General features: G+C 38.3%; 7 protein-coding genes across 22 annotated transcripts; 5 read left to right on the top strand and 2 right to left on the bottom strand.

The window, feature by feature from the left end:
- Positions 1 to 3,190: 3,190 nt before the first annotated feature.
- fzd10 (frizzled class receptor 10) lies at positions 3,191 to 5,946 on the top strand. The gene has a single exon (XM_042000492.1). The coding sequence runs from the start codon at positions 4,081 to 4,083 to the stop codon at positions 5,827 to 5,829; it is 1,749 nt and encodes a 582-aa protein (XP_041856426.1). The 5' UTR covers positions 3,191 to 4,080; the 3' UTR covers positions 5,830 to 5,946.
- Positions 5,947 to 22,243: 16,297 nt separating this feature from the next.
- Positions 22,244 to 39,276, top strand: piwil1 (piwi-like RNA-mediated gene silencing 1). Its single transcript, XM_041999291.1, has 21 exons — positions 22,244 to 22,399; positions 22,884 to 22,977; positions 25,708 to 25,810; positions 26,013 to 26,141; positions 26,246 to 26,457; positions 26,749 to 26,870; positions 27,053 to 27,133; positions 28,966 to 29,163; positions 31,339 to 31,447; positions 31,573 to 31,699; positions 32,127 to 32,244; positions 32,981 to 33,095; positions 33,179 to 33,366; positions 35,190 to 35,262; positions 35,640 to 35,840; positions 36,185 to 36,288; positions 36,398 to 36,468; positions 36,561 to 36,714; positions 37,548 to 37,673; positions 38,094 to 38,241; positions 38,639 to 39,276. Exons 2-21 carry the CDS (start codon positions 22,909 to 22,911, stop codon positions 38,753 to 38,755), a joined length of 2,565 nt encoding a protein of 854 aa, XP_041855225.1. The 5' UTR covers positions 22,244 to 22,399; positions 22,884 to 22,908; the 3' UTR covers positions 38,756 to 39,276.
- Positions 39,277 to 39,352: 76 nt separating this feature from the next.
- On the bottom strand, positions 39,353 to 130,387 carry rimbp2b (RIMS binding protein 2b). Of its 2 annotated transcripts, XM_041999289.1 has the most exons (28): positions 130,284 to 130,387; positions 119,338 to 119,478; positions 73,164 to 73,247; positions 69,243 to 69,332; positions 66,976 to 67,098; positions 65,470 to 65,574; positions 63,505 to 63,555; positions 63,120 to 63,140; positions 60,401 to 60,605; positions 59,906 to 60,054; positions 59,629 to 59,708; positions 58,927 to 59,036; positions 57,983 to 58,849; positions 55,832 to 56,004; positions 54,634 to 55,299; positions 54,351 to 54,500; positions 53,691 to 53,852; positions 51,390 to 52,166; positions 50,103 to 50,211; positions 49,489 to 49,614; positions 47,971 to 48,152; positions 47,580 to 47,748; positions 47,369 to 47,431; positions 47,033 to 47,136; positions 46,345 to 46,371; positions 45,770 to 45,841; positions 44,404 to 44,538; positions 42,272 to 43,568 (listed from the first exon to the last, which is right to left on the bottom strand). In XM_041999289.1, the coding sequence occupies exons 6-28, from the start codon at positions 65,569 to 65,571 to the stop codon at positions 43,542 to 43,544; spliced, it is 4,527 nt and encodes a 1,508-aa protein (XP_041855223.1). In that variant the 5' UTR covers positions 65,572 to 65,574; positions 66,976 to 67,098; positions 69,243 to 69,332; positions 73,164 to 73,247; positions 119,338 to 119,478; positions 130,284 to 130,387; the 3' UTR covers positions 42,272 to 43,541. The 2 variants fall into 2 exon arrangements, with proteins under 2 accessions (XP_041855224.1, XP_041855223.1); XM_041999290.1 differs by lacking the exons at positions 42,272 to 43,568; positions 51,390 to 52,166 and adding an exon at positions 39,353 to 41,463.
- Positions 130,388 to 139,242: 8,855 nt separating this feature from the next.
- Positions 139,243 to 146,804, bottom strand: stx2b (syntaxin 2b). 6 transcript variants are annotated; one of them, XM_042000136.1, is made up of 12 exons: positions 146,718 to 146,804; positions 144,442 to 144,551; positions 144,271 to 144,348; positions 144,096 to 144,195; positions 143,386 to 143,460; positions 143,197 to 143,270; positions 142,779 to 142,887; positions 141,208 to 141,281; positions 140,931 to 141,068; positions 140,703 to 140,813; positions 140,417 to 140,536; positions 139,243 to 140,280 (listed from the first exon to the last, which is right to left on the bottom strand). In XM_042000136.1, exons 2-11 carry the CDS (start codon positions 144,469 to 144,471, stop codon positions 140,441 to 140,443), a joined length of 885 nt encoding a protein of 294 aa, XP_041856070.1. In that variant the 5' UTR covers positions 144,472 to 144,551; positions 146,718 to 146,804; the 3' UTR covers positions 139,243 to 140,280; positions 140,417 to 140,440. The 6 variants fall into 6 exon arrangements, with proteins under 6 accessions (XP_041856070.1, XP_041856071.1, XP_041856069.1 ...); XM_042000137.1 differs by having other exon boundaries at positions 144,442 to 144,544; positions 146,718 to 146,779; XM_042000135.1 differs by lacking the exon at positions 146,718 to 146,804 and having other exon boundaries at positions 144,442 to 144,823.
- adgrd1 (adhesion G protein-coupled receptor D1) lies at positions 145,892 to 178,786 on the top strand. Of its 2 annotated transcripts, XM_042000133.1 has the most exons (26): positions 145,892 to 146,294; positions 146,393 to 146,429; positions 146,737 to 146,853; positions 147,330 to 147,428; positions 147,765 to 147,887; positions 147,973 to 148,149; positions 149,966 to 150,223; positions 151,405 to 151,472; positions 151,977 to 152,123; positions 152,241 to 152,291; positions 153,382 to 153,505; positions 153,703 to 153,810; positions 155,032 to 155,107; positions 156,987 to 157,128; positions 168,518 to 168,591; positions 169,119 to 169,242; positions 171,985 to 172,088; positions 172,342 to 172,453; positions 172,804 to 172,957; positions 173,963 to 174,029; positions 174,267 to 174,333; positions 174,472 to 174,563; positions 174,650 to 174,776; positions 174,851 to 174,892; positions 175,038 to 175,130; positions 175,225 to 178,786. In XM_042000133.1, exons 1-26 carry the CDS (start codon positions 146,220 to 146,222, stop codon positions 175,318 to 175,320), a joined length of 2,754 nt encoding a protein of 917 aa, XP_041856067.1. In that variant the 5' UTR covers positions 145,892 to 146,219; the 3' UTR covers positions 175,321 to 178,786. The 2 variants fall into 2 exon arrangements, with proteins under 2 accessions (XP_041856067.1, XP_041856068.1); XM_042000134.1 differs by lacking the exon at positions 147,330 to 147,428 and having other exon boundaries at positions 145,893 to 146,294.
- A 948-nt stretch (positions 178,787 to 179,734) lies between these two features.
- Positions 179,735 to 192,381, top strand: ulk1a (unc-51 like autophagy activating kinase 1a). Of its 4 annotated transcripts, none has more exons than XM_041998291.1 (27): positions 179,735 to 180,246; positions 180,361 to 180,453; positions 180,546 to 180,587; positions 181,768 to 181,800; positions 181,921 to 181,957; positions 182,833 to 183,006; positions 183,140 to 183,213; positions 183,303 to 183,404; positions 184,326 to 184,384; positions 185,400 to 185,482; positions 185,567 to 185,617; positions 185,737 to 185,837; positions 185,971 to 186,127; positions 186,236 to 186,296; positions 186,411 to 186,500; positions 186,636 to 186,761; positions 186,861 to 186,997; positions 187,738 to 187,838; positions 188,161 to 188,285; positions 188,475 to 188,590; positions 189,356 to 189,481; positions 189,718 to 189,863; positions 189,975 to 190,150; positions 190,254 to 190,372; positions 190,863 to 191,020; positions 191,122 to 191,257; positions 191,387 to 192,381. In XM_041998291.1, the coding sequence occupies exons 1-27, from the start codon at positions 180,157 to 180,159 to the stop codon at positions 191,428 to 191,430; spliced, it is 2,757 nt and encodes a 918-aa protein (XP_041854225.1). In that variant the 5' UTR covers positions 179,735 to 180,156; the 3' UTR covers positions 191,431 to 192,381. The 4 variants fall into 4 exon arrangements, with proteins under 4 accessions (XP_041854225.1, XP_041854224.1, XP_041854227.1 ...); XM_041998290.1 differs by having other exon boundaries at positions 188,158 to 188,285; positions 191,387 to 192,380; XM_041998293.1 differs by having other exon boundaries at positions 185,737 to 185,825; positions 191,387 to 192,380.
- A 284-nt stretch (positions 192,382 to 192,665) lies between these two features.
- ep400 (E1A binding protein p400) lies at positions 192,666 to 227,312 on the top strand. Of its 6 annotated transcripts, none has more exons than XM_041998283.1 (53): positions 192,666 to 192,835; positions 195,273 to 196,627; positions 196,755 to 196,862; positions 197,012 to 197,096; positions 199,142 to 199,536; positions 199,704 to 199,991; positions 201,011 to 201,196; positions 201,320 to 201,460; positions 201,544 to 201,616; positions 201,870 to 201,907; positions 202,011 to 202,068; positions 202,170 to 202,259; positions 203,407 to 203,520; positions 203,622 to 203,812; positions 203,898 to 204,075; positions 204,172 to 204,308; positions 204,507 to 204,676; positions 205,064 to 205,238; positions 205,354 to 205,490; positions 205,741 to 205,927; positions 206,272 to 206,441; positions 206,561 to 206,748; positions 208,633 to 208,935; positions 211,660 to 211,833; positions 212,416 to 212,568; positions 212,852 to 212,922; positions 213,308 to 213,603; positions 213,836 to 214,035; positions 214,628 to 214,797; positions 215,957 to 216,153; positions 216,304 to 216,415; positions 216,547 to 216,822; positions 216,937 to 217,011; positions 217,196 to 217,330; positions 217,425 to 217,469; positions 217,634 to 217,787; positions 218,061 to 218,293; positions 218,411 to 218,584; positions 218,672 to 218,719; positions 218,804 to 218,940; positions 219,227 to 219,283; positions 219,375 to 219,453; positions 219,782 to 219,949; positions 220,053 to 220,098; positions 220,180 to 220,286; positions 220,422 to 220,626; positions 220,711 to 220,838; positions 221,286 to 221,510; positions 224,850 to 225,012; positions 225,397 to 225,530; positions 225,658 to 225,819; positions 225,918 to 225,995; positions 226,268 to 227,312. In XM_041998283.1, the coding sequence occupies exons 2-53, from the start codon at positions 195,305 to 195,307 to the stop codon at positions 226,586 to 226,588; spliced, it is 9,258 nt and encodes a 3,085-aa protein (XP_041854217.1). In that variant the 5' UTR covers positions 192,666 to 192,835; positions 195,273 to 195,304; the 3' UTR covers positions 226,589 to 227,312. The 6 variants fall into 6 exon arrangements, with proteins under 6 accessions (XP_041854217.1, XP_041854219.1, XP_041854220.1 ...); XM_041998285.1 differs by having other exon boundaries at positions 213,314 to 213,603; XM_041998286.1 differs by having other exon boundaries at positions 212,858 to 212,922.
- Positions 227,313 to 253,062: the final 25,750 nt, after the last annotated feature.

The raw sequence follows: 253,062 nt of genomic DNA on the forward strand, positions 1-253,062 counted from the left end.
AAAAAAACTTAGCTATAGATTTTGGAATGAAAAAAATGCACAATTGAAGTGTTCATTATGATGCTAATGCGTTATGAGCTTTTTATTTGATTATACTTTATGACATTTATGTTCTACCAAAGAGGCTGACAAAAGTTATACAAGCATCCATCTTTACCACAAAATCTGTCCATAGTTACAGTTGTCTACAGCACAAGTGTACAAATACAGACATCCAGAATTATTTCAAGAAAAGACCATGAAGACAAACAGCATGATTTGTAGTCGACCAACACTGGCACTTGTTGGTGCTTTTTTGGCTGCAGGACAGCAGCTGTAACTAGAAGCAGTTGCAGCTTTATGAAAGTTGTCTCTACAATTAACAGACCATTTTCACAGATTTTTAGGAACTTTTGATCATCAAGTTCATTTAATAGTATTGTCAGATCCATTGTTTCAGGATCAGTCACATGGGGAAAAACATGGTCTATAGTGTAACACGACAAAAGAAATTTATTTCCAAGCAAAACTATGAAAACAGGGAAATTTTACAGATCTAGCCAGATTACAGATGTCCCAGTTAGAAAGGTTAATCAGTCACTGAATTATTGATACAAGCTTGGCTTTCTGGGCTTGATAGTAGAACAATGTCACCATTATAAGGCTGCCATTTTCAGAAGGAATGCAACCTTATTTGTTTGTGGGAGGACTTCCTTCATTGGAAAAAGACAGGAAATTACTTCAAGGTGTTGTTGAATTTTGCACTAAGAATATTGGCAAGAGCACACCAATTCCTGCTATGCTGAATTCCAAACAACATCCCAAAATTAGTTATACTTTTATAAACATCCTCATTTTCTCCATGAGTGGTTTGTTCTTGTGTTTCAAAGAGTCGTGCAGATAAGTTTCAAATTTAGGAATATACTCAGACTACAGTTTGCCAATGCTAATACATGTACTTGCATATCTTTGTCAGCAGAAAAGAGACATTCAACCAGGATCAAATGAGACGGAGCTTTTTTATATAAATAGCTGAGATGCTTGTTTGTTGGTATCTGTTTGTTTTTGTTATTTTTTTTGTTTGTTTAGTTTGTTTTGTTTAAAGACGGATTTTCAACTGCTTTTTAAACGAGATCCCGGAATCCACAGATCTCTGGCTCAGAAGAAGGGAGTTCCAGAGCAACTCTATTACAAAGGCTCTCTCACCTTTAGCCTTTAACCGTGAATGCTGGACAATCAGCACACCCTGATCACATGACCTCAGAGACCTGCTGGGGACATATGGCAGCAAAAGCTTTCAGATAAAAGTTGGTACTTGACCATGTAATGCTCTATAAGTTTTGTAATTTACTCAGTAGTAGATGGGGAGCCAGTGCAGCTGAGTCAACAAGGGGGTCATATGACAATACTTTGAAGATTTTATTCAGAGCCCTGCAGCAGTGTCCTGTACAACCTGTAGGCAATCCAGGGATCTTTTATTCAGACAAGTGAACAGCAAATTACAGTAATCTAGACGTGATGAAATAAAAGCATGCATGACCATTTCCAAAGACATATGAGGCACTCCCCAAACATTTTAAAGAAGGTCTGCTGGTAACTTAAAATTTCTGATCATCAAGGAACAAGCTACGCTTATTACAAACCCAAACTTCTCATCACCTGAAGAACACCATCCTCACAGTAAAGCATGGTGGTGGCAGCATCATGCTGCGGGGATGTTTTTCATTTACAGGGACTAGGGAATGGGCCAAAATTTAGGGGAGAATGGGTGGTGCTGAACACAGGACAACTTGCAGTCTTCCAGAGATTTTTTAATAACCTTTATTTATACAGGTAATGCAACGGAAATACAAAATGTTATTCTCAAAAGTGAACTGATACATAAAAGCAATTATTTATGATCCAAAGAACATTGCTAAAGCAATACTTTAGGAGTTTAACGAGAAATGTTTAAACATACTTAAAGGATCTTAATAAAGCCAAGACCTTCATCCAATTTAAAGATTGCTGTACACCAGCAAATTTAAAGGAATTAAAACAGTTTTGCAGTGAACTATCGACAAAAATCAGATGTGCCAAGCTCTTAGTAACTTACAGATGTAAACCTGGGGAAAGTGATTTTACAAAGTTCTGACTTTTGTGGGATGACGGGTTATGCAAGATAACATTTCTGGATTTTTGTATTATTTCTTGTTTCTTTTTTTTCTTTTTTTAACAGTAGAAAATAAAGCAACATGACAGGAAAAACGGGGATGAATACTTTTTGTAAACCACTGTCTCCCAAGCAGATAATGACGATAACTAATCAACAGCTAAATGGTGCACAATATCAAAGGCCCTGAGTCTTCTTCATTATATTTCAATTAGTTTTTATAACAATTGCTACAACTCACTCCAGTCACTTAGCAGTGCAGTCAATCACAGTAATGGAAATAAACAAACTAACTTCACTGAGCAACTATATCATTTTGAAATACAGCACTTGTTTCTGCACTTGACTTTTGCGCATTTTTCCTTCATTTATCTAATAGACAGGTTCTAAAACATAAGAATAAATCTTATCTGTCTCATGTGATGGAGTTCAAATTATATCCTTCTTGACCAGCTCCAGTATCAAAAGGCAGCTACTAAATAAAGGATCAATATATGGTTGGCTACATTAACTTTCCATACTATCCATACTTTGTATTTCTTGCTGTTAATACATCATTATCACTTTATATTTTAGTACATTTATGAATGCAACTGTTCCATTTGTAACATGCTGTTACTCTTATCTGAACTGCTCAGTTATTGCTTTCTGTGGACCAAAGACAATGAGTTGTTTTTATGCACTTTTTAGTTAAAGGCAATTTCTAGGCTATATTCATGTCAAATACGTAAGAACAAAACATGGTAACTGAGCCACAATATGTTAGAAAATCAATTAAATTTGATTCAAATGTTGAAAATTTAAATGGCAAAAGAAATAGATTAATCGAGATTACTCTGAGTGTAAGCTAAGCGACAACGAGGTAGACAGACAGAGAAAAAAAAAGCTGCACTTAATTTTCTTGTCCCAGGCATGTAGACACATAAAACATCAGTTACGACAAAAAGTCTGGTTTTAGTGCGTCTCTGAACCTGCGCGCCTGTGAGCGATGTTGCGCAATATTTGGGCGATTCTCATAAAATGTGTCCCTGTCCTTTTGTCGAAGTTTGTGGCTGAGTACAATCAGACCGAGGGAAGTTTGCAGTGAACCTTTGAAACTGCTGTAATGAACAAGCTGTTCCGCACGATTTGAAAATAATCCGCGTGTCAGTGTCATCTTTCTTATGCAAAGTAGCTGTCTTTGAAGGCGGATCTTTTGGCAGGTTAGACTGGGACGGAGGCTCCGACCAGCTCAGACGAGTACCGCGCCACCAAACGCATCAACTGCCTGCTCTGGGAGGAGCATAATCCAGCATTTCTGGGACTCGTTTAATATTATCACCGAAGAAATTATCGGACTTATTCCGTTGCCTGATTCCTTGTTTTCTGGTGCCTTGCGCAAAAGCATCCACACCACATAAAGGACTGGAGGATATGTATATGTTTTTTGTTTGTTTTAGATTTCTTTTCTACCTACTTAGTTGCCTTTGCAGGACTGAAATCCCACAGCAACACGGAGGAGCGACCCTGGACAAGTGTCATGAAACGTGAAAACAGACCAGTGAGTCGTTTGGAAAGAAAGGGGAAACGAAACGGGACGCATGGCAGTTCTCTGAGACGTACGGCGCAAGAGGGAAGTAGCTCCAACACTTCACGCTCAAACTGAGCGTCTGAGAGCATGGACCTCACAGCGCACTTCCAGAGAGGAAACATTTTCGCACCATCGCGGGATTTTTTTTATTCAACTCTAAAACAAGAAAACGATGGTCTTGCAACAGATAGTTGAGTAAGTTTTTTCACTCGGAGCTCACCACCAACACCAGCTTGGTTTCATCACTAACGTTTTAATGAAAGAAACTTGTGATTCCGGATTGCGGTAAACACTGGACATTTTTTTCTTTCTCTCTCTTTTTCTCTCTCTCTGTTTCTCTCTCCCTCTCGCTCTTTTTTTTTTTAATTAAGTTGGGAGAATGTATTCAAATGTGAGACTGAGTCTTATCCCTGCTCTGCTGGCGCTGTGGAGTAGCGGGGCATCAGCCATCAGCTCCATAGACCCTGACTGGTCAGGAGAGGGGAGATGTCAACACATCAGCATCCCCCTATGCAAAGACATTGGCTACAACATGACCCGCATGCCAAACCTCATGGGCCATGATGATCAAAATGAGGCAGCAATGAAGCTGCAGGAGTTTGCAACATTGATACAGTTTGGATGCCACAGTCACCTCAAGTTTTTCCTCTGTTCACTGTATGCCCCCATGTGCACAGAGCAGGTGTCAAACCCCATTCCAGCATGCAGAGTTATGTGTGAGCAGGTAAAGCAGAAGTGCTCACCTATCATGGAAAACTTTAACTTTCCGTGGCCCGACTCTCTGGACTGTTCTCGTCTTCCTACTAAAAATGACCCAAACAACCTGTGCATGGAGGCGCCCAACAATGGATCAGAGGATCCTCCCAAGGTTTCCCACACCCAGCCTCCAGATTTCAGGCCACAGCGCCCTCTGAGTGGCCATGACCTGCACCTTAAGGACAGCGGCAACAAGCAGACATGCAGCAATCCAGGCAAGTTCCACTTTGTGGAGAAAAGCGAGTCCTGTGCACCGAAATGCTACCCAAAAATAGATGTATACTGGAGCCAGGGAGACAAGCAGTTCTCTCTGGTGTGGATAGCCATCTGGTCCATCCTCTGCTTTGTCTCCAGTGCCTTCACTGTGCTCACTTTCCTTATTGACCCACAGCGATTCAAATATCCTGAGAGGCCAATCATCTTCCTCTCCATGTCTTACTGTGTTTACTCTGTGGGTTACCTCATTCGACTTTTTGTGGGAGCGGACAGAATAGCCTGTGACAGAGACAATGGTGTTCAGTATATTATCCAGGAGGGTTTGGAGAGCACCGGCTGCACCATTGTGTTCCTCATCCTGTATTATTTTGGCATGGCCAGCTCCCTCTGGTGGGTTATTCTGACCCTCACATGGTTCCTGGCTGCAGGGAAGAAGTGGGGTCATGAGGCCATTGAGGCCAACAGCAGTTACTTTCACCTGGCAGCCTGGGCCATCCCAGCCATCAAGACAATAATGATCCTGGTGATGAGGAAGGTGGCTGGGGATGAACTGACGGGTGTCTGCTACGTGGGCAGCATGGATGTCAAAGCTCTTACTGGTTTTGTACTCATTCCTCTCTCCTGTTATCTCATTATTGGCACTTCTTTCTTGTTGTCTGGCTTTGTAGCCCTCTTCCACATCCGAAAGATTATGAAAACAGAGGGAGAGAACACAGACAAACTTGAAAAGCTGATGGTTCGCATTGGGGTCTTCTCCGTGCTCTACACTGTCCCAGCCACTTGTGTCATTGCCTGCTATTTCTACGAGAGACTCAACATGGACTACTGGCGCATCTTAGCTGGGGAGCAAAAGTGTGTGGACGGCAGCGGGCCAGAGTCAGATGAGTGTGTTATGAAGGCCTCCATCCCTGCTGTTGAGATCTTCATGGTGAAGATCTTCATGTTGTTGGTGGTGGGCATCACTAGCGGGATGTGGATCTGGACCTCAAAGACACTGCAGTCATGGCAGAATGTTTTCAGCAGGAAGCTGAAGAAGAGGACAAGGAGGAAGGCTGCCAGTGTGTTCACCAGCAGCAGGTACATCAAACCTCACCCATCGCTTAAAGGACACAACACTAAGTATGAGCCCACACGCCCCCCTCCAACATGTGTATGAGCTAACTGTCTTTGAACAAGCCTAAAAATACTTAAAAAAAAACCCTAAGCAAGACTTCTGATGAAAGAAAGTGTTCAAATAATCAAGGTTCATTTTTTTATTTATGCAATATGCATTGAAGAATATACAACAGCCTTTTTTCAGCCATGTCAAGAGAGCAGCCTTTGTTTGAGAAAAAAAAAATCTGCTGCTCCTTGATTCACTTCTCCCATTGAGGAAACCGGTGTAGAAAAAATGTTATTGTTCCCAAGACAAAAAGAGTGGAGTAAACCATTTGGATGTGCCATGACGTTACTTGAATAATGTGCAATAGATGTTTTCCTTACTGGCTAAGAGGACACTTGTACTGTTGGTGACAGATAACAGACAATGGAAGGACCTCACAGACAATGGAGGCAAATGGTTGGAGAGATAAGTGTTATTTCCAGGCTTTTTCATGGAAATCAAGGCTGTCATATATGTTTGAACTGGACTGAAAGCAGCTGTTGAAAGGTGCTTAAGACCTAACAAACTGCCCATTGTGAGGCAAATCCTTGCCATAAATTAATCAAGCACTCGGTATTGAAAAGTTATTTGTACACAAGTTTTCTTTTCTTTTTGTTCTTCACTGTTTTATAGCACAAGGGAATGTTTGTATATATTTTCTAAAACAAAAAAGTTGAGATTTTATAGAAAAATGAATAAAACGTTCTAGTTTTAAATGTTTGAAAAGCTGGTGTTTTGTATTGCAGCTGGGTTGTTCGCTCCGTTTTTAAATGTGTATCCATTTTCATAATACTTGTAAATCCTGTATCTTTATGTAATTGCAGCACTAGTGCCTCTCATCCTTGCTTTCATAAATTTGTCATAAAAAGAAAACAACCCTTATCCTTGATTTGTAAAGAAATCTGCAGGAAACAATATTGGCATATGTACATGTCATGAAGAGAGAACAGAAAATAAAATGTGATCGTTCTCAAGGCAGTTAAAATATACAGTGGCATCTGCTCGTTTTTAAGTGTTCATAAAAATTAAAACTGTACTTATTTTTATTTTTTATCAAAGCAATATAACAAAAAATACATTTAATTAAAAGTTGCCTATATATGTATATATATATATATATATATATATATATATATATATATATATATATATATATATATATATATATATATAGTTTAAGAAGAGTTTAAGAATTCAACACAAAATAATATTTTATAAATGACAAAGTATATAACAACTGTATATGTAATTGACATTTAATGCTCAAATTTGGTATCATGGTTTTTTGCAGATCAATTCTATGATTGATATAATTAATAGTGTTTATGGACTTTTTATTCAATTGTGTAAAAATATGGATAGGCTCCATCTTCCCCGGGACCCTTAAGTGGACTAAGCGATACAGAAAAATGATGAATGAATATTTCACCGCAGCCTTTGTGGTTATTATAACAAGCTTTTTTTCAGTTTCTCATTTCAGCTATGCAGGGATGCCCAAGTCCAGTCCTCAAGATCTACCATCTTGTAGCTTTTAGATGCATCTCTTCACAACACACCTGGATCAAATGAATGGTTCTTTGGATGAGGGAATTTTTCTATTTGATTCGGGTGTGTTGGAAAAGTTGCAGGATAGTAGATCTTGAGCACCCTAGAGTGAATACGCAAGTTTTATTCGGGCCTGCGCTCCTGTCTCTTTTCCCTCTCTTCTCTGGCTGTGTTGCATGTGTTGGTGTGTATCAATGAAGGAGTTATACAATAATCCAGCCTCTCATTCAGGACAGGATTAGACTGTTTGAAGGGTTTAACTTTGAAAAGAGGATCACTGCAAACCAAAATATAGAATATCTGTCATCTCCTCTTATCAGCAGGACAAAGTGACATTTCTAAAGACACATCTGGCCTTGATTTAAAATAATTATTTATCGATTGAAGGGATTCAAACCTCAGTAAACTGAATACATTGTTTGGCATGTGGAGATGTTTGGTGTTAAATTATCCTTACACTAGCAAAATTTTAGGGTACACGCACCAAAGCTCACAAGCCTGGCCTTGAATCCAAGTAATGGCAGCTAATGTTAATTTTGACCTGACAGTGTGGTCAGAGCAGTGGAAAAGCATGAAAGCTCAAGTCATATGTTAACCATTTAATACTCAATCGTATGTAAAGGTTTTGACAGTTTGTCAGAGGGAACTATAAATGAAACAACCATAATGTTATCTGTCTGGGTTTTGATATTTTTGAGAGCTCAGCTTTCTTTGACTTCACCAAAGAAGAAAAAAAAATTGTTTAAGACCTATGTTAGAAGGTTTTCTCTAGTTTAATAAAGTTTCTGAAGAGTAGAATTCCTTTTTCCCTGAGGGTATTCAAGTTCCAGCATCAACCCAACCAGTTTTAACAGTGAAAAGCACATGACTCACAACCTCTATGTGACTGAATCAAAGTCAGCCAGTGTCTATTGATACTCTGAGTTGCAGAAAAGGTGTGAGTGCTTCTGAGAGCCTCTACAGAGGCCACCTGGATAACAGCCCTGGAGGTGTCTAGAGAGGCTGTAAATATAAATGACAGTTACCACCCCCCTCCAGGACTTCACTTCTCTTCTTCTTCTCTCTTCAAAGGAAAAAAAAATCCTCTGAGCAAGGGCAAACTATGGCTGGGAATGTTTTAGGGGGGAGGAAATATCAACTGTATTTTGGTTTTTAAAAGTAAATAGCTTATTCCATCAGATCCCAGGATGTCAAGCTATTCATTCATTCAAGTTAAACAACAATACCTCACATTGGTTGCTGTAAAAAGTTTTATATGACCAGGTGGGGAATCTCTGGGCAACCTTATGACTATAGGCCAATAAATCATAGACCCAGATATACTAAAAATCCACCAGGGTGAAAACGATCACTAGCATCTACCTCCTGCCTCTCATTCTGTATATTGTGCTAGCCAGAAGACATCAGTCTGTTTCATCTTAGAGCATTAAACCTCAGATAAACATCTGATTTAAATGACTCTGTGTTGCCAGTGAGCAAGGATTTTCAGATTTTCACATCCTGTAACTGAGCTGATGTTATATGTCTTTGTGGAACAAGCATATATTGCAGACATAAAACTGAACTGATAGATTTATTAAACCACCTCTACATGTCAAAGGCAAATTCAGTGTTCAAAAAGTGGCAAAGCAGCATCATTGCCAGTCAAAACCCTACCTTAGTATCAATAAGTAACTACACCCTCTTGTTGTTTCAGTGGTTGTATGTATGCAAGGATGTGGAGGGAATTGTGTACTTTTGAGTGATTTATCTGCAGCTTTTGCAAGCTGCCATAAAGGTCTCTGTCACGGCGGCATAAATCAAGCTGCTGGGATGACTGGTGGCTGGGGGAGCTTCTCTTTGATCAGGCTTCGTGGAGACGCCCCATGTCCTCATCCTCAGCTGCTCCTGCAGCACCTGTTTACTAGTTCAGGCTTGTCTGGTTAGAAGGCAGTGCTTAGCCTCTCAATGTCATAGAAGCATACATGACGCACACATGCACACTCAACATACACACAAAGGAATTTGGCCAGTGTTCAGGGGTTGGTGGGTTTCCTCCAACATATTCTTCTTATGTGCTGGACCCTCTCTGATTCCTGCTGCATCTCTCTCCTATTCAACAGCTGCTATAAATTAAATCAAATCTGTCGCCCTCAGGAGAGCTCTGACTCATTTGACTGTGCCAGAGTAGAAAATAGTTGGTGCATCATAACAAATGAAACAACTACGTTTTCTTTTGAAGACGTTACTTTGCGTAAGAAGGTTTAAAAAACTTACAGAGAGTCTTATCAAAGTATGGGAGTGCTCTTCTGTGCTTAAAGTTCTTCTGGTCCATGAATCCCAAGTTCTGTGGATTGTGGTTAAGAAAGTGGGGGTGGTACTCCATACTTGAATTGACATTTTCAGTATAGAAACTGGGTCAAAGAGTAGACTATATATGCACGAGTAGCCCCACTAATAGCTGACAGACACACATACACACCTCAGCATGCTATGGAGACAAGGTGAGAGTAATTACATAAAACCTTGGCAACAATGTGCTCTCTTCTTGCTTTTCCTTTTTTTTTTCAAATGCATAATGAACTGCCTCACAGGCCCTCTGCTGATCAAACAAGTGTTTGATAGTGGCTTTGGTTTGAAAGAGGCCTGAATATGTTTATTTGCATGTGGAGGAGTGAATGACTTTGAGGTGGAGATCAGGCAGATTAGTGTTAACTGACAGCGACCTGTGCAAACAGACACTCCCCCTGCATACAAGCAGAGCAGTGATGCACTTCCTCCGAGGACCAGAATAAAGCAGCTCTTTTTCAAACATGGTTCTCTGTACGTAGCCTCCTTCCTTAAGCTAGGCCCAAGTTTCTTTGTTTTGTATTTTTATTTATTTATTTATTTATTTAACATAGATTTGGTTTATTTGCATGTGAAAGCACGTCCAATAAGTGATGAGCAGTGAAAGAGAGGGGCAAAACAATAATTCAGTTAGTCTTAGAGTAATTTTTTTCTAAAATAATTAAAATAATTCCAAAAAGCTACAATCACATATAGACTTCTGTTACACAATGACAATAAATATTTCTGAAACTGAACCCTGACTGTGAAAAGTGTGGAAATTAGGAAACAGGTGCATATTTCAACATGCTGACCAGTCATAAATTAGCAAAAACATATCCAGATATGCAACATTCAGCACAAAGCTGTCAGATGTAAAGGAGCAGTATTTCGAGCAGTGGTGGCACCCATTGGCAGCAACGTGACCGAGAAGTCAGGAGAATGCATGGTTAGGGGGATGTGAATGGGGTGGTGTCAGCTGGAAGGAAGGTTTTCTCCATGGTGACTTAACAGCAGACTCTAATCTGCCACCTTCCTAATCCACACAGCTAAGAGCTCTGATCATTTAAAAGCAGCAGAACATCAGCAGTGTTGACACCTTTGTGTGAGGACATTTTCACACTTGAGTGGATGTGTTTGTGTGTATATAACCATATGTGTTTTTTCAATGGTGTTGCAAAGGCAGTGACAGGATTGATGGAAGTAGTGGAGAGAGTGAGAACAACAGAAGATTGTCTATATGTGTATGTGTTTGTGTATGTGTGTGTTTATAGACACTATAGGAGCTATAAAGGGAGACGGATGATGAAGGATCTGGCAGGGCTCATGAATGCTGCTGAGAAAAAATGCCTGTGGTTCAAAGGCACTCTAAGCGAACTTAACAAAGAAAGATGGCACAGAGGGAGAGAACATGAAAGGAAACTAGACAATCAACTGTCACATAAACTGGATGAAATTATTTCAGTCTTGCTGGCAGACTTTACTGTTTGCAAACGTTGGGTTACTTTTTATATTTACCCCATGTAATCGTCAATTATAAATCACAATCAAAATGCTATCAAATATCAAAAGTAAGTTGACTATTAGCCCATGCAAATGCTTGTTAGTATATTTTTTTGGGTTCATAAAGCTGCTATCAGTTATAACTGTTCAGATAGGGAGGTCAATATCATAGTCAGGTATATGTGGCTGTAGCCTACAATAATTTAAGCTAATCTCGCTGTGAACACTTATAAGATTTGTTTCTGTACATGATTAAATAGTTAAAAAAATAAAAAGAAACACAACTACATTGTTTATTGGCTTCCTGTTTGGGTTTTGGTCACATTTTCTTGGCCAAAACCCTCCACCCCTCCTTTTTTTTTCTTTTTCCTTCAGGGCATCAAGATAATAAGAATGTGCACACAACACATACCATGTGTTGGTGTACAGCAGTCCAAGACAATGTCTCATTTTGCTCACAGCTTGCTTTATGTAGTGACAGGACTGGAAGCAATTTGGGGTAAGTACCGCGGCACAGCTGAAGAGATGATAAATGACTTTGTTTTTTTTTTTTTTTTTTTTTTTTGTTTTGTTTTGTGTTTTTGGTTTTTTCCACCGTATCTGATGATACATGTGTTCCTTTGAGTAATCAAGCCTGACTGAAGAATCTCGGTTTCCTGGACACTAGTGGAAGGCCAGATTGTCTGGTCCTGATAAAAGTGACGGCAGAAGCTGCTAATCTACCCAGAAAAAGGGTCAGGACCCACTTATCTGTCCTGAGTGGAAAATAACAGCACGCTTAAAGGGCCAGTCTGTGAGCTGCAGTCTGACAACTTAGTTAAAACACTGTTGCCTGACTGCTGTCTATTTACAGTGACTTTCTGGCTCTGAGACATTCTTTTTTTAGACCAAACTTTATTTTTTTGAGCTTTTGATGTGAGACTGGAGGCTTCACCGGGTTTGTTTATATTCGTTAGCTTGTCAACACTTGAATAACATCAATTTGTAATCTTACGAGCAATGGGTTAGGAAAGCTCCCAGAAAAGATTTAGTTCATTCTTCATGCCAGCTTTAATAAACAAACAAACAAACAAATAAATAAATAAATAAATGCCATAATTGTAGCTCATTAAACAGCTGTCACATGACAGGTCTGGGTCAAAGCCATCACACACTGCGGTAAAGAAGGATCTATAAAGACAAGCAAATAATGCATCTACATATTTATAGTGCAACACTTGCTTTTTCATATATTCTTGTAAAACAATGAACCCATAAACAACAATGCCCTACACAGAGTTTAAAAACTAAATAAAATTTTTCTTTTGGGTCATGGACATCACTTTAAACCATCACTCCAAGATTCATTTAACTACATCAAGACAAGCTGTTGTGTGCTGTAGGGCAGAAATTAACAACATATCTATTTAGCAGGAAATAAGTGACTTGATGTAAAGTGGGAATTTAATGATGGATGGCTCTGCTGTGGGAGTGATGCTCTGGTTGCTATCTAAGTATGGCTTTGTTGCATTCCAGTTTTTCCACGTATGTTATGCAGAAAATGTCTGAAACACTTCCCCTTGAAAGCTTCAGGAAGGAGAGGGAAATGCCCAGACCAATGGCTGTTAAAAAATAGAACCGAGTCCAGAAAAACAACCAGATTTCTGGCTTAGTTCAAAGTTTTTAACATTACAGACTGAAGCTGGGTACAGAGAAGAGCTCTATATTCTAAGAAGGATCAGTGCTGTCATTGGACGCATGAGAGCAAACAGTCAGAGAGAGTCTATTCAATTATCAAAGATACAAGGAAGACATCCTTTTATCCACCAAGGAAAGTTCCTGTCTTTGGAGCAAAGCCTAACTTCTTTCCAGGAGATTGGCTCTAGAGCCTTTGTTGTGTGTCCAAGTAAGCCAGAGTCTGGCTATATCTGTCCTGTAGCTCTCAACCATCCAGAAGTTAGGACTCATTCCCCACCATGTCCCTATAGCATGGTTTTGAAGACTGAGATCAAAACACCAAGGCTTCAGCATTTCACTGCCATACAATCCACTTCACACCGGGACCTTACAGCTCTTCCTGCAAGTGGTAGGTCCACAGGAGGGTGACTGCAGTTCTTTTTGCACTATGTCCAGCTGAACTCCAAGGGCCATCAGATGCTCACTGAGGAGTCTCTCCTCCCAGGTTTGGCACCAGGGTGAGGAGCACATCTCTGTCACATTGGTGAGGTAATGGGCACCTTAAACTTTCCATCATAAAGGTTATTTAATCACACTTTGTCTGGTATCTCACCCAGAATTTATTTACTTGCGAGCCCTTGTCAGGTGCAAATTGCCCCTAACAACATACATCCTGGGACCCCTGGTACACTCATACCTCTTGACTACAATAAGATGGCAATTCATAGAGGTGAGGTAAGAGTTATTTTTATTTTTGTTTTATCTTAAAAATAAAAATAAGGTAAGCATAAAGCCAATTTAACAATATTTAACACAAGTATATGAGCATGTTTTTTATATTAAACTGGAATGTCCGTTTGCGTTCTATGTATTTGTACTCTTAGCCTTTCCACATTACTCCTAGAAACAGCAGAAATAACCTCAGTGTAAACCCTGGCTGGGAGTCACTCTCTAGCAGACAAGAAATTAACCTTGTCGACTAGAATTAGCGGCAGGAATGCATGTGTGCTGATTAAATGCTGTTTGAACCCTTGGAATTAGTATTTCTGGTTCAAATGCAGCAAGAGACTGGAAGCAGTTCACAGAAGGTCAGAGAGGACAGCGAGAGACTCTTATGTGAGTTGGACAGTTTTGAGGACCACTGCAAGGGGCACCAAGTCAGTTCATTGATATTCAAGCATTTGACCCACTGACAACAGGGATGTCACTGAGGTTAAGACAGCGTATTGTACCTCTCCAAAAAGCCAGGGGTCCCCCGGCCCTCCACCCCTATCTGCACGGTTGCCATGGTGAGCACATGAGTCCAGCAGCACTATGTCACACTCATGTGGGCACATTCTCTCTTTCTTCCTTTCTCTCTTTTCTTTCCCTGACTTTCTGTCATGCTGTTTAAGAGGCTGCCAAAGAGGGCTCTGTGTACACTGACTCTGGTCTGGGGTGTCATGAACATCCGCATATGTACTCAGTGCAAAGAAAAACAAGCACAGTAAATACAAGGCCTTCCTTTCATAAAATGCATGGCAAATGATAGAAGAGAGTTTAATATCAAAGGAAGTGTCAAGTCATGTGGTGAATCCAATGTCGGAGGTCCAAATAAGTGCCAGTTATATTTCATCCTGCTGGAGTGAAGGGCTGTTGAAGTTATGCTTCATGACAACTTAGCTGTTGACGAGTGTATTTCTTCTCTGAGCAACTATTGTACCCTTACATCAATTTATTGAATCGCAACAGACTGCAGCTCACTGATGAAACACCAGAAATCCATCAACAGAACTTAGTTTGATTTGCTGAACATGTTCTTTACATAACTTTACTGTGTCTTTTAGTGGGAAGAAACAAAAACGACTTGAGTAGGTCTTTGCAATGCCTCATTGTCACACAAGTATGTTCCTAAAGCCAGTGTCAAGGAGATTAGGCTGAAAGGAAAATTGCGGCAGCATTAAACAGCAGAGCTGGCGAGTCACTGCTCTGAGGTGGTGGGGCATGTCTGTGCCTCACCCCATCTGAACCTGACGGCTGCTGCTGTTGGCACAGTAATTACAGAGGTTAGGCATAAATCACAGAGGAAGAAGTGTGTGTGTGTGTTGGGGGGGGGGGGACTGAGTTGGTGGGGGGGCTATTGCAGAGAAAGTTGAGAAAAGGGGAAACTGCTAGCCTCAGGGCTAATGGAGGCCCCTGACGTAAAAAAATAAAATAAATAAAGAATAAAAAAAAATACTGTTCCCAACTAAATACTCCCCTCAGTTCTTTTTTCATGTTTTTTTTGTTTTTTTCTTTTCTTTTTCAGACACACACTCTTGCAGTCTTCCTCTCAGGGCTCGCCTCCCTCTGGTGGTTGTGGTAGCTGGACTACACTGCTCTGTGACTACAATTTAAAGTTCTAGCTGAATACCAAACCTCAGAAAATTATGTTTGTGATGATGCAAACCTGTGTCACTCCTCTCCAACTACAAGGAAATTTGATGTCTTTGTGTCACAACATTGAAGCAAAGACCACTTTTTGTCATTACTTATAATAGATGATATGCTGTAGCCTAAATAACAATTGTGTTATAAAGTAGAGTCAGATAAGAACCAAATAACAATAAGGCAAACACGGCTGTATAAGTCTTTGTAGGCTTTAATTAAAACTGAGCTGTAGTAATAATAATAATAATAATAATAATAATAATAATAATAATAATAATAATAATAATAATAATAATAATAATAATAATAATAATACATTCTTTCCAGAACCAGTGTAGTTATGTAATTGCTGTCTTCCAAAATTGCAACATGATTTTTATATCAAAACTACTTTTTCAAAAGTTGAATAACTTCCTGATTATGGTAGGAAAACATTGTGGTTTCTGCTTAAATTACTTCAGGTTATGGAAATAGCCATGGCCGAAAGAAAACCAGGCTGACTTTCAGTTGGAAACAGGAAACAAGCAGCTTTATGCTACTTTTTTCTTTGGCTCCCAGTGGACAAACATCCAATTTTTTATGGCTGTAAGATGTTTTTTGTTTTTTTTTTTAATCCAGCATAAACATAAGTTGTTTTGGGACATTTGATTAAATAACTGATGTTCTTGTAATTACAGCTGGCCAAATGACAAGTAACATGAATTTGAGGTTTAAAGTCAGAAGAGGTTGTTTTTAAATAGACCAAATATTGATTAGATAAATAAAATAAGTACGTTCAAATTGTAATGGTTACAATTCAGTGTTTAAGTAGTAAACTAGCACATACAGTGTGGGTAAGCTGTTATGTTGGGGAGCATCAGCATCACATAATGGATAAAATCAATAAATATGTAAGTATGTGAACCAAAAGGTTTGAACTACAATGGCTAAATTTATTCTAACCCATGTGAAAAATGTTGAACTAGACTCTTGAGAGTTATTGAAAGTCAGTCTGTAACATGTACAGTTTCATATTGCAAGGGGAAAGATTTTATCATGCAGCAGCAAGTGCCAGCTGGACACCATCATGTAGAAACAATGTGGGTAGATGTAAAGCATCTCATCATGTATGACGTGTCTATATACACAAAGGGATATTTATGTGGTAAACATTGTAGTAATGCAAAGTTGGAGCTTTGTTTTTTGTCTTAAATTATGGTTCGGTTATATGATTTTTTTCTTCATTCACAGAAAAAACAAAACAAAACTAGAAGCACTCAGAGAGCACAGACCTCCGCCAAGCCATGAGTGGACATTATTATTATTATTATTATTATAAGTTAGAAGCTCCAATTATCTCCCCGTAGTACAGAATCCTTTAAAAAAAAATCCTGGATCCAGACAGTGATCCAAATCACTCCCAAAATCTAATCACTTGTTCTTTATTCCATTTCTGAGATTTCCTGAAAATTCCATCAAAATTCGTCCATAACTTTTTGAGTTATGTCGCAGACAGACAGACAGACAGACAGACAGACACAGACACAGACAGGCAAACAAACACCACTGAATACATGATCTCCGCCTTGGTGAAAGTAACAAAGCAAACTAAAGCTAAATTAAATGTTTCTGAGTATTAATAGATGGAAAACTTCAGCTGCAGAAGAACTCATAAACAGCGCTGAGGAAAACCTTTCCTGACTGGTGCAATCAGATCCTACATTACAATATTCAGCAACATTTACCCTTTGCTGAATATTCCGTAGACTATCACTACAAAATCCCAGTGAGTCTGCATCATTTTCATCATTTTATCCGTCAAATAGAGTGAAATGAAGAGTACAGCCAGCTAAATTAGGACATATAGAAATTGACATATCACTATTGCAGCTACAATATAACCCATCTGTATTAGAGAAGTACATAAGCACAGCAGTCAAGGTCAGAGCTTTTCTTGCAAAGGTAGCTCTGCTAAGAAGGCAATTGCCACTTCTCATTGTGTTTAGAGTCAAAGACCATAATGTGACTTCCACTGATCCACAAAATCATTAACAAGGAGCTTTTAACAGGTTCCAAGGACTCGGGCTTACTTTTTAAATAAAATATAAACAAGGGAAAATATCAAACCCATTAATCTTTCATTAAGCTCGCTGGATAAAAAAGAATTGCTTAAAGTATCATTCGCTACCATCACTGTGAGTGCAACAGCCCCCTGCTAACATCAAAGGCTTCTCAAAGAAACGGAGCGGGAGAGAGTTAGTTAGCTGAATTTGGCTGAGAACCAGCTTCTAGTTGGGTTTTAATTTTGACTCACTCATAATAGCAGGGAAGAGGAAATGGGGACAGGGTCTTTAATGGTTTTTGTGGCACTCAGGCCTTGTTGCGCAAACATTCGCATAAACAATACGCCGCTTTGACTGATTCAGACGGCATGTTGACAAAGGTGGAGAGCTCATCCTCGTTGGACACAAGCCTTTGTGGGACTGAAAGATCAGAAGCTTCTCATGGCGGAAGAATAGGAAGCCTCCATTTCAAATACACACACTTGTGCAGCAGGAGGAGGAGTGGTTGGCATATTTGTGAGGGCTATGTAACAGCACTCTTTAGGAACTGACTGATCCTGCTCTGTGTGTTTGGGTGGGGCATCTTGAAACTATTTGGCAACCCTTTGATGAACAATCAGAGAATAATTTGGGAACTCTATTTAACCATTTGATGAACCCTGTGACTGCAGCTATAGCTGCTGTAGTTCATAGCACACTTGTCATTTGTGTACTTAGAATTGGACCCTGAAAGACAGACGTGCCACTGTTTACCAGACAGAAACACAATGCCGACAGCCTGTCTTTTATAAACATTCTCTTACAGTCATTTGAATGCAGAAAATCAACCTTGCAGGATCCCAAGTAGGTTAATAGCATGCACTGGATTAAGGTTTGAACCTCTGCAATGCTGATGCACTGAGGAATTCTTTTAACAGGGAACAACATAGAGCTGTCACAATAGAATTTCCTGACTTGTAGGCCTGTGCTGAGTTACACAATCATCAAGATCAGAAACACATTCATTTCTGTCTGTAGTACACAAAGCAAGTGATTGGCTTCCGAGGCCCAGTATATTACACAAGTTAGTCATGGATCATACTGAATTAAACATGGGAAGAAGAGTTTCTTTTTATCTAAAGCCAAAGTGCTAAATCTGACCACTGCAACCGACACTCGCCCACTTCAAATCCTCCCTTTGATAGTGAAAGCGTAGGAGCTTCAAATCTACCAGTTTGTCCTCATTTTTAAATGTTTCACTCACAAACACTGGTTGGTGTTTGCAGCTGAAGAACAAAGTCAAACAGAAGCAAAACTGATTTTCCCTGCAGACCAAACGTCTTTTTTTTAAAAAAGATTCATTTACCACTTTCATTCTTTGTTTGCTGCACAGGTAGATTTAATCAACCAACAGCAGGGAGCAGTAAGAATTACAGTGGACATGAATGGGTAGGCTTGTGTGATCTCACACACTTCTTTTAGAGTTAGATAGCGCTCTGTTCAAAGAATTTACAGATGTGTGTTTTTGGTTGGTGAGGCTAATCTTTGCTGGTGTGGAGTTGTGATATTTTTGGATGAGTAGGGATGAAAGCCCAAGGTCCTGTGGCTAATGAGATACCGAGGCAGTGGGAATGATGGTTTTAATTACTGCCCATGACTGGTCCATAGGGGGTGATTGCTGAAGAGCATGCTGAGTGTCCTAGGTTGGGAGTTCAGACTGATGCCAGTCATGCTGTGCTTAGCTGCCTTTGATGCTCACTCCCCTCTGCTTTATTCCCACATTGTGCTTATTAGATTCTTTGCTGCGGATGCTTCACTGCACCTTTGTTCAAACCAATGCTTTGGATAAAGAAAGGCATAACCACTAAGAATTTAACTTCAATCCCCCAGAAAGTTTCAGTGATGCAGAAGGCAACTTAATCTTCTCTGGAAATTAAATCTGCTGTGATCCCATTGTGCAGTGAATGTGTACCAGAGGAGTTTGTGTGGTCAAAGATGGTGAGATATTCTTAGCTAAAATATTAAAAATGCAGTAGTTTTCCCATAGTTATTTTGCATGTGTAAACTAAAATAATTGTGAAAATCGCCTGTGTGATGGTGAAAAGGCGATTCAGGTATGGTTCCAACTTTCCATACACCCGCATTTCATTGGTGAGGGATACAGTAGATTCCCGGGCAGCCTGAGTCCTCCGTCTCCTCTGCTGCTACCAGCAGGAGGGTGTTGCTATGTGCCTGCTCTCTGTTCTCCCACAGCCCAGCTGTGGACCAAGCCTTGTTGACTTTTCAGAGATCACAGTGAGGCATCCTCAGTGAAACAGGCTCTGAGAGGGGGAGGGGGTCTGTCTCTGTAGGACTACGCTGTGGTCAGCACAGACTTCCTCCTTCTCCAACCATCTTGACCCCCGCATCTCCACAGATCTCTAAAACATTATAAAAAATTTTCTTTTCTGCATTACTTCTGCTTTGCAAGCAGTCAAATTATTGATAGCTGTTAGCTGATCTTCAGAGGACAAATCCACCATGTTTATTGAATCTTTTTATTTTCATGCATGTCTACAATTCAAGGCCACCAGACAGACGTTTAGGTTTCAAATGAACAGGAAACTTTATTTGCCAAGAAGCAAAACCGGTTCTGTCCTTGATGTTCAAACTTACAGGAAGGGTTGAGAAGGGGTTAAAAATGCCTTTAAAGCTTTATCATAATGGAATATGGGAACATAGTTAATTAGGAAGCATTATAGTGACCTTAAGGCAGATTCCTTGACATCTGTTTGGTGTTGCTATTGTTTAAGTTCACCCTGACTTACAAACTCTTGTCAAATGTTATTTCCCAGAGTTCGTTTTCCATCTTTTATATACTACACCTCTACACATCCATGATCATGTCTGGCTCATCAGTAGTTTAGGGCAGCATATTTTAATTTCTAAATGTACAAAAACTGTTTTAGAAAAGAAAAAAACATTTTCTCTGATGCAATTTCACTATTTAGAGCAAATATCTGCCATTGTGATAAATTTTACAACTGTGTGCTGTCAGTAACAAAGCCAAAAACTGTTATAGTGCAACCACATTTCCCCACAATAAAGGCACCACAGTTAATTTTTTAAACTTTAGGCTTACTTTGACAGCTAATTCTGCATAGACTTTGGTATGGGTTTTGTTTATGAGATGTGATGTCTGTGTCTTCTTTAGAGGAAACACACTGATGCAGAGCAGATTAGGTTCCATGGTAGGCAAGAGAATAATCTAATTTTCCTAACCCGCTTACTGATATCATGGCATGGTAGATCCTTATTATTCAGACTCCCCTCTTGCTCTGCCTCTGCAATCAAGGGTTCAAGCTTAACAGGGTCACTGTGAATTATGTAAAATGAAAGCTTTGATCTTGTTTTGTTTTTAATGACTGAACCAGGAAATTAGGTTGAAAACAAATGCTATTTATCCATATAGAAATATGTTCGTGATAAGTGTGTGCTTTGTGAACGTGCAGCCAGTTTGATATACTAACCGTGTTCCATGTTTCCTTTCATCAGCTTTAGGCTGTGGGATCTCACAGAGCATGATTAGCGTAAGCGTGGAATCCACACTGCTGGGGGCTGCGGGGCGAGCTTGAAGCCTGAAGCGCATTCATCAACGTCCCTGGCAGGGTGCACCTTTCTCAGCCTCACAACACTCAGCTTGCAGTCCTCTCCCTGGCCTCGTTTTCTTCTTTTTCTTGCATTTTTACTTGTTTTTTTTTTCTTTCTTTTTTTCAGTGTCCTTTGTTGTTGTCTTCTTTTCTTTAAAGATAGCGTTGTTTCAGAAGAAAGCTTTTTTTTCTTTTAAATCAAAGCTTTTACACTACTGCACCTTTTGTGGAAGAGGCTTGTTGTTTAGCATTTTGACAACATAATCTTGCAATGTGTGTGGAACAGTATTCATAACTGTTAATGCTACTGGAAAAATACATCATAGTGATTGTTTTGGCAGTTGAAGAAGCTTTATTATTTAATTAATTATTTTTCCCATGTTTTTCCCCAACAATCAGGCTTGGTGACACTTTTGTCCCTGCCTTAAACTTTCTCTCCTGTCTTCTTCCAGCAGGTAAACAGTGACTAAAGCAGGTCCTTCCAGACTAGTCCCTTAGGTCTGAATACATAATCACCCTTAGATCTCAGACATGAAAGACTTGCATACATCCTCCTAAAATGCTCTCTGAGGTGCCAACTGCTCTTTTTAAATGCTAGGATGTGGAGCAGAAAAAAGTTAGAAAGAAAATAATATGATTTGGTATCTCTTAAAAGATGGGCAAAAGATGAATTTCTGACTTCATGAAAATATTCTGAAAAAATTGCATACTTTTCCAAAATTAAGTTTAGTTTCCAAGTCACTCTAGGAGCAAGCTATAATATTATAGCCATGTTAAGATCGGTCAGATCCAATTCTAGTTTCGATCACATGAATAATTTCAAGGAAAAATACGATGTGTCTTAGTTTCTCCTAATCTGGGTTTAACGCTAAAAAAATATATCAGTGCATTATAGTGAAGATGTTAATATATATTATAGACACACTTAACAGTTTTCTTTAAATGGTCCAATAAACTAAAGTAACATTCTGGTAAATATTCTCGCGGTCACTAAGCTGTGATTTGAACGTTTAGCAGTAGTATTTGTGAATGCATTGCTGATTTATCAAACAACAAGTATCTGTGCCCTGGGCTTAATCCCTTCAGTCAGCTCAGTAAAGTTTAGTGTCTGTGCCTCAGCCAAGTCTGTGTAATTAATTCAAGGCTTTGCTTCCATCTAGTGGTCAGAGTTGATATTACACTTAAAAAAAGCACACAGAACCGCACTAGGTACATTATCACTGCGCTTGAAAAAATAGTTCTAAAGTAGTAAAGTTGTTAATTCTTTCAAAATTCAGTAGATAAAACTCCAGCTATATATATTTAAAACTTTGAAGTTATAATTTATAACAATGTAACATGTAAACTAAAAAAACAAACAAACAAAAAAAAAAAACAGAGTGGGGTAAGGCGAAATGTGTCGGCGTACTAATTCATTTCGCGAAGAGGTCGACATAAGTTTCAGGCGGCATTTTGTCTGTTGATTGAGATACAGGTGCAGCAGAAAAACCTTTGGCCAACTAAAGTTGTTCTGTCGTAAGTACTTTTATAGAAAAAAATATAAATATCGAATTTAACCGCAACAAATGTTAACTCAGAGGAGAAATATTATATATTAGTTTTAGCAAGTTTAGTTTAATCAAACGTTAAAGTGGTAATTTTGTTTAATTGATATAAATTGTCAGTAAAATATATCTATAACTCTAAGTTAAAGTATAAAAGATTCACCTGCCTTAAAAACTCTTTAACATATTGGTCGTACATATGTAGTGACTTGCTAGCATAGGGCGGTAAGCTAGCGCCACGAGGGCGCATGGTCTCCACAGCAGGGACATGTGTGAAGGCATCATGTTGCTTTTTTTTGTAAAGTATATTAAAAATCAAATTTGCTCAAGAACATGCCATAAAAAGACTTTTGCTTTTCTTTTTTTCAAAACTTAGATGTCCGAAGTTTTTCTAAAAGCTGTTAATTTTGCCTTTGTTGCTTATAAATTAAATGTTAAACATTCTTTTTATACAGCAGTCAAGTTTAAGACTATCTGAAAATGACTGGTCGGGCACGTGCGCGATCACGGGGCAGAGCACGCGGGCAGGAGGTGGCAGCACCTGGAGCAGTAAGTAGCAGTTAACCATGTGTCCAATGTTGTAGACAAGTCATATAATTGCTTAATCTTTAGAAACGACTTCTTGTAAGTCAGAGTACATTTCCTATATAAAAGCTACTCATCTTAAAAATAAAAGAGAGAGAAATTGCCATCTATATTGTAGACTACTAGCACAGCAAAGATTAGGGAAGCCAATAGAAAAGTCCAGGATATTATCCCTGACTCCAGAGATGAGTGTAGTGACAATAGTGATGAGTGGCTGCCAGAGAACAATAAAAACATCTAGCTGAGGATAATGGAGATAAAGACAGGAAGATGAGGGCCACTTTGCAGAGTGATGGCAGTGTGATGAGGGAGCTGTAGGAGATGTGCTCATGGTACCATGGCCAGACTCAAGCTTGCCATGTCTTGAATTTTCCATGACAACTTTGAAACTGGTCTCCATTTGTAAGAGACTGGAAAGTGAATGTTGTGAGAAGAGATCCAAATAATTTTTTTAGACAAATGTACTAAATTGTTTTACAAACTATACAAAAATATTCCTTGATTTACTATGAAACATTATATATAACAATAATTGTGACAATAACAATTTCAATGAAGTTCATACTGTTTTATATCCAGTGGATGTTTCTGGAAAAAATAATTGTTTTGGAGGGAAAAAAAGAGATAACCCAAGAAGAAACAAAGAATGTATTAGAAAGAAAAATCTTGGCCCTGACTTTTATAGTTATTGCATTAGAGCAGGGGTGTCAAACTCCGGTCCTCGAGGACCAGTATTCTGCAGGTTTTCATTGTTTCCCTGATCTAACACACCTGAATAAAATCAAATGGATCTAGCAGCTTCTTGTCAACTTCTTCACAATAACCCATTAATTTCAGTCAGGTGAGTTAGTTCAGGGAACCAATGAAAACCTGCAGGATAGCGGCCCTCGAGGACCGGAGTTTGACACCTGTGCATTAGAGGGTTAGATAAACTAGTATATTTTGCAAGTGGGGGTATTTGAGAAAGCAGGTAATGTGAAAACAATGAACAATTTATTCTGAAATAAGGGAAACTCGGGGATTTCCATTCCAGGAAGCAAAGTCAGTCAAACCCTGAGTGTTGTCATAGTAACTTACTCTGTGAATATACAGCTCTTTGTACCCCACCCTAAAGAATTCTGGCAATGATTACACTGCCATTAAACCTAGTTTGTTGAGAAGTCATTCACATAATTTTCCATAGTTGGTCATTTCTGTATATGCATGTTGACTTTTTAGTTCATTACCGGATGCAGTGAAATAGATGGAGAATAAGGAAAATATCCCACAACGTAGGGGTTGGTGATTTATCAAATATATCCTGAGTTGTTCAACATGTCATATTTAGTGGCTATATCACCAACATTAGGTACTAAATGCCACAGCTGTGTTTTTGTACATCTACATTTTCTTTTAAGTTTAGCATCTACCACTGATAAGAGACAGTGCACTTCCACCCAGATCTAGAAAACTCTACTGCTTGCATGAGTGTTGTTTCAGGAGAGACAGGATAGTAGCATTGGCACTTGTAGTATACACATCAAGATAGTTTACGGGCGTAGAAGTCGAAGCGGAATGTGAAATGTCCATTTTAAGCAGTATTATGCCTCAGAAATGACCACAATGATGACATTTTGATTGCTGAGCTGTGTGTATTCCTGCGATGGACATGCAGTTCTTGACATAACTCCAGAGCAGGGGTACTCCTTCAGCTACTCCTCGCTGAAAAGTATTTCCACCCCGGGAGCATTTAGAAATGCAGATATGGTCTGTTTTTCATTTGGTTGATGCAACATAATGTCCAAAGTGTGCTACTCTCTGTCCCATGGTGAGATTTTGCTCACCTGTATCTGTGCAGCACTGCATGTAGAGACTTAAAAATTTAAATAATCCCAGAGGGAAATTGCAGGTTTGTAGTGTGTGTGTTGGCTCCAGAGTTATTCCCAGCACAGACTCTCTGGTTCTGATGCTGCTGCCCCGACAGATGGCTGCAAAGCTGATTGCACGTCCCATGATTTATAGAAGATAAGCAATATCTTGGTTGCTCTGTCCCTTCTTGTAGCTGCTTCTGTGTTGTGTTTCCACTCTAGTCTGTTGTCTAGCAGCTAAACTCTAGCTGAACTTCAAGGTACTCCATCTGCTACATAGTGTATATATTTAGTCAGTCTGTAGCTATTTTGTTTTGCACTTTTGTACATATATAGCTGTGAAACTGAAATATTTAAATTTCTTTTTGCTAATTTGTTCCTACGAGAAACTGGGAAACTGATGTGATATTTCATCAAATCAAAATGCTAAGGCAGTCTAACAAAGGTGTAAGCACTACTGGTTGGTTTACTTCTACTTTGGACAGATGTTGTTGCAAAGACATGCAAATTTAATATTTAATAAACCTGAGTAAATATCTTCTAAAATTCATTTTTTGTGATTATTTTGTAATGGAATATGTACCGTAATGTTAAAACGCATGGTATTGAACATTTAGCTGAATGTAACAGTTACAAATAGAGAAATTTGAATCTGAGAGTCTGAAAAATGAAATTGTGTAGAAGGGTCAAAGGTAAACAGAATTCCTGTTCTATTTATTTACAAATTGGCCAGCCTAATCCCTAGTTTTAGATATTAAAATATTTAAAACTGACTCCTTCCTGCATTGTTGGGAATGGAAATGCACAATGCTGTTTTCCCATTGCCAACCTCTGATCTCTCTTGCAGAGCCAGGTTCCGGAGCCTTCACTGGCCGCTGTCCCTCCCGCTGAGGGAGAGTTGGTCGGTAGAGGCAGGCAGAAAGGTACCCCTGGAGCCTATTCTGCTGAAGGTACAGTCGCAGTTAGTTATGTCTGTCAAAGTATTTCAAGTTCAGAGTTAACCATATCGAGGAGTGCAGTGCGGGGGAATTGGCTGTTAAAATCAGATAAAATTTTTTTTTTTTTGAATGTGCATAAAGTGTCTATGTAATAGTATGAGGCATCCCAAGTTGTGGAACTTTGTCTCAAGGGTCTTTATGTGGTTTCTACCAGCTGTTCTACAGATTTCAGCAGGATTTCAGCAGGTGAAGCTGACTGAAAGAGGTGGACGGCGTCGGGATTTTCATGATGTGGGAATTAACACCAGACAGGCGATGGAGCATGTGAGGGACTCAAAGAGCGGTCAGTTGTTTTTAAACATGAAAAAAAAACATTCACATGGTATATCTTTTGTTATTGTTAAAAATGTTGAATTACTCTTAAACGGTGTTTGCACAATTCTTCAGGAACATCTGGTGCTCCTGTCCGGTTGACGGCAAACTTCTTCCGCATTCTGTCCCGCCCTCAGTGGGTTCTGTATCAGTATCACGTGGACTTCAAGCCACCAATGGAGTCTCGACGCCTGAGATCTGGCCTCCTCTTTCAGCATGAGCAAGTGTTTGGCCCAGCACAGTTTGATGGAGCTCAGCTTTTTCTGCCTCACAGATTACCCAACCAGGTACCAACATGTGTATTAATTAGGGATGAGAATTTATAGCGCTGGCATTATTGATTTTGCCCGTTGATCCGGTTATTTTAACTTTCCAATTCTTGACTGTGGGAATTTTCCTTTTGACATTTATGGTGTCTAAAGAGCTGTGTATTTGATATAATAAAGTTTGAGTTTAAGGTCTTTATCAACGCCACACAATGATAACAGAATGATAAAGATCAACAATGTCTTCAAACTGAAATGAATCAAACAAGTTTAATAAACCTTCAATTTTAATGAGATGTATCTGATCTTTAGGAGACTGTGCTCCACAGTGACACCAGGATGGGAGAGAAGGTTCAAATAACTGTCACCTTGACGAATGAACTGCCACCCACATCACCAGTGTGCATTCAGTTCTACAACATCATTTTCAGAAAGTATGTTGTCCAATTTTCAAGTGTTGTTAAGAAATACAACACATTGATGGACCAAAATAGGCAATTAGCCAAGTTTTAAAGTAGTCTGTCCTCCAGTATTTGTCTACAACTCCTCACAAGAATTTAGATCAATGGAAATGTATAAATTTATAAGTGTCTCTTCTTGTATATTATTTTTACAGGATCCTGAAAATGATCAAGATGCAGCAGATTGGACGCAACTACTACAACCCAAATGATCCACTAAATATACCACAGCATAAGTATATATATATATATATATATATATATATTTTTTTTTTTTTTCTTGAACATTGAACAAATCTTAATGATTGATTCTAAATTTTATTCATCATCCTAAATGAATGAAAAAGGATGATAAATATTTGGAATTAATGAGCCAAGATTTAATGCCAACTTTTTCTTTTAAGTCAAAGCTTTTATTTCTCTGTGAGAACATAAGAAGTATTTATTTTACTGCACTTTAAAATGGTGTTTCACAGCCCATGGTGCGACCCAAACTTCTCGGGTGCATATAACTGCATTTAAAGTTAGAATTTAAAAGAGCAAAAACCTAATCACCAAATGGATGTGCACAGATCAGCTATAACACATGGCCACCCATTTTTAATAAGTAGGTCTTATTAAGAAATCTGGCCAGTGAGGGCTTGAACAAAAAAGATCTGAGGGTATCTTGGTACAATGTCAGTAGATCTTTGAGGCTCTGTGTGGTGGGGTCTTTAAACAGGGGTTCCTTTCCCCGAAGCCCACAAATCCATAGTAGTGGTATCTGGTGTTTGGCGTCTGGTTTTGTGGAGCCCTTGCTATGCAGTTTATTTTAACTTTCTGCTGTCCTGTTGTGTGGTGCAGCTACTTGACTGTTGCCATATCTGATAGGGCTGAGTATTGTCACTAATTTTGGTTTCGATTCACAGCAGCCCATTTCAATTCAATCTGATTCAATATAGATTCATTTGCAGCTAATTGTGTAACACCTATTTTACTTAAATATTAGACATTCTCAGAGACCTGTTTATAAAACAGTGCATTTACTTGACAATCGAAGTTAGTTATCAGGGAGTAATCAAATTACTATAATCTGATCTGACACATTAACATGCATTTTTGAAATACCATAACAATAGTGTTTCCTCAGATTCACACACAGAAATGCTGTGATGGGGAGGGAACCGCCTCAGGACATAAAAAAGTTAAACTTTTTAAATGTCCTGATGAAACGGTTCCATTCAGTGGAGTCGCCTGTTGATGTTAATAAAACCTAAAAAGAATATTGAATCCTTTTAAAGCCAAAATACGACTCAGAAATTTCTGGAATGATTGTAGATTCAGCTTGTTCTGGTGTATGCGTTTCCGTGATGACTGCAGCTATTAGTGTATCACCGGAACAGGAAATATTCCTTCTGCTCCCCACTGGATCAAGAATATTCTATTTTCACTTGCCTGAGAAAATTTGGAAAACCCATATTTTTGTCTGATTTTCAGCTGGTTGGTGTGTTTTTGATGGAAACCTGTGTGTGCGCACGTGTGTGTGCTCACTGCTGTGAACACAGAGCAGGTTCAGCTTTGACATGCCATCATGCAACTCAGATAAATACAGGGCTCCAGACTGCGACCAAATAGTTGCATTTTGTGACTAAAATGTGAGACAAACATCAACGAAGAAGACAATGTGCTTGTGAGCAGGACCAACAACCACTGTTATTGGCTTATGTGTGAAATGAGGCGGGTCTTCGGGGAATTTATTACCATCTTAGCGACTTTGTCGCTATATTTAGCAAGTTTTCAGACCCTTCTAGCAACTTTTTTAAAAAAAAAGTGACTAACAACATCTAGTGAGTTTTTAGGTATTATTGGAGACTTTTGGATACTGACGCAGATGAACGTAGTTTACTTTTCCCAATGAGGAGCAGGTGCTGTGCAGACCCCTCACCCGTCTAAAAGCACTCGTACAAGGCTTGGTCTCGCAGCGTATTCAGTAAAATTTGGATGGAGTCCTGTTCTTGGGTATTTGAGACTGAAAGTTGATTTCAAGCTATTTTAAGGATTGAATTTTGAATGATCTTTTTTGTTTTAGGCTCACCATCTGGCCAGGCTATGTTACCACCATCTTGAACTATGAGTCATCCATCATGATGTGCACTGATGTGAGCCACAAGGTGCTACGCAGTGAGACGGTGCTCGACTTCATGGTTAGCCTGAGGCAGCAGTGTGGAAGTCAACGCTTTCCTGAGATCTGTACCAAAGAGCTTGTTGGGCTCATCATTCTCACAAAGTAAGATCACACAGTTTTTTTTTATTAAAGTCTGTCTTGATGGTGCTGTACTTGACATTGTTTTATCAATTTCTGAGTGCCACTTGATAACCTCCCCCTTCACCAGCTGTAAAACGTATGTTTTATGTGCTTGAACTGCTGATTCACAGCTGGTTGTGTGAATTTGTACAGCTGACCCTTATGTTGCTACACTTTGTAGGGCTGGGCAATTAATCGAATTTTAATCGCAATTACGATCTGGGTTTTCGACGATCATAAAAATGAAATGGTCCGATTATTTTTATTTTATTTTTTTTGTCCTTTGTCCTTTGTTCTACTTGTGCTGTTTTCAGTTGCAAATCGAGCGCCACTGGCATTGCAGCGCTTTGCTGCAGACTCCTCCCACAGCCCCGACCGCTTTAGTTTTATTCAGCACGAGTTGCAAACTCAGTTAAGGGCTGGACACACGGGAGGCAACGTCGCTCCTTCTCCATCATTTTCTATGGAACTTGCTTGAGGAGGCGAAAATTGTGCCGCCCTCCAGCCAAGCGACAGTCGTGCATGTGAAATGTTGCGCTCGTGCACGCAGACGTGCACACGAGGGCTTGCAACGCTACACAAGAAAATAGAAAAATGTTAAATTTTTGTGAGTCGCAACTAAATAATCCACCAGCTCTCAGTCACAGAGAGACAAACGTTATAAACAAACAGGACTTTTTTTTTCTCAATTAACACAGTGAACAATCCGGGATTTAAGAACCTCATCAACACGTTGGACAAACGGTATCACTGCCATCTCCACACCATTTTAGTGGACTGTCTCTCTCCGCCCTGTATTATGAGTGTGGTGAGGGTGTTGTAAAAGACGTAACGACAGTCCAGTGTTTCGCCACCTCTACGGACCTGTGGTCAAGCTGCATCATAGAGCCGTATAGAAATGTCGCGCTACATTTTATTGACACAGATTTCAACGTGAAAACGAAATGCCTCCAGATTAATCTTTTTCAGATCACACCGGGCGGAACATAGCTGCTGGTCTGAGACAAACAATAGCTATGGGGACCTGGTGGAAAGAAACTAGTCGACATTACCACAGTAAACACTTAAAATGTCACACTGATATAATCTGCCACCTCTTGATTTGTAATATAGCAGACAGATAATTCTGCCAAGAAAAATCAGAAGCTGAATCTGTTTAGAAACCTTTATTAAAAACTGTAAAACTAAGCAGACATAAAGAAAATATATCAGTATCTCACTGGAAATACTTTCATTGTTTCAGTGAAGTTATGTAACATTACAACTCAAAATATATAAAAAATGACAAGTTAACATCTATTAAAAATACCTTTGGAAGCTAGCGGTTAGCATGCGCAGACAGATCATTTGCAGATGAGACAACTGTGGTGGGTCTTATCAACGAAGATGAGACAGATTACAGGAGCGAGGTGAACTGCCTGGCCTTGTGTGAACAAAATCTCCCTCTGAACGTGGAGAAGACAAAGGAGATTGTTGTGGTGCTACAGTGGAGTGAGCGAGCAGAACCAAGTTCCTGGGTGTGCACATCAAAGGGAAATTCTCCTGGACCATCAACACCACATCACTGGCCAAGAAAACCAACAAGTTCCTCTTATTACCTCCACAAACTGAGGAAAGCTAGAGTCTCAGCCCCCCATCATTTGCACCTTCTAGAGAGGTACCATCAAGAGCATCCTGACCAGCGGCATCACCGTGTGGCATAGCGCCTAATGTGTCCTGCAGAAAGTGTGCCTCCATCACATCGTGGGGGAAGCTAAGAAGATCTTTGGCGCCTCTCTCCCCTCCCTGCAAAATGTCTACACCTCTCCTCACCCGTAAATCCCTCTGCATTGCAAGAGACTCCACCCACCACACAGCTTCTTAGCCTGCTGCCATCAGGAAGGAGACTGCAGAGCCTGCAGACCAGGACCAGCAGACTAAGGAACAGCTTCATCCAACGGGCTGTCAGGATGCTAAACCCCTCACCCCACCCACACACACCACAGACTTCCATCAACAATTGAAGTTTTTACACCCTCAGGAAGAAGCACACAGCCACTTAAATTACTTTAACCAGACTATAAGCTAACTAAATCTTTTTTTTTTTTTTTTTTTTTTTGCACTATAACCATAAACATACATTGCACGGACTAATTTGTCATGTTTTTTACTTTTCAGATACAACAACAAAACCTACAGGATTGACGATATTGCATGGGATCACACTCCCAACAACACGTTCAAGAGGGGAGACACGAACATTTCCTTCAAGAACTACTACAAGACCGTAAGTGTTGGTGAAGCGGAGAGGTTGTTTATAGAGAGATTCCTGCACTACACACCTGTGTGTAAAATGTAATGAAATGTCGTCTCCCCTCCCCCTCTTTTCCATATATTGATATCTTCTCACAGCAATATAGCTTGGACATTGTTGATGGAAACCAGGTGCTGCTAATCAGCCACGTGAAGAAGATGGGTCCTGCCAGAGGCCCCCCTCCTGGCCCGGCCATGCTGGTCCCAGAGCTCTGTTACCTCACAGGTTCACCTTTATTCTGCAGTGTTAACATTCTTATATACCCTTTTCACAAAACGTAGTGTAGTAGTAGTGAAATTTCAGTTAGAATTTACATATTATGCATATTGCATATTAGGATATTTAAGTAAAATCATGCAATGGTAATTCCGTCATCTCAATGAATTAAAAACCAAAGCTAATAAGTGTTGGGTATACCACAATCTAAAACGCCAATGACCCCTTGCAAAACTAGCTTTTTGTGAGTAATGTATCAGAACATGTATGAAAAGTATCTTTACTGTAGGCAGAGTATTTCTTTCATCCAGTATCTGCAGCTCAAGTGTAAATGCTGGTTGGTCACTGATTCAGTAGCATTTGGTTTAGCAACTTATTTTTCTGGTCAGATGTAAACAATAAACCATATAGTAACGTGTCTAAACTGTTTTTACAGGCTTGACTGACAAGATGCGAGCAGACTACAACATAATGAAAGACTTGGACTTGCACACCAAGCTGAACCCAGAGCAGAGGGAGAAACGTCTCCTGAACTTTATGGCTAGCATAGAAAAGTAGGTGGTGACATCTGAGAAAAACAGTAAAGATTGTTCTGTCAAATATTTTTAATCCAGAAACGTTCCAGGTATCCAACTACGTTGACTATGATTTGACACAATATTCAAGACCTCATAAATCCCTGTTAGTAATTATTGGCAGTAATTATTGGCAGTGAATAGGTGTGGTTTGTCAAATGTTTAACTGAAAATGAAACATTGAATAAATTTAGTATATTTTAACCTACCAGGGGCCTTGTTTATAAAACTGTGCGTAGCAAAGCAAACTGCAGGTGGTGTCTGCGGTGCAAAAAGGAAATGTGACGTACTTCAACTTTCAGATTAATAAGAGCGTGCGCATGCATGTCCCATGCCTGTTTCCGTTTAGAAATCTAAAACTTAAAGCAGGTACATGTGAGGGAACTCCTTGTCCCATCCACATGGTGGCTGTAAAAGGTCAGGTGAATGCCTATAAAAGGTATGGTGTATGGTTTTATGGTGTAAATTAAGGGAACAAAAGCAGTATCGGCTCAAGAAAATTGGCCGCCTGTTTCAGCCAAGGCTGATGAGACAAAATTGGCATGGGCCCTAAAAAAAAAAAAATAAATAAAAATTGATGGATCTTTTCTCAGCAATGTTGTGAACATTAATCACCTAATCTTCCACTCATTTTCCTTAATTCCATCTGTCAGTCTGTTCATATTCATATAAACTGTAATAGTGTCTGATAAAAAATTCTAAACATTGTTTCTAGGAGTGAAGAAGCAGTGGCAGAATTGGATAAGTGGGGACTCAGTTTTGACAAGGAACTTGTACGTGTGACTGGCAGAGTCCTTACAGGAGAAAAGTTAATACAAGGACAAAAAACGGTAATTCAGTCCCGGTCAAATATATTCTTTGCATTTAAGTAAATAGAATTTAGAGAAACTTATAATTTTCTTTATTCTCCTAGTATGAGTACAACCCTCAGCAGGCTGAATGGACCAGAGAAATGCGTGGATTATCTCTGACCACCGCTCCTCCGCTGACTAACTGGCTCATGTTTTACACCCGCCGTAACGGCAACGAAGCACAGGCCCTCCTGCAGAACGTCGGCAAAGTTGCAGGTCCACTGGGAATCCGCGTTCAGAGAGCTGGCATGTAAGTTCACTGTATATATAAATACCAGGTGTTTTGTCTCCTATGAAGAAATAATCTTTCTCTTGATAGTACAAGCAGATTTGTGGTAGGCACTCCTGTTTGCACAATAGTGAAAAATACCAAGTTCAATTTCATGAAACTTATTAGAGGTGGAACATGCACAAACGCATTAAAGGTAATTCCAACAAATAGACTCCTTTTGATAAACATTTTACTTTAGCTATAAAAGCTAGGGATGCACCAATATCGCATTTTTACAGAGTACATGTACTTAGAGTACTTGCTGATACAGAGTACTAAGTAATACATGGTATCAGACTGATACCTATACTGGTATCTGTGCATCCCTAATAAAAGCGTACCCAAAATAATACTCTATTTAGTTTTTATACTTTTTGAAAACTAACTTTCACTTGGACGCCACTCTGTATGCTGGGTTATGTTAGTCTGCTGCTCTGTCAGCTCTAGAGGTTCATCAGAGTTTTCTGTTCCATATTTTCTGTTTGAACCTGAATGCATTGAGAGAGCAACGAAGAAATCACTGATAATACACTTAAAAATGAAGACGATCAGATAAATGAAGATGGAGTGGACCAAATTGTGCAGTAGCTGCTTGCCACTACCAGCTAATAGTGTTTGCTACAAAGAGCACACTTTGTCAGCAGCTGTTCATGGTTGGCATCAGGAAGTTTGTTTAATGTAGGTCTGTTTTGCACATTGTGAAATCACAGAAAAAAAGTTTACAGTTGATTGTGTCAGATGATTCTTGCATAACAGCGCGTGAAAACTTCCAGGCATTTTGCCTCAGAAAGACTAACAATACTGAGTCTTCCACTTGTTTTTCCACCTGCATAAATATGATCGATATTTTTGGGGGTAATAACCATCTGCCAGCTATTGTACCACAGTGTCTGATATGCTGGCATGTGTTTGAGTTGTAGCATCGGTCATATTTGAAGCAAACTGAACACACAAAGATGGCAGGATGGAATGAAGCGGTGGGTGGTTAGATTCCTTCATGTTCAGGGTCATGACTGATGGTTCACTATTGGCTTTGGCAGGGGGACCGGGTTGTTTACGTCCCAGCAGAAGGACATCTTGCATCTGGTGTTTCTGATATTTCTCGCTGTGTTTTTCACTTGCCAGCCTGAGGCTAGAGGCTCCTTGATAAAATTGTTGGAATCAGCTCTCGTTTGTTACCGCCTGACCATCTTTGCTCCTTTAACAATTGTGGTTGACAAAATGACAAATCATCAGAAGAGAAGTATTAAGAACGTTAATGTGGGTCCTTTGGAAGTTGCTGTTGCATTTCCCATTCAGCTCTATCTCTCAGAAAGCAGTGAGGACTTGTGTAGTGGTTTTTGTTTCCTTTTGACTGGAAACTGCAACTAAATGCAGCATTATTTCTGTAGCGCCACTGTTCAAGGAAGGAAAAATAATCTGGCAGCATGTCACATTTGCCTTCTCTTCCTCGTCTGTTTTGAGAGCAGCTGTTACACGCCGCTGTCCCAGAATGCATTGTGCAAGCAAAATAATGGTGACCTTCATTGGTCAATAAAAGGTAGTAGGCATTTATGATTTTTTTTTATTTATTTTTTTAATTAGTTAGGATTTGTTACACATCACTAACAGTAAATCACAGTAGAATTGGGCAAAACCTTTCAGGTCAGCAAGCTGACAGTCGGGGTTCCTTTTGAATGTGCTTGCAATTGGCCATAAATTGTTCTGGTGCTGAATGCGCTCTGACTCATTTTGCTCAATGCTTGGAATATTCCCGTTTGCATTATAATTTAATATGATTTCACCATCTGTTTTTTATGCAGGATTGAGTATGAAGATTATCAGGAGTCTCTCCTCAGGGCCCTTCAGCACAATGTTGGACCCCAAACACAAATGGTTTGTGCAGAAATGATCTGAATATTAGATGCAAAGTAGAAGATCCTTTATATTTGACTTATTATTTAATCATATGTAATATTTAACAGTAGAATTACTTTGAGAATATAAGTATAATTTAGTTATGACAACAGGGTTGGGGTCCAGAAATACACTATGACCAGATACTAGTTCATGCTGGCCTATTATAAATTCCCCTTCTTGTTTGTAAAGGCAATGAGAATGGAAATGATTTTTGCAGTCTTAGCAATGCAGTAATTTCCATACATTTATAAAGTTGGCTGGCTTCATACTTGATTTTGTAATTGAAGCTGTGTCTTGATCTTTATCTGCAAACATTTTTAAATGCTGCATCATCTGGTGTTAACCATTTTTAGGTGGTGGTAATCCTTCCCAGCAACAGGAAGGACAAGTATGATAGTGTCAAGAAGTACCTTTGTGTGGACTGTCCCACTCCGAGCCAGTGTGTGTTGTCCCGTACTCTCAGCAAACCTAAGACAATCATGACGGTGACTACCAAGATTTTACTACAGATGGCCTGCAAAATGGGAGGAGAGCTGTGGAGTGTGGAGATTCCCGTAAGTTAGTAAGCATTTTAAGGTATCAGCCTGGTTTATTTCTAGAAATCTTTAATCGCAGTGGCTTAGATTTGAGTAGATATGAAAAGATGTTTCTGGTTAATGTTTTTTCTGTCTGCTTCCTTATGAAACTTCACAATTTCCCTTCAGGTATTGGTAGACTATTCACAATTTACTTTGTACATGGTTTTCTTTTGGAACCAGATGTGCATAATAAATATTAATCAAATTTAGCTGGAAATCAGTTTTCAAATAGCATCTGTACAGTGGTAAAGTCCAAACATTAGCAAGTCAAATGGGGACAAAACATCCCCACTAAATAGTCTGATGGGTTTTTTTTCCAGCTTAAACAGGTGATGATTGTGGGCATTGACTGCTACCATGATAGCACTGCTGGGAAGAGGTCCATCGGGGCTCTAGTGGCCAGTCTCAATAATACCATGAGCAGGTTAGTATTTACAACATAAACCGAAAACTGATCATGATGTAGTTTTTTTTCCTTTAGCCATAGTTTTTCGTTTCGTATTTTCAGCAAGTACCTTTTGTTTCTTTTCAAGATGGTTTTCCAAATGTGTGCTGCAGCACAAAGGCCAGGAAATCATGGATGGGTTGAAGATGGCATTAAGTGGCAAGTTTCTTCCCTTATTTTAGCACATTTTTTTTAGGTTTAACATTAGCGTATTTTGCATGACAATAACTGATAGTGGTTTCATTTTCCAGGGGCCCTGAAACACTATCTGAAGTTTAACGGCTGCCTGCCTTCGCGCATCATAGTGTACAGAGATGGTGTGGGCGATGGCCAGCTTCACAGCGTGGTCAGCTATGAGGTTTCACAGATCATGGAGTCCATCAAGTCCATGGGACACGACTACCAGTGAGTTTAATGTCATTGTTACAAAATCTGGAAGAGCTACTGCATGTGTGTGTTGTATGTGAGATGAATGTAAATGTACTGATGAAATCACCGGCATGGGCGCTGGATCCGGTATTATACACCAGTTTGTGTGTAAAAGTTACTGAAGTGATGGTGGGGGATTTTTTTTGTTTCTCAGACAAGAAGCTTTAACGCCACTTAACACTCAAAGTGCCTTTTGTCAAAGTATTTCTTTTATAACAACTTTTGAGTACATGCATCAAATAAATGCGCCATCCACATGAACACCCGAAACAAAATGCAACAGAACGCGTGATCCGTTCGCTTCACCCCAACATACTGGGTATCATATACAACTAAAGAAGCATTTTCAGAGAATACCAACCTTCACATTTCACAACCAGAACATCAGATTGCATGTTTATCACACAGCACATCACCAAATCCCAAAACTATTATCAAAAGCAGTATATTGTATTTCCTTACCATTTCGTGGTCATTTTCAGTTTATCCACACTATTCAATGAAAATGCTGCATATTCACCCATAGTTCAACTGTATCATGCACCAGCATTTCATATGATGCTGTTTGTGGACATCTTGTTGTTTCCTAGTGGTCCTTGAAGTTTTTTTTTGACATTCTACATCTCAAGACCTTTCAAATGATATCTTACACTTTAATGACACTTCATCCGTCTGATAGAAGCATAAATGCAAGTATCGGCGTTTTGGCCTTTGTAGTTAATGGGGGAGGGAGGTCACACAAAAAAACTTGGAACATAGAGTGAAAGTTAAGTAGATTTTATTAGAGCCTCTCTGTCTGCTTGTTGTAGGCCCAAGTTGAGTGTGGTGGTGGTGAAGAAGCGCATCAGCTGCAGGTTTTTTGCTCAAATGGGTGACAGAGTCATCAACCCTCCACCAGGCACTGTCATTGACACAGAGGTCACCCGCCCAGAATGGTAAGTTTCACCGTTTTTAAGCCATGCATGTCTTAGTAGTACTGAGGGAGGCAGCTTTCAAATATGCTGCTCCGTCCAAAATTGATCTCTCTGGGGGAGCTTAAGTCGATTGTAAGAGCTTGAGAAGAAAAATTTCATGGTAAATGTGACTGTTCTTAAACCTTGTAGTATTCAACCAACACTGTATTTGATTGCCCTAATGTTGGCTACTGCCTTTGTTTTACTTTTTTTTGAGTTGTGCTGTGAAAGTTGATCTTTTTGTTGTGTGGTAAATTGTCCTTGTGGTTGTACACTTTCTTGGCCAGGTCACTCTTGAAAAAGATTTCTAATCAAGTTTTTTTTTTTTTTTTTTTATTTGGTCAAATAAAGGAAAAAATAAGTAGAAGGGGGAAAAACTATTGCACTTCTGGTTTTGCCCAGGTATGACTTCTACATTGTGAGCCAAGCTGTGAGAACTGGAAGCGTCTCACCAACCCACTACAACGTTGTGTACGATACCAGTGGACTGAAGCCGGATCACATGCAGCGGCTCACCTACAAGCTGTGCCACATGTACTACAACTGGCAGGTGGGCTCGTTTTGTAATAAGTAATTTTATTACTTCATGAGAAATGGAAACCTATGAAATTTTAAATGTGGTTTTATATCCCTGAAGTTTTTTTCCCCCAGTTTGAGTTTCACTTGTAATTACTTCACTGATTATATTCTGTATTTACTCTATGTTGGCACTGAAAGTATCGAGTCTCATGAGCAAAAATGAGTCGTCATACAAATGATCTTTCAGTCAATGGGCTTCATTTAGTCATAAACAATGTCAGTAAATGTATTGTAATTTTATGTGTATAGCAAGTCTGTAAAAATGGAAAACAAGTTCTGGTATTGGTATTCAAATTAACAGCATCAAATTATGTAAAAGTCCTTCTGGACTTGTGGCCAATCTAGACTTTTTCCTGTTTACGCTTTAGGGGATCATCAGAGTGCCTGCTCCCTGCCAGTATGCTCATAAGCTGGCTTTTCTCGTAGGACAGAGCATTCACAAGGAGCCCAACGTGGAGCTGGATGACTACCTCTTCTACCTTTAAAGACAAATGATAAGCAGTTAGTAAGGCTCAGACTTTACGTTGCGCAGAGGTGTGGGCGATTTGCTGTTGCAGAAGTTCGGTTGTGACGAAGGTCATCTTTGAGGTCAAATTGCTTTGGTTGGTTAGTGAAGTAGGATTGTTTTTGTTTGCCTTTTTACATAAAGTGATGTAAAACACAGCCAAAAGTTAAAGGCCAAATGTAAGAATGTGCTGAAACTTTTTTCAGAAAAGAGTAAATGGCTGACAGGGCTAGTACTGCGAAGGAGCAAGTACAAGTGTTTTTGCTTTTTATTTCTACTTGTAACTGAAGTCCCAATCAGTTGTTTGGTTAGAGAAAATTATTTTTAGCCATTTGTTTTTTAGGGTTTGTTTTTCTCATGTATCTTGACCCTTTCTTTAGTAGTTTATTATACTAATGTTTATTTATTATATATAAGTGTTAGGCTTGTAGGTTGTTTCTAGTAGCATTATCCTGAATAAATAAGTTTTTTGTTCCAGGGTTGATACCATCATCCCAGCAACTCTTGGTTGTTATAAATTTGATAATTTGTGGTGTATGTTCTCTCTGGCATATTTAAGCAACTCAGGCATGCAACATTACAAAATATCAAATTTATTTATATATTTTTTCTTTTATAAAAGATAGCACATGCACACCCACACAATAATTTGTAACCATCAATATAGGCTGATTCTTATCATAAAGCTAGCACACAATTGCAGACTTAACAATATGGTCTTCAAGACACCATGGGGAAAGCTTGCACTGTTTGATTATAAAGTTAAATGTACAAAAAAGGCAGTTTGAAAATCAAGTATAAACATTTAAAAACAATTTTACAAATGGACAAAGTACAAAAAGAGCTGCAGTCACTCAAAATAAACAGAAGCAATGTCTGTGGTCATGGTAAATAGGAAAAGATGCTCATCAGTTTACTGTAGGTTACCATGGCTGCTTGGCCGAGAATTGTACAGAAAGAATGTTTTGCATACATTCCTTTTTGGCAGTTTCAGTTCAACTTGTGTAGAAAAACAGGCTAGAGTTTAAAATGCATCGGAGGATGAAATGGGAAAACAGAAGGGTTTGACGAGATGAGGAGGTGGACCGTTTCATTTCACACAGTCTGATGTCTGCACAATCCTGGGCAGCTTTGATAATACATTGGCTTTCAATTCGTTGTACATTCACTACTCTACAATAAGGTGTAGATGTATAAATATATATGGATATACAGTACTTGTATTCTGCTCCAACATAATTTGGGACATTAAATGGGTATTAATGACAAATTGGCCTGAATTAACATCTATTATAATTTTTGTTAGAAGGGGCAGCATAGAGGTAGTCTTGTGTTAATGTTTACTATTATGAGGTCATTAAACCTACCACCTCAGTGACACCAGATGACACATGCTATGAATCAAATGCAGCACAATAACAGGACTTTGCTGATGGTATGTCTTGTATTTGTAGAGTAGTTTAAAATCAGATTTCCTTGGGTGTGGTGTGAAATATCAAGTCCCTTCATATTCACTTGCCTCAAATTTAGTATGAAAATAGCATTTTGACTTATGGTTTCTGTAGTTGAGGTTAAAAATGTGTTCAAATTTGAGCTTCACAATAGATAACATGGACAACAACACAGGAGTCTGACAGGATGTAAGCTCTGGCTAGACAAAAGTCCCCCTGCATATTATAAGTCAGGAATAACATCAGCAAGCGGTGAAGTAACAAACAAATGGTAGGCATGAAACTGCACACTCAACTAGACAAAGTACTAACCACTGTGCAATTATAAGGCAAATACATGGAGGTTTGATCTACCAGGCATTTCCATCCAGGCTGATTTTACTGCAGAGACCCTGTAGTAGATACAGAATGTGCTTGTTATGTAAGTGCCCAACATGTTTGTGAAACACGTTGCTCTGTCACAGCTGTTGAAATAGGGCAGAAGAGACTAATTCTGCTGATTTGTCAGTGTGCTGCATGCCCCAAGTTCCACATTTGCATGCGCTCTCGAGAGGTCATGAGGGAATGTGCAGAAGTAAAGCATGCAAACCTTACTCGGATGGGTATGACTAGTTGTTTTGAACAAGTTTAAGACACTCCAAGTCTTGCATCAGATTCAATATAGACTTTAAGCTTTAACTAAGCCCTCGGTATTTGAGTGACATTCTGGTTTCTGTATACAGAAACTCTAGGCAGACTTGTGTAGTTTATTGAATGCAAGACTTGACCGTGTGCAAAATGGAGCTTGTTCATGGACCTGTTGGTCTACTGCTAAACTTCATCAGCCAGAGGTAAGCGTCTCAATACTACGTCTTGACACCATGAGGTCATGGGACCATAATGTTTGTGAAAATATGTAGTTCATAAACTGATAACAAAATACAAATATTCTATTATACAATGGATGTAAAAGAATAAAGCATTTGTCAAGCTCTCTAATGCCACCTGTGCACCGCGTTTCATATATATATTTTTTTCCTCGACACAAGGAAGTGGCAAATTATTTTACAGCGCCAAGTCTTTGCAATAGTTTCTTCCCTTTAGAGAGCAGTCCCTTTTTCTTTTTGGAGGAGTACATGTCCATTGGGGCTCTGTTGGGACTGTCGGGCCCCTTGCAGGCAGGGCCAAAGCCAGGGTTGTGTGGACGCACTGTGGGAGAGGATGCTCTTCGGTGTGGACCAGATTTTTCCAACGGAACCTAATGGGAGACCCGTAAGGGACAGTTGAGGGTGTTAAAAAGCCAACTGTGTCTCACACCACAGTCACTACTTCTGTCTTTGTCTTAAGTCCTTTCTGTCTCAGCAGATCCATCATAGATCTGAGGTTCTACATAAGCGCTCCCTACCTCCCATTCCCCACTTTTTTTTTTCTTTTTTTTTTTTTTTTTTTAATGCAACTATGATACATAATCTGCAACAACACACATAAACATGACATTAACTAACTTAAACATCAGCTGACATTTCCCATCAATGACAGGGGAGTTCTCTCAAACTCTTACATTTGTATTTTGGGACATTTATCACATTCACTTTCCTGCATTTTAAATATATTTACTGATACAGGTGGGATACAGAGACTACTTCTCACTATTTTCTGTAATCATGGGCTAAAAGGCTATTTGAGTTTGCACTTTGAGGGACACAAAAGTATAGTTATATGGTGCTATATTTGTATGTACTTTGTTTTATTGTAATTAGCAGCAAAAAAATGTAAGTTCAAAGTAAGACTTGGGGAGAACCTACAACAAAAAGTTAAATTCTCAGTGCTCCACTGCTTGTATGACTAAATGCTTATAGTAACTAATTATTGCTACGTAACAGCCTTTCCCCATAAAGTCATTTGTTTCATTGTTAAACTACGTTAACATGACAGTTAAATGTGGTAATTTAGCACTTATAGCACTGGTTATTAGCAGCAGTGGTGAAAGTTGCATAGTATTAGATCAGTTGATCAACAGATGGTCAGTTGTGTTTACATAATTGGCATTGATTTCAAAACCAATGTAACGTGAGAAAAATTTGATCATTGCAGTTGCTTTAAACATTTGAAGTTCTTATACAATAAGAGGCGTCTTCAGATTATCTACATGAAAAACTTTATAACTGCAAAACCATGCAGCTTCATTGTGTAAGCTTTTTTTGCTTTTGAATGAATTTGATAGCTTTTCTATATTTTTTTTACTACAAGTCATTTCCAAAACAGGAGCAAAATCTAAATGAACAGTGTAATGATTTACAAATAATTTAAGCCCTACATTTAGAATAGTGTACAGTGTAAGATATCAACTGCTGAAACTGAGAAACTGGATGACACCGAAGTGAGAAAAGCTGGAGACAGCCACGTTTGCCACTGATGCATATTTTCTTTTGTTGTGGCGTCAGACTGTTTATATGTAAAAAATGAGCATTGGCATTGCTTTGCTAAAGTAAGCAAGGCCTTCCCTGAAAAAGATGTGGTAGGATAAGTTACACCAGAACTAACATTAGTAATACCGTTAATTATGAAAACCACATGCACTGATGCGCCATCTCACCATTACTTTTGATGGTTTAAACTGCGTTTTGTTAATGTGGATGGTCCCTTTCCCTCTTTAGCCTGAGTCTGTAAAATGAATTCCACTCTGTAATCAGTTTAGTTTTTAATTGAGTGTTTAAAGTTTTGTCATGCATACAGATTTAAACTGCAAAACCATTTGCTCAGTTTTTCCCAAAGTGCTGAAAGCATCTCTATATTGACCTTAAAGTCTCAAAACATTTTGCTTGAAGCAAATTCTAAATTTGAGGATAAAAATGGCAATTTCTCAGTTTCAACATTTGATGTTCTTGTACTCTTTTAATATAATATGTAAAGAATTTGTAAATCGCATAACAGGAACCTGTTAGAAGTACAGGATAATTTCCTTGTTGATTTCATGTTTATTATTAAAGTAAATGTGCAAGTATGGCCTTTTAGCTTATCATGAGTTACAGCAGGAGACTTATTGCAGGAGACAGACTGTCATGTACAACACTCAGAGAAACAACTGAAGATACCATACTTCTTGTCTAATGCATTGGCTAGGGTTACTACATCCTATCAACAAACAATATTAAGTGTTTTGGTCAAACAAAGAGGATTGGTTAAACACTTGGAGACAGTAGCACTAAAGGAATGTCATACAAAGTATACATGTTGCATACCAGAAACTAAGGGTACCCATGTCATCTGCATTAGACGAGGGCAGCGTAATCTTGGTATCCTCAGTTGCTCACTTACGTGACGGAAACAGAGCCTTTAAGGTGTGAAATGAACACTCTTCTTCTGTTTTGCCAAGCAGGTGAGGAAAAGAAATAAAAAAAAATATATATGGTGATGGCATTTCAATAGTTTGCACTATGACAATGGCAAATTAGAACACAAGGAAAAATATCTGGTGATACCTATAAATATTTCAACAATTGCATTATTTTTTTAAACAGAAAAAATAACATCACATATTTACATTTAATAAATTTAAATTTTTTTCTCTGGTGGCATCATAGGCTAAATAACCTTTCCCTTGCTATTTTACAAGAAAGCAATTTACAAAACAAGGCGTTGAGGAGCAGATACAAAAGTTGTACTATGCTAGACTTATTTTTATATAAAATGTTCAAGGGTTCATGCATTTGGACTATATACCATGCTGAGCTACAGACTACATTTTTCTTCTTTCGGTACAACAAAACTATTTACTCTATTAGAAATTAAGGTCAAACACAGAATATATTCATAAAGCATCTGTTAGAATGCTAAATATGCATGTGCAAAAAGTGTTAAGAGCCATTTTTCAAGACAAGTAAAAATTCACAGGAACATCTCCCCATCCATTTCACTCTCACTGAGAGTGCTTTATGAATACAGTAAATCCATATATTATACAATGCACAACTTCCCCCTTTCACAGTAATAAACATGAAAAATAAAAGTACCTCTGTCAAGTATTCTTAAATTTTTTATTTTAAAACAATGTATTTACAGTGTAATGCTCTTCAGTCAGAAATCTCTTTGTAATTTGCTCAGTGAGACACACGCACAGACACAGAACTAAAGGAGAAGAGGGAACAGAAAAGAGTAAATGGATGACAGAGGGCTAGTACTGCGAAGGAGCATGTACCCTTTTGGTCTTTATCCGTGCTGGAGTGTCCTGTGGGTACCGAGATGGTGAATCAGTGAGAAAAACCTCTACATCATCAGGCACTTCTTCTAGAAAGTTGGAAGGAACAAGCCCCTTGTGTCCATTGAGCTCGCCCTGTGGAGTACACACGAGCAGTAAGCCTCCATCTGCTGGATTCAACTTTACCTCATGGTTTAACTAAAATTTCAATTTCAAGTTACATTAGAGTGGAGAAATGAGAGACTTGTGCAGGCACATGATTTCCTGTTACTAATTAAGCCCCGCCCTCTGCTGGTTTCTGACTGTGACTGCATTCTTAATTAAGAGTGTTTCATGTAATGGGTTCATTTCAAATACCATCTCTGCTTTATTTTTTTCTCTCTTGGCATGTGATGCTGAAAATATGCAGGATAAAGGGCTAAAAAATGTGACAGAATTGTTGCACCAGATAAGCCTTAATTGTTGTCTAATATAGACAGATATTAAGCAGATCGTTTCATTAACATTAATCCATTTAATATACATATTTATATAGGTGTATCCTTTACCTTTCCAGAAGAACTATCCAGGACCAGAAATGGCATCATGTTTTCTTTTAACACCTGTAACCTCACATTACTTTGCACAAAGCAAAATTTGTTTTTTGTGTTATTACCACCCTTGGAGGTACACGGAGGTTTTACAGCAACACTGTGAAATCCCCCTACAACTCTTTTTTTTAATTTGTAAAATGTATGTTAGTACTGTAAAGGGTGAAAATTTATCTGCAACTTAAAAAATATTAAAGACCTACACCAAGCCAGAGGAGGAGTCATATGACAGATGATAAGGATCCCACAGAGCCTTGATCTCAACTTTGAAATGCACTGGTATTACACGAAAAAGGCAAAAAGAAACCGAAGCAGCCTTACTCCACAGAAGAGTTGTGTGTATGACTGATGCTGTGGTAAAGATGGTAAGTTAACTTGTGTACAGAATTTTCTACAAAACTCTTTACAGCATTTCCACATGCATCTTTAAAGAACCCATATCATGCTGACAACAGAGTTCATATTTTTATTTTTGGAGTTCACATGTTTTAATGTTGGAGAAGCTCACATAACATGTAGTGGTTTAGTAACTCTTCACCTGAAAGAGTCCCTCTCCTGAAAGGTTCAATCTGTTCTACTTGGAATTAAGCTGGTAATGCTCCTGCACTGATCTATACAGTAATATCTCTGGACAGGCTTTGTGTGGACTATGCAAACCTTTTCAGCACACAAAGACCATCTTTATAAGACTGAGTTTAAATGAAAAAGTCAAAAAGCATTATGATCATTTTAGGGTCATCAAACCTTTGATAAATTTGAAACGCATGTATACTTACATAGTAAAAACCATCTTCATCAATTTCACCAAAGACTGTGATGACATCACCAGCACAGAAAGTCAGTTCAGCCTGTAAAAGATGAAGTTTTGTATAACTGTCTCTACTAATTCCAGTAGTTTAGGTGTGTTAACAACTTTCCAAAACATTCAAATAAGTGAGATTTAATGAGTCTGAAACGCTGTGCTTCCTTCTCCAAATCAGTGTGATGCATCTTAAACACGTCAATTCAGTCTCAGCAGAAAGACTGTTGGAGCTGTAAATGCATCAAATGTTGTAACTTTGAAGACAGGATTGCAACACACTGGGCACGTCTCTCCTATGGGATTCTCGAGACCACACAAACCAAACATAGCAATGTACAGTACGTAGGAGAGAGGTTGACACAACAGACCAAACCAAAGAGGGGAGATGCTGGCTCAGGCAATGCATGGGGGCAGTACTCATGACCACCAAAGACAAAGGGCCGTGGCCTATCATTTGAAGCCCACCTCCTCCTTTGCACTCTTTGCAACAAACAAGGGAGGAAACACACACAGAGAAGATGGTACCATACCCTCTTCGCCCTCACTCACCTCCTCATTTAGCCTGTTGCCATCATACTGTGTCGGTGGCAGTACCAATAGAAAGGTGAGAGTAAGTGAAACCAAGGGGGAGGGGCCAAAATAAAACAGCACCGGAAAGTACTTTCAATCGTATAGCTACACACTTGTAAGCTAACTTCTCATTCAAGCGACATTGTGTGTAATATCTTTGGGGTTTTAATAAATAAACATGACGACTGAAACCACACAGTTGCAGGCAAAAAACATGTAGCTAAATAGTTATACTTAACATCTAAGCTGTGGAAAAATGTAAGCTATATCCCTCCTCATGTTTTATGAGCGTTATGTCATGGTGTTGTTTGTCAACAAGATAACCCAGAAACTACTATGCTGACTTAATAGAATGATGGCGACTGAGCAGAAAAAAAGGTCCAAACCAGTGTTTTCTGTTTTATTTTTTTCCTTTCTTTTAGTGAGGTATAATATTAACCATAAGAAGAAAAACTTGACACTGTTAACTGTCTCACGTAATGTCACTCCACTGATTGTGTTCCAAATTCACAATTTCTTTCAATTCTGTACTTCAGAGATATTATTGGGGTATTCTCATCACAGCACAAATCATTTTGTAGTTTCACTGTTTGGTTTTGTCAGCATGGTTATTTTTACATTGAGTGTTAGTACAAAGTGGAAAGCTGCGACCACTGGAGATCAGTACCTCAACATCAACATTTGGGGAGCTCTCTCGGGGGTCATAGTCATACAACGCTACCATTCTCCGTGTTGACATTGGATGCTGACGTCCACTCCGCCTGTTTCTTTCTGTAACAAAGTAATGAAATGCAGAGACAAAGACAAGAGTAATCTGCTCCAAGATGGTAAAAAACTCAAGTCTAACAATTTACAACATGACATAATTTGGATTTCAGAGTCCATGCTATTAGTTAGGAATAGTTAACTAACAGCAAAGATAGGGTGAATTAATTAAAAGTAAGGGGGTGTGAAAACACAAAGAAGAAGCAGAGAGCAGAGGAACATCTAAGCGCACACAGACCTCTCTTTGACTTTCTGGACCTGCGATTTATTGAGCGGCCATCTCTGAAACGGTCACAGTTCACTTCACAGGAAAGCAGAAAAACATCATTAAGTGGAAAGAGTAGAGGAAAGGAGAAGCGAGTCAGTAAAAGGCAGTTTGGAACAACATTAAGTCAGCAAGATAGAAAAGGAGCAACATTAAACAAAAAAGGTGGAAAATTATGTCTCACCTAACTTCTCCACAGGAGTGTTCAGTGGAAGGAAACCCTGCTTGAGGAGCTGGTCCATCATTTCATCATCCTCTGTTTGGATTTCAGAGACCATGTTACAAGGAATCAGCCCCACTCTGTCTCGGATCTCTGCTCTATAGAACCCATCTGTGTCTTTATTCCCAAACACCTAAAATAACAAAAATCAGGGGAATGTTCAGATAAAAAAACAAACAAAAAAACAACAATTATGCAGTAGATCTTATTAGGAATTATGTATACAATTCAAACTAGCTGAGAACATTGAGGCATAAATGATTTTAGAAACTTAAGAAAAATGAATGAGAAATATTTCTTTATCATGGCATGAAACATCTATTTGTGTTAGCAATGAAAGGACAGAAGCCGCCACCTTAATAATCTGCCCCTCCTTGAATGCCAGCTCCTCATCAGCAGCATCCGGGTTGGGAGACATGGACAAGGGGTCATAGTCAAATAGAGCAACAAACACTCGGGTCAGGTCCTCTGGCTCTGATTCCTCAAAATAATCGGGGGATCGTCGTCCCCGACCGTGTCTCCGTCCGCCATAACCGTCTGAAACATAGAGGAGGCCTCTGCTGCTACTACCAGCCTTATACAGCCACGCTGGCTGTAAAGGCAATGAGAGCAGATATTAGAGCTGACAGGGGAGAGAGGGTGATGAGATACATGTGTGAAAAAAGACCCAGAGGTCAAACGATGTTTAAAGATTTAGTTTTAGTTTTAATCTTTTCATTTGGTGGAGTAAAACTGCTATGTTATCTCACCAATAAATGGCTTATTTACAAATTCGTAGGACAGCAAGGTTCCTTGTTCACACATCTCTGCTTGCTGGCGTGTCAGTTATCAAAGATCACCAAGCACGATAAAACACACCACAGAAAGGAAACACTTCAAGCAGCTTTTGAGGTGCAAGGGAACTAAATGACAGTGCACATTGAAAGGACAAAAAATAACACTGCACTATTGTTCATTGCTGTTTCACTGCCTTATCTCACAGAGGCTGATTAACATGCATGCTTTCCTGGGATTACTCATGACAGAGAGAGCATTCCTACATCAAATGCAGGTGCAATGTCATGCGTTTAGACCACATCTGGAAATAATGTGCAGCTGAAAAGGGTGAATGAGGCATGTACCGATAGGAGATAACATAGCAAGTGGTGCCTGGCAGCACAGATATCAGGGACAGTGAGGGGGGAAGGGATGAACCTGATATCAGTTCCCCATGCTTTTCATGGATCACCATGTTAAATGTTTAGATGGCAGATTGTAAATGTGAAGCAAAGCTCACAGATATCCCAACAATGGCTTGGTTTGTGGCTGAGATCTGCTTTTCGGTAGATGTCTAATGACCTTTGAGTTTCATCACAGCATAGTGAATGAATGTGCAACTGAGTGAAACCACCAAGAAAAAAATATAACAATTTTTCCAGAAATATATCTTTCCTTCTCACTGTTTTGTAAATGGGTCATGCAAAATTAATAAAGGAAACTTTCTACGGTCTCTTCAAGGCAGGAGAAGGAAAAGAGGATGGTTGCAGAGGTAAGGAAGAGGAGGGTGGGCTAAGTTGTGGGTTGGGTGGAGAGTGACCTGGATATGGAGGGTGGATGGGAAGAGTGGGTGGGTTGGGGTTTCTTGGGATTGAAGGTAGAGGAGTACATACAGGGAAGGGATTTTCATTCTCCAGCAACGGGAAAAGAGGCCAGTCTTGTCCTCCCCAGTCAGCTTTATTCAGCTAAGCTAAGCTAAACTTAACAAAGCAGGTAACTGTCCAGAACAGTACAAAGACCACCATGATATTACTGCATGTTTCCAAGAAGGATTCTTGGCCTTTTTCTGGCATTGTCAAGGTGAACTGTCATCTTGGAGAGAAGCTGCAGCACATACCATATTGATCCTCTGAGGACAAAGATCGCCATATCCTGCGCCGAGCTACACTGCCATAGTAAACATCCTCCTTGACAGGTGAGAGGTTCCCCTCACTCCCCTCACTGTTACTGTCCATGGTGATCTCTACAGAAGACACCAATCACAGCGTTACGGTCAGAGACCCCCCGCACACACACTCTGCTCTACCCCATGGCCCATTCACTCATGCTGAGACAGTAAGATGAAGAGGTTGCCCTGAGGTGCGAAGTGCACAAGGCAACAGGTTTCACTCTGGAGGCTCTGGGTGTAAAACAGCAATGTTTGCACTGGTACAAGAAGGTCAGATTGGGTAGTTATGTAAACATATTAACCCACAGTAAACACAGGTATAGGGAGTGTGTCTGGGATAACCTTTCCTGCAAAACTGCATGTGAACATTTGGCGAATCCAGCTCATGAGAATGGACAGCTACAGGGTGCTCAAACACCCCACAAAAGGACCTATGTGGTTGTTAAAGCTCTATGGGAAAGATGTACAGCTCGGCTGATATGGGTTAAGGAAACACATGGTATAAATAACACAAACATCAGTGGCCCTGCAGGTGGAGATCCTCATGTGGTGACCTCACTAACCAATGGATGGGATGGGTCGTCGCTGAGGAGGCGTGCTGATGTGAACCGGCCTCCTCCCTGAATGGTCCAGACGATCGGGGCTTCCATGAGATGGTGAGTTTCCAATGATCTTTAGAGTAAAAAGCAAAACAAAACAAGAACACAAATAAGATATTAGGATTGAAAACTTCCCGGGATGTAAAGACAAGTAAAAATGTTAAACTATTTAAAAGAATCCCACAATCCTGTTAAGACAACTGAAATACCATAAGAGCAAATGAATTGGCTTCCATTTGTCCTTATAAAGTAAATTAAAAAAAAAAAACTGTAAAATAATTGAAAAAAAAATTAAATTGTAAAGACATCTCCAAAACCATCAAAACAATTAAATTAAATGAACCCCCAACACAACAACATGGATTCGGGTTCAGATGTTTAGCTAAAGACCATTTGTTTGGTTTGTTTTGTTCTGTGCATGTCAGCGCCTCAGTGAAAATGGAAGCAAACTCTGGCACAAAAGACAGACATGATGAATGGAGAAAAGAGAGATAGAGTGGGCAAAAGGAAGAAAAATAAAAGAAATCTGAATGACTGTGATTGAAAATGAATAAAGACGTAGCTGGATGAGCAAAGCCATTATAGCTTCAGCCCGGGGCTGTTACCCTTACAAACAATCACAATAGATGAGAAAGTTAGGATGAACAAGATCATTTTTATGCTGAAACAAGTGAAAGAGACAAGCAAGAGATGATGTGTATGGACTGAAGACCTAAATGAATCCCTGGGGGTGGCAAAAGTCTTGATTTGGTCTTTTTTATTGTATCTAAAGCAATGAAGGGCAAGAGATGCTGACATAAAGCTCCAAGCACATGGAAGAGCACTATGGCTGCAGCGCTAGTGAGGGAGACATGAACAGCAACATAATAATGTGGCAGCTGGCAGAGAGGGCACAGGCAGAGAAGAAAAGACAGAAGCAGCATGTCCCCATGCACTGCACAGACTTTCCTTAAATGGAGTCTTTCCCCTCAAAGACATGAGAAGTCAAAACTTTGTTAAATGGCCTTTAGGTATTTTAAATGTTTACTCAAAAATCCACCTAGCATTCTGAATACAAGCAAAGTAATTCACACAAAACAGGAAATCAAATAAGACCAACCATGAACATGACATCTTTTCAAAAATGAGAAAAAAAGGCTAAATGAAAGGAAGGGGGTTATCATAACAAAAGAGGGAAAAATAACACATCAAGAAAATAGAATGGCTGCAGCTTGCTGATGGAAAATACAGCAGAAAGTCTGAATCACACACCAGCGGCTGGTCCCGGTTGAGCCTGGACAAAGACTGGGCCCTAGCCTCCCTGTGGGGGCTGTAATAGACCCTGTCCAGCTCGTTCAGCCTGCCTTCGCTCAGGGCTCCATCCCTGGAGTAGTTTCGTTGCCCGACCTCCCGACCAGGCCCAAAGTGCTCCCTGTTCCTAAAGTCACCCGTGTGTACCGACTTGGCTGCAGTCATTGGGACATCAGAGAATTCCTCCTCCACGCTGCACTGGCGAGTCAGAGTTCTTTTACGGCCCATAGCCAGCGCCCGCCTTTCTACCGGACCCTCACAGTGGATGATTCGCACAGGCCCCCGCATTGGGCTTCCATGAGCATAGTATCCTCGATGACTCCATCCTAGAGAGCCTTCTTCCTCACTGCCACAATCTAAACCACTGTCAGGACTCTTGGTGTTCTGTCGATTGGGTCGCCCAAAGTTGCGGTCGTCTGTGTTATAGCCAAAGCGACTGTCAGTGAAGCGAGGTGAGGAGCGCTGGCGCTGCAGGCGGGAACTTTTGTTGGGAGTGAGATGGTTTCGCATGTGATTGTCCTGGGGGTACATTCTCCGATGAGTGTGTGGCGTTCCTGGCCTCCCGCCATCTTCAAAGCACAGGCGTTGGCCTATACTGTCCACGCTGTCCGACTCTTCCTCAGCCACTTCCGGGATGCTGTGAAGACGCTTGCTGCGGAGCGACCTTTGCTTCACCACCTCTCTCTGGAGATCCCAACAGTCTCTCTCCTCAGCTAAGTCCTGACGCTTGTAATACGCCTATGTCATAATTAGGAGGTAATGTTCCACAATTTCATAGTTCATTGAAAGTCAGTTCAATTCACAAGGTTCAGTTTAGATGTTTGTGAGGGTGTGCGAAACGTTTTTGAAGGTTTTAGAACAGGCAGGAAACAACACAGTATGTGAATAGAACAAATGGGGGGGAAAAAGACAAAATAAAGACAGAATTAGTTATTTGTGGCAATGTAGTAAGACATGCAGTCTCATTCCGTGAAGAGGAAATGGCATGCTCTGAACAGGAATCTGTTGGAGCTCAAAGAAGCAGTGATATCTTACAAACAGGAGACAAATGTGGCCAGTTGATGAAATTAAAAATGTTCAAATAAAAAAATGGATGGCTTACAGCTGCAGGTGTGAGGTAAATGGAGACAGCAATGAGAATGAAATGAAAAGAAAAATCTTTAAAAAGCCAAAAATGAACAATGTGAAGACTTCTATAAGAGTTGGAATCAACAACTGGCATATAATAATATAATATAGGATATAAAATCCTTCCAATGGTTCACAGTTAACAACAGTAGAAACAAATCTAACATTTCATCTGTAGCTCTTTTTTAAATATCTGTAGTTATTTCCTTAATATCAAATTCCATAATCATAAACATGACTACACATTGCTTGAACAGTCATGTAAAGAGGATGGAAATGTGCAGAAGTGGTTTACAAATAGATGATGATGACAAGGAGATGCAGTATTGGTGTATATACAGTCAATACACCAATCGAAATCCTTCATGAACAAATAATTATCATTTTACTATATATTACAAGACAAGGACATGATATTCCATCTTAGCTTTCAGGGATTTTCCTCTGGCGTCCCATAAATAGTCTTACATAACACAATTAATCAAGAACCAATCAGTCAGCACGGCATCTCTTATGTTTTCATCAGATTGTCTTTACATCCAAACATCCTCGCTGACACACTAAATGAAGACAGGATCACATGCCGACAATGTCAACATTCAAATTAAACATTAAGACATGACAAACGTAAACAAAAGTGAATATTTCCATTTAAGTACTCACTTAAATGAGATTCCCATATGCACTTGATATGCCATGACCCTTTGATACAGTACAGTATATTAATATTTGCACTTCAGTTTCATATTCTAACATTTCACTGTATCACTGTAACACTACTCTGGTACAGTATCAACAGCATCAAAATGCAAAGCAAATCATAAAAAAATGTGCTTTTGTTTTCAGCATAATAATCTCACATGCATTTTTTTACAGCTAGGTGTACACAGCCATTCGTGAGCTCAGGCTGAAATGAATAAAGCAGCAAAGGAGGGGAGGATGAAGAGCAGGCTGGGCTGGAAAAAGATGTGGGAATTTAGCCAGGCAATGCCATGAACTAGCCTGGTTGTGGAGCATGTGAGAGACACCTCTGCTAGCGGTAGCTCCATTCCTCCCTAAATCCCTGTTTCTCCTCACTTTCCTCTATTTTTCCCCTGATCACAGCAGATCAAAGATGTGCAGGTAAGTATGTACCTTAAGGGTGCTATGTGAGTTGATACTCCGTCTGCGGCCCTCCTCTAACTGCATTTCAGAATAAAGATCTTCCTCATCTTCCTCCATTATGTCAGACAGGTCAGAGCCTCGGCTGCTCTCTGTGTGGTACTCCTCACTGTGGCTGTAGTGGTGATGATGGTGCTACGCAAAACAACACAACATTCAAGAGAAAGTTTCATAGGGTTTAATATTCATTTATACCAGAGGTGGCCAAAATCAGCTCTTGAGGGCTGCTGTCCTGCAGGTTTCCAGTGTTTCTTTGCATCAACACACCTGACTTAAATAAAATGAGTCCAACAACCTATCAAGTTCAGGATACACTGACAACCTGCACGATTGTGGCCACTCGAGGACCGGAGCTGGACATCCCTGCTTTATACAATTCAGAGCTGGATTAGCTGTAATAGTTCCTTTTTCCAAACAGAAGTGTCTTCATATTTTATATAACATTGTGAAGATATGGCAAAATATGTGAATCTTCATCTTCAGTATCTGTGTGGGTTGAAGATGAAAACTTCATCTTTCTCTTTAAAGCATTGATTCAGAAATTAAAATACAAGAAAATTAAAGGTAAGTATCTCCACTCCAGAAACAAGAAATGCACACGAGATAACAGACTGAGAAATTTCCATGAAGTACCTGTCTGCCTAATTCTGAACCTCTGAGGAATTCATCCACTGAGGCTCCTCTCCTTCTGGCATGCGGAGAGTCGTAGCCATCCTCCTCCTCATCAGAGTTGAGTGGATGCAAGGCATTGCCTCGTTCACTGAATATATTCCTTTTCTCAACCTGCCAAGCAAAAGGTTAGACTTTCAGGCCGGAGAAGAGAGAAGAATGATGAAAAACCAAACACAATTTTTGGGTTCAGTACAGAAATCTAACACATGCAGAGATCATGTTTATTAATTGAATCTTCACGCACCCGGTTACCCTCGGCAAATGCTCTCTGGGCAGCTTCCCTGGCCATGGCCTTGGCGATGGTGTTGGGGATGGGGACTCCCTGAGGCTGCGGCAGAATCCTCTGAGGAGAGGGTGACCGCCGTGGCGGGAAGTGTGGTGGCTCTAGGTTGGGTCCGTGCGTGGGAGGCAGCGGAGAGGGAGACCGCTCCCAGGGTTGGGCTGGTCGTAGCCCCACCTCGTGCTCTTTGGTTTCTGGCTCTCTGGCACTTATTAATGGTTTTGACTTGGGGATGGAGTGGCGCTGAAAATGAGGCTGAGGATGAGTGTGGTGGATGGGCTGCGAGTGTGGTTGTGCATGGGGTAGCGTGTGAGGCTGGGCTCGAGGCAGAGGCTGCACCTGGGGTTGAGGATGATTTGGGGGATATGTTGATGGATAAGGAGGATGGGTTTGAGAGTGTACTGGATGAGGTTGTGGCGCTGGATGGGGCATGGAATGGGGAGGTGCAGTGGCTCTGTGGGAGAGGCGAGGAGAGCCCAAGAGATTGTGCGGGATAATGGCCGCAGGTGAGTCCTGGGACTCTCCCTGGGTTGATAATGTCCTCACAATGACTTCCCTGGCCTCCAGACCCTGAATCCTGTTTAACTCCACGGTCACATAGTCTGCTGTTGGGTACAAGACCTCTGCTATCTGCATTCCCAAAAAGACCAAAGAGTGTTTTATTAAAATGTAATGCAGGGTTAACAGCAGCCACCATCACTCAATCTAAAGCTCTACTTCTATAGAAACAAAGAGACAGTTGCATTATTTCAAGTTATCATGTAGTACCTTGATTGTAAAGAAGTATCTGTTAAGACACTTAAGACATCTGTATAGATAGATAGACAGATAGACAGATAGATAGATAGATAGACAGACAGACAGACAGACAGACAGACAGACAGACAGACAGACAGATAGATAGATAGATAGATAGATAGATAGATAGATAGATAGATAGATAGATAGATAGATAGATAGATAGATAGATAGATAGATAGATAGATCATTCATGTGTATCTGCTTTTCTCTCAAGACTGAATATCAACATTTAATCGTTTCTCCAGGAGATGGCAACAGAGAACTACTTATTGAACCAAGCACTAGGGAAGGTAAATGCATCCTTTCTCTGTATGTTCTGTATCACATACTTCCCAAAAATTGAAAAATTAAAAATTTGTACCTTTTGTCCCTTCGTGCACACGGCATAGCCAATTACACTGGCCCCATTGGAGGTTCCTGAAGGTGTCAGGGGCGGCGGCTTCCATTTGACCTGCAGGACCCCAGGAGTCTGCCCACACTGGACCTGTACCTCCTGGGGAGGTAGAGGGGGCCCTGAGGAGGACAACACAAACACTGAAGAAGGAGAAGAAGAAAGACAGCTGAACAGAGTCTGAAGCTTTTCTGGCTATTTGAAGATGCTAATCTTTGTGCTTTGGACCTCTGCTATTTAATAATAATAATATGATAAGTATAACTATATCTTTATAACAATATGCCCTACATCTAAGGTACTTTAAACAGCACAATGAAACACTATAAATTTAATTATCAAATTGGAGTACTCAGTAGGATGATTTTGTTGTATTAATCTTCATGTATTTATTATCATGCATCTATATTCATATCGGGGGCGGGTGATACATTTCTGGAAAATTCCATGTTTGCCAACATTAAACCATCAGTGTTTCCACAGCATTATACTGTTGCCAGATTCCTGTTGACAATTTTTTATGATGCATCAGAAAAACACAATTTGATATTTACACAATCAGTCAAGGCTGCCTGCATACCAAACAACATACCCATCTGTGCTGTGCTGCTGCTCACCTGGAGTCATACAGTGAGCAGATGCAGGCAGCAATAGTGCTCCATGCAGCAATGTGCAGCTGTGTCTGAGAATCTACATCAACACATTTTCAGTCACTTTTCTACTCTGCCTGTCAGCAGCAGACGGCACCGTCTTGGTGGCTGCATGGAGAGTCAATTTCCACTTGTCACTGTCAACCTGCACCTGTCATAAACAACAACTCCTAAGCAAATAGAAGTGTTTGTTTAAATTAATATTTCACCATAAAAACTGAATTAATTTTGGAATCAAATGGCAGATTCAGGTAGTGACCTGGTGGTGACTCCATGAGACTAAAATTGACTAACATCTTAAAATGCTAAGGACAAATGAAGTGACTTGTTTGAAGAACACATGCTGAGCACAAAATCCTAATATAGTGCTCCAGACACTGTCCTCCTTATTGACGACAGCTGTCTGCCACCCATACTGAGACTATTTCAGGCACCTCTAATTAACATGTCCAACAGATAGATCATTAGATGAACTCAGCATGTAGTGTATCAGCTGCCAATAGAAAATGTCAATTCAAACTTCAAGCCTCATTGTCTCTTTGTCCTCTGCTCTTAGTTTTTTTTTTCACTATTTGACCTAATTATTTTAAGTTGTGTTATATCTGGGTTTATTTTTGTACTTCAAAAGCGTTATTTTACATCTCACATTAAAAAAAAGTTAAATATTCCCAATCAAGTGGCTCCTAAAATTTATATTGTACCATAAATGAACATCACTGAAAATAAAAAACTGTACAGCAACAATAAACCTCATTGGAGATCTAAGCTTACTGTTTACTCTTATTTAGTTATTACAAACTACTATTTCCTGTGTCATGCAGCTCTTCCCTCTGAGTGCTTCCTGAATGTTTTCTCATTGCACTTTTTTCCATGCATCTGTCATGTTGCTGTCACTCACACACACACACACACAAACAAAACCTCTTTGAGGGCAGTAAATGTAGTTAGGGAGCAATTAAATAGCTAAAATGTTTGTCAGGTTTGTAAATAAACCCAGCAGGTAAAATTAGGAAATAGTATAGCAAGCAAGAGAAGCTAGATATTTTCTTCCCCGCTATGAGAAACTCAATGTCAGAGTCACATTTAACAAGAGGTCACACATGAGTCACACATGAGACTAAATAAATGTCAATGTCCGTCTTTGCAGGACAACTTTTAACTACAGACCTACAGCAAAGTTACCAGTATTTTTAGAAGACCTACTATCTACTCAAAAATAGCAGTACTATGAATCAAAAGCCATGTCACAAAGGACTTGAAGTAATAAGGCTGTAATTTAAGAGTACAGAGAGACCAACCAAGGTGCTGGCTGACAGTAATGCCCTTACAGCTATGATAGGATTGTTGAAATGATCCCAGTAGGTCCATGTGTAACTACAAAACCCAAAATTGTGTAAAAGAAAGTCCCTGCTTTGGTTTGGTTTACAGAATGTGACTTTGAGCCATAATAAGTAATGATTTCAAGACTGACCTGCAGGCTGAGTGCAGAATTCGACAGAGATTTCCCTTTTGTCCCTTTGATCCATTGGAAGCTGCCAAGGCACCTGATGTGGCTGTGCAACAACCTTCACCTTGTAAACTGTCATTGACTTCAGGTTGAAGAACTTGTACATATAGCCCCCAGCCTTGACCATGTCATACTCGGCACCATTGAGGAAGATAGTGTGACTATAGTTGCTGTTGCTGGGCATCCATGAGAGCTCTGCAGAGCTCTGTGTGATGCTGTCCACCCTCAGATAGTAAGGTGCCACCACCACATCCTTTCCCACAAGAAGAGTGCACCGAAGTTCGTCCGACAGGCCCCGGTCCGTGATGCTCTGCACTGAGATGCGGTAGGTGTTTGTGGCCAGATTGAGCTTTTCAATAAGAGACTTTGTCCTGCCCCCGTAGGGGACACTCATGCGAACCTCTTTATCTACCAATACATTGTAGCCACTGACAGAGCCCCAGCCTGGAGGGACTACAGGCGGATCCCAGCCAATGATCACACTCTTGGCCAGTTGTTTGATCAGGTTGATGCGGCGAGGATAAGGCACAATGTCTTCACCAACCTCGTCAATGCTGACATCCAACGTTCCAGTTCCATTACTTGAAGAACACAGGAGATCGATGCCTAAGCTGTTGGTGCTTAGACAGTCTAGTTTACTGTCAGACAGCAGGCTGCCTATGCCCGTTCCTGCACCAACCAAAAGTCGCTGAGACCCCAGGCTACTGTGGTTGAAATAGCCAGGTTCTTTTGCCACTGTGTCCCTGTGTTGGGTGGAGGGTGTCTCCTTTTCTTGGACAAAATCCACAAAATTGGATGGGACAAGTCCCCTCTGTCCATCCAGCAACTCTCCTGAGAAACAAAAAAGGAAATATTGTGGGGATGCAAATAAGTAGAAGAGATTAAATAGTTTTTTTAAAAAGCCAAACCTTCATAAAAGCCATCCTCATCCATCGTCCCGTATACGTAGAGATACTTCCCTGCCACCAAGGGGAGCTCTGCCTCTGGATGCTCATTTGGCCCATCATAAGGATTGTAACTGTAGTGAAAAACAAACATGAATGACAAATTCAACACAAATTAACACTGTTAATTCATGTACATTTTTTTACTTGGGTTGGGTTTACATCAACCAGAAGAGCACACATATCAAGAAAGACTATCTCTTTGGAGAAGCTACAAAAATATATTTAAATTTTGTTGTTGCTGTGTTGAGGTTGTGTTGTTTGAAAGCCTCTTTCATATAACCATACATTGTAGATTTTGTTTTTTTTTTGTTATGCTGAGAATTTATTTTCGGTAGAAGAAACACTGAATAACCTGTAAAAACATCGGTTACAGCTCTGCGAGACAACTCAAGCATTTACACAAATAATCTCAGTTTTAAAACTCTGGGTAGGCATTTACATTTTGAGCAGGAGTTTTTTAACATCACTTTATTTATAGTCACATACATTTTTGGATATTTTGTAGGCACATAACCTCCTTTCCCCCAGAAACTAATACAAAAGCTTGCAAGCTTAATGAATTAGACAGACTAAAACTAACTTTTTAAGTAGTATCAGCCTTATGCTTCTCTAAAAGAAGATGCATTTTGAAAGCAGGTGAATTAATGTGCCTTGTTTACATACCTATACCGAGCAACACACAGACGAACCTTTCCTGTGAACCGTGGTTTGGACCTGGTAGTTGAGCTCAGCTCTTTTTCCATCTGGAAAGAGAAAAATCCACAAATGCAACTTTTCATTTTCACTATATAATAATTTCTATATAATATTATTGTGTTCAGTCTGAAATTCATGAGATTGAATTTGTTAAGAATACCTGAGTGGGCCGTATGGAAAGGACAGGATCTGGAGTGAAGAAACATGGAGCATAGCAAAAGCTAAAAAAAACAATAACAGGTACCTCAGATAGGAAAGCCCTTGCTGGGCTGCTGGCTCGACTGCGACTGAAGAACGTTGGCTTAACAGAGAGGAGTTCAGGCTTGTCTCCACTGATCTGAAGTGGTCGAATGAACTCAGATATCAAAGATCTGCTTGTTGGAGCCTCATTACCTGCAGAACAAAGATAACATCTCGTATCAGATCCTTACACCACAACGTAACAGAACTATTATAATTTTTGCATAGGATTACCTGCTGTAAAGTATTTAATCTATTTATGCCAATATAAAAGCTCTTCTAATTGAGTATCCAGAATTTTACAAACGCTTTTGCTGATCAGGTATCATTCATTTAGTTATCTAACATATTCTTCATTTTTCAACCACTTGTAACTACCGATATAGGTTACACTAACAGACTGACCAATGCATACAACTGGTATTAGCAAATTTTTAAATGGATTTATCAAAAGAACAAACTTTTTAAGCATTAGTACTCAATTAGGTCAAATACATACCTTTCCCTATGGGGGCAGCCAATCCATTAAGCAGCTGTGACAAGGATTTGTTGGGAGAGCCGGGAGATTCACAAACAGTTAAAGGTTCAGTGCTAAGAATATCAAACTTCCCAGCCTGGAGCCGGAACTTCTCCAGCTCTTTTGACAGGAGGTTGAACTGCTCACTCTGAGTCCGGCATTTTTCCTCCAGCTCTCGGACTTTGGCCTGAGAATGGTGAGCCAGAAGAGGCATTGAGAGCGGAGAAACATGAACAGATAGGTAAAGAGGCAAAGAGAAAGACAGGACGAGAGAAAAAGGCAACAGAAAAACACAAATAAGCCCTTCACAATATGAAGCTGTGCATACAGAACAAAAATACACACACATACAGTAGATACGTATGGTGTGTTATACATCCACTGTTCACACTAGGGATGCACCGATACCACATTTTTTCAAACTGAGTACAAGTACTTACATTTTAGTACTTGATACCAAGTACCAATATGAGTACTAATAAATCCCATTAAGTGGTAAAGAGTGTGGATCAGAATGCCAGATGTGACTACTGAGTGGTTAGTGATGTGTTAAATGGTAAGGCTTGAAAACTATCAGAATCATCATCAATAAGGAAAATGTTTTTTGGTGCATTCAGTTTACAGCTGTGACAAAGCACCTACATGCCCAAAATCAGTTTCTCTCGCCGACATAATGTCAAATTCAGATTTTTAATATGGCACGAGTAATAACTTTGTTGTTTATGCGTTAATGCATTAAAAAAATTGATGCAATTATTTAATTAATTTAAAAGATTAATCTCTTTGCATAAACGTTTTCATTTTGACAGCCCTTGTTTTCTCACATTGGTATTGAGTTCTGTAGTACTGGAACACTTATATACTGAGTACAAATACACCCACATAGTGTCAGAGCGATAGCCAGGTATCTGTGGACCCCCAGCACACACACAGACAAACAAAACTTAAAAGGACATATACTGTTGGACTTGTAACACAGATCAGTCATTACAGAGGAAAAGCTTCCTGAAATGACTTCCTTTTTTAACTGACAGTACATCATACAAATCACATGCACCACTACAGTATATCAATACTACTGATCCAGAAAAAAAAACTCCCAAAAAAACTCAAGTCTCAATTATTTTAAATGTGCAAACTGTCATAGATGAAATCCACAATATTCTTTATTTTTTCCTATTGTAGTACCACCATGTAATGACCAAAACCAGCAAATTATTATTATTTCTGTGATAAATTCCCATCAAAACGTAGTTTTAAAAACTTAAACCAGGATAAATAAAAGCATGCTGCAGCAGATGGTAACATAGCACTAAGTTATGATATACAAGTGGAGCAGAGTTTATTGTAATTCTACCCCACACACTTTTCCCATTCTGCTGCAGTAAATACTCACTTGAGCATGAAATGCATCTTAATCTGCAGCTGAAAGCAGTCCCCACCAAACACTCTATTTACCTGTGTGTTGAGTTATGTCCAGTAAAAAGTATAGTCACTAAATATTTTTGGTTTTGGTCTTTCTGTGTGATATTAACAATAAGAAAAACATTAAAGAATGGTTTACTTATACTTGAAGAACAGGAAAGATCAATCCATGAACTAACACTGACAACTGTCAGTGTTAGTTACAACATAACTATTTGGGCATTTATAATGGAAATTCAGGGTGCTAGAGCACGTTTTCTCAAGATGAATGATGCAATCCACCAGCAATCACTCTTCAACAGCCTGAACCAAAAAGAAAAAAACAAAACAAAACAAAACAACAACAAAAAAAAACAATGATGATACATGGATCTTTTTTGCACTGTCCAACACACACAGTCACATTTGCTGTTCCAGTTTGTGTTGTTCAGTTCATTTCATGCATGCAGGTTGTTTTCTGAATAAAACATGCTGCTAGCAAACTTTACATTCCAGTATTTGTGAGAAATAATCAGCAAATTAAGAGATGTTAGTTTTATTAACATGACAATGTTCCATGGTATAGCAAAAGGAAAGCTTTAAACACATGCTGGATAACATACATGCAAGGCTACAAGTTAGATAGATTGCATTCACTGTCTGGCAAAGTATCATCTGATGAAACACAATCGCTACTCTCAGAAAGCAAGTACCTACTGTATTGCTCAACAGTATTGTTAATATTTGTATCCTTAAAAACTGGACAATGTTTGAAACAGCTGTACATGGAAACTGCAATAAATGACTAAAACATATTTGATCAGCATTCATTTGGAAGTTGTTGCGTAGTCTTTGACTTGATTCTATGAAAAGACACTTTTCATATGTTGTTTAGATAGAGTTGCTGAATTTTTCTTTTTGATCAAGTCAGAAGGACCTTGAGTTTGGAACACCAGCCAAATTGCAGTCCTACAAAACGAGGACGTCACTTGCAAGCCCTCTTTGAGGGGTATTGTGAGACAGAACTGAGTGGGTAGTAAAGGCTAAGAAGGATCCCTTTGAAAAAGCTCTGAATTGCTCTGAAAACCAAAAACTAAACGCCACACATCTACTCTAATCATGACTGGTTTATGCTTAATGCTACTTATTCACCACCACTTTTCCAGATATATAACTATCCCATGGTCCCTCTTAGGGGCAAACTAGATGTCAAGGTACTGTACTTGTTGTTTATACTGCCAAATGTGTAAAGAAAAAACGAAATAAAAGCAAATAAATAAAAGCAATTCTGAAATACCTGCATGCTGTCCAAGTGGTTCTGTATAAACATAAACACACACCCATACAATAAAAAGAGATTTAGGAAAGAAATAACACGATTACACATGTGATCACTCTGATATAACATTTCACCTTTTTACAATATTAACACAAGGAGTAAGAGATTGTGACATTTTGTTTTCTGAATTATTCAGAAGAAAAAAAAATAGGCTATTTGAATAATGTTTAGAATAATTTCAGTTTAACAACAAAGCCAAGATTCCAGGAAGTGAGGTAATGAAGAGCAAGAAAATGCTCTGTGTATAAACATCCCAATGTCAGGGCTGATTAGTTCCCTGTGCAGCAACAACACAAAAAACACACAGGTAACCCTTACCCCACCCCAGTGTCCAGACGCTCACCTCTAACAGATGGACAGCGCCTTCATGTTCCTTTTTAGCCTCAACCTGAGCCTGGGAAACACAGGGTGCAGTTCACTCACAGAGCAGTTTATGTTGCTGTTTAGTTTCCATTTTAAACACCAAATCTTTTAAAACAAAATGGACATTTTTTAGGTCACGGAAGCTCAGAGTGATAACGGCTGAAAAGAAAGTGCCCACCTCTGTAAACATGATTATAGGCTGAGGCTTACCAGCAGGATTTTATTCTTACTTAACACAAACCTGCTTAAATTTTGTGGCTTTTCTTACACCATGTTTTTAAAACCTATTTATATTTGAACAAACAAAAGAAATATACGTATTCAAAGTTAAAATCAGTCCCTAATTCCAGGGTCTCAAACTAAAAGTCAGGGAGCCCAGATCTATGTGCTGAATATAAAGCTATAAAGATTTTGCAGCTGTAAATTAAGGGTTTGCAAATCATTTCACTTTGTATTTGTAAATGAAGTTTTGCCACCATGTAAAAAAGTCTGCTGAAAAATTCAGTTTGTGTATTTGTAGATAAGGATTTGCATGATTTTAAAAAAAAAAAAAATTTGTGTTGGTAGTGTTTTACACTTCTAAAGGGATGATGACAAATGAAACTGTCCAATGTGAGAGCATATGGCTCCCCGTCCTTCTGCATCTCTGAGATTATTTGCAAACATTCATTTATAATTACAAAATCTTTATGGCTTTATATTGAGCCCATACAGACTCTTTAACAAAAGAATTTATATAAATTATGTCTTTGTTGTCCTAAAAGTTGATGTCATTTGATGTTTAGTAAGGCTTTTTTGCTGGCTCTAAATCAGCTACAGGGCCAGTAAAAGCTGTACAAACATCTGAGTGCGAACACCTGTCTCATCTGCAAGCAGATAGTTTGCACAACAGTCTGGCTGCTGGCCATAAGGTAATGTCAGTTTGAGACCCCTCACAAAGCTATTGGGTTTACTGGTTGTTGCAGTGGTACTTGAAATATGAGCATGTAGACAAGGTGAAATTCTGAGTGGTTGTTCAGTCTAAACTAAGGCTCTGTGCAAACAATTTTCACATCATTCAACATTACGCTTCCGAAAGTAATTAAGGAGGCTTCTGTGTTGCATGCAAGTGAAATGAAGTTTACATAATATAAAAAGACTGGGACTTTGAAGCAGCATAGCATAACATGACATTTTTCTTGTGGGAACTAAAAACATCTGTACAAGTGTTCCACATGGATATGAGAGCCTGTGTGGACTTTACAATTTTTTACATCTACTTTCCAGGCAATCAGTTTAGGAGAACAGAGAGAGCAGCCGGTGTCTGAAGGAAGATAAGGCAGTAATGAGCTTCTGTTAATGAGAGAAAAAAGCTGAGAGCGAATGCCTGCAAAAGGCTGCCTGTGAAGTTGGAACACTGCAGCAACAGCAACACTGGGGTACAAACAGTTTCCTAGAGACTGCACTGGTGACAGTTCCTATCGTGCTCAGATTATCAGCAATCTCAGCTACTGCTGGGCTCGCTTTGACATTACGGTCAGCCCCAGCCCACAGAAAGGAAGCCTAACCATCAAATGGCCTGGGCAAGATTTTTTTTTTTTTTTCCTGTCATTTCTACTTTATGTTTATAGTGTTCAGTTTGTTCGTTTGTTAAAAATAACAGTAGTGCTCCTGAAGTGTGGAACACTCACGGTTTAGAGAGAGAAGGATGAGGTCAAAAGAATTCACTAGAGGAACTCATGTAGTGTTGGTGATTAAAATGAGACAAGTTCTGTGCTGTATAGATAACAGTGTCTGTGGGTAATCTGAGAAGTCTTTCAGATAAATCTGTGCTATGTTGCATAGGACGCATCACAACAGTGTTCAACAAAATGCTCTTTGACCCATGACACATGCTAAATCCAGTGCGAACAAGAAAGCCCAGCCCTCTGGTGCTGTGAGTGTTACACAACCTGTTCTCTCTTACCTTCTGAAGAAGGTCAATCTCCTGCTGCTTTGCATTGAGTACAGCCAGGGCCTGTTCATGCTCCAACTCTAGCTGCTGCCTTCGCTCTGCAGCCTCGCGCATATGCTGTCCACAAAGGGTGTAGAGATAGAGAACCAGAAGGAACGAGTGGGTGGGGAGGTGGGGGGGTGGGGGAGGTGGGGGGGTAGAAAGGGTGGCTGTTAGTGAAACTAAAATTGAACAGCACTAAGCCAAGCAAAAATGCATCTCCAGTTATCGACTCCACATTCAGACACAACACAGGTGTTAACATGTGCACACATCACAAGACAGAGGCTGGTTAACAGAGCTCAGGTGTTTAAACCCTTCAAAACAAGATAGATATAAACTATGCCTCAGCAAATGCCATGTGAGAACATGTCTATGTTAAATGATTAACAGGAAAGACCAGAGAAAATTTGGAACAAAAATGGATGAGGACTGGAGATGCTTTACTGTGCAAACAAAAAAAAATTCAGGAATAAACAGTCAGGTTTGCTGCCCCCTTCAGGTAACGCAATACCTGTTGTTAGTCTGTTTACTAGGACTCTGCAAAGCTGTCCTTATTTATATTTTATTTGCATGATCAATATGTGGTTTCAGGTTACATGAAAAGGATGAGCAAACTTTGTAGCGTGCTCACTTATCTGTGGTCATTCATAACAACATAAGAAGCCATACAATACAGGGGACTGAATGCTAGGCTCTTCATAAATCACTGTGCCAGTGTCATCCAGTCACATCACTCCTCCCACTAAGTGAATATTTTAAACACTGTAAAGTGAAGGAAGCAAATGACATTTTCATGCCGCTAAATATTAAAGTCTAAGATAGGTAATGTCATCAAACTTGTGGGTGACATTATCATCATGGAGGGTGACCTAGTCTTTCTAGTTCCTCTTACTCCCCAACCCATCATCATAAAGCCAAACTCTTTATCCTGCCTCATGCACAAATCACATTCCACAGTACTGTGGTCTTATAGCCACGTGACCATTTGTATGTCTGGTAAGCAGCCCAGAGATAAAAGGATAGATAAGCACAGCCACTGAGGTGGACAGAAAACATTCAAAATGGGAATAAATAGGGCTGCTCTCCTAATAGATGGACATAGCAGTGATACCTTATAAGTCTAACGGGGGGGGGAGAGGGGACAGGGGGAAGGAAGGAAGCAACAGATCCGGTGAGATAGGACAACACAGAAGGGTGTAATAGTAAAGGAAAGAGGGCAGACTGCTCCAAGCTTGTACTCTTTCACAGCTCCTGGTCAGACCTCCCAACACGACACTGGAAGGCAACAGACATTTCGAGGACATTAGACAGTTTAAAGGAACAAAACCAGATGGAGGCAGTGTAGCACAGGTAGGAGAGGAGATACTGGTAAAGAATTAGGCTCCATAAAATACCTGAATTAGAATCCCAGGATAGATAGACTACTTGGACTGCAAAATGGCAAATAGAGTCAGCCCTTGGGGCCAGTTTCCTCACCTTGAGCACCTGCTCTAGGTTCTCCAGTTTGCCTTGGAGCTGGTTTCTCTCCCACAGGGCTAAATCTCTCTCCTGCGTCACAGCACCAAGGGTCTCTTTGAGTTTGGCATACTCTGATTTCACCTGCGCAGATGGGACAAGCAAGGAGCAAAGTAACAGAGTTTGAAAGTCCTACTGTGCAAAGATTTCTGTTCAAGCTCACATCTTCAGGTTTCCTGGATTGGCCATCTTCTCCTTCTGCCCTAAAGTTTAACGAGCCAGGATTCTCCATACTCTCCACCCCTCCATCATCCACCCTAATTCACGGTTTTTGTTTTGGAATTAACATGATTTATTGTTTCTCAGTACAATACATTGTGTGCATCCTTCAAGCCCAACATCTTCTTAAATGTGTTTCTTTCTTTTTTAAACATTTACAAAGCCAATTAAAAAAATATATATAAATATATAAATCTCCATCGTTTGCACCAGCTGTCTTGTCCTTGCGTTTGGCAGTAAAAGATTAAAGTAAAAAAATAAAAATTAAGTAAAGGAATGTTCAATGCTATATGCCTCATAAATCTTGTTTTAGCATCAGCTTTACTATGATAGCTTGTAAACACATAAAAAAAAAAGTTATCCAGCTGCTCTTTGTTGCAGTATTTTAAAAAAAAAGCCACCACAAATGTTGGGAAGCTTATTGCTAAAATTACATTGTTTAGCTTTGCTGTTTTTCCCATATAATAATCACCATATAACAAAAAGTAACCATAGTGAGAAGCTGTTACAGAATAAACAGGGAGGCAGATCAATGATGAAACATGTAATGATTGTTATAATGCAAGAGTAATGTAATTTACTCACTAAAATTGCTACATGATAAAACATAATTTAATTATTTGTGCTTCATTTTTAACCAAGCATTAAGCATTCAATTTGATTACGCAGTTGGGCATTACACACTTTACCCTGATTCAGCTGTAGCTTTCAGAAATCTCTACAGCCATATGTCTAGAAAATTTGGCAATTTCAGTTTGTACATATTTTCCCTAATAATGTACCACCAGTAATTTACATTGTCTTCTTGAGAGGCAGTATTTTCAGTCAGCACTTTTATAGGTCCTTAATTGCAAATGAACCTACTAGTTCCTGCAGCTGAAATGTGGTAAAGCCCCTTCCTCCAAGAAGCCATGAATCACTGATGATTCCTCAAGGAGGGCAATTTTACAAACACCAGGAAAGCAAAACACAATCAGAGACCAGTGAGTCTGCCTCTGAGCAGCTAGGCCTCCCACACAGTAAAAGCTACCTGCGTGATAGGAGAGACTGTCAAACTTAATGTAGGCAGATCAAACAAAACTTAGCTGGATTTAGCAGAAGCAGGTCAATAGTGTATTATAAGAATGGGGTGCCTTATTAGCACCTCCTACTTCTTGCAGACAAAAGGGATCTGAACAGCATCTTTTATTTAAATCAGTCTGTTAACAGTTCAGCTATGTTATCATCCCTGCCCTGATAAGTTATCAATAATCAGTATATCAACTGCTTATTTGTAAGAGGAGTAGCAAAGCCAGCTAGCCAGCCAGCCAGCCAGCCAGCCAGACAGCCAGACAGACAGACAGACAGACAGCCAGCCAGCCAGCCAGCCAGCCAGCCAGACAGACAGACAGCCAGCCAGCCAGCCAGACAGACAGACAGACAGACAGACAGACAGACAGCCAGCCAGACAGACAGACAGCCAGACAGACAGACAGACAGACAGACAGCCAGCCAGCCAGCCAGCCAGCCAGACAGACAGACAGACAGCCAGCCAGCCAGCCAGACAGACAGACAGTCTGTGTCTGCTTTTGAAATGCCCAGCTTTTTTCCCATCAATAATTATGTTTAATTGAATAAATGTAGAAATAAATAAGTAAAAGTCTAGATATAATTCTTTAGGCACAACAACAATACTGGCCTGTTAACTGTCTAAGGAAATTAACTTTCCATTAATTAAGAGACCATAAGGTTTTGGTTTGTCTATTTGGACTTCATGTTATCACAGAAAACTTTTGAGGTTTGGGGGCTGACAGTAAGGTAAAGATGTTTTGATTGAGTTAGATGGTGGTTTTCTTCATTCATATGCTCGGTATGGTTCAGGTATGTGTCACCCAGAAACGCTTGACATTGCATTAAAGTGAAACGAGAGGCTACAGTCTGAAAGAAGCAGCACTGAGACAGAGCTGGCAGCTCTATGAAGCAGTGTATATGTACAGGAAATCTCTTTACACAGTTTTTTCACCTCTTACCTTTTCATACTCAGAGGCTTTGTGGCTGTTGTTGAACCACTGGAGATTCAAGTGCTTGTTTTCCTGAAGAAAATCCTGAAGCTCATTCTCCTAAACAAAAGAGGCAGAAGGAAACAGCTTTTAAAACCACCAAAAGTCTCCATGATTAGACAAGAGCTTTGCTCTCAGACCAAGTGTGTTGTCAGCAATAGCCCATGCATTATTTATCTGAGCAGACTGCTCAAGGTACTCTAGTATGCTCGAGAAAACTAAAAGAAGCTGCCATTTCAGCCATTAAAGCAGAACAATAATGATGTCATAATAGCAGCTTTTGTGTCAGTTTCAAACATAAATCATCAGATATAACAAAAAAATCAAAATATTCATTATTTGCTTGTGTGTGTGGGTTTTTTGATGCAAATCAAATGAACTGAAATACCACACACGCATACAGCACTCATTGCAACCATGTGTGTCAAGTGCAGAGCCAAAGGAAAAAAAAAATCACTAGATTGCAGCGGAGGAAAGTCTAATTACATTCAATCAACAGTTGTGAGGCGTGCTGTGGAAGCAATTTGCAGTGTTGACTGTTGAGTTTTCTGAGATGTGCAATTTATTGCAGCTCCAGCAGCGTGTAGGCTGAGGGTTGCTGTTGTCAGTAGCTAAGAAACCTACTAGCTCATGCATGATGCATTTAAAGTAAAACAGTGCTTCTTAATGGCCTAGGAAACAGCTAGGAAAGCACTGATATATCTCTTTTTCGATGTTCCAAAAATCTTTATAAAGTCTGCCTGACTTATCTGATATGGAATAGGCTAGAAAAAAATAGTAATTATAGCAAATTTTGTGTAAAGGAATTGTAAGAACAAAGTGCACAGATGCACAGCACAGAGGAGAAATGCCATCAAGGACAAGCAGCGTTGAGTAAACAACAGCCGGAAGACAGTAGTAAAGTCACATCTGCAGTCAGCTGCTTTTCCATTAATTTAATTTTTGTAACAAAACACATGTAATCCTGCATCAATTGTCTCCTGTCAATTTTAATATTTCTTGTACAAGCAATATATTTGCATTGGCATTCCTATTCATATCCATCGATCCTTCAATTCAGAGCTAATAAAGGCTGGCTAAGCCTCCAGGTGTTCCTTCTGAAGGACAAAGAGCTGCTGAGATGAAAAGAAAAAGCTCACATTTTAGCATGCAAGCTCAAAAAAACATTACTGAAAATAAAGTTTCCTTTTGATTTTACTATTTCTACTTGACTGCTATCCCCATTTTAAAACCCTTTTTATGATTTTGTATGTGACTGCACACACAATGATCCAGACCAAATTGTCGTGTACACAGAGAATCAGCTGTCTTTGTCCTGCATTGTTAACGCTGTAAACAGATCAGTGTAAGTCTTAATCCCTTGGCAAGACACATTTTTATGCAGAGTCTGTTAGCCCACTGATAGAAAGAATTCCACGCAGAAAACAATGTGGCCTACATTGAGCTGCCTTTTTTTTTTTTTGCAAATTTCAGCTGAAAACCTGAGATTTTCTGCTGAGGCAAGGTTTGCTTGAATACTACACACCAATATACATGGAAAATATACACAAACAATTAGATGTAAAAAAAAAAAAAGTCTGTAAATGAAAAGCAATGCACAGGAAAGTCTTGAATATTTGTTCTTTGTTCTTGACAGGATTACCAGAACAGTTTATGAATGACACACTCGAAAAATACAATTAGGCTAGTGGAGATAGAGTACCTGGGTTACTGACAACTCCCACTCCAAATGAGCATTTTGTCCAGACAATGTATGACTCACTCTGGTCTGTTGACTATTTTGACGAGCCTGACAGATGAATCAACTGTGCCATTTAACTCATGAGCAATGCAAACATTTCACCCACTTACTCTCTGTTCAGTAGACTCTGTTTGGTATGGGCGAGAGCATCATTTGCTCTCAGTATAGATGACAGCCAGCTGCCAGGTTCTTGTGCTTTTTTTTCCTTTCACCAAATACATTTGCGTCAATGATACAAATATACATTTCCTTCCAGACAACCTGTTTTCTATTACACTGATGACCTTTAGATATAAAGATGTTCTGTTATGATGGGGGACAATTTGAAAATTTTTTGTTCCTGGCAAATGTTAAAATATGCAGATTTGCTACAATGTATAGTACAGCACCTTTCTATACATTTCCCTTTTTTCTGTTCAGTATTTAATCTGTGCTGCATGGTACTTTACTGCAAAGCAGATGGAGATGCCACAAAAGTTGCACCTGATTCTCTAGTACACTTTATTTCACTCTGAGAGGGAGAAGACTGAGAAGAAAAAAACGAAGAGACAATGAGAGAGGTAAGTCAGTTTAGACCAAACAGGGAATGACATTACTGTCAACTCGCCACCCCTTCACAGTCTTGTTCATTGGACTTGTCTGTGTTTGCATCTGTGTTCCCAAAGCTTGGTGCAGAGGGAGATAAGAGCTGTGCTGCAGTCTGTGGAGACCAGCCTGTCATTTGCGCTTACCATGTGGGGACAGTTTGTCCTTTGGGTAGCTTCCCCTGGACTCAGCAAGCTGAAAATGGGTGTGGGAAACGCTGCTGTGGGCAAGGAACGTGAGGGGAGGTCAGCAAAGAAAACAGTCCTAATGGAGTGTTTATTTGGGGCAGAGAGCCACACACAAAGACAGCTCATCTAAAGATGAGAGCTGGGGGGCAGGAGAAAATGAATTCAAATGGTCTAAGACCAAACAGTCCCATTTAAATGACTGCCAAATCCCTCAAGCTCCTACTTTTCAAAGGAAAGAAACATCTTATCTCAGGCCATCCATATTACTTTGTGTCCACTTCTACAATAAGCATGTTTTTGGGCCAATCTTGACTACTTTAAGTGTTTCTGTGATGTAGGAGCAGTAAGATCCTTTCTTTCAGCCCAAACTTGAGCAAAGTTTCCCATAATAATATAGTACAGTAATATAAAGTAAATATAAAGTAAATACAGATGTCAGGGTAAACAGCCTTTTGACCACAACCATCCACACACTTGTGACAAAATCTGATGGCTCCCTTTGTTTGACACAAAGCATGTTTTTCTTATAAAATACATACACAAAATACAAAATCCAGTTAATCAGAACTCTTATTCACAGGTTTCTTCAGCATACCTGGAATTTTTCTTTGCTTCAACTGGAAATATTCACTTCTCAGCACGTTTTAACAATATCCTGGACTTGCCTGATACTATAACCCTGGATCATTATAGGTAAGTTACTCTTACTTATAACAGCTGCTTACAACAGAAAACAGTTACTGGCAGCCATGCAGTCAATAATGACAACTTCAAATACCAAGTGATTTAGATTATACTGTTATATCATAAGCAAAAAAAGGATAATGCTGAAGCCATGCAAAGCCTTTATTTAAGTAACCAACTGCTGAAATATGAAGATGATTTATGTATATTTTTTCTCTTTCAGATAACTTCAGTTTAGCTTTTCTTCCCTTTTCTTTACCTTTTGTTCAAAGAAAAAACACTTCAGCGGGCAGAATGACAGTTCTGGGGCACTATGAGAAAACGTCCTTCAGGAAACACCAAGTGGAAATGCAAGAGTTGCGTAACATATCTTTAACCTTACACAGTGCTGGGCAAACTCACACAATGTTGATTTTTTTAAGGCATTTTACAAAGCTCCTTGCTGCTTGTGTGTAATCACACAACAAATGAATATTATGACCAAGTGTATCTAATTTTTTAAATGTATTCCACTGCACTTAGTTGCTTTCATATTTTTAATTTCTATCATGTCTGAGAGCCAAGCTATCATTGCCACTTATTTTCTCTTAGGACGTTTGTGTGCAATGATAGCGGGTGAGGCTCTTAGGTACAAATCAATTTTAGCCTACATCCTTTCATTCAGAAGCCAAGGATTATTTTTGGAGCACTTACCAAAGTCTGACATGTTTGATTCTTTTTCTTCACCTCTGCCTGAAGTGTTTCACACTCCTTCCTTCTGGTGCTGATCTCAGTCTCCTGGGGAGAGAGAAAAAACAGAAGCTTCCTGAGAAAACTGGGCAGGAATAAAGGGAACTGGAGCATTTCAGATTGTAGGTATGAACAGGTAGGTAGAATTTAGACTAATATAACACTGTAACAGTTATCAAACATGATGATGTAAAGATTGTTAGAAAGGACAGCAGGACTACCGTGAACTTCTTAGTGAGATTGCCCCATTTTGCAGCGATTATGATAGTGTTTTAAAACTGAGTAACGTGTGGTCTGAACATATGAGATGTCGTTTAAACCTATTAAAATATAGCTACAACATAAATTATTTTTCCTTAAAAAATGGTTGCAGTTCAGGCACAATAGCAAATAGATTATGGGCAGCCTTCCCCCTCAGACCCATGCTTTTAATAAAACGTCTATATACAGCACATACAGATTAAATGTGAATGTTTAGTAAAGATCTGAAAATAGTTCCATGATTTAAAACATTATAATGCCTTTTCAGTAGAAAACGACTCACAGGGTTTTGACAACAGTGACATGATCAATCAGTCAAACTTTATTTATTAAGCACTTTTCATAAAATAAAATGCAGCACAAAGTGCTTTACAGATTTTAAAAGCATTAACCGTACACCTGCCACCCCATCTCCAACACCACTTCTTTGTCACCACACATATATATATATACGCACACATACATTAAGATTAATATGTGGCTGAGCACAGAGGAACCATGTAAGGAAGCACTATCACAGGAGCCATCTGCACAAGGAGTCGACCGGACCACAGCGACCAGGGCACCGACATAGGCCCCAGCCAAAGATCCATAACATGGACGGCACCCACTCAGGCATGGCCGACACGAGCCCCGGTGCAGAGGGCTCCCTCTGAGGAACACCGGAAAATACACAAAAAAATTAATAAAATAAAAGTAGTAAAAGAGGTAAAAGCTAAAAAGAATTTAAAATATTGTTTTTAGTAAAATATAAAATGTGTTAGTATAAAATATCCCTAATGTAACCAGGTTACAAAACATACAAAATATACATTAGATATGTATATACATTACATATATTTACATATATACATATATATATATATATATATATATGTGTTTGTTGAAAAGTAATCTATACGTATATTTGCGAGCCTTTCTACTTCTGCTATACTTCCTACAGAGGTTGACTTTCCAGTCTGTCAGAGTGGAGAACTTACCTCCCTTTGCTTCTCTATAGTGGCAGATATAGTGAATGGGATTTCCTCATTAAAGTGTCTGTATGTACAATTCTGATAGACTCCTAGATTTTTGTGAGTGTATTCTATTACAAGGGCATCATTTTCTTGCAAACTTCCATGCATCATGATGGAAGTGTCAATTCATATAGAGCATAGACATTTTTTAAATCTGTATGCAGCTAATGCATAGCCAAGTATAGCACTGCTCCTGTGATAGAAAATTTGTCAGACTTACATCACCAACTAGATCCTCTGTTTACTAGCAGACTCAGCTTTCTATCTGTGCATATCAAAAACATTCTTGGTATGGCCTGTGAGTGAAAGGCTGCTTGGATGTTCCAAGATTAGAGTATAGAATTAAACAGGATTTTATCTATGCCAGTGTGTATTACCCGTGCACACACATTTACGCACGCAGTCTTGGCAGCATCACACCATGTGTCCCTGAGCAAGACTAAAATAAGCACCAGTGGAGCTACCAGAAGCCCACAGCACACAATTCAAGCTGCATGTGAGAATGCATGAATGTGCACTTCACCACAACAATGCTAACAGCTTGATTTGACTTTGAATGAAGTAGATCCGAATCCATTCAATTTGAAGATATTTCATTTTCTACATCTGCTGCAGACAATTTTAATTGAGATAGTGTGCATTAAGGTCAGAGAACAGGATTTGCAGAAAGAAGAGGAACAAGCTTTGACCCCATCTTTAAACTTTCACTGGCATTTTAGTACAGGCAAGTGACAGTTGGCATGGCTAAATCTTTGACCCTTTATCTGTGGTGGCTGGATCACTGGTGATACAGCTCGACCGCCTGTATTATGTGTGATAGTGCTTTTCTGTTTCTGTCATTTTAAAGTTTAAACTATTACATGAAAAGAAAACCATGAAAAAATTGAGAGTTTCTGACATGAAATAATAAAGTAGGATGCAGTTAAGTTGTAGTTGATTTGTAGTTGTTTTTTATGTTTAATTGTAAGGGTATGAGTACAGTTAGACTATGCAAATCTTCCAGTTAAGATCAAAATTAACTCAACTAAATGTTACATGAAGAGATGTTTGTGGTATTTGTTTGCTGTACAATTAGAAAACTGATATTTCAAATAAAGGGGAAAGGAAATGATTTGTTTGGCTGTGACTAATAAAACGTTGTAGGTGTCACTGTACTTTGTTGGCATTCAAGCCCCAAAAACCCCACAAATCTTCCTCACTACACACTCAAACAAAGCACAAACTTAAATGAAATATTAAAAACATGAGTGAAACACAAAAGATGCTCACAAGAATGTACACATGTACAATAAACTGTACAGTACCATGTTCCCTCTAAATAATTTCCTGTGAGTGAATCATGCAGAGCCTCCGCAGACAGCTTGCCATCTCCCATGTGGGCTGGTATCTAATGTGTACAATTTTCAGAACCAGCCGGTTACGACACTGATGAATATTTCACTCACACACTTACACAGACAGACATTCGTGTTCTCAAACACACACATACAAACACAGCACTTGCAAGCTTGCTGAGGCCCATTTGTTGGGAGCACATTTGCCAATGTTCAATTAAAAATCCCTTCTGATGAAAGATTCAAATAGCTGCCACGGTGAGTAATGAGTTCTTGTATAAGTGAAGAGGCGTTTACTGCACAGCAGATGAAGATAGATGAGAAAGGCCATCCCATAGCCTGTGTCTAGCATTTGTGCCTCTGTGGCAATAATGCAAATGCATGCACAAGGGATGTGCATCCAGAGCAATCTATAGAGCCGTACCTTTATCACAGGTGTTTTGCTGCTCAATGTCCTTACTCTTGTCCCAACCATCACCAGACTTTGTTTTGCAAGAGAGCCAATAAAAACAAACTCAATGGTAAAAGTTTATTCGGCCACCCATTCATTTTCTATAACTATATTTCAGGGTCACAGGAAAGCTGGAGACAATCTCAGCAATTAGCAGGTGAGAGGCAGAGTACACCCGGGACAGCCAGCCATCATGGAGCCAGCACAGAAAGACGACCAACCACTCACACTCACTCCTGTTGAGAACTTATGGGTGACAATTAAGCTAACATCCCTGACTTTGGATGGTAGGAGGAAGTCAGAATACCCAAAGAGAACACACATGTACACATTACTTTCACATGATCAGTTTTATGCACACACCATATAAGATATCCTCAAAAGTGTTACTACTACTGTCACTGTTACCAATATTACTGTTACAACTGCTGCTGTTTAGAAAAACTGTCCAGAAATACAGTCTGAAACAGCATCCTCATTACCTAGGCTGAGAAAATCAAAAAATTAATCTTTTAATGAAGATTAAAAGATTAATATGTTGATTTACTGAACATTTAATGAAGATTTAATATACATGTATATGCCTCACTCACTGCTATTAATACTGAATTTTATCAGTTTTATATTGTACACACAATCTAGTATTTTTCTCCCTAATCCTCTGAATAGGAATTTTCCCCACTATTTTTTAAATATGAATTGCAACACAATCACTTTATGAACTGTTTATACATTTCATCCTTTAGTCAGATGACTTTGTATGTATTCTTTCCACTGTAGCAGTAGTGGTTGCATACCCATAGCTCTCATACAGTAAAAAGCCCTCCAGTATAACACTCTTGACCTTTATGTCTTGCATGTGCAATGTGTAGAATTGCTTGTTGAACACACAGACAAATTAAACTATGCACACTTACACTAACTCCTAAAGTCATTTTAAAATGACCAACTAGAAGCACTCAGAGAACACAGACCTCCTTTTTTTTTTTTTTTTTTTTTTTTTTGCTAATGATTGTGGACATTAATTTTGAGTTAGAAGCTCTAATACCAAAACTATCCCTATCTCCTCCGAGTAAATAATCACCCCTTCTAATCACTTGTTCCTTATTCCATTTCTGTGATTTCCTAAAAATTTAATCAAAATCCATACATAACTTCTTCAGTTGGACTGCATGGTGGTCACAGCAAGAAGGTCGCTGGTTCGATCCTTGCCTGTGGGGAGGCTCGAACAGTAGCTATTCTGTGAGGAGTTTGCATGTTCTCCCCGTTTATGAGTGGGTTCTCTCCAGGTTTTCTGGCTTCCTCCCACCATCCAAAGACATACATGTTAGGTTAATTGGTCACTCTAAATTCTCCCTAGCAGTGTGCATGGAGTGGTTGTTTGTCTCTGTGTTGCCCTGCCCTGCAATGGACTGGCGACCTGTCCAGGCTGTACCCTGCCTCTCACCTGCTAATTGCTGGGATATGCTCCAGCTTCTCCATGATCCACCCCTACGCTCCTGCTCGGTGCCTCAGGTCAGCTGACCTGCTGCTCCTGGATGTACCGTGGACCAAACGGAAGTTCAGAGGGGACCAAGCTTTTTCAATTGCTGGTCTAAAACTGTGGAATGAGCTCCCTCTCCACATTAGACAACCTTCTTCATTGTATATTTTTAAAACTCATCTTAAAACCCATTTTTATTCTTTGGCTTTCAGCCCAGTATGAGACTATTTCTGTATAGTGTACTGTGGTTTGTTTTATTTATTGGTTTTTTTTGTTTTTAATTTGTTTATTCTTTTAAAATTGCTTATTGTTTTAAAACTGTTTTAAAAACAATTAACAATTATTTTATTATATTTTATCATATTATTTATTTCCCTGTTGACTCTTGTATTTTTATGTGTTGCTTTGTCCATTTATGTACAGCACTTTGTTTAAGCTGTGGTTGTTTTAAAGGGCTTTATAAATAAAGTTGAGTTGAGTTGATCCTGAATTCAAATAAGCTGCATAAAAATGGATGGAACTTTTTCAGCTATGTTGTTAAGAGACAGAGACAGGCCAACACTGTCCACAAAGAACCCAGACATGGACTGGGTGAACAGGTAAACTCCACACAGAGAAGCCCCAGCCAATGTTTTTGTTGCTGTGAGGCCACAGTGTTAGCATCACATCACTGTAAAACCCATACCTTTTATACATTTTTTTCTTCAACACTTGATAATTCTTGCAAAAATCTTTACAATTTGTAATTTTTCCATTTTTTTCCATTTTAAATTTATTTCATATATTTCTCTGTAAATTTTCGATATGTTTTTCTGCAAATTGGTGAACGTTACCATGGCAAACAATGGTAATGAGTAAACATTATTATGACAACATTAGCAAGGTATAGTGTAAGCATCTTCACATGCTCTTGTTAGAATTTAGAGCTAAACACTGCATGAAGTACAGCCTCAGCTGTACGCCCTGAACACATCTGTCTCAGTATGCAGGACCATGGACAGCTCCCCATGAGAACAACACTACAAGTAGCATGTGGTGGCATGGTTTTCTGCTGCTACTGATTCCACTATGTGCTCGCTGCAAAGCACCTCATCTTGATCAGATGACTTTCATATGCCATAGTATTATTTTTAAATGACTAATTGACACAAGAGGCTTTCCTCTTCCTGCTCTCAGTGTTTAGTCTTTTGATCTTTTAGAGTTGGGAATGCTGTGTGTATAATCTCTGGTGTGCACGGGTAACCTCATTACTCTCTCACTATTCATTCCTTGTTATAATGAATATGCATGATGGATAATGATGGATACAGCAATGATTCTGCTTATGTCTTTTTTTCTTTTAAAACCAGGGGGTGTTTCTATGCAAACAAGTCAAATTTTATAAATAAATAAAATTCATGCAGGCATGGACAGAAATAAATCTTCCTCAAGTATGTGACTGAAGGACCACCCACTCTTCTTGCAAAAATACACACACACACACACATATATATGTGTGTGTGTGTGTGTGTGTGTGTACACACTTAATTAAACTGATAAAACATATTTATGCTTGTATTTGCTTTATTTCTTGCTCAAGACTATTCCACAAAGTCATCCTGTAGCTTGATAAACACATAATTTTAATTGTTTTACTATTGTAAAATTTAGATTTTCCCTTCGATTGTAGCCTCTTTTTCTATCCATAAATTTTAGTGTGCAAAATTTTATAAATAGTGGGTTTGTGTGTTCTCTGTATCCTGCTTTGTTTATTGCTCTTATTGCAGGCATACAGCATGCTTTAATAAAACTAAGGCTCATTATGATAAAATAAATGGCCACACTGTACATCACTGCTAATTTGTTACCACTATTTGAGTCATTAAGAGCCAAGAGAAACACGAGAAATGCAATTTGTCAGTTTTTTTAAGGAAAGGATTCCCTTTTTTAAGACAACATGACAGTTCTACTTAGCCTGTGACTAGCTGAACATACTGCTGGCCCAGACACACAGTAATCTAGTCCAGCATTGTAAGCACTTACAATTTCAGATCATTTGAAATGGCAGAGTAAGTTACATAACCTCTGCCGCTTAGTTCTCTGCTGCGTGCATAGACACAGATGTTTGCACTCTGCTAATACTGTTCTTGTCTGCCGCCCACAACTGTGAATCAGGGTCTATGTTTGCGTGAGTGCATGTGTATGTATGCACAGCAAAACGTAGAATAACTCCTGACCCGCATGCTTACATTAAACACAAATGTAATTCTCAACAGTCGACAACATCCCTGTACGCACACATAGAGGGACAAAAGTATAAACAGAGACTGTAGAAGAGGAAGGTGGAAGAAAAATAAAACAATTAATGAACATATGATTAGAGATATGCAAAAGCACTCTGACCTAGATAATAATGCTAATAAAAAAATAAAGAAATATGGTTATATATATATTAAACACCAAGATATAGTGGCAAAGAGACTACTATAGTCTATTTCCCAGTGCCTTTGCTTTCCTTTCTTTTCTAAACTCCCAGTATCTCCCCAAAACATGAAACTAAAGCAGCAACTCAGCTTGCTGCAGAATTACAAATGTAGCTGTCACTCAGATCTGAGTCTGACCTCTCCAAACTCGACACTACCTGCCTCCTCATGTCACACACACAAATACTTAGGAGCACAAAGTGAGAACAAGTAAAAAAGAATCTGAAATAGTTTGAGACAGAAAAAGAATAGAATGGGTGATGATGGAAACAGCAGAAAAAGGAACTACCATGCACTTCTTACAGAGCTCTTTTATAAAAGGACTGATAGAAATTGAGTGATATGGTCACAACAAAGAGGATAAGCTAGGATCTGTAATAAAGTGTAAGGTACCAGGCACACATGGCCAATTTGAGACAGCAGGTTCATTGTGTAGGAGGGGCTCCAGAGAGAAGACAGTAAATCTGATAATCCCAGTGCATGAACACAAAGATCCCAGATGAGACTTGTATCTTAATGGAAACTAAACAATGACTCATGCATCCACAACAGACTCCTGGCATCAAGTAAAAATAGGTGTGACACTGGGATATTAGTTCACTTTCATAAGACAATGCTGGACTCAACATTGCAATGTTTCACTGGGAAAAACAAAACAAAACAAAACATTGTTTCACTTAAGAATAACCAGGGTCATGTACATTATCTCAGAGAAGTGAGTACACCCCTCACATGTTTGCAGATATTTTAGTATATCTTTTCATGGGACAGCACTATAGAAATGAAACTTGGATATACAGAATTTCTAACTATATAAACTAAACTTTGATATTCTGTATGTCAAAGTTTCATTTCTACAGTGTTGTCCGATGAAAAGATTTACTAAATATTTGCAAAAATGTGAGGGGTGTACTCACTTCTCTGAGATAATGTATGTTCATGTTTAGCTAAAAGCATTTGCTGACTAAAGGGCCACTGAGAACATCTTACGATTATTGTTGTAACTAAGCAATTGCTTCAAGCCCAGTCCTATTGCCCACTCAAACATGGAGGCTTACTCATCCCCAGCTGAAGACTGTCATTTACTTAACATGGTAACCTTCCTCTCTCATGACACAGTAGTAAACATCTTGTAACGTAAGACAGTTCTCATAAACACACATCTTTTAGTTTAACTGTTGTCTGGAGAAGACTCTGAAGCAATACATAAACCACAGAGCACAGCCCACTATATGACAGCTGTGTGGGCAGGAAGTTCTCTTCTTCATGTAGACTTTGGAGTATCACTGTGCACCAAAAAGATGTGGATGTTTGTTGCTATTTTTTTTAGACAGATACACATACACATATGCTAAATGCTCGAACAAAAAAAGGTCATAAATAAAATGACTTTCCAAAAGTGAAAAACTAAATACTTTGTGTGCCAGTTGATCTGAAACTTTGTTAGACAGATCAGTAAAAAAAATAATAAATAAATAATCGTCTTCACAGACTAACAACATTGTATTAAGAAAATCTAAACTAAATAGAATTTAAAAACAACACACTAAAAAAGGTGGAAAAGAGGAGGAAAAAAAAAAGATTGAGATGTTAACGAAACATATCAGTCACAATAATCTGGAGAATTCTACAACCAGAGGGATATCAGTGACAGTCAAGGATGTCATGATTGGGTATAAATGAGCTTTGTCTTAAGGCTTACTCCTTCTAATCAAGAGGGGATTGTTTACTTTCCAACAGCAACACCAAGTTCATGCAGTTCAAGGGTTTCTGCTTTTACTTTGGTGGTCAAACCTAATACGGTTTTCACAAGAATCTGTCCAGTATGAGCAGCAGGAGAGGCGGACAGTCATCAGACATGTTGTGATACGACGCACTCTACATCACTTCTCTCTTTAGTCCACTGGATGGTTCAACTGTGTCAATGAGCCATTACAGCGTAAAGAACAAGACGGAGGTAACAAACATTCAGCCTCTGCTGGATGTGTGTGGCCTTCACACCAATAAAACTGTGGAACAATAAAATTCCAGTATGGCTTTGTAGGTGCGTCTCTCTTCTTGTCGAGCCCTTTGGACCATGACTAGACCATGGTGGATGTCCTTTTTGCCATTATTATGATTGGTGTATGAAGCCTATCCACTAAATCAGTAAAATTAAAAATATGCATTAAACTATTGGTTAAATTCATGATTTAGTATTTGTATACCTAGCAGAGAAAAATTAAAATGTTCAGAATTAAAGGTTACAGTCTGAATTGTCAAAATAATCAAATAAAAATGTGTCCAAAAAAAAAAAAAAAAAAAAAAAACTTGCATTGTTCTAACCTACTTAAATTCAAGTACTGTGTAAAGTCATTAATCACAAAAAAAAAAACACTATAGCATAAAAGGAAAAGATTCTTAACTCCTAAGTATAATGAAAGGATGCATATCCTTAAATAGGTCATGCAATGGATCAATGTCTGAAAACCCCCTTGATGTCATCTTTATTTCTAAGTGTCATTTTGGAGCACACAGTATGTATTTCTTTTACATAAGATTTTGAGTAATAATTAATCAGATACAATACACATTTTACCATGTGACGGTCTTACCAAGATGCTTCAGTTCCCAGAGAAGTCACCTCTGCCTCTGGACTAGGTTCACAAAATGATCCTAAAGTTACAAGTAGTATTTGTTAAAAAACCATTATATTGTAGTGCTCGACAAAGGTTTCCCCACAATGCTATTAATCAACAATGCTTCTTAATGTGGTGCTTTCCAAGGGACTGGAGATGACCATTACACAATGTAGTATTCCCTTTAATTTCATTAGTATCCTTAATTTGTTTGTATTTTAATGAACAAACTAATTGTGGTGATAAAACAAAACATGAAATTTTTTTGGGTTCATCCTGTGCACATAAAACTTAAAGGTAAACATAGCAAACACACACACACACACACACACACACACACACACACACACACACACACACACACACACACACACACACACACACACACACGCACACAACTATAGGCAGTAACCCCTCTCTAGCTCTGGCTCTATTACTCACCATATAGCTGTTTGGATTACTTACATACTTATTGCATTTGATCTTCTTGATGGCTTTATGCTGTTTCATTTGATTCTTAACCAGCTCATAACTTTGCCTAACTTCACCAACAACAAACACATCCACAACCATGATTTTGTCCTAGAGAGGCACAGACAGCAGGTCACTAACTCACTGTTGACCAGTAATTGAGTGTCCTGTAAACTGGCAGTGATGGTTAGAGCTTGTTCCCCAGATGGGAGGCAAAAGCGTCTGTTTCTCCTGCGACTGTGCCAGACTCCTGTGGGGTGAGAACCTTTCTCTTTATCTCCTCCTGAGCACCACCTGTCTCCCATTACTTGACACAGAATTTCCTTATCCACTACCAAATGTCAACTCCACACATACCAAATGTCAAATCTACACATAAGATTATGTCTGATTTTGCTTAAGTAATAAGTAACTCTTGGTCCTCATTATATTCAGTGCAAATTATGTTTGCACTGAGCTATGTAAAACTGAATTCCTATTCCTTTCTTTTGCATTAAAAGAGCCACTGTTGGACCTTTTGATGGGTTGAGACAGACAATAGCTGTTGACAAACATTGCGGACTGGTGCAAGAAAGAATGTCAAAGCCTGATACTGCTGGAAAATACCAAGATCTGCTTTAGACAACTGCATCAAATGAAAACCCTTGTAAAAGCTTGGATATCAAATTTTAACTGTTTGAAATAATTTGTAACATTTTATATTAAGTAGCTTGTTACCCATAAAATTTCTAAAATTGTGCTGTACAGGCTATATTTTGTTTATCAATCTGGATAGAGTAAATTAACTCATCGCCAGCTGTTAAGATGTGCTTAATGAAGGGAAAGGTGTTGAAGAGCAGTTTCTTGCATCCACTATGGCTCCTCCCTGCAGGATGGAGCAGCACATGTCAGTGGCCTTGGCACAAGATCAAAACAGACGACAAGCCACCTCAGCTGGTGACAACCCTTTTGCTCACAACAGTCTGAGTTGTTACTGTGTGGTAGCAAAGACGGTTGAATTAACAGAAGCCAGTGTAGAATCAGAGATTATGACATTTTTCCAAATTGAGCTGAGAAGAGAAAGCATAGTATCATCCAAATCTGTGGTCACTGGTGTTGACTATAGTTCATTCCTAATATGACCGAATTTGTCATCCTTCTAATTTGCTGATATTTCTGATATTCTGATATTTCATACATTCCAGGTGCAGATAAAACATCAGTATATTGTGAGAGCCAGTGTAAACAGTCCTGAGGTTAGCATCAGTGTAAAGCTGAAGAATTATACACTTTAGACCTAGTAATTATCAATCTTAGTCTACCCTGACAATTCATAGGTCAGTGATTTTGTATTACTAGTGACATCAGGATAACACTGGATCAGAACAAATAGGACAGAATGTAATATTTTGTGTTATAATCAGCTTATCTGTTTGGGTCACAAGTGTGCAGACAAACAGGCAGCCTGGTTCAATGAGAATTAATGTAATCATGGCAGGTTTGTGAGATTCTCTTTCTCTGCTGACTGAGAGGGACACAAATGTGACGGTTCACAGGAGACAAGAAGGGACACAATAGGAATAAAAAAAAAGCTGGTGTCCTCTTTTGTACTTAGAAAGCGCAGTTTTCTTATTTGACAGGTGGTGTTTAAGCTTGTTTTTTGTTAGTCTAGTAGTTTACTGAATATAGAATCACATAGTTTTGCATATTTTTGTCAGCTATTATTAATGTTTGTAGATATCAAATGTAATGTACTTTAAAACATAAGGATCTTGTAGAACAATGTATAGTGTCTTCAACAGCTTTGAATGTGGGCCTGCATTACTTTTTCACTTTATAATGGTAAATGGTCTGTACTTATATAGTGCTTTTATCCAAAGCGCTTCACATATACGTCACATCCAACACTTTACCCCCTAACCACTGATGTAACATCTCAGTCAACAGCGCTAAGGAATATACTCCCTGCTCTTGCTAAAGAGAGTTAACAGAAGCCTCAACTGTATGTGAACAGGGAATTCACATGATGCATTTTTAATGTGGCCAAAAATCCTAAAAAAAACTGATCTGGAACTGGCAGGTTTCTTTGAAAGTGCAGTTGCATTGTGTGGGTGTTGCACGCTGCCTGGAAGTAAGCCCGGTCTAAAAAAGCCTTTTGGTGAAATATAAACCAGTTTCTGAAAGAAATTCTAGCAGCTGAGTAATGACTTCGTCTGAGGAGCGCCACACTGACTTTGGAATAGGTTGCAGTAAAAAAAAAAATCTTCCAATAACTGTAGAACATAACTATTTTTCTAGCCCTTGTAAAAATTACAACTAGAGATGTTTTACAAACCACAATTCCAGAAAAGCTGACAAATTGAGAACATATTACTAATTCTTACAGCACAGGAGGAGCCTAAATGTGAAACTATGTTATTTTAGACTGTGGCTCCCCAGAGGCTACAATAAAATACATTTTGTAATAAACAGCTGTGAAGTGAATTTTATTGAATATTGTCATTTAATATACATTTTAGACAAAAAAAAAAAAAATCCGACATTTTAGTTGAACTGCAAAAGGACACAAGTTTAAAATGAAACTGGCTCTTTACAACCAAGAGCTTGAGAGAAAAGAAGTCTCTGATCCTGAATTGTCTCAGTCCAACATTAGCATATAAACAAGACGCTGGACTGGATGAGTGCTGCTACACAAGGCTCAGTTGTCAATATGTTCGCTAGTCCTCATCCAAAGATCAGGAAGGGTCTGTCAAGACTTTGATTTCCTCACACACAGGGAGAGGATAAACAGTAGAAAAACAACACTACAACCAGTCAATCACTGCATTCTCCATCTCTATCACTGTAAAATCAATTTGAGTATTCTACAAGACAGCAAACCTCCACATCAAGGTGAATAAAAGAAATTAAGGTCACTTGACTGTAGAATTCTTTTGAAAAGTGAGATGAATTACTGACAACCTCTGCGGGGACCCACACGGAAGCATCTGAAACAGTCTTCACTAAAGTATTTCCATAACAAAACAATTTATCTTTAAACAGAAAATTACTGTACGTTAAATATATTGTAGGCTATGTAAAACTAAGCTGGTCAAAAGTAGCAGCTTAAAGCAGCAGCTCCTTCATGCTGTTCCACTCACTGCTACAGTTTGTTAGTTGCAGAGCATGATGGGAAAAACGTTACACCATCACATTTAACTTTGCGAGCATAAAATGCTGTCCGGTATCCATAATGTTCTATTGATTTCTTCACTTTCAATTTATTGTGCACATGTTTGAAGACATTTTTGCATGTTTTTGTTCATGTCAATCCATTTGTGTGCATGAGATAAAAGAGTCAACACAGCAGACCAGCCTTTCACTCCAACGCCACTGTGTTCTTTAAGGAAGATATCCTCTTAATAAGACATGAGCTTCTCAGAAATCATGAATTTATAGAGTGGTCTCTAAAATATTGACAACATGCTATTTTAGCCTTGCATTTGTATTTTTTATGGACCATGTGTAAAATTGTATATAGAAACAGCCTCTCTCTCTACTTGCAACACAAACTGAACTGCTTTCATGTAGCTTCTTATTCTTTTAATTAATATTCTTACTCAGTGATTGATGTGTAAATCAGGTAGTTCTGGATACACAGCTAGGCTGTTGGTTATGTTAGTCACATGGTGATAATCAACATCTCCTCTAACCTGAATTTCACTGGGAAAAATAAATGAAGTCTCAGCCTGACAGCAAACACACAACCAGTTGTCTCTCGACATCTTCTCATATTTATTTTAAGCAATTTTGAGAATGCTTTGACTATTAATCGCAGTCCTACATAAAAACATAAATAATGCTTTGTTTGTGGTGGCAGTTTTAACAGCTAACGCAGGCGCTGTGCATTATTTAACATTATGTTACTCAGTCTTCACATTTTTCTCACCCTGACCCACTAGAGCAACACCTTCATGTTCCAGGAACTCTTGATCAGCGTAGTAGTGTTACTGGCATTGGCATTCATACGCCTGGGTACGTTTCTCCTGCTTAGGCCAGCCTGAAGCAGTTTGATAGCTGTGTTCCTCTCTGGCTTAGTCAGCTGTGCAGGCATGTGAGGATGATTTTGTTTTGCTGGCCTTTTATAGTCCTGGACTGCACACTTTTTGAGGAATGGTAAGAGGGATTGTCAGATCATTTAAAAGGTAGATGTTCTGCTCGGAACAAAATTGTAATTTTATTCTATGATTTATTTATACACCTGTTCATTTACTTAGCCTTTCCCTCACTGATTAATATAAATATTGGTATTAAAGTGTAGACTAATATCTCTTTACCTAAAATAAAATAACAGGTGCATTTTTTGATCCAATGAAAAATCTAAATATCTTATATACTACTGAGTTTGCCTTTTTTTTGACTGTTGTAATCAACTCATCACAGTCATTCTTGTTCTTTTTCAACAGTTTGCTTCAGAAACATTGAATTTGACTACTACACCGTCTTTCATGAGGATTTGATAATTATTTCCCTGCAGCATTGTCACAATATCAGTAGACGACAGGATGTGGAAACACATTTAAATTTCTGTTAAACCAAGAGCAGTGTGTGAAATGGCAGAGAGAACAGATATTGGAGTGTTACTGCAATGCAGTCTGTTCAATGGTGTTAGACTTCAGAAATTATAACACTTTACTCTTTATAAAGAGGGACATAGGAAGCCTATACTGAGAAAGAGCATATCTTCCCTTATTCTTCTGTTGGGCAACACAGACATTTCTTTACAATACCATTCATGAAAAAAGAAAACTTTCAACCATATCTCATTACATCATGGGAAACCGTTATGCAGCCAATAGTTATGTATGATTACTACATTTTCTTTACTATGGTGGCTCCACAGATATTAGTTAGCCTCTTGTACTTCCCTCCCAATTGCAACTTGCTTTTACAAGAATATGGTAAAGGTTTTTTAAAAAGGCTATACGCTGATGGCTAAGATATTTTCATTCACAATTAATAGCTCACAATTATTAACATGACACATTAAAACTGCCTGACAGGAAACAACAGCCCAGAGAGAAGAGATGTTTCCATCTCACAACTTACAACAGACTGTAAATCCTTAGTTTTAATCATGCAAAATGTTCCATTCAAAAAATAAATAAATAAAAATAATAATAATAAAAAATCTTTTAATCAAATATGAAGTAAGAAGACAATGAAATAGTGTCATGGAGAAGCAGATACAAGGTAAGAGATGTAAACATGTGAAAAAGGTGAAATGTGTGGGAGAGTGATTGTAAACAGGTTGCCATTCTTGCCCAGGAGCCCTGAGGGTGATGCACAAGGTTGTATAATGGTTCTGCATGTATTGTGAAGCACAGTAAACAGGACCTCAGCACATATAGTCGAAGAGACCACTCAAGTCTTTGGGGGAAGGGGAGTTATTTCCGCAAACCCTTACATACACAGGATGAGACAGCCATGTTTTGACACAGTGCACTAAAAATAGCTCATTTTTAATATGAAAAAAAAGAGTGGCATGCAAATCTAAAGTGGCACTGAGAATTAAGCATTTCTTCCAGAGACAGTCCAGAGAGCGATATTTGAGTGCATAGTTAATAGGAGGAGAGTCGGATAAACCACTTTTGATACATTTCACTATAACTGGGATGCCACCAGACAAGCATCACACCAGACCACACAGCCTCAATAATGTACAATAATGAAGTAAAGCAATTAAGAAGCATGAGCAGATTGGTTATGCAATTGTCAGCCTGTGGGCTGTGTGTTGGGAAATGACGGCAGACGGCCTGTTGTGTTTTCCGCTACACATATATAATCATTAATCACGCTTGGTCTCTTTGCTCTTTTTCTATTTCCAGAGAGTCAGAAGCCTGAGGGCAGTGGACCCAAGGCACTGTAACACGTGCAGGCTGGACTTCAGCATCACTGCAAATGTCACACAATGTTAACTCGCAAACTGGCAAGCAGCCTACGGTGAGAGGATCACGAGGACAGCCTATAAATGGCACCTTTTCACCCATATATTTATGGATGCTACGTTTGGTTATACTTTAATCAAACACTCACATCCATGTGTAATGTCTGCTTATTTTTTACTGTTCCCTTTTAAACTTAGCAACTGCATCTGATGAATATAAATGTACTGCAGAAGCTAAGCAGTTGTAGATAAGAAATTAAGTAAATAAATGCTTCAAGCACTCAAGGATTTAGCAGCACAAAAACTCAGCTGCATTTTCACCCTGCAGGAAACCACAGGGAATAATAATGGCGGCAGCAGAGAGAGCAGGTAGATCAGGACACATGAACAGATGAACAGGTACTGTCCATCTTATAGCCACATGAAAACCCCATCCTTCTTATTCCTCTCTCTTCCCCTCTCCTTTGTTGAGTGCACGAGAGAGGATTTCTGCAGGGTGTGTTGGAGTGTGAGTCATCATCAATGCAGAGACAGAAAGTGGGGAGAGGCATTCTTTAAGTCAAAGATGGTGCTTATGGCAGCAATGCAGCAAGGATACACTAAATGCCCTTCCCTTCAACAGGGTTAAAATGTACCATAAATACCAAATAACCATGAGTAAAAGGACTTCAGGACAGCAAATTCATCCAAACATATGAAGAAGACACCATCTTGGTGTTAAACAGGTCAGCATGGAAGCTTATAATATCTTATAATAGGTTGGGCATTTAATGGCAAGGTGAAAGCCTCATGTGGTGGCCTGATTAGGCAATTAAAAAAAAAAGATGTCTTCATGTTTAATTAAAATTGAGTTTCAATTTTATTTGAAGACTTATTGTGGGAATGGCAATTGTTTACTTTCATTGTGTTAAAATACAGTAGTACATTGTCAAATTATATCATCAAAAGCCCAAATAGTCACCTTTACAATGAGGTATACCTTGTTAGGATCACACACTGGTGTAATGAGCTAGAGGGTGTGGGTAGTATCCTCTTCAAAAGTGCCAAAATCCCCTGCAATATTCTCCTCCTGCAACATTGGTATTCTGGCTGTACTTCCTCCACATGTCACTGAGGTCCCTGACAGTGTAAATTAAATAAAGTGTGACAATGGTCAGCATGTTGTCTGTTTCTTTTTCCCTATCACTACTGAACTTAAAACAAGAGTGAATATCAACAGGAGAATATTGCAAGGGATTTTGGCACATTTGGGGGGGGGGGGGGGGGCACAACCCATATGCTCAGCGGTGTTGCTCATCCTACAGAATCACAATCATTACAAGTCATCCCGTGTTATAAAGGTGACTAATCAGGTTTTCTAACGATGTATAACACAACAGAAACTGGTATTATCAAAGGGGAGACACTACATAAATAAATAGTTGAGGAAGAAAAACTATAATGGTCACTTGCAGTTGTTTGGGGAAATTCTATAAACTAAAGTACAAATAACTTATAAGGAAAATAACATTTCATTACATACAAACTTACTAGAATACAATACTAAACATTTGTTTTAAGTTTTCTTTAAAATCAAATGTCCTATGACTAAATCTGCCCCATGTTGTTCTATAATGATGTTTTTTCAGGAAAATTCCAGAAATGTCAAGAAAATTCTTAGCTGGCTACACTGCTGAGATATGAAGCTATATACTTTGCTTCATTTGTAGAATTTCTGGGGATCTTTAACTTAAAAAATGAAATAAAATGAAATAAAAAAACAGCCTTTATTTTAATTTACTAGTTTTTTTCTTTTGTTTGTTTTGTTTTGTTTTGTTTCAGTAAACAGACAATGTTCCTACCCAAATAAACCATTAAAGTTGGTAACCAAGCACTTCTCCCATGGTGACAACCACAAATAGACAAAGTTTTTTTAACCTGATCTGCTGAATATTTGTACCAACAATACACTACAATTATCAGTTTGCTCCAGCTTGACCTTACCTTCTCCCATACAGAGACTGTGCAAGCCTTAAAAACAAGTTCCCTCATATCCAGACCACGTAAAGGTATCGGGCGATATATCTCCAAGGTTTCTCTGGACCGTCAAGTTAGATGAAATATACCACAAAATTCTAAAACCACAGCACAAGTCAGCAACCTGATCCTGTATTTCAGCCTAAGTCCTTGCTGCTACCCAACCCCACTGATTAAGTTACAGTATTTGGATAGAGCTGCAGCCGTTCAGTGATATAGTATTACAGAGTAACTGTTTAACAGAGGGCTTGACACAGTTATTATTAACTTCAGACCAGCATAAAAACTATTGTTCATGCTGTAGAGTGCATGATACCAAAGATATAAACAGGAAAAAACACAAAAAGAGCAGTAGAAGGAGTGGGAAGAGATACAATCTAACAAACGACCCAGGAAACAACTTCATCATATGAGTTCACTGAACAAAAAGTCAAGTCAGTAGTGTGAGTCATCATGAGTTGGCCTGTCAGGACCACTTGTCCCTCACACAAATCCAAAAGTACCTTATAAAAACTAAATGCACCAAAGAGAATGAACTTATTAGTCAACTACAAGAAAATGTGCAGCCTCTGTGAAAAATGCTCTGGTGAACAAACCTTTCCAACTGTAAAAAAGGAGCAATTCAAGGAAGCCAGGGAGTGTTGAAGAAGCATAAAATAACCACTCATAACAACACCTCAGACACTGTAAGCAGCCAGCACATCAGTAAGTTCCTCTGTCAATAAGAGAAATGCTCTAGGCCATCTTTAGCCTTTAAGTTGACCCCAACACCCATCTAATTTAGGGACACTTTACTGGGGAGATTTAGCCACCTCCTAATGACTTATAAATATTTGAGGGGGATGGGGGGTTGTGAGGATGTAGTCAAATTTCTTTATAAAAGCAGGAAAAAAACTGGTTGACATGGAAAGTTTAAAACACTTTGGGGCAAATGGACTACAACACATAGATAGAGACCACAGGAAGGCCATGTTTAAGGTTCAAAATTTAAAACAATCTGTGGGGAATACAAGCGTTAAATGTTGGTATCACCTTAAGCAAAGATGTGTTTTGGTTGAGTGGAGCTTTAAACATTATACTAAAATCAGCTCGATTATATGCTTGCTCTGACAATGCTCACATGTTGATGTTTATCAGCCATAAAATTTACATTGGACACAATCTTTACTTTGCATGCTAGTTTGCACAAAACAAAAGAATAACAAATGTTTTAGGTGCTTAATTATAAAAGTACTGGATGAGCAGGCATTTCTTCTAGTTCATGCCACTGTTATGTATTTATTTATACATTACAGACTGGAATAATCTGTGTCAACTTTTACAACTATCCATGGGTAGAGAAGAAATAAGGACTGATCCTCTGCAGACCAAGAACACCTTAAATCCACATCCAACATTTGATGAGACATTAAATTTCCACCTGAAGCCAAACAATCAGCATGACTAAGAAAGATGTAAATAGCCCACTGAGTTAAAGAAACATGTTTTCATTGTGTTCAGAAATAAGCTATGGCTTTAAATAGATTTTTTTTACTTAACAGTGCAGCCTAGGGATTTCAATAACAGGCATTGCAATTATCCACGACATAATGGGAATGATCTTAATAAGGCTGCTGGGTCACAAGCAAATATAGGTTACTAAAACACACAAGAGATGCATTATTCTTGTCTATCAAAATTTTTCTTTTTAAACTAATTTCTTATCTCAGCTGGCACAAATTGCCAAATCACAACGTCACATTTTACGTTAGTAAGAATATCAATATTTATGCTCTAGCCGAGTCTATAAAAACTACCAGCCAGTCCAAAAATCAATGTATGCCTGCTACATATTTTAATCTTAAGAAGGTCACAATACTCCAACAATGCCTGAGAAAGTGAAGTATGTGCACGTTAAAGCAGCTAGAAGCTCTTGCATGCACATTACGTTGACCCTGTTGCACTACAAGTAATGTCACTGCACCACATGGTTTTTAAGCATTGAAAACTGATGACTTATAAGCCATTATGTGCAGATTCTGTGGCTGGAAAAGGCTGTATATTCAGGTTTTAGCCCTATGTAACTCTTGTACATTATAGATGAGGCAGAGAAGAAGAGGAGTGTTTAGTGGAGTTCTATTAGTTACCAGAAGGCTGATCTAAATCTCCTATATCATAAAAAAACTTTAATTTCAGAACCACAGGGTTAACATAGTAACAGCTCAGCCTTCCCTGCTAGCTGCTGTAAACTTTGGAACAGCACTCCTGCCTACACAAAGATGAACTGGATGGAAGAAAAAATGTTCTCTGTGAAAATTGAGGGTCTGTCAAAGTGATTGTTGCCATCATATGAATTTGTCACTTTGCTAACAGAGCTTATGAAAGTTAGATGAACATTTTACAATCTTGTTAAAACTGGTTACATTATTAAAAGGGCACATTCATCCTGTGAGGCAAGAAAGAGAGCCTGTAGCAGATTGAAAATTTATTAAGCTCAATGCAGTGGCCAGAGATTGAGAAACTTGGCAGAGATTTAGTTTAAAAATCCTGAATATGGGCATGAGATGATTTAGCCTCATTGTATCATGCATGCACTCAAGCGGGTCAAGAGACAGGGGATTGTGCAGACCTGTGATAAACCCATTAACCGGCTTACTTCAGACACTTCCCTCAGTATTACTTTTTATCATCTGAAGCAGTGTTTCTACTATAGACCCCTTTACATAAGGCTAACATACTATCAGATCAACATAAATTTTGTTTCAAGGACTTTAGTTAACATTCTGCCATGCCAGGTAGTCATCTCTAATCTGCATGTTTTCCAGCAATGGTGATTTTTCTCCTTCAAGGTGCCACAGCACTGCTGAATGAATAAAGAGGGTAATTTGATGCTAAAGCCTGTGGGTATCATGACCAGCCAGGCTTGTTTCAGCTGAAGGTGGTTGGTGTCAGCCGGCCCAAACACACCTGACCCTGGTGAAGACTAGAAAGGACTCTCTCTGCGATCTCTGATAAGGCTTTGAAACATAATCTAAACTCTTATCTGACAGGAAAACACCAAAACCAAATGCTAAAAAGGACGCATACATGCTGTATATGTATGTTGTTTGTGTGTGTGTGTGTGCTCTTGTCTGTGCGAATGCTAGCATCATACCCATATTGTTAAGGCATGCCATATATCCTGCCAGTTACATGAAACTGTGTTACAGCAGAGAAGCACTTGGCTTTGTTCCATTTGTTCCACTCTACATGAAATATATTTATATATATATATATATATATATATATATATATATATATATATATATATATATATATATATATATATATATATATATATATATATTATCTTTCTAGCTGGAAGTATAGAAATTATTTTTCTGCAGTGATTAATGAAGGCATACCATTATCTTAGGGTAACTAGTAACATGAGTGAATGTAGAAACAGCAGCTTATACTCAGTTAACACTGCAGCTCAGTTCAGATTTTTTTGCCCATATGTGACTCATATCCTATTCTTAATGACAATCTTATTTTTCCAAATCAAGCCACTTTCATGTGTGGTCCTAGAAAAAAAAACGTTTCAAGTGCTCCATTCTGAGTATATTTCCCTCATGCTGCATGCTCCTCAACATGTAAGCTTTCCCTCTTTTAAATGTTTTGCTATCAACGCAATAGAGACTAAGGCTGCGGCCAGACTTAGAAAACATGCTGTTATTAAGCAGACACCAGGATGGCCCATGTGCATCTGTAAAACAAGGATGACTAGTCAATTCATTACAGAAGTGAAAAGGGATGTTCAATAAATGGTGTGTAGCAAAAGCAGTATTAAGTCCTGGGTCAGCCAGCAGCATCTGAGCGTTAATAAGGGGAGTAATTGAATTAGAGGATCAGTGGAGGCCTGTAGTGTGGGCGCCACACGGCTCTAATTTCATTATAAGTGATGTAAACATGAGGTTGGCCCCCAGCGCAGGGGCCTCCCACATCAATACATGCTCCAATGCACATGCATAAACACAAAAATACAATGCTTGCATATTGAAATTCATCAAATGCACATACCTACACCTTGTAGTCTCATTTAACATCCTATCCCAGCATAAAGGAATTTCAGCCTTGGCATGAGAGAGAGTTGTAAAATACAGCTTGATCAAAGAGGAAAAAAATTCTGCACCCTGTATGTAGCAAAAACTCAGTCTGACAAGCCCTACCATCATGAAGCATGGAAGGTGTCATTAAATCTCAGTAGTAGCACTGTCATGACAAAGCAAATGATGATCTCATAATCAACATTTTTTCTGACTGAATGATGTATCTATCACTGAGGGCAATGTCATAGATAGAACCTGAGCTATTACACCGAAGAGCATTTATGTCTGTTTTAAAGAACTATATCTTTAATTTAATGTCATTGAGTTTTACAATCTATGGGAAAGTGACAAGCATTCAAATAATGCGTAACCTAGTGATTCACTTGAACATCAAACTGAATAAAACCTTAGCTGTGACTAATGCAACAGACAGTTCACTCTTTTAATAATAAATGGTGGATAACAAGAATAGAAAAGTACTGTCCAACTCATTAAAAATATCATAAAATATAAAAAATTTCCCTGTAAAAGCCACTTAATCATAAATTATCTTTACATTAAACAGCATATGTGTCCATTGGCAAATGTGCATTTTTATTTTTTTATTTTTTGACTCACTGGAAAGTCTGCTAAAACTTCAAAGAGTTTAAGACTAAAATTGTTAATAATTTAAAGATAATTTTAAGAAAAAATATGACTATTGATGAGAAAAATAGCATACTTTTTATCTTGTAAATTAAATTAAAAACTAAATACCTCAACAATATAATGCATATATATATATATATATATATTATAAATATATATATATAGTATATATATATATAAATAGTATATATACAGGCAGGCAGGCAGGCAGGCAGACAGCTTAATGTAGCTCTTTTTCTTGAACTTTTAAATGTAAACTAAAAGGAAAATTCTTACAAATGTATTTGGATTTTCTTAGAGGTTATTATGAATGTGTTTAGTTCACTTGATATTAATAAAGCAAAAAGCATGAATATAATAAGCATGTGTTATGCTAGCAGCCATTCAGCAGTTGCCTTGTGTTCGTGTTCCAACATCCTTTCTCTGCATTCTAAAGCCCACATTTGAATGAAAACATTTAGATTCAAGAAGGATTTCATTGTTTCCATGTAGTGCCACTTCATGTGAGTTCATGTATTAAAGTTGTTTGGTTATTCTGACACTACTACATAAACTAGTGTGGGAAGAAAATACTTAAAACAAGCATATATCATGCTAGCAGATGTTAAGCTGTTGCTAGCTTTTATGCTCTGTTAAGCTAGCTTAATGTAGCTCCTTTTCTTGAACTTTTAAATGTAAACTGAAAAGAAAAGTCTTACATTTTAAAAGTATTTGGATTTTCTTAGAAGTTCTTATACATGTGTTTAGTTAACTTGATATTAGTAGAGCAAAAAGCATGAATATAATAAGCATGTGTTATGCTAGCAGCCGTTCAGCAGTTGCTATATGTTCGTGTTCCAACATCCTTTCTCTGAATTCCAAAGCCCACATTTGACAGAAAAGACTCGAGTTTAGGAAGGATTTTTCTCCCATGTAGTGCCACTTCATGTGAGTTCATGTATTAAAGTTGTTTGGTTATTCTGACACTACTTCATAAACTAGTGTGGGAAGAAAATACTTAAAACAAGCATATATCATGCTAGCAGATGTTAAGCTGTTGCTAGCTTTTATGCTCTGTTAAGCTAGCTTAATGTAGCTCTTTTTCTTGAACTTTTAAATGTAAACTAAAAGGAAAATTCTTACAAATGTATTTGGATTTTCTTAGAGGTTATTATGAATGTGTTTAGTTCACTTGATATTAATAAAGCAAAAAGCATGAATATAATAAGCATGTGTTATGCTAGCAGCCATTCAGCAGTTGCCTTGTGTTCGTGTTCCAACATCCTTTCTCTGCATTCTAAAGCCCACATTTGAATGAAAACATTTAGATTCAAGAAGGATTTCATTGTTTCCATGTAGTGCCACTTCATGTGAGTTCATGTATTAAAGTTGTTTGGTTATTCTGACACTACTACATAAACTAGTGTGGGAAGAAAATACTTAAAACAAGCATATATCATGCTAGCAGATGTTAAGCTGTTGCTAGCTTTTATGCTCTGTTAAGCTAGCTTAATGTAGCTCCTTTTCTTGAACTTTTAAATGTAAACTGAAAAGAAAAGTCTTACATTTTAAAAGTATTTGGATTTTCTTAGAAGTTCTTATACATGTGTTTAGTTAACTTGATATTAGTAGAGCAAAAAGCATGAATATAATAAGCATGTGTTATGCTAGCAGCCGTTCAGCAGTTGCTATATGTTCGTGTTCCAACATCCTTTCTCTGAATTCCAAAGCCCACATTTGACAGAAAAGACTCGAGTTTAGGAAGGATTTTTCTCCCATGTAGTGCCACTTCATGTGAGTTCATGTATTAAAGTTGTTTGGTTATTCTGACACTACTTCATAAACTAGTGTGGGAAGAAAATACTTAAAACAAGCATATATCATGCTAGCAGATGTTAAGCTGTTGCTAGCTTTTATGCTCTGTTAAGCTAGCTTAATGTAGCTCTTTTTCTTGAACTTTTAAATGTAAACTAAAAGGAAAATTCTTACAAATGTATTTGGATTTTCTTAGAGGTTATTATGAATGTGTTTAGTTCACTTGATATTAATAAAGCAAAAAGCATGAATATAATAAGCATGTGTTATGCTAGCAGCCATTCAGCAGTTGCCTTGTGTTCGTGTTCCAACATCCTTTCTCTGCATTCTAAAGCCCACATTTGAATGAAAACATTTAGATTCAAGAAGGATTTCATTGTTTCCATGTAGTGCCACTTCATGTGAGTTCATGTATTAAAGTTGTTTGGTTATTCTGACACTACTACATAAACTAGTGTGGGAAGAAAATACTTAAAACAAGCATATATCATGCTAGCAGATGTTAAGCTGTTGCTAGCTTTTATGCTCTGTTAAGCTAGCTTAATGTAGCTCCTTTTCTTGAACTTTTAAATGTAAACTGAAAAGAAAAGTCTTACATTTTAAAAGTATTTGGATTTTCTTAGAAGTTCTTATACATGTGTTTAGTTAACTTGATATTAGTAGAGCAAAAAGCATGAATATAATAAGCATGTGTTATGCTAGCAGCCGTTCAGCAGTTGCTATATGTTCGTGTTCCAACATCCTTTCTCTGAATTCCAAAGCCCACATTTGACAGAAAAGACTCGAGTTTAGGAAGGATTTTTCTCCCATGTAGTGCTACTTCATGTGAGTTCATGTATTAAAGTTGTTTGGTTATTCTGACACTACTACATAAACTAGTGTGGGAAGAAAATACTTAAAACAAGCATATATCATGCTAGCAGATGTTAAGCTGTTGCTAGCTTTTATGCTCTGTTAAGCTAGCTTAATGTAGCTCTTTTTCTTGAACTTTTAAATGTAAACTAAAAGGAAAATTCTTACAAATGTATTTGGATTTTCTTAGAGGTTATTATGAATGTGTTTAGTTCACTTGATATTAATAAAGCAAAATGCATGAATATAATAAGCATGTGTTATGCTAGTAGCCATTCAGCAGTTGCCTTATGTTTGTGTTCCAACATCCTTTCTCTGCATTCTAAAGCCCACATTTGAATGAAAACATTTAGATTCAAGAAGGATTTCATTGTTTCCATGTAGTGCCACTTCATGTGAGTTCATGTATTAAAGTTGTTTGGTTATTCTGACACTACTACATAAACTAGTGTGGGAAGAAAATACTTAAAACAAGCATATATCATGCTAGCAGATGTTAAGCTGTTGCTAGCTTTTATGCTCTGTTAAGCTAGCTTAATGTAGCTCCTTTTCTTGAACTTTTAAATGTAAACTGAAAAGAAAAGTCTTACATTTTAAAAGTATTTGGATTTTCTTAGAAGTTCTTATACATGTGTTTAGTTAACTTGATATTAGTAGAGCAAAAATCATGAATATAATAAGCATGTGTTATGCTAGCAGCCATTCAGCAGTTGCTATATGTTTGTGTTCCAACATCCTTTCTCTGAATTCCAAAGCCCACATTTGACAGAAAAGACTCGAGTTTAGGAAGGATTTTTCTCCCATGTAGTGCCACTTCATGTGAGTTCATGTATTAAAGTTGTTTGGTTATTCTGACACTACTACATAAACTAGTGTGGGAAGAAAATACATAAAACAAGCATATATCATGCTAGCAGATGTTAAGCTGTTGCTAGCTTTTATGCTCTGTTAAGCTAGCTTAATGTAGCTCTTTTTCTTGAACTTTTAAATGTAAACTAAAAGGAAAATTCTTACAAATGTATTTGGATTTTCTTAGAGGTTATTATGAATGTGTTTAGTTCACTTGATATTAATAAAGCAAAAAGCATGAATATAATAAGCATGTGTTATGCTAGCAGCCATTCAGCAGTTGCCTTGTGTTCGTGTTCCAACATCCTTTCTCTGCATTCTAAAGCCCACATTTGAATGAAAACATTTAGATTCAAGAAGGATTTCATTGTTTCCATGTAGTGCCACTTCATGTGAGTTCATGTATTAAAGTTGTTTGGTTATTCTGACACTACTACATAAACTAGTGTGGGAAGAAAATACTTAAAACAAGCATATATCATGCTAGCAGATGTTAAGCTGTTGCTAGCTTTTATGCTCTGTTAAGCTAGCTTAATGTAGCTCCTTTTCTTGAACTTTTAAATGTAAACTGAAAAGAAAAGTCTTACATTTTAAAAGTATTTGGATTTTCTTAGAAGTTCTTATACATGTGTTTAGTTAACTTGATATTAGTAGAGCAAAAAGCATGAATATAATAAGCATGTGTTATGCTAGCAGCCATTCAGCAGTTGCCTTGTGTTCGTGTTCCAACATCCTTTCTCTGCATTCTAAAGCCCACATTTGAATGAAAACATTTAGATTCAAGAAGGATTTCATTGTTTCCATGTAGTGCCACTTCATGTGAGTTCATGTATTAAAGTTGTTTGGTTATTCTGACACTACTACATAAACTAGTGTGGGAAGAAAATACTTAAAACAAGCATATATCATGCTAGCAGATGTTAAGCTGTTGCTAGCTTTTATGCTCTGTTAAGCTAGCTTAATGTAGCTCTTTTTCTTGAACTTTTAAATGTAAACTAAAAGGAAAATTCTTACAAATGTATTTGGATTTTCTTAGAGGTTATTATGAACGTGTTTAGTTCACTTGATATTAATAAAGCAAAAAGCATGAATATAATAAGCATGTGTTATGCTAGCAGCCATTCAGCAGTTGCCTTGTGTTCGTGTTCCAACATCCTTTCTCTGCATTCTAAAGCCCACATTTGAATGAAAACATTTAGATTCAAGAAGGATTTCATTGTTTCCATGTAGTGCCACTTCATGTGAGTTCATGTATTAAAGTTGTTTGGTTATTCTGACACTACTACATAAACTAGTGTGGGAAGAAAATACTTAAAACAAGCATATATCATGCTAGCAGATGTTAAGCTGTTGCTAGCTTTTATGCTCTGTTAAGCTAGCTTAATGTAGCTCCTTTTCTTGAACTTTTAAATGTAAACTGAAAAGAAAAGTCTTACATTTTAAAAGTATTTGGATTTTCTTAGAAGTTCTTATACATGTGTTTAGTTAACTTGATATTAGTAGAGCAAAAAGCATGAATATAATAAGCATGTGTTATGCTAGCAGCCGTTCAGCAGTTGCTATATGTTCGTGTTCCAACATCCTTTCTCTGAATTCCAAAGCCCACATTTGACAGAAAAGACTCGAGTTTAGGAAGGATTTTTCTCCCATGTAGTGCCACTTCATGTGAGTTCATGTATTAAAGTTGTTTGGTTATTCTGACACTACTACATAAACTAGTGTGGGAAGAAAATACATAAAACAAGCACATATCATGCTAGCAGATGTTAAGCTGCTGCTAGCTTTTATGCTCTGTTAAGCTAGCTTAATGTAGCTCTTTTTCTTGAACTTTTAAATGTAAACTAAAAGGAAAATTCTTACAAATGTATTTGGATTTTCTTAGAGGTTATTATGAATGTGTTTAGTTCACTTGATATTAATAAAGCAAAAAGCATGAATATAATAAGCATGTGTTATGCTAGCAGCCATTCAGCAGTTGCCTTGTGTTCGTGTTCCAACATCCTTTCTCTGCATTCTAAAGCCCACATTTGAATGAAAACATTTAGATTCAAGAAGGATTTCATTGTTTCCATGTAGTGCCACTTCATGTGAGTTCATGTATTAAAGTTGTTTGGTTATTCTGACACTACTACATAAACTAGTGTGGGAAGAAAATACTTAAAACAAGCATATATCATGCTAGCAGATGTTAAGCTGTTGCTAGCTTTTATGCTCTGTTAAGCTAGCTTAATGTAGCTCTTTTTCTTGAACTTTTAAATGTAAACTAAAAGGAAAATTCTTACAAATGTATTTGGATTTTCTTAGAGGTTATTATGAATGTGTTTAGTGCACTTGATATTAATAAAGCAAAAAGCATGTATATAATAAGCATGTGTTATGCTAGCAGCCATTCAGCAGTTGCCTTGTGTTCGTGTTCCAACATCCTTTCTCTGCATTCTAAAGCCCACATTTGAATGAAAACATTTAGATTCAAGAAGGATTTCATTGTTTCCATGTAGTGCCACTTCATGTGAGTTCATGTATTAAAGTTGTTTGGTTATTCTGACACTACTACATAAACTAGTGTGGGAAGAAAATACTTAAAACAAGCATATATCATGCTAGCAGATGTTAAGCTGTTGCTAGCTTTTATGCTCTGTTAAGCTAGCTTAATGTAGCTCCTTTTCTTGAACTTTTAAATGTAAACTGAAAAGAAAAGTCTTACATTTTAAAAGTATTTGGATTTTCTTAGAAGTTCTTATACATGTGTTTAGTTAACTTGATATTAGTAGAGCAAAAAGCATGAATATAATAAGCATGTGTTATGCTAGCAGCCGTTCAGCAGTTGCTATATGTTTGTGTTCCAACATCCTTTCTCTGAATTCCAAAGCCCACATTTGACAGAAAAGACTCGAGTTTAGGAAGGATTTTTCTCCCATGTAGTGCCACTTCATGTGAGTTCATGTATTAAAGTTGTTTGGTTATTCTGACACTACTACATAAACTAGTGTGGGAAGAAAATACATAAAACAAGCATATATCATGCTAGCAGATGTTAAGCTGTTGCTAGCTTTTATGCTCTGTTAAGCTAGCTTAATGTAGCTCCTTTTCTTGAACTTTTAAATGTAAACTAAAAGGAAAATTCTTACAAATGTATTTGGATTTTCTTAGAGGTTATTATGAATGTGTTTAGTTCACTTGATATTAATAAAGCAAAAAGCATGAATATAATAAGCATGTGTTATGCTAGCAGCCATTCAGCAGTTGCCTTGTGTTCGTGTTCCAACATCCTTTCTCTGCATTCTAAAGCCCACATTTGAATGAAAACATTTAGATTCAAGAAGGATTTCATTGTTTCCATGTAGTGCCACTTCATGTGAGTTCATGTATTAAAGTTGTTTGGTTATTCTGACACTACTACATAAACTAGTGTGGGAAGAAAATACTTAAAACAAGCATATATCATGCTAGCAGATGTTAAGCTGTTGCTAGCTTTTATGCTCTGTTAAGCTAGCTTAATGTAGCTCCTTTTCTTGAACTTTTAAATGTAAACTGAAAAGAAAAGTCTTACATTTTAAAAGTATTTGGCTTTTCTTAGAAGTTCTTATACATGTGTTTAGTTAACTTGATATTAGTAAAGCAAAAAGCATGAATATAATAAGCATGTGTTATGCTAGCAGCCGTTCAGCAGTTGCTATATGTTTGTGTTCCAACATCCTTTCTCTGAATTCCAAAGCCCACATTTGACAGAAAAGACTCCAGTTTAGGAAGGATTTTTCTCCCATGTAGTGCCACTTCATGTGAGTTCATGTATTAAAGTTGTTTGGTTATTCTGACACTACTACATAAACTAGTGTGGGAAGAAAATACATAAAACAAGCATATATCATGCTAGCAGATGTTAAGCTGTTGCTAGCTTTTATGCTCTGTTAAGCTAGCTTAATGTAGCTCTTTTTCTTGAACTTTTAAATGTAAACTAACAGGAAAATTCTTACAAATGTATTTGGATTTTCTTAGAGGTTATTATGAATGTGATTAGTTCACTTGATATTAATAAAGCAAAAAGCATGAATATAATAAGCATGTGTTATGCTAGCAGCCATTCAGCAGTTGCCTTGTGTTCGTGTTCCAACATCCTTTCTCTGCATTCTAAAGCCCACATTTGAATGAAAACATTTAGATTCAAGAAGGATTTCATTGTTTCCATGTAGTGCCACTTCATGTGAGTTCATGTATTAAAGTTGTTTGGTTATTCTGACACTACTACATAAACTAGTGTGGGAAGAAAATACTTAAAACAAGCATATATCATGCTAGCAGATGTTAAGCTGTTGCTAGCTTTTATGCTCTGTTAAGCTAGCTTAATGTAGCTCTTTTTCTTGAACTTTTAAATGTAAACTAAAAGGAAAATTCTTACAAATGTATTTGGATTTTCTTAGAGGTTATTATGAATGTGATTAGTTCACTTGATATTAATAAAGCAAAAAGCATGAATATAATAAGCATGTGTTATGCTAGCAGCCATTCAGCAGTTGCCTTGTGTTCGTGTTCCAACATCCTTTCTCTGCATTCTAAAGCCCACATTTGAATGAAAACATTTAGATTCAAGAAGGATTTCATTGTTTCCATGTAGTGCCACTTCATGTGAGTTCATGTATTAAAGTTGTTTGGTTATTCTGACACTACTACATAAACTAGTGTGGGAAGAAAATACTTAAAACAAGCATATATCATGCTAGCAGATGTTAAGCTGTTGCTAGCTTTTATGCTCTGTTAAGCTAGCTTAATGTAGCTCCTTTTCTTGAACTTTTAAATGTAAACTGAAAAGAAAAGTCTTACATTTTAAAAGTATTTGGCTTTTCTTAGAAGTTCTTATACATGTGTTTAGTTAACTTGATATTAGTAAAGCAAAAAGCATGAATATAATAAGCATGTGTTATGCTAGCAGCCGTTCAGCAGTTGCTATATGTTTGTGTTCCAACATCCTTTCTCTGAATTCCAAAGCCCACATTTGACAGAAAAGACTCGAGTTTAGGAAGGATTTTTCTCCCATGTAGTGCCACTTCATGTGAGTTCATGTATTAAAGTTGTTTGGTTATTCTGACACTACTACATAAACTAGTGTGGGAAGAAAATACATAAAACAAGCATATATCATGCTAGCAGATGTTAAGCTGTTGCTAGCTTTTATGCTCTGTTAAGCTAGCTTAATGTAGCTCTTTTTCTTGAACTTTTAAATGTAAACTAAAAGGAAAATTCTTACAAATGTATTTGGATTTTCTTAGAGGTTATTATGAATGTGATTAGTTCACTTGATATTAATAAAGCAAAAAGCATGAATATAATAAGCATGTGTTATGCTAGCAGCCATTCAGCAGTTGCCTTGTGTTCGTGTTCCAACATCCTTTCTCTGCATTCTAAAGCCCACATTTGAATGAAAACATTTAGATTCAAGAAGGATTTCATTGTTTCCATGTAGTGCCACTTCATGTGAGTTCATGTATTAAAGTTGTTTGGTTATTCTGACACTACAACATAAACTAGTGTGGGAAGAAAATACTTAAAACAAGCATATATCATGCTAGCAGATGTTAAGCTGTTGCTAGCTTTTATGCTCTGTTAAGCTAGCTTAATGTAGCTCCTTTTCTTGAACTTTTAAATGTAAACTGAAAAGAAAAGTCTTACATTTTAAAAGTATTTGGATTTTCTTAGAAGTTCTTATACATGTGTTTAGTTAACTTGATATTAGTAGAGCAAAAAGCATGAATATAATAAGCATGTGTTATGCTAGCAGCCGTTCAGCAGTTGCTATATGTTTGTGTTCCAACATCCTTTCTCTGAATTCCAAAGCCCACATTTGACAGAAAAGACTCGAGTTTAGGAAGGATTTTTCTCCCATGTAGTGCCACTTCATGTGAGTTCATGTATTAAAGTTGTTTGGTTATTCTGACACTACTACATAAACTAGTGTGGGAAGAAAATACATAAAACAAGCATATATCATGCTAGCAGATGTTAAGCTGTTGCTAGCTTTTATGCTCTGTTAAGCTAGCTTAATGTAGCTCTTTTTCTTGAACTTTTAAATGTAAACTAAAAGGAAAATTCTTACAAATGTATTTGGATTTTCTTAGAGGTTATTATGAATGTGTTTAGTTCACTTGATATTAATAAAGCAAAAAGCATGAATATAATAAGCATGTGTTATGCTAGCAGCCATTCAGCAGTTGCCTTGTGTTCGTGTTCCAACATCCTTTCTCTGCATTCTAAAGCCCACATTTGAATGAAAACATTTAGATTCAAGAAGGATTTCATTGTTTCCATGTAGTGCCACTTCATGTGAGTTCGTGTATTAAAGTTGTTTGGTTATTCTGACACTACTACATAAACTAGTGTGGGAAGAAAATACTTAAAACAAGCATATATCATGCTAGCAGATGTTAAGCTGTTGCTAGCTTTTATGCTCTGTTAAGCTAGCTTAATGTAGCTCCTTTTCTTGAACTTTTAAATGTAAACTGAAAAGAAAAGTCTTACATTTTAAAAGTATTTGAATTTTCTTAGAAGTTCTTATACATGTGTTTAGTTAACTTGATATTAGTAGAGCAAAAAGCATGAATATAATAAGCATGTGTTATGCTAGCAGCCGTTCAGCAGTTGCTATAGGTGTGTCCCAATTCAGGGTCTGCACACTTCGAAGTGCGGATTCGTCGGCCACATACGTCATCGCGGTGCGCGAAGTACTGTCCCAATTCACAGAATTTGAAGGACCCTCCGAATCCACCCTTCGAATCCGCACTTCGTTTGGCCTCAAACGAAGGATGCTTGTGATGCATCCTTCGCGGCCTCTTTTCTCCCACAATTCGTTGCGCACAGGACGGTGGCGAATCAGCAACCTCACAAGAGTCTTATTAAGTTTAAATAAAGTTTTATTTAAAAAAAGTTCGTTTATTTAACTACACCTTAGTATATACGTTACAAAATCAAGTACATTTAAAGCATGTTTGTTAAATGGTGACATTAAAATTCGGTAATATTTGATATTCAGATACTTTTAAGGGGTTAATTAAGTGTGTACCGGCTGGAAAACAACAGAGCCTCAAACCGTTTTTTTTTTTTTTTAACTGTCGGTGTTGCCGCTCCGTGTTCAGCGTCTACTGACGTTTCCTACGAGTAATTTCTGAGGTTTAAGTGATTAAACGTCCTGTGTTGTTGCTATGGGAAATTCTTGTAGACTAGGTAGGCTGTCCCATTTCACGAACGTTAAGCAGACTTCGAAGTGTGTAGACTACGGAGGACACTCTGTAGCCTACGTAGTCTGCGCACTTCGAAGTGTGCAGACCCTGAATTGGGACACAGCTTATATGTTCGTGTTCCAACATCCTTTCTCTGAATTCCAAAGCCCACATTTGACAGAAAAGACTCGAGTTTAGGAAGGATTTTTCTCCCATGTAGTGCCACTTCATGTGAGTTCATGTATTAAAGTTGTTTGGTTATTCTGACACTACTACATAAACTAGTGTGGGAAGAAAATACATAAAACAAGCATATATCATGCTAGCAGATGTTAAGCTGTTGCTAGCTTTTATGCTCTGTTAAGCTAGCTTAATGTAGCTCTTTTTCTTGAACTTTTAAATGTAAACTAAAAGGAAAATTCTTACAAATGTATTTGGATTTTCTTAGAGGTTATTATGAATGTGTTTAGTTCACTTGATATTAATAAAGCAAAAAGCATGAATATAATAAGCATGTGTTATGCTAGCAGCCATTCAGCAGTTGCCTTGTGTTCGTGTTCCAACATCCTTTCTCTGCATTCTAAAGCCCACATTTGAATGAAAACATTTAGATTCAAGAAGGATTTCATTGTTTCCATGTAGTGCCACTTCATGTGAGTTCGTGTATTAAAGTTGTTTGGTTATTCTGACACTACTACATAAACTAGTGTGGGAAGAAAATACTTAAAACAAGCATATATCATGCTAGCAGATGTTAAGCTGTTGCTAGCTTTTATGCTCTGTTAAGCTAGCTTAATGTAGCTCCTTTTCTTGAACTTTTAAATGTAAACTGAAAAGAAAAGTCTTACATTTTAAAAGTATTTGGATTTTCTTAGAAGTTCTTATACATGTGTTTAGTTAACTTGATATTAGTAGAGCAAAAAGCATGAATATAATAAGCATGTGTTATGCTAGCAGCCGTTCAGCAGTTGCTATATGTTCGTGTTCCAACATCCTTTCTCTGAATTCCAAAGCCCACATTTGACAGAAAAGACTCGAGTTTAGGAAGGATTTTTCTCCCATGTAGTGCCACTTCATGTGAGTTCATGTATTAAAGTTGTTTGGTTATTCTGACACTACTACATAAACTAGTGTGGGAAGAAAATACTTAAAACAAGCATATATCATGCTAGCAGATGTTAAGCTGTTGCTAGCTTTTATGCTCTGTTAAGCTAGCTTAATGTAGCTCTTTTTCTTGAACTTTTAAATGTAAACTAAAAGGAAAATTCTTACAAATGTATTTGGATTTTCTTAGAGGTTATTATGAACGTGTTTAGTTCACTTGATATTAATAAAGCAAAAAGCATGAATATAATAAGCATGTGTTATGCTAGCAGCCATTCAGCAGTTGCCTTGTGTTCGTGTTCCAACATCCTTTCTCTGCATTCTAAAGCCCACATTTGAATGAAAACATTTAGATTCAAGAAGGATTTCATTGTTTCCATGTAGTGCCACTTCATGTGAGTTCGTGTATTAAAGTTGTTTGGTTATTCTGACACTACTACATAAACTAGTGTGGGAAGAAAATACATAAAACAAGCATATATCATGCTAGCAGATGTTAAGCTGTTGCTAGCTTTTATGCTCTGTTAAGCTAGCTTAATGTAGCTCCTTTTCTTGAACTTTTAAATGTAAACTGAAAAGAAAAGTCTTACATTTTAGAAGTATTTGGATTTTCTTAGAAGTTCTTATACATGTGTTTAGTTAACTTGATATTAGTAGAGCAAAAAGCATGAATATAATAAGCATGTGTTATGCTAGCAGCCGTTCAGCAGTTGCTATATGTTCGTGTTCCAACATCCTTTCTCTGAATTCCAAAGCCCACATTTGACAGAAAAGACTCGAGTTTAGGAAGGATTTTTCTCCCATGTAGTGCCACTTCATGTGAGTTCATGTATTAAAGTTGTTTGGTTATTCTGACACTACTACATAAACTAGTGTGGGAAGAAAATACATAAAACAAGCATATATCATGCTAGCAGATGTTAAGCTGTTGCTAGCTTTTATGCTCTGTTAAGCTAGCTTAATGTAGCTCTTTTTCTTGAACTTTTAAATGTAAACTAAAAGGAAAATTCTTACAAATGTATTTGGATTTTCTTAGAGGTTATTATGAATGTGTTTAGTTCACTTGATATTAATAAAGCAAAAAGCATGAATATAATAAGCATGTGTTATGCTAGCAGCCATTCAGCAGTTGCCTTGTGTTCGTGTTCCAACATCCTTTCTCTGCATTCTAAAGCCCACATTTGAATGAAAACATTTAGATTCAAGAAGGATTTCATTGTTTCCATGTAGTGCCACTTCATGTGAGTTCATGTATTAAAGTTGTTTGGTTATTCTGACACTACTACATAAACTAGTGTGGGAAGAAAATACTTAAAACAAGCATATATCATGCTAGCAGATGTTAAGCTGTTGCTAGCTTTTATGCTCTGTTAAGCTAGCTTAATGTAGCTCCTTTTCTTGAACTTTTAAATGTAAACTGAAAAGAAAAGTCTTACATTTTAAAAGTATTTGGATTTTCTTAGAAGTTCTTATACATGTGTTTAGTTAACTTGATATTAGTAGAAGCAAAAAGCATGAATATAATAAGCATGTGTTATGCTAGCAGCCGTTCAGCAGTTGCTATATGTTCGTGTTCCAACATCCTTTCTCTGAATTCCAAAGCCCACATTTGACAGAAAAGACTCGAGTTTAGGAAGGATTTTTCTCCCATGTAGTGCCACTTCATGTGAGTTCATGTATTAAAGTTGTTTGGTTATTCTGACACTACTACATAAACTAGTGTGGGAAGAAAATACTTAAAACAAGCATATATCATGCTAGCAGATGTTAAGCTGTTGCTAGCTTTTATGCTCTGTTAAGCTAGCTTAATGTAGCTCTTTTTCTTGAACTTTTAAATGTAAACTAAAAGGAAAATTCTTACAAATGTATTTGGATTTTCTTAGAGGTTATTATGAATGTGTTTAGTTCACTTGATATTAATAAAGCAAAAAGCATGAATATAATAAGCATGTGTTATGCTAGCAGCCATTCAGCAGTTGCCTTGTGTTCGTGTTCCAACATCCTTTCTCTGCATTCTAAAGCCCACATTTGAATGAAAACATTTAGATTCAAGAAGGATTTCATTGTTTCCATGTAGTGCCACTTCATGTGAGTTCATGTATTAAAGTTGTTTGGTTATTCTGACACTACTACATAAACTAGTGTGGGAAGAAAATACATAAAACAAGCATATATCATGCTAGCAGATGTTAAGCTGTTGCTAGCTTTTATGCTCTGTTAAGCTAGCTTAATGTAGCTCTTTTTCTTGAACTTTTAAATGTAAACTAAAAGGAAAATTCTTACAAATGTATTTGGATTTTCTTAGAGGTTATTATGAATGTGTTTAGTTCACTTGATATTAATAAAGCAAAAAGCATGAATATAATAAGCATGTGTTATGCTAGCAGCCATTCAGCAGTTGCCTTGTGTTCGTGTTCCAACATCCTTTCTCTGCATTCTAAAGCCCACATTTGAATGAAAACATTTAGATTCAAGAAGGATTTCATTGTTTCCATGTAGTGCCACTTCATGTGAGTTCAGTGTATTAAAGTTGTTTGGTTATTCTGACACTACTACATAAACTAGTGTGGGAAGAAAATACTTAAAACAAGCATATATCATGCTAGCAGATGTTAAGCTGTTGCTAGCTTTTATGCTCTGTTAAGCTAGCTTAATGTAGCTCCTTTTCTTGAACTTTTAAATGTAAACTGAAAAGAAAAGTCTTACATTTTAAAAGTATTTGGATTTTCTTAGAAGTTCTTATACATGTGTTTAGTTAACTTGATATTAGTAGAGCAAAAAGCATGAATATAATAAGCATGTGTTATGCTAGCAGCCGTTCAGCAGTTGCTATATGTTCGTGTTCCAACATCCTTTCTCTGAATTCCAAAGCCCACATTTGACAGAAAAGACTCGAGTTTAGGAAGGATTTTTCTCCCATGTAGTGCCACTTCATGTGAGTTCATGTATTAAAGTTGTTTGGTTATTCTGACACTACTACATAAACTAGTGTGGGAAGAAAATACTTAAAACAAGCATATATCATGCTAGCAGATGTTAAGCTGTTGCTAGCTTTTATGCTCTGTTAAGCTAGCTTAATGTAGCTCTTTTTCTTGAACTTTTAAATGTAAACTAAAAGGAAAATTCTTACAAATGTATTTGGATTTTCTTAGAGGTTATTATGAATGTGTTTAGTTCACTTGATATTAATAAAGCAAAAAGCATGAATATAATAAGCATGTGTTATGCTAGCAGCCATTCAGCAGTTGCCTTGTGTTCGTGTTCCAACATCCTTTCTCTGCATTCTAAAGCCCACATTTGAATGAAAACATTTAGATTCAAGAAGGATTTCATTGTTTCCATGTAGTGCCACTTCATGTGAGTTCGTGTATTAAAGTTGTTTGGTTATTCTGACACTACTACATAAACTAGTGTGGGAAGAAAATACATAAAACAAGCATATATCATGCTAGCAGATGTTAAGCTGTTGCTAGCTTTTATGCTCTGTTAAGCTAGCTTAATGTAGCTCCTTTTCTTGAACTTTTAAATGTAAACTGAAAAGAAAAGTCTTACATTTTAAAAGTATTTGGATTTTCTTAGAAGTTCTTATACATGTGTTTAGTTAACTTGATATTAGTAGAGCAAAAAGCATGAATATAATAAGCATGTGTTATGCTAGCAGCCGTTCAGCAGTTGCTATATGTTCGTGTTCCAACATCCTTTCTCTGAATTCCAAAGCCCACATTTGACAGAAAAGACTCGAGTTTAGGAAGGATTTTTCTCCCATGTAGTGCCACTTCATGTGAGTTCATGTATTAAAGTTGTTTGGTTATTCTGACACTACTACATAAACTAGTGTGGGAAGAAAATACATAAAACAAGCATATATCATGCTAGCAGATGTTAAGCTGTTGCTAGCTTTTATGCTCTGTTAAGCTAGCTTAATGTAGCTCTTTTTCTTGAACTTTTAAATGTAAACTAAAAGGAAAATTCTTACAAATGTATTTGGATTTTCTTAGAGGTTATTATGAACGTGTTTAGTTCACTTGATATTAATAAAGCAAAAAGCATGAATATAATAAGCATGTGTTATGCTAGCAGCCATTCAGCAGTTGCCTTGTGTTCGTGTTCCAACATCCTTTCTCTGCATTCTAAAGCCCACATTTGAATGAAAACATTTAGATTCAAGAAGGATTTCATTGTTTCCATGTAGTGCCACTTCATGTGAGTTCGTGTATTAAAGTTGTTTGGTTATTCTGACACTACTACATAAACTAGTGTGGGAAGAAAATACTTAAAACAAGCATATATCATGCTAGCAGATGTTAAGCTGTTGCTAGCTTTTATGCTCTGTTAAGCTAGCTTAATGTAGCTCCTTTTCTTGAACTTTTAAATGTAAACTGAAAAGAAAAGTCTTACATTTTAAAAGTATTTGGATTTTCTTAGAAGTTCTTATACATGTGTTTAGTTAACTTGATATTAGTAGAGCAAAAAGCATGAATATAATAAGCATGTGTTATGCTAGCAGCCGTTCAGCAGTTGCTATATGTTCGTGTTCCAACATCCTTTCTCTGAATTCCAAAGCCCACATTTGACAGAAAAGACTCGAGTTTAGGAAGGATTTTTCTCCCATGTAGTGCCACTTCATGTGAGTTCATGTATTAAAGTTGTTTGGTTATTCTGACACTACTACATAAACTAGTGTGGGAAGAAAATACTTAAAACAAGCATATATCATGCTAGCAGATGTTAAGCTGTTGCTAGCTTTTATGCTCTGTTAAGCTAGCTTAATGTAGCTCTTTTTCTTGAACTTTTAAATGTAAACTAAAAGGAAAATTCTTACAAATGTATTTGGATTTTCTTAGAGGTTATTATGAATGTGTTTAGTTCACTTGATATTAATAAAGCAAAAAGCATGAATATAATAAGCATGTGTTATGCTAGCAGCCATTCAGCAGTTGCCTTGTGTTCGTGTTCCAACATCCTTTCTCTGCATTCTAAAGCCCACATTTGAATGAAAACATTTAGATTCAAGAAGGATTTCATTGTTTCCATGTAGTGCCACTTCATGTGAGTTCGTGTATTAAAGTTGTTTGGTTATTCTGACACTACTACATAAACTAGTGTGGGAAGAAAATACTTAAAACAAGCATATATCATGCTAGCAGATGTTAAGCTGTTGCTAGCTTTTATGCTCTGTTAAGCTAGCTTAATGTAGCTCCTTTTCTTGAACTTTTAAATGTAAACTGAAAAGAAAAGTCTTACATTTTAAAAGTATTTGGATTTTCTTAGAAGTTCTTATACATGTGTTTAGTTAACTTGATATTAGTAGAGCAAAAAGCATGAATATAATAAGCATGTGTTATGCTAGCAGCCGTTCAGCAGTTGCTATATGTTCGTGTTCCAACATCCTTTCTCTGAATTCCAAAGCCCACATTTGACAGAAAAGACTCGAGTTTAGGAAGGATTTTTCTCCCATGTAGTGCCACTTCATGTGAGTTCATGTATTAAAGTTGTTTGGTTATTCTGACACTACTACATAAACTAGTGTGGGAAGAAAATACATAAAACAAGCATATATCATGCTAGCAGATGTTAAGCTGTTGCTAGCTTTTATGCTCTGTTAAGCTAGCTTAATGTAGCTCTTTTTCTTGAACTTTTAAATGTAAACTAAAAGGAAAATTCTTACAAATGTATTTGGATTTTCTTAGAGGTTATTATGAATGTGTTTAGTTCACTTGATATTAATAAAGCAAAAAGCATGAATATAATAAGCATGTGTTATGCTAGCAGCCATTCAGCAGTTGCCTTGTGTTCGTGTTCCAACATCCTTTCTCTGCATTCTAAAGCCCACATTTGAATGAAAACATTTAGATTCAAGAAGGATTTCATTGTTTCCATGTAGTGCCACTTCATGTGAGTTCAGTGTATTAAAGTTGTTTGGTTATTCTGACACTACTACATAAACTAGTGTGGGAAGAAAATACTTAAAACAAGCATATATCATGCTAGCAGATGTTAAGCTGTTGCTAGCTTTTATGCTCTGTTAAGCTAGCTTAATGTAGCTCCTTTTTCTTGAACTTTTAAATGTAAACTGAAAAGAAAAGTCTTACATTTAAATGTATTTGGATTTTCTTAGAAGGTTCTTATACATGTGTTTAGTTCACTTGATATTAATAAAGCAAAAAGCATGAATATAATAAGCATGTGTTATGCTAGCAGCCATTCAGCAGTTGCCTTGTGTTCGTGTTCCAACATCCTTTCTCTGCATTCCAAAGCCCACATTTGACAGAAAAGACTCGAGTTTAGGAAGGATTTTTCTCCCATGTAGTGCCACTTCATGTGAGTTCATGTATTAAAGTTGTTTGGTTATTCTGACACTACTACATAAACTAGTGTGGGAAGAAAATACATTAAAACAAGCATATATCATGCTAGCAGATGTTAAGCTGTTGCTAGCTTTTATGCTCTGTTAAGCTAGCTTAATGTAGCTCTTTTTCTTGAACTTTTAAATGTAAACTAAAAGGAAAATTCTTACAAATGTATTTGGATTTTCTTAGAGGTTATTATGAATGTGTTTAGTTCACTTGATATTAATAAAGCAAAAAGCATGAATATAATAAGCATGTGTTATGCTAGCAGCCATTCAGCAGTTGCCTTGTGTTCGTGTTCCAACATCCTTTCTCTGCATTCTAAAGCCCACATTTGAATGAAAACATTTAGATTCAAGAAGGATTTCATTGTTTCCATGTAGTGCCACTTCATGTGAGTTCGTGTATTAAAGTTGTTTGGTTATTCTGACACTACTACATAAACTAGTGTGGGAAGAAAATACATTAAAACAAGCATATATCATGCTAGCAGATGTTAAGCTGTTGCTAGCTTTTATGCTCTGTTAAGCTAGCTTAATGTAGCTCCTTTTCTTGAACTTTTAAATGTAAACTGAAAAGAAAAGTCTTACATTTTAAAAGTATTTGGATTTTCTTAGAAGTTCTTATACATGTGTTTAGTTAACTTGATATTAGTAGAGCAAAAAGCATGAATATAATAAGCATGTGTTATGCTAGCAGCCGTTCAGCAGTTGCTATATGTTCGTGTTCCAACATCCTTTCTCTGAATTCCAAAGCCCACATTTGACAGAAAAGACTCGAGTTTAGGAAGGATTTTTCTCCCATGTAGTGCCACTTCATGTGAGTTCATGTATTAAAGTTGTTTGGTTATTCTGACACTACTACATAAACTAGTGTGGGAAGAAAATACATAAAACAAGCATATATCATGCTAGCAGATGTTAAGCTGTTGCTAGCTTTTATGCTCTGTTAAGCTAGCTTAATGTAGCTCTTTTTCTTGAACTTTTAAATGTAAACTAAAAGGAAAATTCTTACAAATGTATTTGGATTTTCTTAGAGGTTATTATGAATGTGTTTAGTTCACTTGATATTAATAAAGCAAAAAGCATGAATATAATAAGCATGTGTTATGCTAGCAGCCATTCAGCAGTTGCCTTGTGTTCGTGTTCCAACATCCTTTCTCTGCATTCTAAAGCCCACATTTGAATGAAAACATTTAGATTCAAGAAGGATTTCATTGTTTCCATGTAGTGCCACTTCATGTGAGTTCGTGTATTAAAGTTGTTTGGTTATTCTGACACTACTACATAAACTAGTGTGGGAAGAAAATACATAAAACAAGCATATATCATGCTAGCAGATGTTAAGCTGTTGCTAGCTTTTATGCTCTGTTAAGCTAGCTTAATCTCCTTTTCTTGAACTTTTAAATGTAAACTGAAAAGAAAAGTCTTACATTTTAAAAGTATTTGGATTTTCTTAGAAGTTCTTATGTGTTTAGTTAACTTGATATTAGTAGAGCAAAAAGCATGAATATAATAAGCATGTGTTATGCTAGCAGCCGTTCAGCAGTTGCTATATGTTCGTGTTCCAACATCCTTTCTCTGAATTCCAAAGCCCACATTTGACAGAAAAGACTCAGGTTTAGGAGGATTTTTCTCCCATGTAATGCCACTTCATGTGAGTTCATGTATTAAAGTTGTTTGATTATTCTGACACTACTACATAAACTAGTGTGGGAAGAAAATACATAAAACAAGCATATATCATGCTAGCAGATGTTAAGCTGTTGCTAGCTTTTATGCTCTGTTAAGCTAGCTTAATGTAGCTCTTTTTCTTGAACTTTTAAATGTAAACTAAAAGGAAAATTCTTACAAATGTATTTGGATTTTCTTAGAGGTTATTATGAATGTGTTTAGTTTACTTGATATTAATAAAGCAAAAAGCATGAATATAATAAGCATGTGTTATGCTAGCAGCCATTCAGCAGTTGCCTTGTGTTTGTGTTCCAACATCCCTTCTCTGTATTGTAAAGCCCACATTTGAACGGAAACATTTAGATTCAAGTAGGATTTCATTGTTTCCATGTAGTGCCACTTCATGTGAGTTCATGTATTAAAGTTGTTTGGTTATTCTGACACTACTACATAAACTAGTGTGGGAAGAAAATACATAAAACAAGCATATATCATGCTAGCAGATGTTAGGCTGTTGCTAGCTTTTATGGTCTGTTAAGCTAGCTTAATGTAGCTCCTTTTCTTGAACTTTTAAATGTAAACTTCTAAGAAAAGTCTTATATTTTAAAAGTATTTGGCTTTTCTTAGAAGTTCTTATACATGTGTTTAGTTAACTTGATATTAGTAAAGCAAAAAGCATGAATATAATAAGCATGTGTTATGCTAGCAACCGTTCAGCAGTTGCTATATGTTCGTTTTCCAACATCCTTTCTCTGAATTCTAAAGCCCACATTTGACAGAAAAGACTCAAGTTTAGGAAGGATTTTTCTCCCATGTAATGCCACTTCATGTGAGTTCATGTATTAAAGTTGTTTGGTTATTCTGACACTACTACATAAACTAGTGTGGGAAGAAAATACATAAAACAAGCATATATCATGCTAACAGATGTTAAGCTGTTGCTAGCTTTTATGCTCTGTTAAGCTAGCTTAATGTAGCTCTTTTTCTTGAACTTTTAATTGTAAAGTAAAAGGAAAATTCTTACATTTTAAAAGTATTTGGTTTTTCTTAGAAGTTCATATATTGTTTTGTTCATGTGCAGAAATTCACTTTTCAGCAGTTTTGACCATCATAAAGAGAACATACAACGAAGAGTAGAAAATCTCTAGGGTAATGTAAAAAGTAAATCATTTGTATTAAGTTTGCTCCTAAGAAAACACACGCTGTGTAAGAAAGAAAAATTTAATGGCTACCAACTGCTGTGCATCTAAGGAAAATAGCATACACATGGTGCATGTGTAGTTTGTTGATTGCATCTCTATCATAAGATAACAGAGCTGTAGGCTAATGGAGCTTGCTGAAAATAATGCTTCATGCTCTGTCAGTTTTTCATTATCACTTCAGTCAGTCTCACACAGCACCATGCAGTTTTGGTAATTACTGATGCTATGGCATTTTTTTTTCAAGATTCATAATCGGCTCGTTTTCCACCTGAGGTACCTAACATCCCAACATGTGACCCACCCACTCATTCACCAATATTCCTGCCCCTCCCAGTCCATTTCTACATTCTGTGTCAACTAGTGACACAATAGGACAAACAATGACTTCAAAGCAATGTTTTCTCCTGCAACCACCACAGACAAGAGAGAAGAGGCTTTATGACTTGATCAGAATGATGTGTGAATTAGGGCGAATAAAGGCAAACTTCCCAGTCATCTCAAAAAGTACATAAACAATTAAATTAAAGATTCTGTCTGTTATGGGTTAAATATGTACGAGAGCAAAGGCAGAATTAAACAGTTTCTTTAGGGATAAATTAACAAATACATTTATATTCCACTTAATTCTTATTCATGTTTGGTTGCTCTGGAAATTCTTCTGTATGTGACTAAAATGCCAGGCAAGCCCCAAAGACATGCTGACAAGCTAATTATCAAGTAGCCCTGTCAAAAGCAGGCAGAAAGTTTAAAAATAAACTTCACACCACTTTCATTATGAAACAATCACAGTCCACGGTGCTAACCTCACACCCCTATAGACTACAGCTGGCAGAATTTAATACAAGAGAGCACATTTTCACTGAGAGACAAGAAGGTTTGAGGACTGAAAAATACATGAGAGTGTGTCATTATATCCAAGCTAACATCACAAAACAGAGGAGAAGAAACTATACAGGCAGCACCTTGGTTAGTTTATGTCACAATAACTGCCAAAATAATTCCTGAGCCTCATTATATGTCTTGAAAATATCAGTTACATTGTTTATTAACACATATGACAGAACTGTTAAGAACAAAGCTTCAGTTTATGGTTCAGCTAAAAGATGTCACCCATAACATCACCCTCTGCGAAAACAACAGTCTGCTATGTGCCGAGGAGACATGGGAGAGAAAGCGAGCAGCCCCATACACACAAATACCCAAACACACGCACACTCGACTCATTCTCTTTGCACAAGCATCACACTGAGGTTTAATCGATGGAGCTCATTCATATTGAACCCCAGACGTTGGGGGAAGCCAGGGGAATTACAAGCAGCCTCCGCTGTGAGATCGCAGCCTGAAGGAAGCCTGAGGAAGACTAAGCCAGATTTGCAAAGGAAACCTGCTGTTTACTGTCCAAAACATTGTCGACAACATGCTTACATGGTCTCCTCAGTCCGCAAGAAATTACAGGGAAAAGGTGCAGCAGTGCTAAAAATATGTAAGCTGTGAGAAAAATAAGCACAGCCCTAGAATGTGCTTCTTGTGTTATTCTCTGTAGAATTTTATTAAACTAAACAAGATGAACCCATGACAACCCAAACAAAAAAAAAGTATTTTCTTAAAAAAAAACTAAACAAAGAAAAAGTATGTGGATTCTTAATTTCGTTGTATTATAAAATAATACAACGATAAATAATTGTAATAATACAATTATAAAATATATATTTAAAAAAAAAAAGCAACAAAGTATTATCTCAGCACAACTGATGTGTTGAATCAGATGACCAGTAGGACAAAAATAAGATGTGGCTGGGAACCAATTTTTTTTAAGTTAATTTTGTTACTCACACATTTGTATAAGATTAATTTAAGTGTCTTGTTCCTTCATGCTTTCATTTTACTGGAAATATAACTCATATCTTCATTTCCAAACACTGTGATCAACATAACATTGTAGCTAAAAACATCATCTTATTCAAATTATTAGTGAAGAAACAGAGTGATTTAATGGATTTTTTTTTTTTGTTAGGAGTTATGAATATGGTGTTGTATAGATTCAGACAGAAGAGAGGGGGAAGAAGTAACTGCAGGCTTCTTCCTTGACATGGTCAAGTGGCCATGAAATACCAAAAGAAATGCCACTTTGACCCCAATTAACCCAACTTATGATGCAACAAACACAAAAAGAAGTGAGAAATGCTAATTTCAAATTTAAACTAACTGTGAGTCTAATGACTCATGGATCACAAGTTCATAATCCAACGCATGGATAAGCGGAAAACAGCTGACAGCAAAAGCTTCCATATCAGTTCTCAACTGGCCTTACTGGCCAGTGGCAAGTCCACCATCAACAAACCTTTATCTTATGTTCATACGGAGAACTCACCAGTAACTTCTGCTGTAGCCTTTGATGATTCAGGGTTTCTGGGATGAGTTGCAAAGCTCCGCTGTTGGCCTCTAGAAGCTGAAAGTTGTCCACATGGTGGAGGGGCAGAACTTCATTTCTCAACTGAAGGGATGGAAGAGACTGAAAAGAACAACCAAATTCAAATTAGTGTAAATAATGTTGATTCATTTAAATTGAGCTTTTCACAATGGTTAATTAGCTTACTTTCAATATAAGCTTTTAGCAAATTTGTTATATTCCAAACATGTGCTGCAAAGTCCTACTAAAAATGTATTCTGCTGACTTCCCACCAGTAAATGTAGGTGGGTGGCCACTCTGAGCCAGAAGAAGATGTGAGTGGGACTACAGGAAACAGGTGTGCAAATAGTATGCAGCCTCCCTTCATGGAACTTCATTGGTTCAGTGTGACAGTAAAGAGAAAAAAGTCCTGGACTATTAGCCTAAATACTTTTTAAAAACTTTTAAAAGATATCTTTAAATGACCTCCTCTGCTTGTTAATGTGTGCTTTAACTGATTATGGTAACTTGCCTTTATTACACAGTCACCTTTTTGTTTTCCGCAGCTCTGTTTACTTCCATCCCAAAGCTTGCAAAAAATTATATGAGAAATAACACTTAACCACTAGTTCAACCAGATACTTGGAGACCCACAAAAGAAAAAGTTGCAAGCAAGGTTAAAAAAAAACTGCTTTCTTCATGTTCAACCACTTAGCCAGCAACGTTGATAGCACTATCTAAACTGCTTGTTATTGCCAAGCTAGTGGAGCTGGCTGGAAATAATAATGCCCCCTATTAAATTATTCATGGCTCCAGTCAGGTGGAACCAGATGCTGCTTTTGTGTCATAGAGAGAGAGCTGTAACTCGAATCAAGTATAGCGAGCCATCGCTGCATGGAGGGAAGACTTCGTGGAACAAGCATGGATGCTGCTGGGCTACAAACAAAACACAGGATGTCATGACACTCGCTTGGCTGTTTCCATTTGACATTTCCCTGCAAGGACAGAGGACAATGGTTCAGGTTGTCCATACAGAGATGAAGCCTGAGGTGCTGCTAGCAGGTCTCTACCCTGGGTTTGTGATGCTTTGTACCCTGTTTATACCCCAACCTGACATTTGTGGCCATGGTCAGAAGATGACCTTTTTCATCCATGACATGCTTTAGTCCTGAATACTAATACTATGGTGCTGTGTGCCCGCCACTCATGGGAACAAGCTGTGCTATTTTTAGCCACGTGTTCCCAGCTGCACATCTCCAACTCAGGGCCAATGGGCAATTAGTGTTGAATGCTTATCATGGCAGGAGGCAGTGCTAGAACTTCCCTAAAGCCAGAAGACATCTGGACACAGGCTGTTTCTATCCTGCCCCAAACCCTGGCCAAAAGGTTTGATTTTTAAAGCAATATAGTGCTTCCATTCATTTAAACTTCTATGATTTGATTGTTAGAGGGCTCAAGTGGAAGGAGCATTTAAACACATTTCAATTCTCAGTCACAGCTTCATAACAAACATTTTTCTTTAAGATAATTTTTATTGTAGGTTTTCTATTTATATATATTCTGAATATTACAATGAGACATTTCCATTAAACAGTACTGAAACTTAAATATTTTTCAGCACAAAACCATCTAGATAAACTCATGTTGTAATGTAGTCGTGTATTGTCAGCAAAGATAAAAGTGTATTATGATATTTGGCTGAGCAGGTATAATGAGTCCGTTTAGGGGCTGCATGTCACAACAACCACTTTAATTTATTTTAGTCAGGGCAAAGCTAATTCAATTTGCCTTATTAAAGCTTCTTCATGCAATTGTCCTGTGCCCCTGCTCAGTGATGGCCCAGCATGGAGGCAGTGAGTTGGCCAATAAAGCAACCATATAGCGTTCCATAACCACAAAGAAATATAATGTAAGTCGACATATATAATTCAGAGCAAAACAGGAATCACTGTGCTGCAGGCACCACTACACACAGGCTTTTCTTATTTTATAATTTTTCAATAATCTGCTGTGAAATTTCACTTGTGACATCGAAAACTATTACATCCCCACATAAACACAAACCTGTAACTCTAGAGCACATTAGTATCCCGTTAATTATTACTAACATTAAAAGTGGTGTAGAAACAAGTGTGCCTTGAACTGATTGGCACAGGCTTTCTATGGTAATGCCTGCCAATAATATTTTATCAAAGTGTGAGCAATTAACCTCCAACAAGGGAGACAATACACATAGTAGAGTGTCTGTATGAAAGACTCACACAGAGGATACTGTGTCCAACAACTACTTCAGACATCAGAGGAGTCTGCTTTTGTTGCTGCTGTTTTTAACTATGAATCAAACAGCGCTGAACTCTCAGAGGGGCAAATGGGAAGCACAAGTTAGGGTTAAAATAAATTGAAAGTGTCTGCAAAATGGACAAAAAATATTCAGTAAACAAAACCTACAGTATAAGCAGAAAAACAGAGACACAAAAACCGAGATTGAACCTGTGGAGATAAGCTGTTTTATGACAAAACAAATCCTGACGAATAATCAGCACTGCCTGTGGATTTTGGCAAGATCCACATAATCATCCCCAGCCCCCACACTCAGGCGTGATCAGAACAGATCCAAACAGCCCTTCACCTCACTGAGCTGAATACAAAGACAGGCCTATTTACAGTCCACAGATGTACAGATTTCTCTAAAGGCTATGTTTTAAATACAGACTTGGAGGTTTTGAAGTGCTTGGAAGTTTTTGGGCTTTTTTAAATTGTTTTTAAACAGTTTTAAAATGTGTACACATTATTTATATATATATATATATACATAAACACACACTCCACTCCAAAAGTATTGGAATAATGAGTCCATTTTCTTTTAATTTCTGCTGTAGTCAACAAATATTTGGGTTTAAAATCAAAAGATGAATTCGAGACAAAAGGAGAACATTTAACTTTTATTTCCAGTTATTTACATCTCAGTCTGATTCACAACTCAGCAGGTAGAATTATTTGAAACAAAACAAAACAGAGTGAAACTTAAAATTTAATTGCAAATCTTTTGCTTACAATTACTGCATCAAGCCTGTGACCCATTGACATCACCAAATTTTTGCATTCTTCTTTTGAGATGCATTTCCAGGCTTTCCCCGAAGCCTCTTTTAGTTTGTTTTGGGCGGCTATTGCCCTGAGTCTTTTTCCTGCTGGTAAAAAGAAGTTTCATAGTGTTTAAATCTGGAGATTGACTTGCCCAGTCTAAAATCTTCCACTACTTGCCCTTGATGAACTCCTGTGTTGTTTTGGCACTGTGTTTGGGGTCATTATCCTGCTGCATGATTAAGCATCTTCCAGTCAGTTTAGTTGCATCCTTCTTTAAACAGGCAGACAAAATGCTTCTGTGGACTTCTGAGTTCATTTTGCTGCTGCCATCATGTGTTACATCATCAATGAAGATTAATGTGCCCGTCCCCAAAGAAGCCATGCAAGCCCAAGCCATGACGTCAAACTCCATTGTGTTTCACAGATGAACTGGTATGGTTAGGATCATGAGCAGATGCTTTCTTTCACCAAACTTTAGCCTTGCCATCACTTTGGTTAAAGGTTAATTCGTCTTATCAGTCCATAAAACACTTTGTCCCAGAATGTTTGTGGCTTTTACTTTTTGGCAAATTCCAGTCTGGCCTTCCTGTTCTTCTCACTAATGGGTGGTTTGCCTCTTCTGGTGTAGCCTCTGTACTTATGTTCATGAAGTCTTCAGCAAACAATTTTCATACCTTCACTCCAGCCCTAGAGGTTGTTGCTGATGTCGCTAAGCTCCCGCAATGTTCCTGTTGTCAACCGCTGATGCCTTCCTCTGTCTACCAGTTCGACATCTGTTACGTGCTGTTAGAACATCAGTGGTTTCTTTCTTCTTCAGGACATTCCAGATGGTTATGTTGGCTATGGCCAATGTTTGTGCAGTGGCTCAGAGAGCTTCTCTCAGCTTCACAATTGCTTGTTTTTCACTCATAAACAGCTCTCTGGTTTTCATGATGGTTACTAACAATAAATGCTTTCTGCACAGCGAAAAACCAAACTGAGAAGACATTCAGTTCTATTATTATGTGGATCAGTGTCATAGGACACATCTGAGCAACAACAAACACCTGTCAATCACTACTGTTCACCTAAGAATTTTGTGTTTTGTTCCAAATAATGATATATATATATATATATATACATATATATATAAAATCTTTGCTACATATAGTATAAAATCCACAGTGCTTTCCAACTCACATGATTAAACTATTTAACACTAAAGCAAATGTTGAGTAACTTTCTAAACAAATTTAATTTACTGAGAAAAACCTATTATTCCTTTAAGTCTACTAACTAACATAAAACCCATATCCAAGATGTTGACCAAAATAAGAATTGTGACTTTTTTCTCCATCTAATAGATGCAAAAACGAGAGTTATACAGTAGATGCTAAACCATCTATGGCATCTATGGCATAACAATCTATGGCAGGAAAAGCAAGAACACTTTACTCAGAAATCTAACATGCTGAATACAAAGTTCACAATTCCACATTTTAGTGGGTTTACTGGTTTTGCCGGCTATGGTAACATATCCTAAACAGTAACCTTGGATTTTGTGTTCCAAACTGTCTGATCTAGGTAATTAATACAGAAACATATACTTGTAACATAGCCTGGTAGGGAGTAGGTTTTGTTCAGGCTATGCCCAAAATATCTCCAGCACAATAATTTGAGGGAAGGTCACCATATGCATGATTAAATCTGTCAAAACCACTTTGATTTAAAGGAATAACCATACAATTCCATTTTTAATATTTTTAAATTCAGTTTTTGTCCGGCAAGTTCCCCATTTCACTCACATTTTGGCCTATGTCTCCATGGATTTTTTTAATTTAAATTTTAGGTATTTCTTTTCCAGGTCTGCTTTTGCGCTCCGATGCTGTAGATGGAATTTATGGAGTTATTTTGCCGTTATCTGGGTCTAGATCGGATGACCCCCTGGGATGGCCCACATTATCGGTGTACCGGTTGATGCTCACCGTGAGCTCCTCCACAGAGGTGAGGGGTTGTTGCAGTCACCCAAAACCCATCTCCCGTGCCTCAGTCGTCTTCTTAGCGGCTGTGAAATAGGTATATTCTTTGCGCGGAGCCTACAAAAATATGGAAATTATTGGCTACCAGAGGAATTTTTTCTAACGTGAGGATGAGAAATTCTTACCAGTCTGAAGAATGGGCCTCATTCACCAATATCTTCTTACAAATCTTCTAAAATTTTTTCTTAAATTGTACTTCAGAAATCTTTTATGAAAGCCTGACCTCAGATTCATAAACATGTCCATAGACTGCAGAATTGTTAAATCTTTTCGCCTAGACTGGTGAATACCAATTTCTTGTAAGTTGAAAGGATGGACAGACTGGCCCTACTTTGCGTAGGTAAACGCCCAAAACAATGCCCATAAAAGGTCATGACTTACAGGCCGTGTGCAAACAGAAGAGAAAAAGATTAGGAAAAATAATAAACACAGTGACGAACTGATAAATGAAAACAAAAAAATAATAAAAATGTGCCTGATTTTCCTGACTTTTAAAGTGTTTACTTGATCATAAATAATCACGTGGTGAGCTTCAAATCATATAAAAATGTCTTATTGTACAAACGGATCATTAATTCCATTAACTTTAATTATTTAAGATCACATTCAGCAGGTGGATCTGGAAGTCACGTGTGACTTGGACATTTATGGAATGATATGCTTGTAGTTGAGGGAATGGATCTGGTATGTGCGCAGTCTTTTGCATCGATGGTGTTAGGAGGACCAGCAATAGAATAAAATCCGTCTTGACTGCAACTTGTTCTTGAATGAATGAAATGGATGAAAAAAAATAGTTGAATTTTTCTTCAAGGGAAATTATAATGTTTGGAACTGCAATATGGGTATTTATCTTAAATAACAAAATGCGTTTTACTTCACCAAAATTTATTTTAAAATCTGACAAGCACATGACTGTAGTTTTATTATTGTCTGTTAATGAACAGAGCAGCAGAAAACAACACAAATGTGATTTTTTTTCCAATGTGTCGGCTTTCAGATGTTCGTAAGAATACTCCTGAGTGGTCGTATGGATTTGTTCTTAGCTAAGAACAAATCCAAGACATGTAGATTTTGATTATTGCCACAATTTTCGCACAATGTTCCTAAGTAAGATTTAAAAAAAATTTGTACGTAAGAACGGTTGGTGAATGAAGCCCAATGTTTTTATAGTTTGCTTTCACTTGGCCAGAGTTAGCTTGGGGTGGACGGGTTACATTTGTTTATGATATGATATGATATGATATGATATGATATGATATGATATGATATGATATGATATGATACAATATGATATCCCCCACCCAGCAACACAGCGGGTGGTGGTGGATGCAGCGGTTTTCCTTTGTTGGTTAGTTTTGTGATTTCGGGGTGATGCCTTTCAGAGTCTAACGCAGGTTATGACTTCAGGGGATTTAGCAACCTAGGGCGCCGGCTTTATCACAGGATTTGTTAAACCTCCTTTCTGGAATACCCCCCAGTTGCCTGAGAAAAAAAAATCTTTTTCTGAATCTGCTGGAAGAGTCAATTGCTGAAAATTTTTACAATTTTAGACTTGTCCTTTGTTTTCCTGCCAATTTAGCAGTTTTTCAGCTTTTCTAACCACTTAGTGGGTGAAGCCAAACAGACTACCACATTCATTCCTCATTTATAAAAAATATAATTCCTCAGTACAGATGACCAATGAGATCAATAATTATGTAATGAAAGAAAGCTAGAAGTCTGAAACATCAAGACAGCTCCTATAGCTGCCATTCAGCTTTAAAAAGCTTAAGCAATCCTTAGCAGCAAAGCAACTCTTAAGCAGGCCTTTGATTAAAAGGCAAATTTTAGCCATGATAGTGTGTTAGATTTAAGAAACTCATGGGAATATTTTCTCCATTCTTATGAATTGAAACTTCTGCGTTTTCATAGGCAAACATTAGGCAATGCTTATCACTTGGAGTGTGTTACAGGCACAATTATCCTGTGGGATGCTTCTCAGCACAGAAAGAAAAAGTGGTCAGGCTTGAGGAAAGAATGAATTAAGCTAATGCTTCTAGAGAAGCCTTCAATTAAATCTGCTTAAAAGTACAGGGACTTGAGACCAGGACAAAGGTTAAGCAATCACTGAGAGCTTGCAGCCAGTATGAGTGGCTTTATGAGTCTGTCTGACTCTCCAAGAGTGGCCTAGTGGAAAAACCGGGTAAAAGTCTACAAAACATCTACAGGAACCTTTGACAACAAGACTTCTCAGACAGCAATATGACTGGATGAATGGAATAATAAATAAAGACTTTGTTTTAAATAAAAATTAGCAGAAATTCTAAAAAGGAAAAGATAGAAAAAACTATGGAAGCCTACAGCGGCCAGGCTCGCTTGTTTATTTAACACTGTTTTCTGTAATAACCTCATCAAAAAAAAAACAAACTTTGTTTCTCGAGATAGCAGATTATTCAGATGCAGAGTTGCAAGGGGGCTGGAGCTGCTCTTGGTCCATCACAGAACCAACACACAGAGAGACAAAAATTCAGTCAGACTCAGTCACTCCCAGCGAGAATTTAAATCATCCTAACATGCATGTCTTTAGACTGCGGGAGGTAGCCGAGAGAGGACCCATGCATCCACAGGAAAAACATGCAAACTCCACACAGGTCCCACCGGAAACCTACTTGTTGTTGAATTATAAAATTTATTTTTAAAAAATATATATTATTCAGTTTTGAATCCTGTTAGTGTTTCTATGAAATGGTAATTTCAGCACTATAATTCCTTTTCTGGATTAAAACAGTACTGCAATATATTATAAGTAGTTACTTAGTTAGAAATGGGTTAATACCCGTAGCAACGTAACAACAATGAAGATAAAACTAAAGTGTGATCTTTGCACTACAAGGACAGACCCTTCAGCATTTACAGTACAAATATCTCACCAAATAACATCTACTGTCACATCTAACTGGGGCGAAGACATTACTTTGTCATAACGCCAACAGGAGTGATCTTATCCCACTGTTTACACCAGAGATTGTCCATCTAAACAAGGGAAAAGTCCAGATCAACTCCAGAAACAATCCATTATGAAATCAGTCAGATTGCTGAGGTGATTACAGCCTACTCTGATTTAACCTCCAGCCATGTCAGTGGCCAGTCCCACCACAGCAGTCAGTCGATCTGCCAACATGTCCACAGCTGAAGTAACATGTCTACTTAGATTACATCTGAGCTGCAGGAGCTCTTTGGTGTAACGGCGTAACATAATCACGAGCTAAGTGTAAACATGCACATGTACATATGTAAAATGACAGACTGCAACTCTCACATTCAGATGTAAAAACATAAAGGTAAATACACGTTTAGGCAAGAGGATGTACACAAACACACAGAACATGTAGGTACAGTAGATGGGATTTAATCTGCAGGTTTATTAAGTACACAACATATACATAAAACAGCCCTAAGAGGCAAATGCTCTCTTTGTAATGCACAGGACAATCTAATATTCAGAGCCAGTGATGTGGTTGCTGACAATGATAATGCACTTTCGTTCTGCTGTCACAGAGTCTCCCGGACCCATCTTTACAGAGATTTCCCAGTGAAGACAGTGTTATGTAACAGCAGCCGTGGACCCTGCTGTTCATATCACTAATGCCTCACACTGTGGCAGGGTCACGTGCTTCATCCAGGCCACATCCAGGCGCCAACAGCATCAGTGTTCCAGCTGTTACTACAGCCTAGCTTCAGTCATTCAGGACCCTGCCTCTCTCACATTGCTATTCCTCCGCTGAACAGCCATGTTTAGCATTTCTCTCTAGCTGTGCCTCGCCTATAGTGGAGACAATTATTCATACAAGCAATATCATTCAGCTCATTCACCGAAAAATATACACAGTACATACCACAAAGAGGACACACTTGCATTTCAGCCGGCACCACTTTCATACAATGTATTACAGTATAATGAAAACATTGAACATATTTTGTGTTCTAAAGGAGGCCCACCATGTACATTAATTTTAGCATCAATCTAAAAATTCTAAGAACTATAGCCACAGGAATATAACAAAAATATATATGACCTCATTTAGAAACATTTTCTCCTTTAGAAAAGTATTTTTTTCTGGAGAGCACTAATTTGCTTCTACATTTACACCTGTTCTAACTAATGTTCCCTTTAAGATAACAAACAGCATCTTTTAACCCAGCATATTTGGCTATATGATCCACAACTTCCGGTTGTCTGGCCACTATCTTCAACTAATGTAAATGATCCAAGAATAGAACAGCAAACATGCAAAGGCAAAAATAAAAATGAAAAAAAAAAAATCCAAATAAATCAATCAAAACTATCCAAAATAATAAAAATAAATAAATAAGTAAACACGCACTGCAGCAACACACACCTTTTTGGTGATATCTATATTGTTATATTATTGGATTTAAAAAATATGTTAAGCAATAGTCTCATTCCCTGTTCAAACATGCACACTCCCGTCCCTAGCCAACCCACCCCGCTACATCACCATCACCACTAACTCCACGCTACCACCTCCTTCCTTGCAATCACCTCATCTAGGAGCAAACAAATTTAAATTTGAAATATGAATACTTGTCTCCTGTGTCTCCTGTGTGTAGTGAAGATGAAAGTCACTCTCCAGCAGCTCAGGGATAACCAGTGAAATGATAAATGGCCACGCCTGCTTGTCAAGGTGGGCAGAATGAGCTACAGTATGAATGGGAGATAAGCATCAGCGTTCTCCCTCATATCACAAAGTGTGAGACTAGAGTGACAGTCCTAATTATGGAGGCTCTTTAAATGTCTGACCTTGGGAGGCAGCAGGAACAGACTCATGTCTGTGCACATGTGCAGATAAATAGATAACATATTTTCTATCAAAGAAAATCACAGTTCAGTCTATTCCCACTGCTGTTGTTTACTCTCTTGACTGCCACCTATAGGCTCGTGAGAGAGTTCTGAAGCAATTGGCACAATGTACAAACACTCTTTTATCCTTTATTAATGCTTTCAGCAACAGTGTAAATTAATCACACACTCACAAGAACACACATGCAGCCACCTTTCAGTTTGTACAAAAACAAAAGAAAATCCCCCACCAATCAAATCGTATTATCTGTCAACTCCACAGCATGGTATAAAAACCATAACAGTCTTTTCAAAAACAGCATAATTGGATATCTTGTACAAATGTTTAATAAAACCTCTGAGAATGGAGCAATTTCCCATCAATGTTCTGTTCACATTACCATCTATATCTCCAGTTCAATATCCTTTATTCAGCTTTCATCATTTTCCCAAATTAAAACTAAAACAAATCCTCTGCACATAGAATCTACAGAGAACATTTACTGACATGCATGGCAGTGACAACAGAGTCAGCCAACAGCAAACCTAGAAATCATGTTATATCACACACAGATGTTCAACCCTGCTCTTGCTATGGTAACAGAAGTATTCATTTAAAATGCTGCAGCATGTTTTTGCTAAGGACAAGAAACTGAAAGATTATCTAAAAAATGATGGCAAAGAAATCTTCCTGGATGTAAATGATGTCTAATGTCCTTATTGCTCCCATGCTGTCCAACCTGCACTCCTGTGCAGAACAGCTGAAAACAGGCCAATCCATCACTCAAGAAATGCATACAGGGTAGGCTATGTGTGCGATAGGCACCAGGGTGCATTTCAATTACCTTTGCCACTAAGAAATGTTATGATCCTCCTTATCCCTGTACCAGCAAAAGCACAGGGAACATGCAGCAGAGTCAGAACAACAAATCCCCGGCTCACTAAAACATACACAGCTTGACAGCAAACAGTAGATGGCATCTTACCTTTGCAGAAAGCACCGATAAAATGGGAGGTGACTCCCAGAGCAGAAAAAGAGCCAACAGCAGAACCAGAATGATGGCTATGGCAGCTATGTTGCATAAAATGGTTCATCAGTGCTCGGCAGAAAGAGGCACAGCCAGGCAGCGCAGAGAGAGAGAGAGAGACAGCCAGCGAGCATCATTGAGCTCACACTACTGTGGCTGTGCAGCAGAGCACACACATCAACACGCCCCCTTCCTTTCTCCCTCTCTCTCACTTTCTCTCTCACACACGCTTAGTCACACAGATTCTAGCACGCAGGGGTGCAGAGGCAGTGCAGTGTGCAGCAGTCCTAAGCAGAGCTCCCTCTCCAGGATGTCTTTGGTCTACTTACATCAAAACTGGTCAGTCTCCATGTTATTCTTAGCAGTCACAGACATTCTTGTCAATAAACACTTCCAGCAATGTGTCCCATCACATAGCCTGCTCACCTAACTTCCACTGATGAGCAGCCATGATTGAAGCTGGCAAGGTCATCTGGGGTTTTCTGGCATCCCTGCTGGTCTATACTCCCAGTTTTGTTGCAGTAGCTCTCAGCTATCCTTTATTGCTGGCTGATACAGGGGCACTGCCTTGCCTCGTCATGGGTCATTATGCCACAAGAGCCTCCCTTTAGGCAGGTCTTGTCAAACCCTTACTCACTGTAGGGTGAGCCAAACCAATCAGCTATCACAAACAGCAGTAACATCATTACCATCCAATCACAGATCAGGAAATCAAGTGCAGAAGGGTATTAAAGAGGATTATTTGGGCCATCCTGGGCTTTTTTTTCCCCCACTATAAGAAGATGTGCAGGATAGCAGCACAGCATGTGCAGTGTGGCTGCCCTCTGTGGCTTATTGTGGTGCTGCACTCTGTTATGAGGAAAAACACAGAAGCAGGGCCCAAAACAAATATGTTTTCCTGATTGTGGACGCCTAGCAACCACAGCAGCTCCTCACCTTTGTCTAGCCTCCCCTTCCACTACAGCAGGACACTCACTGAAATCCCAGCTGAGAAACTATATAGCACAGCATCTGTTAAAAACTTAGCACCACAACATCAATTGATGTTAAATGCTTCCACCCATATCCTCCACCTGCTATGCAACTACTAACTGGGAAAGTGCTGAGCTCTGGCAATGAGCAGGGAAAACACCTGAGGTTTTCTCTATTACTAGTGGGAAGCTTTAGTGTAGACCTACTCATGGGCCATTAGTAAAAAAATAAATCCAAAGCACACTTTAAATACAACGGAAATGCAAATATTATACTGCAGCAATATTTCATTTGTTTATAAATAAGTTTATAGTGTTTTTTTTTTTTTTTTTGCCAAGAACGTAAATAATGGCAACCAAATGTTTGTTTCAAATGGCCATGAAGAAGAACATTGTGGTCCTTTATAAGTCAAAATTATATAATTTATCCCATCAAATAAAATCACGAAAGGTCAAATATGGTACTGTTAAAATCGTGAAGAGTAAAAAATAGAACAAATGCAATATAATTGTTATAAGAATTGTAGCTTTTACTGATATGGATCAGAACGGTTTGTCTTTACTCTGGAGGAATGGGTTGTACACTATACATCAACTAGTTGTATGCTCGTCTTGTGCTTGTTTTTTATATTCTTTAAATAATGATTCAGTCCTTGCCTAAGTACCTTAGAATGTTATAGGGGACCAAACCTGTGCAGACAGCTGTCAAAGGATGTCAGAAGGCAGAACAGGAGCTCCAGGCTGGCTTTATCCAAGCTGACACATTTGGAGGTGTGAACAACTGGTCTGACATTCCCTTTTGTGGAAGGTTCTGCATACTCACTAAAAGCCGAGTGTGGTGTTACAAAAACAATGTGAGGAGCCAATCTTACATACTAAGAGGCAGCAGGTGTTTTAGACATGAATATTAATGAAATCAGATTAAACTTATAATACAATATGTGATTATTTATACATGATTACAGGATTTAGGGGCCAGATTTTTGTCTTCTTTCCTTTTTAAAAGGAGATAATAATTTCTGATCTTATTTAAAGAAAAGCAGAACCAATTTTAGACATTGTGAAGCTCTCGAGGTCCTGCCCTACCTCCTGCCATTTGCCTGCTGAGTGAACAATTAAAGCATCTTGTTCCATCTAAAACTGAGTGGACAATGATGTATGTCAGACCACCCCGACTAGTTACTTTACAGGTACATAAAAGAGCCTCACATTTTCTTTATTCAGTATTCTGACAAGCAAATGATTGCACCTGCCAGACTCAGTTAACCAAGAATGTGGCTCAGTTTTCTGATTCCCATAATAAATCTGTTACAACATAATTCAAGTCAAACTCTACATCCTAAAATGGATGTTCTGATTGTGGCTTCCGCAGTGTGGAGATATGTAATTATAAATAACTATTAGTTGTCTTATACTTGTAAAAACACACACATTGCCCACAGAAAGTTAAGACTCACTTTTCATCTGCTGATCAGTAAGTTCTAGGTTTTGATTATGGTCTGGAGTGATTGAGAGCATTGTATTGGTTCAACAAAAAATTTATCTTGAGGAACACAGCTTTCCTAATATTAACTGTGCATTCAGTGTAATTTGTGCACCAATGATAATTATAACAGCAGTTTCAATTTAGCTCTGTTGTCTCAGACCGTCTCTTAATTGGGAGTCTATTGTCCAAAATAAAACTGAACCCAAAGCTCACTGGCACCATTAAGAAAACCTAATTGTTTCTATAATTGAATGGATGTTCAGGTTCATACTTTTCCCTCAGTGAGTTATCCCTTAAGTTCATATGAATCCCAAACATTGATATTTCCCTGCCTCTGGTTAGACTCAGCAAAGGTGTCCAATAAATAAATGTATTGTATGTGCATATAAAAACATAGATATCCCCAGGTGTGGGAGTCTATGATCACACAGTACTGTAATGCATGTAGCAAACCTGCCCAAATACAATCCATTTCCTGACATTGTTAATTGTAATATTTATTAAAATGCATATTACATAATGGCATGTTGGGTAATCTTTCCATGAGCAAGCAAATGCCTCCCACAGTAGATACAGTGCTATGATATCTTGTTTGTTTAGCAGCGAAATGAACATAAGAGATGGAAATAAACGCGAGTGCCATTTGTGGCTCAAATAGTTAAAAATGGTCACAGTGAAGAGCCTTGGCCAAGAATTGCAGGGTGAGGTCAGATTATGGATGTAGGCATCAACCGGTGCTGATCCTGACAGAGCCCAGACACAGTTAAATCAAAGCTTATTCCCTAAAAGCTTAACAAACAACACGCAGGAAAACAACACACTATACTCACCTTATCTGTGCTTCTCATCCGACTGCTCTGCTTTGCTGTGGTTATCCTTTGTTTCTGGCTCAATACTGCTTCTCTCTGAGACTGTCTCAAGAGTTTCTCCACCTTGAAAGTCTTCTGACAACCCATTGTCCCCTAGTACATGAAACAGATATCAAGTTAAGCCACGCATCAGCCATATAATAGATCTCAGTAATACTTCCTGTTTGTAACGAATAATAACCCACCATGACAGAAGACTTTGCATGCTTCCCCCAATGCTTGCCATGGTCAGCAGTGCTGGATGATGTCATAACTCCAGCATGCTCAGATTATAAATATCTGTATTCTGCAGAGTTACATAATAATGGATGTTGGATTATTGTCAGCACACAGACAGAGGAGATAGCACAGCTGCCACAGGAAATACATAAAATTATGAAGCCATCTACAGCTACAGTCTAGTAATTAAAAAGTAGGGAAATGTAAGAAAATGTGGGTTTGTACCATATAGGGTAAATTTACATTCTGATTTTCTTGTTTAGATAAAAATAAAAACAAACAGACATCCTAATTAAGGTTTTCTTTGATACTAGAGTAATGATTCACAGTAGCCATGGGGTAAAATGTGACTGCAGATTAATGACCCCCTATGAAGTCCAGCGGTGCAGTCATCAGTTCAATATAGTTTCCATTGTGTCATCCATGCTAGCGTGTTACAAACTGCAGAACAGACTATCAGTGAGGGCATTTTCATTCGCTGTCACCTCCAATTCTAGTTAGAACTCTGCTGTACTGTGTGATTCGTTCTTACTATCAGAAAATAACATTTCTCATGCAGTGCATGCTACGAAAGAATATCAGTTTAAGTATTTACTCAGCTGTAAGCATAATCATCCAACAATTAGAAAAGAAACTAATTAATTATTAGAAATCATCAAAACAGTTTAATGTTTCCTCTGTTTATTTCAGTCACTCCCTATTGACATGCCAGAGGATTCAGAGCCTAAATAAAGTTGTTTCAAGGTAGGTATGAAATTGTGAAAGACTAAGAATAAAACTGAAAGCAAACAATGAACACAAAGGAAGTTTCTGTGTAGCACAAATTAGACAAATAATTTAATGGAGCACAAGGGAGTATAACTGCAGCCAGGAAAGGAAATTCAGTCTTACTGGAGTAAAGGAAGTAGAAAAAGGATCACCCACTACTTAGTTTACAATAAAATTGTGGTTAAATATGGTAAAAAAAAAAATAAAGATTAGAGTAAGTTGAATTTACTCATATATATTGAAATTGTACCTATTGTAGATATTTTATTCTAAGTTACCCTAGATCAGGGACTCAAACAATGGATTAGTAAAACCATGCTCTTTAATAAAATAAAATAAAATAATTCTATTTTGTATTATTCTCTATGAAAGAGAATAATACACTAAACAACCAAGAAAACTTAAATATCTATATTTAAAGGACTTTTATGACACTGAGACGCAGTCTAAATTTAGATAAGATGCAATAATTGGAGCCATAATCTGAGCCTACAATTCAAAGTAATGGATTAGTACATAAACATAATACCAACACATAAATAGAGATCACAGGAATGATAATAATCTAAAACATCCATCCATCCACTATACTGCCTAGTCCAATGCAGGGCTGTGGTGAAGAGGGAGATTATCCCTGGCAATGAGAAGGGGAGAGGTAAAGCCATGCTGGAAACAATGTAGGGCAATAAATGTAAATATCTGTCATCTATTTTAGTTTTGCCCTTTAACTGCACCATTCTGAAGGATGTTTCGGACTATTTTTTTTTAAATCTGGGCTATGATGTTGCTTAGGTCTTCTATAGTACTGTATTTTGGAAACACAAAGGAAAATGAAGGATATTTGTTGAAAATCTTGTTGACAGCTTATTAAGAGCTATTGTAACTAAATGGTGCAAGAGTGGGCAGAGTTTATATTATATAGTTGGATGCATGAAAATTATTAAGAAGATACAACATGGCCATGTGAACAAGTAAAATTTAAATCTGTCCCAATTTCTGATTATTTTTAGATTTTCTATCACGTTTTTTGATTGAATACAACTGTTATAACTAAAACTAATACCGAATTAAATAGAGTTCATCAGCAGATAATGTTTATTATCACAATTTTTTATTTAAATTCTCTAACACAGGTGTGTTCACGTTATTTATTTATTTGAGGTGGACGTTTATTGGTTTAAATGTATGTTTACGTAAAACATTTGTTTCTCGTGCTCAAGGACCACCAGCAGTTAACCACGAAGAGGCATATTCGTTATAGAAAGGGGGCGTTATATTTTAGTATCATGAAAGTTATTAATTAGCATGTGTCGTGAAAGTAAACTTGGCAGCTGCTCAAGAGGGTTTAGTTCAGTGTATCTCGACACGGTTTTCAGGTATACTTTACTTACTTTACAAAGTCTCAACAGTTTAATCCAGTGCTGGAAGCGCAGTGAATCTCGCGTTGAGTCTTCAGCCGCCATTCTGCTGTGAGAACAGAGAAATGAGTTGTTAATGCGCGAGACCACCTGTCCTACAAGGAAGTAAAATGTTAAAATTAGTGCTGAGCAACGATTACAATTTTTTTATGCCGATTAATTGCATCAAATGTTGAGATTAATTGCATTGTTATACTCAAAGTGTTATTTTCTTCTAAAAGAAGGTCTACTGCTGTATGAAGAAAATGCAGTAAATTATGGTTTACAAACGCTAAATCAGGGGTCTCCAACCTCCGAGAGCAGCAAGTGGCTCTCTGGACATTCCACAATGGCTCTTAATACATGGATAAAAAAAATATATAGATATAATAACAAATGCAGGTTTTTTAACAATTTTTCAGTTTTTTTTTTTTTTTCTGGAATAATTGCATTGAATTTCCACAGCATAATGACACTAAAAGTAAACATTTTTTATAAACCTATTTTTCTGTTATTTTTCTTTTTACATAATCTTCCACAAATATCTACATACCATAGAAGAAAGTCTGTCTGTCCTCTTTTTGCAAAATTTTTTTGTTTTTCTTTATTTTAAAACCTAAAACATAGAAATAAAAATGTGGTTCTACAAAAATGACAACAAATTTCATATAGTAAATATTTATCAAAAATTCTAAGTTGTCTTTTTTCGAAAGGTCTCATAACATTTGCAGCTCTAAAGGAGTTTTATTTAGCTGGCTGAGGGAAAAATGGCTCTTTGGATTGGAAAGGCTGCAGACCCCTGCACTAAACACATAAGCAGGTTTAGCAGCAGTTTTCTCTTTAAACAGCAACAGTTAACATATTTCTTCATGTATATTTATAAAATCAAATATTTATGACAAAGAAGGATTAAATGTTCAGGATTTACTAACTAAAAGGTAAAAAGTCAGCAGGATGAATTTAAAGCTGTGAAACTGCTTCTTTCTAAACACAGAAGGAACAATATGTGATGAATATCAGCATCAGGTGAACAGACAGAAAGCAGGATTAGAATCTCACAGCTTCTAGATGGTGAGGAGAGAGAAATATTCACAATATGCACAATAACTTCCGTCCATGCACCTTTAGTGGTTCATTATCCAGGATTCGTGCCTATAAACTCTCTAACTGTTTAGCTTACTGTTACCCGGAGTTAAGGGGTTAACATTCGGTTTTACTGGTGTAATGTCAGGTCTGTAAATGTAACTATAAACGTGTGGTATCCACAAGTCCAAAATCTCAGCTCAGTAAAATCATTTCTATGACCACCAAATACAGTAAAGACAACAAACAATTAAAAGACCATGTAAGCACACATCTCACAGATTCCAAAACTGTAAGGTTCATCTTGCTATGACGGAATCTGAGGCAAAAGAAGGCCTAATTTAAGCTTCACATTTGTAAAACATAATCATAAACTGTCTTACCTTTGCTGTCTTGCCTCAAAATCTAGTTCCACCAGATCAAAATCGCATTTAGTTTAAAAACACAAAACAAAAATATATATATATTTCTCATTGTCTTTTGGGATCAGTTTCCTGTCCAGAAATCACAATTTTCTGCCCATTTGCATGAATTTTGATGGACAAAGAGAAATGTCAGTTCTTCTTCTTCTTTCTTAAGTTCCAGACAGAAAACTTGTCTTTATTTTAATAAACCCACTCTCGTCTGATTACATCAGACGCACCTGCTGCAGCAGGACCAGATATGGAGGAAGAGATATGGACAGCAAGCATCTGCATGTGGTTTGTCTGCATTCAGAGCCAGTGAGCAAGAACTTTGAAATTAAATTTAAAAAAAAAAAGAAGAAATAAAAAATAACAGCGTTAATGTGCCCAGCCCTAGTTAAAATATTTCAGAATACTTAAATATTGGATACAAAAAAACTAAATAAACTCAATGGAATGAATAATGAGGCTGCCTGCTTCCTGCACATCTTCTGCATTTAAATAATCTGACATGTTAATGCTACGTCGAAGACTGAACATTGCTTCTTCACAATTACGTGAGGTAAACACACAGCTGATACTAATGTTGTATATATTCTGTTTAAGCACTGACCCTTAATTAATTTAGCCTTAACACCTGACTAGTACCAGCCATTTTAAGTGTAAAGATGCTTTCTCCGTTTAATATATATATATATATATATATATATATATATATATATATATATATATATATATAAACATAGCTGCCATTTTCAAATATTTTGAGTGAGGAGGAAACCCATCCATTGCCTTAATCTATACCTCAGTGATTTTCTGTGGCTAACACTGACCATATACATAACATTTAGTTGCAAGAAAATTCTGCACAGAAATTTTATCCAATGTGATGCTTGAAAATCTGTTTGTCCTTTTTAAAGTTTCCATGGGGAGTTTGTTTGTTCCAGTGCTTTGTGCCTGTGAAGATTTACTCTAGGTACTTTGGTTCCCCCTACAGTCAAAAAACTTGTATATTAGGTTAATTGGTGATTCTAATTTGAATATAGGTTTGGCCATGCATGATTGTTAGCCTAATTTGTCTTTGTGCTGGCCCTGTGATGCATGTCAGATGCCCAGGGTGTTCTCTTGCCTCACAACCTGTGACATCTGGGAAAGGCTCTGATCCTGACCATTATCAAGTGGATATATAAAATAGATAGACGAACCTGAAGCAAGTGGTTTCAAATTTCTCCAAGCTCATATTTCCCTTGACTTGACATCCAGGATCTCTTGCTCAGTGACATGGAAACGCTCATGAACAGATTTTAAGGACATTCCCTGGCACTCCGTTCTAAGTGCACCTCTAAAGTTTCCTTTGATCTAATAAAGGGAGAAAAGAAATTTCCCTGCAGGGACCCACTTCCACTTTCTCCACTAATTTTGTTTGGTTGATTACACAGAAATCAAGCGTTTTGTGTAAAGTGCTTATTAAGCCTGAAGTAAACAGCACCCTCTGTTTCTTTATGTTTACCTTTACACAAGCTGAACTTCCAAATATTTGGAGAGCTAAAAGAACAGAAAACACATTATGTTCCAGAAACTCAAAAAATAGGAAGGATCCCTCAGTTTTAACTAGAACGGTTATTTCTCACATACAATATCACAATAGAAACAGTGCATGAAATCAGTTAACACAAGCTTTTCATTCTTTGTATTTTTATTCTTAATTATTAAGTTCCAGTATAAAACAGAAGGTATAACAAAATGAAAATGTGTCCTCTTGAAATATTTGTCCAACAGTACTAAATTACTGCATCACAACAAGTACTTCAGTCATCACACACAGTGATTGTTATAAATACAACTTAATAAGCTAAGATTTTATAGAATGATGCCAAAAATAATAGAATAATGTTATTTAGGTTTTTCATGAATAACAATCAGTAAGATTTAATTTTATGTAACTGAGCTGACAAAATGTCTTTTGACTAAGACACAATTACCCAGAAAAAATCCTTTTGCATTCAATATGTGAATAGCGGTTAATGTAGTTTTTAAAAAAAAAAAGTAAAGACAGCATAAGGAGCTAACACAAACATTTAAATACAAATTATACTAGAAATATAAGAAGACATTTTAAATTCTTGGATATTTTGACTACATATTAGTAGTAGTTTGACAGTTTGGGACTAAACTTGCTTTCTCTATTTTGTAATTTTGCAACAGAAAACTGATAGACATCTGTGTGTTAAAGAGGAGCTACAGCCAGAAAAATGCAGATGGCATGTGCACTAAGCTTTTATTTGACATATCTTTAATGTTCAGCACTTTGTTCAGCTGTGGCTGATGTTAAAGCGCTTTATAAATAAAGTGATGATAAAGATGAGGAAGCAGACATGAACAAGGTGTCAGTCTTTTAAACTTACACTCAAAGAGGAGGTAAATTATTTCCCATAATGTCAAACTTCTTAATGTCAAATTTATTTAAGGTATTACCTTAAGACAAGTTGTATTTCACAAGGAAAATGGCAGCAATGCAAAAATAACAACAATACATAAATCCTATGCTGTCATGGAAATTTCAACTTTTTAATGGTACAGTTTACCATGAGGTCCAATGAAACCGCTGCAGACTGCGCCTTTATACTTACTTCACTGTACTTTAAAACCTTTTCTGTAATGCTGATTGTTATAAAGTTTTAAACCATCACTCAAACACTCCAACTACTATGATGAGTAAAAGTAGGAAGCCTCCACACATGGCCAAGTAGAGAAGTTTCTGTCAAAAAAAAAAAAAAACAGAACAAATGAGGACTCAGAGTAGTAGATGAATAAAGGAATTAAACAATAGTAAATGAGTGGACAGATAAATGTGCGGTTAAAGAAATGGAGGTTTGTAGGTGTGGAGATGTTACCTCAAGCAGTAATCTGAGTAGGTTTTATACAGGGGGTTTGGTTAGTCCGACGGACAGACCCACAATTAGTGCAATGACAGCAAGCAGGATTAACAGAGCAAAAGCAAGGATGATGTATTTCTGTCAAGTAGAGAAACTGTTAAGTGAACATGAACTAAAAGTGGCCACTTAAAAAATGCAATAAAGAAATGCACATTTACTGGCTGTCCAGCTCTGATTTCTGGTTATTTTCATATGTTCGAATTAGAAACAATCTAGCAAATGATTGTTAAAGACAAACACATACTCTTCTGGATTTCTTCTGGTACCTCACAGCTTTTTTAGTCTCTTCCTTTGCCCGACAAATGTACTCCGTTGCATTAGAGACATTATTCTCGATGTTGTTCACCATATCACCCTGTAAATGATTGCATCCGAAGTCTTTATTGCACTTAATGGTATGCTCTTGCTGGCTCTATATGAACAGTGTTTAATAAGAAGTCATGCAAAAGCTCCAAATACACAAAACTGTTACCTGAGTTTCTACCAGCATCGCCATGTCCATGAACATTGCATGAAGCTCTCTGATGCTCGACTCCAAACGCACAATGTCCTGGTGACGTGACTCTATCTCGTTTAAGGCCTGTCGTGTGATCTGGGAATCAGAAATGATCTGAGGGAGAAGGTTGAGTATGTGATTTTATCCAAAATGAACAAAATAGTATTTTTTTTTTTGTTTTTTTCATCTGTGTAAGCGGCAGTAATGACCATTAGCCCAACAACACGGGACAGTAATGTATTAAAGAACATACATCAGTGGTGAAGATTGATGGACTTCCACTTTCCAACATGTCTTCTAATTCTTCATTGGTGGTCACTCTTCCAGCTGCAATAATGAAAGAAAAGTTTACTAAAATTTTTGAGAATAATTTTTAGGAGAAAACACATGTTAAACTCATTCTTGATGTAGTCTGAACAGGAACCATCTGCTTTCATCATTTATGTAAGACAGTCAGCGTCTCCATTATTAGAGTCAGAAGTACCACAGCATCATAACACTTTCACCGTGTACCAATAAGCAAATGAGCTCTGCTTTAGGTTTCCTCAGTCCATTGAACCTTTTTTCCAGGAAGACAGTAACTTATTAACGGAAATTTATCCAAACTACGGTACCAATCTGTCAACCTTGACTGAGCAGCTTATGATGAAACCACTGCTGATCAATAACTCAATCATTCATCAGTCATTCAGGAATGCTATGTACCATGTACTGTAAGGCTTGTATTTGTCACAAAGATTTGAAGTAACTGAGGTATGACATCTCTCACGAAGAAACACCTGCTGAATCTCTATAAACAGTGAGCTGTGTCCCCTGTTGTTAAACCATCTCCCCGGAGAGACAGATCTCTGTGCAGGTGCTTATTGTGTCACACACCTTTCGCAATGACTATTCCTCAGAGAGACAAACTGAGCAAAGCACAGCGCGAGCACAGATCATTTAAAGTCATCAAACACAAAGTCAGACCCTTTTTCCAAATGATCTAAATTTATGGTGCGAGTGTTTGACATTTTCAGTATTTGAGTGTTTTATCAAATGCTGGTGAACTACTGTTACACAGGCCCCTAAGGCCTCTGCCCGTTTCCTAGGCAACGTAAACACAGGGAGGCGTCTCCAGTATCAGGCCTGTCTACAGTGTGGAGTAATGGAGCCTCTCATTATACCGGCTGCAGGGACTGTGGGAAACAGTTTTTTTTTTTGTTTGTTTTTTTCGCTTTTGACTATTGTCTTATGTTACATGGATGTGGATATTACTATGAAGTTGTTTTGAATAAAAACCAAATATATGTACGCTACCGGAGAAATAATGGGAAATATCAAAACTCACACTACTGCTGCTCTTTCACACACCATGTTTATGCTTGAGTCTTTTTCAGCCGAGTTTCTTTATTACCTTACTCTTGCCAGTTGCATCTCTTTAAATCTATAATCTAATAAAGACAATTATAGATGAAAATGTGTGACCAATGTGCAGATGAAAAGTCTTGCATCCTTAGGAAACATAAAAAAACTATGGGTGTGCTTCTGGTCTGGATTTATCAGGAAAGTGTTCAGAGAAGCAGAGAGGAAGCTGATGTGGTCTGTTTCCTGAATCCTGTCCTAACATAGAATCAAGGTCTCAACTTCTCACTAGTGTATCTCCAGATTTACAAGTCTCATACTCACAAATCATGAATGTCAAATCATTTTCACAAAGTGGGTGTAACAAATAAAAAATGCTTAATACTAAGAAATTGCTTTATTTTAAGGCTATAGAGCATTTTACATTTTGCTTAAATTTTCTGGCTTCAAACATACTCAGGGGGTCTAATACTTGTCACCTACTTATTTCCAGTTGTCTTTGAATCCTTCCTTTGCTCCTTTCCCGAAAGGACACCTGAGTCGCATTGTACTCGGTCATGACCTCCACAAACTTCCTGGACAGCACAGTGTGCTGAGGAAAAGTGAAAACAGGAGGACAGGGACACAAACTTTCACGAGTTGATGCCACACAAAGCAGTTTAGATGTTAACATTGACATAATTACCGATTTTTTTGTTTTACATTTTACAAAAAGTCCATCTTAAAAAGAGAATGTAACAGCTAAAGTAGAATGTATCTATAACATAGATAAGTCTAAGCAAAATCACAATGGCTATTCTCCTGATGATGAGCTACTAACAGAAGAGTGTTGATGCCCTTGTATGGACAGGATGTAACATCTGTATGTGAAGATTTTTCGGTCATTGATTAGTTTCCTGACCTGTGTTTTCTGGATCCTGAAGTCAACAGAGGATCTGTTAACAACATCATCTTTTGGCATGTTTTGCTCCATGGCTTCCAGAAAAGAGAGTTATGATGAGAACATTGCCCAACTTCAGGTTGTTGAAGTCCAAGTGTTTGTAAGATTCAGCCAGTGAAAGCATGACAATTACAACATGGTTACACTCACATTTTAGTTTAGTTCTCACCACATTGGCGTTCCCTTTTATATTGTTGGTCAGTGCACCAAGCTGATCCTTTGTTCCTTCACACAAAAAAAGGATGCACATCAGGTTGGGTTTATTTGTGAGAAAGAAAATGTCATTAAGCTGATCACTACTGGACCTCTCTTCTGTAAATATTGGATTTCATCTTGTCATTTGGCAACAATCCTGAGGCAGCACTGCTGTGGTCAGAAAGTGCAAGCACCTTCCTTTCCCCCAGTTCCCCAGCCACCATTAAAGAAGCACAACTGATGCCAAGTTGTTGTAAACTGTGGTGCCTTTGTCTTGGAAGTTTGGAAACAACTGTTTGCCTCTATCGAACCAGTTAAACCTTAAGCTACTATGTTGTTTGACGTTTTGGGCCAAACCTGTGTGCTTTTTCCTTCACAAGTTTCCTGCCAGTGAGCCATCCAGGAGGAAAGTACAACAAAGGAAATTAGACATCTGTTGTATGTTTGGTTTGTGTCCAAAGAGTGTAAACCTGTCCAAACAATTCTTTTCTATCCAATATTATAAGCAGTTTAATGTGCAGTTCATACAACAAAGTCATTTCTGGGTACATTACAATAAGAGAAACTCAACAATTCTAGTAATAAATAAAGAGCATCTTACAATCTACAGGATGCAAACAATAAGATTACAGTTATGCTCTGAAATAATGAAAAAACAAACTTACTGTCATCTGGGTTGGGTGCAGACAGAATCATGCTGTGCAACTTCCTCACCTCTTCTAATTGGTAGGAGATCTTATCAAGGAGTCCTCTAACTTCCTCCACCTACATTAACCAATAAATAACTCAGTATCTTGTCTTGTCCTCAGCACATGTCCAGGAGGTTACAGTGATACTAACCCTCCTGAAAAAGCTCTCCATGAAGTCATCTCTGCAGTCCATTGGAACTGCAATTTCCTCCGATGCTTGTGTGTTACTCTGTATGGATGGAAAACGTGTTTGAATGACTATTTGTGAGCGCTGTAATGGTTTGAATGTCAATGTCTGCTTAAAACTAGTAGAAGCGCTTACAGCAGTCAGTTCAGCCAGTCGATCCTTCATCACACCGATACGCGCGTCTCCTGCTCAGGTAATTCTAACAAAGCGTCCACCGACTCATCTTAAAAATCTCCATCTGTAGACTTACACAGATCCACCATCAAGATTCGGTTGGTTGATAAAAAAAAATAAACTGATAAAAAATCAGCAAGTCTTTCAAGTACAGGTCCACTTTAAAAAAAAGGTTACGAGGCAACAGGCGTTGAAATAGGAGCGCGTCAGGCATGAAAGTTGTAATTCAAAACTTGGTTGAAGAAGTAGCTTTAAGAAGTAGTAGCTCTATATAAAAATAAATGCCTCCATGCTCGTTTTAGATATACAATGAGCCAATATTTCTGACGGCGCAAGCATTTAGGAACCACAACAGATCCAGAATAGCGTCTCAGGGATACGCCTTCTTTCCCACCTAGATACGCGCACACACACACACACACACACACACACACACACACACACAGTCATTTCATCTGTTTGGTTTTTTTGTTTTTTATTTCATGGTGCAAATGCTCAAATACATTTGATCGCACCATAAAATGTCAAATAAACTAATTAAAAATTTTGCAAGAATATGGACAGAAAGAAATGTCACGTCCACGAGAAGCTACTATTGCGTAACTGAGTACGTCTGTACCTCTTGTACGAAAATCACTTTTTTTTTAGTTTAGTATTGTGTTTTGTTTGTTCTTATTTTTAGCTGATACCTAACACACAGCTCAACAGTTATATGAGAAGAACTGATAACTAAATAATAGATCAACAAGACACCATGGTCCCAAATTGTATTTTACCTGGCCACGGGGTGGCGCTGTATACTGTCATTTAAATTCAATCTCGCTCTGGTAGACATACGTGACTGGTAGTAAGGCATTCTGAACCACAATTCGCCGCCTATACTTAAATCAAATGATCTAATTAATCTAATTAACTGAAATTAACTGAAGAAAAGTGGAAAATACTCATCGGATGCAGGACAAAGTTCTGTTTTACATTTTACTAACGGAATGGGGTCTGTTTTTACTTTACAGCATACTTTTGGTTACTGATTAATTGATTTGTAACCGGCCTTTCAGATTCTGCAATATGCTATTAAAATTAAATTATTTCTGAGTCCGACTATTTCTTCAACGGACTTCAGCAAAAAGCACCCATCCTCAACAGCATCCGTGCTCTGCGCAGTGAGCCTATAGGTGTAGATGAATTCCAAACCTAAATAAATCATAAGACCAAGAGTTAGTATATCATAGGGATACTTATGCGTTTAAATGGATCGCACTGTGCAAATCTTGATCTAATTTATTCCCCCTGTAGTCTCCAATTACGCACAAACAATGCCATTTACGCAGAAGCTTAACGCCCCTCCTCAAAAGGTCAAAAAAATGACATCACGTTTTGCAATTCCCACGTTGGGTCCAGTAAGTCAGTGTGCCTCCACTGAGCTCCTTTACTCCTCGCAGTTTCCAGATGCAGACACAGAAACTCAAAGAGCTGCAAGCTGAAAGTGGGGACATGCAACACGGATTATAACTTTGGCTTCACTTTGTACCATGACGGGGCAACTTCTGAAGATTTTCTGCCCTCCGTCCTTACACTAAATTGAATGCCTTAGGGAAAGTTTTGTGCTGTTGTTATATTTTTTAAGTTTAGACACATATGGACTGATCAAAAATTTTGTCATCATCTTGGAACAATGAATGACATCTCTTGGATTTATCTTTACCTTGGGATTTAAGTTGTCATAGAAAATAACACATATGGTAAATTTCTCAAGAGCAATGGAATTTTGTTTGCAAATTCATATTTTTACAGTTATTGTGTCCTATATCAAGGTAGGTTCACAAAAGACTTGTGCAAAATAATTGTCCTGCTCTATACTGGTATGATCGTTTGTTGCTTGGTTAAGAACATTTGAATTTTTCTCCCACAGGTTTTTGCTCATGTGGTGCCTAATGTGAAGCATCCAGGTAGTAGAAAAAATGTTCCCATGCCAGTTTAGATTACAACATGCTGCATATGGATGTATTCAATCATTTGTGAGAACAAAGTGTTTTGCTATTTGCAGGCACCCGGGCCAGCGGATGTTATTTATTTACTTCAGTTCTCAATAATCAAAACAGTCTGCAGCATAAATAAGTTTTGCAGCTGTTTGGTTGATCATCATTAATCTTTTAACCACATGAAAATATAGAACTGAATGCTTGTAGAACACGTTCAGAGCAATGAGACAAATGTCTTTTTGGATAATTATTTACCTGTGAACTCTCTCTCTAGGCCTGCAGGTGTTGGCCACAGCCTCACATTATTGGCCGCTTGATGCTGTAGACGGAATCCATGAACTGTGGGACCAGATTGAAAACAGACCAGGTTATATTACTAGAAGTAACATAAGTATGTGTACACAAAACATCTAAACTCTTGACAATGTTCGACTTGAATAACATGTTTTTCGCCATCCACACTCCAGCCACAGTCATCATGCTTTTTAAATGTCCCAGTCATATTTCATTTCAAGTTTACGAGTGTAATTATAAAGCAAATTATTTTACCTGTGGGGTATTCCTAATCGAGTACCCTATAATTATACCACTGTTACTTCTGTTACATGCATTTTTTTATTATTGTGAGCATACACCCTTAGAAAAAAATTCTCAAAAGTTAAAGAGGGATCAGGTATGGACATGAGCATGATGTGTGGTCTCACTCTGATTTTTCTTTTAGTGCTGCCATTGTGCACGCAGCTCAGCATCACCCTGTCTCATACCTGTGCAGCACGTCCCTCCCATTGTCTTCCTCTCACCATTCTCTTGCCGTTAAGTGTCCATATTGGTGTGAATCACTGTTTTTTCTCTGTTGTCTTTGTCCAGCTCTCAGAATCCACAACCACACTGTGCTCCCTTCTTCCCATAACTCTTCTTATGTGTATACCAATGACTCTGCCTACACTAACATTTCTGCAACAGTAGGTGAGGATCCATCACTTCCGTCTCACTTAAATTCATTTGTGCATCACACACTGCTCTTTCCATTGTCCTTGCTGTATCTCCACATGGTCGAGCTCAGCATTTTACAGCTTTCTCTCATTCTCACAGCACAAAATTATACATTTTTGTTCTTTTAATAGGATATAATTCTTTAGGTTTTGTCAGACCAGAATTGTAAAGGTAAATTTTTCTTGACTTTTATGCAGTTTATAAGATACTTGTAGAGCTGAAAAACTTTTTCTGATTAACTGATGACTGAATATACAGACCTCCCAGCTTCACATTTTTAAGCAAAATGATCATTGTGATTTGCTGCAGACATTGTTGAAGGAATGGTCAATAAGGGGATCTTTCTGAATGGTGATAACGGTGGCACTTTTCTTCACTTTGGAAACTACCAGAACTCATGCATAAGTGATCCTATGTTGTGCGGTCCTGAGGGTAAGAGAAGTGTATTTTATTCCATCTGTTACCAGGCAAAATGTGCTACATTCAGTGGCCACAATGATTTATTGTTATTCCCTAGGAATTACCATCTCATTTTTTTGGAAAAACCACGAGGCAGTGTCTCGCTCTGCAGTAGCCTCTGGAGGGAAAGTTATCTCCAATGGCTTCTCAGTCTTCACCAACCCTTTTAAAGGATATGTGGAGTTTTACACTCGAGGCAACAACCACAGGTGGAAGACTGACATCAAAGTTCCAGGTACTTTGCATAAATGTCCCTTATATTTCTTTTTTAAATAGGCATACATATTGAATATTTTTTTCATATTCTTTTGTGTGTAATTGCTTCATGGTTAAGCCAACCAACACCAGATGCTGCTGCAGTTGATTTTGGGAAGTCAAGTATGCACTTCAGAGATATTTAGCTGCAGCACATAGCAAAAGTCTTGAATGAGATGCGATAATTTCCCATCTTAAATTAAATAATCTCTGACAATTAGGATTGGGCAAGATAGACTGGTTGTTATGTGAAAGAAGTCAGCATTTAACCAATGAGTTTAATTAATTTCTAAAAAAAAATATTTGGTAAACTGCTTTGACAAAATGGACTAAACCGTATTAAGTCAAACATTACGTGGAGCTTTTTACCAATCAGTGATTCCTTCTCAAATGACTTCTGTCATCCTTGTTTTTGTTGCGGTTACTCAAGGTTGCTTTCAAGGGCGTCACTACTCAATTGTGATTTAAGTTTTCAGTTCCAGAGGCACAAACGTCATCTGGTTCTCATACAGTGTGACATGACAGATCTTTAGGACAGAATGTCAAAATCCGTCAGCTCTCCCTCGTTCATTTCACAAGTGTGAGGAAACATTTCGAGGGCGACTGAATAAACCTTGAGGTGCAATGTGACCGGCTCAGTAAGATTGTTGCTCTATTCATAGAGAGTTTGTTGAGATGTGGGGGAAGTCTTGGCACATATGGTTCATATTGTAACCACAGATTAAATTTGTTTTGGTTGTTGTGTTCCTCTGGCAGATGTGATTTCAGACAGTGAATGTTTTGTCTTTTGGGACCATTTTACTGTTCATTTACTTCTTTGGTCTTTGTATTATACAATTTCTTGGAAAGATCAAAGTGCACATGATATCGCTATATCATAATATAATAAAACTGGATCAAACATTAACGGCTGAGTCATTTATTTAGACAATAAATCCATCAACACAGAAACAAAAATGTTTGTTAATCAAGATAATGCCAACCTAGATTTAACAAACTTATTCTTTTAGCCCTTCATTCAGGCAGTACTAGAATTTTATTCAAATTTATAGTTGTTACTAACTCCTGTTTGTCTGCAGCCATAGTTTTTATTCACTGCTACAAGCCAGATTTGGATTGATATAACTTATGAAATCAATCAATACCATAGCCTGTGTATGTATAAAGATGGACACAGCTGCCATGAGTCACCCATTAGTTTGTTAACTACTGTTTTAAAGTATCCAGTCTGATGATTTTTGCTGCTAAACCTTGAAAGAAACAAATAAAATGTTAACCCTAGTGCATATAGCAACATTATTTTCAAAATGAGCCTCATGCATAAGGACGGCTTGAAACAAGTGATTGAGACAATAAATTTAATAAAAGCAGCTTATGATGTGATGTGTCATGTTAAAAGTTGGGTTGTTTTATAATTGTGCAATTGGATGAGTACAGAAATGGTTTGGGATGGCATGAAGGCCATGAGTGGACTAGTTGGACTAATTAGCTATAGCCTATATGCAATTTAGAACAAGCATGGAATAGTAGCAAAACCTAGTGAGCATTAGAGCAGTGCATTAGTAAAGAAATTAAGATTAAAAACTGTCTGGTACAGTGTTAAAGAGAATATGTAAGTTGCATCTTGTTGCATGCTGAAACGGGAGCACCATCTTTTAATGAATCTGTGCCATTGTCCTTTATGTAAGTATTATTTCCTGGTTAGAGTTTGATTTGTGTGACTAAAAACAGTCAAATCTAGAGGAGAGAGGAAGAAGAAGAAGAATGAAAACCATTTTTTCTCTTTTCTCTGTCAGGGCCATACTGGACACATATTCTCTTCACATGGACTAAGACGGATGGTTTGAAAGTCTACATCAATGGGACCTACGCAGCTGGTGATCAAGCTGGCAGTGTCTCAGAGAACTATGGAGACCCTCATCCTGACCTTGTTATTGGAACTGGCAATAACAGGGCGTATGGTCACTATGTAACAGGGGCTTTTGATGAATTTGTCATCTGGGAAAGGGCCCTCTCACCTCGTCAGATCCTGCTCTACTACAATGCAGCCATAGGTAGGACATCATGCCCTCTTAGAAAGTACTTCCTGCCATTTTAGGACATGGTCCATCTTTTAAAATGCTTCCTTCCTTTTGATTCAGAGGAAACGGGGGTTTAAAAAGCAATTTCCATACTCGTTCTTGCATTCCATCCATGGGTTTAATGTGTTATAACAAGATATTAAACTATACAAATACACACCATCTTCTCTCTTCTAACAAGCAAGTACAACTGCACAAATAGTTTTGCCTTATAAGTATTTAGAAATGTTTAGCAGCAATGTTGAGTAGCAGGGGGCAAATCATTTTGATTTAATGTGACAAGTTGCAAGACACAAGGACAAAACCTCCACACTCTTGACTGTTTCACTTCTGTTTACCTCCCTTGGTCAGTGGAGTGCCATAAATGGAGAAAATGTTGACATTTATGATAATTTAGTACATATTAGCACATTTCATTGTAGTCAGAAAAATGTTCAAAGGAAGATCAAATATCCATTTTTGCTATTAAAGTCAAAACATCATTTTTAATCAGATCATGATTTGTCAGGTTAAATGGTGGTCGTATATGTAAACTATTACTGCATACTTATAGAGCCTCAGCTGTTGGTGATGTGAGAAGCATTTTATGAAGTGTACAGAGCATTGATTTCTTCCTTGAAGTTAATACCAAAAGCTTTATATTTCACAGACCACTTCTAGACACGAAGGGCCTGACTGTTGTGGTAACAGAAAAATATTTTTCCTTCTCCAGAGCACTCCTATAAAATGTTAAGTTGAACCAAAGAAGAGCAAGAACTGTTCAGACTGATATCTCTAACATATGTCCATATATGGCCATATTATGGTTGATAGTTAGTGCTGTTTTTATGAAAAACAAAACAAAGAGATAAAAGCATTTAGGTATTTTAGGGATGTTTGTGGCAATGTGTTGAGTGGTTGATCATCCATGTTTGGGAAATCCTGCAATCTGTCTTCTTTTCATGACTGTGGATTGCAATCAAACTGAAAGCTTTAGGGTGATACAATCCAGCTACAGAGCAGCAGCCTGTCCTTTTCAGGTTTAACAAAGGAGCTAATGACAAAATAACAATAAGTCAAGACTTAGACTAAAAAATGTACAATCACACATGCACATCAACAAGCTGGATTCTGTCCAGGTGGTAAAGAGTTCTTTGTACTGTTATTTTTTTTAGGCCAAGACATGAATTTTGACAAAACAGTCATGGACTTAAAGGAAGCCACATCAACTTCACCCACAGCTGTAAGTGTGTCTATTCTAACTTTGCATGGTTATGCAGTTATCAAGATAATATTTGGTAACTAAATCAAGAACTTTCTAGGTCATCATCCGAACTTTCTAGGTTTCATTCTCAAATGAAGCATTTATCAGAAATATGTTGGGTCAAAATGAGGACCAAAATCATCACTTTACTTGAATCAGTACAAACAGGTAATTTTTCTTTCAAGCATTGTTTTCTTCAGTCTTAGATGGAATAAAGGATATTGAGAACACATGTAAAGAGCCCTGTTTATCAAAGGGCACAGGAGGTAGAAAACTAATTAGAAAATACAGGACAGCGAAGATAGCTGCAACAACACACACAAAAAAATGGCTCCCTGTAACACACCACACTGAAAAATAGCAGCGCCGAATCACTTCTCCATCAGTTGCTAAACATCCTGTGTATGTTGGAAACCAATACTCCTTTGGAAACTGCCTGCTGATAGTAAACTTTGTTCAGTTCCTGATGTGTTGTCTCCCCAGAGAGCCACTGAAGTCAGTCCTGCTGTCATCAGCAGCCATGGAGAGATCCAAAGCTCCCAAGGTCCGGACACGGTGCCAGTGCTGGACTTTCTTGAAGCGCTGCCCAACAGGACCATTCCTTACAACATCGCCAACAACCTCACACAGGTCCTGTAGCACAGTGCAACACACATGCTAAAGTTTGCCAGTTCACACGCAGACACAATGGCCACCCATGTGCACATGATGCAACAGTTCCGTGACGTCCATTTTTCTTCCACCCAGGCGTTTCTCAAAAGTGTGGAAGAAGTGCTGTCCTCTCCAGGATTGCCAGAGGTAAATGAGATCACATGTTGTGCGAGGTCCAAACATGACATGTAATCTGGCAGTGAATCAAATCCAAAGTACTTAAGTGGTTGATGAGTTTGAGATTTTAACGCTACATATTTTTGGCCACCAACAGTAAGTACACCTGGCAATATGCCCGCACATAATTTCTGTTTGCTGTCAACTATAGCACTGCAAATAGTATAAGACTGGGTTACTGATTCACATTTTTTTTTATACTACAGCAAAGTACTTTCAATATAAATTTGTAGCTTCCTGTACTGTACACTCATCCTGGCCAAATATCTGTGCTCTAAAGCTCAAACACATGTGTAAGGTTTCAGTGTACTGAGTGCTCAGAACGAGCACGCTTGTTTTTATAGGAGCAAGCTAAAACAGATGTTCCCACCAAACATGGACAGTAGATACAGTGTGCTAAACCCAATCAATTCATCCCATTTTGGTTTGGTTTATCCTGTAACACTTTCTTGCCTGAAACCTTGTTGTTCCCATTTTTTTTCTATCTATTTTCCCATTGTTTGCAACATCATTGATCACATCTTGCTGTCTATGACTCTTCAATATGTGTTTTACTTTGCTTAGAAATATCACTAAACGCTAAAACATTTGGTTTATGGTATCAACTGCTAACTATTTTGTTTTGGCACAGTGAAATTTGTTCAGCTTGTAATTATTTTCACTGTTAGCTTGTTGATGATTAAAATGGAGCTCCAATGAGGTTAGAGGACTAATATGAGACAGACTAAAAATGCAAAAACTATCTCAACTGAAGCAAATGATGCTCCAGAGACTCTAGATTTGGCATTTGCGATTATACAATTACCCTGATGTAGTTAAGCTGAAATCCCCCCTCACACATTTATGGTGTAGATGCTAATAAATAAAGTAAGATGGAATTAAGTAAAAAACTTCTCTGGAAAAAAAAACAACAAAATAGTTTGTATTTATGAAAAGATTTGAAAGATAAGTTCTCATTTTGGAAAAATGAAACTGTTAAAGTGACACCATATCAGCATGAGTGTGCAGGACAAAGACAAGCAGCAGTTTGAATTTTCTTTCTTGATCTGTCATTGAGCAGCAGTCCAACCCTTTAGTCAGTGGTTTGATCGAGACCGTGGACAGAGTGATGGAGCATATGGTGACTAACCTGGAGCCTTGCCCGAACACTCCCATCTCTCTGGGAGGAACATCTTTTGTTGCAGGTCAGGAAAGTGTCAACTCTCCTCAATGTATTGTAACACACTGTTTGTGGGACATTTCTTTAACACTTTATTTGCCACTCAGCAACTTTTTCCTCATGTCTGACAAAGCACATGTGTTTTGCTGCCATTTATTTTTGCACATCGGCTCTCATTTGTCCAACCTCTGCCCCTCCACCCCCCCCCCCCCCCCCTAACAGATTACTCTCTGATGAAATTCCCACAAAACTTCAACATGCCACATTACCGCTTCCCCACACAAGGCAAAAACTACATCTCTGTGCCTGGGGAGGCCTTCACCTTGCAGTGTAAGTGCAAATATTACAACCTGTTCATGTGCAATATCAGTGAACTTTCAACGGTTTGAAACAGCAGTAGCTAAGTTGGGTGTCCATGCAGAAAATCAGCCATGCACTGAATCTACCAAAAAAAAAAAAAAATGTCCGGCTGGGAGGATCTTGTTAAGGCCTTTAATTTCTTGTGCAAAGATTTAAGAGTGTTAACTTAGTACACAGTGCAAGATAGGAGAGACATGTGTGGCTTTATGATGTACTGTAGAAAACCAGCTATGACTTTAATATGGGCAGTTACCTTTTTATTCAAAACAGAAAGAATGATAGATTGTGTGCTTTTTTCCATTTTCCCCCATCATTAAAAGGAATGGACCCAGATAGGAGAGTAAGAGAGGGGAGTAATTACAGCAGGCATTAAAACTCTGTTTGCTTGACTTTGTGCTTAGGATATTTTCCCTTGGCTCCACCTGGCTGTTCCATGCACTGTTTTGCCATACAAACACAAGAATAAACTGTTTTAATAATTCATTTAAGGACTATTATCAGAAATGGAATAGATGTTATTGCTTGACACAGTAGAGCCAGGACCAAATTAACTCTCAGCTCTGAATACCTGGCCACAAAAAAATGCTTGAAGGGCAGGTTTTATATCCTAATTAACTTCAGAAAATACAACACGCTAGTGTGTGTGAATACTCTATTACATATTGCCGTTGTTATTTTCTTTTGTTATTTTCCTTGGGAGAGTTGAACGAGCAAACTGATGATCTCTTGTGAGACTTGCTGGGAAGCATTGCATCGATGTGATATTTCTACAAACTCTCCTGCACGTTTGTTTGACTTTGGAAAGCTTTTGTTGTCCACTCAGCGAGTCTTGGGTGGAAGGCCTTTGAACAGAGGAACAGGCCCATTAAGGACTTCCTCCAATTTCATTGTTTATCTTGCAGTGTTGAGGTGGGACCGAGCTGAAAGATAGGTCAGATCAGGGGAGGGGGCCCAGGCCTCCTGTTCTCCTGGTGAAGTCATATAGCTGTTTCATAAGTTTTCCCAGCATCCACAAGGTTTATGGCACTCTGCTTTCACCCTTGTGTAAGTATAGGGCTGTCCTATTAGCCTGATGGTGCCGGTGTGCAGTGGCAAGTCCATGTTAATTAACTACCCTCTTTGTGAGAATTTTAGCAGCACTGTTATAAATTCCCAGCCTTCTCAGTCTGTACCTTTCCTTTTATTCCTCAGCTCAAACCACCATTGTCGGCCTTTTCTACCACAACATGCACAAGTACTACAAAGAGATCAGCCCTGTCAAGACTAGGTAAGAAGATGAAGGCCAGTTCTTTTTTCTTTATCAGTTTGGTTTTGAGCTAAAACTGCTTAAAAGAAAACAAAACCAGGACTCTCTCTACGTACCAGCTGAGTGGGGAATCAGGTCTGCTAGTACTAAGGCGCCGTTTCTTCCTGAACCACAAAACAGCTGAAGTCTGGAGCCAAGCTTATCTGTTATTTGTGTCTATCTCTCATCTCACCACTCAACCTCCACTGACTGATACACCCTGCCATTAACTCTACATATCTATCCCCCCTAACTACCACCCCTTCAGTTATTGTCCCATTGCTGGATCAGCTTGTTCCAGCTACACTGCTGTGTTTATGTTTATCAAATATGATAGAACAGCGATTAAGCAACCTGTTCTTCCACTTCATACTTCATACCAATGAATGTGCCAAAGATAAAAAGGGAAAAAAAAACATGGGAGCACATTTGCAGATGTTTATAACTGCCTGTCAGACTCTTCTGTGGGTGAGAAGATTCCTTTGTACCATGCTAGAGAGATGATGCTTGTATGATCCCAATGTCACATATCAGACGATCTTGAAAAAATGATGGTGGTAAACTGCTGGTTGTCAGTGCGATTCATTAAATAGACAGATGGCTTGAGTCCCATCTAAATGCTACTGCTCTGGTCCTGTGTGTAACACTCATGTGTTGGTGTGAGGGCCATATAACAGCAGCAATTAATGCTACTGTATGATATTTTAATATACTATAAACTTACTTTTTTCTTTTTAAATGGAAGGTTGTGTAAAATGTAGATAATGAATAGAATTTAATGATGTTCTAATGATTTATGCCATATAATTATAATCCCTATTTTAACATAAATATCAGGGATAAAATATTTGTATTTTAAAGAAGTAGGGACAGTCACAACAAAAGACTGGAAAATTTATGTAATCCTTGAAAAAGAAATGGGAAAAAAGAAACACGGTGGAACATTTCATAACTAATTGTAGGCAGCAGGTCAGTAACATGATCGTATCGTCCCAGAGAAAAAGAATCTTCCAGAAGATGAACAGCTCTGTGCAGGATTCTGTGACAGTATAGTTTAACAATGTCATAGTCTATTATATCATTAAAGCAACATTATAAAAGACACAGAGGATCTGCAAAAATATTTGTATTTGCTTTCTCAAGACCTGAGCTCATTTCACATGTCCTGGACTGAAGTTAAACAAACAGAATAAAACCTGTCCTATATCTTCTAGCTTCCCTCTTATAGTTTCCATAGTATGCCAGAATATTCAGCAGTTTCCTCTCCGTTAAGCCTGTCTTCATGTCTTCAACCAAAACTGTTTTTGTACACAGAGAATTCAAAACCAAAACTAATATGTCGGTGTATAAAACTGCAAAGCTCTGTGACTGTGACATTCAGATAGTCCACAGTCTGTTCATGTGTACTTGAACATTTCCAAATTTATAGATAAATAGAAAGATAAATAAATAAATAATACATGAATAATTTACAATTTATAGATAATACAATTAACAAGTAGTTGAGACATAAATTTACCCAACTCATCCAAATATCCTCCTATGTTTTTGTATTTGAACGCACACTGTATGCAAGTGATTTCCCAATATTAGTAGCTGGGTTGTGGCATAGTGAAGGATGTTTGGGGACATAATGTTATTTATTTTTTGTATCTTAGTCCAAAGTTCATAAGGAGAGTTTTAGATTTGTACTTTTGCCTCACTGAGAGAAACTCTTGCTTTGATTAAACCATGAGCATTTTATGTATTAATTTTAGATACATGATGTATTCATTTCTAGTATGACCAATTCTTTGTCATTCTTGTTTGTCTCTTTATTTTAAATTTATTTATGTATGTGTTCCTCGCGTTTGCCTCATAGGATTAATGAAGCAGCAGATTTCAAGGATCACAAGATTCAAGTGGCAAGCTGTCTAATCTCTCTGAAAGTGGAGCCTTTACCAGCTCTGTCAGTAAATCTCTCTGGAGCGCCACTCATCAAGATCGTCCTCACCCACGTTTTGGTAAGAATTAACTCATGTCTTCATCAGTCATTTACACTGACAAAGACATGAAAGGCATGTTTTCATTGTTAGTAAACAGCTGTTAGCTGGGATGCTCACCTTATTAGAGGGAAGATGGTTTTATGGCTTGCTCCCTCCCCCAACCACCCACCCAACCACCCACCCTTAAGAAATCAATCAGAAGATGGGTGTCTGTCACCAACTGAGGCTTGTGCAGCCAGGTATTCACCGCCACAAAGAACAAAGCCTATTTTGGTTTTTATAAGCCTGCTTAAAATTTCCCTCATACAGCATGTGGCGTCCAGAAAGCAAGCTGATTATGGCCATTTGAATTGCAAGCTTAGGGCACTTTGAAAGAAACAATAACTTTCTTTTATAAGCAACATATTTTTCTTTTTGGGGCTTTATGGCAGAGACATAGCCAGTTTTCCATGCTAAATGTTATTGAAACTTATAATGACTACTTCCCTAAAAATGTGCATTGCATTAGCTTTCTTCCACGTGAAACCAAAAATGCATCAAAGCAGTGCAGCTATGTATGTCTTTAAGCAATTCCTTTTCACCAAAATAATCTGTTAGTAGATATTACTCTATCATACAATAACATTGATAAGGCACTTAACGAAACTAATAGACTAAACCCACCACAATGCTGTTCTGTTTGATTTAAAAGTCCCACTCAAATTATTCACTTTCTATTGAGGTGAATTTCTCTCCCCGCTCATAAAAGCTGAACAGAAGGTCATGCATCGTCGTGAAATCGTGGCAGCGTTGCTTTGTTTGCCTTCATTTTCCCTGGTGAAATAAATGTTTATGCTGTAATTATCTGGCCTGGTTTCTGTTACAGTGATTACCCTGTTTGTTTAAGCAGACACCACGGGAGAGGTTTTACAGTCTCTTTTGTTGTAGGAGTGCGAGTGATGCTCACCAGTTCTGCTGTCTGTTGAGTCAAGGTGTTGCTATTTTAGTTGGATTGCCATAACCGCTGATGTAAGAATAAATCAGGTTTCCTGCACTTTCTCCCCTCTACTCTATTAAAAATAGCTGTTACTATGAAAGCATGCTGATTGGAACACACCATTTCAACGCATTTAGACTGAACACAGCCGAGACGATGATTTATATTGAGGAGCCTGCGTTGTAATTTGGCACACGGCCCCTTTGGCTAAGATCATGTACAGACATGGGCTGTTTTGCCATAACTGGTTCGCTGCTCGGAACTGTGATGAGATTCAGTCAAAAACAGACTATTTTTGGAGATTTAATGTCCTTTGCTGTCAGCAAGTACTTAGACAGGGGGGTCAGCACACACAGTATGTGGACATCACAGTTTATGGTGGTCTTTATGATCAGCACAAGTTAGCTGAACCTCAAAGATATCCTCTCATGGCAAGTCACCCAGCTAAGCAATTAGCACCTAACCTCTCTCTTTATTCCACGAGAACAGACAAGTGCACAGTGACTTCATTAAACCTTTTGGCGGCCTGAAGCAGAAATGTTTCAGCTCCCTCATCTATCTTTTCATGCTGTTATAGTTACAACAAGTCATGTGTGCCATTCCATACAAACAGTCAACTCATGGATCAGGTCCAACTCTCTTCTATTTTCTTTATCTGACACTCACTTCGATGAAAGCACACCAGACAAAATTCTAAATATCATGGCTGGCACTGCTCATTCAAGCCAAGGTCAAAGCCATGGGATTGATGTCAGAGTGACCTTGTACTCCTGATTGATGCCCTCTGAGCTCAGAGAAACAACCCAGTGAGATCATGCTATTCCCAGCTGACTCAGTCAGAACCAAAGTGCCACCACCTCTCTTTATGCCACACAGAGCAGGTTCGATACCCTAACAAGGTGTTATCAAGACTGTTGCAGCCTTGCATGCTTTCTCACGCCATTCAACTTTGGTGCTGATTGGAGTCTGGCTCCATCACTGATTTATTACTGCTGTCTGACTCTGGTTCAGTTTGAAAGGGCTAAGGTAGACAAGAAGAGAAGAAAAGGAGGGTGGGGGATATTAGGGTCTGTAGTTAAACATTAATACATACATAAAAAGGCAGACACCACCTCTTTGTCCTCTTCTTCCAGTCTAGCATCACACTGATGGTATGAGGTGAATGAATGGAAAGATTGATTTCATAAGGAAAGTCAGTTTATGGGGTCAAAACTGAGAAGATTTAAAAAACAGATCTTGACAAGGGTGCTTGAATTTACAGGGTTATAAACCAGACTGTTAGCTTGGCGGGTCTCTAAGAAAAACCAAGGTGATGGGTGGAACAGTATGGCACTATGTCCTGGTGGTCCCTATCCTGGTTAAGTCCTTCATTTATTTGGACCATAACAAAAAAATGACCAACTTTATAGAAATACTTCATATTGTATCATTTGTTTTCAGACAGAAACTAGTTCAAACCCTTGTGCATATTTTCAGACTATGATCAAATGTAAAGTGAAAGCTGGTTTAAATTTTGCTAGTAGACTGAAAACTATGTGAAATAACCAGCCTATATTAAACCAATGCAAAACTAAGCTCACACAACAGCCTTTCTAAAGGTCGTTTTTGCTAACCAAGATAAAATGACACCATTGGCCATTCGTTTCTGGTTTTGAGCAGGCACATAATAAACTCGTGCTACTCTTGTGGATTTTTGTTTTGTCTTTGAGGTTTGTTTCTGGATAGGACTACTACTTATACTGAAACACAGTCATAAGTAAAGCTGTCTGTACTGCCAACTTCTAGCAAAACTACACAGCTTGGTACAGTATCTCACAGAAGTGAGTATACCCCTTGCAAATATTTCATTATATCTGTTCATGGGACAATACTATAGAAATGAAACATTGATATACAGGACACCAAATTATAAAAACTAAACTTTGATATTCTGTAGTAGTTTCATTTCTATAGTGTTGTCTCATTAAAAGACATAATGAAATATTAGCAAAAATGCGAAGGGTGTACTCACTTCTGTGAGATACTGTATATTCCCCTAACATCAGACTTTGTTACTGTGTCAGATGCATATTTAATTTATCACATCCTTTCAACAGATTGCTTTAGATTTACTTTGGTAGTGAACAGAAACCAAGCTATGCAGTGGATGCATGCATCAACAGTAATTGTACATTTATCAAAGCTTACTAATGTGTTGCTGCTCCATCGCGTGCTAGCAACTGGATATCAATACTTTTAAACATGCACCATGGCTGATTCAGCATAGAAATGCGTAATATAGACAAGTGTCCAGCTTTAATTGGCTGGAGAGACCTCAGACAAAAGCCCTGCACAGCCCTTAAGACTGTTTAGACCAAGAAGTGTTGTGTGAGTGTGTGCCTTTAAATGAACATCACTTGTAGTGTAGAAGTGCTTTAAATAGTCAGCTAGACTAGAAAAGTTCTTAACAGAAACAGACCATTTACTTTTTTTATAAATGATCTATGATATCAAGGCACTGCATTTATTTGTGATTAACATGGGCGGACTAGAAACGTTTTTGGCTTGTTGGCTTTTCCGCCCTTTTGCTAAACCAAAGTGGCTACTGGCTGTATTTTTAATTTCTTTGCCTCAAAACTGAAAATAATTCAAGATATTGATACACCTCAGTTGATGGGAAGTGAATGTAAAGGTAGCAGCAGAAAACAGAAATATACTGTTTGTGTTAAAAGACGTCTAGACTTGTTGGACTTTCCTGTATATGTTGAAAATAAAAGATATATTGTTCAGCAACTTAGACAAACACACAAAGGTGATTTAATACTCTACTACCCCCACTTGCTGGTCTTTTTATAGCTCTCAGCACACGCCCAGCTTAAACCTTGTGGGCAAAGACTCTCCTCCCTCTCGCTCTCCCAGCCACCCACACCCAGCCATACACCAACACACACACACACACTCATACAAACGCAAGCTGTGCGAGCCAACACACTGATCAATCACAGATGGAGGTCTGGTCATTGCTATTCCTCACTTGCCAAAGGATTGAAAGAATCTGGTTACAACTCCTCCCATTCACCTCTCCCCTCCTTATCACCACCCCAACATCACAAAATTCATCTCTCACTGTGTGTTGAACATAAACAGAAAAAGCTGCCATCTGTGACCACATAAAGGAGGTGTTTTCTGTGTGAAAAGCAAAGATTTCTGAAGCTGGCAAAATGTTTTCAGCAAAAAGGTCTACCCATACATTAGCCTTTGTACAGCTGTTGCAAAACTAAAGTGTGTCCACAACAGTCATTTCTGCAGAAGGAGCACTAAATAAAAAACCAAACAACTGTTTTGTGACAGTGTTTTGTGACTAGTCTTATAAGGCTTTTTTCATAAAAGGACAGTAGCCTTGAAAATATTTTTGAAATTTGACAAGATAGTTGCAAAATTTTGTCAATTAATTAATTTTCTTTTGTTAATGGGGTTCAGTTTTAACATTATTAGGAGTTATTGTTTTAACCCACAAGGAAATTCTCAACAAATAATGATCTAATTGGCTGGCTAATTACTAAAAATACATTTGATTAGATTCATAGCATAATTAGCTGAATCATATTTTCATCAACCTCATCCACAACATCAAACAGTTAAATAAATGCATTATCTCTGGTCCTCTGCACTCCAGCCATTTTTAAAATGATATACATGTGTGTTTTTAATATGCCAAAATACTTTTTATTTTAGAAAACGCTTTGTGCTACTTTTTATTGTAGACATTTCTTAATAAATAAGATTGATTTGATTTGATATGATTTGATTTGATTTGAATTGATTTGATTTGATAGTTTGACCATTTGGTGATCTCTGCGTAACGCACTAATTTACTGTGAACAAAAAACCTAAAATATGACTTAAGCAATTATGTTATTAGGTGATGACTTGGGGCCATTCAACTGATTTAATGAGTATATAAACAGAAAATTAGAGCTGTTAAACTAAAGATCTTTTTGAACAAGATTTAACTAAGAAAATATGCTATTTTGGGATATTTATTTATACACAATTGCCCAACTAATAACAAAAACAGATTAATTGACAATGAAACTCACCTTAACAGCCTTAATATGAATACATAATTTGTTGTGGTATTTCATCATAAAGTCGCACTATGGCTAGGCATTAAACTGAATATTAAATTAAAGCTCTTGGTGAAACCCTGTAAAATTGCTGCTCCGAAAAATGAAAATTTTATAACTTAAACAGCAGCACAAACCAGATTTGTAACTTAAAATCAAAAGGTCCAGCTTCCAGCTCATATTTATGCTTGGAAAAAGCTGTTTTTTCTGTATAACACAGTATAAAATATGGTGAAAAAGACTACAAGCACAGCTTTTATCATTGAACCTAATGTATTTCCCATGACTGAACTTCCCAAGTGTGGCTTTAAATGCCGTCTTCAGTTTACAAATGCATGAATGTTTTTCTCTGAAAATAGGCTAAAAAAAAAAGAGAAAGGATTACAATAGACCCACATGAAATCCCATGGGAATTAAACATGTGAATTTGTACATGGAGATTGTATCCATTTGTCACATTTCCTGACTCACAAAAGGAAAAAAATAAAAACTCTTTGTTGTTCCCTTGCTCACCTTGTTAAAATTACCGTACTCTGTAACTTCTAGAGTTGTTTAATTCTCCCCAGTTCTCCTCACACCCTTCAGGACTATCAACACGTCTCAATGTTTTTAGTGTCGACCTCAGAGGCTGAGCTGAGACCACAGCTGCATGTCTTTTTACACGTCCCCTGACGGTATGAGCTCACTCGAGGCCCAATGTGTTTTGCGGGCCGGATTCAAATTGTTACCCTGCATGCTGCATGTTGATCAGCTTCAAACCCACCTCTGATTGAAAAGTTCTGTCATAACAATAAAAAGATCTGTGGTCAATCCGAGCAGCAGGTTGTGTGATGCTATTGTTTATATGACCCTCAGGTCACTCAATGGAATTGTTGATCTTTTTAGTATGCTGGGCTAAGTAATGTCACACCATACCTTTGAATCCCCTCCCCAAATGTGGTTCCTTTACTTATCAGAGTTAACAACAGTCTGTGTTTTTTTTTTTGTTGTTAGATCAGCTTGACTTGTCAAACCTGGCTACATCTGAGAAGCTTTTAATTACGTCGCATAGTTGTGCAGATTGTGATTGATGAGTTTTGGTGTTTTTATTGCTGTGTGTTACAAAACTCATTTCTATACCAAATGCAAAAAGCAAAAAAAAAAAAAAAAAAAAAAAAATGCTAATTACACCTTGGCTCCCTGAGCTCTAAAAATATTTGGAAGAAAAGTTTAAAGATTGCTTATTTCCACTTCACCACTTACACTGTTGTGTATTTCTTTTTCTTCAAATTTAGCACAACCCAATCCTCTTTTGGACTTCTTTATTGCTAGAATTAGCCTGACGAGTACTGGAACAGCAAAGTGTATCTAGGAAAAATAAACCAAAAAGTCTTCATCAACCTTCTCTGGTTGCTGGTGGGAATGAACCATAAATTTCATATACAAAAAATGATTGTGCATGTGTCTGTCTGCGTGCACTTTAAGTTTTGGATGAGATGTACACTCTACAAAATGTTTCTGTGAAAAAAAAAAAGAAAGAAATCAGGGAAAATTACCAGGACATTTTACTGTTAATTGTACGGACACTACCTTTAATCCAAAAATGGAAAATTCTGTACTTTCACAGAACATGCCCTGTTGCATTCAGGGACATGTCTGTTAATGCGAAAACAAGCTCTGTCACATTCATGGAATGAAAACAAAAAATTATTAATTATTTGAATTAATAACAAGTATTTAGTTTGTCTAAGATCAGTTATTAAGTTCTTGTCCAGCAGCATTTTGACTTTTAGTGAAATAAATTAAATTAAAACAGAAAATGTATTTAAATATTCAGGGTAGGTTTGGCCCTATTTTTTAGACTTTTTTTAGAGTGCAGCACATTGATGGGTGGTATGTAGCTTTTTCTATCCTTTGTTGTCCTCAGATTGTAAAGATATACATTCAGAATGTTGCTGAGGCTAAAGTTCAACCACAGTAAGGATTGTTGTCATACAAACTGCTTAGTTGTGTGAATCATGTAAGTCTTAAGTGATACCTGAGTTTCTTTTCCTTTCCAGCGAAAGGAACAAACCAGAGAAGAAGAGGAACCAAAAGAAGAACAAGACAATGAGGACAACAGCTGTAGAAATATGGGTAGCTTTTGAAGAAAGGTTGTGTGAGTGTATTGGGCAGTTAGCAAACAGCTCTTTAGCAGTGCCACCAGCCTGTGTATGAAACTGACGTCAGAACACGGGAGTGACATCTGAACTCAGCATTGCCCAGTAGTGGATGAATTGACTTCATAACCATGGCAACGTAAAAGATGCATGGAAGTATGAAGGGCTACGACGTATGAAGGCCCATTATGCTCCCTTACGTACGTAACAGGAACGTCCGTTTCAAGTGTTGCCATATGTCGCCTCTCTTTATACCTCAACGTGTTTTCCATGTTGCTCTGCTTTAAAAGTCATTTCATCCACTAGTGGGCAGTGCTGAGTCAGAGTTCACTCCTGTGTTCTGATGTCAGTTTTGGATACCATTTGGTGGCAGTAATACACCGCTATAAAATTGTTTGCAACCGCCCAACACACTCACACAGCCTTTCTTCAAAAGCTCTACAGTTGTCCTTGTTATCATCTTTGTCTTCTTCTTCTTCATCCTCCTGTTCTTATTCTTCTTCTGTGGTTTGTTCCTTTCGCCAATCGCATGTTAGCTGTATTGCTCAGCGTTGACCCCACAGTTTTCAGTGGTATAGCTCTGTTTACTCAAGCGACGGATCCCGCAAGGCCCATGAAAACGCACCAATCCCCCATATGAACGATGCAGGAGATGGACGAAAGTGTCAGTCTGTCTTCTGAGTCGAGTATAAATGGACCATGACAATGCTTGAAATGGATTTATCTTTAACGTTCGTAAGGGAGTGTAAATGGGCCTTTAGAAGAGACAGTTGCTGAATGAAAGGATGAGGATTACTTGCCACAGGTAGGGGCATCAGGAGCCATCCACCATCATAGGTTCCAGTTCAGCATCACCTCCTTCTGATCCCAGTTCACTCTATTACTCATACTAAATGATGAGGGATGAAAGCACTTTACACAAAAGCAGCTGTCTGATTGTTTTTCCACTCACTTTCAAGCTCATCTCTCAACAGACACCGTATGATCCGCTCTATTATATTACATCTAATATGGGCCTTATAAAGACAAGTGGGAATAAAGAGCATATCATTTTATTCATTTATTCAAACCATGTAATTATGTTTAATATATTTAGCAATCACTATGATGGAGGGCATGCTCCATGGATGCCCTCCATCCTCTGTGGACAGGAAACAATGGAAATCACAGGTGAAAATCAGTAATTACAAGGCACTGCCTGGACCTGTAGTTGTCAGGAATATGTGTGGAACTTTATTCAGCTTGTTAATATTTACACCTGACCTCAGGACAGTCACCCAATTAGACATATGAATGAATCCAATACCATGCTTAGGAATTTCCAGTTGCATAATTATGCAGAGAAGCAACGCAGCAAGTCAGGAAAGAGTTCTGTAATCTAATGGAGACTCAAAAGAATGCACGTTCGTTTATCTGAGAGTCAGATAAGTCTGTGATCTGTTTTGTTGCTTCAGGATGTCTTTGCTTGTTAAGATAAATGACAGATCAAATAGCCAAGCTCATTTATTGAGTATGTTTTCTTTTCTAATTCACTTATCGAGTAAATATAACAAGTCTTTATGGAAGTCAAAGGCATTGCACCAAGACTGAAGTGTGTTAAAGTAGGAGCCTTTAATGCCTGTAGTCCTATCCAGTCCAAAAAAATGACCACCCACCACAATAACAAGGATATCATGATAGCAGTGCCAAATGCATTGCATCATGCTTTATGGTATTTGTATTTCTGCAGCTGTTTCAGCTGGAATTCTTGTACATATAAGACTCATTCTATAATCTCTGCTGCCAGTAGTTTAACAGGTTAAAAGCTTTGTCAGTATCACCATACTTAGCATATACGTTTCACCCTCTCCACTGAATTTAAAGCTATTAATACAATTAATTTCAGATTTAAAACCCAATTAATAGTTTGTGGTGGAAGATTAACTGAGAGGATGACTAATTCCAAAGTGTCTTATAATTGATTTAGACCCAGTTAAACTCAAATTATCTTTAAAGAAAAGCACATCATAAAAAATGAAATGTACCAAACTTGGTTCAAGTATTTGAATTACAGGTCAAATACTCATAGTGGAGTGTTTCATTGTTTGAACAGGTGCTTCTCTCCAGCTTCAACTTCCTCCCACTGTTCAAAACCATGCATGAAATTAATTGGTGATTCTGAAATTACCCTAGCTTGAGCTTACCGTGAGCTTTTCTAACTATTTTCTCTGTGTTGGCCTTATGATAGACTGGCTATCTGTCCAAAGTGTTTCGTACCGTTTGCCTGATGGCAGTTGAGATAAGCTCCAGATCCCAGTGAGCCTAAATAGACAAATGCAAGTACAGAAAGTGGATGGATGTTTGGATGTAATGGTGCTTCATTCTTAGGACAAGGATGGTTTTTCATGACAAGATAACTTTTCAGTGAAGTTGAAAATTACTTTTACCTTCTCTAAATTCTGATGCTGCGAGATGCAGTGATTATTGAGACTAAACGATACAGGCTTTGACAGCTGCAGCAAGTAGGACACTATAATACAGAAGCATCAAAGACACCCAGACTATCCATTATCCATTTATCAGCCTTTGTCTCTCAGACCTCAGACTCTTCTCCTCTAACCGCCAGTCGCCTGTCGCTACCTTTCACTCTCTCTTCATCCTCAATGTTCTGCTCCCCTCAGAGTGATTTCCAGGGTGGTGTTTGCTGGCCTTCTGTTGTTAATAAAGAATTGGAGCACCAGCTGCAGTCTTGGCTGGTAGATTGTGAAGCCGTGGGGCACTGGGTAAACAGCATGCATTATAAGCTTAGCTACATCCTCATGTGCATTTTAAGTACTCACCAGTGACTATCAAGCCCTTGTACCTCTCCTCAGATATCAACTGGAAAATGCAAGCTGGATTTATCACAAACAGGCAGTTGCTATAGAGGAGTCGTGGCCTTAAATATGTGATGGTCTATTAGTCTATGTATATGTGTCCAACGTTTGGGGATTGATAATGATGGATTGCTTCCCATCTGGCTGTGTTTATGTTTTGAGTTTAAAATGGGTAATTAGTCCTTGTTTCTTGCACACAAGATTTAAAGTTTCAGTAAGAGCAAATATGACACTGTAATACAAAGCATGTCGTGTGCCAGCTGCAGTTTCTCTCTCCTCCATCTGCTTTCATTTACACCCTACAAGAAAGTGAGTTATTAAAGCCCACAGGAGACAAGTTAATTCAACCACAGGTTTGATTGCAGTTCCTTAAAGCTAGCCGGCAGCTGGTGATGATGGGTGCATTAAAGCCACTCTCATGGCTTTTGGACCCATAATTCTGAACACTCTGATGGGCCACATGAATATCTGTCCATTGCATTCATCCCAAATGTGCCAGTATGTGATGACTAAAGAGCTGCATGTGTGAAACAGACAGAATGAGAGCAGCAATTTGACCACACATTGAAGTCAAGGTATTGTGCTTTGCTTTGTAATATGAATCACTGGGCCTATGGGCCAGGAAACAGACAGCCTCACTGTCAGTTTCACTCGCACTCTCATTTTTTCCAGAAGGAAATGGTGCCGACACAGTTCTTATACTTTTTCAGTTTAAGAGTCAATGTTTAAGGAATGAGAAGAGGTGTGCAGTCTCTCAGCACGCTCCCCACCAGCCAGTAGAAGTGTTGTGTTCTTCAGATGACAGATTAAGGAGGGTAGTGGTTTGACCCGAAACCAGGGCCAAGCCCCAATTACTGCATTCTTGCACTGTAGCCATTAGCTCACTGTCTCAGGAAAGTCCAAATCTCATATTAAGGAGTGACACGGAAAAAGTGATTTATAATCAAAGAAGATTCTTGAAGACAGGAGGAATTTTTGCTCAGCTGAAAAATGTGAATATTTAGACAGCTATTATTTTTAAGTACCAGTGTACTTTTTTAAAAATCTTTTTTAATGGGGTGAAACTCCCTCCACTCGCTTAAGTTTAAGCTGCCCTGATTATTTTTTTTTTAGCTTAAATCATCCCCATGTGCCTCTGTTAAACATATAAATAGAAAATTTAAGCAGCATTTAAGGAAAGAATTCTGATAATTGCTATCGAAGACATGCCATGTCTTTTTCTTGACCAAATACATTTTTTCAAATAAGTTTCTTTGGGTTTATTTTGTTTGCCATTAAACAAACAGTCATAATCAAAATTCCTATTTTAAATGTCACCCTTCTCTTTTTTAGAGCAAAGAACAGCAGGACCAAGTGTTAAATCAGAGCAATAAAGTCTTCCTGTACTGCGCCTTTTTGGACTACAGGTGGGTCAGTGTTTATTGTTCAAAACACACTGTGTCATTCAGATCCAGAGCCAAGGAGATTTTATCTTGATTGTTCGTTCTTTGCACATTTGTTGTTTTTGTCTCCTAGGCTTCAAAATCACAAGAAGGGATCAGAGGTTTAGATGTTTACTCATTCAAATCAAACACATCCAGTGATACATATGTTACTGTAGAAATATGGTGCTCTAAAACTTGAATCCAAAACACTTTTAGAAGTCGTAAATTATTTTAAAAGGGAGTCTGTTTTGGTTGGATTCAAAGGCTTCCTCCTTTCACTCCCCTTTGCCCCTGAAGCTCATGAAAATGTGAATTATTGGATTACGCTGTCAGATTGCTATGATAACGTCAGCAAAAAAATTCTGTGCGCGCCTCCCATTATTATGTTGAGTGATCACTGCCAGTTCTGTTTATATAAAAATGGCTTTTGCTGTTTTTTTTTAATTTATTTTAATTGTTATATTGAATGTTTTACTTTATGAATAAATCCTGATTGTTGTCCTTGTCAGATCTAATGAGGGAGTATGGTCCAATGAAGGCTGCGTACGCTCCGAAGGAAACATGACCTATTCTGTGTGTTTGTGCAACCACCTCACCAACTTTGCCATTCTTATGCAAGTTGTCCCCCTAAAGGTATGCGCTTTTGGCTGATCTTTAAAGCTACTCTGTTCTGTTTACCTATGCAAAAGTCTTGAGCCATCCCCTCCTCTTTTTATATATATATATATATTATACTTTCAATGAGCAAGACTTTCTGCAATTGATTAAATGGTCTTGAGCAATAGTTCTCCAGGATTTTCAAAAGTCTTTCAATGTTTATCTTTGAACTTTGGCTGGTTTTACATTTATTATCAGTTCAGTCCTCCAAAGTGACTGTTTTCAGAGGAATGTATGTTTTTTTCAATGCCACATAACACTAATCTATGATTTATTAAAGCTTTAAAAAGGTACTAACTACTAAGGGATGAGCCAGTTTTGTATCTAAACATAACAGACAACTTAGCAAGGAAGAAAGGAATCTTAAAATGTGTGTTAGGTACTCTGGTACCAGCAGCATGATTTGGGGGTGGCGTGGCTCAGCAAGGTAGAGCCGTCGTTCGATCCTTGGCCAAGTCGGGTTCATGTCGAGGTGTCCTTGGGCAAGACACCGAACCCCTAATTGATGGGTCGTGGTTGAACGCCTTGCATGGCATCTTCCGCTATCAGTGTGTGAATGGATGAATGTGATGTACGATGTAAAGCGCTATATAAATACGGACCATTTACCGTTTGGTTGCATGTATAAAAAAATTTCAAAGATAAATTTGTTAAGGAAAAAAAAAATAAAACATTTTTCCCAAAGGGGTATTAGGTGGAAACCCCTGATCTCAGCTTGGTGTACAATTTGTTCTAAAAAAAGAGGAAACTGGAAACACTGAGGACAAAATATGACCTACAAACTATTTACAGCAGATGAGCAATATTATTGTAGCATTACTGAAGCAGTGTGGGATCACTGGATGGAGAATGGTTATAAGGCAGCCAGCAGTACCAACACTGACTGTCAAATGTTAGGATTATGCAAACTTTTTTTTTTTTTTTGCATTATATATTTCTATATATGTTTTTACATGTGTCAGTAAATCATAGCACATATTTTACATTTTATTCCTGGCAATATATAAAGAAACTTGTCTTATAAACCGACTGTATGCTGCCTTCCAGGCACCAAGTTTTAACTTGTATGTCTTCAAAATATTGGTAGAAACAGAGCAAATATTTAATGCTGGGTTTACTGTTTTCCAGTATAACTGGGTCACCAGCTAAGTTGCACTGCAAAATAATAACAAAAAAAAACCCTCATTATTGGATTTGACTAGACCTTTTTCACAGGAAATAGAAGAGTAATGATTCAAAGTTGACTTATTTTTTCAAATATAAAGTCCAAGTGCAGGCAGGGATGAAAGAAACTATTTTTCTGTATGTGCAGCGGACTGTATAACGCAGGAGAAAACCCTGAAGCAGAAAACTTGCCTTATTTGTGTGCTCGATGAGCAATTTTAGTTCATGTGAATGGGCACCATCTTTGAATGCAAAATCCAACTCTGACCACACATCCATGGGCACACTAAACGCTCTTTAATGCTCTTTAACTGCCAAACTGCAGTGGATTATAACGAGTGCTCGAAAAGAATGACACCATCATAGATTTTACATCTAAAACACTATTGTTGGGATAAATAAATCTATCAGACATCTTAAGGTTTATCATTAGACATCAGATGCTCACACATTTTCAAAGATGCATCCCTCCTCCTAGAACTCACCAATCAGAGGATCCCACTGCACATTATTATCCTTCTCTGCTGGCTAATTACAGGCAGACCTAAAAAATCTTAGTTTTATGGGTGGTTTTACACAGAGATAAAGAGACAATTATGATTAAATGTCATTTTTTGGGGTGTCTGCATGGGTCAATGGCCCTTTCCTCTGGGCCACAGTCACTCAGATGTTTTCCTTTAAACTGTTTTCTGATCTGGGATTGCATTCATTCTTTTCTTCTCACTGAACACCGTCTTGTAAAGTATTTGATATTCACATCATCTGCATGAACTGCATGATATCTACATCTTTGTTACAGGGAATATGTGCCATGATAATCTGGTTAGCATCCACAATAGCTTCTTTAAATAGAAAAGTAGACTTCTTACTGCAGTTAAGTGCACTGGAGTCTATTTGATGCTATATTTTCCCAGAGAAGGTCTATCATTAGTGGGTAGCTTCATCCCTCAGCAGCAAGGGAACATCCCACATCTCCCTTTTCTGGAGAGCCAAGACTCCTCTGCCCTCATAATGACAAGGCGCATGTGTAGACAGTTCATAGAGAATCAAAACCAAACCCTGAAAATAGCCTGAACTCCAAAACAACATCAACACACAAGACCAACCACCATGGATGTGTATATATGGACAACACAGTTATCACTTAAGCTTTGTTGGCAATGTTCATTTTCTTTAAGCTAATTCCATAAAAATAGATAGGACTGTACATTTTCAGTGACCCTTTTTCAGGAGACAAAAAACAACTTTTCCTCAAAAATCTTCAAACAAAGAAATGTCATGAAGGAACTCTGATTCTAACATCAGTTTCATTCAGTTCATTTAGAAAGGATGTAACAAATTTCCCTGAGTTGATGTCTGCCTGAAGAGTGTTAACCTTGTAATCATCATCATCATCATAAATCTACAGACCCACTTAGATTTTTCTGGTTAATATATCAGAATGAATGAAGTAGGTTATATTTGCTTTGGGTGTGTGTAATGTGTAACATTAACCCCAAAAACATCCACGTGTTGTCTTGTCGAGTGTTGACACTGATGTCTCTTTATGCACAGCTCACTACTGGCCACAAGGTGGCACTATCAACCATTGGTTATGTTGGATGCTCAATTTCCATCTTCTGCCTCGCCATCACTCTGGTTACCTTTGCAGTCTTGTCGTGAGTATTATGAGAGTCAGTCAACATTTCATGGTGCTTTGTAATCATAATCAGTTATCACAATCTTTATCAGTACACATATTTGCACATGAAACCAATTAGCTCAACTTTTACTGTCTTTTTTCCACATAAATCTGTACTATAACTATAAAAACATGTACCATCCAACTGTGTTCAACACATGCAGCTTTTACATTTTAATTACTGCTTTTTTCTTACTCTTAAATGAAGTTGACCTTTTGCTGCTTTGCAGGTCTGTTAGCACCATCCGTAACCAACGCTACCACATCCATGCCAACCTGTCCTTCGCCATCCTGGTGGCTGAGGTCTTACTGCTCATCAGCGCTCGTTTTGATCCAGGCACGGTTGGTACAGCTCAGCACCTTCCTCATTACAGATGAGACGACAATACTTAGTGGCAAGATAATGGAAGTTATGCTGGTTGTAATATTTCCAGAATTATTAACATGAGGAAGGGGATGAGAAGTTTAATGCTTATATTATAAATACAAATACATTGGTGAAAGTTACAAGCTAAACAGAGTATCATGGAAATTTTGTTGATGATGCTTCAATGTTTTATGCTTTGTTTTTTTAATGTTTTTTTTTTTTTTACAAAACCAAAAGAGGAAATAGTTAAATTAAACATGACCTTTTGAATGATTAAGCACATAATGTTTAGTAAAACCATGATTTTTGCTTTTTTGTCTCCTAGCCCTCCTGTAAAGTCATGGCCATCCTGCTTCACTTCTTTTTTCTGAGTGCCTTCGCTTGGATGCTGGTGGAGGGCCTTCATCTCTACAGTATGGTGGTAAAAGTGTTTGGCTCTGAAGGCAGCAAACACTTCTACTACTATGGCATTGGCTGGGGTGAGTGTAAGAATCTGAAAGGATACCTGTCCCTCACCATTCTATATTATTATGACTAGTTTAAAACCCAGTGTTTTATCTGGAGAGTTAAACAAGGTTCAGTAAGTCTGCAAAATGGCTTTCTAATATAACATCTGTTTTTCTTTATCTCAGTGAACCAGATTTGATGGACAGTTAAAACTAATTTGGGTCATACATGTACTGTCTTTAGCTATTGAAGAATGCATAAACTGTCTTTTACAATCCAAAGCAATCCCTTTTTATGGCTTCCTTTTCTCTGGCCAAAGTAATTTTTCTTTTTGTTTTGGCCATCTGCAGATGATGTGCTGTAGACTTGTCTGACAGCTAGAGGTATAGCAGTTGTGCTGTATTAAAAAAGTTGTTAGCTGTTATGAAAGTGTTGACTACTTTATCCCTCAATTCTTCCCTCAGAGTGAAAAGTATTTTGATCAATGGAGATTTAGAAACCTACGCAGTCAGTGGGCTGAAAAAGAAAGCCTTAGATCAGAGGTCCCCAAATGTGATTCAGATGAATAGCTCATTAACAGACTTGTGCTTGAGCTCTGCTTTAGATTATAAGGGACTATTTTCTGGTAAATAAACAATTATCAGAGTAGCAGATAAATAAAATTAGTGCTTGGTGGTTGGTAGCTGCTCTAGGCACAGCTTTCATTAGTATCCTGTGCAGTGTTAACCACAAAAACAACTCATGCTTTAAAGCTACAAACACTGAAACAGCCCATTTGGAACAAGACTAAAATATAGCTCTTTTTTTAACTGTAATTAATAAGCTATTAAATAAGCTATAATGTTAGCATATGTGATTAATGGCTTTGGTTTACTAAGTCTTCATCTAACATGATTGGCACTGGAAGAAATCAAGATGTGTGAGTTTAAAAAGAGCTGAAGAAATAGGCAGCCACCAGACCCTACAACCTTCTAGCAAGTCAATTAAATCATGCCTGCTGTTACCAAAGTGAATGTGGAATTGTGTTTTTGTGCCAGGTTCTCCATTTGTGATCTGTGTGGTTTCCATGACATCAGCCTTTGACGGTTATGGTGCAGTTGACAAGTAAGTACTATCTGCATATGTGGGATTGTTTGGAATTCACTTAATTCCATTACAGCCATTGCTTTGGAATGACATCACTTGTGGTGGAAATTGCAAACAACTGTGTTTAATGTTATTTGAAGGCTTTTAGGTCCACAGTATGTCATCCTGTATTTGCACTATAACATTACAGCCATTTAACTTGGGAGGGAACTCAATGTAATCTTTGTTTTGTTGCCCTTGCCTTTGCTGTTTCAGCTGCTGGTTATCACTGCAGAAGGGAGCCATTTGGGCATTTGTGGCCCCTGCTCTTTTTGTCATTGTGGTGAGCAAATTAAAAAAAAAAAAAAAAAAAAAAATAGATAATTTTCACTATAATCTGTGTTTATCAAAAACCTAAAAGCCTTTAATGCAGAACAGATAAATGGATGTAGGTGTATTTAACCAACCTTCTGATGAACAGGTGAACGTGGGCATTCTGGTATCGGTGACCAGGATCATATCTCGAATCAGCGGAGAAAATTACAAGGTTCATGGAGATGCCAATGCAGTCAAGTGAGTTAATTTGGTTTTTGGTTATGTAATATAATTATTTTATCAAAAGCCACTGCAATCATGGCTATCTCTTGGTTTATTTCAAGGCTGACAGCCAAGGCAGTGGCTGTGCTCCTGCCCATACTTGGCATTTCCTGGATCTTTGGTGTTCTCACTGTCAACACACATTCTTTGCCATTCTTATATATTTTTGCTGTATTCAACTCATTACAAGTAAGTTCCTCACCATGTCATATTTTCCTTTATAAAATGTTAGCAAAGATTAATGAAACACTTTTTTTTCCTAGGGGTTTTTTGTCTTCTTGTTTCACTGTCTCCTTAACTCTGAGGTATGGTGCTAAATATGTTACAAAGTCTTCTAAAGTTTTAACTTATAATAAATGTATGCATTTTTTGCAAGGGTAATGTTCTCCTGTTTCAGAAATTTTGGGTTAGAATTTATCATTATTTTTTGCTTTGGTGTTATTCCTGTAGGTCAGAGCCGCATTTAAACACAAAACCAAGGTGTGGTCTCTTACCAGCAGCTCCATCCGAAACATCAATGTGAAACCATTCAACTCTGATATTGTAAGTGCAGTTGTTAAATAATTTCCTACAAAAAAACAAAACAAAAAAAAAAAACTACCTGTTTAAAGTGTTCTTTCATCATCCTCTGATATAGATGAATGGACACAAGGAGGGTGTTACCCCAACTAAGATGAACACATGGGACAAAAGCACCAACTCAGCCAACCGTATTGACCTCTCTGTCATGTAAAAAGCCAAATCCCCATTTCTGTCTTAGTCAGGAGAGCAATCTTTGGTTCACTTGGGTGGAATGACAAAACACTGGCCAGAGTATTCTGCCACTTTGTCGTAAAATAAATTGGACACTTATAAACTCCAAAGTTGTAGTTGAATTATAGGTTCACCCTTAATGACAAACAGACTTTTGGGACTGTGCCTCACCGTTATTCCACAAAAAACATATTGTGCTCCTCGGAGGAGGAGGAGGAGGAAGAGAAAGTCAATAATATGACAGAGAGATCCATGAGAGCTGTTCAGGATCTGCCAATGACCCTGCATAGTCCACCCGCACACTGTGTATAGATGAGGCAACTGATGTGTGTTCTGCCACCTAGTGGTACTTTATTGTAGAAAAATGTCACACATTTAGCAACATGATTACTCTATATTTTACCAAATTCACCTGTCTATTAATTTGTCCTTTTTACTGAACACAACATGAAAAAATGTATACAACTTCTATATCTGTTTAATTAGAAAAAAGGATGCATTGTTCAAAAGAAAAATTGCATGACACATGCAGACATAGCACATGCAAACCCTCAGACGTGTCAGAGACAAGATGCATGACTGTGAATAACATGCAACAAGTTGTTTCTGCTAAAGGAGTCAAGTCAAGCTGATGTTGAATAAATAAATCATAAAAATGCTTATTTTTCGTCTTTATCCATCAGGCCAACAATTGAGTACAGTACTGTATGAAGCTACTGCTAGCTGGTTAGCATAAAGAATTTATCAAAGTCTTGCATATCACTGAAGTAACTACAATGCAAGTATAAAAGTAATATATTGAAGTATTGTCAAGTAAAACTAGTTTTTAAAGTACATTTAAACCCTTTAAATAAACCAAAGTGCTTCACACAGATTTAAGGCTCAACAATAGCAAAGCAAACAGATGTTTCTTGCTTACTAATAAAGAAAAAAATTTATATATATACATATATATATATATATATATATATGTGTATATATATACAGAGAAAAGACACACAATGCATCCAGGAGGCAAAAATGAACCAATGAAAAATACTTTATTAATCCCAGAGGGAAATTGCAAAATGGTTGGACATGAGGTTGCACTTTAAATGTTCAATTTTTTTTTTTTTTTTTGTTGTTGTTTTTTTATTTTTCAATAATGAAATTAGTCATTAAATGTTGTTTCACAATTCAGAGTTTTAGTTGTAAGCTGTCAATGTGTCTGAATGATTGAATTTGGCTTTTGACATTGCTCTCATATAAAATCAATTGCATTTGACTCAATGAATAAAACTTCTCCACAGTTACACCTACTGTAAATGACAGTTTAAGACAGTAAAGGATAGTAAAAGACAGGAGTGACCACTGTTCTAGTCTGTGACAGTAACCTGTACTGATTACACTGTTAGCTTGGACCATGCAGATCATATAAAATGCTGAGAAACTACTAAATCCTTATGCTGGTCTTGACAGCAGATGGTTAGACATTTCCAGTTGAGTTAATGAAAGGCCTATAAACTAATGTCACTGAGAAGCCTTGTGCTCATTCAATGGAAACTCTACATGTATCCACATCCTTAAATACCTATAGTTACATTCACTGTGTAGAAACAAGTGATTAACAATTAAGACTTCTGTTGTAGGCATTGCAGTTTAAATCGGGATTCTCAGGACCTCAATTCACCCTTTTCTTTACTTGGGTCTACAAACTCCATCTAAGAGAGAAATTTCAACAGTTTACATCCATCTATTTCTGTGGTTAGCACAATTACCTGCCTCCTCATCTGTGTTTAGGGGTTTGGTTTTACTAAACAAATGGGATGGGTGTTGTTGTTTTTTGTTGTTGTTGTTGTTGTTTTTTTCCTCCTAGGTGCGCACAGCAACTCAATAATACCATTGGCAATCAATTACACAAAACAGTATTGAAAGACAAACACAAAAATTACTAAGATTACAGATGTAAAGTAAATGTCTAATATACATAAAATGAAAGACAAACCATGTTAAGGTTATTGAGTGTACATCTTGGGATGTGTCTCAAGTGTTTCAGTAGATGGGACACAGTTGATATTTCTTACTCACTATAATTTAGGAATAGTTGAAAACAATTGTTGGAAGATCTAAGTGGTCTGATGAACGAGAAAGGAATGAAAAGTAAATAAAAAGACTTTTGCAAAGGTACAGTTTTGAAGTGATTTTGGCTGTGGTAACTGTTTTCATGTTAGTGTGAGATAGGATGGGCTCCAGCTTGGCAATATTTCTTATTAGGAAAGGCAACTTTTTACCACAGACCTTTATATGTTTATCCAATTTTAGTTCTGGATCAAAGATTACTTAAAATTTTCAAACATGTACATGTTGATTCAAAGTCAATTGTCCTCAGCTAGGACCAAAAATAGAAAAGTTTCTTGCCATCGTGTATTCACCTCCAGAAGGTGGTTTAGGTTAGTTGTAATGGGTGTAAACGCCTCCAGATTCAAAAGCAAGAAGATTTCCATATTTTTGGCGAAGCAATAAAATGAGACATTATGATTGTGGAAGACAGAACCTAAAGGCATAATCTCAGGTTTCAAGCACCAGATTAGCCAGTCAAGTTTACTGTTCTTTTTACAGAATATGTGCCAAATTAGCAAGCTGTGAGAATGTGACTCATTTTTCATCAAACTTTATCATTTTATCTGTTTTAATTAAAGGGAAAAAAAAGAAAACTTTGGCTAGAAAAGGGTGACGGGAGCATACATTTCTAAATCGTATTGTTAATTTTATGCTCATCAAAATACACCGTCACCAGCTGTTACCATATTAATTATCACAAAAGATGAATTGCAAAATGCAAACCTGAATCTCATGACTTTAATCCCATTTCGGGGACAACACACATTAACTGTCTTATAACCATAGATGCTTTAACAATGAGTTCAACTCTGATATATGTATTTATTTATTTGGTGATTCAAATAAATCATCTATAAACTGCCACAGTTACAAATCAGTATTGTTCACATGTTATTTACTGTTTATTTTTGTTTTCTCTCTTTAGTTAATTTGGCTGGCATAGCTGCAGAAAGTCATGTCATGAGAAAACTACCAAATGTTAGCCTGTGCTTTTAGAGAAATAGTGAATACTGTTTATGTGTTAAAGACAGTTCTGTGAATATATTTTACGTTTTTTCAGATTTTTTTTTTTCTTTTTTGGTATAATATAGGGCTTGAAGATTCTTGCTGTTTTTTTTTCCTATATTTTTCTTTTTTGTGAGACTTTTTTTGAGATGTTGTTGATCTTACTGTGCCAACACTAGTTTTTTAGATGAGGATTTACTGTATGTCACTCTTCACACACTTTTTATGTCAAATTTTAAATGAAATATTTTAATATTCTTATGCTTGTATATGGCCTTTAATGATTCTTGTTCATGGTACGACAGTTTGTGCTTACACTTATCTTTATTAAAAACTGTTTATTATAATAAATCTTAGTTTTCTTTATTGTGTGTTCTTTACCTTCATGTTCCAAGATGCATGCCGATTTTATGTATGTCCTTTTTGTTCATTTTTATGTAGATATTTTTGTGGACGTGTCCACGCTCCTTTTATTATGGATTTGTTTTTGACAAAGACCACTTTGAATAATAACAGCACTTCTAAGCTTTTGTCAGAGTGGCAGACATAGCTTTATCTTTTAGAAACCAACAGTTAATGGCAAAAAATGTTAATTAATTAATTCTTAAACCTGTTAAGATCAGTGAGCAAAACCTACACATGGGCTTGTAACTGTTGCTTGCACAAAAGAAGCATTACTTGCTTTTTTAAAAAATAAGCGATTATTATTATTATTATTATTATTATTATTATTATTATCATCATTATGTCCCGCGCCCAGGGTGTCCGTCGCCCCCCAACGGTTGGCATGTGTGTGACTATGATATCACAACGTGATTGATGGATTATGACACCACAGATAAATGCCAGGTGAAAAAAAAAAAAAAAAAAAAAGCAGATAGTCAGTGTGTAGCAGTAGACTTAAATGGCTTTAAAACAAAACATCAATAAATAAGGTGTTAGAATTTATGGCCATCCTTTACTTTCTGATGAAACATTTTGTCAGTCTAATTACACACTTCATGATCACTCAGGCCAAATTGCCTGAATGCAATGCGTGGACGGTGTAGAGGAGAGAGGGATCCTTTTTCTGTGGTTAAATGTGACGAATCAAAATTTAATTAGTATGATTTGGAAAAATATGGATTGATGTATTTTAGTAGCCATTAGAGCCTATTTTGAAATTGGGCAACCATCACAGTTACAGCCAAACAAAGATTTTAAATTCCCAATTTACGAGCTGACCCTGAAAGCGCCACTGACAGACGTTTGCCAGTCTGCGCATGCCCACCATGAGATATGAATAAATCATGCGGATGGTTAGAAAGGTGAGGAGTACAATGTCTGAGCTCAGTGTATAAATACAAACTATCCTTTAACAGCACTGAAACGACTTTCTACCGTCCAACGGGTTTATGGAAGTGGCTGGGACTATTTTAAATCGTTCAGTGGACCTCTAATATTATGTTTACATACAGTTCTATTTTAAGTACCCACATTGTTGTGACTTTTTTTTCTCTTTCTGTCTTTTTTTTCTTTTTATTTTGACGGATACTGCATAACGTTATATGCCGCCGTTGTGATGAGGCTTGTAAAGTGTGAAAGAAGCACTTTTGTTTTGTGAAATGGAATTTTTCTTCGTGTCGTGGGACTGTACGTCTGCTTCATTTGGAACGACAGACTTTTGCTTTAATACTGTAAATTGACTGTATTGCTTATATTTTTCAAACTCATGGAGTCTGTTGGGAAGTTTGAGTTCAACAGGAAAGACTTGATTGGTCACGGTGCCTTTGCAGTTGTGTTCAAAGGCAGACACAAAGAGGTAATTTTCACATCTGGTCTAAATTTGGATTTGTTTGGTCATTGTTTACATATGTCTGGTTGGCGTATTTATGTTCTGCTTATTTTTATTTTATTTGATCTTTTTATCTCCAAGAAACGTGATTGGGAAGTTGCTGTTAAGTGTATTAACAAGAAGAATATTGCCAAATCACAGTCTTTGCTGGGAAAAGAAATCAAAATATTAAAGGTATGGTAATTATTTGTCTTTAATCTCACCATATTTTCTGCTGCAGTCTCCAGCTATATCTGTAACAATGATGCTCCTCACATCTCCTCTAGGAACTCAGACATGAAAATATTGTTAGACTGCTTGACTATCAGGTAAGAATGTTTTTTTTCTATCTTCTAATTACTCTCATCTTATAGGCAGCTCACCCAACCACAGATAAATACAAAGACATGTGATACTAGAGATGCCAAATGATGCAACATGTTGCTCAAACATTGCGACAGCCACTTGTGGTACAAATGCACCAGTTGGATGCTGTTTGCATGCCACCTCACTTATTTAGGCTGTAGCTTGAGGTTTTGTAGTCCTTCCATCTTTTTTAGATAGTCACAAGACTTAAAAAAAGGGTACTATATGACTTTGTGACTGGCATAATACTGTCAGAGCACACATGTCTTTTTAAACTAACAGGTCAAACACAACACAGGACACTAACCATCTGGTTGGATGTAAGTTAGCCTGTGTGCATTCCTCTTATCATCTTACTGACACCTGCCAGACAGTAGGCTCGGCTGAGCTTATCTGGCTATGTCTGACAGATGGCACGGTGCACCAAATTAACAATGGCTTATAAAACACAGAGTATCGTCTCACAGTAGAGACACACAAGCATTCAAAGCTAAGGACAAAGCTGCATGCCTTATGTGTTGCCATCATTATATTCATTTACAGTCTTTATTCTCTCATTATGCCATAGGGAAATTTTGTGCAGTAGCCCAACTGGTAAACACAACTTGAGCGTCACTCTTATACACAGAGCTTATGAGATTTAACTTGGTGACTCAACTTGCTTTCCAACTAATTATATTGCCCTTAAGTCAGGTAAGGTCAATGTCCTAAACTTTTCACCCTTTTACCTCACCCTATGTCCCCTCACTGCTCAGACTTTTTCAATGGCGCTAAAAAAGGATGCTGATTTGGAAAAGGGTCCTGGATGATTCAGGGGGCCTAGAGCTGGATGTTGGCCTTGACTAGATAAAGTTTCAGGCTACCAAGTTTGATGTTGTCAGGTGGTCCAGAATTTCAAGAAGTCATTAGGTGACAAGCCAAAAAACAGTCAACTGACTCTATTGCATGAGGTGTTGCCACTTATTATTATTTTTATTATTATTATTACACAATTATTGGTATAATTTCCCATCTCTCTACATGAATTGAATGTCTGATTTAGACATTTACAGATGCATTTACTTATCCAACTCATGTATAAGGTAATTGATATTCTGGAAAAAATTTGCTTTATTATTTGCATTTTATTTGTTTTGTCAACAGGAGATAGGAGGGTGTGTGTATCTTGTCATGGAGGTGAGTTGTGTTTGAGATGGTGCAGGCAGGTGTGTTGTCATGTGGAAATGCAAATCACAACCATTAATAAGACAGCAAATTCAAAGCCGTTGTTAAGACTTGTCTTTCCTGTATTTTCAGTACTGCAATGGCAGTGATCTGGCAGAGTATCTCCACTGTAAGTTTGCTGCAAAACATCGAGTCTTCATAATAAACTGTGAAGTTTTTCTTTTACTCTTTGTGCTCAAACTCAACAAACAGTTGCATAATAATCAATGTTGCACGTAAGAGAGTAAGTTTATTTCCATTTTGGGGCTGCAGTAGACCTTTTTGCAGGGGACTACAACTATAAGTCAGGTTTCAAGTTTATGCAGGCCAGTGGGTGACTAATCACTAACATGTCCAAAAACCCTGATAACATTAAATCTGTCTTTCAGACTTGTGATCAAGTTTCTACTCGGTGATTTTCCTCTTAATTATATGGAAATTAGCACACAATCAGATTCCCAGTTTGCATTTTACAGCTGGTTTTCTGTGTGTCCTGTGATCATGCCACATTTAAATTCACAGAAGCTTTTCTCACTAGAATATTCCCCTACCTCAGGTTTCAAGACATATTTTGAAAAGCGATGGGAGCATGAAGCTAGTTTTTCTCAGGACAGATTTGCCTCCAGGGTGCTGATGTGTGTATTTAAGTGCTGATGTGGAGGTTGGGTCTAATTTTGTCACCGTACCAGCGTTTATTATGTTGTAAAAAGAAGTATATAGCTATTTGCAGTACAAACTCGGTCACATTTGGCAAGGTTGACGGAGCACCCACATGACCTCGCCCATCTGTCACTCAGTTATCCCCTGTGCTCCAATGGAATAACATGGGAGCCAGAAATACTGCTCCATTGGGAGGGGTTGGGGGGTTCATGTCAAGGACCTTGATTTTGATTTTCAAACAAAGTATATGTATTTTTTATTGGCTAGATTGGATATTTTTTAAAATATCATGGTTGTTTTTCTCCATATGTATGAACCTACATGTTTTATTCTTCTGTCAAACAGCAAAAGGCACGCTCAGTGAAGACACCATTCGTGTGTTCCTGCAGCAGATTGCTCAGGCCATGAAAGTCCTGCAGAGCAAAGGAATCCTCCATAGGGACCTCAAACCCCAAAATATTTTACTCTGCCAACCAGAGGGGCGTAGATCCAGTTCTATCAATACCATCATTAAGATAGGTAAATGCTTAAATCTGTAGGGCATTAAATGTCTTCACTGTACAGTATTTCAAAAGGGGTGGACAGATGGTGGAATTAGCTTATTTGTTTGTTTTGAATCACCGTCCTTCACCTTATTTCTCTTAACCTCCAGCTGACTTTGGGTTTGCACGGCATCTCCAGACAAACACCATGGCAGCCACACTGTGTGGCTCTCCCATGTACATGGTAAGCATTAAGGTCTCTTACTTTTCTGTGCCAACAGGTTATAATGTCATTGTGTCTCTAAGCTGTAAGCTGTGTTTATCTGGACACAGGCTCCTGAGGTTATCATGTCCCAGAACTATGATGCCAAGGCCGATCTGTGGAGCATAGGTACTATTGTGTACCAATGTCTCACAGGAAAAGCACCTTTTTATGTAAGTAACACCTCAAAAGGAACATGAACACATAGATATAAGAAAGCAAACATAACTCTTTTTAGGTGGTTAGCAACATAGATTTAGATGTTTGTTAACAAACACTTGTTAAGTTCTTTTAAATAATCACAAATAATCATAAAATTGTTTTCCTCTAGTTCTTGGAAAGGGAAAACTAATCACTGATAAAAGTGAACATGGTGCATCCCTTTCATAACCCCATGATCCACAACACAACCATTAAAAAACCACCTGTCTGCTGGGTGATACTCTTCCTGAGTGTTGTTAGTTGGAAAATGCTGAAACAGCTTGACTGCTTGTTAGGACTGAGCCTTGCTTACGCTTGGGGGCATGCGGAAATGGCCGGGAGCCATTCCTCTATATCCAGAGTAAACACTGTTTCACAATCATAGCTATTACTTTGCACTGTGACGTGGCTGCTGCAGTGATACTTTTTAAAACGTAGGTGCAAATTACAATTGAAACTTATGAACACACACACATTAAAGTCAACCCCTTGTGAATATTCCATTTCAATAAAGTGTTTGCAGTCAAAAAAAGAAAACACAATGTCTTGCTTAACTTTTTTTTTAATTAAAGGGGACATTATCCTGTGTTTCAGCTAGGCAACTCAGTGGGTTGTGATAAGTCAAAGGGTTAGTGTGCAGTTTGCTGCTGACGATGATGTTTATCTAGATGGTCTAGGTGGCGACGTACCACTTTATCCTTGCTATGGTCACCAAATGCCCACAAATTGTCTTCGCTTGGATGATGTACTTTAGTAAAAATGCTTTTTTGTAATGATGTAGGTGACAAACGCTTGTTATTAAGGATTAGGTTAATTGATTTTAACATCTTTGTGTGTGTTTACATGAAAAGCAATCTTTTAAGTGTAATTCATATTTTTGCCTGTGCGTACAGGCCAGCACACCACAGGAGCTCCGTCTCTTCTATGAAAGCAATACCACCCTGTTACCCAGGTAAGTACATCTCTCTGTTGCACATGTGCCATGTAGGCACATATTACACAGCAGAACATGAGAAGAGGGGTTGTAAACAGGCTATACTGAGAAATCTGTCATGTTTACATACATTATGGTGATGGATGACTGACGTTTGTACATATGTGACTGAGGTTCAAGCACATGTGAGTCTGCAGACACATGCTCCCACAGACATAATTAGCAGTAAGTAAATAAGTCCCACAGTGCTGCTAAAAATAATCTTGATGTGGAAGAAACTGATACAGATGCCTGATGTAACCGATCAGATCTGGAAAATTCCCCCTCTGTCATTCTCACACAGTTATTATGTGAAATCCTAAAAATGTATAAGGCTACTGTAGTGTCCTGTCAGCTGTGAAACCTTTAATCTGGTTAAATATTATCAGGATATGCAGATTCCTTAATCAGTTTGGCTCATTTGAGAACCTAATCTGTCATGTTGAAAACTGGACCTGGAAAGCTTTCAAAGGGATTTATGGTTTGTTTTCCTTACTTTGTTCATGGAGTACTTTGCCGGCCTGTGTATGGCTTACAGCCATACTTATCTTCTGCAGTGATACAGCTGAATGATAAGATAGGCCATGATTCTGTGTGAGCAGGGCATAGTTTGTTTTTCTCTCAGTCTATATTTAACTTGCTCCAAGGTGCCAGCTAGTGGCCTGTGCAGCTATCTTTTTCCACATGACCCACATAGCTCAACACCAACGTAAATACACATCGTCTAACTGACTGTGAATGTCATATTACCCGGAAGTTTTATGTTGAAGCCAAAAATTAGATAAAGAAAATTACATATTTTATAGGTTACAATGTGCTTATGAAATATAAGTGTCCTGAATATTATTAATGACAAAAAGGAACAAATTATAAACATTGTTCAACACACAGAAAATATTAGTGTTCTGTGCCTATATCTAGAGGGTACCTTAGGTTGAAGCATAAACATTCAGCAAAACCTGCATTATTAAAGGGAGTTTTTCTATTATCTCAGCATCCCAAAGGAGACTTCCGCTAACTTAAGACATCTGCTGCTGGGGCTGCTCCAGAGAAACCACAAAGAACGAATCAGCTTTGGTAAACTTCCACTTTTCAATATTAAGGATCCCTTTTCATAATTCTGGAAACATTGTTCCTAAATTTAAATATTTATATTTGCAGATGAGTTTTTCCACCATCCTTTCTTGGAGACAAGCTTGTCCACAAAGAAATGTACGTGCTGTGTCCTGTGTGAGTCAGTCTGGCAAGCTTTAGTGTCAGTAAAGGTGTTGTTACCCAGGTCCTAACACAAGATGTGTGTGTTGTTTTTCTTTTTCTTTTTTTTTTTACAGGCTCACCTGCCCCAATGCTTTCCTACCCCAGCTCTGGCTCAGGCAGCTTGTCCAGCAGCTCCTCCACATCCCAGCTGGCCTCGCCTCAAGTACACTATCTTGTGAACAGAAATAATTTATTAAAAGATATGAAATTGGCTTCTAACAGAAGTAATCATGGTGTATTTATGTTCCTCTATATCTCACTGATAAATTTGATCATTTGTTTTTTGTTTTTTTTTTTTACTCGTTCAGCATTCCGATGGAGAAATGCACCAGCTTCAGCCCAAAGTGATGCACTCGCCTACACAAGAGGCTGCTGACTTCCAGCGGAAAGAAAAATCCAATCAAAATGGGAGGAACACACCATTGTACACAGAAGATTATGTCATGGTGCCTGCCCAGTTTCCTAGTAAGACACCTGAGCCTCCTTCTGTAGTTATCCAAGTTGCTTATTTTGTAGTTTTTTTCTTCACATAAGCACAAAAATGTCTGATTATGTTTGTTTACTGCTTGGTAGGTGAATACACATATGGGGTGGAAGCTGGGTCACCTAATGACAGTTGTCTGATATACAGTGGGTGAGTTTCTTTGGGGTGAACAATGCAGTATCTTTAACTTAATTAATGTAAGAAAATGTCTTTGTTTTTATCGTTTTGTTTTTTTAGAAGAAGCTTACAAATATGTTTGTTTAGGAACTCGGGACTGGTTGAAAGAGGTTCTGGAGTTGCAGGAAGAACCGCACCACCCTCATCCCTTCTGCACTTTCCTTCCAAGCCTGTTTGGTAAGAGAACCCTATGCAGGGCCTTTAATCTATTCAAATGTTAATTAATTTTAATAGGCTTTACCTAATTCATGTTCATCATGGTTGCCCAGTCCTTGGTGTCTCATTTCTCAGCTTCATCTTTTAACCATGCAGCAATCCTGTTGAATTACATGGTGGTAACTGCAGCCCATCAGTGCCCATTCCTGTCCCAACTCAGATCCAAAACTACCAGCGTATGGAACAGAACCTGCAACCCGTCGGATTGCATGGCTCCACTAGGTATGTACAGCCACATTCTCCATTCAGCCACTTCAACATAGTCTCTTACTATTATCCATTCATGTCTTTCTTTGTCTAACCATGTATTGTGTCTCTCAGGGTCATGCTATGCTGTGCTCGTAGCAGAAGTGCAACCCCACCGAAATGTGGATGTCGTAGAGCTTCTTGTTCAAACATCCCCTCTGACACCCCAAAGCTGGTCGGAGTTGGTCAACCGCAGCATTGCTCTCCATTAGGTAGTCACCTTACCTGGCTTATTATATCATCACTCTTAAGAGTTATTACGTCTTTTCAGACATGTCATACAGTTGTTGTTAACTTCATCAAGCATCAGAGTGACAGCTTTGTTACATTAAGGCTTTGACTCAATATCTTCTTCCACTTGACTCTTTCCCTCTCTTTTGTAGATATTAGGAAGGTGCCCATATTTGTTTTTATTTTTTTATTATCAAGGAGTTGTGATAATCCTGCAAATCCAGAAAGATGGCGTAAGAGAAATTTGGCCACAACACCTCATTCCCCCCCAAAAAAAATTAGGCCTAAAATCTGCTAAATGGAGGAGTAAAAGAAAGTAAATTGGAAAAAAGAAACCATGCAGTGCTCGGTTTTATGGAAAACACTGTGTATGTGATGGTACATTCAGATTCTGATATTCCCTTTTGTTCTGAAGAGATCTTCACAGCAGCATTTTTTCACACACCGTGTTTGAAAACAACGGGTTCTAACAAATATGTAACCATCTGACACAGATCTACAGAAAAATGATTTCATGTTTGATGGGTTAAATAACAAGAAGAAATTGTAATGAAGTGTTATTTGATTGTCCCTGTGCACACTCTGACTCATGTACTTTTACTTTTCAAAACCCTTAGAGTACATGCCTGATCTTGTTATGTCTAGTTATAAGAGAAAAAAACAGATGACATTTTAAACATTATGTACTGATAATGGTTTAATCTATGTCACTCTGTTTTAGTTGGACTGACCCCAAAGACATCAGAGCAGACTCTCCCACTCAGTACAAAAACTGGACTGCTCACTGAATCTCCTGGAGAAGAGGTCATCACCGGCTCAAAGGTCAGCTTCCATATCAAAATAACAAGATGGATGTTTCGTCATCTCCACACTTCTATGCTGTCTATCAGTAACGTCTCACGTTTGGCATTTTTACATTACGTGGCACGTTACAATCCAGCACACTTTGACTTGGCACGACTAGTCCACACTTTGTTTTCCACTATAGACAGTAACCCCTCCACATGGAATGTTTTTTCACTTCCACTTAAAACAACAGGTTAATTGTACGTTCACTTTTTCCCATGGCCAGGAAATTATAAAACATACAGCTTACAAACTTAAAAAAAAAAAAAAAAAAATTAATTAATTTCATTTTCAGCAGCAGATTCAACACAGGAAACCAAACCGGACCAGGACAGTCCCAAACCTCCAATCCCTTGACCCATCCCCTGCTTCCCAGACAAATCTCAGCCAGAAGCCAGCCAATAAAAAGGGACCGTTTAAAAGGTCAGATCACTATATGAAAATATTATCAGTCTTCATCTTTTAAATGATAATATCATTACGTAAGATTAACACATGAATTTCTAGTCGTCTATCTTATTAATCCTGTCTTTTATAAGAAAATTGGTTGTTTAACAGTTGGAGATGCCACCCAGTAATAACAATGTGTCTTCGGCTTCACTGAATCTTCAGATCACTCAGCACTGGCAGGCTGTCCGACATGCTACTGAAGGCAGCCTTTGGGGCTAACCTTTTTGAAGAGGGAAGTGATGAGAGCTTCCACTGTGAAAAAAGCATGGATATAGCAGGTACAAGTGTAAAAATACCTCAGTTATTACAAGTCAAATAAAAGATAGCTGATTTAGTTCTTATGTTATCAGACACTTAGTTTTAGCATAAGCCTACCTGACATGTTTCGACAGTAGTCTTCCATCTTCATTAGAGGTGTCACTGGATGGTGTGTGATATGTACATATCAGCTGATGTTCATTGAGGTGGTGTCAATCTGACTAATCCGAGTGACAGGCTGACACCGCCCAAGCTGACGTACACATAGCTAATGTTCATTGATGACCTATGATGAAGACGGAAGATTACTGTCAAAGCATGTCAGGTAGGCTTATGATAAAACTGTCTGATACCATAAGAACTAGATCAGCTTTGGAAAATATAGACACTATGAACTTTATTGGATAACATAAGAGAGAGTTACATGTTTCACATGCAACTACAGTATCTAATTATGTCATAATTCAGGTCACCCCAGCTGTATTTATATAGCACTTTTTAAAGTGACTCACAGAGCAAAGCACAGAGACGAAACCTAAAACCCATTTGCAGGACTGACATTACCAAAAAATGTAAAAATTAGCAAAATGAGCAAAGTTAAAAATGTTTAAAGTGATGATTATAAAATAACTAGTTATTCTAAGATTATGTGACAGATGTTTGTAATGTAGGTGGTTAAAAATAATTTATTTTGAGAGATCTACTACAGCATTTACTAGACAGCAGTTTAATTTCAAAGCAAGCCATCTGGGATCTGATTTAACTCTTCCGATTTGTGTCTGCAGCTCCACCTACTGGATGTCAGAAAGTTTTTTACCTCCCAGACAGCCCACCTCCTGCAGTCTTCACTATGGGTTCCCCATCACATGGAAACACTCCTCCTGATGCAGTGGTATCGAGGATGCTCTTAGGCAGGTGTTTTTACTATCCTAATATCTGATTATTTTTCGCTGTTTTCTTTATAAAACACACTTGTTAGTGCTCAATAGAAGCTGGACTTGTATAATGAAAAAGGTTTGTAGTTTTTTTTTTTTTTAAGTGTTTTACACCTTAACTTTCTATCAGCTTCTTGCCTGCATCTTCATTACACATTTTCTCTGTCAGCTATTCAGGAAAAAGCTTAATTTGCTTCTTGTTGGAAATGCAGGCTCTCCCAGCTACTTCAGCTCAGGCTGGCAACTCAACAGCCGTCCCCTCCAGCGAGGAAGCCGAAGAAACAGTGAGACTGAAGCCATGGATGCTAGTCCACTGATTTTTCACCCTCCAGAACTACCTGAAGACACACTGATGGAGGTAGAAACAAACAGAGATGTCATCCTCTAGGCTGTATTTTTACCGATTGACAAAATTATATTATCCGTGACCAGGTTTTGTATTCATTGTATTTATATGCTCTTTTCACAGCAAGCTCATACAGATGCTCTGAGTGGCTTGCGTTTCACTTTGGCTTTTGTCCACTGTGTTATGGAGCTGGCTTCCTCAAAGGACCCAGGACTTGATGCCATCAGCAGTCCTGATATTTCTTTTCTAGAGCAGAGCTTCGTGGCAGATCAGATTAGCCTTCTGAGTAGAGAGTGGAGGTGAGAGACACAAAGTTTCACATGTTTCCTCAACATGTTCTGTAGCTCATTTTGCTATTAAATATTCTTGGTAATAATGTAGATTTCTTGTGTGGTGTTCCAGCTATGCAGAGCAGTTAATGCTGTACATGAAAGCTGAGGAGTTTCTGTCATCAGCTCTGCACACAGCCAAAGAAAACATTAAACAAGGCCAGCTCCTGCCTTCTTCTACAGTCAAACAAGGTGAGACAAAGAACATGGTTTTCGATATGAAGCATTCACCTTTTCTCTATTTTAAATGTTTGTATTTTGAGGAAGAAAGATACCATTTGAGTATTGTGGTTGAAAAGTTAGAATCATTCAAACTTGGCAGCTTTACATGACCTTTAATGTGGCACTTCTGTTTTAACGTTGGATCTGCTTTGATTTATCAAACATGTGGAAGCCAATCGTTTGCACATTAGTAATTAATCAGCTGTTGATAAATCCAACACATTTTAAATCACCTACTCGTGCCATTTAATCATACATAGAGACAACACATCCCTTTAGAAGTCACGCCGAAATGGCTTGTTTTTCTCCATTTAATAACTGAATTCAAAACTTGCAAATGCATAAATCCTGATAAAGAACAGAAAGCACAAGCAGCGAGGGCATTGTTCTTAAGAGTGAAACAGTACTATAATAGGGCTTGTTAATATATAAAATGGCTATTGTGTTATTTTTCTTCCAGTGATCAAGAAGCTAAACGACATGTACAAGAACTGTGTGACCTACTGTCGCACCCTGAACAATCGGCTGCAGACCTTCTTGCTTGACAAACAGAAGCTTATGGACCGTTTTAATGGTCTCACAGCAGAGAAGCTCATCTACAGTCACACTGTGCAAATGGTGAGCTTGTTTCAAATGAGAAGATGTTGATGCTAACTCCAAATCAGATCCTGTGCTGTGTTATAAATCTTTACCATCATCATTTAAATGTGTGTTTGCAGGTCCAGTCTGCTGCTTTAGATGAGATGTTTCACTATGGTACAGCATCCATCCAACGCTATAGTAAAGCCCTTCTGCTGATGGAAGGTCTTTCCCGAACCTTCACAGACCAAAAGGACATCGACAGCATAAATAAATGTATGTAGGGGCACTTACACACAAACTATAAAATAGTATCTGCATTCAGTTCCATAAAATAGACCACAGGTTAATTTGTTCATAACGAGTTTTTTTTTTTTTTTTGTTTTTGTTTTTTTATCTTTTCAGGTAAGCAGTGTATTGAGAGACGCCTCTCAGCTTTGCAGACATAACAGTATCCATGAGCTCTACAAGTATGTTCATGGTAACTGCTTTATCTTGCATCATCCATCACCCTTAAATGTAGATGGATCCACCAACAGACAAGCACTTTGATCTCACCTTGGAGAAATGACCACTGGAGCATCTACTTGTATACTACTACCCAAATATGTAAAAATGCACAGAAAAGGCTAAAAGCTCTGTTCTGTGCATATTCTTGAAAAGAGAATGTTTTAAGATTTTTTTTAAAACTTTGATCAGGTAAATTGCTTCAGTATTTGTCTTGTGACAGATTGTATGTGTTAGCATGTTTCTGTTTTGCACTTAGAACAAATAGAATGATTGATAAGTGTTATCAAATGTGTTATACTTGAAACAAAGATTAGGTTGCTTTCTCTGAAGCCTTTGAGTTACATGTTGATTAATGTTCACCAGTCAACAGCAAAATATTTTGGATGAGATGACCAAATATTGCCATGGAGTAGCATTATTACCGAAACTGTGCCTATTTTTGTACATTTTTCATCATAGTAAAAATGTTAATGTAAATGTAATGAAAGTATGATTTGACATCATACTAGGAAATTGCTTTACGACTGCTAGTCTTAAAGACATGCATGTGTTATGGGGAGGTTTTGTTTGACAGCTACAAATCCAGTAATCCCGTTAGTGGTCAATCTTGAGGTACTGCATGCCACATTTCTTATCTTTATGTACTTTTTGTGTGCACATTCATTTACATTTGTTTGGTTTAGTGCAAATTTTAATTGGTCAATTAACTTGCACATGCTTTCTGCCTGTAGGAAACTAAAGTTTTTTAATTAAATATTCAATATTTTATGAAAATAGTTTCATAGAGGCTTGTAATGATTTATCCAATTCCCTTTTTGTATTTTCAAGTCTGTCAATTTAGCCAGAATGGGTTGTTACCAAATGTGTGATCAAAATAAATGTTATTTATTATAAGAATTGTGAATAGTTGTTTTTTATTTATTTATTTATTTATTTTTATGTTTTTTTCTGTTTCGATGACAAATTAATTTCAACTTTACTTTGCAATTTTATTTAAATTCCATAAATTAAATATAAAATTGATAAATTAAGATAATGCGATTGTCTGCATTATGATCTCCAAGATTAATCAATAACATACATAAAATAACATACATATTTACGTATTAGCCTGTTTACGTAATCTATTCATACCTATTCCTGGATTCAGAATGACATCCGGGTCACGCAGAAGGTTGCCGTGGTCGCCATGTTGCTGAATGAAATTATCCTAGCTCCAAAACATTGAAAAGCGGCTAGCAATATCAGTATTTTATATTTCAAGGAATAGCACTCATTACAGTATGTGACCATTTGTAAACATGACTTAGAATTTATTTAACTACAACAGAAGCCCTACTTCCTGTAAGTACTTTCGTTTGAGCGATATGTTTATTTCTTTATTCAATAGTTGCTGGCCTGCTAGTAAAAACAAGCTAACCGCTAGTATTGACTAGCACGCGTCCCGTAGAAAGGAATATCGTAAATACTAAAATGAGTACTTATAGCGTAATATTTGTCGCTGTTTAGTGTCAAACATTTTTATCGTTGTATGTATGTAGTTTTTGTCCAGCCGTTTCCCTACATTTTTTCTTTTCAGACTATTCCCCGTGTTATCTCTCATTGTAATGCTACAAGGTAGCGTTAGCCAGTGTAACGCCCCGGAGCTAGACTAGTAGTGGACGCTAACGTTCTGTTGTATTAAGCATTTACAATACCCCAAAAGTTGTTGCTCTGAATATGGAGTTATTATTATTATTATTATTATTATTATTATTATTATTATTTTATTTTATTTGTAAACATATCTAGTGCTAAACTACATGTGATTTTCTCTCCACATTAACTAAAACTACGGTAGCTGTTTAATAGCAATTGCAAAAAATTGCAATAGCAATTGTAAAAACGGTTTCAGTATTAACCACAGATATCACTTGTGTTAAGATATATTTCATTAGTTTGAAATAGGTTACTCATTGTTTTTGAGTGATTCAGTGGTAAATAAAACTAGTGGTGTCATTTCTACCGTAGGATAGTGTGTAAAAAAAAAACAAAACAAATTATTTATATAATAATATGACAATATAATATTTAAAGTTTTTACACAATAACTCCAAGGTGTATGCACTTGGTGAGCAGCAAAGTATCAAATACTGTCTATTTTAGATAGTAATATACAATGTTTGTAAATAATACTGTCTTCATTTATATATACCTCCTATCATGAGGGGTAGTCCTCCCAAACTGCTACTAGGGATGCACCGATCCACTTTTTTCACTTCCAATACTGATATTTGAGATTTAGTATAGGCTGATACAGATACAGAAAATCAACACTTCTTCTGTATTCTGTCTCTTTATGTCTCACACAGTTGTGTCTCATTGTGTGGAGAGGACTGATATTTCTTTTGTGCAAGGCAACATCAAACTTGACAAAAAAAAATATGTAACTAACTTTTAAAAACAAACATAAATGTACAAAATTATTTATTTATTTAACAACTGTACTCCAATCTTAAATAAAATTTAACAATATTAAATAAGCTTCACATGCTTGATCAAACATGTAAAAATATAACAAAACTTATCCTGGTTAAATCAGTGCAAGAAGTAGTTTAACACCCAGTGTAAAATAATAAAGTACTGAAAAAATAGCTTGACTACCTTGGTCAAACAACATGTAAAAATAAACAAGTACAAAACCTCTGCACATTCACATTTCTCCTCCGCCCAGATGCGCAAAGACACATGCATATGCACACGCAGGTGAGCACAGTCTTATCAGCTGACAAGCAGAGAGCATGTGTGGGAAAATATGTGGTGTGAATAACAGATAATAACCAAGCTTTACAAATTTACCCTCCATCCTGCCTATAAAACTGACGTAGTGTAGTTTGATCGTAGTTCATTTACAGCTATTCATCAACATCTCTGTTCTATCGAGCCAATCTGTGGTCTGGCATAAGTTTGAACTGCAGCTGGATCTCTCGAACAAAGCTCAACTTCTGGTTGGTTATTATTGTGTTTAATTGAGAGCAAAGCTGCGTTAATCTCACATCCTTGGTAAATGAACTCAACGTGACAATAGTCCACATTAGCTCACGTTAACTTATTAAATAGTCTTTCTTTTTTTGGTGCAAAAATTCTACAAGCTGGAGATCTGGCATGATGCCAGGATACTTTAAGCCCTGAAATTAAACATACATTATAAAAGCAGCTAAATAAAACAGCAGCTTCACTAGCTTGGTAAAAAAAAAATAAAAAAATTATTAAATAAACAACAAAACAAAAAGAAAATCAGATAGTCCCAACTTGTCGAGCTTTTTCACACACATACCACTCAGTGTCAGAGACCTGCTCAAGCAGATTTCTCAAGCTTTTCGGAACATTTACTGCACAGGTTTTGCACATAGCCATTGAATGTGGTGGCTGATCCTTTCGCTCGTTCCACATTGCACACAAGTGAGCAGCTGCATTTTGGACCATCTGCAGACAAGAGAGAGCAGCTTAGCTATCCCATACATAAAAAATAGTCCAACCTTGTTGTTATAAAAGCGTCATTGAGTCTCTCAAAATCCTTTTCTAACAAAACTAGCTTAATTTTGGCTAGCTGCCCCAACTGATAAACACTGGACTTAACCTCATTATTAAACTGTTTGTCCACTTTAAAGTCAGAGTCAAGCATTTTGCCCAGACTACATGCATAACATATTGTGAATACATTTGCCATTTATTTAACATTTGTTACATATGCCAATTTAATTGAGTCAATGTTTTTTTTAATTTTGTGCCCTTCCCACAGAATATTGTGTGTAGACATAACGGTGTCACGCAATGCACCATGGAAGTGGATCACAGAATATGCAACGACAGCTTCAAAAATCAAAGTCTGTCAGTGGGTCTGAAGCAGAGGAGCAGCAACAACAGCAGTCATCCATGGCAGTTACACAGCAGCAGGCTACAGTTTGCCATCCTCAATCTCCTGTGACTACTTTCTCCACCGCTGCCAGCCCTTCAGCCCCCCAGTCACCCAATTATCAAATAATCATGAGTCGAAGCCCAGTCACAGGCCAGAACGTAAACATCACATTACAAAATGTGGGACAGATGGTGGCTACTAACCAGCATATCACTCTAACCCCACTTCCCATCCAGAACCCTGCATCCCCTGGTTTCCAGCATACTACATCTCAGTGGAGGTTTGAACATGCACCATCCTCCTACATGCAGGTCACCTCCCCTGTACCTCAGCCCATTCAACCCCAAAGCCCCACTCAGCATAGCCCAGTCCCTCTGCAAGGTGTCACAAGGCCAGGAGCCCCCCCAACAGCATTGGGAGTGTGTGGACAGAGCCCAACACGATTTGTTGAAGCTGGCATGTTAGTGCGGCAAATCAGCAGCCCTTCTGGGGGAGGCCACTTTGTTTATCAGGAGGGAACGGGACTAGCCCAGATTGCACCAGCTACGACTGTCCAGGTACAACTATCCTCTCCAGGAGCACCAGGCTCTGTGAGGGAGCGTCGACTCTCTCAGCCTCACTCTCAGACTGGAGGCACCATCCACCACCTTGGACCTCAAAGTCCTGTTGCCACTGGTAATACTCTCTCCACTCTAAACAGCCCTGGTCACATCACCACTTCCAGCCTACCTCCACAAATCAGCAGTATAATTCAAGGACACTTGGCTTGCCCTATGATATTTGAGAAGCCGACACAAGGTGTGGTTGCAGGTGTAGGAACCACTGCTACAGCGTCATTCAGCTTACCTTCCTCCATTCCACCCTCTAGCCCATCCCTCACTAGTCCCCCCCAAGGAATCCCCAATAATGCTCTAGCATCCTCTATCATGACTGCAGGCACTGTGAAGAAGCAGGTTCCCAAGAAATTAGAGGAAATTGCTGCTTCTACTCCAGAGATTGCCCAATTGAGAACACAGTGCTTGGAGAATCACACCAAGAAGATGGAGAACCTGAAAGAAGTGTTCAAAGAATATCTGATTGAACTTTTCTTCCTACAACACCTCCAAGGGAACATGATGGACTATCTAGCTTTCAAAAAGAAGCCATGTTCTCCCTTGTATACTTATTTGAGACAGAATGACTTGGACCTTGAGGATGATGAAGAAGAGGAGGAGCAGTCGGAGGTTATTAATGATGAGGTATTACATTGCTTGGTTTTTCTCAATTTGTGAACTCTTCATCCATTTAAGATTGTGCACCTTTTCAATGTTTTTTTTGTTTGTTTGTTTGTGTTTTTTTTGTTGCTTTTTTCCCCTCTCCCAAAAGGTAAAGGTTGTTACTGGAAAGGATGGTCAAGCAGTGACACCAGTTGCCATAGCAACACAACTCCCTCCCAATGTTTCTGCTGCTTTCTCTACCCAGCAGCAGTTTCAGGTGATAGAAGCAGAATTTGTTTTAAGCACTAATTATTAGTCTGATGTTTTTCTTTGTTTAAATTCAAATAAAAATCTTATTTGGATTTTGTTGGAAATCTTTTACAACAGATAATATTTCACTGATTCCTTGAGAGGTTGTTTTTGCAGGGACACCAGGGGTCTGCTTCTGGCACCATTACTAACGCCGGAGACATGGATGCCTTTAAGAGGCAACAGGCTTTGGTGCAAGGAGGTAGGGCAAGGATCATAGACTCGTGTGTCTCTTCTGTTGCTTTGTTTCTTCCCTGTTTGCTTTGGGTTTTGTTTTCTTTTTCTCGTTTTTTTTTTTTTTTATTTCTTTTTTGCTTTTCTCCCTCTAATTGCTTCTGCTTATAGATATTTGGCATCCTGTACTAGCGCTCTGTGTTGAAGCCTAAAACCGAGGAAGGAGAGGTGACCTGTAAGGTCTTCAGAAGGTCATTGCTCTGTGCCGAGTGCCTTTTTTTGCGTTATGAGGGTATTGTGTGTTTTAAATCCCAGATCAGGCTAAGAGGCCCCGGATTGACGTTGGTCGCCATGGGCTGATTTTCCAGCATCCTGGTGTAGCTCCTTTAGGATCACCTGGCGTTCCACTCCAGCAGCTTATGCCAACTGCGCAAGGTAGGAGTGCTACTACCAGGCCGTTCTGTGTTCTGTTCGATGCTGCTGGACCTATGCCCCTCCTTAGACTAAGGAGATTAAAAAAAATTACAACATTCATCTTCTACAAACTTGAAGCAGCATAAAAAAACTGATCTTCATCCATCTGCTGGATTTCTCAGCAGTCCACAGGAAGGGCAGGCTTAGCTGTATCAGCAACAGCTGCCTCTATCAGGATAAAAGGGAAAGAAGACTTCCCATTTCTGAAGAAGAGTAGTCACTCAGTGGGAAGATGCCATGTCTTATGATTTTTTTTTCCCCTGTTGATCACCTGTTGTTATCCATCTTTTCTTCACCAACGTCCAACGTTGTTAGTTGCCTTTATTTGGGCTGACCTTCCCGTGTTGACGTATTTCCATCTTATTTGGAGGTGGATCATAGACAGTGGGAACCCTGTGGGAATGAATTCACTTTCCAATGGGTTTTGCTTGTTTTCCCATTTTATGAATCCACGTCATGTTAAATTTTAGTTTTCCATTGTCATTCTTTCACAAGACTTTTCTTATTCAAGTGTCTGTATCTATACCATCACCATGGAAATCTAAATCATCATTCACCACTCTTCAAGAGTGTCTTTATTTATCTCATGTTCACATTGAGTTGATTTCCGTCCATGTTATCTCATGACTTTTGTTCTGACTTGGCTTCTTTCCCTCAGCCTTAGTAGGAGGGGAATCATTTGGAGGAGTTTTGTTCACGGCACAGGTTTTTGCGATTGTGGTGGTGTGGGTGTGTCAGGGCCAGGTGTTGATGACGTCTAGGCAAGGTGGTGTGACGTGCAGGGAGGTAAGGCAGGTGCTGCTTTAGTGTGCACAGCTCCGCTCAGGCCTGCTGTCTGCAAACCCCATGTGTGTCCTTTTGCTCACCTCTGTGCTTTGTTGCTATATGAGGCATTCAGATGCCTTGGTTACTGCAAAAATGACATCGCTTCATGCATGCTAAACATGTGTCGTTTTTGTGAGTGTCTGCTCTGTTTTTTATTTCCCTTTTCTTCTCCCTGTCTCTTTTATTTTCAGGACTTCTTATTTTCATTTTTATTTGTAACATTTCTATTTTCTCTCTTAAACTTCTTATTGCATGTACAATTTTTTTGACGTTTTAACCACATTCTCTCAACATTTGAAATGCAATGTTTTAGTTTTGCATTAATCAAAGTAGTGTTTTATTTGAGAGACATGTAGATTCTCATATTGATTTCATTTCCTGTAATCATTTTGCTATATGAGTTTCATTTGTTCTGCTCGGATCATCAGGTAGTAGTATACTACTGTTGATGAATACAGTATATGTAGTTCATTAAAATGAGATTTCAGGAGCTCTAAAATCTATAGCTCGCACAGTTTTAAAACAAAAATAAGATATGATCTACTTATCAACATTAAAAATATGGAATTTATCCAAAGGCGTCTCTCAAATTATTATAAAGGGAAAACTCACAAACACATAATAGTAATTTAACATTTTTGTTCAGAAAAAAATAACTAAAAAGTTTAATGACACGTTGAATTTGAATTTCCAGTCTAATTTGTTTACAATTTTTTCTCTGTGTTGCTTTCTATGCTACTCCTTTGTCCCATATTTTGGTTGACACATATACAGGCGGGATGCCGCCCACTCCTCAAGCAGTCCAGATTGCTGGGCAGAAGCAGAACCAGCAGCAGTATGATCCATCCAAAGGACCCCCAGTACAGAATGCTGCTAGCTTGCACACCCCTCCTCCCCAGCTACCTGGCAGATTGCCTCAAGGTGTCCTCCCTATGGCAGGCCTGCCCATGGCAATCCCTCAGCAGGCTCAGTTAGTAGAAAATTCAGCTCAGCCTGGTGGTCAGCTCCAGGCACAGGTGAAAGTGCAGGCAAGTGGACCTGTTCTGGCTACAGTTAATCCCCACACACAGCTCCAGGCCCAGCTGCAACAGCAGATGCAACCAGGAATTCATCTCCAGATTCAACCCCAGCAACAACAGTCCCAGGCTATTCTTCAGTCAGGACAAGCGGTTAGTCTGTGTGAAACCATTAAAAGACATTTTATAGAAATAAAATGAATAACAGAAGAAAAAAAGAAGGTGTGTGTGTGTGTGTGTGTCTGTGGGGGGGTCTGAAAGGGACTATGGGCATTAAATTTAACCATGTATTTTTTTTTTTTTATCTCCTTTCTCTATAGACGGTGGCACTTGCTCGCCCTGGATTGGAGCCAAACCAGCCAGTTCAAAGAATGATGGCCAACTCTGTGTCAATAACTTCTGTTTCTCCTGCTCCAAACTGTACTCCAGCTCCCCATACGGCGAGTTCTCTTCGTCCTCTCGGTTCTAATGTCAACCCAAGCACCCAGTCCAAACTAACTGGAACCAACGGCATATCTGCAGTTAAAATAAGTGGCTTTGGTCAAAATACAACTATGCAGTCCTCTCAGGAAGCTTCTCAAGATAAGCAAGTTGAGCAGGCCAAACTGGTGAGTTTCTTAATCACATAGATTGAAACAGGTGTTAGCGAGACATTAAGACTCATATCTGAAATGAACTGCCTTTGAAAATTATTATTACACATTAGGGTTGTGCCATCTTAGGTACCTCACTCTGTGGCTACTTCACACTATTAAATCCATTCACTAGCCAAGTAACCAAACAGATCTCCTCTCCCTTTTATTTATGTTAAACCATAACTAAATCCAACACATATCCAACATATTTTTCCATGGAATCTACAGGAAAATGTGTTAGTAATAGTAAGGAGGTTTGGTATACCATGTCAGACTAGCCACCCTTGGTTATTAGATGTGTAAATTCAGCACCACTGACTGCCCAGTGTAGCAATGACTTATAAGCATCCAGCACCCAAGCTGTGTAAGATTGAACATGTGATTATTAATTAGGAAAAAACTGTTGCTAAATTTAAATATTAAATATCATTGTAGCTTGTCTATTAAAACACTGTTTTAGTAAAGTAGATGGACAAGGCTATGGTTTGCTGTTCTGGCAACGTATGTCAAACCGCCAAAACCAGCAGCTTTTTCTCCTTCTCTAGCCTGGCTGGAAACACATGAGGTGCTGCCGCATGTTTGTAGAATTAAGAATTAAGAAGAATTATATTTTATTTTGGCTTTAAACAACTTCCATGTGGAGTAAGTTTCGTCCAGGCCTTGTCCATTCTCATGTCCATACAAAGCAAAATGTTTCCAAACACTAGCCTTCAAACCTGATGAGTAAATTTCACACTCAGTAACAGTGGCTGAAAGGCTTGCTGCCACCTTCTTGGTGTCTCTGTTGTTTAATGTTTGCTGCCTAGACATCTTGATGGGTCCCCTAAAGTTTCCGGGCAGCACGCTCGACTTTTCTGCCACACTTTGTGGCCGTGTTCCTGTCATTTAATTATTATGAGGGAAAAAAAAGTTAAATAAATATATACATATACTTCTTTAATTCATTCATTCCCTTCTATATCTTAATATGACTTGCTGTTTCTTTATCCCAGGAGAGTCAAGTACATCAACGCATTTCTGAGCTAAGAAAGGAGGGTCAGTGGTCAGCCAGTAGACTCCCCAAACTTGTTGAGGCTTCACGTCCCAAGTCCCATTGGGACTATCTCCTGGAGGAGATGCAGTGGATGGCAGCTGACTTTGCCCAGGAGAGAAGATGGAAGGAGGCTGCTGCTAAGAAGGTTTGATAGACTGAATAATGCACTGAGACAATAGTAAAATTACAGATTTCTATAACAACTGGATTAACTACAAAATTTGATGTATTTTTGAAAGCTTGTCTGTCTTGTGCATCTCTGTTTCAGCTTGTTCGCACATGTGCCCGTTACCATCAAGAGCAGAAGAAAAGTGAAGAACAATCACTGAAAGAAAGGGAAATTAATCTTCGTCACATTGCCAGCACAATTGCACGAGAGGTGGAATTCTTCTGGTCAAACATTGAGCAGGTATATATTCTTACTTATGACCATATTTGAAATTGTAAATGAAGTTTGGATTAGTTTAAATGAAAGATTTTTTTTTCTTCAAGGTTGTGGAAATTAAACTTCAGTTTCAATTTTATGAGAAGAGGCTGAAAGCACTTAGCCTACAAAAAGCCACAGGTAATTCAGATCTATTGAACATAAAACAATATTTTTTATTTATATCATGAACTTTTAATCTCCCACACTGTAAGAATACTTTGGGATGTTCAATCCTCAACCTTAGTAAAGTAATGGTAACACAGTTGTTACTTTCTAGTAAAAGCAATGCTTTATCATAATGGATTTGTCTTTTTTTCCACAAAAGTCTATAAATTCTTTATTTGAAATTAAAAATTGAGTCACGAGTACTGAACTTATCTTTGTATTACAGTGTCTGGTCATTCATCTGGAGAGAATGCTGATAAAGCGGTGAGTTCTGTAATGACATTCTAATAAATAATTAAGCTAAAATATATATGTCCTTGATTTTATACATATATTTATCCAAATATTTTTATTTTCCATTTTACAGGATGCGACCATCTCTGCTAAAAAAAGAAAATTGAGTTTGTCCTTAGTTGATGAAGATGGTGGGTTTTTATCGTGATCCATGAGGAAAAAATAAAAGTTACAGTAATATGTTGTGTGTGTGTTTCTGTATTTTGTTTTTTAAAGCTGTCTTTACTTTTAGTGACAGATGAAGAGAGCACCATAGAGGAACAGGAGAGCATGGAAGGAGAAGCAGACCACCAAACAGAACTTGCTGACCTTGCCAAAGATGGTATGTTCTCTTAAGTTCCCATGAAACATTGTGCTGTTAACTTCCGTATGTTTACAGTTGCTATCGTCTCAGTGATGAATTGCACATATAAATTGCTAACAGACAATTAGATATGTAATTTATTGCATTGGAAATTTCTTTCTGAGCCTCTTTGCAAATGTAGGGTTATGGAGTAAGTAAACACTGATATATCTAAAATTCACCTGCACTCAGTGCATAGTTTATACAGTTTTCCTATAAAACTGTTGAAAGTTAGTTTATTTTACAGACTGCGTGCTGACCCTGAATGACCCCATCAGACGATATAACTGGAAGCTGTTAGAGAGCTCTCAGCGGTGCAGCAAACACTTTGTCGGTGGCAAATTTTGTCAATAAATTATTGTCAATAATAAAACCGCCATGTTTTCTCAAAGTAAATGCAATGTTAATGCTTAAATAGAAAACCGAGACATCCATCATTTATATATTGCATGTTATCTGCGTCTGCTGTCCACTTACCTTTGACATGAAGAGTAAATGCTTTTTTTTTAAATGCGCTTTCCACAGCTGAAGGTCTGATACTTATCCTGCCACAAAATATTTCTAAGCCTCCAAAAGCTTGTAAGCTTTTAATTTTGCTCGTGAAAAGTCTGGCTGTAGGTAGTTAAAAATGTCATGGCAAGCTAAATCCAGTAGCAATATCTTCGTCATTTGGCAGTTTTGGATGTTTGTAAATGAGGATTTTGGAAAATCATACGGGTCTTGACCACTCACAATATTGCTGTCTGACCTCACCACATAAGTCTGACCTGGTTTGGAAAGTGTAAAGTCCGCTGGCGCCATCCTTGATGAGAAACAATTATATTACAAAAAATGCAGTTATGTTAATGTAACCTACTGAAAACTGACACTGTATATCTTTGGTTGTTCACTTAATAAATTTGTATATTTTATTTTTTAAATGGCAAATTAACAGTCACTCCTATAATGGCAGATAGCTTTTAGCCACCCGTCACTGAGAATGTTCTATAGTCTAATTTTATGCTGGTGCTCAACTAGTACTTTATTTTTATAATATAATTTATGTTTTTGTTTTTTCTTGGTCATGCTTTCTGAGATTAAGAAATTAACCTATTGTTTAACTATTTGTTTTTGTATTTTGTTATAGCTGGGATGCCTCTTGATGCTCTGGTGAAACAGTATGCTGGTGCCTATGCTGATGGCTTTGATTGGCCTCAGCCCAGTCCTCGTGGTGATGAGGATGACATGGCAGAGACTGAAGGTGCTTTTATAATCAGAAATCACTATCGTGTTCAACCAAATAGATCTCTAAAGGCAAGAATCAATGTAACTCCAAAGTAATACATGTACTTACTTTTCCAGAAATGGAGTCCCTGGCAAGCAGTCCACCTGAGGCAGTGCTGATTGAGTCTCTGCTTAGTGTGGACCAGTATCGTGGTCCTGACAAAGCCACATCTTCTGACTCTGATGGGAAGCCTGGAAGAGACATAGCTGAAGTGGCTGCTGCAACAGAGCTCATCCTGCCTAAAGGCAGCCTCAGAACCACTTCATCAGTAAGACACAAAACTCATTAAAAAATGTGGGGGAGGGGTCTTTTTTTTTTTTTTTTTATATTAAACTGGCATTTTATTTCACTAGACTCGCAGCCCAGCACCTTTTCTGTTGCATGGTTTGCTGCGAGAGTACCAGCAGATTGGTGTGGACTGGCTGGTAAGCCTTCACAAGAAACACCTCAATGGCATTTTAGCTGATGAGACAGGACTGGGCAAAACTGTACAGACAGTGGCTTACATGGCCCACTTAGCTGGCCAGGAAGGTATGATGTAATTCAAAGATGCAAAAAAAGTTTCTTGAAAGATTCTTTAACTTGCTTTTAAAAATTCACCATGTCATGTATTTATTTTTTCCACAGGCATCTGGGGACCCCATCTTATTGTAGTAAGGACTTGCAAGTTGTTAAGTTGGGAGCTGGAGTTTAAGCGCTGGTGTCCCGGCCTTAAAATTCTTTTGTACCTGGGCAATAGAAAAGAGCGCAGATCTAAAAGAATGGTAAGAATTAGTAGCAGTTGAACTCATATTTATGACATTACACACCTGACTGAAGAAAAGCATATCTCAGGTGCTTTACCAGCAGAAAGTTTTGTCAAAGAAATTATTATTATTATTATTATTATTATTATTATTATTTTTATTATGTGATTACTGGCTGTAAATGTAGTAACATGTGATTTGATCATTGGTCTGCAGTGGTGGGACGAATCCAACAGCTTTCATGTGTGTGTGACATCATACAAGCTGCTGATGAAAGACCAGAGTCATTTTCTGAAAAGGAAATGGAGCCATCTGGTTCTAGATGAAGTGCAACATATCAAAAACCTGACGGAGAAACACTGGGAGATGATCTTTGCTGTCAGAAGGTGAGCTGGGTAATGGAGTGAATATGGTATCATATGATTTAATGCAGGATGCATTCAAGTGCATTAGATTCAAATTAAATGGTTCTCCCTAACAGCTTGTCAAATTCTCCACGAGCCTGTTGATCCAGTAGTTTGAATCAGTGTGTTGAAGCAGGAAAACATCTTAAGCCTGCAAGACAAAGGACATTTCTAATTTAATGTAGTAATAAAAATTCCTTGTTATAAGCTAGTATAATTTCTAATAAATATCAAGGTTATGATTTTTATTATGAAGATCAGAGATATCAACGATGTACTCAGTCTTTTTAAAGTTTTGTTCTTTGTCTAAGAACATTTTGATCAATTTTTATGACTCACCTGACCGAAACAATTCTGTGCCCCCTCCAGTGAACAGAGGATTCTTCTCATCAACACTCCTCTACAGAACACACTCAAAGAGTTGTGGACCATGATCCACTTCCTGTTGCCAGGAATCACCAGGCCTTACTCTGACTTTCCTGTTAAGGCAGGCACAGATCAGAACCAGGACTACTGCCACAAACTGGTCATCCGCCTGCACAGGGTGGGTGTAGTGTCTGCATGTTCTTCTGCCTGTTGAACTTTGTTGTGTGATTTGTATCACCTTCAATCCATAAATATACTTTGCATATGAAACACTTTTTTATCCTGAATTGTAGATGATTCAACCGTTTATCTTGAGACGTTCCAAAAGGGATGTGGAGAAACAGCTCCCCAAGAAATATGAGCACATCCTAAAGTGCCGTCTCTCTAGCAGACAGAAGAGCCTTTACGAGGATATTCTCACTCAGCCAGGGTGAGATATTTGTCCTAGCCCATGTATCATTCAGTGTACGAGGCAATTTTAAATGAAATCACAGTAGTTGAATTAGACTGTGCATGTGCTACAGTTAAAACATTTGTACTGGGAATATTTCTTATGTATGGGAAAAAAAGAATAAACATCAAGATGTACATTGTGTGTGGTATTGATTGCTTCTAGTTATTTATTTATTTATTTATTTTTTGTGGGTCTTCTTAAAATAATTGCTTTTGTTCCTTCTTAGGGCTCAAGAAGCACTGAAGACTGGCCATTTTGTCAGTGTGCTTCAGGTTTTGATGCAGTTACAGCGAGTGTGTAATCATCCTGAACTGGTGGCACCCAGAGAAACCAGCAACTCCTACTCCTGTTCCTCTCTTCAGTACAGTGTTCCATCACTGGTGCTGAAAGCTATGGAGCGTGACTCAAGCAAGGTATACGCTCTTCTAACAGAGTATTGCTTATCCATGACCATTTTAATAGATGATAGTAATTTATTCAAGTATCATAGAAATATTATTGCACAAGTAACAGAAAGCATCACTTTAAGATATGTCAAACTTATGGTTGACATTGTGATTGATAATTTATAAACCCAATAATTGTATAGCTTATTTAATTTTCTGCGGTCCTTTCTTTCTCTGTAATTTTTTCCCCCTTTCTTTCTGCATTAGATAATCTGTCCCTGTTGATGCTGAATGATGTTTTTAGCTTATTTTAGGTGGGAAAAAATATTCATTGCTACATTTTCACTTTTTTTTTGTACTTATCCTCTTAGATCGCAAACCTGTCCATATTTGATCTGATCAATAATGAGAACAGACTGACTCGTTATCAGACTGAAGAGTCATTACCCAAACTAAAGGTCACCCAGCAGCTGATAGAGGAAATCTACACTGGTCCAGAGCCACCATCAAAACCCAAGCCATGTCCAATAAAACCTATGAGGTTAGCACTGAATTCTCAACCATTTAACTTGACGTGGTGACAACGTATGTAAAATCATTGTAACAGTGATTTTCTCACATGTACACACCACAAACATCTATGCTTTTTTCTTTTTTAAGATTGTTCCAACCAGTTCAGTATGGGACAAAGCCAGAGGGTCGTTTAGCTGCCTTTGCAAATGCAACAGGCCAGCGTCCTCCAACAAGCTCTCCCCTTACTAGCACCTGTCCTTCTACCACCAGCCAGGCAGGCCAGACCAGGGGCAAGTCCCCTGTCACCACTGCAATGACGACTCCCACTTCTCACGGTAAGATTTCAGGGGTAGTGTTTTGCAGAGGGCAGGTAATTTCAAATTGTAATAATAAATTTCGCCTTCCATAGTTGGTTGTTTGGTGCTTTCGCCCATTTGCTTGTTCAAGTTGAATGCTTGCATTATATGCATTATGCAATGTTATGGTGCATGATTGGGATGCTATTTTGAATTTAAATTAACCTCATTTAATATGTAATTCATTAATGAAAAAACACTGTGCTCATTTTGTCATACATGGTGATTGTTAATATTTGTGCTGTGGGTCCACATTTATGTAGAGTGCTACAGTTGTAAAAGTTCAGGTCTTACATCTTTATGGAGGATTTTGGTTTACTTTGACAGGCAGTATTCAGTGGTCTTAAAGTAATCATGTGTTTCAATCTATGCTTCCATGTAGCAGTGGTGGGTTGGCTGTATTGCTTTAATCTGATTGTAGCACAGCCTTCATGTAATTCGTTCTCTATGCAGCACTTGGAAGCTGCTACGGCCTTTTTAGCCTCTGTTCTTTTGTTCACTGGTAGATCTGGAACCTTGTAAATAGTTAATGATTTAAAAATTCATAGAAAGTTACAAAAAAGAAATAATACTCAGTTAAAATTGTCATAACACAAGACAACAGAAAGATTGGAACTCATGCTGTGAGTATCAGATGCAATAAAACTTCTCTGTAAAGACAAGGGGGGCGTATTTATTTAAGTGGTTGTTAGGCCACTTAAATAAATATGAGAGCCCCCAGGGGGCTTCATGTAGGAATGCACTGAATCACTTTTTCCTCTTTCAATACTGATATCTGAGATTTGGCATTGGCCGATACCGATCTGATCCAGAAAAACAGCGTGAATTACCAAACAAATGATGTCTCATTGTGTGGAAAAGACTGAGATCTTTCTTTTGTGCAAGGCAACATCAGACTTAAACATTTCTTTCCTAACTTTTAAAAACAAACAGATATAAGTGTACCGAATTATTTATTTATTCAACAACTGTGCACCAGCACAGCAATCATAAATAAACTTAACAATATTAAATAAGCTTAAAAAGTTTGTTCAAACATGTAAAAATATAACAAAACTTCTCCTGGTTCAGTCAGTGCAAGTAGGAGTTTAGCACCCAGTGTAAAATAATAAAGTCCTGAAACTGAAAAGAAAAAAACAATAGCTTGACTACCTTGGTCAAACAATATGTAAAAATAAACCAGAAAAATTTTTTTTATATGGTTCAGTCATTTTAATTAGGAATTCAAAATTCACTGCTGCCATTGGCTGAGGTAGTGTAATGATTCAAGATCTTTATTGTCATTATGCAAGCACAATGAAATTGTGAGGAGTCTCTTGGCTTAAGCACGCATAAATAAAAAAAATAGAAATATAACAGGCTAACATAAATAAGTAAAAAATAAGATATAAAATAACCCCTATATTTACAGAAAAAGTTCCAGATGGCTGATCTACACTTTGAAAACAAATGTGAGCCTCTGCGTGGCGCGTCGTTAGCGCATGACATCACTCAAACTGCACAGCATAGAATTGCAATAAATAGATTCAGTATCGGTACCGATAACAGTATCGGATCAGTGCATCCTTAGGTGTGCATCTATACTATTTTGATTTGTTTTGTTTTTTTTGCATTAGTTAAAAGATAATTGTTTAAATAGCAGACTCTGCTTTTACTAAATGGTTCATACCATGTACCTTTACCCCTATTATTAGCATCAGTTATTCTTATTGCTAAAAATAATAGCTTCCCATAATATTGCTTCTGTCAGCCCACCACTGCTAATAGAATATACCAAGAAAAAAGTTTTACCTTACTCGTTTGACTAAATATTGGGTTACCCTTAATATGGAGTCCCACACCCCATTGCCTTGTACTTCACAGCCATTGGAACAGCTACTCAGAGAGTCCAGGCTACTACTCCTGTCAGCAGCAGCAACAACACTGCAGCCTCTTCCGTAGCCTCCTCTGGGAACAGTGGCATTGGGCAACATGTGTTGGGGGCTACCCCTGTGGCCTTGGCCCAGACCTTAACTGGTGCAGTTGTGGGCTCTGTGGCTCCCATCAGTCAGCCTGGATTAACACCCCAGGTCCCCAGGCCAGCTTTAGTCCCCAGCCATGCCAGTCAGCCCAGTTTATTGTCCCAGAGGTTGGTTCTTACATCTCAGGCCCAGGCACGATTGCCTAGTAAGTGGCCTGCCTTTCCCTCCATCTCAGCATTTTCCCTCCACTTCTGGCACAACAGTTTTGGCTGCTCTACCCTGAGGCCTTTACATGAGGCACTGCTGATATGTGTTCAGTCTTGATTTCTCCAAAGAAAATTACTTCATATGTAGAAAGGCAGCACTGGCAGAGCATAATTTTGGTCATATATCAGGAGTTATGCAACTTATGGTGGAATAGAAGTTCCTTTAAAATGAGACCTGTAGCCATATCAGCAGCATCTCGACAGCCTCAGCATTCCCCAATTTCTTTCTTGAAACCTGCATGTACACTATGAGTGACTCACTTTGCATCACTATGCTATTTAATGTAAAGGGAAATTCCAGGCTTTTTCAAACTGGTCCTTATTTCCCCTTGTACATGAGTGTAAATTATTGAGACCTTAAAATCTTTGCCATCAGACCAATATTGAGGGAGAATATTACAATTGGCAAGCATGAATTAGTTACATGGGGTAATCATGTTTGGTGCAGTTAAAGTTTACTATTTCTACTTAATTCTTTCTGAAGGAAATGTGTCACTGAATAGTTTAAAGTAAATGGTTCCAGTAAGACAATACATGCCGGTGGCACCAGAGAAATGCCCCCGGGAGGGCTAGATGTTATAAAGCTGAAATACAGACGTTGCAGTTTCTACCAACACTTGTTTCTCTTTGTGCTACATTATAGCAACAAAAATGTTTCATATCACATTTTGCAGGTTTCACTACTTTTTTTTAGCCTGATAAATAACATTTATTTGCTACTCTATCCTGCATTCTCTGTAAATGTCTTATTAAAAATACTAAGAGCTCCTTCACAACCCATCATTAGCTAAATTTCTGTACTCATTAGGTGAAAATGTTAGCCTCTCATTTACAAAGAACAGGCACCTTTACACTGTGATGCACGATTGCCACCAGTTGTTCCAGTCAATTGTAAAGATGCTGGTACTGGTCAAAATGCAAAGACTTTGGTGCCAATCAACATTTACACCAAAATACAAGGGAAAATATAACACTGTTTGAAAAATCGAGGGATACCCCCCCCTTTCTTTTTAATTATAATTTTTTCCCCCAATTTACTAATTTTCTTTTGTATCTTGCACCGGCCCAGCTGAAGGAAAAAGCCCGAAGCTATGGTTTCTTTGTTTTTTTTGTTTGCTGCCATGTTATTTAATCTTTACTGTCACTGCTAAGCATGTGGAAAGTCACACAGATTGTCGAACCCTCAGATGTGAACCGAGTACCTTTTTCAGTAACACACAGTATTCAGTTATGTGTAAAAAAGAAAAAGTAAACAAGAAACTTATTCATTGGTGCATATACTTTTTATATTGGCATTTATTCTTAATTTCTTCCACAGTGGTTTTGTCTGCAGTAACTAGTCATAATTTTTTCACATCATTAGAGCCAAATGAACCAGATTTTGCCACTACCACAGTTTTTTTTAAAGCCATACTTCCTTTTTATTGGTATGGATTTCTTTGTTATGGCAATATCACAAATTGTGGAAAAACTGTGACTGTTAAAATTATTCTAAATTTTACTACGTATTGTCCAGTCTTCCACACAGTTAGCTTCACATACATGTTTAAATGAAGCCCAAGGACCATTGAATGAAAGTAACCTTTTTCTGAACGACTGAATGCCAATCTCCTCAATTCATGAAGGTAATCAGTCATTGCGTAGTACATGTTTTAAAAGATCACAGCTGTTTTGCTGCAGCAGAATAAAGCTGAATGATCCAACAGCAGCACCAACGCAAGAGAGACTCACCTTTATCCTGTTTTTGAGACTCACTAAGTGGCTGCATGACACTATAACGAGTAGGTGCATGTCTAAAAAAGGGCTGAGGTGCATTTGTGTTGGTTAACAATAAGATTAAATGTCACATAGAAATGATTTAGTCATTTTCAATGAATGCTACAGGATCCACAGCATCACAGTTATCAGTCGTCACTTCAGGCACAGTTTTATCTTCAGCAGAAATTCTCTGATAGTTTTTTTTTGTAATTGGCAAGTCCACTGCCATTAGAAGGTTTTTACATGTTTAACATGGTATGTAATTAATATTTAACTTAAAATCTGGTAAATTTGGTGGTAATAATAACATGAAGAAGGCCTGAAAATGTGTTTACTTTGTTATTTAACTTTTATTCTTTTCTTTTTTTGTCTTTTTTTTTTAATATAAAATTTCAACCTGATAACTGACATTGATTATTCTATTTTGAAATATGCTAATTATCTGTCTACTTTTAATTTTGTTCTTTAAGTTCATAATTTTGTCTTGAAACTATTAGATTTCATGGGTTATGAAAAATACATTTTTGGTTTTTTAGGTTTTTTTTTTTTTTTTTTTTTTTTTTTTTTTGCCAGTCTCTTGGTGCACTTTCTAGTGACTTGTGTGTTGCCTTGAAAAAGTGTTAAGTAAACAGCTTTATGTATGTGTATATTTCAGGCTCTCCGTCTCTCCTGAGTTCTGCCCTTATAGCCATTGTTGTTACTTTTGTAGTTTGTAAAAATAGGAGCTTCTATAATTCTGTTGTGGAGAGGAGCTTTGCTCTTTCCACTGATTAATCCACTTTGGTTCTGCATGTGTCTTTTACACCCTTTTAACTAACTAATTTAATTGTTTTGTAACAATAAAAAAATGTGATTGAATTATTTTTTTAGTCCGTCTTTAAGTGTATCCTTCCTTTCCATTGAAGGTGGAGATGTAGTGAAGATTGCCCAGCTGGCCAACATAGCAGGCAGTCAGAATCGTATCTCCCAGCCAGAGACTCCAGTCACTCTGCAGTTTCAGGGGAACAAGTTCACTTTGTCACCCAGTCAGCTCCGACAGCTCACCACTGGACAGCCCTTGCAGCTCCAAGGTACACTCGGTAATGTACATCCCATCGTCACATTTTTTATTTCTTCATTTCCTCCTCCTAGTTTTGTGTTTCTTTGGGTTTACATGGGGCACTGTGTTTTTTTTTATTATTGTTTTTTTTTTTACTGCTGTTTATCACTCTGTTTGTTAGAACTTTTATTATTTTAAATACTTATTTTTCATGTGTGCTTAACCCATTTTGACCTGAGGCATTGTTTTGAAAAAAAATTTCAAAGCATATGGATTATAGGAGCACTTACTTTAGCATTGTATTCAGTCTGAAGGGTGCAATCACTTAGATATTGTTACAGATCTGAAACGGTGTGTGTTGAATGAAGTGTGACAATTTTGATATAATTACATAATTTCTTAGCTGGTATCAAGTCGAAACCTTTTATTATCATCCTTCTTTCTCTTCATATTTCAGTATGAGTTTTTGTAAAGCCTAGATCATTTTTCCTTACTATACAAACTTAATGGTGACAGCATTATTTATCTTTTTTCCTTCAAGTTAAATGTATGCATCTGTAGCTTGTGTTAAGCTCTAAAAAAAAGCACAACTTAACTGTCTTTGTGTGTGTCTTGGATTTAGGGAACATCCTGCAAATTGTGTCAGCTCCAGGGCAGCAGATCATAAGGCCCCAGGGATCCATGGTAATGCAAACAATGCCTCAAGCTGTTCCTGCCTCCAGTGCCTCTGCTACACCTGGTACACCTCATCCTGCTCTGTCAGCAGCTCAGCAAGGTGACTCTTGCTTAGCAGAGATATTGTTTTAGTGTCTTTGTCTCTTTCACTTTTTTTAATAAATAAGTGGAAGTAAATACATTCCTGTGTTACCTTACCCACAAAATAATGCCTTTCTTCCTGTACTGCAAGTTTACACTGGTATTTCATTTAAATTTCATTTCTGTTTAAACACTCTCTCTCGCTCTCTCTCCATATATATATATATATATATATATATATATATATATATATATATATATATAAAATCTATTTATTTATTTATTTTCTTTGTTTGTTTTAGCGTTGGGTGTGACTGCAAATGCTACATCTTCCCCCACTAAGCTTGCTCCTGCAGGTCAGGGTGGTACACAGGTTAGTACTTTCAACAAATGTAAGCATATGACTGAGAGATAGAAGTTGACTACTTTTACATATACACATGATGTAATCAAACAATTGAAAAGATAAAATTCCTAACAGTTTGCTCTGAATAGATAAATCAAGCAGATGTTTGTCCACTGTAACAGAAAAATATTTGATGCAATCACATTTTCAGTTATGAATGCTTGAAGATGGTGTAGAGCCATCTGTTCATAATGTGAAGCTGATCAAGGAAAAGGACCTTTGAACAGGATAATGAGTTATCTAAAGAGTTTAATTCCTTTTTTACTTTTTAAATAGATGTATAAGGTGTAGTTTTACTGACTAACTCATTTTAATGAAAAATTAATAATTGTACGTCACCCATAACTTTTAGGTTCAGGAACCTTCGGAAGAAAAGATTCTACTGCTGAAACAGCGTTTGAGCCGTTTGTTTGAAGCAAACGAGCAGCGCTGTAGCCGCAGAGTGCTGTATGGGTCCGACCTGCTGCAGGCGTGCACTTTGAGCCCAGAACCTGGTCATTCTGCCCTGACAGCTGGAGGCTGGAGGTGGGTGGGTAGAGAGACCTGCCTGAGGGCTCAGAGAACCTGCGTGGGTACCACTTCTACGCTGAAGTCCTCTCTGCTTTCTGTGAACAACAACATGGAGGCTTCCAGTGGCCTTATCAAGAGGTACTTGAGCTAATTAGTAGAACTTTGATTGATCTGAATTGTTTATGCTTTTAAGTCAATCACTATGGCAATGTCACTCAATGGTTTTTTTATTTAGAATTATTTGGTTGAAAGAAGTACTCTTGATTACATAAAAACACTGAACTCATCTTTGTTATCACAAAGACGAAGTGTTTTTATTTCTTGATCCATAAAATCGCTCATGCCATGTCTGCATGTTTTTATCCTGTAGGGTGATGTGTGTGGTGCCTCCAGCTGTAGCTCCACCTCCTCGCTTGTTTGCAGCCATTCCCACAGTTCCCTGCAGCCTGGAGCAGTCCTTTCACAAACAGCTACAGGGGGCTTCTGCCCCCTACATGGAAGGCATCCACCATTTAGCAGCCAGGCATCTCTTCAGTCATCCTGACTTACAGTTGATGCAGATGGACTCAGGTTTGATCTTTTATTTATTTTCCTTGTATTTTGGAAGTATTTTATCAGAAAATAACTAGACCTTTTACTTCTTACAGCTTTTTAAATAAATGACTCATTCATTTATCAGATGATGATTTTCTTTGTTTCCTCCTATCCTTAACCCTACAGAGAATGAATGGTTTATCCTAGTGTGTTCCTAAAACTAGAGAGATTGGTTGTTTGAGCACAACCTTCTCTTTGACAGAGTAAAGGTAGTGATAAGTGCAAGATAAATTTAATTCAAAACAAAGTGCTGACAAAATCTGTCTGTCTTCAGATGCCATTATGAAAAATAACGACATATTTGTTTCCATGTTCATCTCTGTTATTGTGTCTGTAAATCCTTTACAAACTCCAGAGATTACAGAAGAAAAATCCTCCTGTTAATCTGCAAACATTCTTTCTCTGTAGAAAGGTTTCATTGCTTCTGTGTTGTGCGAAGAGCTGATATTTATCAGGCAATTGAAATGAATCACCTTTCACCTCAAGTCAACTTTTGATAAAAACTGTAGAAACTAAAATGTCTGTTGACTTAGAGAATAAGAATTATTTCTATTTTTTGGTACCAAAGGTAAGCTGGAAGCACTTGCCATTCTGCTGCAGAAGCTCAGATCAGAGAGTCGGCGTGTCCTCATTTTTACTCAAATGCTGAAGATGCTCGACATCCTGGAGGCCTTCCTGGACTACAGGCAGCTCACGTATGTGCGCATTGATGAAAGCTTCACTTTTGACGAAAGACAGGTAAAATCACACTGATTGCATTTTTTTCTGACAAACCATGCTTCTATCAGAAATGTTGTCTCAGTGGAAATTGTGTAATTAGTCAAAGATTAAATCCAGATGTAACAAGTAATTAGCAATGAACATGCATGTGTCATGAACCTCAACAGTGAACCTGCAGTACTCGTGGAAAAAGATATATCTTAATGTACATCTGTAGCTATGTAGCTATAGAAAGTAAATTCTGCAGAAGGCCACATTTGTCCATGTTTGCAGACAAAATTGAGTATAATCAGCCTCTTATAGTGTCTGTGTTGCAGACTGTGTTCCAGTAGACTTATGTCTACAGAAAAGAGTGTCACACAAAAAAAGAGGTCACGAATATTGTCAGGTGCACTTTCTCGGGGTTTCGTTATACTTTCATTTTTGGCTTTGTTTGACTTGGTCAAATAAAATTATCTCAAAATTAAATGATTAGTATTAAACTGGTGTTCATCCCTGTAATGAGCATGAGGCATTTTCAGTCCATCTTCAGAGCTAGATTTGTATTTACCTCTAAGCTGCTTACTAACTGCCAAGAAAACCCAAAAGCGGGGAGAAAATACAATGACGTGACAGTGGACTGAGCAGAAGTGTTAGAGCGGATGAACAGGAAGCATAGACAATTTGTTTAATCATTTGAAATGGTGTCACCCCAGAAGCAGATAAAACAAAACATGGAGATTGCAGCAGTCATTCATGTCTCAGTCAGTACTACACTTTTAGAAAATAATTTTGTCGTTTTGTCGTATCGCCCAGCCCGAGTCGGATGTGATGAAGGACCGTGATTCTTTTCTTCTTTGTACTTTTTGTTTTTGTTTACTTTTAATTACATTTAAAGTGATGAGCATAGTTGCATCTCTTGTTTTTGGGTCATTTACACTGAACTGTTGTTGGTTTGAGATGATAGAGAAAAAGTCAACTAACCGGTCACAACAGTCACATACAATACTGTATAGACATGAGGTGAAATATTTGTTGCATATAGATAATGATAGTGTACTATCAGTGTATTATAACAAAATAAATTATTCAAATAAAGAGAATACATACATTCGTTGCTTTTTAAAAGAAAAAATTACATTGTCAACTTCCTTCTTTGTCTTATTCTGTTCATGTGCTTGGTGTTGTGACCCTGCAGGAGAATATGAAGAAGTTTAACAGGAACAGACAGGTGTTCTGCAGCATCCTGACCAACCGCTGCTGCTCAGCAGTTGGGACCATGATTGATGCAGACACCATCATCTTCTACGACACAGACCTTAATCCAAGCATGGATGCTCGCACCCAGGAGTGGTGTGACAAAATAGGACGCTCAAAGGATATACATATATACAGGTGATATTATGAGCACAAGGCCATCGCTCTATGTCCTTAATTTTGTTTTGTTGTTTGTTTCTTTCATCCATTCATCACCAGTAAATAGTAGGTTTTGCCCTGTGTACGGTAACAGTAAAGGACTTAGATGGAATTTTTGGTGTTTCCCAGGTTGGAGAGTGGGAATTCCATTGAAGAGAAACTGCTGAAGAATGGCACCAAGGACCTCATAAGAGAGGTGGCTGCCCAGGGTACTGACTACACTTTGGCTTTCCTTACCCAAGTAAGTTGAAGTCAGTGTTCAAGCTAATTTTTAATTGTGCAGATATCAGTGAAGCTGTTATTTGAAATACCATAATCACAGTTGTATGCAACCCAGGACATACAATGTCTGACCTGATGTTGTGTCTATAGCGGACAATCCATGATCTCTTTGAAGTGGAGGCGGGCTCAGGGGTGAAGGTGGAGGAGTTTGTGGTTCTTCACCAAGAGCCATCAGCATCCGAAGCCATTTCTCCCAAAGTGGCAAGACCCTACATCCAGGCTCTCCACAGCATAAACCTGGATGTCCAGCCAGAGGGCAAACAGGCGGAGGAGAAATCGGGAGGCCAAGAGTCAACAGAGGAGTCAGTGAGTCAAGTTAAAGAAGAACCTGTACAGATAGAGGAGCTAAATGCAGTTATGGAACAGGTAATTTTACCTTCTTTATACTTTTGAGAAATTTATTCCAGCTAATAATGAAAATTGAAATCATGGTTTTCTCTAATTGAGTTTATATTTTGCTTCTTCTTATCTGACCAACAGCTAACGCCTATTGAAAGATATGCCCTGCACTATCTGGAGTATCTCCACGTCAGTGACGATGAAGCTGCACTAAAAGTAAGAGATTTGATTGTTTTTAACAGACTTGCAATATATTTTTACAGAGATGCTTTTGAATCGTGGAAATGGTTCCTTAAAGCGATTATGGTTTTAAAGCATTCCCATTATCATGTCTTTGAGCTACTCTGAATTTTCATGAAATTGACTGACTGATTCATGTTGTGTGTTTTCTATTTTCCAGGAACAGCTGGAGTGCGCGAAGAGAGGCTGGGAGTTGCAGCAGCTGCAGAAGCTGAAGGAGGAGGAGGAGGAGCGCCAGATGACAGAGGGAGAAGAAGATCTGTTTACATACACCAGAGAGGATGCATACAACATGGTGGGTGACAACGGTGAAGTTACTCAAACAAGAGGTGATGGGTTGTATGTGTTGAGCTGTTGTTGACATGAACCTTTTCTTTGTTGTTTAACAGGAGTATGTGTTTGATGCAGAGGACGGTCATACAGAAATTATGCCGGTAAGACGCTAATTATGGCGTGTCTGTGAAAATTATATTGTGTGTTGCCCCTTCTTTTCTTTTTAGCATATCCTTATTTATGGAATAGTGTAGAATTTTAATTATTCTTATCTGATTGTTATTTTTTTAAAACTCCTGTTCTGCTCTTTGATTTTTCTACATAGCTTTGGACTCCACCTACACCACCGCAGGATGACAATGATATTTACATTGATTCGATGATGATGCTAATGTATGACACCACACCTATGCCAGAGTCCAAACTGCCTCCAGTCTACATTCGCAAGGAGCATAAGAGACTCAAGATGGACCCCTCAGGTGAAGTATTTATTTAGGAACTGTAATTTGTTTGTACAGTAATATAATGTTGTATGATTATATGCATATGTGCATGTTGTATTAAGAAAATTTGCTCTAAAATGTTATGTTTCAGGAAGGAATTATTTTAAAATACACTTAAATTTGTGCATAACACAATTTAATACAGCGCTCTAAACAAGTACATGTTCAAACTATGTTTTTTTTTTTTTTTGTTTGTTTGTTTTTTGTTGTTTTTTTTCCCCCTGTCTTTACTGACCGTTTGGCCAGCAGCAGCCAGAAAGAAGAAGAAGGGACACGGAGAGACGGTGATACCCCCACGCTCGCTTTTCGAAAAGGCCAGCATGCTCAAAGTCCGCCGTGAGGGAAAAGACCAGAAAAAGAACTTTTCCCTCAAGCAGCAGGCGCCCTTTGCCAAGCCCCTACCCTCGCTGGTTAAAACGTCCGTGGAGGCAGGTCAGGACAACCCAGAGTGGCTCATCAGTGAGGACTGGGCTCTGCTTCAGGTACTGGCTTTACAAACTGCTCAGTGATGGTCATTCTTTCCAAACCACATTTTTGGAAATGGCTAAATCTTTACATGCATGCCACTGTATAATGTATCTTTATGGTGTGTCTATTAGGCTGTAAAGCAGCTCCTGGAGTTGCCTCTAAACTTGACAATCGTGTCTCCTGCCCATACACCTAACTGGGATCTGGTGAGTGATGTTGTGAACTCCTGTAGCCGCATCTACCGCTCACCCAAACAGTGTCGCAACCGCTATGAGAACGTCATCATTCCCAGAGAAGAGGGCAAGGTACCAAACACAGTCATCCACTTCTGCTTTGACATCAGATTACACACCTTGTGCTTATTTGTCTAATCCACTTATGTAATTTTTTAGTTGGTGTATGAGGCAAACCCTAAGAAGAAAACCAAGAGCATTTACAAGGTATCCTCTCCTGTTTTTGCATTTATAAATATTTCCTCCTTCTTGAATTTCTTTTTCCCCTCATCAATGTGTGTCTGCATTTAGTCCAAGAACAGCCGTCCTCTAAGGACCTGTCAGATCTACACACAGGATGACAATGCCTCTCAAATTCAACTGTACAACAGTCGCTTTGAACTCATGAAAATAATTGCCAGCAAGAGGAGCCCACCAATCAAACCACTGTAAGTAATTATCTTTATTTACAATTAATTCATCAGTCTTGTCATGCAGCTAGTGTGTGAAACAGGAAACGAGAGGGACACTTTTAATAGGATGAATCCGCATTCAAGAAGTGAGTAAAATATATCTGAATAACAACGATCTTATCCAATATGTTTTGATCTTGAGAAGTTGCCTAAATCATTGGCATGTTACATTGACCAAAGCCTGTTACATGGAGCAGACATGCTAATTTTCTGTTGTTTACATAAGAGATGTTTATATTTTATCTATTGATGCTTCTTACAGGCTTGGAATGAATCCATTTCAGAAGAATCCCAAGCATGCGTCAGTCTTGGCAGAAAGGTTTGTTTAATTTAGACGTTTCTCTACTAATATCTGAACTTTTAATCTAGATGTGAAGCAATATCTTTTTTTTTTTTTCCTTCTCTTTCAGTGGGATCAGCTATGACAAGCCCCTGCCCCCCATTCAGGTGGCATCTCAGCGTGCTGAAAGGATTGCCAAGGAGAAAAAGGTAAGTGTCCACAATGTATATTAATGCAGGTGCTACAAGTATGTTCTTACTCCATCCAATAGAAGAAAACATTCAGTGTCACTGAACTCTGATGTTCATTTAGAAAAACAGGTTTACTGCTTCTTTCACACTTTCTGCAGCTATTCTGTCCAAGTACATTCATGCTGGAGTCTCCCAGCATGTGATTCATTTGAAAATGAATAACCAGATTTTGCTTTAGTCAGATCTTGGCCTCCATTTTTTTTGTCATCTTCAGATACTTGTTTTACCATTTTCTTTCTTTTTTTTCTGTTTTTTATTTATATAAATATATTGTTTGTGTTTGCAGGCCCTTGCAGAACAACAGAAGGCCCAGCAATTGGCCCAGCAGCAAGCTGGAGCTCCCCAGGCCGGGGCGACACCTGGTCAAGCCCAAACTCCTGCTGCTGGCCAAGCTCAAGTCCCTCAGGCAGCTGCAGTAACTGGAGCTGCTACAGTGCCTAATGCAGCAGTACTAGTGAGAATCAAAAATCCTCTACTAATGTACTTCTAAAAGTAGAAAGTTTAAGAGTCAGTTTCTGTAGAGAAAGCTTTACACAACAGTTTCATGTTTTTTTTAGGCTGGAGCCATAAAGAACGCCACCGTTGGCACAACCTTACAGGCTGGTATGTTGGCGATATACTGGCTTCACATTTCAGTTTAGTTGATGTTTCAGTATTTCATTATTTTCTATTTGTTTCTGTTAGCCACAGTAGGGGGGAATGTGATTGTGAACACAGTCTCTGGAGTTCCTCCAAGTCCCTTCCAGGCCAACAAACGCTTGGCATCTCCAGTTATACCAGGCACCCTCTCTGTGAGTCATGTTTGCTAACTGCTGCTCAGGAATTCATTTGCATAATTAGTCATGGTGCTAGTGTGAAGTACAAAACTTTAGAAAAAATGGTCATTGGAAGTTTTGTTCATTATCTTGTCATTGTTGTTGATCCAGCCTGCAGGCACAGCTGGAGCCCAGGTGGTCCACGCACAACAGAGGGCTGTTACAGCTGTTACAGCTGCTGCTGCCCCTGCTGAAGTGGTCACTATAGGTCAGGGTGTTAGAGCTGTGACCCCAGTGACTGCATCTGCAGTAGTTTCTACTACTCTTAGCCCAGTGCAGCCACAAACCCGCCCACTGGGCCCTCAGGTTACATCAGGTAATAAAATAACATGGGTTTTTATTTTATTTTGTTTTATTTTTTAAGCATTCCTTGTTGTGACTTGCCTGTCTCCTTTTTCAGCTACTGGTATTCAGTTGCCACAGAAGCCTCTCAACCAGGCACACCTGCAGATGCTGCGTCAACAGCAGCTGCAGCTGCAGCAGCAGCAGACTGCTTCCCCACAGATAAAAGCTGTTGGCAAACCTCAGGTACACCAGCAGCATCTTTACATGAAAGTTACACAAACTATAACAGCATAGGAAACTTGGAGAAGATTTCATTTCAGCCTAGCTCTACTGGCTAAATGGAATTAGTAGCACTAACAAAGATGGTTGCAGTGACTACATTTATGTCATAGTTTATGACTAAATAATACACTGTATGGGTACTTAAAGCACAGGGGTGTCCAGCTCCAGTCCTCGGGGGTGCCAAAATCCTGATCCATTACACCTGATTCAAATTAAATGCCTCTCCTCAATAGCTTGTTGTCAAATTCTGCCCAAGCATGTTGACCATCAGTCTGATTTAGGTGTGTTGCAGCAGGAAACATCCAAAACCTGCTGGGCAGCAGCCCTCAAAGACCAACTTTGGACACCCCTGTTATAACAGATGTGTTTGTTCGACTTATCTTAATTTGGTGGTAATTATATTTACAGGAGATGTTAAAGATGCCGAAACATAAGTTGCAGCAGCAGCAGGTAGCTGCTGCAGTGGCAGCCGCAGCAGCCCAGGGCCAACAGGCTTCAGGGACCCAGCAGACCGTCCAGGTACAGCCTGCACAGGCCGCACAAGCCAGTCCCCAGCTAGCAGCTGTGGCAGCACCCAGACCCGGAACCGTACTGACTGGCACTTCTGTAAACACCCTGCAGGTGACCAGAGTGGTAAGACTATGAAAAATATCAATTCACACTTAAATACAGAATTTGCAATACGACAAGTTTTTGGAAATGGACCAAGGTGACTTAATCTAGACATTTAACTGAGGGTTTTATTAGCAGGAGCAGAGAGAGAGAAGTTATATGAACCTACATTTAATCAGTGAAACAAAACAAAGTATACATCTCTCCTCGCTGTTTTTCCTATTTTGTTGGATTGGAGCTTGGATTTTATTTTTATCTTATTTATTAGTCAGGAACAGAGCATATTTTAAAAAAAAAGAACATTTCTGTAAATGAGCCAGATTTAACCAAAGGGCTAGTTTTTGTCTATTGTCCCCGGCCCGGTTAAAAGGCTCCCAGTAGTAGGAAAAAAATATCAATCAATGGGCTAAAACTGATCAAAAAGGGATGAAGAAGAGACAAAAGTTATTTAAATCTACACACCATAGAGACAAAGCCACTAAATCACAAATTTTCAGAGTGACACAAAAGGTAAACAAGCTCTAGCGTAATATGAACACATATTCAGACCTGCAAATCTGTACACATTTTGTGCTACATGCATGCATTTAAACTCTACAGTATGCTGGTATGATTGGTCACACTCAAACACGCAAAAAACTGCTGACACCTCACGAGTAAATTTACAGTAATAAAGTAAACACTTATAAACATCTGGCCACTGAAACAAAGAAAAGTTGGGCAGAAGAAGATGCTGGTTTTTTCCCCCTTACTACCACTACTACTGTATTAATTACTTTGCAATCAAATGAAATTTCTGGGCAAGGTCATCCTGACAGAATTAAATCCATTAAACCTTTTGCTTAAACAGCCGTCAGGTATGTCTGGAGTGTTGGTAAGTGTCATCTCCGTTTAGCCAGTTCAGCTTATGAAATCTCTGTCGTGGTTATCAGTCTGATGGATTTTTCAGTGTAGTGACTGAAGGCCACCAGCAGATTTAAGTCCTGACCAACAGTTGGAAGTCGTCTTTACGGGTTGTTCAAGTGCAATTTTTCGTTTGTTTAGACACTGGAGATGCACAGAGAACTGGCAGGGGGCTCTAAACCAGTTTTGTGTGTAAGACCTCAGAGACTCAAAATGGAGCAGGTGTAAATAGTCAGAGTTTATGTTTGGTCTACACAGTTGGATAAAAGAATTCTTTTTTTTTTCTCATTAAAACAGGGTTACAGTGGGAACAGTCATTTACACTCAGCAAAAATCTGACCGAATTGGTTCTACAAACAATCTCCAGGGTTTCCAATACTTATCAAACTTGTCTTGCTCAAGTCCCACTGCATATGTCAGTTTCTTCATTACATAAATATCGTGGACAACGCTGATCCAATCTTCAGAAGTAGGAGCACTATCAGTAAGCCATTTCCTTGTTATAGTTTTCTTCCCAGCAGCCAGAAGTATATTATACATATATTTTTCTTAAATTCCACTAGCTGAGCCGGTCTCTTCCCGAGGTACAAAGTCTCAAAATCATGTGGTAGAGGCATCCCTATTACTTTTTCTATACTATTTCTAAGTTGAAGCCAAAATGAAGCGATTTTGGGACAGCCCCAAACATATATGATAATGACTGGCATGTTTTGTCCCACACAGTCTCCAGCAAGAGGTATCCCTCCCCATAGATGCCCCCTGCGAAGGCACCTTGAAAAAGCGTATTATATTCTTCCAAACAAATTCTCTCCAAGAAAGTGAGGCTGTGCATTTCGAATTGCTTTCTAATATTTCTTCCCATTCTTCCCACTGAATCGTAAAGCCTCCATCTTTTTCCCATTTTTCCTTTATGTATTTTGTGCCTATGCCCACCATACTCTGTATTTCAGTATATAACTTAGAAATGACCTTTGATCTCGGTTCAGCTCTGTAGGCTTTAAGGAAAAGACCCATTATTCCTGGAAGGGGTTTTAAACCTCGTTTTGTGGTACTCTCTAAGTAGTGTCTGATTTGGAGCAAACCTGTAGAAATCCTTATTATCCAAACTATAATTATTTTTTAGATCCCCAAAATTTTTGAGATTTCCTTTCTTATCATATAAATCATCATATATTGTAATCCCATGCCTTGCCCACTGTTTAAATTTGTCATCCATAATATTTGGTTTAAATCCCGGGTCATAAGAAATCCAAGTTATTGGTAAGTATGGCTCTTTACACTCCTTAACTGTCTTGAACCAGGTACTAATTGACGAGTCAGTCCACGGGTTATTCACTTTAACAGGTTTTTTGAGGGTAACAATACCAATCACTGCTTGTAAAGGAATTTCACTGGACTCTGCACATTCGATTTCCTTCCATCTTGCCCTGTATGATGGGTCACATATGTCAATCAGGGGGCTTATCTGGGCTGCCTGAAAGTAGCTTTGCATGTTAGATAACGAAAGCCCTCCTCTATTCTTTGCCAACTGTAGTGTTTTATATCTAACCCTGGGTTTTTTGCCCTGCCACACAAATCTTGAAATAATTTTATCGAGTTCCTGAAACATACTATCAGGCAGCTCAGCAGGTATGGATTGGAACAAGTATAACAACCTCGGTAATATATTCATCTTCACTGCTTCAATTCTTTGGGCCAGGCCCAGAAACGGCACTATATTCCATCTAGCTATATCTGATTTGAGAGCTTTTATCGGGGGATCGTAGTTCACAGCCACTATGGCATCAATATCTTTTGGTATAATGATTCCTAAGTATTTTAAATTGTCTGCTTCCCAATTAATTTCGAACAATGCATTACATAAACTGTCAGGTGTGTACTTATAAGTCAGAACTTGAGATTTACTGGAATTAATTTTATATCCTGATAAAGCACCATATGTTGACAGGACCTCAAAAATCTCTGGGAGTGAGTTACTGGGTTCACGCACATATAATAGCACATCGTCCGCAAAGAGAGCTATTTTGTGCTCTTCCTGGTTAATAGTAATCCCATGTATTCTGGATAAAAGAATTCTGATCGAAATTACCCGACTACCTTGAATATACGTACTGAGTTGTGCCAATATGTTTTCAGCCCCTGGCGGTACTCATATTTATTAGGGTTAGCAAATCTGCAGAACATCTAGAAACACAATGCAGTGAGTAGCAGCCATCATGTTTGTTTATTCCAGTGCCTCAGTGTCTGCTGAATCAGTTTTATGACAATGATGGACCAGATTTGTTCAGTCTGAGCCAATGAAACAGAACCTCTTAGTTGTCAGGTTTCCAAGCTAAAGGACACTCCTATAAGTGGTCCAGCTCAATATTCTTTGAAAATTCTCGGCCTGTACTTCTGTCAGCTCTTATCTGTGAAAGTGTCAGAAATAACAATAATTATAATTTGTTTCTCTCACAGGCTCGAGTGTCCACTCAGGGCCAGATTCAGGCCCAAGCAGGACAGACTGCTCAGGTGACCCTCACTAAGCCCCCTGTGGTGTCAGCTGTGGTCTCATCAACTGGAGTCACTCCTCTGCCAGTAACAGGCATCAGTATGGCCATTGGTCAACCCCAGAAAGCAGGTGTGTTGAAAGTTTTTCTTTTTTTGATAGTAATTTTTCACAGTTAATTGTGGTGTTGAGACTGTATTTTATTCATCTCTGTTCTTGCTAAATATAGTGTGATACAGCAATGTTTGGAACATAGATAAAAATATCCAGGTGCATTTGTTCTTAGTTGAGTTACCATATTGTCATATTTTGGCTAAATCATGATCTGTCTTAACTGTACTCTCCCAGTATTGCTGATCGACTGTGCCTGTAAAACCTTAAAATATTACTTAAGCAACTATGCTATGTGGCTAACGATTTTATTTATTTTTTTACTGGATATCCTTTTGTTGCTACATAAAAGCTTCTGTTGTGATCACAATTTTCTGGTTTGTCCTGGAATTCTACCTCTGTCAGGTGGTCCCGGGCTGCCACAGACCTTCCCCCAGATGCAGGTCCAGCAGCTGCTTCAGATGAAGAAGCATCAGCAGACTGCAGCTCAGCAGAAAGCAGGACAGCCACAGCAAGGACAGGCCACTGTCCAGCAGAAGGTAATTGCCCCACACCTACACTCAACTGCATTTTCACTGACTAATCAGTTGTCAGTATTTGTGTTAACAGCCTCTGTACATGTATTGTAATGTATTTTTGTTTTTGTTTTTTTTGTACTTCCCTCAGATTGGCACCCAGCAGGTGACCGTACAGGCGGCACAGTCAGCACAGCAGCAGCAGAAAGTGACCTATGCTGCCACCACCCAACTTCAACCTGGAATCAAAACCCAGTTCTTCACTACTTCCATTGCTCAGACCCAAAAGTCCACTGGAGCACAACAAATCCAGGTACATTGTCAATACCAGCAGCTATTATAATGGCATACTATTTTTACAAATAAACAATGGTTTTGTGTGCTGACTGCGGATTTGTTCACTACTATCAGGTGGCTAAGCTCCCACAAATAGTGCAGCAGCAGCCAGCAGTGGCCAATATTCAGCAGATTGTGTCTTCTCCTCAGCAGGTAAGGGTTTTATACTGAACATTGCTCACAGGGAAAAGTTTGTGTGGCCAATTACTTAAACCCATGTTGTTCTGGAATAAAAAATAGAGACTACTACCATCCCATAGGTATCATCAAGGGCTTCATCCTGCACACAAAGAATATAAATGTCACTTAAAGTTCTTTCTTTTTTTTGTATGTGTGTGGAAGTACCAGGCAGCTATTGGGTGATGGGCAGTAGATTACATGAAACCTGTTGGCAAAGTTAAAAAAAACATTTTGTTTCTCTTCAGATCCAGGCTCAGCCTCAGACTGTAACTCTGACCCAAGCAGCCACTTCAGCTCCTACTCAGGTGCAGATGATTCCTGTAGGCACCGCGACCGCCCAGGTGGTCCAGCAGAAGATCATCCAACAGCAGGTGGTGACAGCTACTGTCTCGCCCCAGATCCAGACACCACCTCCACACAGCCCCGCTCAGCAGTCTGCTGCACAGTCTGCTGCAGAGTCCCCAGTACAGCAACCCACCCAGCCCCAACAGCCCACTAAGAGTCAAGCTCGCCAAGGGGGAATCAGGGCCAAAACTCCTGCCAAGCCCAGTGGGGGGAGCAGCTAGGAATTTATTCTAATGAAACTACATCCAAGTGTTCCCCTGTAGTATGTACATATAGTGCAGATATCTGGCCACATTTTTAAAAACACCAAACCTCTTCCCCACCCAGTTGTGATCCAGTATGCAGCATAATTTTAGCGCTAATAACTAAACTGTACTGGCAGATCAGTCAGGATCTGTCAGTATTTTTGGTGAACACCATAACTATGTCATGCTGAATCAACATTTTTCTGTCCCCCATTAGATTCAGATGTCAGTCGTTTCTTAAAAAATTATAACTTCATTATCTAGCCACACAGCTACTGCCCAGTCTATCACACACATCACTCACAAACGTCTTATAATCACATGACTATAAGACTTAGACACTGAGGCTGAGGAGAGTCATTCTGCATTAGGGAATGAGCTCTCCATTAGATTATAAGTGTATTCATAATTAGTCTCTTTTATGTCTGATTCATCTAGATAAATTAATGGAAAATGATGCACGTTTCTTTAGTCATTTGTATTTTTATTTACGTAAAAACACTGTAAACATGTACTTTAGTACTTTGTGTTTGCTCAGTCTTTTTTTTTTTTTAATTGATGTTAAAGGAGAAAAAATGTAAATATCAACAAAAACATTTGTACTTGTAAAGTAGTTGTGTTTTCATTGGATTTTTCTGCCTAATTGTAATAAAGTGTTTTGTTTTTATACACAAATTCATCTTTTCCTTTCATTAAAATGTTGTAAGTACTTTAAAATCTTGTGAGTTCTTAAGCCCATTGTCTGGTTTTGTTATAGTACACACACATGTTTTTACAGCTTTGTATTTTTTTGCATTGACAGTGTGAAGGACTTGTAGCTCTTGAAATCTGATGGTTTCAGACTTTCATGCTGCCTTAAGATTAATAACTATATTCCTCACAATTTAAACATGTAGCGTCTCCTTACCAGGGTCCAACATATTTTCTCTACTGTGTTCATTTGAAGAAATGTTATGATTGAGGCAGATGCAGGTTTGAGTTTGCCCACAGGGCGTCACTGTTGCATAACTTTGATCATCCCCTTTTGCAAGATTAAGCCTGCTACTACTGATTTTCCAGTTCATTGAAATTTCCCATCTGCTGCTTAGTGCACGCCCTGCGTCTGTTCTCTCCACTGGCAGTCAGTGGCCAGTCCACATTCACAACTAAACAAGTGAGACATGGGAGGTGAGGTGGAAAACAGGACTCGGAGAAGAACAGATGGGCAAAGCTGGTTCTTTTGGCTATGAAATCACTCCATTTTTTTTTTTTTTTGCTTGTTTTTGCAGAGTGGCATTAAAGTCAGAAACATAAAGAGCGCTAATGGTTCCTCACAGTTTTAAAAGGTGTAAAATAAGAGTGTCAGATTTGAAAGCATAGCCAGAGTGGGGGTGGAGTAGTCTTATGAATCACACCATTTTAATCCATATATCTGTTCTCTAGCTTCACAAATCCTGCAGGAGTGTGTGTATTTGCTAGAAAGACCTTGGAAGAAACCTGTTTGCCATTTCTGTTATCTCCCATTTGTATTCAGATGTCAGTTTAAAGCTGATAACGGGGTGGTTAACTGCACCTTTCACACTTGCATCCAAGAAAACACACAAATGCACAGTGTTTCTACTTGGATGTTAAATCAGAGGAACAACACAAGCTCTATGATCCAGGAACTGGGAGTGACACATTTACAGCTGCAAGATGTTTTGTGTTGAAAACCCTCACAGGAGCACTTCAGAGTGCAGGCTTGAATTTTCTTATATTTTTTATTTCAAATAAAAGAGTTCACCATGGGGAGGGGTGCATATTGAGCAGTGTGGTACAAGGCTATTTTATCTTTCTGCTCTCATACAATCTTCCCACCATGCAAGTGTTTATCTTAACAGGCTCTTTGCAGCCTCTGAGCATAGTCAGAGGTGTGAGAGAGGAATGAGTGCTGCTGTTTCACTGCACTGTTTTCCCGCATTTGCACAGAACCATGAACAAGAGCCCCACAGCAAGTCAGAGGACATGAACAACAGCCTCTGACAACAGGGATAATGCAATCATTACGTGTGGTGACACAACTACAGCGGAGGGATCAGCGAGGCGAGGACTTGGTTGTTGCCTAAGAGACAAGCTAACTAGCTTAGCCCTGCTGCACTCAGCAGGTGATGAAGGCCAATTCTTCTGTCTACTCTCCTCTTCACACCATCTAATGTCCTGGTCACACATCGATCATCCAGCCTTGAGGACTGCTTTGCTAATGATGCTCCCCCAGTGATTCTGATGATCACCAAACACAGACTGGCTATATTTAAAGGTTTCTATGGCAACCAACTGCGAGCCCCTTTAGTAGATATTACAAGGTTGATGAAACAATAGCACATACTGGCAAATGCAGGCTGTTTTTTGTTTTGGTCTTTTTTCCAACATGGCTTAATGTTGTTTCTCCTCAATGGATGAGTCACATCAGAATTAAACAACATATTTTGCACAATGGTGGCCAAAGACTGCTTTTGTGCCCTTAAGTAAAATGTATAAGTCCCATTTACTCCATGTGGAGCTGCTCTGTTCTGAACTCAAACAATGGCAACTTCCAGATAAAAAAGAAAGAAAAAGAAAAAAAAACATGTTTTAAACAGCAATCGTCTAACATCAAACAGATTGCTGTCAAGATCCATACTAACAAAGACAAACAGTGTGATGTTTTCTTTGATGTTCTTCTCCTTATAATGGGACAACTTTGCAGAGTTTAGTCATGTCCTTTTGCTCCATAAGCCTCCTTCGAGCTATGAGATGCCTGAGGCCAAGACAGGACAGGCCTATTACTCTAAATGATGAGTCACAGGTCTGCTGGCTGATTTCACTGAATTGCAATGGGGGGTGATGGTGGGGTTTGTGCCAGTGGTAATTGGTCTGCATACAAGATGGGGTGAGAGAGCAGAGGGGTTGACATGCTCCACTTCCCCCGATACAATGATAGGAAGTGTCACTCGGCACTTTGAGAACACACCATGGAGATCTACAGTAGAAGTCTGCCCCTCTCTTCTCCATCCTCCCACTCATTTTCTCGGAATCTCTTTTTCTGTATTTCTGTCTCCAGCAGCTTTTCACTCTTCCCAGCTTGCCTCTGCTTCTCCCTCTATGCCTGCTTCAGCTGCTCTCATCTTCCTCACAAATGTCTCGTGGTGTGACAGCCATGTAAGCGAGTGGCTGTGAAACACAAAGGGAATCTTTGTCTTCTCTCTAAGTCTTGAAGATAACCTTTGAGTTGTGAACCTGCACTCACTGCCAACACCAGTCTCAGCACACAACCATCATCCACACACAATCCCTATGTTCTTGTGAGAGCTTCGGGAAATATTTAGATACGATTTACTGACACTGGGGAGGAAAGTCTCCCAGCCTGAATTGCACTCTGCAATCATTTTTTCCATCTATCCATGGGCCAAATTCACTCAAACTATTGTAGCTTTCATCCTTTATATGAATTCCTAATGAATTTATTTTTTCAAATTCGATACACCACAGCACCTAATTCCTGTTTTAACAACAGCACTAACAAAAAAAGCTGCACACAAAATGCAAATGACAACAAATGTGATCAAACCAAGATATCGTTCCAACAAAAAAATGCAAAGCAAAGGGAAGGAGCTGCATGTGTCATTTGTTTAATACATACAAAAAGCATTTCACATAACTAAATAAAATCTATAAAGACTGACATGTCACCACATCTATTATATTATTTTCAGTAATTTGCTATTGAAATACCAACTACACATTTCAATGAATGGAACTGAATCATCTCTTGTATGAAAGGGTCAGAGGCCAAGGAAGCCTCTTAACAAAACTCCAATTGGCAAAAGAAAAATATGGATTATCTCTCCCATGCTTAAAAAGATGGTTTAAAGCAGCATAATTAAGCCTGTTGGTGTAATAATGATTATGATGCAAAATAGAAAGACTCAGTCAAGGAATCTTTATTGGCCTCCTTTGGGAGAAACTGATCTTAGACAGAGGGATCTGCTCCACAGACAACACATCCATACCCACATAAATGAATAACCATCAATAAAATATCAACAAAAAGTGCAAATACAGCATTACTGATTATATATATATGTGTATATATATATATATATATATATATATATATATATATATATATATATATATATATATATATAGCATAATGATTAAATAAAATAAGTTAAAGAACCATCAACAAGAGTTGACAGCCATTGTATGAGATGGAAACATTAACATTCTCCTTAAGACTTTGTAGAAATAAGTTTAATAAATATGTTGAACTCTTTTATTACATGCTTCCGTATATTCAGTAAAAACTGCATTAAAAATGATAAAAATAAAATAAAGTAAAAAAAAGAAAAAGAAAAAAACAAAACATTTAAACAGCTTCAAACAAACCAATAAAAATATATATACATAAAAATATATGTGATTAAATGAACAGCAAGCAAAAGAAACTAGGGGAGTTGAGAGCAGAACTACATACAACACACTGACACACATGCCATCACAAGTAGCTCACAGTTAACATCTGTGCAGCTGGTACAGCAAATTTGCTGTTTGGGGTGAATAATGCAAATCACTGAGAATAAAGATTTGCCTGCTATTCACTACACACACTTAGAGTTAATAGAGTAAGTGTGTGAACACTGACACAGTTTTCAACACCTAGGCCAGATATAAACAAACAGGTAGGTAGGTAGGTAGGTAGGTAGGTAGGTAGGTAGGTAGGTAGATCAACCCAGACAATCCCAATTCAAAACAAGTTGGGATGGTTCCTTAAATATAAATAAAAACAGGCATATCACAACAAAGATTTTATTCACAATGGAACACAGAGAGCAGCATCCAAAGCTGAAAGTGAGATATTTTACTATTCATTTATTTTCAATACCGCTTATTATCGTGGGGAAGCTGGAGCCTATCCCATCAATTAGCAGGAGATACAGGGTACACACTCACTCCTAGGGAGAATTTAAAGTGACCAATTCAACTAAAATGCATGTCTTTGGACACTGGGGTGAAGCTGGAGTACCCACTGAGAACCCCCACATACACAGGGGGGACCTCCAAACTCCACACAGAAATGACACTGTACAAACCCATCACACCACTGTGCAGCCAGAGATATTTGATAATGTCATGGAAGCAACATATCTAAAAAAAAAGTTACAACTGTGTCATGTCTGTTTTGAAATTGTAGTTGTTCAGCAGTAATATCTTGTTTTTTTCTAGTCTTTTTTGTCATGATGCTAAAAATGCTCATAGTTGTTAAACAGTCTGTACAGTAGTCTACTGTTCTTTACTGTTGTAACAGAAGAAGCATGCATTTTTGCTTTGCCTTGTTGAAATATGCCAGACCTTCCCTGAAAAAGATGGCATCTGCATATGTTGAACATATCCTGAGCCCATGCAGTTGTTTCTTTAGGCATAAAGAGGACATCCTGTCCCAGGCTAGCATTGTGGAATTGAGGTTATAAAAACAACTAAACCACTGACCTATAGGTTTGCTATCTGTAGCTGACAACATGTTAATTTATAGAAGTCTGAGAACAGGTTAGCAGGTGAGTTCAGTATGAGAGATATAGGATACAGGATTTGCACAGTAAGATTTCAGTGTTGCAGCAACAATTTACAAACATAATTACACCACTGAAAAACACAACTTAGTTATATACAAAACAAATGCACATCTGATTTACTAAGCAGACCTCGTGTAACTGGTCATCTGTTTTGTAAAGAGCCTCAGCAGTGTTGCATTACCAGTTTGTTGTTGAGTTAAACACCAGGGAACAGATTTGTTATCTGGTGGAAATTGCATGTGGTCCCTTTTAGCAATTCAGTAGCATCGATGGGAGTGTCCAGTTCTGTGGGTAACATCCTAATAATGTGCTGACCTCTAAACACAGGCACAACCAACTAATTTACACAATGACCAAAGCTATGCACCAGAAGTGGAGGAGTTGTACACAAGGAGACCAGCTGATAAACCACAGGCACACTGATGGCACTCACACAGGCACAAACTGTTTATAATTGAAAATCCCCCATGAAAATCTTGCCAAATCGTCCCTACCAAGACCAAACAGCTGATTCTGCTACTGAGTTTTTGGTGCTAAGGATCAGATGTTCAATTGGTGCCTGATTAGCAACAGCTGTGAGCATCTCCAAGCATGATTGTTCATTTGAACAAAACCAAGCAAGCAGAGGGGAGCAAGACAGAATACAGCAAGGTGTTCAGGGGGATGGGTGTATGTTGGAAGGTAGTAGATGTAAAAAAAAACATAGAAGACCCCACCCACTGAACACACATGTATATCTCACTTTCCCATCTCCTCATCCCTGTCCAACACCCCTTCATCCACTAAGCCCCCACCCCTTAAACAAACTCACACACATGCTGAAAGATGAACGTCCAACAAATGAAGAAAAGGGGTGAGTGAGGACCCCATATGAGAAGTGTATTGTGCAGCCCGGGGGCCACCATCCCCCCTACTCAGTCAGAGGCCAGTAATCAAGGGGGCCCAGTCAGTGGGGCCAAAGGGGGTTAGGGGTGGTACTGGGTGACTGTGGCTTAGGGGGAGGCAGTCAGTGTCTGACTTGGACATTATTTATTGGCCTACTTTGAATCTCCTGCTGCCTCCTGCACTCCCTGTCATTCCCATTGATCTTGTCCAAATCTGCCCCCACAGATGGCTCTGCAGGCTCTCCTCCTCTTCCTCTTCCTCCTCCTCCTCTTCTTTACACTGTGTAAAAAGCATTTTGCTACTGACTTGATGTCCAGAGGGAATGAGGAAAGTGCTTTCACATCATTTTAACCCATCTGACCACAGGGAAAGTATATATGAAGGGTTTTTAAAGGTGAGTGGCTGTTAACATGCCATGCATGACTTCCAGTGTTTTCATGAGATCAGCTGCATCAGCACTGCACAATGTAAAGCAAAATTGTTTTAGAGGGCACAGAAGTCCTGAGAATCAACTGTACATAGGATTTTTAAGCAACCTAGAAGTTGATAAAACAATATCTTCCCACACAGACATGCTCCTACATTGTTGGTGCACCCATAGCAACATTAATATAACAAAGATGATGCAATGCAGTTTGTTTGTTTCCCATGGGTTTTTACAATGCTGCCGTGCATCCTAACACCTAAATTGCCCCGGAGGAAAATTCAGGGGATTATAAATATGTGTCCAAAATTAATTTCAGTCCATCTGTTGTGTATTTACATTTTACATTAAATAAAAACTGCAGGTTTGCTGGTGCAACAAGGGAAAAGACAGGAAATCACTATAACCATTATAAAGTGTAAAATGTTTAAAGCTACTGTTATATTTCAATCTGGACCAAAGAGGCAAACTTATTGACTGATTGATCAATAAAGCCATTACCACAGCCGTGCTGAGGGCTAAAAATAACTCCCTGACACTCTCAGGGAGTGATGTTAGAGCATGTTTCCAACCATCAAACTGTGGTGCTCCACAGAGAAGCATCATCCCTACAGTGCTGCAGGTCTAAACTGGCTTCCATGAGGAAAAAAATGTTTAGCACAACACAACTAGGAAGTGCATTCTTTGCCATTACCTTCATCGAATTATATCCTGCACATATGTTATCAGTGTGGCTTATCTTTGATCTATCTAGATTTACTTGTTACATGATACCTCCTTTTCGGTGGAACACCTGGAATGTCAGTCCTGACAAGAAACATGTGTTACACTTGAGGGCTGGTTGGTGCAAGATCATGGATTTTGCTGGTACAAGCAAGCAAGCAGAACTTCATTTATATAGCATATTGATATACAGGTAGAAGCACAATGTGCCATAGACTGAATGGAAAAACCACAGAAGTTGTAGCCACAAAAAAAATGTGTAAAGACAAAACACACTGATCATCCAAGCCAACTGCCTTTGCTCAATAGCGTTCACTCCACTGTGTAAATATCATAGGGTGTGTTGGGGCCTCATTCCTACACTCAACAAAGACACATGGAGCACACACACATTCCAGCCACTTGTGAAATCTAAGTTTGAGTCTGAGTAATGTAAAGAGCAGAGGTAATTGTAAATTTACCCATTATTCAAATTTATACATAGCAATCACAGAAGGTTAAATTCCAGCTCCCATGAGCTTTTCTGGTCCAGACGCATTGAGCTTTAGAAAATAGCACCAACCCCTCTGACAGAAACAGCATGTTCAGTTATCTTTGCTAATCAATATTATCACACTGCACAACGTTGAAAAATATTATAAAACAACTTATTTAGTTTAATAATGAGATGCTTTTATACTTGACATGAAATAATCATTTATCAGTACTAGAAAGTTTATATTCAAACAAAATCTATGTTTAGAGTGTAGTCAATTGTGTTTTGTCTCATGACCAGTAATAGTTGACTTTAATCTGTGGTATTTAGTAAAACTTGTAAAAAGAACTAGCAAGAGAACTCCCTATGCTTCACTAACAGCTTTAGTGTTTCTTCTTCTTCTCACAATAACAACCCACATACTATATAGCGCCCTCTCTTGGTGCTTGTCCATATAACAGAACACGATATACTCTCGTGCTCTGAGGCCTACAGCAAACAGAGCACTGGAGCTACACTGGTTACTACCACTAAATCCCAGTGATCATTCTCATCTTTTTTATTCTGCCAGTTTTTGCTGTCAGTTTCATTTCCTCTGTGTGAAACAATATCATTGGTAGACATGTGCTGCCTCCATTCTTTCAATCCTGAGTGCACCACTTCCATCAAAAATTAGCGTGCACATCTGGGTGCGATGTTTTTATCAATGATGTTTGACGCTCAAGCCAATAAACACTCTTAACTACTGCAGGGACATTTGATGGGGGTGTGAATCCTTGTTAAAACTTTCCCATTGCATTCAAAGCTACTTGTAGCATGTGTGTTGGTTTCTTGACCATAAGCTTTATTTTGGTTAAATATCTCATCATCCATCAGATTTACAGGGCCCACATTTGGCTAAAACATTTATATTTCTTAGTGGATATATGCTGTTGACTTGTTGCCATGCTAAAATAAGAAGCTGTGTGTGCACCATCATAGTTGCTAAACATAAACATATTAGCCAACTAATGTTAGCATGTTGCCTACAGCACTGCTGTGGCTAATTTAAGCCACAAAGTGTTGCTAGCTGTTTACTCGATTAATCTCATCATTTTTGCTGTCGGTTTCAGCTCTTCAGTGTGAGACGTCACAATTGTTAAATGTGTGTTTCTGTACAGAATAAGTGAGATGGGTAATTTCTTGCAAACTCAAGTGCATCAATATCAATAGTGTGTGCACCCTGGTGTGGTGTTCCTATCAATGATGATGGTTAGAGCTTAAGCTGATAAATACTCTTGACTACCTCAGAGACTTTTGATGGAAGGGTGAATCCAGGTTTAACGTTTCCCATTCCACTCAAAGCCACTTGTAGCAAGTGTTAATCTGTAAAACAGATTTATTTGATTACATATCTTATAATCTATCAGATGTAAAAGGTCTGAGTCTAGCTAAAACATCCATAGTTCTTAGTGGATATATCCGGGTGACTTGTTTCCATGTTAAAATAAGAAGTTTAGCATGCTGAGTGCTCAGATTCATACCTGCTACACATAAAAATATTAGCCATCTATTACATTTTGCCTACAGCGCTGCTGCAGCTAATTTAAGCCACATACTGTTTCTAGCCCAACAACTAACACTGCTGCAGACTTTACTTTGCAGTGAGAGTTTAATGAGTGCAGTGACATTATAGCTTTATTACTACAACTCTAATGTATACTGAAATGTCTGTATACTGTGTTTGAATCAATACACATCACTCTGCTACAGAAGTTTTTTTTTTTTTTTTCATTTGACTGTGTTATTGTACATGGTATTACAGCTGATCCATAATGTACCCAATCCTCCATGGCTGTTGTGCGGCAGAGACTCAGTGTGCAGGAGCTGTTGTGGTGCCCACCACTTCCAGCCTGCATCCACGTCGATAACAAGCAACAGCCTCTCTGACAGAATCGTTTACTGCCCCGAGGGCTTGAAGACGAAAGTGGAGTGTGCATGCCTGCCTCTAACCTACTTAAGCCTCTCACTGCACAAATGGAAGTGTTGATATGCAACATGAGAAGCCCTGGTGAATTCCTGACTGCAAACAGACTGACCAGAATAAATGTATGAGATTAATGCCAGAAGAAGTACTGATGGTGTTACTGTGTGTGTTTGAATGCGGGTGCATGCATGTTTTTTGCTTGTGTCAGCATGCGAGTTTTGGATATATAATAGAGTTGTGCCTTAATGTTAAAGAGACATTTTCAAGATGCCTATTCTTGAACCTGGTGAAAATAATGAATCCAAACAATTCGATTCCATGTTTCTGCAGCATTTCTGTACAAAAATGTGCAGGTATGAGAAAGAAAAACAGGGAGAGGGAAGACTTTCTGACTTGGGTGTGTGTTCCTACACTCAGCTGAGGAGATATAGCATAGTTTCAGTGTCTGGAGTTGGCTCCTTAATTCTATTTTCCTCTCAGGGGAACCTCCCCCAAACCTCTGACACAGATTTTGAGCCTTGTTGGGCAAGCGAAGGAGGATGGAGTTGGGGGTGGGGAAAGGGGTTACTCCCACTCAGCCTGGACAAGACACATAAATCACATCAACATATAAATACACACGCATACTCATGCCTCTCTTTTAGTTTTAAATTGTGAAATTGGATGAAGGTAAAGGGAAAAAGGCTAGATTATAGGTGAAATCAGTTTGAAGAGGAGAAAGGATATCTGCTAAGAAATAAGCTTGGCCTCATGGAGAAAAATTAAAAAAAGGAAATATTTTCCTGACACACAACAGGACTTTCAAAGATGTGTGTCAGTGATGAGGCTTTTCTTTAATACCTGCACCACATTTAATTACAGTCTTAGAAAACATGTGTCTATCTCTCTTTCTCTCTCTCTCTCTCTGTCTCTCTCTCTCTCGCTCTCTCTCTCACACACACACACACACACACACACACACACACACACACACACACACACACACACAAATCATACTCCAAATCAAACTGAGCCACAGTCCAAAACAAAGCACAACCTGGAATCCATCAAGCAACACAACCAGAGCAAGGTTTACACTGACCTTATCTCTCTCCTTGTGGGTGGCTTTTTAGCCAAAGAAAAGGGTTTATACAGGAGGGGAATATCTTTCAATTATCAGTCTGGACTGCACAACAGAGACACACTTGCACTATCAAGCAGGTGTGGCCAGTGCAGTTTCTATAACACAGGAACTTGTATTACAGCATACAGAGAGGAAGAATTATTTTTTCACATATCTATACCCTATAGAGGTGTGAAACTAGTTGTAGCATGCTTGGAATTATGATTCAAAATGTGACATTAACTTAAAAATACATTTGCTCATATTTGCTTACATTTTAACTACCTGGGTGTAAACTTTTAGCTCAATGAAAAAATCTGGTTCTTTTGGCTCCTTCTATTGCCTTTAATCTGATTTGCAAGAATCTACTGAATCAACAGATTGAGAACAACCAGCGAGAGCCAGGAGGAATCTGTAATTAGCATCAACCACAGCAGCTTTTATAGTAGCCATGGTGACCCTGTAAATGCATGACTGCTTCCTCTACATGGAGGAACTCGGTGGCACAGCTAACGCTCAGCAGAGAGGCATTTGGATAGGAGGGGATTCCAAATTGTGTTCATTTGAATTTCAAGTCCACTTTATTGTCACTTTATCAAGTTCTGCATTAAAGCTGGACTGGACTGACATCTAAAGACTAAAAACAACATTCAAGATAATTTGGAGTTGTATATATGCATCCATCCATCAATTGGCTATGCCCACTTATCACAGTGAAGGGTTACAAGGGTGCTGGAGTCGATCCCAGCTGCTATCAGGTGAGAAGCAGGGGACACCCTGAACAGGTCACCAGACCAGTTTTTGTGTTGCAAGGAATGAGTGATCCATCCATACTTCTCAAACGTGTTTTTTGTTTTGAAGGCAAATGGACCCCTTTCACCTTCCCCAAGCAGCCTTGGATCAGTGGATACTTTACTTTTCCTGCTTGGATTTGTATGTTATGTTTTACATGTTACACAAACGAGAGTTTTATTAGCAAGGTCCAGCACTACGCTGGCTTTGGGAGACTAAAACTAAAAGTTTAATCTGTTTGTGAATGAGTGTGAAACTGTTTTAGATGTCTGTGTTGTGTTGGCATTAGAAGTATCTACCTAAGTATCCTACCACACAAGGACATTCCTCAAAATATGGAGCAGCTTAAAATCTAGACCTACATTTTGCACCTGTGCATCATGGTTTTGTTTTTCCTAAAGCTGACTTTTGCTTACAGGAAAAAGCTCATTAGCTGTAGTGATAAAGTCACTGCAAAACCAAATACTTTGAAGCAGTGGTTCCCAACCTATTTTCCTTGAGGACCCCCTTCATGCAAATACTAAAAAGCTGTGGACCCCGTGCCCCAGCCCATGCTGAAACCATGCTTAGTTTTATGTTTTCAAAAGTGAGATTCTCACCATAAATACTGTATTTTGGCTGAGTCCTGTCTGTCGGTGAAGCCAAAGATAAATTAACAACATATAGCCTTACATTTTGTTTCTCAAAAAAGGGACAATGTGTGGACATTAATCACAATGGCTCTGAATGTTTAAAGCCCTGGGGACCTCCTGTGCTCTTTGCAGCACTCCCAGACCCCAGGTTGGGAACCACTGCTTTAAAGTGTGGACCATAATGAGAAAATGTTGTTTCAAGCAAAGCTTTTGTGCCGATGAAAGCAATATTTCCAGCACCGTATCCTGTTTGTTCTGAAACTGGTTGCTGTCTATCAGAGTCACATTATTTTTAGCCAATCAACGTTTAGTCAGTGGGTAATGTCAGCTTCACAGACTGTATTGTTAGCTTGTTAGAGGACTGCATGTCCACCTGTTTGGGTCAAAAAATTACCCAGAATTCTCCAGTCTGTGAGTATTAAAAGTTTGGCAAATAGATACATACACAAGTGTAAAAAATCAGATCTTACTCACACAAGCAACCAAAGTTTTAATTTACCAATCTCAATGCACATCACACTTTGTGTACAATGAAAGGCTATAAGCAACTTAGCCTCAACTTGGCCTCGGGTAACAATTGGGGAGTGTATAAACACCGTTACTGCTCTAGGTCTGTGCAACAGATCTTTTCTGCCTAAGCTGGCATTTTACCACACTTCCCACATCTGCGCTTAATAATTAGGACCCTCCCAGAGGAAAAAGCTCTGTCATCTTTTGAAGCTATTGCAAACCAGTTGGAGTTATGATGGGCTGGAAATCTTATCTACAGGTATCCAAAGTTAAAAACTAAAAAACAGGAAACTATCATGTCAGGTGTATTTAAATGAAGTAGACAACAATGACCTGTCCTTATTAGATTGAAGCTGAAGAAGCCACATGCTAGAGACTGCTAGCACAGTATGTTGTGTAGTGCTGCTCATTATGTTAACTGATTTGCACAACAGAACAAACAATTTACGACCACACTTTAAAAACCTGGGCTACACGTGAACATCTTAATATTAACAGTAATAAAAAATGTAAAAAAAAAAATCCCATTTGAACTAGTGCACTCAGTTAACAGATGTTGACACATGAACATCAGTAAATGCCATGTTAAGACTTTAAATAATGTGGTCTAAGATAATGAAGGCTTTAAAAAGAAGCATTTGGTCCGTCCTGCTGCTCTATTACTTCATGGTACCGGTTACACCATTACACTACGGTTTAGGTTTGAAGATTTTCTCTTTTCAGTTGACATTTCTGGGAAATAATTAAAGCTCAATTTACCTAAAATGATCCTTTCAATGCAATAAGGAGACTGAACTCTCTAGAAAAATAATAGATGGAAAAAGGCCAATGGCAATAAGATCTACCTTGCCCTCCCACACACTCCACACTCACATGTATGATACTACAGACTTGCCTCTAAGGCAGAGAGCCATAAATCCTGTCACAGCTCCCAGACAATGACAAGCGTGGCCTTTGCCTCCCTTCTATATTACTCTGACTCATCCAGTGTACACAAAACTGTGCAGCTCGGTGCAAACCTCCTGAGATCTCTTTTCTTCGAACATCATTGTCAAGAAGGAAATGGCTGTAAATATTTGATTAAATATGTATAAGCTAAGGCAATGCCAAACCTTTGGGTGGATCAAGGATGTGTATGAGATTGCTAGTGAAGGGTGTCATTAGAAATACATAAATGGGTTGACATGAACTGGACAGTATGTAGAAGATTACATGTAAATCTCACTAGTCTTAATGCTGTCACACAATGTTCTTCAGGCTTTGACAGCAGTCACTAAAAAGTGAGTTTTATTTTCTCACCGATTACCTCTAAAGAAGTCTTTCATGCTCAAACAGATCTTGAGAAGAAATCTTAATTATCTGTAATAGCTGTAACATGATAAGGTTTGAGAGTTCATGCATGTGATATTTTAGAGGTGACTTGAAAGCATGTATGAGGTGTTAACCATCTCTCTGAGCTTCCCTTGCTGGCTCATGCCACCTCAAAAGAGCATCATTAATTAACATGCCATTATCAGAGCTGAATGCTAGCTGGGGGAGATTAATGCTGAACGGAGCTGCTAGAGGATTAAAGGTCACATCCTGTGTGTTAATCACCCAGCACCCCTGACCCCTGGAAGGAAACACAGTAGAATGACCACATTATTGCCACCTGGTTGGGCACCAATCACAAGCAGGATCAAAATGAGGTCTGCTCCTCTGGGCAGACACAGACAGTGAGGAGATGAGATGGAAAGTAATAAAAGAAAATGACATTTTTCCATGCCAAAAGAGGACGACCATGAAATGAAACTGCACTTGCAATGTTAACGGTATTACTTGCAGTATGAAAATGGCTGCAAAGGTCACTGATTGTGAAGTGGCTCCACAGCATCATGATTACACATCTAACATATCATTGTCAGTGACTTATTCAATATTTTCAAGTGCATCATACACAAGCTTTTCAGCCCACATATCCTATAGTTGCCTCCTTCACAGTCTCCTTCCTGTCACACCAAGACCGTGTGCAAGTCTGTTAATAACACATTACACCCTAAGTGTGAAAATCTTTGAGGACTTTCCAAGGTGAATGGATTCTGGGTGTTCTAGAGAAAAGGCTCATGGGCTGGATCTGCGCTTCTATATCATATTTCTGCAGCCGACACTCACCTCCCACTCTCCCACATCTGACATGAATCTCTCAGATCGGATGTGACTCACTAGCTCTGGCAGTGGAAGGCTAAATTCTTCTTCTATTACTCTCACAAAGACCACTCAGCTCTTTCCACTGCCTTTAGTTTTTGTCTTTTGTAGTTCATCACAGTGAGCTTCCAGTCTATGATGTGTGTGATCATAAAAACGACCACACTGTTTTGGAGGAATTCACATGTAGTCAAAATGAGACATTTATTGTATTCACATGAAGATCATCTGACAGCTTTGCTGGTGGCAGTAAATCTTTAATGTGTAGTGAATTATGTATTCTTTCAACATTCATTTTTATTTACAAGAGTACAGAAAATGAAGTTTCTGCAAACACATATTGAGCATTGTTGGGTTCTGTGCTGGTGGACGGAAGTGGAGGTCAGGTAAAAACAGTATTATACATTGGGAATGCTCAGAGAGCATTGTAGGTGCTTACCGGGCAGCATTTATTCTCAGAGGAGCCTATATTCCTGCATCAACGGTTTCCAGGACACGGCCACTTGGCTCACTGCTTGTTTGATGGACTATTTTTCCTCCTTCCCAAACAAGAGTGTGCACATTTTGACCTTGGTGTCAGCACAGCCAGACTGAAGCTGCTGAGTAGGATGTCTCTTTCTCAAGTACATTCACAGCAGTAATTTGCAGTCTTTTGTGTGTGTGTTTGTTCTTTCAGTGATTCTGGAAAAAATAAATGAAATATTTCCAGTAATGTGATTTTGCTAATTTGCAATGAGACTAGTGCTCTAGCATGTCCAAAGTGTGTTCTCTCCTATTGCAATGTTCTTTAGTCCATGCAAAAGCATGGATTAGCGTGTACATTAATATGTGAAGATATGCAATATGGTTCAAATTATAATTAATGTTGGTAATGTAAGTCCACAACTTTGATCCAATCTGATCAAAGTTGTGGCAGTCTAAAATTTTAAACATTCTTGGCCTTCATCTCACCTTTATTTTTTTTTTACCTAGATGAGACAACTGTTTCCACCAAATGACATGAAACACTTGCATGTGAAATAGAGGAGTAGGTGATGGCAAGTGAAAATGCATGAAGAACAATGGATATGTGAGGCAAGATTAATATGAATAAACAGAACAATTCATTTTCAAATAAAACAGGAAATGTAGTTATCTAAGACACATAACTTACAAAACAAAAATGAAAACCCCAAAATCAAAAGACAAGGTCCAGACTTGAAGAAATAAAGAACATAACCAAAACCACAGATTGTGACTAACAATGAGCTCAGTCTTGTTATATAAACAGTAAGCCAAACCCCAACCCTTATTATGATTTCCAGCTTTAGTTCATGTCTTATTTAGCATTGGTCATTGTGGTGTTCAGCTTCTCAAAAGCTGAGAAAAATATGGATCTCACACAAGTTAGCAGACATAGCAAATATGGTAGCTGCTAAACAACATCATCAGCTACGCTTATGAAAGTATAAGCAGCACTGTGCTAAAGTAGGCATGACTACCTAAATCCATGTCTGAGGATATCTCCAACTGGATAAAATTGGAAGAAAATGGAATGAGAGACCAGATTTAGGAAAGTTAACCAACAGAATTATTTTATGTAATTATTTTACATAATTACTTAAGAAAGTCACAAAGTTTGTTACAGTGCTGCAAAACATTAGGACTGTAGCACTGTTATGGTTCACAGCGAGCACACTATGAGGGCTCAGCTCAAAGCACTGCTGTGTGCTGGGGTGATCTTCCATTTAATGTCACTGAGAATTATGCTGAGCCAAAGTTGACTGCTTTATTTTTTTTAAGTTATTATACAACTTTGCTTGTTGCAAGCAATATAAGTTGATAACACGTTACGCATATTTCATCCATATGAAGAGAGGGGTGGAGCTGTCAACTGATCACCACCTGGTGGTGAGTTGTCTCAGATGGTGGGGGGAGGATGCAAGTGTGTTGTGAGGGTCTGCTGGGAATGTCTGGTGGAGTCCCCTGTCAGAAAGAGTTTCAACTCCCATCTCTGGCAGAGCTTCAACCATGTCCCGGGTGAGGCGGGGGACATTGAGTCCGAGTGGGCTGTGTTCCGTGCCTCTATTGTCAAGGCGGCCAGCTGCAGCTGTGGCCTTAAAGTCGTAGGAGCCTGTCGTGGCGGTAACCCTCGAACTCGTTGGGGGACACCAGCAGTAAGGGGTGCTGTCAAGCTGAAGAAGGAGTCCTATCGGGCCTTTTTGGCCTGTGGGACTCCAGAGGCAGCTCATGGGTATCGGCGGGCTAAGCGGAGTGCAGCTTCGGCGGTCAGTAAAGCAAAAACTCAGGCATGGGAGGAGTTAGGAGAGGCCATGGAGAATGACTTTCAGATGACTTCGAGGAGATTCTGGTCCACCATCCGGCAGCTCAGAACGGGAAAGCAGTGCTCCATCAACACTGTGTACAGTGGGGATGGGGGGCTGCTGACCTCGACTCGGGACGTTGTGAGGCAGTGGAAGGAATATTTCGAAGACCTTCTCAATCCCACCAACACGTCTTCCGATGAGGAAGCAGAATCGGAGGTAGCTGGTGCTGGCTCTCCCATCTCACTGAGGTCACTGAGGTGGATAAAAAGCTCCTCGGTGGCAAGGCCCAAAGGGTGGATGAGGTCCACCCGGAGTTCCTTAAGGCTCTGGATGCTGTAGGGCTGTCTTGGCTGACACGCCTCTGCAGCATCGCGTGGACATCAGGGACAGTTCCCCTGGACTGGCAGACTGGGGTGGTGGTCTTCCTCTTCAAAAAGGGGGACCAGAGGGTGTCCTCCAACTACAGGGGGATCACACTCCTCAGCCTCCCCGGTAAGGTCTATTCAGGGGTGCTGGAGAGGAGGGTCCGTCGGATCGACGAACCTCAGATTGAGGAGCAGTGTGGTTTTTGTCCTGGTTGTGGAACAGTGGACCAGCTCTACACCCCCTTCAGGGTCTTTGAGGAGGCATGGGAGTTTGCTCAACCAATCTACATGTGCTTTGTGGACTTGAAGAAGGCATTTGACCGTGTCCCCCGGGGACTCTTGTGGGGGGGTACTCTGGGAGTATGGAGTGCCGGACCCGCTTGTACGAGCTGTCCGGTCCCTGTACGACTGGTGTCAGAGCTTGGTCCGCATTGCCGGCAGTAAAACAGAATCGTTTCCAGTGAGGGTTGGACTCTGCCAAGGCTGCCTTTTGTCACAGATTCTGTTTATAACTTTTATGGACAGAATTTCTAGGTGCACCCAAGGTGTTGAGGGGATCTGGTTTGGTGGCCTCAGGATTGGGTCTCTGCCCTTTGTGGATAATGTGGTTCTGTTGGCTTCATCAGGCCGTGATCTTCAGCTCTCACTAGAGTGATTCGCAGCCGAATGTGAAGCGGGTGGGATGAGAATCAGCACCTCCAAATCCGAGACCATGGTCCTCTGCCGAAAAAGGGTGGAGTGCTCTCTCCGGGTCTGCAATAGGGTCCTGCCCCAAGTGGAGAAGTTCACGTCTTGTATACGAGTGAGGGAAGGATGGAGCGGGAGATCGACAGGCGGATCTGTGCGGCGTCTGACGTGATGCGGACTCTGCAACGGTCTGTCGTGGTGAAGAAGGAGCTGAGCCAAAAGGCAAAGCTCTCGCTTTACCGGTCGATCTACGTTCCCACCCTCACCTATGGTTACGAGCTGTGGGTAGTGACCGAAAGAACAAGATCGCAAATACAAGCGGCCGAAATGAGATTTCTCTGCAGGGTGGCCGGGCTCTCCCTTAGAGATAGGGTGAGAAGCTCGGTGATCTGGGAGGGGCTCAGAGTAGACCCAGCAGCACCTCCGCATCGAGAGGAGCCAGATGAGGTGGCTCGGGCATCTGGCCAGGATGCCTCCTGGACGCCTACCTGGTGAGGTAGTCCCACCGGAAAGAGGCCCCCGTGGGAGACCCAGGACACGCTGGATGGACTACATCTCTTGGCTGGCCTGGGAATGCCTCAGGATCCCTCCGGATGAGCTGGTGAATGTGGCCGGGGAGAGGGAAGTCTGGATTTCCCTGCTTAGGCAGCTGCCCCCGCAACCCGACTCCAGATAAGAGGCAGAAAATGGATGGATGGATATATAAACAGACAGTTTAAATTTTTATTAATCTGTTTCATCTATTTTTTTACTCTTTTTTTTTAAACAGTTTAAAACAGAACTTTCTTTGCACCACTGACATGATGGCAACTGTTGGCCTTGCTGTCATCATATTGTGTATAGATTAGACAAAGACATTACTGTGATATTAAAAAGATAACTCCAATAAATACGGCCTTGTAGCCAGAAACGAGCTTCTAATGACATGATGAATGATAATGTTGTGTCCTACTTAATGTATAAGGATTAGGGCTGGGCAATATGAACCAAATCTTATATCTTGATATTTTTTACCTGAATCACGATATACGATATATATCTCGATATATATATCTATATGTTTTTTTGTCAAGTAACCAAAGAGACAGTTCAAATTTACAGCCATCAGTGCTAAATACACTTTTATTAAGGATCAGCAGCACATGTGCATTGAAACAGTTGACTGAAATTAAAGTACCTTTACATTAAATTAAATGCTCCTAAAACTAAATAAATGAAAAATACTTTTCAATAATATAACAAAAATACATCTGTGCAAAATGCAAAAGAAAATATGCTTTTAACTAAAATCAAGCTATCTTGATATAAACGATATTCCCTCCTTCTATTTTGCGTCTGATAAAGTCTTGATATATTTCAAAATCTCAATACATTGCCCAGCCCCAATAAGGATGATGACAAAATCCTTTTTTGGGTCTCCTATAGAAAAGAAATTTTGTCTTAAAGGACTTTCTGGTAAAACATATAAAAAAGAAATTTAATTAGACAATTATATACCAAGAAATGGACAAACCTGGCTTACACCAGCAAAATCAACAAATTGTTAGCCTAATAAAATGATTGTCTAAGTCATATTTTAATGTGGTATAGGCAAAGATGCACAGTGAATCAGCTATTTTAAGAGACTAGAGTTCAGCAGATACTGCAATTTGATCAAAATATGACTGAGGCAATTATGCTATGAGGCTAACGATAATATATTTAAGATCAAGGTGGAGAATTTTGGGGTCAGTGTATTGACCATAGATAACACAGTCAGTAACAAACCTGTACTTGCTGTGCATACCATAGAGCAGGGCTACTCAATTCGGTCCTACGAGGGCCACAATCCAGCAGGTTTTCCATGTATCCCTGTACCAACACACCTGAGTCAAATTAGGTGGCTCTAACAGCCAATCAGGTTCTACACAATGACTCATTAATTTGACTCAGGTGTGTTGGTACAGGGATACATGGAAAACCTGCTGGATTGCGGCCCTCGTAGGACTGAATTGAGTAGCCCTGCCATAGAGTGTCAATTTTCAAAGTAATGAAATTATTTTAAAAAAGCAGTCACTGGATTAAAGATTTCTTGAAACTAACAGCTCAGATCATAAAATCCTGAGAAAAAAGATCAGTTCAGATAATACATCAAGAAAACAAGTAAGGTAAAAGAACATGACTATATTTATTAGACCTGGAAATTGTGTTTGTATTTTTTATTCAGCCTATCTAAAACTGTCCATTAGCCTTGTGGTTATGAGCATAATGTTGCATTATATCTGATGTAAAAGAAAAGAAGTTCACATTATTGGATGTATTACTTCTTACAAAATTGTCCATATCTAAATGCTAAGTTTACCATTTATCTTTACTGTCCATAAGTCAAAGCCTCAGTTATTATCAGCTTCATTACCAGGATGCATTTCTGTGTTATTAATGCTGGATTATGTCTAGCATTGCCTCAAAAGAACTCAAAAAACTTAGACATCACTGTTTTTCAATAAGTTAGAAAAAGACCGGCTGAAAAGACTAATGTGTAATCTCCATTATGTATGTATGACTTTTCAAGTGTGGGTAAATTTCCTTACATGCCTTTGGGTTTGAAGACTAAATAACAGAAATAAAATGCACAGGAAACTAATCTTCTAAACTAATGGAGCCTTAAATGGCAAACTAAACTCTGTCCCAACTAAATGTAAATAGATTCATATAATGAAGCCCAGCGTTTAGTTTTAACATTAAGGAGAATGATTCAATCATCCCTGTCCTTTTCTCGATGAAGCTTGAATTGTTGTGATTTCTCATTTCAAACACCATAAAGGTCATATTATTGGAAAATTTCTCCAGGAAAGCAAGTCTGGGTTCTTGATACAAGGAGTGAAATCTACAATTCTGTGATCAAAGTCAAACACTTGCTTTGCCGGCACCAGAGAATTTGAGGAAAAACCAGGGACTCTGAGATGAAGAGTGATTGACAAGGATTTTAGTCTGTGTCCTTTTGTGGCACGTTTGAATGTCAAGCTTCTTCCTTTAAGCCATGCTGCTGAAAAGCCTTTCCCCTTCAGGGGTCTTTCTCAGCCTGCACAGACACAGACGCTATCTTGTGATCTTACTGCAAAAGCACATGAAAGTTCATTCTCAAACACACACACACACATACACACACACACACACACACACACACACACACACACACACACACACACACACACACACACACACACACACATACACACACACACACACACACACACACACACACACACACACAAGGGGACGGATGTGTGACAAAGATGACTTCAGTCCCAGTATCTACAATTACACTCTGTTCTTATCTCTACAATTATAGACACTCTGTGGACTCTGTTGACATTTCACCTCATTTCTGATGTAACATCTTTCCAGACTTTATTGTCATTATATATATTAACCCTAAACCTTTATTATATAATATAATATATATATCTTATTTAAATTCCATTATTCTTTGTTGTAGTTAAGAATTACTTGTACTACCTCCATATTTTCTGCCTGTTTCAGGAATGATTTAAAACCCCCTTTACTGCTTATAGCACAAGGTAGTGCTGGGCATGCCATACATGCACTGATCTATTTTTTTTCCAGCTTTGCTTGAGAATGGGGTGAACCTTATCAAACATTAGCAGGTCTGCAGTCATTCTCTGGGATGATTTGATCATCTGACTCCCAGAATGTACATTTTTTTCCACCCACAGAGTAAGAACAAAGATGTTGTATTCACATGGGAAAAGCCAAATGCATCAGCTTCTTTGGCCTGATGAGATGCATATGCATGTGACCATGAGCTGCAGCAATGTGCTGAGTGTGTTCTGTGTTATATGTTGAGCTACCCCCTGCACAGCTTGGGTATAGGAACCCATCCCCCAGCTGAGAGATTTTTTGCTCTATATGTGTGACTACATTACACCAGCATCCCATCCCCCCACTATGAGAGCCCTCTGAGCAGGTCCCTGGGGTGGGCGTTTGTGCCGGAAAGCAGACCTTTTTCCCTGTCCGTGGGATGTTATTGATGAGGTGAAGTAATGGACCCCCCCCAACTGTGCTCACAGGGACACTGAGGATAAATCAGACAGTTGGTAAGAACCAACCAGCCATTCTACCTCTCTCCAGACTCAACTGCCATTTCATTAGCTTTATTTATGGGGATTCAGTGCTTTCCTGAACACCCCCCGCCCCCCCCCCCCCCCCCCCCCCCCCCCACACACACACACACACTCTGCACTCCCACTGAAAATGCTGCCATTCTTCCTCTTTCTTCATTCTAGAGTGCTATGGCAACCCTTATACATGGCAGTTAGTCTCTCCTCCTTCTCCTTCTTTTTCTTGGAAATGCTGGTTGTGTGTGTGTCATACACTCAGTGCATCTTTCCTGCCATGGGACTATGTCTGAGTCCAGATATGTCTGCTGTCTGATGACGGTTAAAGGGCTGCGCAGATATGGATGTGCTCAGGAGTGGTGAAGGACTCAGCACCAGCTGGGCTTTTAACATTAGATCCATGTCCATCCAACTCAGCACTTCTTGCTGAGCCATATTTGACTTGGCTGATCAACAACATTCACCTCTGGGCTTACAGCTCAGTCACTCAGCGAGAAAACTGCAGCCAGAGCCGATCTTGTCCTTGAGGAAAGAAAAAGGAAATTCTGTATTTGAAAAAGATTAACTGAACTTGTATAATCCACAAAATCAGTGGCATCTCATTCCTGTCAGAGTTGTCAGAGTATATCATAAGTATGCAGACACGATTCACTTCATTTGAGCTATGCCAGGAGAATACTGGTTTGATTCTCTTTGGCTCTTTAATCACTACAGCCTCACAAGTGCCAACATTTACCACACTACTAAAATCACTTCTGAGAAAATCCACAACATCATGACCTGATTTCATCAAAACATTGGTGTTGTCACTGTTGGTGCTGTCTGTTTATGTTGTGTACAATTAGATCTGACTTTTAACCATTTCTGAAATGCCTATTAATACCAAAATGTGATCCCTGTGAACATTTTTATTCACATAATGTATTCTGTATCATGTGTCTGCGTCTAATTTATTCAAAGATGTGAAGCATGGATTGGGCATGAAATGCAGTGAATCATTGTCTGTTTGCACATGTTTCCCATTGAAACAGTTTTTTTTTCTTTCACTGTGAACATTGATGACATGACAGTCATGCTGGAACACGTCCATACAATGTTCACTTTAATGTACACTGCATGAATCCATGTGGCCGAACAGATGGTTGACTGAGCTGAGCTCCAGCAACGCTGCACCGATGCCAGTTTCATTACAGGGGTTCACTTGGATCTAGATCAAATGTGAATATGTCTGTCATGCCCACGGCAGCAAGCAGCAAAGGGGAAACACAAATACAATTTGCTGCATGAAAGAAAAGATGACATTATACCATGACATGTGTGTTAATATAAAAATTTAGCACATCTGTGAAAACTGATTAGTTTGCTCTCGAGATTAAAGAAGTTAAAAAAAAATTTTACTGGATAAATTTAAACTGAATTCAAATGTGATTAAAATAAAAAGCCATTGACTTGGATATATGATATTACAATTCAGAACATGTCCTGCAAGTGGGTGAGGCTGGAAAAACTCATATTATGTCTAACCAGTAACATTTTGTCTACATATGATCTTGATAAAAAGGAAGGAAAGGGGGAAAAAAATGAGAGAAAAGCATGCGTTGGCAGTCAGCCAGGTGTGGACAGATTCAGGAAGTTAAGCCGGAATTCCAACAATGCAGGCAGTCGTTGGCTCTTCAGTGAGGTGCTGCCATTTCTGCTCACAGCGCTGTCTTTGTTGTGGCGAGGAGGCGGCAGTTAGGTGAAGCACTGCAGCCGAGCCTTGATTTTTGCACTGGTGTGTGAATGATATGGGGAAAACAGTGTCACTAGAGGTGTCAAAGAAGAAAAAAAAAACAAAACAAAAAAAACAGGTTAATCTCTCGCTTTCTGTTTCTCTTCCTGCTTCTGACATGAACCACAGAAAATTACACGTCATAGCAAACCTGGCATTTACTCATCAGTCTTGCAAGTAACAACACATGCCACGTTGAAGCCACAATCTAAAAAATAACTTTATAAATGAAACACACAGCTTCATTTCCAACTATTTTATGATTTAGAGAACATTTCTGTGTTAATTCTGCTTGAATCTTATCAGTTTAAGTCTAAGAGACGAAATGCAAGCGTGTTATAATATGACCCGCCCCATAAAATATCAATGATATGATAATCAGCCACTGTGTCAGCTCCAGCAGCAGTTTGGATAAAGATTTTCTTTCTGTTCTGAAAAATTTCCTGTTGCTATTGTTTATTTCAGAACAGTAATGATTATCTGCAGAGCGTCTATCAGCTAAAAGCTCTGTGAAACCTCTATAGTCTGCATTCTCTCACTGGTAACATTGATGTGAGTCCCAGATCTGTTTAAACTATCATCTCCAATTATTGTAGTAATTTGTTGAGGAGATAGTTTGGGTGTTGCTAATGCAATCGTTAAACGTATCCTTGTCTAGATCTTAGGTATGTATTACATGAGGGAATTTAGGATCTTAGGACAGTTATTCTGTCCATGTGGCCTGTGACGCTTTGTAACTCTATGTGGAATCTGGCTTCAGATAAACCAGCTGTGGACATCAAAAACTGGAAAGTGAGAAACTCTTGTATTTTATCACCAAGCTGACAAATTGGGCATTGCAGATTTAGAGAGGAGGGTGTACATTATTCAAACAAACAGTTATCTTTCCTGAACTGTGATCACTGAATGAGGAGGCGGTGGTGGTTATACAGATGGTTGGAGGGGTCTCTCAAACCACAGAGCTGAAAGAAAAACACAGGCCAGAAAAACAATCCCATCTGGCGTCACAAAAAAAACGCTGTTTTGGAGATTTAGGTCAAGATATTGCCCACCTGAAGTGTACCAGATAGTTATGTGGCAAATACCAGACTAGAAAAAGGCCCAATCAAAATTATAAAGGATAAAATGAAGTGAAACCACAGTCAGTCAGTTTAGTAGGCTTTGCTGATTTCACATGCAATGGCAGAGATTTTGTGTGAAATAATTTATATGAGTCATTCTCATAAACCATTTTAGTAGCTTCTACAGCTGTGTGAGGCGGAAAGAAAGGTTTCAGACCATTAACAGGGTACTGGCTTCAGCCCAGTCATCAACTATTTACACAGCATGAGATGTTGTGATCTCTCAAATACTATCCTTCAATGTTAAGGCAGTGTATTCACAGCTTGTACTTCTCTGTGGGAATCAAGCAGCACAGATGTTGACTTCCTGGAGAGTTAGAGCTTGAGTTGACCCTGAGTGCAGATTGAAGCAGAGCTGGGGGTTGTTCTTGTATTATGAAAGGGACTATATATCGTTAATATGGCTATCCATGTGTTATCCATCCGTACAAACTGTTTATTCCCTTCAGCGTTGCGTGGATGCATAAGCCTAGCTGTTTTCAGCAACCTTTGTCAGCTCCTCCAAGATGAGTCTTGGGTTGGACTAGGGGTATGATAGTGGCAACAGGGTGGCCACCCTTTTCAGGAGTCCAAATTACCCAAATGGGCTGTGTAAGAGCAGTTGGTCTATTCTTAGCTCCTCATAGTATTTACTAGCTTTTTTTACCTGATCTCAGAGGGTAAACTTAGCCACCTTGATCAAGGTATTTTCTACTGTTTGTTGTTGTCATTTTGTTCTTTTTGTCATTACTAAATCTTATGCTCATAAGTGAGGGTAAGGATGTAGACTGACTAGTAAATGCAGACCTTTGCCTTATGGCTTAACTACTTCTTAACAGC

Source organism: Melanotaenia boesemani, chromosome 11 (assembly GCF_017639745.1).
Source record: "Melanotaenia boesemani isolate fMelBoe1 chromosome 11, fMelBoe1.pri, whole genome shotgun sequence".
Taxonomy (NCBI): Eukaryota; Metazoa; Chordata; class Actinopteri; order Atheriniformes; family Melanotaeniidae; genus Melanotaenia; species Melanotaenia boesemani.

What these genes read in the sequence shown, in the direction of transcription:
- fzd10 (XM_042000492.1), top strand. Translation starts at nt 4,081, where the DNA reads ATGTATTCAAATGTGAGACTGAGTCTTATCCCTGCTCTGCTGGCGCTG.
- piwil1 (XM_041999291.1), top strand. Translation starts at nt 22,909, where the DNA reads ATGACTGGTCGGGCACGTGCGCGATCACGGGGCAGAGCACGCGGGCAG. An exon ending in GGGCTCATCATTCTCACAAA is followed by an intron (nt 29,164 to 31,338) that starts GTAAGATCACAC and finishes TTTACTTTTCAG; the next exon opens with ATACAACAACAAAACCTACA. An exon ending in CTCAATAATACCATGAGCAG is followed by an intron (nt 36,289 to 36,397) that starts GTTAGTATTTAC and finishes TTTCTTTTCAAG; the next exon opens with ATGGTTTTCCAAATGTGTGC.
- rimbp2b (XM_041999289.1), bottom strand. Translation starts at nt 65,571, where the DNA reads ATGCGCGAGGCTGCAGAGCGAAGGCAGCAGCTAGAGTTGGAGCATGAA. An exon ending in ACCACTTGGACAGCATGCAG is followed by an intron (nt 60,606 to 63,119) that starts GTATTTCAGAAT and finishes CACCATTCTCAG; the next exon opens with GCCAAAGTCCGAGAGCTGGA. An exon ending in ATTCTGCACTCAGCCTGCAG is followed by an intron (nt 56,005 to 57,982) that starts GTCAGTCTTGAA and finishes CTCCTTCTTCAG; the next exon opens with TGTTTGTGTTGTCCTCCTCA.
- stx2b (XM_042000136.1), bottom strand. Translation starts at nt 144,471, where the DNA reads ATGAAGGATCGACTGGCTGAACTGACTGCT. An exon ending in GACTGGCTGAACTGACTGCT is followed by an intron (nt 144,349 to 144,441) that starts GTAAGCGCTTCT and finishes CCATCCATACAG; the next exon opens with AGTAACACACAAGCATCGGA. An exon ending in TGCACCCAACCCAGATGACA is followed by an intron (nt 143,461 to 144,095) that starts GTAAGTTTGTTT and finishes TTTTGTGTGAAG; the next exon opens with GAACAAAGGATCAGCTTGGT.
- adgrd1 (XM_042000133.1), top strand. Translation starts at nt 146,220, where the DNA reads ATGGTAAATTTCTCAAGAGCAATGGAATTTTGTTTGCAAATTCATATT. An exon ending in TATTACTAGAAGTAACATAA is followed by an intron (nt 146,854 to 147,329) that starts GTATGTGTACAC and finishes GTCTTTGTCCAG; the next exon opens with CTCTCAGAATCCACAACCAC. An exon ending in GACTGACATCAAAGTTCCAG is followed by an intron (nt 148,150 to 149,965) that starts GTACTTTGCATA and finishes TTTCTCTGTCAG; the next exon opens with GGCCATACTGGACACATATT.
- ulk1a (XM_041998290.1), top strand. Translation starts at nt 180,157, where the DNA reads ATGGAGTCTGTTGGGAAGTTTGAGTTCAACAGGAAAGACTTGATTGGT. An exon ending in TCAAAGGCAGACACAAAGAG is followed by an intron (nt 180,247 to 180,360) that starts GTAATTTTCACA and finishes TTTATCTCCAAG; the next exon opens with AAACGTGATTGGGAAGTTGC. An exon ending in CAAAGAACGAATCAGCTTTG is followed by an intron (nt 185,483 to 185,566) that starts GTAAACTTCCAC and finishes TTATATTTGCAG; the next exon opens with ATGAGTTTTTCCACCATCCT.
- ep400 (XM_041998283.1), top strand. Translation starts at nt 195,305, where the DNA reads ATGCACCATGGAAGTGGATCACAGAATATGCAACGACAGCTTCAAAAA. An exon ending in GAGAGAATGCTGATAAAGCG is followed by an intron (nt 201,908 to 202,010) that starts GTGAGTTCTGTA and finishes TCCATTTTACAG; the next exon opens with GATGCGACCATCTCTGCTAA. An exon ending in CCCTGCAGGTGACCAGAGTG is followed by an intron (nt 221,511 to 224,849) that starts GTAAGACTATGA and finishes TTTCTCTCACAG; the next exon opens with GCTCGAGTGTCCACTCAGGG.